Here is a 288,358-nt window from a genome sequence, read left to right as displayed (position 1 = left end):
GAAATTAAAAAAGCAAATCAATTCAAACTTAACTGAAATTGAAATAAAATGTCAAATTGATTTAATTTTGTGAGAAATGCAAACATTGTCCATTATTTATTGGGTTTTATCTCGGAAATATTATAAATGGTTCTTATTTGTCTAATTTCAACTATGGTTATGATGAAAATAAATTAACAACAGCTAGGTGACTAAAAAATTTTTTTGTTGACTGCACTAAAAAAAAAAAAAAAAAGAAAAGAAAGCTTTAAATATACGCATATCTAAAAATGTTTGCAAGATGACATTACAACGAAACTGTCTGTAGCTTTTGCTTTGTCTTTCTCCACGTATTTCATTCATAAACCTGGTATTTTGAGTAGATATTAAATCTGCCCACATTTTGCATGGTTTCAGAGATGGTTGGTAGATGGGACCAGAATCAAAAAATACAGACGACACCTCATATTATCAAAAAACTATGCTCTGTAACTCATAGAAAATAATAAAACTAAGCTAAGCTATAAAAGAGAAAACCACTGAACTTAAAAACCAGCTCAAATTAAATAGAAATTGCAGGAAAATGCCAATATGAGTGAAAAAAATTAAAGTATGTCAGAAATGCCAACACTGTCCTTTACAAACCAAAAGAAACTCATGTGGAAAACAGCATAAGAGAGAATATCTGCTCTCATTAAAGACCCTGATGTTTCCTACTGAACCACATCCTGTTTTGATCAAGGTTTTTTTCTTTTTTTTTTTACAAGTAGTAATCACATGTGTAGTGAAAATGAAAAGGGTTTATTTCACCAAATGAGTCTTATACGAATGACTAATTAATTAAAATGGAATGGTGTTGTAAGTGTTGCATGTGTGGACCTGACGCTCGTCTGCTCTCCATCATGTCCCTCATCATGGCAGCCATTTGTGCAAGTATGTCAATCAGGGCTGAATCAGAACAAAGACCCCACAGCCCACTGTTGTAACTTTATACAGGGACATGAAACACTGACCTCTGACCCCACATGTGATACAAGCAGCAGAATTGTCCCGTAGGTCAGGTAAACGGGCTGAATGCATTCCCCTGCCTCCATCGCAGCCGTGCTTCTGCGGCGTGTTAGCGCATGAGCGACTAAAACACTTCTGACATTTGTTTCTACCCCACTAGTAAATACACCACTCAGTGACTTGATGATAAGATTGACGTGTTTTTAGGTAGTTTGAGAATGTGGGATATATCTGAGCTTAGACATAAATGTTGGTGTTTGCCCCGAAACATAATATAAACTCACACTGCCAAACATAGCAATAGAGAGACGTGACATTCATGGAGAAAATCCAAACAGAGTTGAAGGTGTGGGGCACGTAGCGAGGTTGAGCTCTAATGGGAGCGACTGTATGTAATCACATTAAAGCGTATAAATCCACATCTGTTTCCCAGCCCTGCTCGAAAGGATAAGTTATGTGATGCTGTTAAAGACATACATTCTTTAAGACATATATTATTACATTTCATTGAGCTAAATTATGAAGAAACTGCTTAAACTAAATTACTTCCACACCAAAACAAATCTGTCTGTATTATAAATTGTTAAATGAATTTGTGCTGTTATTTATTGGAACATAAATATTAAAATTACATTGCTGAAAAAGCTGTATGAATGAATTCTATGCAGTTCTAAGTTGACCTCTTCGGTGCTCTGTTTCATCTCTCCACTGTTAATAGCAGTTCTATTGAATGAGTTTGTGTGTAATAGTAAACACCCTCTCAGGTTTACAGCTTACAGCAGGGTTCAGATCTGAGACCACTCTCTCAGCACGCTGCCATGGTATGGGCCTGTAAACTGCAGGGGAGGGGGTTTCAGTGTACGAACTGACAGTTACTCTTTAGCAGAGTGCATGGTTTTATTACCGGTGCTGATGGTAGGGGGCTTCGGATGAGGGTGGAGGGGCTTGGATCACTTCCAACAGCTCGACAGAAAAGGCGTCAAGTTCTGGCATGAAGACCAGTTTCAGTTTTGCAGCTGCTTGACACAATGCAGCAGGACAGAGACAGACGAGACAAAAACACACATAATTACATGCGTGTTCACAAACACACACATGTACAGACATGTTAACACACAATACTAACTTCCACATGGACTCCATCGATCTTCATCCAATCATCGATTATAACCTTTTGAGACACGTGGGGGCATAAATCTGCAAGATGTAAACTTGTCGTCCACCTGTTTCAACATCCAGTCAACTATTGCATGTTGACGTCATTTACCACAAAAACAATCTGAAGTTTAAAATCATTTGTTAGGCACATATATCAAATCAAGAATAAATCCTAAACTACACTTTAGTTTTAAATGAATCTAACTTTACAGGGGGAGTTAAGATATTGATAAGTAAATAGAATAACAGCTTCACTGTCATTTACATGCAGTTAGTTGTAAAATAAATAAATAAAATATTACGAACTAAACGTATTATAAATTTACTGTACATATTAAAGACATATTATTGTGTTATTTATTGCTATAAATGTAAAACTACAGCTTTAATGTTATACTTATTACATTTATTATACAGTATATAAACAAAACTGTTTAGACATTAAACTGAGATGTTTCATTGGGAACAGGAGGTTGGATTACAAAATATCTCGACAAATGCAGTAAATTTAAATTTCAGTCTTTGCAATAAACCTTTAATTTGTTTCAGCAGTTTGCTTGTACCTAATTTTACTCAAAGATTATTTTCTTTAAATCATTTTACTTCTAAATTTCTGAAATATCCATCACATTTTTACTATGAACAATCTGCTAAGACGTATTGATTTGACATTTCTTTATAATTATTGACAACAGACATGACCACAACAGGATCAACAGGAACGGTACGTCCTATAAACTGTAGTTGTGAATGGTGAGTAATAGTCCCATTTTTGTCTCCATATTGTGTACATAGTTGATACCTATATTTCTCAAATATATATGTACATAAAATTGAACCTTATAAAAAAAACACTGTGTTTGCATAATATTAGAGGAAGTAAACAGGCTTTATTGTCTATGAAGCTCATGCATTAAAGCGAAGTTGACAGTTTTCTATATATAGGGTCAGTCTTAACATTTTTGTGGTAAAATAACTAAATGTGCAGAACAGAAAGTTGTAAAAATGCCCAATAAAATGTGTCTCCTGGTGAGAAACAGACTGTCCATGTCTGACAGTTTCCACTCCAAAACGTATTTGAACGGCATTAGTTGGAACTTTATATTCAATTACTGTTTTATTAGAGGAATCGTATATCAGTTGATTATTTTCATTAACTGTTCTGGCAAACAAATCTTTGCAGGGACCAACAAAAAAGTTGTGCAGTGTCACAAGTCGGTCACAATTCATCCCAGTGTTCTCAGTAATTCTTATTTTATTAGGACGCAGCCTTTCCTTTCTTTTGAATAGAATGATGTTGAGAATAAACAGCCATTTAATAGATTAATCACAGACCAGACAGTGAGTTGAAAAGCCCAATAAAGACACGAACCAGGCGTTATGGATGGGAGCAGAGCCAGATGACAGCGAGTCAACGGAGCAGAGAGAGAAAGGACAAAAGAGAGAGAGAGAGAGAGAGAACAAGTCTGTATAGCAGTAAATAATAACACAACACTCAGCTGAGAAATATACAAACATTAGTGTTACAGCAGAGAACTTTGACTTTGAATTAGTCAATCAATCAAATTTTATTTATATAGTGCCAAATCATAACAAAAGTTATCTCATGACATTTTACATATAGAGCTGTCGAGTTTGATTCTGGATGCTGTAGATGACAGAAAGAGAAAGTGAATCAGCTTTATTGGCCAAGTATGTGAACACATACAAGGAATTTGGCTTAACATTGTTCACGACATACAGTTCCAACACAAACCCAGACAACATGTGGACCTAGACACAATGTAGACAAACAGTCCACTAGACACAAAGACAACAATGGGTTGAGATTTACAGTGAATTTACAATGTAATATGTACAGAGTGCACATTGATATGTACAGGAATACAGTCTGTTAAAAAAAAAAAAAAAATATATATATATATAATATATATTCATATATATATATATATATATATATATCTAATATATATATATATATATAATATATATATATATATATATAATATATATATATGTATATATATATATGTGTGTGTGTGTGTGGTGTGTGTGTGTGTGTGTATGGGTGTGTGTGTATGGGTGAGTCATGAAGCATGAAGTGTAATGGGTGTTTTTCCAGAAAGTTAACATCAAAATAAAACAATTCGACCCAATGTAACTTTTTTTTGCAGGAAATAATAATAATAATAATAATAATAATAATAATAATGATAATTACTAGAAGCACTCGGAGAGCACAGACCTCCACCAAGGTAGATCAGTGGGCCCCCGTGGCCCTCCCACCCCCGATCACCACCAAAATTTAATCATTTGTTCCTTGTGCCAGTATCAACATTTCCTGAAATTTTCATCCAAATCTGTCCATAACTTTTTGAGTTATCTTGCACACAGACAGACAGACAGACAAACAGACAAACCAACGCTGACAAAAACATAACCTCCTTGGTGGAGGAAACAACAACAACAATAATAATAATAATAATAATAATTGCATTTATAAAGCACTTTTCATTCAGCAGAATCTCAAAGTGCTACAGAGAGAAGACAGTCCAATAAAAAATAAAATACTATATCAGGAATAAAAGACTTAAGCCAATAAAACAAAACATCATGCAAATTATATCCTGAACTCTATTGTCCAGGCAAGAAAGGGGTTTATTTTATCTTTTATTACAAAAAACAGCTCTGTTAAAAACCCCTTCCTGTATATTCCTGCATTCAACAAAATAATAAACAAATGTGCAGTTACTCTATATTCTGAAAACTGTGAATAATCCGAGGCTGAAATGGAGCAGAGACGAAAGGATCAACACTGACACAGAGTGAGCGCTGTTAAAATGGATGGAAATCTGTAAGAGAAAAGAATTCCCTCCAGACTTTCTCCTTGATACCCAGCCAACACATTTACAATTGAGGAAGTCTCTCCTGACTCTGCCTTGCCCCCCCTCCCCTCCTCTCACCTCTTCTCCTCCCATGCTGGGACCCCCCCCCCCCTCTCTCTCTCTCTCTCCCCTCCCTCCTGAGAAAGTGGGACTCCCTCCTTCACTCACTCACTCTCTCCACTCTCTCTCCTCTGTGCAGATTTAATACAGCACAGAGCGGAGCTGGCTGTCACAGTTCTACCCTGGATTGTAACAGAAGGAGACACAGAGAAGCCCTCCTGCAGCCCCTTAGAGCCCACCACCACCACCATGGACGTCAAACTGCTGGCTCTGATGGCTTTGTTGGCCGTGGCTACACATGTACCAACATCCACCGGTGAGTTGAGAAGTTTAGATGAACTTCTGTGATGATTTCTAATAGTTTTGACTGATTTCAGGTGCTGTTGAGTCTTGTGATGCTGATGCTAGGATTTCTGTATTTTAAACTTAATCAGCAAAATGTCTGAAATTTAGATAGAAATATTCTTTTGAGCAGAGTACAAACTAAAGGAGCTCCACTTATTAAGACCTGCATACTTGATGATGTGGGTCTAACGTACTGACCGTATTCTGGTTCTGCCATGCATTTAGATTTTTCTTTATGTTTGTCTTCATGATGTTAATTTGGCAAGATATCAACTTATTCACATCCTTATTAATGAGAATAATGATGAGTAAAAGCTAAATTAAGTGTTTTATATATCCTCTGACTGGAACAAATTAAAAAAAAAAAAAAAGTTATGTCTCTTGATAGATTTAAATATTTTGTCACTGACACACTTTAGTAAATTAAATAGGAATGCTTTTATGTTAGGGTGGATGATTTCCTTTATTTGTTTGCTTTTATTGGAGAGGAAAGAGACTGAATTGTTCTCTAACATCCAGAACTTTGTTACACATTTCAGATAAAAGTATAATCTCAGCTACTTCATCTGTAACAGGCTAGTTTATAACTGGTTTGGATGTTAGTGAGAACAAACTAGACTGGTCAGAATATTGATTCTTTTTTGCTTTTTTTAATATTTGTTTTTTATGGATTTTTTTTACATTTAATAAAGGTCATTAAAAAAATTGAGATAGAATCATACAGCACTTTTTTGCCAAATCTATTCCAGTCAGCATTTCAGGCTAAAATACTTGACGGAGCTGAAGTGAGGTGCAGTTTTGAACCCACATTAATCCCCCCACAAGTTAACCTCGGTGTAGCGGAAAAGCCCGGGTGTTGAGTGGCCTGGCCTCTCGGCGTTATGTTAAGCCTGTTGCTTTGGCCCCAGTAGGACCCCTGATTGCATATTAAAGAGTTAGGTCTAAATGTGTGTATTTGTCTTTTCTTTTTGCTTTCTTTTAATTAGTTTCTAATTAGAGATAAACAATGCGGTGGTGATAGCGCTGGATGCTTGCTCCTGGCCCTGGTGCTGTATGCTGCATAATGATCCCTTAGTTTGCATGAGAAAAGACAAAGAAGGGGTGTGAGTCATTAGGCTGATATTACTTAGGATTTAGCCATTTGTGTCGTGACATTTGGCCCTGCATTATAATCATGTATATCAGTGGCAATATGTTAAACCTAATAACAAAGGTCTGTTAGAAACACCGATGCACCTAAATTAGCTCTTTTATGTGTTTATCTGCGCAGAATATTTTGAGATTTGAGCTCAAAATATCTTTCCTCGATGATCTTTTAGAATTTGTATATATTTATTCACACACTTGTTGAGTATTCTAATGCAAATGGCTTATATGAAGTTAAGTCTGTTTAATTAGAGGTTGTTTCTTCTCATTCTCTCACTGACATTTTTACAACCATCACTGCTACTTTTGAAACTTTGCAAGTGGTGTTTTACAAACAATCAAATAAAACTATCATCAGTTCATGATTGAGGCTGTTTTGGGGTTATTAGTGTGCATCTGTGGCCCCCTCCTCCTCCTCCTCCTCCTCCTCCTCCTCAATGTGTGGAGGCACTAGGGTGATTTGTAATCATTTTAAGAATGTACTTGAGGTGATTTCCTCAGAGGCTGTTGATGCCGTCTGAGCCCCAGAGTGCTCTTTTATAAAAGAGGTGAATATTGGAAATTGAAAGTTGAGGGCCCTTCTGCATGAGAATAGTCAGGCTGAATGCCCTGGGAGTGAAAAGGTAAAAGTGTATATGTGTGTGTATGAGAGAGAAAGAGCATCTGGTAAAAAAGAAAAAAAAAACAGACCTAATCTCTTTTTAATGAACATGTTGTTCAGAGCAAAAGCAGGTAAATTCATACATTCCCATGCTTTGTAAAGACTTGTTACAGTAGATTTAACACGCTTTTCATTTGACATTTGAGAGCAGTGATGCATTAAATCGCAGCTAAAATGGACTTTAAGATGTGCTTTTAAATAGTGGTGATAAAAACATCTAAATGTCCACGTTTTTGTTATTGAGAAAAATATTTCACTCATAATCATTCCATTTATTTAATTATCACTAAAATTAATAATCCTTCCAAACCTTCAGAATCTATTTTAACTTTGTATTTTCTTTGTCTGTGTTGAACAAGTGAACAATATCTTAACAACGTTTAGCAATATTTACTAAATGAAAATAAAGGTGAGATTATAAAGCAGTGAATTAAAATCCAGATCTTAACATACTGAACTTTACATTAAGGCTAAAAACTTCAACATTCTTAACATGAACTTAACCTTAACGAATGCAGTCACCTTGTTTTAACTGCATGTTTTATGTTTATTCATTTCTTTATCTTTTTTCTAAAGCCAATATTCATTTGTCATCTGCATTTCTGTGTTTGCAGCAAAGCCCATCAGTCTGGTGGAGCGCTGCTGGTGCCGCTCCACCCTTAACACAGTTCCTCAGCGCTCTATCAAAGAGCTCAAGTTCCTCCACACACCCAACTGCCCCTTCCAAGTCATGTAAGTAAATAATTCTGCAACAGTCACTTATTTCCTGCATTTCTTTTAACATTGAGATAAGCTTATTTCTGGGAAGCTTTGTAATACATTTTGTGTGTGATGGAGGGTTGGTTAAAGCTGCTTGTTCAATGACAAGTGTTTTAAGACGCTGAAGAAGCTGGTGTTTTAACGTTGAATTGTGGCTGATCTTATGTTTGTGCACTTCTCGGCTTGGTTCAGTGGGGCTTTGAATAAGGAAATTAGTTGCAATTCTATCTATTCCCCTAATGGTAGCACTATTGTAAAATCTGTTTACCTGGCATCATCTTCAGTAGTTTTCTACACATGCTCCTCCTCAGCAGCTATCACCATATCATGTCATATAATAGAAATTTGATTCTTAACAATGACGTATTAAGAATCAATTTGTTTAACTCTTTCATGCATAGTGGTCACTCCGGTGGACAGTTATTCTACAGCTGTTCTCTTGTATATTCATGGATTCTGTTGTTTTAGTTTCATATCAACCACCACAGTGGACGCTTATGCACCATCCAATACACTGCAAATCATACTATTACTGTAACTTTCCTGTTGTTTTATCTAAATCAATTGCTAATTGTTATTAGACTGGGATTAACAGTTTGTTTGTTTTTTTTCACATTTTTTTTCTTTTTTTGCGTATTATCTGAGTGAGTAATAACTAGTATTATAGTATGTTCAAATGTGAGAAAACATCAGATTAGCAGCATTAACCTTCTGAGACCCAGGAAATTGAAAATTTTTAGCTTTTTTTCCATTAAAAAATTGTCTTGATTGGAAACTGCATAATGCAACAGTTTTTTTGTTTTGTTTTGTTTTGTTTTGTTTTTTTCTTCAGGTACATTTTTTTTTAATTCTTTCTATTTATTTATTTTTTCAATGGAATGTTCTTTACAATGGACAGCATTTTTTAAGTAAAACTGAAACTTTTGTCCCCTACATAGGACAAAAATGCATTACTGGGTCTCAGGAGGTTAAAAAAACTTTTATTTTGTAGTTTTCACACAGTATGTCAGTAAATGCATGTTTCTGAGCTTCAAAAATTAAACGCACGGTGTTCAGCTGAGTGGACATTTTTGTAACTTCATGAAAAATAGGTTCATAAAAAAAATTCAATCACATTGTTTTTTTCATGCCTAAAGAGGAATAAAAACACTCATAAAAAACATCTTGATTAAGATTCTTATAATCCATGCATGAAAGGGTTAATGCATTCAATATATTTTCAGGATATATTAATTCCATTTAAATGATATTGTTCCCACATACGACAGGTTGAAATATAACTCTAATGCTGACTTTTCATTGAGTCATCAAGCTGTGAAGTGTAGTTTTATTTTTCTGCATATTTCTTAAGTCTATTTAATCAAACATACACCCACACATATGCTCATGTACAGTATTAATCACTAAGTTCTCTTGCGTTCCACTCTACAAGCCACTGAAGTTGACCATCTGTCTGTGAAATGCCTTCATAAAAAGACGTTTGAGACCTGGACGATGAAAATACACTACAACAACCACTATAGAGTCAGCCCATTAAACTTAATGGAGCTGTTGTGAACCTGCGATATTTATTATTTGTGCCATTTACTTGTCATCACATGACAGGTAATTGTAAAGACATTCAACCCCTCGCAGACTAATTACATACAGCATTGGATGCAAGTGATGTGTGAAGTATGGTGTTAATATCCTTCTATTCTTCGCTGCGTTTAGAACAACACAGTAAACTCAGAAAGAGGAAAACACTAATGGCCGGAGCTCGACGGGGCCATTTCTGTTTTGCAAAGGAAGCAATAATTAAAGGTCAAAGCGATTACCTTTGTGTTACTGCTGACCCTTTGTATCCCTTATTCCTTTTTTTTTTTTTAATTTCCCTCCTCGAAATGCTCAGCAACATTCAGTATAATGTCTCTGGTCTGGAACATATTAACTAAAAAGCCTCATTCATTTGTTCACTATTGAAAACGCGATGGCAGAAGCCTCAAAGCCAAAAGGCTAAAAGACTGTGGGGCATCTGCCAAAGTAGGAGCAGGAGGGGGAGGAGGAGGAGAAGGAGGAGAAAGGCTGTTGGAAGGGGTGACCGAATGGCAAAAGGTCAGAGAGGACACACAGCGCTCCAGCCGGGCCACAAACTGCCTGTAACCTCCTTCCAGAAAACAGCCAGAGGAGTCGACAAGTCATTTAGATGAGGAGTCTGCGGAGCTGCAGGAGGGAAACGCAGCCCGATATCTCTATTGAGGCAGATGAAAGACAGTAACATTATACCCCCTTTTCCCCCCAAACCCCACCCCCATGTGTCCCACCATTCGCCCCATCCTATCCCACCCCTCCCACACACCCGTCCCAGCATGCTGTTGGTATTAACTTGCTGTGAAGTAATTACTACCTGCTGGTTCTGGAACTCCAACCCTCAAATTCCAGCCAAGTCAATTAAGGTTTAGGCTCTCAGCTGGTCAACCAGACAAGCAGACAGATAAACAGGATGAAGGGAGACACATCAAAACAGCAGAGGTCCTAAGCGGATGAGTTGGCCACCCCTAATAAAATAAAAGAGGAGGGGAAGAAGGGGACATCCTCAGAGGGAAAGCAAACACAGATCTAGTTACTGAGCTGTTTGGCCTGCTGACTCACATGTTAGTTTGAGGGATTTGGGGTTGATGCTTGGCTTGACGCTCTTTGACGGCTCTTTTAAGTTGAAGGAAAAGCACAGCCATTTGCTCAGTTGTACACCTAAATGGGATGAAGAACAGCGGAGGTGGGAGTGAGGATCAGGAGTACAAACTGAATTTGAACACAATGAAGACAGGAGTAGTTTGAAGCAGAGAGGAATGTGTTTAATTTGCAGTCGCACGCCGGAGAGATGGAGGGAGGAGAAAGGAGGGCGGCGAGGTGCTACACCTCAGAGTTGTTAACTCGCATACACAACCTTTTGCCACAGAGGTGTGAGATCCACATGTTTGAGGGGGCGACACCCATCTGGGTGCCCCCTATACTCACCCCAATCCAAACAGATCCAAAAGTCACTCAGCAGTGTCTGATAACAGAACAATCCTCCCCTAAATATTTGGGGCCAACTCTCCATCACAAGGCTTGACATCAGTCACCAGAACACACACAAGGCTGGTAAGAAGAAGCTGGGATCACTCGACGTTCCTGCAGCTCCTGCTTCAGTCGAGAACTGCAAATAATACACATCCACGCAGTTACACACAATTTTTTGGTGATGTAGACATTAGCATAAACCGACAAATTTTCTTTAGTCTCTTAAATAGTAGAGCTACAACACAACAACACAATGTTACATCACATAACAGTTACAATTACTGATTAAAAGTAAGAGTATAGTACATATATTCAATTTAAAGATGCAAAACTGGAGGATGCAATCAAAAAACAAAAGCAGTAAAGTGAAGTAAAATTAAGCATTAATACAGATGCAAGATGCTTTTATTGTCACTGTTTCTTTATACATACTACATTCCACACACACAAAATGTACCACGTACAACAATATAGCAAATAGTAAAGCAGGTAAAAAAAATAAAGTGTTGTAGTGCAAGCACAGGATGCCAATAATTCATTCATAGCAAAATGACAGAATATGTCATTAATCAGTCACTTCCAAAACAACGAAAATGCATGAAATTTAAAGCCTTCCCACAGCACATAAACCTATTAGTATTGTTTTTTCTGTTGAGGTTGAGCATCTATCTGTGTGTGGACAAATCTTCACATCACTGATTTTCAACCTGTTGTTTGGTCTCCTTTCAGTCCTGCTAATTCCTGTAACAATGACTAAAATGTACAGTTTAGTAATGCATGACGTAAGACACATGCCCTAGTTGAGTTTAATGTTGGAATCAGCATCAGTGCAAAGTTCAAATCAAACGAGGTGGTATGATGTTTTTATGCTGTTAAACAGACAGATTTACAACGCATACAGAACTGTGTGATGTGTCCCTCCCTTCCAGCTGTCCCTGAGTGGAAACAGAGAGCTGTAATTTTTCACTGCTGACCACAGGGTGACAACCTGTTATGCACAGTAATCCACAGGTTTTCAGCGTTGATGTGTTGTAGGATGTGCTGAGGGTTTTAGAGCTTAACTGAGGTGTGTGTGAGCTGAGCTTTCATAAGCCGTATCAGACATTATCCTGACAGATGTATGCATTTCACCACGAGGTTCGATGATTTATTCAACAAGACTTAAGCTGTGAATGTAGGAGATTTTTGATTTTGTGATACAGTATATACTAAAATTCAGTCTCCTTTTTTAGTTACAATAATGTGTGTTATTGGATGTTAAATGAAGCAGGACAGGTGGATTTATGACTGTGAACATTGAAGTGACAGCGTGTTAGAGGCAGTAATCCCCAGGTTTTAAGTAGGATGTGTTGGATGATGTTCTCGAGCTTTTGGAGATTAAGGTGATCTGTTCATGGGGGGAGGGGGGTTGGAGGGGGGCCATTAATTTCATTCATCTGCCAAAGACAGATTGTCTTATACAGCTTCTAAAGCCTCAAATAATTAAACTGAACAGTTGTTAAGAGACTTCCATATTGGTACAGATGTCATTCAGCGCCTATAATAAGTGCAAGTTAATTTCATCGCAGGCAATCATTAATTTCGTCTAATTTCAGTAAAAGCAATTCATCACATGTTGGCTTTATTACTGATAATGTTACATTTGTATTGTATTGAGCAGAAAATATGTTGATGTAAGTTGCAAATAATGATGCAAATAATAACTGAAGTGGAATATGGGACCAACAAGGATTAAAAGATGTTTCTATACAGATGCACATGTTGTCATCAAGGTTATTATCATTAATGAAAACTAGCAAAATGATGTTAGCTGAAATAAATAAAAACTATGATTAAAAGAAAAACAATAACTAACTGAAACTGTATTGTGTGCTTACAACACTCACCAAAATGTACAAAAATTGTGGATAAAATTCCCTTTGCTTTCATCTTTGTCAATGTTGGATTTATTTAGCTCGAGCAATTTTATCTGGCTACACCATACAGCACTTAACAGTCCATCATGTCTTGTCACTTGTGGTTTAGAGTCGTCTTCTCATCCCCATTCTACCGGGCAACATGGAGACTAAAGTTGGGAGAAAGCAGCAGAGTCCTGTATGGGATTAATTTGAATACAATGAGGAAAATAAAAGATCTGAAAAAACTACAACTAATACTAAAACTAAGCATTTAGAAAATAATAATAATAATAATAATAATAATAATACTGTAATAATAATAAAAACTAGCAAACCTGCGCTAAAAACTAATTAAAACTAACTAAATCAGAGAAAAAAAAAGTCAAAACTAAATAAAACTAAGCTATAACGAAAAATCCAAAACTATTCTAACCTTGGTTGTCATTTAACTATTCAAAAGCTAAAGTCCTAAAAATAACCAGATTTGGCTCTGAAATGAACTGAAGCTGCTTAGTATTACAAGAAATAAGAAGTACAAAAGGATTATAATGCGTTTAAATTGCTTAAGATTAGACACAGAAAAAACAACAGATGTTTCTCAGAAAATTCTCAGTAATATTTACCATAATGAGCTTCGTTAGAATAATTGGTTTCCTTAAAAATGAGACTTCCTGCTCATTAGTTAAATGGATATGAATATAAATTAACTGTTTTAGAAGCAGAACAAGCTTCTTTGAGGAGGCGTTAATTAAAATGCCAGTCACATTTCCCTGAGGTTACACAGAGGTCTGGTTACAGTTTGTGTGACCCAGAGTCTAATAAAGGAGATACAATCTAGAACTGTACATCATCAGAGGACGTTTAGCTACAAAACTAGTCTACGAGTGAAAATATCCTCCATCGCATGTCTCGAAATCTGATTTATTACATGTGAGTTTGGGTTGGACAAAAATACTTTGCTTTTCATCTTTCCTCCAATAACTTTAACGGAACATCAGTAGAAATAATAATAATAGTATAATATAAAACCACATTGCTCATAGTGACTCAAATAATAGCAGCAGTGTATTGTGTTTACAAGATGAGACTTTCAACTGAGAGTGTGGCGTCTAATTGTACTTTTCTTCTCCGTTAGTGCCAAGCTGAAGAACAACAGGGAGGTTTGCATCAACCCAGAGACCAAGTGGCTGCAGCAGTACTTAAAGAACGCCATTAACAAGTAAGACAAAACCCTCACTCTCACTGACAAAGACATAAATTCTGCACTCCTCTCAAGTGAGTGTGGTGCTTGTGAAGAAGAAATAAACCGCTGTAAAAAAAAAAAAAAAAGGATGCGTCTGAGTTTGTTGCTGACAGTTTCCCAGTGAAACCTCTGACACTGTTGATGTAAGTAACTGAGTTATAAACTGTGAAATAAATAGCATGAATTAAAAATATAGAGAGAGCTCTACCACCAGTTCACCTTGCGTTTTCTTTCTAAAAAATAAAAAATAAAAATCAAGACATTCATATCATTCTAATCCTTACCCTCTATATTTTAGCCTTTCCTCAGTTTTAGGTGTGGAAGAAAACTACTCATAATAAAAACTGCTGGAGTTCTTTCAGTTTTTAATGATCTGTGCAGTTGAAACGTGTGCATTCCTCATAAAAAATGTTCCCAAGATATCATCAGGGTGCATATCTGCTTCTTAAAACACCATAAACTCTCAAAACTGCAGAATGTGAAAACAAACATCCTATTTGTTGTGTTAGTGAATAACCTGTGTCGGTGTGGAGTTGTCCAAAGTCTCTTAAACTGGTATGTGGAACAGCAGTAAACTGGACCCACCACTGAAACTGGAGTCCAACACTCCTTCAATGCTTGACTGATATGACTGAGAGAGATGGGTATTTATTAATAATCCTAAACAGTAATTGTTTGGATTTTTTCAGTGAGGTTTTACAGTATAAGACAAAAATGCGAAAATGACTACAAGTTCAATTCGGCACAGTAAAGCAGTTGACCTCATTTTGCGTATTAAACTTTATTTTCGTGTTTATGAGTGTGCTGCACTGTAGTAACAAGGGTTTGTCCACAATTTTAACCCAAAAAGACCCAGTGCTACTTTTGTGTCAGTTCCCAAATTAATTTTTCTCTCTATTTAGCCTTTCTTAACCTCCTAAGACCCAGGAAATGTCAGCAAAGTACAAGCTTTTTTTGTTTTTTATTAAATAAGTGCCAATATTGGAAACATCATGATGCAACAGTTTTTTCAGATGCAGTTTTTAAAATTTTGTCCTTTGTGGTGGAGAGTTTACTTTTCTTTTCTTTTTTTTTTTTTTTTTTTTTTTTTTTTTATAATGTTGTGAAACTCTTGTCCACAAATGTGGACAGAAAACCCATAGCTGGGTCTTAGCAGGTTGAGCGATTTATCACCAGTTATTATAATAATATCCTCTGTCTTTAGCCTTTTTTCTGTCAAAATCAGGTATTTTCCATTAATTAATTTGCTGATCATGTAAATGTTCATAAAAGCTCAGATTAAACTTGAGGTTTATTTGATCAAAAATAGCGAAAACTGAAGAAAAAGTGACTTTTTCAGTAGAATATAGCATTACCTGAACATAAACCATGTGTATCCATCCACTGTCATTTATCAAACTCCATGGGGTTTACTGGTGAATCAATGTTGTAGAAGATGACGGTATTTCCATGTTCACTACAGAGGCTCTGAATGTCCAAATGGGTCATATCTGATGACCATGAAAAGATGACAAACTGCATTTTATACCAATTTTTTACATGAATTGATAGAATTAGTGGATCAACAGGTATGAAACTTTTTAGATAAGTAGGTAGTTTTGGTCTTGTTTGTTTGGGTCTTTAAGGGTTAAAGTAAAAAAAAAAAAAAAAAATATATATATATATATATATATATATATATATATATATATATATATATATATACACACACACACACACATACATATATATATATATATATATATATATATATATATATATATATATATATATATATATATATATATATGTACATATATATGAAAGTTATTTATTTCTTTTTCTAATAGAGCTGTTATGACGCAAAAATAGGAATATGTAACTACTCACCTGTTCACACCAAACATTCCAGGTATCATTAAACGTATTGGAAATTGCCAGGATTTGTATATAATTGTTTCAAGTTATTAATTCAGAATAGATTTTCTAAAATAATGTACTTGTAAAACAAACTCAGAACATGTGCACTGCTAGGGTTTCTATATACATTTCTTCACTGGCAGGTATTTCATTGTTGTGAGGCTGTTCTCTGTCAGTGTCACCTTTTATCATGTTCAGTTACATATTTATTACTTTTATATCACAGTGTCAACCTCTCAAAACGGTTTGCTCACACTTGAGGCCCCTAACATATTTATGAATGGTCAACTACTTATGGGCACCATGCTGTACATGCTTATATTATATTAGAGATGAGAGACTTTTCCTGGAATAAACTATGCCATAATATTTATAGGGACCTGCTATTATAGAATTAATATATTTAAGTTAATATAAACATTTTTATTTTAAGATTGTTTGAATTCCTGATGAACCTTTTGTACCTCTACCTAAAACTAAATATCAGTTCTATTTATCATTATAATTATATATAACAAGGCAGTACACATTTCCCCATGTCCTTTAGACTATCAGTACAACATGTGACCTTATAAATGTTCTACTAAATCTTCCTTCTGCCTCTTCCTACAGGGTGAAGAAGTCCAGGAGACGTAATAACAAGACCAAGAACTAAGCTTATGGGATGTTCTCTGTCAGACCTGGGGCCTCAGGTTGAACCTGTATACCTCCCTTTCACTTCTATGGATGTATGTAAACATGCTGTATGTACCCGTCCACTGTTCTGGACTGCTTGCAGAAACAGCACTTCACCGCCAAACTATGCCGTCCCCACCACCACCACTACCACTGGTCCCACTGTGACACTTGACCCATAAAACCACCAAGTGCGATTATACCTGAACTTGGAATGTCTGGGCGCGTTGTTGTCATGTATATGTGTGTGTGTGTGTGTGTGTGTGTGTGTGTGTGTGTGTGTGTGTGTGTATGTAAGTGTTGGGTGACTGGCAGAAGAGCAGAAAACGTGTGTGTGTGTGTGTGTGTGTGTGTGTGTGTGTGTGTGTGTTTGCGTGTGTGTGTGTGAGTGTGTGGTTGTTTGCTTGAATGGTCGACATATGAACTAACTCTGATTGTGTGCTTGTATATAGTGTAATGTTTTTCACATCATGTGTCTGTAAAGAAACAATTTTGGTTTTCTGTCTTAAACAAAAGGGTTATGGGTAATGCCAACTTTCTATCATGTCAGGTTATCTGTGAGGGTTCAGTAGGTAAGATAATGAAAAAATATAAAATTCCTGTAGTTCAATCCACATGATTTATGTTTTCATCAGAAAATAGGAATTGCTGTGTTTTGTTTTGTTTTTTTGCCTGAGAATAAACTTTTTATTTCTACCGAAGGAGCAGGCGACCATAAGGTGCAGCATGTTTCTTTTTATTTTCCTTATTTTCTGTTGTGTAACTTCCATTACTGTCTCTGACTAAGTTTAACAATGGATCACAGTTGATATCTCCTAAAATAATCCACTAGCTCTTGAGTGGGATTTAGCGGACACCATAGGGGAGAACATGACGAGTGGTGTTCAGTTAGTTGCAGTTTGCTGCCTAACCACTAGATGTCACTAAAATTACACTCTGAACCTTTAATATAAGCTCTTATTTACATCAATATTAATATACACTGGCAGTATATGCTAATCTTTATGGCAAAATAACAAAATAGGGTGGCAAACATCTTCTGATATGAGATGAACGAGGCATTACTCCAGCCCCAGGGGGTCATGGGAAAGCCACACAGGTTGGCATAACCCGCTACATGTGGCAACCAATCAGGGCAGGTCATACTACTACATGTCATTCACTCATCAGACTGCTAAAAAAAAAACAACAACAAGTGCTGATGTTGTGGTGCTTCATAAATGTATTCAGTTTAAGGTGTCAGAGGCTTTGACAATATGTTATTTCACTGTTTATTTTATGCAAGATTTGAGATGGGTCACATATCACCAACCTATCTGTAACATATGAGTCCGTGAAAAGTAATTTGTACTGTTGTTCACGTTGAAATTAAAAATAAAGGCCATACTATTCTGATAAAGAAACGCAATAAAACATAATATAATGCATTTTTTTGTTACTGAGTGATCATAGTGGTAGATAGAGACCAAATATTTATTCAGTAAAACATGCAACAATGAAGAAACCTGTGAACCTCAAAATGAATTTTTTTCATCTGTTGTTAGTAAAACATGGAGGGTTGTGATAAATCTTATAGTTTTATTGTTTATATACCTTTTTAAAGGCTCTGGATAAATATATTTCATGAAAAATGAACAATTTAACAAGAGTATTTTCATACCAACACCTGTCCTTGGTAGGAATGAAAAGCTAAGAATTTGTCAAATATAAAAGCAACTGCATAATAAATGTCAAAAAGGGAATGTTAAGGGTGGTGAGTTTTTGATTTAATTTTTCTTATATATATATATATATATATATATTTCAGCCACTGTATTATAAGATGTTTCTTTTAAATGTAATTGTTTATTTTTATATTGTGTAGAATCTTACTAAATACTTTTTAATGCAATGTACAGTAGACAGTAGCTGCTAAATGAAGGTTATTCCATAGACTGCAACAAACAGTATTAAACTTCATTTTAGGGTTTTTATGCAATGTTACATGTGTATTTTTTGCAAATATGTTACTTCACATTACTCCTCTAAAGGAATTTAAGCCTTTCATTTCTATTTCTTTTAAATGTGGATAAGAAAAGCAGAACAAATTTAATATTGCCCCATGTTTTTGTCCATTCGGTCCATTTCGTTTCCTCATCAGCCTGTGTTTGAACATGAGTGATTGAAATTTACAATATCTATTAATTCCAACACAAAGTGGTTGAAAACGAGAGCTGACGTCGCAGCTTTATATAATTTAAGGAACTTTTCAGTTCAGCTGTCCGCTGCCCCAGTCCAACACTTGATGCAGCTTTTTATAGTTTTACAGAGGTTGATGTATGATGTGTCAGAGGAGCCACTGAGCCAAAACAGAACAAAACCTTTGAGATGAGATCCAACAGGCGAACATATGCTTTCAATCTGGACACTCCCAGCGCCCCACAGGCTTTCTTTTCACTTCCACTCAACCATTGCCATGCCGCTAAATTAGAGCCTTTTTCCCCCTGAAGTTGAAGTCCCGGTGGTTGTGGTCATTGTTATCAGCTCTGCTGTGTTTATAGGGTCTAATTTCTACGTTCTTACAAGTGTTAATCTTATCACTTTACAGCTAAAGGTGCATTAATCCTGCAATGGTTATTAATTCCTAATTATTATAATGCAAGTTAATGGCAGTTCATTTAGTGTCATTATCCTAATTTCTTTAAGTGGTTTGCTAAATTTGTTTAAAAGATGGACAGGCAAAGATTAATGCGAAATTTATTCATTGCAAACTCACTATCTATTGCAGAATTTTATATTATATATATTATCTATAGGTATATAAACAAAGGTAGACACATACAGAAGATTGTGTTAGTATAATGTGATTGTCGCGACAGTAACAGGACAAAAGTGTGTTTGAAAAACTCTAACAAATCCCCTTTTTCTCCCAGTTTCTCATATTTTAAAGGTTTATATCAAAACAGGTTAGATGCATTTTTATGCATGCCTTTATATTAAATATTGTGGCAACAGAAGCAACATTTAACCATGTAATTACATTGTGTTGGTCAAATATAATCCATTAACTGCTGTCGATACTGACCATCTAAGCTTTTACAGTTTATATTATATGTAATATTTGATCCAAATGTGGACATTGGTTTTACAGCATCACATCCTGGGTCACATTTAATGTACAGGCATTTGCCATCAGTTTATTAATAAACTAATAAAAGTAGGTGCACATGTTCTACTTGGGACCCCGAAACAATGTGAAATAAGGTTTTAGAACAATTTCTTTTGAGGCAGCTTCTGACACATTCTTATAGACATGTAAGATGTATTAGACTATTACCCTCTGTATTCCACTGTTTGTAAACCAAAGGCAGTATTTTAGCTATGATACTCAAGCCCTCTTTTCAATAAAGTCATATTAAACAATTCCGTAGGTGTGTCTTTGTTTTTGTGAATATTGCATTAGAAAATATAGAAATTATTTAAGGACCAAAAAAAACATCAATTCAATCAGAGGTGTCCACTTTTCTTGCGACATAATCGATTCCTGTAGTTTCATCAGTTGTAAGTAGCTGTTGCCAGTAATGTGTTTTGTGAGGTGACCATGACGTTGACCTTTGACCTTGGCCTCCAAAATGTAAGGAGTTCATCCTTAAATCTGTATTAATTCCCTCAATGCATTTCTGACATCTTACCTCCATAACAGTTGTCATGACGTCACTGTGAGTTTGACCTTTGACCTTTGGCCACTAAGGATAATGCAGTTCAACTATTTCTGAAATATTGTGGTTTAAGTATAATGGGGACTGAATGAAGAACAAATGCACTAGAAATGTGCATAATGGAGATGGAAACTTTTTTTTTTTCAATAAATTCTGAGGAAGCAAACATTAAATTTACTCGAATGATCAAGTATTTATTCCCAGATATTCTCATAAAGCTCAAGACATGACTGGCAACACGGCGTAAGTGAGGACTCATCCATGAAAAAAATAAATAAATAAATGGAAAACAGTGTCGAAGTGTCACAATCTGCACCTCTACAACTTCTACATTTGTTTTTATAGCCTACTCCATCCATACGTAACACATGTAGTTTATAGTGCTACATTCTGATGACACCATAAACCTAATTTATTTGCACAAAACCAGTTTATTAAAGCTTCACAAATTCACTTTTTAGATGGACTCATGCATCTCTATATGACAGCTCGTCAATATGTCAGTCTTCATTCTGTTTAATATGTGATATTTCAAGACCAACCTGACAAAAAATTTAGCACAAATTTAGTTTTGCTAGATTCGGGGATGAACTGATAGCCTGGTGGCCAAAGGTTAAAGGTTAAGGTCTGTGTCACGTGCGATCATAAAACACGGTTTTGAAGATACAAATTTTCCCTCTAGAATTTGTACGAACATTAAACACAACTATGTAAAATGATATTGTTATGTGATCACATGTGATATCCAAAAGGTCAAAGGTCAGCCTCAGTTTAGTGAATGCAATAAGTCAGGAACAAGTTGAGAATGAACTGACTTGTATTTGGTGGCTAGAGGTCAATACATGTAGTTTATGATACAAAGACAGTATTCACGTCTTGTTTTAGATGAATCATGTACACTTTAACCCCCATTATATTTAAGGCTCATTTATGCTTGCTTTACGTACATACATAGGTAAGTCTGTTTCTAATGATGTCATGTGTCTCTGTCTTTATACTTAAGTGCATCCAGTGCGTTGGAATGAATGTTTCTCAATCAATCCACCAGAGGGTGCTGCTCTTAACTAACATTCTGGTCAAATACCACGAAGAAGAGTAAAGTTTTTTGAGAAGAAGAGGAAAGACAATAATAACAAACATGGCGACGACAAAGGAGGTATTATTAATGTGGATACTACTGTTGTTATTGAGAAGGGTAGTTGTCATAAATATGTTGGTAGTTTTCCCTAACTCACTTTGAAAAGTTTCGCTATTTATGGAGATTATTATCTTCAAATCTCAACACTGCCTCCGCAGTTCCCAGTGGTACTGCAATGTATTCTCTGTCTGGGCTTCTGCAAGTTCCCGGAAAATGGATAGAATTACGTACGGAATGTACACAGAGGATGGAGAGAATGCTCCACCCGTATCCATCTGCATTTTCATCGTAGAATATAAATGAACCCTTAAGTCAGTGGTTCCCAACCTTTTTTGGCTCATGACCCCATTTTAACATCACAAATTTCTGGCGACTCAAGACATTCAAAACGGAGCCTTTTTTTTTTTTTTTTTTTGGCTAAAATTAAAGTTTTGATCATGTAATAGTTTGCTATACTATGTTGCAAATAAACATTCATTTTAGATGACATTTAGTCTATATATTGTATATTATTATGGATGGAGGCAGAAAAGCCAGGTGTAGATTACTGCACAAAGTGAGAATTTTATTTTCCTTGGTCAGGATATGTACAGTCAGTCCAGCTTGGATTTACAAGGCTGACAATTAATACTGGACAAACAATAACTCAAACTATGAATTCTGAAAGAGCTGCAGCATCTGAAACTGACCACAATGAACATTTGACAGATAAACAGTACCACAGTGCTTCAGTTTCAGCTTCACAGTTTGTCATGTCTTTTATTGATTGGGATTGTTTCTCAACTCACTGTAATTTTTTATTTGTACTTTTTTTTTTTATCAATTACTAGAAATTTCAGGGAACCCAATTTGAATTCCAGGCAACCCCTCGTGGGGTCCCACCCCCAAGGTTGAAAAACACTGCCTTAAAAGTGTGCATTTTCAAATCAGGAAAGTTGATATAACTGAGATGGTGCTGATGCAAGGACAGTGAACATATCGCTAAACTTACTTTCTTGGCCTCAAGAATGATTGACAATTTTATAGAAACAGCGACTGAGAGGTTTTTTCTGAGCAAATGAAACTAAATGAAGCTGCAGCCTCAGTGGATCAGTTAATACATCTAGCAGATGCATACACATCCAGACGACATGGGCATGTTTCAGCCCAGCTCACTGAAGTCTAGTGTTCACTCTCCTTTCAGGTTTAATTTGTTCCAACGATTCCTGAGAAAACGTCTCAGTCTTTTAGACTGTCAGGTAATGTTCAATGGCCACCAATAGTTTATCTTGGCTGTGGTCCAGCTAGTACTTGGTTTGGGTGAAAACAGCTGCCTACCATTTTATTTGTAGGGACTTGAATGGTCCGATACTCAGCCACAGTGTACCTGCCGTCTGGAAAACCCAAACAGTCAGCTAAAACTGGTCAAAGCTGCAGAACTGGCTCAAGATGCTGTAGTTTGTTCAATGTGCGATATATTTAACTAAAGGAGAAAAGAAATCAGAGCATGTTGGGTTGAACTGAAAAATGCATAGAACTGTTATGATGAGTTAACACTTTCAGGTTGATGGTAATAAAAACTGTCACCACCAAACCTGAGGCAGGTGGAATATGTTGCATTACAAGCTATGCAAACCTCACTTTTCAGAGCCAGAAAAAGTCAGTGGATGCTAGATTTCCTATGAAGGAACCAGCTGAAACCAAAAAGCCTCATCAGGTCAAAACCTCACTCTGTCTTGCATAGAAACCACTTTAATGAATAATTCAGTAGAGCTATCACTTGACATTTTCCACTGTAAAACCTATTCAGCAAATCTCCTTCCAGACTAGGACTAAAGAGGAAGGCACATGTAAAAGCCATGAATGTCTTTGACTGATACTGTAACACCTGAGCTTTTCGAGGTATTCATTTGTGCTGGTTCATTACTCGCCCACAGCACCAGGGAGCCTGTGTAGCTTTATAAAGCTGTCAGCTCTAATAAAGTGGAACCATGTAGAGCGGATTAATTTCATGGTACAGCTCTCTCCTTTGACCTGTGTGTAGATACATACAAGGAACATGAGACACAGTTTGGATGAGGACCAAGCGGTTTAGAGGGTCAGAGTTGCTTGTTTGGGCCTTTTGGGCACATTCAGAAATGATTATGGGATTTCTATACTGTGCTTATTCAGCTGAGACTCGGTCGCTGTGATGGAGGTGTCTGACATAAGTACAGAGTATTTATTAATATGTGTTTTTACTGACACATCGCTCTGATCCAGTGGAATTCTGAGGTCTTATAATAAGAAAAAAAATCTAACAAACACAAAGAGGCCTCACGTCTGTATAGCTAGATAAAATATTACGAGCCCATAGTGGCTAATAAAACAAGTCCAGTGGGCTAATTAAGATCGAAATCACACATACACCATTCAACTGAGGACAATAAAAGCACAGATTGATGAAGAGGCATATCAACAGACGGAGCAGCAGAGTAAATGTTGATACAAATGGTGTCGAAAAACTGGACCTCACACACAGTTCAAGGAGAAATTATATGACCGACATACTTAACTGGATGATACACAGACATTATTCTGGACTATAAGATGTATGTGACGCAAGAACAACTAAGCTGAGATGTTAGCCTTTCCAAGACATCAGAATATTATAATAAATGAAATATAATGTTCAACATTCAATTTTTGATGCTTTAGAGCAGGGGTCTCAAACTCATTTTCATTCAGGGGCCACATTCAGTCCGATTTGATCTCAAGTGGGCCGGACCAGTAAAATAATAGCATAACAACTTATAAATAATGATAACTCCAACTTTCTCTTTGTTTTAGCGCAAAACCCCCCCCCAAAAAAACACTGAATCATGAAAATACTTACTTTCATAACCTATCCAAACAAAAAAGATGTGAATAACCTGAAAAACTGAAATTTATGAAGAAAAATAAGTGCAATTTTAACAATATTATGCCTCAACCTAGCATTTCTACATGTGCATTATGGATCAGCTCTACGAAGACACTGTTGTACATCCATCAGTCTCAATGATGACCTTGACTTCAGTTTTTGTGGGTCCTGGAGTGGCTTGTCAGCCCTATTTATGCCCTGAAGTATCTGCCACGCAAAAACACTAAACACAGAGTAACAGGCAGAAAAACTGTTAAATTTGTGCTTAATTTTCTTTAGACATTTCAGGTTGTTCATATTTGTTCAGGTTATTCACATTTTAATGTTACAGGATATTTTGTAAATGTAAGTCTTTTCACAATTTAATGTTATTTTTTGCACTAAAACAAAGATAAAAATTTGAAGTTGTCATTATTTATAGCCATGGTGTGATTTTTTTTTTTTTTTTCACATCAAACCAAGAAGAAAATATGAAGTCATTCTTTTTTTATAGGTTATTTTGCTGTTATTATTTTACTTGAGATCATATTGGTCTGTATGAGTTCGATAGCCTTGACTGTGGAGTTTTTGCACTTTGCAAATTCATCGTTACAGGATAGTTTGTAAATGTAAATATTTTCATAATTTAATGTTATTTTTTGCACTAAAACAAAAAAAAAATGAAGTTGTTAATTCAAGATTTTTTGCTTAATTCAAGATTTTTTGCTAAATTTGAGATTTTTTTTTTTTTTTTTTTTTTGCTTAATTCAAGATTTTTTCCTTAATTCAAGATAATTTTTTTTTGCTTAATTCAATTCAAGACTGGAATTTTTGCACTTTGCAAATTCATCCCACGGGCCGCATTGGAATATCTTCATGAATCAAACTGACACTCCTACATCTCCTTCAGTTTAAATGCACGCTGTGAGACATAAAGGAATCTGCAGCATTTGGTGTTTTTTTTTTTAGATGTTCACGAAAGTGATCAAATCTAAGGAAGGTTAAAAAAAAAAGTAGATCCCCTTTCACATAAGTTCTGAGTTTGCCATTGTCACCAACTTACATAATGTCCAAAAACAAAAACTTTCTACAATCAACAGCAATAATAATCAGAATCAAAATAATAATCTTAAATTTTCATACAATGTTGTTTCACCTGGATGCAAAGATGAACTGAAAAGATATTGGGAGCCATAGGTCAAAAGTCACCATCTTCGTGCCTGTCCAGTCTTATCGATGGGGAATATGTCAGGATTTTTACCTCTGCCAAGGAACAGCGAAGGTTATGTTTTCATTGGGGTTTGTCTGTTTGTTTGTTTGTCTGTCTGTTAGCAAGATAACTCCAAAAATTACGGACAGATTTTGATGAAATTTTCAGGAAATGTTGAACAAGGAACAAATGACTATATTTCGGTGGTGATCAGGGGGGTGGTGGGGGTGGATGGACTGATCTGCCTTGGTGGAGGTCTGTGCTCTCTGAGTGTTTTTCTAGTTTTTTTTTACTAAGTCTCCACAAGTGTTCACTTAGACTCAAAAAGGAATCCTTAAGTAACTTAAATCACAAGTAATTGAGAAAACCTCATAAACGTTTATAGTCAATGAGGTTCTTCAACACATGGTTCGTGTTTGAAGAGACTGTGAGTGAAATCAATCTAAAAAAAAGTTGTGTGCAGTAACAGAGTAATACTTCTTATATTTTTGTTGTATCAGAGTTGGTCTTGGTCGTAATATTGACATCTTGCACCACTACTTTTGGCTGTAAATACTATAGTAATTAAGTAGTTTTACATGTAATAATGAAATTACAGATAGCAAAACTGAAAATGTGATTATCTTTCAAGCTTGGACAAAATAAAAAAAATTGCTGTAATCCAGGCAGAATTACACAGAAAGTTTTTTTTTCTTTGTACAGCACAATCAGCTCAGAAATAAGAACAGTTTGTGACTGTGCTGATGAATGTTTTTCAGCCACCAATACCATTAAATACTTATTAATTAATTACAAAATTGGGGTGGGCAATTACACTAAAGACAATTTTCCAGTTAATTTTAATGTGTATTCATTGGCAAAGGAATTCCTTTACTTTCTAGAAGAGTAAGTATTTAAGGTAACTAATTACTAATATTCAGTATCTTGTACTACACTGTTGGTTTGTGGGGATTTGTGGTTTTAGATCTTACAATATGCAAATGCAGATGTTCATGCAAATCTCCAGATGTTTCACTGTTTTTTTTCACACTTGCACTAGAAGTAATTGTTAAGTAAATGCCTTAAATATAAAAACATCTTATCTCTTCATGAATCGAGCCGTAACCACATGAAAACGGCGCGGCTGCATTCAGCACACGCAGCAGCCTTCAACCTAAATCACCCGAGACAGAGAACATAACCAGGTTGGACAACAAATTGCCCGGTTGATTTGGTCTGGGAGGTTGTGGGTAATCTGGTGTGATTTGAGGCTCTTGACTGTACATCTTTGAACAACTTAATACGCAGCCAGCTGAATGGGAGTTAATAGGAAACATGTTGGCTGCAAAACCACACAGAGCAGAGTGTGTGTATGTGAATGTGTATGTCTATGTCTATGTGTGTGTGTGTGTGTGATAGTCATAATGACAGTGAAGGATGTCAGCACACGGGTTCAGACTCAGAGTGCAATTCCTTTGGTTTCCTGAAAGATGGAAAGTGGAAAAAAGATGGAAACTTGACATTTCCTGCTCAGTCTGTTTGGACATTGAGCTAATACTGACAGAGGTATGAAACATACATATATGCATAAAAAAAGAAAACTTCCAAGTACTTAATGTTAACTGTTGGTGTTGCAAGATGAGATTAAAAGGACATTTATTACCAGTATTATATTTAATATATTTGTTATTATTATTAGCATTATTTTTTATTTTTATTTGTTTTAATATTTTTTTAATTAACAATTATTAGAGCACCCTACAAGAAAATTTGTGATGATTTTGATTGGTAGACTGAAGGATTGAGAGATTAATGTTCCTTTGTCCTACATCTAAGGTGGATATTAAAGTGGATAAGAAAGCTAAGAGAGTAAGTTTTGTTACCACAGCCATGAAGAACTTTACACACCTTTATTACCTCTGCCAAGGAGGTTATGTTTTTGCCAGCATTTGTCTGTCTGTCTGTCTGTGTGCAAGATAACACAAATAGATATGGACGGATTTGGATGAAAATTTCAGGCAATGTTGATACTGGCACAAGGAACAAATGCTAAAATTTTGGTGGTGATCCGGGGGTGGGGGGTGGGGGACGACACTGATCTGCCTTGAATGAAATATTTGTACATGAAATGATTGTGACAATGTGATTTATTCTTGATAGATAAAGTGTAACTGGGACTCAGTAGGTGATCATTGCACCTATACATATAAAGCAGACACACATATTCTGTCTGTAAGTACATTCTTTGTTGAAAATGGAAGCTGCATGCAGTGTAAAGCCACAGTAGACAGCATGCTCTGTGAGCCCGTCAGTAACATGTGTTGGAGCCCCTGGACTCCCTGACTATGTGCTGACCCCATAAATTCATGCAAGTCTTGGTCACCCCCTGCAGTGGACCAACTCCAGGCCTTCAGCACACTGCACCGCCTTTACAAGACAGACGAGGTGTGAGCTGCCTCTTTTCATCTAAATGCAAATGGTAGAGGCATTGTAGAGGGAGAGGAGTAAGGATCTAGAGTTCATGGAGACCACATATCCCATAAGACACGCCGTCTCTATCAAACCAACAGACGTTGTGTAAACAGCTTCAGGGGGGGTTTGGGAATGTTCTCAGATTCATCATGGCCGAGGGCAGAATGCTTCCCGAGCCATACAGTGGAAAAAAAGGTCACGGAATGACTATTGGAAACAGGTTGATCACTGTTTCCATACAGAGATGACCCATATGTTTGAAGAGGACACAGGGCAGAGCAAATGAAGGAACCAAGTAGAGAAAAGATGAATATCATAATTTATCAACAATGAGGCCCGATCGTCCCAGAGCACAAAATAGGGTGCAATTCATTTTGTTTATTACCACAAGCTGAAAAAAAGCCTAAACTGAGAGACAGAAAAAGAGAAAAAAAGAGGATGTCATCATTCACGGCTCATTTTGGAAGACGTCACGTACAAAAGGCTCGCAATGATCCCCATTTAATGAGTCATTCCACTGTGATGTAGAGCTAAGCGCTGTGTGTCTTTGTTGCCTGGTTATCAAACTCCTCTGCTGGCATTTAACAGACAAGCATCATTAACTTAGTGGATAGTTGACTTCCCAGCTATTTCCTTTTGTAAGGCAAGCCTTGCCCTGCAGGCAATTACTGCTGCGCCACTCGGACCACACTGTAAAAGGTGTCGACTTGGAGACAGTTCAGAAATTTCTATAAATTCATTTGAAATTTAGTGTGTGAGACGTAAGTTTATGACAGTTCTACATGTACAGTCACGGAAAAAATTATTAGACCATCAAAAGTCATCAAAAACAATGGTTATGCAATCAAGTACTAACTCCTGTGTGTATTATGGGACTAAAACAGACAGAAAAGAAAACATGGAATGCCTAAAAGCACTGTTTTTGTCAGTACAATGACATAGATATTGATCTAAGAACTGAAGTGATTTTGGTTATTATCAAGAAAACTATAGAAAATGTCTAGATATCAGCGCTGAAATTAAACTCTTATGAGCTATTTTTGTTGTTATCATTATATTTGTCCAAACAAATGTACCTTTAGTTGTACCGGGCCTTAAAATGAACAAGAAATTGAAGAAAACAAGGGTGGTCTAATAATTTTTTCCAAAACTGTATAATAGAGTTGTAAGTGAACACAGTTATTTAAGGTGTTTTATGCTGTACTTAATTTGAGAGTCTCTCTTGTTACTTATGTTAAAGCTTCAGTAAAACATTTTCAAGGATTTGCTTCTTTATGAATTTAGTCAATATTTAAACAGAAAAAATGGGGGAAAAATAAGAGAATAGACTTGTTTTCAAAGTAATATTACTTTATCTGTGCATGTTTCACACAAAGTGACAGCTTTCAGCTTGTTTTGGTTTGATGATTCATTCACCACTGAATATAAGACACGGGTCATTTTTTACAGTGTAACTCCTCTGAAGAGCATTCAAGAGCCTGAGAGTCTGAAAGCGACTTTTCTCTGAAGTCTGGTGAACCGCGGAGAGCAGAGTTCAGGCAAATCCACCAACATTTCTTCAAACCACATCATAATTCGCTCCCCAGGTCTGAAACAACATGAGTTACGGCCACTGCTTTCTCTCAGTCGCCTTTTTGTTTACCTTTCTTCTAAGTCTATCCATCCTCAGCTGTGTCATTTCTAACCTTTTTGACACTTCTGTACCACTTTATGGTACAGAGCAGACAGTGTGAATTTTTACTTTGGCGCTTTAGGAAGCCCTCCATCACAGATTAGTCAAAACAACATGATGTCCATCCTCCAAAAGCACTTAAGGTTATATTCAGTGGGATGGAAGTTTGTTTTTAGGGTTATTTTACAACGCATTAACATAGTCATTCACTTTAAACTTTATTCTGTGAAGTAAAGCGCCTGCAATTGATCCCCCTAACTGAGAAAACAATGGTACAAGTTTAAATACTTTAACATTTCATGGCCTGTACTCTGCCAAATCTAAATTCCATGGTAAAAACCCTCAGGTAGTTGATTGTTCAAAATATTTTTTTCCAAAAGTAAAGGTTTTAATGGTGTGGTCTCAACTTAGACCTGACTTAAAGCCAAGTTAAATGAATGATAATGTTACCAAATGTGTCAGTTCCTGTAAAAGAGGCAATCTGAGCAAGGTAACGACAAGCTTGTTCCCTCCTGCACATTTTCCTAAAGCTTTGGCTCAAAACAGTTGAACAGAAACAAGCTCCCAACATTTTCTTTTTCAGTGGGGGTTATTGGAGTAAGCCATCAGATTATATTGGACTGGACTTTCCTGGCTGACCCTCAAGAGGTTAAGTTTTTCTCATACCCAGCGTAAAAGTCCAGATCGTGAACTTGCTGTACTCGGTGAAGGGGCAGAATGAAATCTTCACATGTGTTTCATAAGTTCTTGCCTCGTATGCCTCATTTTGTAGGTGTGATGTTAAATTCAGTGTAAGGACACATGGGCGGGATGCAACACCAAAGGAAGTGACCAAATACAAACACAGATATCTAAACTCTCTTTGGAAATAATTTACTGGTGACCAGGAACACAACAGCTATTTTATCATGTCATATCAATGGTCAACATGTGACCATATGAATACAATGTAAAGGGTGTAGTTTATCATTTTGCATTTTTTAGACCTTGGAGAAATTGTGCAAAAAATTCCCATGGCTCTGACTACAAGTAAGGTCACAGACTGTTTCTGCCAAAACTCAGATACTTCATGACCAGTTATTTCTCTGACATCTTGAACCACAACTCAAATGTCAATGCAAACATATACTTCCTGAATTCTTCATCAGCCTAAAAGAAGTAGGATAGTAAAACATTTTGATCACCTAAATCCCAAAACTAGACTTGATTATTTTGTTTTGACCAGTGGGAAACACACACAAATTCTTGACTCTGATGAACAACAAGGTTGGTTCAGCAGCATCAAGTATGAACAGTATAAGCTCTGACTGGGATATAACCTGAGATCTTTGGGTTAATTAAAGCTTCACAAAACAAGATTTCTGCATCTTCACAGGCTGTAGAAAATCTATCATTTGTGAAGATTTTGATAACTCATAGGTATTTCACTGAGTATTGAGTTAAATGTGTGAGTTGCATTTTTAATTACCAATCACCGTCAAGTATCGATCAGTTGTGACTACTGCTTCCATTGACTCAACGCAGCAGCTCACTTATCTTTCATATTTTAGATCCACTTTTCCACAACATCAAAAAACATCACAACATTCATCTTGATGCTTATTCTTTTGGTTTGCTGAATGAAGGGGTGTATCGTCAGGGGTGTTTTTTTCCTCTGGTTTCTGCCTCCTGAAGTTTTAAAGAATTGATGTTAATTACCTCCGCCAAGGAGGTTATGTTTTTGCCAGGGTTTGTTTGTTTGTCTGTCTGTCTGTCTGTCTGTCTGTCCGTTAGTGTGCAACATAACTCAAAAAGTTATGGACAGATTTGGATGAAATTTTCAGGGTTTGTTGGAAATGGGATAAGGAAGAAATGATTAAATTTTGGTGGTGATCGAGGGTGGGGGGGCCCACGGGGGGGGCGCAGACCAGAAAATTTCATCAAAATCTGTCCATAACTTTTTGAGTTATGTTGCACACTAACGGACAGACAAACAGACAGACAAACAAACAAACCCTGGCAAAAACATAACCTCCTTGGCGTGGGGGGGCCCACGGGGGGGGCCACTGATCAGCCTTGGCGGAGGTCTGCGCTCTCCGAGTGCTTTTCTAGTTCTCAGATACAGAGGTTATTATTGGCTACAAATGGACAAGTGCGTTGCCATCCTAAAAAAATGAGATTTTGGTCCAAGTTTTTTTTTTTGCTTAAAAACACTTCTGAATTATCCAACAGCATCAATTAGTCATATGTGAGGTATTTCAGACTGTTTGAAACCATTTTTGAAGGGGGTCATTTTCAACCACCGGTACAGAAAATCATAAGAGGGGGGAGTATTTGGTCCAGAAAAAAAATGACATTGGTCCTTTGGACCTTTTCCCCCAATATTTAAGTTATCCAACTGATAAATACAGTCGTTTTAGTCATCAGTCCCACTACCCAAAACCATAACTGACACAAGACATACAGTAGTGCAACACCGTTTGTATGTGGTTTATTTTGTGGTTTACCATGCTTACTGCTGTTTATCCCTTAGAATAATATGACAGCGCTTGGCTTGTTTGGAACTATTCAGTCTTACATGAACTATGTGATCACTGGAGGAGCGACATCAAAGCGTGTCGTAAAACTCTTTATAGGGCTCTGGGCTGCACTATGTAACCTCTTGGCAAAGGTAAAAATGTTAAAATGAACAACTCTGAACTAAATCTACTTTGTTGGCTGTTAATATCTACTGAGTCCCAATGAAAGTCTATGTGGGGAACATCATCTCACCACTGTGTGTGTTCAGGCCTTATGTTGACACACAAAATGACAATCTAACACTTTGGTAATGAACACATGTCACTACTATTGTGTGTTTTTGTATATGTACATATTCTCTCCAGCCAACTGAGGGTTAAAATTCTTTATAAATATTCTCCTCCAACAATGTTGTTCTGGACTTTAGAGCAACAAAGAGTCCTTACATGGCATCCACCAAACGCTGGCTATAAATAAGAGTTCAGTTTTGCATCTCTTTCTCTTGGCTTCACCCTGTGTCAAAATGAGAAAATTTCTCATGACTGATGGATTGACAGTTTTATATTTCAGACATTAACCTCACAGCAAGTGAAATAAATCAGTGAGTGGTTGTGTTGGTCAAACTTGATTCATTAGATAGAAATCCTGCTTCTCATGAGAAACATTTGTTAACCACATGGACACAAGTACAGTTTAGCGCATAAGTGTTCTGAAATACACAGAGGGTTAATTTTACAGTCTAATTTCCAGTGCAGACTTGATCAATTTGCTGTTAGCAGACTAATAACTCAAATTGCTTTCTTTGGGTGGGAAAAGCCAATAAAACGCTGCAGTGCGATGGAGCTGAACCGTGACTCCCTCCTGTGGTGGGACAGGTCTCATAATTTGACAGCCTGTAGGGGATGCCACTCAGGTCAAAGGTTAGGGGACTACCTTGGGTGGCATAGTTTAGTTTTCCCGTGCAGAATGCTCCCTCAGGGACCAATGAGTGGACTTATAATAGATGTGAACAAGGACAAACGCATGCAGATCTCTCAGCGCCCCACTGTGACTTCAGATCTACATATTATTCCCCAGCTACACATCACCGTTCACTGGGAAAGAAGCGGTGAGAGATACTGATGAACGGTCAGATTTAGAACAGCTCAGCGGGGTCACTGTGGGCACGTAGTTATGGGAGATTTTTAGTCCACGTCAATGCTAATTTAAAGAAAAATATAATAAAAAATATACAGTCCTGGAATTCAATCTCACAGAACCACAAATAAATTAAAATTTGCTCTATTACTGTAAGAATGTTGAACTCATGCAGTGGCTGAGATGGTGGTTGTTTGTGAAAATCTTGTAACATCTATGATTCCTATATTAAGTCAAAATATTTACATGCATTCTTAATTTAAGCCTGGAATGCAATATTTGAGGATTTTTACAGATGATCTTGTTTTTTGCTTTAAATGTGTCTGTGTCAAAACTTACATTAAGAACATTTGACTAAAGTCTTAATGGTTAAGTGTGTAATATTCTGCAACATCTAGTGGTGAAAATGTAGATGGAAACTCAATACCTTGCTATCATACATTATTGTGATCAGAAATGCAAAAGGTCTGCATTGTTTGTTTTGTCTGTTGAAGGCTTTTTGGTTAAAGGCTTATTAACTCTGGTCCAAACTCAAACATTTGAGGTGACAGTAATGCACCTTAACACTGGACATCACACACTCAAAGAAACAGTCACCTGGAAAACAAGGCTGTCTTCTACAGTTCAGTTAGTTTATCAGGTTAATTCAGCTGGAATATTAGAAGGTTTTAAACCTGGGTTTTGTTTGTACAGAATCTTACCTGATAAGGAAAATTCAGACACATGAGAATGTGTAAGGTGTCATAAAAATGAATACAATGTTTATACACAATAAGTACACCAGACCTTCATCCTCAGCATCTAACTGTTAACAGAGATTGAGTTGAACTGTAGAAACCTTTGACCTGACACCAGAAACATGTTCAGATTTGATTAAGCAGCCGAATTTAACAAATTATTATCTTATAGTCTCACCTCCAACCATGAAGAATTTCTTGTTGTTCACTTCCCAAACAGCAGCTGCAATGATTCATCCAGGTGTAAAGTATACAGAGCTGTTTATTTTTTATCTTTTCAACTTGCAGCAGATTAGAGGAAGGATTCTCCTCCACAGGTTAATGTTTATCTCCATAAGGGAAGCTCTGTCAAAGACATCACCATTTTTAATGTATATTATTGCAGGTGGAGCTGTACGTGGATCACAGTTGTCCAAAATTTAACACATATTTACTTTTATTTCATTTAACCATCTATGGATTAAAATAGATGTTAAATTGACAGGGATGCTCTAAATGTCCACTGTTCAACTGATGTGGGATCTGTGTCCATCTGTAGATCTAAACACCTAATTTTAAGGTAAAGAACCAATTCATATTTTAATGTGAATTGAAACTAATTAAAATGACATGAATATTATATTCAGATCATCATAAATTCCTCCAAATCAGATACACTCTTTCTTGGATGAAATCATTTTTTTTATGATACCCACCTGGAATTTGTTGTCAATCAGTTTTTCAATTTACATTTAAAATTTTTCCTATGTGATTTTTTCACCATTAATTATAATATTTTCAGTGAAAACCAGGTGTTTTCCTATATTTAATTTACTAATCATGTAGATTTTCATCAAAGCCCGGACTAAATTTAAAGGCGATTACATCAAAACAGAGAAAACTCAAGGAAAAGTGACTTTTTCAACAAAATATATAATTATCTGAACATAAAAATGAGAGTCTACAATCACTGTCATTTGTCAAACTACATTCTGTTTCCACATTCACCACAGGGTCTCTGAACGTCTAAATGGGCCATATCTGATGCTGCGGAAAAGCTGAGAAACTTCATTTTACCTGAATTATTAACATGTTTTGACAGGATCAGTGGTTATTGAACATTTTAAATCAGTAGATGCTTTTGGTCACCAGTGACTGTTTAGGTCTTTGAGGGTTAAAGTCACCTGGAGCACAGCAAATCTGCCAGTGTTGATTTTCCAGTGTTACTTGTATTTAACACCCTTCAGAGTAAATATAACGTTTGATCCATAAAAACTAATACTCGCAGAGTCAGCTTGTGTCTTTGATGGTGTCATTTTTCGGGGTATGTTTACCAGGTGTTGAGGAGCATGATTGAACACCATAATGGGTGTTGATTTCTGGACAGAGCAACAGAGAAGACCAGTGTGCTCATGGACCTCATATGAGGCGTCGTATAAGTACCGTTTTACTTCTGAAACAAGGCTATTTATTAGGCTGGAAGGAACTTTTCTGTCAGCTCTGTCAGTATCATAATGTGTATATTTCTGTTCGGACCAACTTGCTAACCAGCTGCTAAAATTAGCTCCTGCTGCAAACTTAGAACGTCGAACATGCTAATTTTAGCTCGACGGCCTCTTGCATTGTAGTCTAAGGTAATTCATACAAGAGTTGAGAGCAAAGCTATTGAACAAATAGTGCATGTCATGGTGCACTCCTGCGTTGCCACAGACCCCTCCCTCAGACTCATTATCAACTTCACCTGCTGGCACCTGTCACACCTGGAGCACATCTGCATTAGGAGCCCATAGAAGCAGCTCCTCTGCTCTGGTACGGTGCCAGATCATTGCTGCTGCTGTCACTGCTTCAGACCTCCATAGACGTTCATCCCATTCCACTTCAGAGCCATAACCCGGACTCTCACCATCCTGATCCTGTCTTCCCATGGACTCTGATGTTTTCAAACCCAGATTTTGTCTCGTTCTCATGTATTGTTTTGTGTTAATAAACCCATTTTCTCCCTTCAGCACTGTTCAACTGGCTAAAGCAGCAACACTGTTGAGCTGTTTCCTTTGTTTTACTTTTGTTCAGGCACCTCAAACAAATTCATGGATTGTCTCCTGCACTTCCAAGCTACCTCATGTTTTGGGCAGTATTGTAAAAGGTGGTTTTACAGGGTTTTAGGAGTGTTGTGCGCCTTGTCAAATTTTATGTGAAGCCCCCATTAAAGAAAAATAAATACTTTTTTTTTATTGCAGTACTTTTTGGATTGATTATTGTACATGTGTGGTGAATGGTTAGACTTAACACTAACAGACTGTACATTTTTAACTCTAATAGTGTTAATCCCAGTGGACAATGTACACCTTATGAGTAGCATAGTAAACACTAGTTAAATTTACATTTAACACCACAGAATGTTACTTGAATACTGGTGCAGTGTTGAATAGTTAACTCTGTTGGTGTCACTAATTAATGAACTTTGAATATGAATCTGGTGTTCTTTTCATCTATTGTGGTGTTAATATTTTACACTTAAAGAGTTTGTCTGAACACTGTCATAGTGTTAATCATTTTAACACTTTCAAAAGTGTTAATTGAACACTTAACCGGTGGTTCCCATATAAACCCTGGCTCGGTGTTAATTTTAACTCTGAGGGTGTTAAATTTGCATTTTCAAATTTGCAGTGAGCTTGGAGACATTGCTTTTTTATGTTCCTCTATATAAGTAGGCAATGATAACGTAGAGCTGCACTATAGTTTTAGCTTAGCTATACATCAAAAAAATGAACTCAACTAAACAAATGACTTCTAACAGGAATGACCCTTATCGAAAACTGTTTGTACTCAGTCATTAATGGTCTACATAATGTATATACACTTCATACACGTATGTGAGAGTGCAGGTCCGTGTGCATGAATGTTTAGTGTTTCATGTGTGTACTTTGTACTTTGTAATTGCAAAGTGCTTTCAACAATGCAGATTTAGAACAAAGTACTTTTCAGAGAATACAGGACATAAACAGAACATTTATCAGACAATCTCTCAGATTTTGAATAGACATGAGAGGAGGGAGTCTGCAGACAAGGTACGGTGGGTCTAGGGGGATTTCAGAAGACCACAAGAGGCCACTAAACCAAAATAAAGGCTGGTGCTTTCCCTAATCTTTCAGTACTCCTTCAGTCCTCACTAGATGGACCTGATAAGCACTTGTAAACAGCTGGTATATCCATACTGCTACGAGGCTGTCTCTAGGGCTAGACAGAGACAGCATTACATATAGGCAGCACTGCCGTCGCAATAAAGCACTTTGATAAATTCAAGGGAGGCCTAGATTACATTGGGAACAGCAAACAGAGATGTAAATCTAAATGAAAAATGAGAATTCAGGGTCGTAACTGCCTTGTCACTAAAACAGAGCATTCCTTGTTGCAGAAATATGGCTTTTTGAAATCCAGAAATGCATCAAAGTTGACTAAGTCTGTGTGGTGAGGAAAGACAGAGACGACGTGTGTGAGTCCAATAAGGAATTTGTCAGAGACACATAGGAATATATTGTCCTCTGCAGATTATTTGCGTAAATCCTTCACATCCATGAAAAATTGTAAGAAATATTATGATAATCCCACAAGTTTGTGTTGCCAAGTATCAATTATCAGGTTGTCAGAGAGTAAATGGAGCATAAATGCAGATGTATCATGCAGTTTAATTAACCCTATTAAACCATTTGTATTACATTTGAGACGCAAGGTTCTGAAACGTTTATCTTATCAACAACATCAATACTTTTCTTAAAGACCTGTTGTTTATCCTCCTGAGACCTAGCAATGCATTTTTGTCCTCTGTAGGGGACAAGAGTTTCACAGATTTATTGTGAAAAAAAAAAATGCTGTCCACTGCAAAGGACATTCCATAAACATTTTAAAAATGCATCTGGAAAAAACTGTTGCATCGTGGCGTTTCCAACACAGGTAGTTATTTAATGTAAAAAAGCCAAAACTTATACTTTTCTGTGTCTCAGGAGGATATGAACCAGTACGTGTTTTCTGTCCCCTGGTGGATTATCATCCTACAAAGGCCAGTGGAAAGGCTTTTTTTTGCCCTTTTCAGTATGGCCACTGACGTTAAATCATCCAACACTCATTTTGTTAGTTACATTCAGAAGAACATTTATAGTGTTATTCAGTTGAAAACTGAAAAATGTTGATATTATGGTGCCATTCAATGGAAATGAAAAGGCTGTAAAAAGTTTTATGTAAAAAAAATAAATACCTGAAATGTTCCATGTTTTCAAAATTTTACTGGTAAAATGTGTTTTTGTGTCTAAAGTTAGTGTTGTGAGCAAAAAGTTGCCAAAAACGCCCAATGTTTTGAATGGGATACAAAAAATATATCATAAACAAAATCATATGGCAAAATTTTTTGTTTGGATTATGTTAAAAGGGCTAATAAACATTTCAGTTCCAAACAATTTGAATTTTATGGCAAATGTTTAATGGGTCAGGTTTTACAGGGTTAAAATGTAGAGCTGAAACATGAGGAAGTTTGTGTAATTTATATGTAATTCAGCGAGTGTTTTATCAGCTCTACATAAGATTTCATTAACTGAATTCAATCGAGGCAAAGCTCTGCATAAATAGACAACAGCAATTTAGTAAATTATTATGGTATATTTACTATAAAATCTGAACCAGGTGAGAGATGAGATGACTGATAGCTCCAACAGGGTCTAAGTGTTTGTTTTACATTAGTTAAGACCACTTTACTTTGTTCTCATGCACCTTGTTTGTGCTACTAAAACAGTGTGTTTATTGCCAAGACATGCAAAGGAACAAGGCGAGCTCCGTTTTTTTTTTTTTTTTTTTGTCAAGATTTAAATATTACAATATAAAACCAGACCAGATGTTGTCAGTCTTTGTTACACTGGCTTCATGCATCACATCTAAAATGTGGCAGAAGGTTTCAGATAAGACGTGACATTTCAGTGCATATGCATATGTTGAACAGACGTCACATTCAACACAAAGACAAGTCGTGCTTGTTTTGTCCCGCTCTGCTTCCCAGGCCAATTACACAGTGATCCATGTCCTCTGATGTCTTCATTCAGAGTCTTCATGTATGTGCTAAGCATATCAGTACTACCATGACAGGGCATTTAGCCATATGTTGGATGTCTGCCCAGGCCTCAGCGTCTCCGCTGACAGCTCTGTCAACAGACGATGATTGTTCACGCTGCATTTTTATCTGTAGGCAGAAGAGAGACTGACCACCTCTGAAGAGAACGTCTAGTGTTAAAAAGTCATTAGTCTTGATTAGATAACATTGTAATTATTCATTATAAAATAAGCAAGAACAAATGCTGCCATCTGGCCTGGCAACTGTCAACCACACATGTTAATAAAGCTCTAAATGAAGAACAAACACTGATCATGAACGGTGGTATATGAGGCCAAAATGCTTTAGGATAAAAGCTTAAAATCTTTTTTTTTTTTTTTTTTTTTTTTTATGGGCTCAGCTGGCTGACAGGCAGCTGTCTGTACCGATAAGGCAGCAGCCGACACCAACTGTACTCCCAGTCATCACTGCCCAATTTTTCTGACACCTTTGCTTGTGTATCCTCTTTTGTTTGAACATTTTACCAGGGAGTATCTCACACAACTTTTTTTTTTTTTTTTCCTACTTGTCTTATCCAGCATCCTAACAGCAGAATGGTAGTCTGGCTCCTTTTGGTGCTGAACAAACTTGCTTTGCCAAGGGTAACTTTATAAAGTATATAAAGCGCCCTTTGATATTCTAGTGTTTATTATGAGTTTTGTTGAACCACATTTCAATGCCGGACCTTATAAAAGGGGAAAAAAAAGGGGGGGGGGGGAGAGCTTAACGATCTGGGTTAGAAAATAAAAATTAAAGAGAGAATAATGGAGAAATGCTTGTGACACCTCTGTGTACATGTAATGACCAGCCTGATAAAAAAAAATGCATAAAAGCAATGAAATACAGGTGAATTAAAAAAACAATTAAAATCACAATGAAATCCAAGAACACAAGGTCTGGCTGGATTTTCAGCAGTGATGTGAAAACCTGATTTGTCTCAATTCACCTCCTTTCTATTCTCAGTAACTTTTCCATGTGTCCAACTATTCCTGGCCACAAGGTAAATCACACAAAAATTTGTTGAGCTGCATTTTAGACAGAGGGTATTTATGAGCCAAAGACTAATATGAACCAATTAAAAAACAGACATGGGAGTATTTGTTGTACTTGTACCCACAGAGCTGTGCCAAAGTAACTATGTTCTCCTGACATGGGCCTATTAAATAAATACTTCATGAAGCCAATTCAAACCTATTAACATGTTAACAAGACAAGATAGATGATTTTATCATTACTAAATACGACAAGCTAAATGTTTAAATAGGTTCTTTTGCTTTCTTGTTGTTATTTCATGTCCGAGCAATATCAAATACGAGTAGGCAGACTTTGGGATAATTGCTGAATAAACTCTAGCTGTAACATACTGTTTTTCCTCTACAGGACTCCCAGGAGCACAAAGTAAGTGGTAACTGGGAACAGAGAGTGTCTTCAAAACATAGTTTAATTTTATTTAATTTGATAAAGGTGAATTTTATCATATAGGAAAAGTTGCTGTTGAATGCAGGGCAGCTGAACCTATGACTAAAATGTCATGTGCACCACCTTAACTTTCCTTCTCATGATCTTAAAACATTCAGGTTCAGATAAACAGCCAGCCCACACACCAACCTTTGCTCTTCCTCTCTCAGGAGCGCTGCACCCTGCTGCTAATGTAAAACCACAAGAGTAGATCCATCGCATTCAGGTCCACGTTTGGGACAGTGAAAGAGAGATCTCAACACTTAAGAGGCTCAGGCTGTTACAGATTAAACTACAGAGCAGTTTCTAAGGATTGAATGGAGGAAGTTGGGATGGATTTGTTGAAAATATCTCACACATGTGCTACAGAACTGTATATTTGTCTTCATGTAAAGTGAGAGAGCATGTGAGGCATTAATCATAATGTGTACTTGTCGGCTGTATTTGTGGTTGTTTTTAATTGAGCTGACTGATGTAAAGTCACTTGATGGTCAGAGCTGGATGGTGTAAGGCTTTAAGAAAACATCCTGTACAACGTCAGCCTCAGAAAAAACATTAGTGTTTAATGACTGAGGACTGTGGTATCGATAGTGGTTGAACAGTAGGATAAATTATATGTAGTAACACGAGGCATATGTAGGATTTAGACATTAGTTTTTCCAATATACTATGACTTCAAATCTTGTCATTCATAAGGTCATTAGTGAACCATTTAAGGGTTAGGGTGGGGGGCACAGGGGTGGACGTTCATATTATGTATTCACATCAAGAACATCCTGGGATCGATTTCAGCACCGACCAAGGTTATAATAGTTTTGGATTTTTAATTATAGTTTAGTTTTAATTAGTTTTGACTTTTTTTTCTCTAATTTAGTTAGTTTTAAGTATGTTTTAGAGCAGGTTTGATAGTTTTTATTAGTTATCTTTTTTTCTGAATGCTTAGTTTTAGTTTAGTTTAGTTTAGTTTAGTTTAGTTTAGTTTAGTTTTAGTTATTTCATATATTTTATCTTCCTCACCATCCTATTCAAAGAAATTAGTGAGGTGCGAATCAGTGGGTTACTCTGGACACTTTATTTGGGGGTCGGGTTAGGGCGGCTTATTGACTGAGCAGAGACACAAACACATGTACGCTACGATGTATAAATTCCCTCTAGCAGGTTGGGGCGTGTGATCCATACACAACGTCACTTACGTGAAAACAATGCAAAGATGTGCAAAGCGTGAGAGGAGATGCACAAAGCAGCCAGCGGTAAACCAGATAGAAACATATATAAACCAGTTAACCAGCAGTTAAACCACATACAAACATATATACTGTAAACCAGCTAACCAGCAATAAACCATATAGAAACATATATAAACCACTTATAAACATATATAACCCAGTTCATCATCAGTAAACCACACCTTAGCAGATATCTCATATCTTAATCATCTCCAGTTCCATTATTAGCCAACTTTGCTTCATTTCAGTTCAGCTAGCTGTAGCTAGTAACATCAAACGTTTTTTAACATTATAACAGGTTCCATACCTCTGTAATTGGATTACTTTTCATCCTCCTCTTTTCTCCTCTTCTAAACTGTGCAGTTAAGGGCTTGGAAGGCCTTTTCATGGTGATAAACTCTCTACTTTTTACCTGGATGCTGGTTCAACACTTGTCTGATGCTGTCATTTAGCTCCGCTCTGTCTCTGTCACTCACACACACAGTGAGCAAAAAAACAAAAAAAAAAAACGACCCCACTCATCACTAAAGTAAATCCCAGACAGGACTGTGCTGCTTTGTCCCAGCTTTAGTCTGTATGTTCCAGGTAGAGTGGGGACCAGAAGACGACTGGAAACCACCAGTGACCAGACATGACAGACTGTGAAGTGTCGTATGGTGCTGCTAGCTAAAACTGCTGGAGCGAAATAAATCAATTTGATATCAATCCGACATTGACAAAGACGAAAACGAAGGGAATTTTATCCATAATTTTTATACGTTTTAGTTAGTTTTGTAAACACACAATACAGTTTCAGTTAGTTATCGTTTCTTTCTTTTAATTATAGATTTTATTTATTTCAGTTAACGAACATGTTTTTTCAATTTTAGTTTTCGTCATTTCGTTCGTTTTCGTTAACGATTATAACCTTGGCACCGACAAGCGTGGCCTTTCTATGAGGAGTTTGCGTGTTCTTTTTGTGGGTTTTCTCCCACTTCCTCCCACCGTCCAAAGACATGAACTGTAATAGATTACTTGGTCGATCTGTAACCGTGTCAGTGTGAATTAGAGAGAGGGAATGGTTGTTCGTCTGTATACGTCAACCCTGTGATGAACTAGTCCAACATGTCCAAGAGCCCGTGGGTAGATGGGATATGCTTCAGCACCCCCATGTCCCCCATAAGGACTAAGTGGTTCAGAAAATGGATGGATAAATTAGACATACACATACACCTACACACACACATACACACACACATGCACATACACACACACACATATGCATACACATGCACATATACACACACATACACATACACACACACACACACACACACACACCTACACATACACATACACATACATATACACATACACATACACATACACCTACACATACACATGCACATACACATACATATACACACACACGTACACATACACATAGACAGACTTTATTTGTCATTCCAGATTTTACATCAAAAATTAAAGGTGGGGTGTGAGATGTTTTCCTGCAGCATTTTTTACTATATTGCTTAAAATCCCCTTCACACCCCAATTACAACCAATTAATTAAATACTCTAATACAAAAATTTAAAAAAATGTACTCACCTGTGAAACAGACAGGACTGAAAAGACACAATCCAATCATTTTGAGCGCCCAATCAAAATGATTGAACGGTGATATGTCTATCAAACTCAACTGCCATTTGTCCCTCCCCCCTCTGCACGTACCCATCTTTGTGCATGAATCGTGCGTTCTCAGATGTTTGGAGCACTGGTACAGGAAACAAAGCCAGAGCCAGAGCTTGGCTATATTAACTAAATTATAGGATGGAAAGTTCACTGACAAACTGTTTTGTCACTAACATAAATCAGTAGCAAATGCAATGTTAGTCAGATAGGTATGAACTGGGGCTGTTCTGTAAGTGCGGGGGTGTTGGAGGAGACTGAATGAAGTATGCATGAATCGGGGCTGCCGGAGCCGGGCGTATTGTTGCTGTGCAGTGCTCGTGAACCCTCAAGAACAAGCATTGTGCGTGCCAGTACTCTGGAGGCGTGGCTTGGGGGGGAAGTCTGAAGAAAGGGGTTTGGACTTTTGAATTGAGTATTTTCCAAATGTAGCTTGCTCGAACCGTTTTTGCTAAGATCTCATACCCCACCTTTAAATTTCAATGCAGTTGGCTCAGGAAGCAGCAGCAATAAATAAAAACAGTCTTATATACAGTAAGGGTTCTGTTTGTGCCATATTGGAACTGATACTCATTTTGGATGTGTTTTATCTTCATATTAAACACAGAAAATAGGAGATGTTCCCTTTCAAATACGTTTATATTAGCCTTACACTCCTGTTATAACCCTAACCCTACCTTAGATTTAATATTCCATAAAAAAGGTGGATGTTAAAGGCTAAAAATAACATGCAGCTCAGCACAACTACTTTTTCCTCCAAATCTTTCAAATTTCTCTTAATATCTTTATCATCAGGTGTGTACATCAATGTAAGACCTGCAGTATATGGGACTCATTTGAAAGATAGACACATTTATGGTAAATCTACTGTATATCATGAACCAACATTTCTAAAACTATATCTAAGCTTTCCCAATTTATTTATCACCATTTATTATTTTTATCCTGTGCATTTTTCAGTGTAAAGCAGGTATTTTCTTATCTTTAGTTTACTGACCATGGAGATGTTTATAAAAGCTTGGAAATTCATTTTAGTGATAATAATTCAGCTTATTTTGTCAGAGTAACACTGAGCAACTGAAGAAAAAGTGACTTAATAACTGAACATCAAACAAGTGTCTATAACCACTGTCATTTGTTAAACTTCATGGGTTTTACTGGTGAATTTGACCTGAATTATTCAACTGTACAGAATGGATTAGTAGTTCATAAGTCAAACATTTTAGATCAGTGGTTAGTTTAGGTCTTTAGTGACTGTTCAGGCCTTTGAGGGTTACGTTAACATACCTGAGGTTTATGAATTCATTTGTCATTGCTGCTCAACTAAAGCGCCTGCATCTGCTATGTCCACTGTTAGCTAAAAGTCTGTAGATTCCACAGTTTTAAGTCCAACAAAAACAGTGATTTGTCTGAGGCTTTGTCGTCATTTGCTGTCTTTTTATAGTTTTGTCTGTGCAGAGATACAGGACAGATTTATGCCAAAGAAAATGAGAAAAAAATTAATGTAGTAGTTACTAGTGTACTAGTGTGGACAGTTTTTGTACATATACCTGTTTATGAGTTAAGTATGAGGTGTACCATGATAACAGGAGATCAGATAGGGCAGTGATTCTCAACCTCATGACTCATGACCCCATTTTAACATCACAAATTTCTGGTGACCCCAGACATTCAAAACAGAGACCTTTTTTTTTTTTTTTTTTTTTTTTTTTTGCTAAAATTAATTTGTCTTTGATCATGTAATAGTTTGCTATACTATGTTTCAAATAAAGGTTATTTTTAGACAACATTTAGTCTATATAATGTATATTATTATGGATAGAGGCAGAAAAGCCAGGTGTAGATTACTGCACAAAGTGAGAATTTTATTTTCCTTGGTCAGGATATGTACAGTCAGTCCAGCTTGGATTTACAAGGCTGACAATTAATACTGAACAAACAAGAACTCAAACTATGAATTATGAAAGAGCTGCAGCATCTGAAACTGAGCACAATGAACATTTGACAGATAAACAGTACCACAGTGCTTCAGTTTCAGCTTCAGTTTGTCATGTCTTTTATGTATTGGGATTGTCTCTGTCAACTCACCATATATTTTTTATTCGTAAATTTTTTTTAAAACAATTATTAGAAATTTCAGGTGACCCCACGTGGGGTCCCGACCCCAGGGTTGAAAAACACTGAGATAGGGAATGGACCATGTTCATATAGCGACCATTTTCAACTGACATCATGTTCAAAGTGGGGTCGGTCTGCTTTATCTTTTTCCACTTGTCCACTGATGAAGACCATAACATGTGGTTAAAAGCCCAACAAAAACAAAAATGCCAGTTTGAGTTTCTGAGGCTTCTTTTTTCTAATTAAACTAAACTACAAACAATGCCAGACCATGCCCAGAGGATGACGTAATCTACAGATCAGGCTCTTTTCTGTTTCTGTATTTGGAGCCACAAAACAAACATTAGTCAGAGTTTCGGGTTTTCTGACCTGGCCTGGTGTTACATGACGGTCTGTAGTTTCCATCATAAATTTTAGTTTTATTTTCTGCACAGATTTAACATTGCATGGATGCAGCTGTTGAGTTTTTCTATATATTTGATAGAGAATAACAGAAAAAGAGATGACATATTGCTGATCAGGTCTGCTGTGATCAAGAGTCGATTGCTAATGTCATAGTGAAAACAAACTAACTTATCAAGACTGGAATCTATCACTAACACTTGGCCTCTGTTTGGACAAACTCCCACCTCCACCACCGATGAAATAACAAGCTTTTACGTCAGGCTTACAGAGTGTTTCCTTTCCTCATCAGGACCAGATGGCATCAGCCATTAGTTAAGAACTTGATCTCATCTGGAAAATGTTGGATTTCATAGTTAAAGTCGATGCCTTATCACTTTCATTACCTTAAAGTGAAGACAATGCAACACAGACGCCTTTTAACCCATATCTAATGCGCATATATGGAATCCAAAGAAGACAAACCACCCTGTGTTGTTTATTATAATGTTATTAATCACCTTGCCATAATTTTCTCTGAAGCTACCTGACCCTGACTTGTCAGCTGTTTATTTAGACACAGTGACTCTATACATGGAAAAAAAGTGCCATTAGATGATGTGAAAGGAGCTCAAGGTATGTAAAAGGTGTATAAGAAAATATGGGACATGTTTAGGTGTAGGACAATATGGTGTTCAGTGTGTAACATGGGAAACCTGCAGAGTCTGGTGGAGGCCTAGTCTGAGTCTGGTGTCTGCTGAGAAAATAACAACACAGGACAGAAATATGGGGGTTGGTGATAAATGGGAGATAAAAGACATTTATATGTATACTACCTGCATTGGAGTATATGATATCATTTCTGCAGTTTTGTGATCATGCACTTTTTTATGGCCAAAACACTAATTGCTGAAGAGTGTACTTGCTGGAGGAATTTGCTTTAGTTTCAACAGTTTTAGCTTGGGTTGTTAGGATGCAATTGTGTTGTAATGAATCTAAAATTGTTAGAAAGACCAATATCTGGATATACAGTACTGTCTTTGACAACTCTTACACAGCCTTTAGTTTTATTTTGTCTTTACAGGGTTGTAATGGGTGTGTGTCTTTATTTCTAACAAGAAATATGTGCACAGTATTGAAATACACACACAAATCACAACTAAATATCTACTGCAGGTAAAGTCAGTATTTATTGTGACATCCTTCTGGATTCAGTAAATCTTCAACTCTCTTATCTAGACTGTCTGGATGTTTTCTTAAATCATCTTGTGTTTTCTTACACACTTTCAGATTGTCTTTAATCCTCTTCTCTGTCCAGATGATCCCATATAGATGCTACAATATTCATATTTCTTCCCAAATTGCATGATCATGCATGTGCATTTTTTAATGTTTGTTGTAATATATGTACAACTGGAATATACAACAAATATGAATACAGTATTAAAAACAAAAAAGCATTTCAGAAAAGACATGAAAATTTTAGATGGTAAATGAGATTATCTGAAAAAATTACAAATTTACTGAATCCAAATTACAATAAAACCAACTTTACCTGCAGAAGCTATTAAGGTTTTTATTGTTTTTATTTTTTTTTTGTGTGTGTGTGTGTGTGTGTGTCTGTGTGTGTGTTTCAATTCTGTGCATATATTTCCAACATATTTCTTGCTAGAAATACAGAAAAACGTCCACCACAACCCTGCAACAACACCAAAACTAAAGGCCACATAAGACTTTTGCGCATTACTACTAGAAGGCACAGTTGTTTCCTCAAATTTGTTGGAATTTGTTTGAATATAATTTTCAGATTCAGATTCAGACTACTTTATTAATCCCCGAAGGGCAATTCAGTTCACAGTTACCACACCTTATTGAATGTCCAAACAATTAGGGAACAAACAAACAAATGCAAAACATTCATAGCAGCATGTGACAGTCATACACATTCACCTGTCAGTTTCAGTCAGTTTATGCTGTTATCCATCCCAAAAGTGAGTGCAATTTCTGAAAATATGTTTGAAAAGATGCATTTGAGGCTTAAATGAGTAAATCATGTCAGAACCTGACACATGGAGTTTACGCCATCTGAAGAATGAAACATGCAAATCACAGTCAATCAATACCAATATTCTAAATGGGACTGTTTTGATTTGTACTCCACATAGCATGAGTTTTGTTTAAAAGGTGTATGGAAATCATGCAACTCCTGCAATAAAAATCAATATTTCCACACACGTTAACAACTAGACTGTTGTTGGACGAGGCAGAACACAAATATGTGACTGACCATGAGCAGAAGAGAATCAGCATAAACAAAATGTTTAAACAGTAATTATAGTATTTATGAAATCTAACTACTGCTCTTCTGCTGTCAAGATGATACACAGCAGAGATGGGAATCTAGTTTGCAGAAATTGCAGGGCCCTCAACACACAATAAACTTAGCTATTGCAAATGACAGAAACAAAAAAATCACTCATGAACCATCACTGAATTCTTTTTCAGGATCAAGTGAGCTTGTATATAGTGAGGGTAACGCACATGCCAGAACAAATATCATGGTAATTTGATGTGTAAATTATCCCAATTTAGGCTCTCTGTGAGGTGAGAAGGCTGTTTAAACATGTCGACTGAAAACGGACAGAGCTGCCAACACATAGAGGCTTAGAGAAACCAGGGTTCACTGAAGAAAACGGCTGGAATTCAGTCAGACAAATTAAATCCACATAGAACTAAAAGGGCACTTTGAGGATGCGTACCTCCACCAAGGCCCCACAGTCCTTGTAGGATCCAGGAGGTTCTAGATGACTGTACACAAACACACCCACTCCAGCACAAAACTCCCCTACCCTGACCAGCCTCTTTAAACCATGTGAAAACTGTTGCATTTTGAGAGTATATCATATGGAAGGTGTATCTTGAAGCTACTGCAGGTTTTTCCAAGTGAGGTCTTTTATTGGCCACAACTAACAATCACGACATCTATGAATGGAACAATCAGACTATGCTGGTTACAACTCTGAAAAGCTCTGGTTTCATATTTTGAGGTTTATAAATTAACCCTTTCATGTACAGTGGTCACTACAATGGACAGTTATTCTACATCTGTTCTCTAATATATTCATTGGTTTTGTTGTTTTAGTTCCATATCAGCCAACACAGTGGAAACTTATGCACCATCCCATAATAATGCACTGACATTCATACCATTACTATAACTTTGCTTTACTTGATAAACCTGATCTGCAGTGACATGTTTGAGTGTAAATCAATTGCTAATAAAAATTGGGAATATGATAAAATGTGAGAAAACATCAGATTAGCTGCATTGAAAATGTTTTGATTTTATAGTTTTCACACAGTAGATCACTTTCTGATATTGCATTCCTTCCTTCAAAAATTAAACACATGGTGTGCAGCGGAGTGGACAATTTTGGAAATCCACAAAAAATTATGAAGGTAGATTTGTTTCTTTATTGCTTTAAGCAAAAAAAAAAAATTATATTAAAACAAAAATCAATTAAAAAAGAAAAAAAAAATCACTTCAATCAAAGAAAAAAAGTGTTCAAATTCAATTTTTTTTTTCATTCAAACACTTTTTTTTATTGAATTTTTTTTTTAGTTAAAGCAATAAAGAAACAAATCTACCTTCATAAAAAAAACAGGTTTATTTTTTTAAAAATGCAATTGCATTGTTTTTTCATGCCTAAAGAGGAATAAAAACACCCAGGAAAAAAAAATTTCGACTACTGTTCTCATAATTCATGCATGAAAGGGTTAATACAACACAGATTCAGATGAAAACAAAAATGAAGGTGCCAGTACTAAGCCAGCAACATCTATTCAGTCAGTTCATACCAATAACTGAATGCTTGATAGTAGCCTTCTTAAAGTTAACTTTACAAGGGTAGCAACAAAGGTGTATTAAGCTGTTTTGCTCAAACATGGAACAAACTTAGCTTAGATTAGTTCAAATATTTTTTTTTTCACCTGCCTATGACTGAACCTCATAAGTTAGACTTTATTTGCATGGTGAGTCTTCTCCAATTCTGGAAAAGTATACCTCATTCTTTGGATTATTTAACCTAACAGATATGTTTAATTATGATTTTATGTAATTTTTGCATTGATCTTTTACTTTACTTTACTTTACTTTACTTTACTTTACTTTACTTTCCTCTGGATGCTCCATCTACTGCTGTGTAAGCAGAAATCCAATGAGTTGTACACAGGACTTAGACTTATATATAGCACCTCTATACCTCTATAGTACTCAAAGTGCTTTAGATTGGGTTGCAGTCACACATTTGCATACCCCACCACTCACACATTCATAAACCAGTGGAACAGTCCCTGGGAGCAGCTTGTGGTTCAGTGTCTTACTCAGAGACACTTTGACATATGGACAGGGGTCAGGGGTCGAACCACCACCCTTCCCATTTATGGATGACCTGCTTTGCCAACTGAGCCACAGCCGCTCTCAACCACAGAAGCATCCCTGAAAAATTATCCAAATAACGGATTCAGTCCTTGATAGGATTCTGGACATTTCTTCAGTCGTTTGGTACTATCTGATGATGGTGTAGAATGTGACTGAAGTCTGGAAGGAGTGTTCATTGACTTTGAGAAACACCTGCAGTCATGCTGGTGTCCAGAAACTGGCTGTGATACAAATCAAGCATTGACACTTGAAGACTGTAATATGTTCCCAAAGTTAAAAGCTAAAACAGCTGCACTTCTGGATAATAGATTAGAACACAGGTGTCAAACATGCGGCTCGGGGGCCAAAACCAGCACGTCAAAGGGTTCAATCCGGCCCCTCAGATGAATTTGTGAAATGCAAAAATTATAATGAAGATCCTAACGATCAAGGATGTGAAAATCATTTTAGGTCAATTCAATCTGAAGTGGGTCAGACCAGTAAAATGTAATCATAACAACCTATAAATAATGAAAAATGCAAATTTTTGTCTTTGTTTTGGTGTAAAAAAAAAAAAAAAAAAAGGAAAATTACACAAAAATGTTTATATTTACAGACTATCCTTTTACAAAAAATGTGAATAACTGAACAAATATGAACAATATGAAATGTCTTAAGAGACGTATGTAGAATTTTACCAATATTCTGCCTGTTACTAAATATTTTGTGTATTTGTAAATCCATTGTGATCTGTAAGTTGTGATGCACGTGTATAAATGATTAAATAAGGCGTAATATTGTTAAAATTGCACTTATTTTTCTTAAGAATTTTCAGGTTGTTCATATTTATTCATGTTATGTTCAAGTACAGTTCGTAGATGTAAACATTTTAATCACAGAATTTTACTTTTTTCACTCAAAAACATGGAGAAACTTTGGTGTTGACATTATTTATAAGGTCTTAACCTATTATTTACACTATTTTACTGGTCCGGCCCATTTTAGATCATATTAGGTTGAATGTGGCCCCTGAACTAACATGAGTTTGACACCCCTGGATTAGAAGAACAGAAGAAGAGAATGATGCTGTGATGTTGAATAGAGCAGAAGAGAAACATCCAGAATATAACCACATGGTGAAAGTTAATATAAGGGTGCAGCTGAGTTCAGTAGAGAACAGTATAAGCAGGAAATAATTTTCCACCTCTGTTCTGTTTGTGCCAGACAGAGAGTCTGCTCACCTGCATGGTGTTTACGGGAAAACCTGGAATCCCCCTACTGAACAACAAAAGGTGGACGTGTGCATGTACAAGTGAGCGTTGTTTATTTGTGTGTGTATCTGCAGCAGCTCAGCAGCCTGTTCTCTGAATATGTCCTTAATTTGTTTAGGTGTGACCAGCTCTGTTTGGAGCCTTGCCTCCTGCTCAGTCCCAGCTTCCCTCCCTTTACTGGGCAGTGAGGTCGACAAGAGGGAGCAGCCCTGACCTCCGGCGTTCGCTGCGGAAACAATGGCGACGCGCCTCAGGGTGACAGCGGGAGACAGGAACAGGCACAAACACAGGAACTGTCCATTCTGCCACTGAGACGGATCTGCAGAGCCCTGAGAATATGGAGGAGGAACCGTCCCTCTCTCTTTGGCTCTCTCCCTTTCTTAATATGCCCTAATATGACAAAAAAAGTGACATACACTTGTTGATTGTATGCTGTTGTTAGTTAGTGGTCCCTAGTGGGAGGCTGTGAGCGCCACAGAGTCGTAGGGAATGGGACAGGGATATTTTAGGATACAATAATGCTCTTTCTCTTAATGTACCTTGTAAATCAGTTCCCTCCTGGCCTAAAATACTATGTCAAAGGATAGTAAATGAGCAGACTGCAAGGCTGACTACACATTTGTGTGTATAAATTATATTAAATGCGTTGTCAACCCTGTGAAAGATGAACATCAGGTGATTAGAAATCAAATCAAATCATCATAAGGTCAAGACTTTATGGAAAAAAAGTTAATTCCCAGAAAAACTCCTTCAGTTCATTGAACAAATAGTGATAAAGCAGGGTGTAGTCTGTGCCGAATAAATGGGCCTTAGGTTTGGATTGAAATACAAGATCGTATCTGATTCCCTGAAATTAAACCGACTTGTAAAAATCTCTTTTTTCTTGAGTTGAACAAAGGAAAATACGAAACCCATTCAAAACAAGTAATGTTATGTGTACAGGAGATTTCAACTGTGGTTTTGTCTTCTAAAACAAAACTGATTTGTAAAAGCTTAAATTATCACATAACTATTCACTTTCTATATTAAGTTGTTGTAACATCAGTTTTCAACACATATTTACAAAATATTTCACTGGTTTTGGAGCAGCAACCTTTAAATATCTGATTCTGTCACATGCACACACTGTGGTTCTAAGAAGTTTGTCTATAAAACATTTGTCTACAACAGCCTTTAAAAAGTCTCTGGCCTATAATTCCTTTTTCAGTTTTATGTTAATGTAACTGCATGACTGTTTTTACCATATGAAAACACAATGAGCTATTGCTGATTTTTGCTTAATTCTTTTCAAAGACATACATTCATCAGTTCTGTAGAGTCTCTTCAATACCTCGTTATTAAAACTACTGTAGTTTAAAGGAGATTACACTGAAAACTGAATATTTAGCTTTTATGTTATTTTTATTATTGGGACAAAAGCGTAAAAGGGGTCTGAACTGTAACCGCTGTCTCTTTGAGATTCACATTCAATGCTTTTACGTAAACACTTGTCATTGTCTCATTAGTGGGGGGGGGGGGTTGTGGTAAGCCACTATGCTTTTCAGTCTTATTTTCTGTTAGTGTCGGATTTCCCTCTACAGTGAAATGTATTGCATGTACAGATACTTGACCTTGCAGCAACGAATTCAGAAAAAAAAGGGTGACAAAGTAAAATGAAAATGTCATTGTGAGGTTTCTGATGAATAAATTATGTTGAATTCCGATAAAAACAAGAAGAAGTGTCAAAGATGTTTTATATAAACGCACTGCCTGCAGGCTGTACATGAATATTCTTAGATCATATGATATTATAACCAGCATTAGCTCAAACTAACTGCATTTTAGCGGTTTTTAGATGACATTTAAACCAGATGGAATCAATGCAACCAATTCAAGAACACATCTCAAACATAACCCACTGATGTTTGTCATGTGGTTTTCATGCACACACCACCAAATCTCATCTTGCTCATCCACTGTGAAATTTTATTTATTTCTGTATTTATTTAGAACATGCAAAGAAACAAAATAAAACAAAACAAAGCAAATTAAGACAAAAACAAAATAACATTTAAATCAGGGGTGTCAAACTCATTTTCTTCCAGGGGCCACATTCAGCCCTATTTAATCTGAAGTGGGCCAGACCAGTAAAACAATAGCATGATAGCCAATAAATAAGGATAACTCCAAATTGTTTTAGTGCAAAAAATTATATTCAATTATGCCATTATTTACGTTTATAAACTATCCAAACAAAAAGGATGAGAAAAACCTGAAAAAAATGAAGTTTGTTAAGAAAAATAAGTATAATTTTATCAATATTGTGCCTCAACTTATCATTTATACATATGCATTACAGATCCGATCTACAAAGGCACAAATTTTTTAGTAACAGGCAGAATATTGTTAAAATTGCACTTAATTTTCTATAGACGTTTCAGGTTGTTCATATTTGTTCAGGTTATTCACATTTTAGTGTTAAAGGATAGTTTGTTAATGTAAACACTTTCATAATTTAATGTTTTTTGCACTAAATCAAAGAGAAAAAATTGGTGTTGTCATTATTTATTGGTTATTATGATATTATTTTTGAGTTTGATGTCCCAATTTGCACTTTGAAAATTCATCCTGCGGGCTGGATTGGAACCTTTTGCAGGCCGGTTTTGGCCCCCGGGCCGCATGTTTGACACCTGTGATTTAAATGAACAGAATCTATCTTCAAGTAATTGCAAGTCTGAGTTTTGCATGGTCGAAAAGGAGTAGGAAGAAGTATAAACTTAATATTTTGTCGATTACACTGCAGCATTTTGACAGGAACAGCCCAGACTGCTGAGGCAAATGGATCAGTCAGTGTCAGCTCTGTGGTACTGCATCTGTTTGCATTGTCCCCGTAGTTGTTTCCCTCTACTTTTTTTACTATAGATGCTGCATATCTCACAAACTGTTGACACAATGGGTTTGCTGATATGGTATAATTGAGCTATAAACCTGCCAAGTGTTGATATACACGAAAACACTGACTTCCTGACTTGGTCATTGTACTGTATTCAAGGTAAGTACTCAGACCCTTGAGCTGCAGTGCTGCAATAATTGACCATATCCACCCAGAGGGCACCTTCTACCTTTCCCCACCCCACCTCCCACACTCCTGCAACTTCCTCTTCTCATCTACTAATGTGGCATTGTTGAATATTGATGGTTTGACCTTGAGGAAATCCCCTGCAGTTCTAAAGTGGAGACTGTCAGTCTGACGAGCGCTGCCAACATAAACACAGCTAATCAGCCAATCGGTCACCTCCATCGTCATCTGACACATGCCTGATGAGGAACCGGACTGTTCTCACCTATCAACTTTCAGGAGTGTAAAACTGGACTGGGACTGGCACTGGGAACGCTGGGAGCAGAACAAACAGCCTTCCTCCATCCATCCTGCATTATGAGTCTCTGAGGCTGAGGTTGGGCCTTACAAAAGGAACCCCCCGCTGAGTGAAGCATCGCTTTCAAAGAATCTGAGTGTTTAGTGTGACCCACAATGCTTTATTCTATAAGTCTGCTGTGAGAACGGGTCCTGCGTGTCGGCCTCAGAGTGTTATTTTAAAGAGGAAAATTGTATAACTCAGATATGGTCCAAAAACAGGAAGCATCGCCCCATTTGTCACATAACTGATCTTAAATGATGTACATATTAACCCATGCACTTTCCTTGTGAAAGTGTTGCATACAGGTCTCACCTAATTCACCTTATAGGGTCAAATGGAGCATATATCTAATAGGGCCTCATTTGGGAATACTAAATCCAAATAAGGAAGTGCCTTCTGCTGTTGCACATTTCTGATGAAATCAATTTCCAAATGCCACTCAGTGTTTTCTGAGTATCCAGTCATAAAAATAGGACATTTTCTGTTTTGGATTCCCTGGTGAAAGAATGCTGCGCTGTTAGAAAAAAAGGAAATCTTGGTACTCGTTCAAAGAAGGGAATATTTGGGCTCTGCGACTCAAACTAGGAGACATTTCACTCCATAACACAATGGATGTTGTGATGCAGACTCTCCATTGTCTATTGTAAGATTCCCTAGCCTCACCCTGTGTTACCCCACAACACATCCCCTCTACCATTACTGGAAACAACAGTGAATCCCTAACTCTTTTTGTTTTGAGAAAAAGACAGATTCCACTAGTGAGGACTTTGTCCCATCTTGGCCTGCGTTGCTGGGGTGGGATTCAATGCTTTGCAAAAACAACTGATGAAAGAGAAAATGGCATGAAGCGTGTCCAAGAACAACGTTTCCCAAATGAGGGAGGTTGGAAAGAGCATCTCTGAACATAAAAAAAAAAAAAAAATTCTGTCTTTCTCATATTTCATTGGCATTACTGACTGGTGGGTGTATTCTGTCTGGGTTAGTGTTTCTTTGCATTCAAGCAGAAATGAGAAATATTACAGTAGGGTCAAAACACAGTAATGTCCTGTCAGAGAGGGAACTTTAATTGATTGCCATTCCAACATTTATTTCAATATAAAGTAGCTCCTTGTTTTGGATAATCCCTTATGGTCCAACTAAAGCAAAAATGAATTTAAAAGTAAAAATGTGGGTCATTTAGCAACACTGATCTGTCAAATTGTCTCTCAAATGTGCCATCAGACAGATTTCGAATACTGTGGTTTGACCCAGTAAAGTATTAAGTAGAATGTATTTGCTCTATTTGCACAATCTGATTTTAATTTAATTCAGTGTTCAGTGTAATGAGTTGATGTAGATATTTAAGTCTTGTATACTGTATATTAACAGCAGTCGGCCTATTTTAACTCAATAGAACATTGGTAATTTCTGAACCACTACACAAATAAATGCTTATAATTGCACTGACTTTCCCTCACTGAATTTGTCCAAGTCACCTCTAAGTACTGTACATGTGTGGCGATGTACAGCAGGGAGACAGGAAAAAGGACTGTTCTTTTTTTTTCTTACTTTTTTTTTTTTTTTCTCAATTGGATAAAGAACCGGGTGTATTTTGTGTAAGCATGGATCAGCTGAACTTCCTGTCTTTTGTGGCTTTTACCCAAATATACTGTATCTGTTTTCACTTGAAAAAATTGGATTTCCCATCAATAATATGTTACTTTTGTAATGAGACTTAAGGGTCCGTTCCAGCTCCATATGTTCCAGATCCTCTTGGAGACGTACTGGATCATGGATATGACAGGGATCAGTGGGGATGTGACAGGGATCACATTGCAGAGCTCCAATTTTCCCTCATTATGATGAGAATTTACAAGGTTACAAAAAGCCACTGGTTCAGCAGCTTTAGCTTGACATTATTGTAGTTTTAACAGTATCAAAGTTACACCAGAAATTGTCCTCACTCATGACCATCTCTATGTGAGTCCTACACATTCTTACTTCCTAACTGTCGTATAATGACACTCGGCCACGGTTTCACATCTGGAAACATAGGCTAAAATAAGAAACCTTTATTGTCATTGTGCAGTTATAGCCAAAACTTTAAGGAATGACAAGTGTTTTGTTTTTTTTTTTCACCAATGTTTATTATTATTATTATTATTATTATTATTATTATTATTATTATTATTATTATTATTATTATTACTACTACTATTTTTTCACATGTTTCGAAGGTACATCAAACAGGATGGCGTGTACTGTGAAGGAAATATATATAGAATAATATATAGAGAATGTAAAGTAAATAAATTGCTTCACCTGAAAACAAAAGAAATGAATGGCTTCTGTGCTTCAGAAGTTATTTTACACACAGTGAAGGGTAATAAACTAGACTGTACAGAAATATGTCCATAGATCTCCTTAAATAACTTTACTCTCTGGCTATTTTGAGAGGCACATCACACCTACATCTCTGTACATTCTTCTAATTCCATAAAACCAATTATTGTAATTTTTTTAACACATATCTTTATTGAACTTTTAAAACATTACATACATATCTACATACATAGATATATCTTCTGACATAAACTGGTAACATTGTGAGGGCCTCCCCTGACCCCCCCACCCCTACCCCAGGCCACCTCTGAATTTTGAGACAACAATGACAGTAAATAACAAAGTAATAACTGACAGACAATATAACTAATAGTGACGTGAATACTTGTCAACATCCATTTTTGTATGTCTGATACATAATCAAACATCATTTAAAAATAATAACAATAACCTCCTAAGACCCAGGAAATGTCAGCAAAGTACATGCTTTTTTGTTTTTTATTAAATAAATGCCTATATTGGAAACATCATGATGCAACAGTTTTATCAGATTCAGTTTTTAAAATTTTTATGGGATGTCCTTTGTGGTGGGTAGTTTTCTTTTCTTTTTTTGAATAAAGTTGTGAAACTGTTGTCCACAAATGTGGACAGAAAACCCATAGCTGGGTCTTAGGAGGATAATACAAAAAAGGGGGTCTGGTCTCACTTTGCAAGTTATGATGATGAGATATCAGGCCTTGACTATAAAAATTTGAGATATGCAATTATTGTAATTCTAATATATTTTGTTTTCACCCTATCAGTGATTTTTTTTTTCTCTTTGAAATGTGTCAGGTGTGCTTGCAAACAGAATGTTCTTCAACACCGTGCACAGGGTTTGCATCCCTTCTCAAACCCATTTTTCAGGCACTTGAACAAAACACATAATTGTCTTGTGTTTGACATGCAGCACACTTTTCTCCATAGGACTGGTAACAATGAAACCCTGTTTGCTTCATGGCTATGAGTCAATCTGCAGAACTCTGTCTGTCTCAGTCAAGTATAATTGAAACGTACAGTAAAAGTATGACTATTGGTTTCCCTAATTGTCTCATAGGTTCACTCCATCCTGCCCTCCCATCCACCTGCACATTCTAATGAGGTGATCACAGCCCTCCAACACCAGACTGTGATCACATCGCATGCCTGCCCGATGTATACACTTTCCTCCCTTTGTTAACCTGCACACACACAGAGGCCCGGGCTGCTTCCTGCCGGCAAACCGAGCGAGGTGTGTTTCTAATTATAGCCTTGATGCAGAGCTCAGTGTACTCTCTGCAGGCCACTGTAGCCACGAGGATTTATGGTACCAAGGTCCAGGGTCCCACCCCTGAAACCTACCAGAGACACAGAGCTGTTCACTTTCTGCAGCTATAAATCACAAAAGTATAGCCGGTAGCTGCCACTCCACTTCTAACTAATAGCACTGTGTTAATGCAGAAGGTGAGAAAATAAATCTGCTCCTTGCACTCTGGTAAGATAAATTAGTTACTAGTTCATATCTTTATTCCTGTTTGGTTTTTACAATATTACATTTTGTATACATGTTTTACAGAAATAGTCAGCTTCAAATACACTGCTCCCCATAAAGTTGGAATACAATAATTTTTTACCTCTTGTCATGAAGCGATTGTGACAATGTGATTTAGTCTTGATAGATAAAGTATGACTCAGTATGTAATCATTGCATCTGGTCAAAGGTGATTACTGATGTGCATAAACAGGAATAAAAAGAAGAATATGTCTAAAATGTGTCAGAAAAATGTTTATTCCAACTTTATGGGCAACAGTGTAAAAGCATCAGAAGTTCCAATTACTACTGCATCTGTTCAGACTAGATCTGAATAATGGGCTGAAGTGGACACCGGAGGAAAAAGAGGACACTAAAAAAATTAGCTTGTCCCTTATGATTAACATTAGAATGACTCATAGACATCTTTAGGAGATGTTGTGATGAGAAGGGACAAAATAAGAGCAACAAAACTGTTTCAGTGTTCAATACCAGCGCTTCAATTTCATTAACTCTCTTTTTGAAAAATTCCCTTTAAAGTGGGAAATATATCGATTGATCTCTAGTGACATTTCTTCTCTTGCACCTGGAAACTTTTACCTGGATATGCACACATATGGTCGCTCATAAGATGCCTGACCATTGTTCAGCAACAGCATGACATATTGTGGAGTGATCCTTTAGACTTTATGCTTACTTTACTTTTTTATTTTTTCATGATTTTTTCATTAATACATCTGTCAAGGACCAGGTCCCATAAAGAGTATGATTCAGAGATTTTATGCATCTCAATCAGCAGGTGCAGAAACCTTAGGAATGTCTTTTAGTATCTTGACAATATGTAGGATTATTAATGCTAACCAGGTGGTAAGGTCCACCTAAAGGTGTTAGAGAAAAGCAAGCATGAACACATGTCAAAACCACATGCAAAAAACATTGGAAATTCATATGAGTCAATGACAGAATAAGTCAAGTCTATCGAGGACTGGAATTTTTATATAGCTTCAGGGTCAAACACCAGAAAAAAAGTTTCTTAAAAATATCTAAATTATCAAGACTAAGGGCCATGCTGTCACTGTAACCTCTGAATAACTCATCTAAATATTAAACTGGGCCAAAATGAGTCCAACTATGGATTATTATAGCTCAAGCCTTTTGATTATTAAAAACAAGAGGAAATCCTTGCAGACAGGAAGGTTTCCCTTTTGTGTAATAAAGATACAAAATATTGTGCCAAAAACAAATCTGGAATGTGGTAAACAAGAAGAGAACAAAATACCCGCATGATGCATGTGTGATTACCAGGAACTAGCATTACTGGACACTTGATCATAACAGCGTCATGTAAACTCAAGGGAGTGATGGCCTTAGTTTAGCGCTAAAAGGGGAGTGATACAAACATGATGTTATCCAGGTTGCTCTGCAATGAATGCCTCCAAAGGAAAAACACAAGCAGCCAGGCATACTTAAGTATATGACACACCGGGTTGAAAAAGCAGTGAACGCTTTCCTATATATTGTTAATGACTAATGAGTCAGAGAAAAGCAGCCAAAAGGTTCATAAACACAGGAAATTGTATTCAATATAAAAGCAAAATCACTTGGGGAGCAACAGAGTCGAGGTCAATGCAATATTGTTGATCATAGGAAGCTCGTCTCAGTTATTAACAATGACAAAAACAAACAGAGGTGGGTCTGTACTTGGACAGCAACAAGTAGAAGTGGGGCTTTCCTACAGTGGAGCAGGACTCTCCAGGGCCCGTTAAGACATGAAAGAAGCCCTCAGAGCTGCCAGAACCCCTTTCAATACACGGAGGTTTTGCAGAGGAAAAAACTGCAATCCAGGACCTTTGTTCCTTTGTGTGCATTCTCAAGTGTTCTTCTGTAAGCCCATAGGTGAACTGAGTATGTTCTTTATCAAGGGTGTGACCGTAATCATACAATAACAGCCCGATCGATCTCTATCTGCTGGATGTTTCAGGCAAAGTAGATATAAAGATAAGCTGAGCACAGCAATGTAAACAGGGGCCCATTGGATGACATACCATAGAAAATATGACAGTGGCATGTAAACCTTAGAGTTCCCGTGTATTGTCAGTTGGTGCCGAAGCAGGACACATGTTTATGTCTTTGGACCCATGAAATCAAACAGAAGAAGACCTGAGACTGAAAACAATGTGGTGATATAACATGAAATACCAAACACACATGAAGGTCAAGGATCTGTTCTGAATAAACACATGTATTCCACCGATAAATCAGAAAATGTTATTCTCACATTAAACCAGCCTGCTGCTCCATGTGCATTACTGACCCGGCCTCTCAAAACTCAGTTACTTTGGTGAGACTAAATGTATGTTTATTAAGCGTGATATTTGAGATGCATGACATGGAGTATAGTGACACCTGGTGGTCTAAGAGGTTCATTACAAGGAGAAATGAAACCCATTACTGAGGTTATTAAGAGTAAATGAAAGAGTAAAAGAAGTACTAACTGTGAAAAAATACAATTACATACATAAAAATAACAATGAAATCAACATGAACTAAAAGGAAATACAACTGCAGGTGACATCAACTTCATGATGTTTAAGGAAATGGATTTGCTCAATATGTGACATTTAATCAGTCATCACCTTTAATCAGTGATGTTGTGAATTTTTTTCATCCTACCTATTTCAGTTTCTATTTAAAAAAAAACAAAACAAAACTAAAACCATACTACAACTAGTAAAGTCCTCTAACTAAAACTAAAGCTAACTAAAGACTAAAGAAAACTACGACTACCCTGCTCAGCACATTCTTTTTAATAAACAAACACCACTTCTTTCAGTTGGATTCCATTTAAGTAAAAGAATATAAAAGAAAATAGTAACGCAAAATTAATAGCAAACACATAAATAGCTAAGTATTTCAACAGAAAATGGCACTCACTTTGTTATTAACACAAACACAATAAATTGGCCCAGTGTCAGATCACTGTCAATGATGAAGGTTTTAGACACATGGAAATGACAAACACTGGTATGTGCTTGTGTTGGAGCAAAGCTGTTTTCATTGGCTCTGCAGCTTTTTAAATGTACCACATAGATGCTATATTATTGTATAGATTTCATCAAATCCATTACAAATTCTCTTCAATGCACTGAACAGTTATGTATTTGTACAAAGATACTTCAATTCAGAGATACCTGGTGGGTAATCTACAGTATGAGGTGATGTAGTATCTGTCATTCCAGCAGTTTTTATCATCCCACTTGCTTCTTCCCATCTGACTTATCTGTTTCCACAAGAACAGAAAATATGCCCTGGATACAATTATTTAGTTTTTACTGCATGACTGATGCAAAAACAGGATGCCTGCCATTGTATCACCTGCAGATCACTGAGGATGATTATTATAATTTTAGTGCTTTGGGATCTGAGTACAAATGTGGATGTTTTTCAAAATTCCAAAATAACCTCTTTAGTATTTATCTTGAGTGGTATGTTCAGCTGTAAGCATAAGACTCTGACATCAGAAATATTATGATTCAGTGTAAAAATGAATTATGCATAACGGTTTGTGCCCTTAGATACATATATGGTTTGGCTTGGGTTCGGATTTGTTTGCGATGCTTAATAATGCATAATATAGTGAAGAGAGTTGCTTTTAAATTTCTATTATTAAAATGTACTTAGAAAAAAATCAAAGAGCAAGAAAATTTGACAAAGTTACTTTGCACACCTTTAATGCTTTTTAAGGATGCAGTAAAATAATAGTTCAAATATTTTTATTCAAACCTTTAAATGGTGCTTATTGAGTCAAAAGTTTTAGGGAGACGTAAACACAAACTTTGTTTTAAAACAACACAGATATTATTTATATCAGCAGATTAATGACTTATTTACTTATTACTGGAGTACTGCCTCCACCAACCATTTATCATGTTGTTTAATGACAATAAAAGCCCAAGTCCTGCTGAGGTAGGGATAAAGTCATAACCTCTATTCATAAACATTCAATGGTGGACAGAACTGTTTGGTAGTAGCATATCTCGGGAACGTTAATTAGCTTTAACTTTAACAGGTTTCATAAAAAAAACACACCATCATCATTTTTATAGTTGTATTTTCAACATAATAATTTGTACAGAAAAAACTATTCATCATTTTAGATTTCCAAAAACCTTCTCAAAAGCCTCTTTGTCCAGCACACGTCCAAAGTAAGTGGAGAAATAAAAAGTCTGTGGGCTGCTGTATCTCCTCAGTTTCATAATCGTCTCCCCCACTGAGTCTCCTGCATCCCCAATGGTCATAACATCTGACACAGGCAGGAAGATATCATTACGCTTCCCCCAGAAAGTGAGGTGAGACACTTTGAGAGTGGTCTGTGTTGGGTCCAGGTACATCATACCCACAACTCTCCTGAAGAAGTGACTGGCAGTGTACAGCATGACGCCTGCAAATAGAGCAAGTCCTGTTGAGTAGCTGACAAAGAAGAAAGAAACATCTCCATGGAAGTAGAGGATGTACACCGGTGGCAAAATGACCACAGTGATTGCAGTTTGGAGCAGTTTGAGCCTGGACACAGCTCTGAGCAGCTTTATGTGTGGCAGCCTGTAAATCATAGTGTACTTCTGTGTGGTTGAGGTAGTGCACCCAACCATGGGTGTGATTTTAGGTGTAAGGGGTCTGAGGAGGCTTTGCTGGGTGGACATGCGACCAGATGAATGAGTATACTGGCCAGACGACATCCAGCCGGTGAGGACACATGATCCTCTGCTGCATGTCAGCATATGAGGGGTTAATCTGTTTAGCATTACTGACCTTATCTGTAAAGAAGAAAATGACATAAATGTAATTTTATCATTAAAAAAAATAAAGGCAACTAGAGCTGAAACTGATTAATCGATTAGGTGCTTGAAGTGAATGCAAAAATTCAGGATTCAATTAATCAACTCAAATTGATTGAAGGGAAATATTCTATTGCAGTTTTCCTGAATTGAAGCTTCTTTGTGCGTCACAATAAGCGTCCGTGTGAAACACTACAGTGGAACCAATGTTTAACAGCAGAGAAATGAAGGAAACAAAGCTTTGATTCAGGAGAATTGTGGTTGAATGATTTTTTTTTTTTTTTTTTTTTTGATCACTTTGAGTCGATTAATCATTTCAGCTCTAAAGGCAACTGACTAAATATACACACTTAAAACAGTACTGATCAATATTTATACCAGTTACTTCCGCTTGGATCCAAGTAAGTGCCTTAATTAGTGTACAGATGACACAAACATTGAAAAAAATTCTCAGTCTCAAAAGACAATTATTCTCATAAAATAAAGGAAGTATTGAAATTTGCAGTTGAGCAGGACCATTCTATTCTGGACAGTCCACCTACACAAGTTAAAGACTAAATTATAACATTTCAGCAGCTTATTATAAAGGGATACAACAGTGCAATTACTTTAGCATATCTTAAGAGGAATTGACACCTATACTCCACAGCCAATAACCTGTTTATTCTTGTGACCTTGTTAAATGAGCTGAAAATTAGATCCATTTTAGAAGTCTTTGTCACCCTTTTCTCATTGTGGACTACCAAAGTAAAGTGGTAATAAAGACAGCCCACATTTAACTGTGAAATAAGGGACGCTGTCAATAAAAACAAAAACAAAAACAAAAAACATTTAAACACCAGTCCTGACGGAGCTGTTACATCAACGCAGTAGTTAGCTTAAATGTGGCTAATACACCTTTAACATAATTTACAGACCTCCTGCAAAAAATCTCTACATGACAAGTATATTAATGATAAAAAAAGACAAGGTTAAGATCTCACCATGGTCGTTGCAGTTAAACAGAAACATACAAACAAGAACAGGAGTCAAACCACCGATAGCGGAATGATCACTGTATTTTTAAAAAGACGTGACCTTTGACCCGGAAGTGTTCGAAGTGTCATTTCAGTTCTGATTTGCTAGTTTGCGTGCCCCCTTGCGGAAGTACTTCCTGTAAAAAAAAAAAAAAAAACCCTATTCTGTATCAGATGTAACATATACGACTGAACGTATATTGTATTTGCCCTTCTTCAGTCTTATTTTGCGCTGACAGGACTCAGTTTGCGGAAACAGACTTTGCGTCAGAGCGGCCACATCTGCCGCAAAGTGACGCTAAAAACAAAACCTCTTGTATCTGCAGTTTTACTTCTGTTTGTCGCGTCGACCGTGTGCATTACACCTATGGACCTTCCACCCTATTTGCTTTCACTTTTGCCTGTAATGTAACATATGCAAACACTCCTCCCGGGTCGGCAGGACATTTGGAGACGGTAAACGGTCAGATGGGCAGCTAACGGTAGCTAACAGGTAGCTCACAGGAAGGCGCAGAATTAGCTTAAAGTGCTGCTAATTTGTTACAATGCTGCAGCTGGGAGATGAAGTCACCCTCTACTCCCTGGTCTTCGTGCTGGTTCTGCTCGGGACCCGGAGCACGGTGTGGACCACAGTCCTCACCGCCTCCCTCTACCTCTTTGTGGCCGTGTTCCGGTTCCCTCAGGTACCGGCCAGCCGAGCCCGGCAGGTGCTGCATCCAGCCAAGGGCGTCGCTGGTTCCGGTAAAGTGTCGGTGATCGGCCATCGGGGCGGTGGGCACGACGCACCGGAGAACACCATAGCAGCTATCCGAGAGGTAGGAGCAGGGGGCTGGGCAGGTTGGGTCATGTTTCACTTCACATGTCTACAGAGGGTTGTTCCTCCAGACACAAAGTGGAAAAGCCTACACCTATGCATAATAAAACCGGTATATTATGTAATAAATCCAGTAGGGGTAAGTTAACTGTGTTCATTCATTCATGTAAAAGTCTGCACATATTTATCCTTATACTCCACTAGATCTCAAAAATACATGTGCTTTTTACTTCACTATTACTAGTGACTCTGAAGATTCATATACTTAAAATTAACCAATGAATTATGATGAGCTATTATAAATGAAGCTACCAAATTGTAGATACAGTAATTAAAATGAGTCCAACCAATTTGTACCATGTTGGTGGTGCAAGATTATGTGACAAGATGAGATAAGCCCTTATTGAGTCCATTAAATAATACAGAAGGTAGGAGGGTGTTGAAAAGGGATAAAACACAGAAGAAAAGGGCTGAAATATTGGGTACATAGACCTATGAACACAGTAAAACACAATAATACATATATATATATATATATATATATATATATATATATATATATATATATATATATATATACACACTGTAAAGTGAGGGAAGAGTGTGGGTATTCTACAAAATATAAAATACCAGGATAGATAGATAGATAGATAGATAGATAGATAGATAGATAGATAGATAATTCAGTTAATGCCTGTATGTGTTCGATGTATTTTGTTTTAGAAAAATCTATTAAAATCAAACATGATGTTGCCTTACATGTTTTAGAATGATCCCATTCATTTCCTAGTCTTACTGAGTATCAGCTGATCATCAGCGCCTGAGAATCTATCTGTAGACCTGAAAAAGTCAAATTGCATTCCCAGTAATAGCTTATGTTTTATTACCTTGCCCCACGAAGGGGAGGCAAAGGGTATTGTTTTTGGTTTGGATTGTTTGTTTGTTTGTTTGTTTAACACTTTAGCAGCAAAACTGTTGGTTTCATTCATACCAAATTGGATTCATAGATTGCCACTGACCCAGAATAGATGTCATTACATTTTGGGAAAGGTAGGTCAGAGTTCAAATTTTTTATGATTTTTTTTAGAATCTTCCCTTTTACTTGTAATGGGCGAAATATGTGTGAGGGGCGGGGTGTGTTGTACCTGGCACCACTTGATAGGAAATGGTTCATTCTGCACTTTTACAATTTTAAATCTATTTTGTTACTGATGCTTTTGCACATCTTCTTAAATACGTTGTGGATTTTTACTTGTATTTTTACATTGTACTGTATTGTAAGTAAATAATAATCTGCTACCGCTTTGCAAAACCATCAAAACATCCGTAGTGCATTCTCTCAGTGAGTTAAATATATAGAATAAACAAGGGGATTGTACCTCTCATCGGAACGCAATGTGCAGTAATAATCATTTAAAGACCATAGAATGTACTACAGCTACAAACAGTACCCACATTGGTGATTACTGATGTGTGTAGTATTTGTGCATGGCCAGTGGAGTTCATCATGTGACATCATTACAAAAATGTGATGTGAGGCTTTCTGTATATTGCCAAATCTAGTGTCAGCCAACAAAAAGACAAACTCTGTTATGTCTGTCTTGTTACAGGCGAGTAAGAACGGGGCGACGGGTGTGGAGTTGGACCTGGAGTTCTCAGCAGACGGAGTGCCGATATTGATGCATGATGACACTGTGGACCGGACCACCAATGGCTCAGGACCACTCACACAGATCAGCTTCTCTGACTTGAACAAACTGGATGCAGCTGCTAAACATCGCCTTAGGTGAGCAGGAGGGATAGAACTCGGTCTACATCAGTTAGTTCTGGCCAAAAATTTTTACAAGAGATATTTCATGACTGCTAATACCTATAACTGTTGACTTGAGGCATCACAGGTTAAATATCGCAGGGAATTTACTCATCGTTTACTACTAAACAGTATATTACTGTTGAAAATGGCTACAGTCTTTTGCATTCATATCCCCTGGGGCAGAATGTGTTTTTGGGTAATTCTCTGACTGACTCCTTACCAACTGATCTGTTTTTATAATCCATGTTGATAGATACTGAGGCCTGCAAGACAAGAAACCATACCACAAGTTGATAAAGGGCAATGAGGGTGTGGGTTGGGGCTAACTAGAATATGAAAAACAATGCAGCAATGAAGAGAAGGAAGATGCTATTAAATACACTGTTACAGGTATTTAAGAGCAAAGAAAAAGAATGAAAGATGGCTCACATAAGAAACATATACTTCTTTCCTTTTGCCATTTGTATGAAAAAGTTGTATTACAGGATATGGTTCTATATTTAACCCAGGATATCAGTGCACAACACTGCCATTGTCTAAAAGACAGCAGACAAAGTTTAATGGGACTGGAATGCAATGAATATCTGTGTCTCATGTTACCAGGGACAAGTTTTCTGGGGAGAAGATCCCAACTTTGGAGGAAGCTGTTGAAGAGTGCATGAAACTTCAGCTCACCATCTACTTTGATGTCAAAGGTCATCCAGATGAGGTGCAGAACACAAAATAACAAACAAAACAAGACATGATTATGTGCAGTGTGTTGATTTAATTGATTTGTACCCAGTCAGTCCTGCAAAATGAACAGATCATGATGTGAGGATAAACATCTTCTAATCACAGTCTACACCATGAACAGAAGTATCGTAAAATATCTACTGCTGTTTGATAGGATTGTTCAGATATTATATAGGCACAGTGAGCAAGTGATTTAGTCATGCTAATCAAAAGCAATATGGTGATATCTTAATTCTAATATGTTGGCTTTTTTACTTTTAGCTGTACTTTTATTGTTGCGTTTCCTAATGAGACCTCTTTACTAACTAAACGTCTTACTTTACATTTATAAAAAAGATAATGACTGAATTACAGATTAAAAGTATTTGCCAAGTTTGACACAAATCACTAGATGTATTTCCATAAATGCATTTAAAACGCATCTTGATTTTTTTTTCTCAAAAATACATGTGAAATATGAGTAGAGGACATGGAAACACCTTTTTGATTAACTTCTGACAGAGTAAACATTTAACTGATGTGACTGATGCGCAGACTGATCGGCTGTTTGCTGCGTCTTCCTAGATATTGCGATTAGTGAGAAAACATGTCTGGTACAACAGGTTACATGGACAGATGAGGAGACCAGATTATACCTCTGTCTCATTTGTGGAAAAAGACATCAGAAGCATTTTAGATGGAAAACAATGTCAGAATACTTCTACTCAGTGAAGCAGAGTCATGTGTAATGTAGCCTACACCACCAACTGCTGAAGATGCAATGCTACTAAGATTATTTGCTTTGTGAGTTTACAGAATCAATCAATTAATCAAATTTTATTTATATAGTGCCATATCATAACAAAAGTTATCTGATGACACTTTACATATAGAGCTGGCCTGAACCAGACTCTTAAAGGGGTCATATTTTGCTAAACCCACTTTTATTAGTCTTTGGTACATTTGTTTGTGTATTTGGACCCTAATAGTTTATAAAGTTTGAATTTGAACCCTCCATGTGCTGCAAACTTATCTTTATATTCATTCCAGCAAAAATCGAGTGGATTTCTACAACCTTTTTCAATTCCTGCAAAATTTGTTACGTTTTATAACTAGTTATGTCACATTTGCATGTATAAGGTCAAGACTTCCAACGAACATTTCTCCGAGTACGCCATAATTGTTTGTCAGCAGTTGTCAGCGGTTGTAGTAAAAACTGAAAATATGTCCAAACTTCGAGCCAATTACCTAAAATGTTCAGTTGTTGGTTGTATTAACAAACAGAAGTGGTTGAACAGGACAGAAAGCATGGTCAACAACCTGAAAGGGGTGGAGTGTGAAGTGGCTCATTTAGATTTAAAGGGCCAGCGCTCAAAATGACCTTTCTGGTGCCCTTACTCAGAAACAGGGTTGAAGATGGACCTGTGGAGACCCAAGCATAGCATTTACGGTTTATGTAGACCACAGGGAAATGTTTTAAAATGCATAATTCCATTTAAAAAAGCAAAATATCATTCCTTTAAGCCACTTCACAGACACCCATAGAATCCTCCAGGAGCAAACATTTGGTGACAGTGGTGAGGAAAAACGTCCTTTAAACAGGCAGAAACCTGGAGCAAACCCTGACTCTGGAGGATGGTGATCTGCTTTAACCAGTTGGGGTTAAAGAGGGAGGGTTAAAGGAAGAGAAAGAGAGAAATACTGGGGGAGACACATGGATGTACAGCAAAGTCAACAATAACTTTTCAAAACTAGAACTGCTGTTACTAGTGTAACTACCAATAACTACAACAAATATCTATAACTTATCATTACTACAAATACAAGCACTAACAGTGGATATTCTACTACTGCTGCTGTTATTACCAAAAATAAAACCTCTACCATCCATGTAACTACATAATAAACAATATTGCACCTATATGGATAAATGAATGGTGACGATGGAGGTAGGAGAGAAGCAGGACCACAGCAGCAGGTCCAGAGATGATCCAGGGAAAACCTGTGAGGACATAAAGCACAGAAACACTTAGAATTCTCATTCTCATTTTTGCAGGTTTTCGAACGTCAAAATTCACTTAACATTTTATGGAAACACAGCCGTTGTGTCGAAGTTAACACTCAACATGAAAATGAATTTTCTGTAAAAGTGTAACTTCAGATGCTGGGAACTTGTGCAGCACAAAAATTAAACACTCTATTTGTTGTCATTTCAACTCGGTCAATAGTTATATCACTGTGGCACTTTGATTTACTTTAGGAACACATTGTGTGAATGTGTACCAGTATGTGCTGTACTTTGGACAAGAAACCAAACCACCCCAACACACACATTTGTTGCATCATGTTTTGTTTACATGGGAGTGTTTTGTCTTTGTGCTCTAATTATCTGGCACAGCTAATCTAAAAAGGTGTCTCTGTGATGGTTGACATTTTGTCCAACCTGCTCTCTAAATTGGACCTGTTAATGTTTCACCATGTTCAAGTCTTGCACTATTCATATCCACTGTTAGTAACATTATATTACATTCAAAACTGAAGAACAGTGCTTTAACTGTCTATTTGGGGTTTGTTACTTGTGGTTTTTTAGATCAAGGAATGCAGAGCTGCAGCGGTGATTGTTGTTTCAGCCTGTGACGTTTGTGAGTTTTAGGACCCACAACAGTGTCTCTACACATACACAGCTGTCACTTCCCACCCTGCTGTGGACCAGAACACACACAAAAGAATAAACCTGAAACGCACTATAAACAGTTGACTGACCAACCACCACTACGTGTTTCTCTATTCATTCCCAGGCAGCCACAGCCCTGAAGGTGTTGTACAAGAAGCATCCAGTCCTCTACAACAGCAGCATCGTCTGCTCCTTTGAGCCCAAAGTTATCTACCGAGTGAGTGAGCTCTGATGTGTGTTTGTGCCTTTAAAGACAACTGACAAGAGGAACAGCCTGTCAAGTGTGGGTTTAGGAAAAAAAACACACGTGCAATACAACTGGGACAGTTTAAAAATAAAACTAGTCAAATGACACTGATGAAGAGACTGGGTACTGAACACACTGTAGCACACAACACCAAATGCAAAGGCTTGTTTTTGTCAAATTCCTTCCATTTTTGTCTTCACTGAGTTCGTCTCATGTGTATTCAACATAACATAGACATTGTTATAGATGCTGGGATGACATGAGCAGTATGAATGGCCTAACAGACAACAAAAAAAGATGCAGCAAATGGTTTTTGGATGAGTGTCACCCTTAAAATGATAATGTATGACTGGTTTGTAGGCAGCACTTAGCCATAAACTCAGCTCTGTATAGTACAGCCATAAATCACAAAACCACATATTGCAGTTTCAAGAAAAAGAAAGAAAGAAATAGAGAGTTTGTGTCTTTTGTTTCTTGAACTAAAGTCTGTTTTTACGTTCACTATCACTCACCCTGTTTTTAACCCTGGCCCAGATGAGGCAGAGTGATCCAGAAGTGGTCACTGCACTGACACATAGGCCATGGAGTATGAGTCGATTTGGAGATGGTGTCCCACGGTTCTCATCGCCATGGAAACACTATTGGATGACATTGCTGGATGTCTTGTTGGACTGGGCGCACCATCATGTACTGTGGAAGCTCTGTGGCATCTCAGCCTTTCTGGTCCAGAAGAACTTTGTTTCCCCGTGAGTTGGCACAGCTCAGACCATACAGGGACACAGGATGGATTAAATAATCAACCAATACTGAACAGACATGAGATACAGACTGAAACAGTGCACTGTAAGCTCATGTATTTGCAGATATAAGTGGCAGATGAAACCAATTCAGTCGTCAGCAGTACTACACTTAAAGATTATTCTGTATTGACTTCATTAGAGTGCTAAAGTCCTTGATGTGTTTTGTAGATACGAACTGCTCATTCACAACAGATCTCATTTGTGTGTGATCATACACTAATGAAAACATAATTGGGTGCTTCTAAGAAAGTGGGTTCATTTTGGTACCTGGTGCTTTGCCAGCTTTTTAGACCCAATAATAAAAGAGAAATTTAGACATATTTCCCCCCAGGATGTACCTAATGATGACCTCAGATAAATGCAAAAAAAAATATATGCTCTTGCTCTGAGCCATCCCAAAATTAATGAATTTTTAATAAAATATTGTGGCCAAAAACAGGACCAAAATTGGGACATGAAGCGCTACCTAGGAGTGTCTTTTATCTGGAAAACATTTCTTGAAACAGTCAGACACTGTGTTAAATTTGATGATCCTAGTGGTTTTTCTAATCCAGACATGTGGGTTTTTTTATAAATCGGCAGTCTCGTTCCAGGTTTTGTGTGTAACCCATCATGTTCACTCGCGTTACATGCGGAACCTGCCCATTTAAACACATGTAAATCACAAATGATTTTGAAACAGCGGTCAGTTTTGTGAAACACTTGTATAATTAGTTAGATTCCCAAAACATACCTGAGAGAATAAAAAGATATTCGAAAAAAATAGTAGCACATAATTTCGTGTCCTTTTTACTGTGTTACATGCAGATTTTTGTATAAAAATAATATAAAAATGTGTTTTATCTGAAAAATAGTTTCTCTTTTATCTCAGTAAATATTTATTTTTAAAATAGACCCAAAGTGCTTCCAAACTTGCTTCACAACATTAGTCTATATCTGGTTTGAATTTTTAGCCCCTCTGTCCTGTTTTTAGGGACCAGTTTCATAGAAGCACCTGATTCTTAATTCCATTTCTATTGTCATCCTCCTAAATCTTATACACCCGTCCTTTAAATCACCTCTGTGTTGTGTTTTATGAAGTTTATTTATGAGCTGTAGCTGTGATTGACAGTAGAGACTAATACTATATTATGTGTGCTGCCTTCAGGGACTATGTGCAGTACTGGGCCCAGAGAGGGGTGGAGGTGGTGGCCTGGACCGTCAACACAAACGTGGAGAAAGAGTATTACCAAGAACTGCTGCAAGTGAACTACATCACAGACAGTCTGCTGGAGGACTGTGAACCCCACTACTGACATCCACCGCACAGTGTGTTAACACTCAAACCCCTAAAAAGACATAATGAAAGTGGTATAAAGAGATGGTAGTAACACACATAATGTGGCATCAGACAAAGAGAACGTACGCTTTCAGTCCAATTGTGGAGATTTGTGGATGTTTCCAGCAATGAACCCTGATCACAGTAGGTGCCATATTTAAGATGCCAAGGAGCAGCTTTTTATTCATAAGTCATTATACTAATATGGTGGATCCACTCAGACATATGCATACAGGGTGTCTGGAATACACAGACCTTAATGTACTGTATTCACTGACTCAGGACTGCGCTTTATTATTACATGTAGGGTGCGATTTGTTTTGGGGGGGGGGTCTGGGTTTTACATCCCTACTTCTGCTGAATGAATGTCATCCTGGGGGAGGACACACAACCAACTGAAATAACAGGCAGGTTGTGACTGAGTTTTCTTACACGTATAGCCTACATTACTGGCGCTAATTTTCACCTGAATCGAACTGTCAGCAGTGTCTGAATTCGTGAACGTCCCCATGCACATAAATACATTGTGTACCTTATCTATCACTCTCTGTGTATATCAGCAAGCATGCCTGCAGACCTGAATTCAGAGATATGCACAGATCCAGAGGGTGGTGGGTGTGTGTGTGTGGGGGGGTGGGGGTGGGGGGGCACTGTACAAGTACACGCAGACCGTACGGCTGCTTATAAGACAAGGGGATCAATAAATCGTAAGACAGGGGGGCAGGGGGAGATGAATAAAACGGGGAATAATACGTAAGAGAGGGTGGAGGGAGTTCTCCCTAAGTACTGCTATGTACCTCTCTCTCTCTCTGTCTTTTAACACATGTCATTCTCTTTGCTTTTTAAGATCACAACACTGAAACATACAAGTTAACATTTTATATCTTTCACAAATGTGTATATTAAATTAAATTAAAATCCAAAAAAAGGGGTAGCGATATATTGAATTTTAAGCTCCTATGTTAGTGACAGTTTATTATTGTCAAATTACAGTGAAAGGATTATGACAACAGGTTGACAATCCAAACATACAGGTACATCATAAAATAAACTTGAAATATATGATCTAAAATATGGGATTTTGTTTGAGAATCATTGTAAGGGCATTGAAATACTGTATGAATACATATCTGAGATTAAACTAAGACTGAAAATTGTGAATATTGTCAGTTTTGTTGCATATAATAAAGTGAAATATGTGAGGGGACACAGTAGACTTCTGCTGATATAAGTATGTCCTGTTAAGCCACTGGACTGAAGGGGGTGAAGTCCGTTCATGATTCCACTGGTTTTCTCTTCCAGTGTTAATGCTAAGCCTGAGTTGTGTGGACAGTCGATGTGTAACCCCTTGGCCTGGAGACTCAGCTGACCGACCCAGATAGTAGAGTCGAATGGTGTTGGATATCCCCCAGGATAAGCCTGTCTGAGCTGCTCCTGGTCCCACGTTTAGAAGTGACCAAAAGCAGAGTATCAGCTCGTACAGGTGTTTTTCACCTGAACTCCTCAGGTCACCTGGGGAGGCTGTGCAGAACCTCTTAGAGTCAAAGTTAGTTTAGAAGGATTACTGTGTCAGTCAGCTGTCAGCTCCTCAAAGAGTCTTAGGAGTGCAATGGGAAATAAACAGGCGTCTCATGCAGTTCAATGAATCAAAAAGTATTTATTGTTATGATTCTGTTATTGACTGTTAATGCACCACAACACAGACTGATTTAAAGCCATAATATATCTTAGGGTCAGTTACCTGCTTGGTTTCCACTTTCTTCACTCCTGTAAACAGCTTTATCTGTCTGTACGCCTGGCTTAATGGGTGAAAGGTGAGCTCCACGGGTCGTTCCTCCATCTCCGCCCCTCCCGTCTGGGCCGGGGGCGGTGTTACGTCTCAGAGGGTGGTGATCCTGCCGGTGAGCCTGAAGACACCCAACCACGGGGAAACTAAACACAGCCAGACCGGAAATCAAGAGCACTTCAGTGTAAAAGCCTGATGTGTTAAACAACACGCAGTGATCGCTGTGGGTGAATTTTGAGTGAACTTTGTTATCTCGAGATAATGAATGAATTCGTTATCACAAGATGACGGTCATAAAATAATATGTAAATCCATGCCCAGATAGCAAAATCATTATGGCTTAAATCTCGCCCAAAACTGGCATGCCATTTGGCAAAGTTCTGGGCGGCTAAATGGCCCAAAATAGGCAGGCCAAAATCAAACCAGCAGGAAGCCAAAATTCACCCAAAACTAACTGTGGACTTCCAAAATATAGCCATAATTGTCCCAGAAAAGCCCCAAATCCCCATAATCCAGCCAAAAAGTAGCCAAAACATGCCATCCCAGATAGCAAAGAGATACTGGGACGGATCTGGAACAGAATCGTACCCCAACTCAGCCCGAAACTGTTTGGCAGATCTGTCCCGGTGTCCAAACGCATATCAGGCCAAAACGGGTACTGCTCCGTGAAACGGATCTTCTACAGAAACGGTCCAGCTCTGGCCCAGCTCCATTCAATCACATCTAGAATATACACAAGAATCATGTTGGCCCAGATTTGTATTACGACTCTGGTCCAGATTCATATTACGAATCTGATCCAGATCAGCATTACAACTTCGAAAATCAGTCTTGGTTGTGTGATGGGAGACTGTTCTGGGCCGAATCCGTAAGCCAGCACAATTCCGGAACTGCTAGAGGGAGCTGAAAGATGGATCAGATACAGATTTGGTCCAAAGTCAGAAAACAGATGTGAGCTATTATCGGATGTAAAGGCTTTAATGCGGATCTGGCCCAAAGGTAATTGCTATCTGGGATACCATCCCTATACTTGATCCCACTCTTTGCCCAGTCTTTTGGTTAACCAGACATATGCCATAACTCAGCCATATATTGCTGGTGCCTCCATATCTATTATGGATAACCTTAATCATACCACAGTTAAGCCTAAAGGTTTTCATAATGCCAAAAGAAAGCCAAAAATGCCAAATGTATGCCATAATACTGCCAAAATATTTGCTATCTGGACGGCCGTTCTCGGCTTCTGCACAATCCAGATAAATGTGAGGCTTTAATGCAGGGGTGTCAAACATATGGCCTGCAAGCTAAAACCAGCCTATTAAGGGATCCAATCCAGCCCTTGGGATGAATTCATGAAATGCAAAAATTGCGCAGAGATATAACATCAAGAGTATCAAAATCAGTTCAGTGGGTGGCCACATACAGCATAATTTGATCTAAAGTGGGTCAGACCTGTAAAATACTACCATCATACTCTATAAATAATGACAAGTCCATATTTTCCTCTTTCTTTTACTGTAAAAAAAAATCTACTATATGAACAACCTGAAATACCTTAAGGGAAGTAGGTGAAATTATAACGGTATTCTGACTGTTATTTAATGTTTTGTACATTTGTAGATCCACTGTGATCTATAAGCTGGAATGCACATGTAAATAAGAAGCTGAGGCATAACTTCATTGAAATTTGACTTATTTTTCTTAAGAGGTTGATCATGGTCGTTCACATTATCATACTTTTAAAAGGATACTTTTTAGATGTAAACATTTTCATAATGTAATTTTACTTTTTTCTGAAACAGACAAAAGTTTGGAGTTGATATTATTCATAGGTTAGTGTGTTATTATGTTACTGATGCAGCCCTCTTGAGATCATATGTGTATGCTAAAATGAATTTGACACTCCTGCTTTAATAGATGTTTATATGTTTGTGGTTGATTTATTGGAAAAATTCTGACACCCCCCAAAAAAACATCAACACGGTTTTATTTTGAAAATCCTGACCGGAAGTCTCGTTATTTACTCGCGATAACTTGACCCAGTCCACGCGTGGTCGTAATATGCTCTAATGTAAATACTGAAGAGTGCTGTTGGTGTCCTTGTGTCGTGGGCAGTGCCAGTCATTCCACGGAGCATCGTCGGACAGTGGACAGCCAGAGCAGTCTGCGGCAGGGGGTGTCAGTGTCCCGGACGTCACACGGGTCCACGAGTAGTATCCCACCTCCATCCAGCATGTGGAGCAGCCGCTGTTTTCTCCTTGGATGACCTACACGCCACCTCTCTCCGGAGCAGCGGACGTCGCAGCTGAGTGCAGCCGGACACCTCGAGGGGGCAGCGGGGTACGGATCGGAACCACAGCCGGGTCGGAGCGGGTCTAGTGCGGGTTCCTTCAGGCCGAGTTGGAGGCAGCTGACCGGGAGAAACGCTGCGTTTTTGTTTTTGTTTTTTCTCCCTGTCGTGGCTGCAGACAGAGGACGGGAAGTTGACGAAAAATAGTGTCAGCACCTGGAAAACTTCTCCATAGAAAATACAGAAATAACGACAAGGCGGGTCAGTTATTTCCTTAAGGTTGCGTTCACATGATGTACACAATCACCAGAGGTCCCAGCAAACTTGTTACACAACGGAGGACAGGTGAGTTAAGAGACTGTTATCTAATGCTGAAATGATGCAATGTAACGTCACTTACATCGCAGTGATAAATGCAAACTTTTGGGGATTTTTCATCACTCAAAATCCATACTATTTTCCTTTAACTGTGTCCGATCATGTATTTTCATTTTTTTCATGAAGGTCCCACACAACAAATTGAGAGCAAGTTCAGCGACTTGAAGCTAAAACCAACGTCTTGGCTCACGTCAAAGTAAGTATTATGGGCTTATTTTCGGGCTTTATTTTATTTTTATTTTTTATTTTGTACGTTTTAGTGTCATATGTTGGCGATGGGAGCAGCGTGCGTGGACCCAAAAATAATCAGCACGTGTGTTGTGTGTGGGATCAGGTAACATAGCAGCGCGTGCTGACTGATTCCACTATCGGACACGGACCGACTTATCAAACGATTCCGTTTGTTTAAACGCAGATGGCACGCCGTGAAAACTTCCACGGTCACTGTTGTCCACGGTGTGACTTTGTGAAACATCCTGGTTGTAGCCCACGTAATCCCGGTTACCTGTGGACGTTAACCTATCAGGAGTCGCCTAGTGCTACCTTTAGGTCCCTGTCGGAAATGCCAGAATCGGTTAAAGAGCTAGTTAGATTAACACATGTGGTCGAATCTGATATAAACGGCTCAATATTAACGCAGAGAACAAAAGGTAATTTAATCCAACTATAATATAGCAGAAATATAGCAAACTCCAACAAACACAGTTATAAGGTGTTCTGTCATCTGCTGATTGTCTAGTTTACATACTGGACGTAAAGCGGCAGACTACTGCTGAAGTTAACCGACTAACAACTAGTTTACTGGTAGTTGACCTTTAGTTAACTTACTTTTTTACTATTTTGTGTGGTATACAACTAAAACTACAAATTACAATGTTATCATAATGGAAATAAATTATTATTATTGTTATTTTTATTGTTATTATTATTATTATTATTATTATTGTTATTATTATTATTATTATTAGTAGTAGTAGTAGTAGTAGTAGTAGGAGTTGTCTTTTTGATTGAACTCCTTTCAACTAGCTCCACCCCCTTTCTCTTTCACCCTGACCTTCAGCCTTCCACTCTCTTGACCTCTGTGTAGCCATGTGTGTTATGCTCACATAACAACCTCATCACGGAGCCTAAAAAAGAATCAACCAGCCTAAAGAGTTGAAATGATTTAAATTTGCTGTTGCTGAACTATTTCACTGTGCAATAGTTGGTAGTTTGCAAAGATATGCATTGAAGTAGTTTCCTCTATTTCCTCTATAAAGCTCAAATTGTGTAAGATGTAGGAGGATCTGATTGCAGAAATACAATAATTCATTCATAATAGAGAGCTTAAGTCCTGCTGTGCTCCATGAGACCTAACATCAGTAAAAATGGCCAGTTTTTTAATAGCTTTTTCAACATTTACAAATGATGTTTGACAACTTAAAAGATCATTTAATGAGCTAAGAAAGTTGCAGTTTGTAGCAAAGATGGCAAGGAAACATGTAGTTTTGAGTGAAACAGCTCAATGGACTACATTTCTTGTTGCAAGTGGTACACATCACCAACAGCAAAATGGCCTCTGCACATTTGACCTCATTCTTCAAGACTGAGGTTTAAGAAAAATATTAAAATAGGTGAAAATCACTATAAGTCGGGTTATGTTGAAGCTGCAGTGACATCTTCAATGACTCTGAACAGATCTGATATTTCAACAGTTTCACCTCAAACCTGCAAAACTTTCTTGACTTGTAAATATATCGTTATCTTGTTTAGCAAAGACTATACGCATAAATGATGGAATGATTCGAAGCTGATTAAAGAAAATTTCTTATCTCTTGCCATTGACTGTAATACATTTTTTTTTTTTTTTTATAGAAGGTCCCATGGTATTCAACTGAAAGCAGTGTTTTTATTTGTGTATAATCACCAGGAAATATGACTTGTTTAAGTTTGAAAATGATCTGTATATATCTGTAGAGGGAGAAATCGCCAGTTGGAGACTTTCATGTTGGACCACCATGACCACCAGATTTATTTTTATTTTATTTTATGGTTTAAAATACATGTCATCCATTGTTCTTTAACCAAAAAAACCCAGAACAGACTAAACAAGCACTGACTCTAAGCTATACGATTACACCCTGAATCATTAAGTGATAGTGAAACAAATATCTATTGAAATAGTTTGTTTTTAATAATCAAATGCTGTGTGTGGTCTTTCCAGCTCTCCGCCTCCAAAGATAGTCTTCAATCGCCTGAACGGGAAACGCTACCACGGCGCTGCCACACAGAAGAGCAACAGCGCGGCAGAAGGATTCACTCCTGCACATGAGGAGAACGTCAGATTTGTGTATGAAGGTGAGGCTGAGGGGATGTGGGTGATTAGCAGGGTCACACTTTAACAACCTTGTTCTGATAAAACAGGAGGTGGTGACCAAGGAAACGGGCAAGTTCTGTTAATTATCAGTCAACTGACCGATTATTCTCTCAGGGGATTTATTAATCGTTTACTCCTAAGGATACAAATAGTGAAAAATCCCCTCATCATGACCTGTAGGAGCACTTGTTTACCCACTAACAGTCCCAAATCAAGATGTTTGACTGTGTAAAACCAAAAAGTACCAAAGATTATACAAAATGATGCATTTGAGAGGTAAAGGTTTTTCATTTTTGCTTGAGGGGTAAAACAACACTAAATCATCCCAGTTACAGTTTCCAGTGAAAATACATTTTCACTACAGCCAAAATAAACAGCACCTCCTTTTTTATGTTGAAATTTCTGCATCAGTTTTACACTTTACCCCCGATTGAAGGTCTAACTGGTCAGTTTTATTTATTGATAGTAAACTTATTGACTATATCCCCAAACTGTTTTTTCTACTGTTGTTGGATAACTTTTTAAATTTTACTCTACTCATGGTTCATTAAAGCAAGATGCATATTATCTATCTATAAACCACCCCCCCTGCAATTTCCCAGTTTGGGATCACTTGTCCGTCCATCCAGTGTATAAATACTTTCATGCAGCTCAAAGTTAACACTGTCCCAGCTGCTAAAAAAGGCACAACTGTAGGAATTCACTACATGTATAATTCGATTCAGGAAATTATTGTTCAATAGTTGAAGACAGAACAATTATTGAAAGCCACAACTTTGAACTATTAACCCCTGTCTTAAATTTACCCAGCATGCCTTAGTACTTGCCAATATTTATGCCCTGGTGGAAATGAATGACTTGTGGAGCTGACTCAGCTTGAACAAGCGACCTGTGTTACTGTTGGGCTGCTGCCAGTAAAGACTGCTCTGTTCTGTCCTTTTGTCATGGAGAGTTTAGATGGAGAAGTGCGCCTCAGTGTTCTTCACCTAAAGAAAAACTTCTTTCACCGTCTGTCAAGTTCATTTCAGACAAGATACTTGACGGGCCTCATTCCATTTGGGGGGAAAAAAAAACAACTATGGAAAGATACGTGAAATTAAAACTAGTTGTATCTCTAAATGCATAAAGTTATAACCTTCCTCTTTCCATACAATCAGAATATTTTATTAATCCCATGGGGAAATTATTGGGTGTTATATTTGCTCCATACAAGTATAATAAAAAGTAGCAGGAAAGAAATTATCAATACAACAAAAAAGAAAACATATATAAACAAGTGGTGCCAGACACAACGAACCCCGCCCTTTGCATGTATTGTAGCTTATTTTGGCATCAGTTCAGCTGATTTCATCATGTCTATGCATGTGCTGATGTCAGCATATCAATTTCCTTTATGTATGTGCTAAGTTTGAAGGACATTGAAACAAAATTTATGTTTTTGTCAAAATGTGAAATTTCGCCCACTATAAGTTAATGGGGGAAAAAATGTTTTTTTAAATTCCTAAAAAAAATTTAACTTTGACCTACTTTTCCCAAAATGTAATCAGATCTATTCTGGGTCACTGGCAATCTATAAACCCCATTTGGTATGAATTCAACTTATCTATCTATCTATCTATCTATCTATCTATCTATCTATCTATCTATCTATCTATCTATCTATCTATCTATCCATCCATCCATCCATCCATCCATCCATCCATCCATCCATCCATCCATCCATCCATCCATCCATCCATCCATCCATCCATCCATCCATCCACAAAATTAGAATAGCAATTTGTACAATAATTACAAGACAAGATCATTATTATCATTATGATAATTAAAGAAATATACATAATAAGCGTGCAATAATATAGTTGTGTGTAATTATAATTCTGAGGTTATAAGGTGGAGTAAACCAGTCTGATGTGGTTCGGTGGTGCATTTGGGTGGAATCAGTCTGTCACTGAACATGTTCCTCTGACTGACCAGCACATCACAGAGTGGGTGAGTGGAGTCGTCCAATATTGTCTTGATCTTGGACAACATTCACCTCTCTGACACCACCGTCAGAGTCCAACTCCATCCCCATAACATTACTGGCCTTTCAGAGCAGCTTATTGAGTCTGCTAGCATCAGCAACCCTCAGCCTGCTGCTGTGTATACATGTGTACATGTGGTTATACATATATACATTATTATTTATTTTTGTGAGTTATATCTTGATCAGTGGCTTGGCACATGTATGTGTGTTTAAATTTCTTGTCTGCAGTGACAGACATATATTGATTTGTACCTGCTTCCCAATAAAAAATTATTTAAAAAAAAAAAAAAAAGATTTTATGTCCATACTCTAGCTGTAGCTTTACACACCATGATGCACAAGCTATTAATAGTGTGGCTAAAAGTGTGTTCAAGGTGAGCTGCAGACCCCCTACAGAGTGAAAACCTTGAATCTTATCTTCGGGTGAAGCTGATAAACCAACATCCATCAAACCTGAGCAGCATTTATGGAACCCTGTTACACACCATATGAGGGTAATGCTACAATGAATGCACTGATTTTAGGTTGGTGTATTTGTGTTTTCGTGCAGCGTGGCAGGAGGTGGAGCAGAAGTTGGGCAACGATGGAGAAACGACAGGCAGCCAGGGGCCCATCCAGTACAGTGAGAAGACCCCCAATTCTGCAATGAAGAGTAAGTGCTGGCAGTCGTCTTCAAAGTAAAGCCGCCCTAATTCAATCTAATCTCACTATGTATTTTATTGTATTGTAACAGATAACCCTCTTCCTGAATTGTATCCTCCTGAACTTTGCATCAGAAATCTCATCATGTTTTTATTGCTCATTGTTACCCAGGAAAGGCCACTGTCTCCTCAACAGGAATTGCACACCTTTTGCCTTTTCAGTTTTATCTGTAGCCAGAGGTCAGCTGTTGAATGGTCTGCTTTAATTTTTAACTTTACTTTGTAAAACTGGCCGTCGTCGCCTTGGTTCGCCCATGACCTGTCTGTTCCAGTTCTGGACTAAAAGGTCATAATATAATGCTGGACTCACCCAGATTAGTTTAAAGTTTAATCTGTGTTTCTTTTCTCCCCTGAAGTGATTATTTTTGAATTGGTGACCAAACAGTACATCTGAGGACATCATCTTGGAATTGGGAAACACTGAGCCAGTTTACATGACCATAAAAATCTGAGAACTGGGAGTAGTCGGATACTGGTAATAATCAGATCTAACGCATTTACATACACGTAAGAAATGCGATAACTGAAAAACCCTGGTTTACACGCTCCAGTCCATTATTGGATTTCTTTCAGAGTATGTACACATTTTGTAATGGTAGACTTAAACTTTTTGTCTTCCACTCACATTTGACTACGTAACTTCCATTCTATATGATTTTAATTGGGTCTACACGTGCAGACGTAAAAGAACAAAATACATCAGATTAACCTGTGTACATGCATGAAAACATCAGAGAATTGGGGAGAAATCCAGGTGTGTTAGTCTGATTTTTTATAATCAGATTACTGCTGTTATCTGATAAAACATAACAGATTGTCCTGTTTACATGATCACTGGAATAATCTGACAACTCCAGAAATGGGATCATGATCAGAGTATTGGTGTGTATGTAAACAGGCTCACTGATGAACATGTTTCACCATTTTATAGACTAATATACAGCTATACACCTTAGTCATAACACAATATGATGTACATGCTTCCATCAGAATAAAATAGAAAAGACTGAGAATAGAAACCGACCTCCACCTGTAAGTTTTGTCATTTACTTGGTTGTCCTCATTCATCAGCACGTTAACTGCAACCTTCTTTTTAATAGATTTGCCCAGTTGCTAAAATATACCTCCACCATGGTTACACTATAACTCTGCCCTCTCTGTGTTTCTGCGCAGATTTTGTGCCCATAGACCTGGAGGAGTGGTGGGCTCAGCGCTTCCTTGCCAACATTGCCAACCTGTCGTGACCATGTAAGGCTTGGTGTCAGAACAGGAAGCACTGCGCTGACGCTTCATCGGTGATGGCGTCACAAGATGGAGAGGAGCCATGTCCGTCTCCACGACGTGTGTTGCGAGGAATTGTGCATAATTTGGAATCTGATTTGTGCTTCACGCAGCTGTAGAGAATAAAGGATGCACAACACAAACTGCCTCCATGCAACAACCTGACTGAACTCTGACAGCGTTGACTTGAACCCATTTTCTTTACTTGAGTGGCGTATTGGATTGAAGACCCTGCCTCCTTTCTCAGCTGTATGTATTTCTTGGCTGATCTTTGGATATAAATGTGTTGAAAAGCAAAAAAAGTAAAATGTTTTTCAAGATTTTCTTGTGTGCATCATTTTTTTGAATTGTATGTAAAAATTCCTAAAACATCTGAATCCAACATTTGCTGTTGATACTCATCACCTTGTAATAATCAGAACATCAGACACAGGAACCATTTAATTTCACATGGGATTTAAAATAAAAGCAACATTAGAAACTCAATAAAACATTTCATTAAGAAATCATTTTCTTACATAGTTTTAAACAATTTTTAAAAATCTGTCTTAGCCAAGGAAGTTTCATTCGCTCATCAGGACAATTGGTTGAATGTCTTGTAAATCCACAGGCAGTCCCAACATAAAAAAAAATGTTAGTTTACAGCTGTGACACCTCTTTTCCTCCTTGCTCTGCTGTCACCTGCTGTCCTTACCCCCTTGCCCGTCTTTTTGGCTCGTCTGCGACCTGGTGCAGAGTGTCCCGGCTTGGCCGTGGTGAAGGTGATGCACTGGGAGTCCAGGTAGTCAGCTAGTTTAGCAACTCCCAGGCGGATCCCTGCGTCCTTAAGTTGCTGCTGAAACTGGGACAAAACCAGAGGCTGGTACTGCAGGATCTGGTCGTAAAGCCCTGGGTTAGACAGGATGAAGGAGCGCACTGCGAGGAGGCGATCCTGGAGTCGTGTCGCTGCCTGGGACGCAGAAATACTGCCATCACTGTCCGAGTCGCCATCAGACAACAGACACAGCTCAGGATTTGACCTGTTGAAAGAATGAAAACCAAAGATGTAAGAGTACAATCTGATGATCTCAGGAAGAAGCATCCTTTAAAATTAACCCATGGAAAAAGTCCAGTCAAATTTCGTATTGATTTCAAAATTTTAGTCCTGACTTTCCAGGCGCTGCATGGTCAGGACCCCCATTATACTGTGACTTGTTGTGCCCCTACTCCTCAGGGCGCACCCTTAAGTCTTCAGGCCAGAGCCTCCTGAAGGTCCCAAAGACTCATTTTAAAACCCAGGGAGACCTGTCCTTTCAGGATGTAACCCCAGACTCTGGAATGACCTGCCCCTGTCCCTCCGTGTGGTCGACTCTGTGGACTCTTTTAAAAAGACACTCAACATGTTTTTATTTAGGAAAGCTTTTGGTTGATGGATTTATCCTTTTTATTTATTTTATGAAATCATTCTTCTGTTGTTTTATTGCATCCATTTTATGTACAGCACTTCGTTATTTTTATCTGTGAAAAGTGCTTTATAAATAAACTTTACTTACTCACTAAAAATGATCATTTATCAAAGGAGACAAAGAGTAATCAAATCATTTCTTGTGTAGTTGACAAAGTATTTGATAAATAAAAATCAACTTAACCACTTTTTTAAAAACTTATTCTTCTGTCTGCAGGTTTCAACAAGTTAAAATGAAAACTTAAACACCATTATGAACACATTTTAAGACCCATTTTACATCATGTGGCACATGATACTCCTGATGTGAATAAGAGTTATTCAAGTTAGGAACACTTAAATATGACATTTTAGGAAGCGTGATTAAAGGTGTTTGTTTTGGCTTTTCAATTTTTAAGACCTTTCAGAATTGTATTTATAACATTTTGAGGCCTAAAATTTTGATTACTGGATTTTATGCACTTTCACACCTCACAGAAACCCTGCATTGACTTTCATGTCAAAATCTAGGTGATGCTACTATACCTTATATTTCTTTTAAGAATCACATATGCTGCCCTTGAATGTTTGGTATTAAATTATATAGGTCCGGCCTTCTAAATGCTACGTATGAACATCCATCAGGACAAACCATACCTTTCTGATTCCTCACTGGCAGCGGTTGAAGAGGTGTTGGAGTCCTGTGAGGCAGACAGCGGCTCTGCCTCCTCTTCCTCTCTGTTATGTTTCATGGGGGAGGCAGCAGTCGGGGCTCTAGGCTCTTTGAATGGTGGTATCTGGGTGCAGGAGACCGGCCTGCAGACGGAGGGCTTCAAAGTGGTAGGGGGCTTCGTCTGAGTAGCATGGCCCATCGATGGTGCCTCTTCCTCAGAGTCTGAACTGACCAGCTGGTGAGTGTACTCGTGGATCTCCTTCAGTTTGAGGATCATCTGGCGTTTCGGTAAAGGTCGAACACCAAACCTTCGGAGGAGAAAGTTGGCAACATTTGTAATGGAACAACAAACCAACAAGCAGATGAGACAGTTAGAGGAGCTTAAGGTAGAGATCAGAGGCAGACAGACTAAGTTGACAGTGACACTTGGGCAGGTAATCGGATTGACTCCTCAGGTAATAGCATTGATTAAAAAAAAAAAAGTCCCTTTCCTTAATGAGGGCAGGAAGTAAGTGAACTAACTGACCTGGTGAGTTTGTTCTTGAGCTCCGGTGTGTCCATGTCGGAGTAATGCGGCATGGGAGTGATGGGTTCCAAGGAGCGATGCTTTGCGTTGTGGGATGACTCTAGATAACACAAACAGGAACATATGTTTAGCTGCTGCATTCTTTGGTTTCTGCACCAGACCTTGAAAAACCCTAACGGCAGGTAGAGAAAGATTTATCCTAAAGTGTTTATGACCAGAAAGCTCACCATATGAACAGATATCAGTGATACTATGAATGAACCAATTCTGAGCCACATCACCAGCTGAGTACTTCCAGCTCTGAGTCATTTGGTCTCAGGAGCTCCAAACTTCCCCTTATTTAAGGATACACAGATTTATCAGCCGAACACTAGTATCAGCCAATGTTGGTCTTGTTAACTGGCAGCAGTTACACGATGCATTTCACAGATGGCAGGGGCTGACACTTGATTTGTTGAATTCATGGTTGTTTCACACATTTGCCTGATTGAATCTGGGCTCATTTAAAGGTTTGAACAAAGTGGAAAAACTTCCTGCAGTTGTATTTTAAAATGTCACTCACAACATCCCCAGAAAGATAAAAAAATTTATCAACAGTGATTAATATGGCTGGTTATACTTCAAACAAAGAGCAAAGAATTTTCCAGAAAGGACAAAGTCTACCGTATTTTCCGGACTATAAGCCGCAACTTTTTTCTCGTTTTGAACCCTGCGGCTTATACAGCGATGCAGCTCGAGTATAGATTTATACGGGCTAAGGGCCTCCAGGGGGCGCTCTAGCAGGAAGCGCAAAAGTGAGACAGACAGGTGGAAGAGGTGATACAAAGAGGAGAAGTTTTAATCTTAACTTTGAACAATCCTTTTGCGTGTCATGCACAAACCTTCATCATGGAAAACACATGAAGACATGCACATTTTGCAGCTTTTAAGTTAAAAGCAATCGATGTGTCTGTCCAAGAAGGAAATAGAGCTGCAGCACAGAAGTGGCATTTAGCAATAACGGAGGAGAGATGTAGAAGGTGTGTGATGGAGCCTTTGAGGCTGTTCAACTCCGATACTGAAGAAGACGACTTCAATGGTTTCAATGAGCGGAAGGAAGATGAAGATAGTGATCAATGACTTTTCTGGGTTTTTTAACCAGCTGTGTTCCTGCCGTTTTAAGGCCATGTTACAGGCACTGTTTGGAAAAAAGCAGTTAAAGTATGGAAATAAATATTTAAATAATCTTTCTGTTTACCATCTTTCTGTGTAAATATCTCATGTCACAACGTGGACACCTGCGGCTTATAGTCAGGTGTGACTTAAAGTCAGCCGCAGCTTATATTCCGGTGTGCCTTATAGCCCAGAAAGTACGGTATTTTTTAATCTAACTCTAAAGTTCAAAATGTAAAGTTCACTTTTATTGTCCCAGTAGGAAAATTGCTCTGCATTTCACTCACTTTAGTACATACATAAGGAGCAGCCCACAGACAAACTCCACGTGTAAACCTTGCTCAAGGCATTGACAGGGGAATTAACCTACCATACATGTTTTTGATAGGACGATCTGGTGGAAACCAACACTGCATAGGCAGAACATGCAAACATACCAACATCGGCAAATCAAACTAGGAACCTTTTTACATTGAGGTGACAGTGCTAACCACTGCTCCACAATGTTCATTTGTACTACATTTACTGCATATTCTTATAATTGTACTGAAAGAATTTTTTATGTTACATACGGACAGATAAACACTAAAGTACTCACTTTGTGTACAGTAATTTTGGGTGCTCATTACTTCCACTGAGGAGGTTATGTTTTTGCCGGCGTTGGTTTGTCTGTCTGTCTGTCCGTTCGTGTGCAAGATAACTCAAAAAGTTATGGATGGATTTGGATGAAAATTTCAGGAAATGTTGATACTGGCACAAGAAACAAATGATTAAATTTTGGTGGGGGTGGTGGGGGCACTGATCTGCCTTGGTGGAGGTCTGTGCTCTCCAAGTGCTTTTCTAGTTATCTTGTGATGGTCAAAACTATTGGCCAACAATAAATAGTAATGAAAAAAGACAGTAGAAAGACATCCCAAAGGCTGGTTCTGACATTGGCCTTAGAAACATCAGTATCTGCCTTTCAAACTGCTGTGTTTTGGGATTATATGAGAGAAAATAAAACAGACTCTGTGTTCCCCTTGAGGAATTAACCCAAAACGAGCACATCCCCATAATGACTATGGAGATCTTCAAGATTTGTGTTTTAATTTTAAATAAATTGTATCTTAAAGTGTGATCGTGTTTTTATATTTATCTGTATCCATATGAAAAAGATATTCCACATTAAGGCTGAAAACAGGACACAAAGGAACAATTACTGTCCACTTACTTGGAGTTTTGAGTTGGACAGTGGGGTTTATTCTCTGAGAAAGAGGAAGAGCCCTTTCCTCCTCTTCATCCTCCTCCCAGCTGTCCCATATTTTGGAGTCCAGAAGGCTATTGTTGATATCTGGAGCAGGATGTGCAATGGGGTCTGGTGGTGAAGGGGTAAGGGATGGCCCTACATGTGCTTCTACCCTGGATGGCAAATCTGAAGCTCGAGTTGAAAATAGAGAAGACTTTGTGGTGTCACCACGGCTGTTCATAGAAGGCACCTGTCGGCTAAATGGTACAGGCTGACAGAGGGATGAGGTGGATGACTCGGCTGTTTCTCTTTGCTCCAGGCTCTGGTCTTGCCGACTAGACCCTCTGCTCTCCTCCAGCTTTAGACTGAAGCAGCCTGGGTTTTCTACGCAGGCGTCGAGGCCCCATGAATCATTGAAGGCTATCGGAGGTTCGTCCATGAAGCTCTGCTGGAAACTGGACTCTGCAGCCTCTTCCGTTTCAATATCTTGCTCACATTCTATCTGGCCATCATTGTCCTCATGCCTTCCATCCCTCCTCTCATCCCCATCATTCCCTGTATTATCATGACAGCTGAATTCAGGAGAACACTGACTTTTATTAGAGCCTGGGGGGGCTCTGTGAGATGATGAAGAGCGTTCAGACAGGGGTGAGAGGTGAAAACTGTTTAACACGGTCTTCTCTGGACTTGTAGTGGGTGTCTTCTCTGTTTCTTGAGCTGCTGATTTGGATTTTTCGGGGTCAGTAGAGACAGGGGCGAGTGGAGACTCTGGAGGTGGAACGGGGGTCTGGTGGAGCTCAGTATGCAGGGGAGTGCTGCAGTATGTAGGGATGTGAAGATGGGGATCCCGTGTTGAGGAAGGTAGACATGAGAGGTGGTTACTTGAGTTTCTGAGCTGTGAAGGCTTAGCTTGGCACGAGGGACCTACAAACACTGGAAAGTCCAATTTACTGTCTGTACGCCTCTTCTGGCTGCTGCTGTGTTTATTAGAAACACTTACGTCCAAGCTGGAGATGGAGGGAGCTGTCCTGTCAGGTTTCAATCTGGAAACACTGGCATGTGTGAGGCCAGTGATGCTAGAAACTCTAGGTGGACTGGTGGATCTCTGGATTCGGTCTGACATGGGAGAAGATAAAGAGGATGCGTTTGAGGAAGTATCACCTTTAGTGAAAAGCTGTGTCCTGCACATGCTGCTGTTGGTTTGACTCGAAGTGGTCCGGATGCTTCTTCCAGGCTGGACTGGTGTGGACGGGATCAGCCAGGAAACTTCTGGAGAGCAGTTTACTGGACTTTGACAACCAGAGCCTGGTCCACCTGGCTCTGAAACAGGCAGTTTGCCAGTAAGACTAGAGTCCAAATCACCTTGCCCTTTAGACTTTGGATTGATCTCATTAGGTTTTACTTGTTCTTTGATATGGGTGTAGTTCTGTGTGTTTTCCTTGATGCATGGAGAAGGACTGCGAGAACTAAGAACAGCGTAATCAACTTCCATTTCTTCGCTTGAGTCGGACAAAACAATCAGCTCAGGTTGTTTGTTTTCCTGTGGATAATCAGGGGAAAGTGGGATGCAAAGAATACGAGGTCCTTGGCTTTCTGTCTTCAATGACAGATTTTTATCTCTGAGTTGAATACAATCATTTTGCACTTCCAATGTGGCTGCTCCAGGTTCTTCACCACCAGGGGACAGACCAGGGACAGGCATGCTGGGTGTACTGGGTGGAGGGCTTGGAGAAAGTTTGCCAATTACGCTTGCGGAGGACTGAAGGACAGTTCTGGCCAGTGGTTCAGATGAGAGTTTATGATCAAACTGTGATTGAATGGTATGTCTATTTGATTGTCTGGAGGTGGAGGGTAACGTAGAGGGGTCTTCTTCCTCGTATATCCCCCATGAGTCTGAGAACAGGCGGTTGTAGCTGCGATCCAGGCTGGAATTTGGCCCAGATTGACAATTGGGCTGCTGCTCTGTGAGTTTTGTGAATACTTGATCTTCAGCCATTTCCAAGTCTCCGTCATTCTTTTTTTCCTCCTCCACACTGTCTTCTTCCTCCTCCTTCTTTTTCTGCGTGGCAGCAAACTCATAAATCTCCATCAACTCATCTTCATTCACTTGTTCCTCAGGCATCTCCCTATCACCTGATGTAGGATCATCACATTGATTTTCTGACTCCTCTCTATCCCTTCCTTCATCAGTATCCATTCCTTCCTCATCTTGTTCTTCATCGTTCCACATGGAGCGGAGGAGCTCTAAAAAGGCCTGGTCCGTTTGATCATTGACATTCTGCTCGTGGTATGTGTATTCTGTGTCATCTCCCTGAGCTGCTGTGTCATCTTGGCGGAGCTGACAAATCTGTTGGAGCTCCTGCAAGTCAAACCTAGACAAAGGTCAAACAACAGAGTTAATTTTAGAAACAAATAAACACTTCACATATTATGTTGTATACAGAAGAATATGAACATTTGTGTAATGAGGAATAAAAAGGTATTTGCTCAGAGAATGGTCACTCAAAAACCAGCAACACTTGCAATGGGAACATGTCAAAGATCATGCATATAATGGTCATTTTGGGAATAAACAACGCAGAACAATGGATGGTTTTATACTGACCTGGATGCCAGCTCCAAAATATGAGGCCGCAGTGAGGCTGGGAAGGAGCAGTGGGCTGTGTAGAGGTACTGCAGCAGAGCAAACACTGCCTGACCTGGGACATCACTCATCAAAACCCTCTGAGCTGCAGGCACTCCTTCTTCCTTCACCCCAAAACCACTTTCATGCACCTGAGAGAGGAGTACACATTAAACATCCACATGACAGGAACTGAAGGCACCCCTGACCATATCAGTACGTTTCTGACTTAAATGTAAGGTTGTGTCATATGACAATATAAGTTTAGTCAAAATACTAAAATTAACTTTTTTCATATTATGTCCTGTAGTTTAATTTACTGTGTTGAAAATCACATTCTTTACAGCAATACCTTCTATCACTATGTTAATTCTATACATTCTTCCACACAGCACAGATGCAGGCAAGAAATTTGCATCAAGTCAACACAAACATGGAGAAGGACAATGAAGACTGGGGTGATTCTGAACAGAGGAACTTCGACCAGCCAAGATCACACAAGGAGATCATATCTAAAGGAATACTACTATAGTCACATATTTGGAAAAACTTCTATTTGTTGAGTATATATATATATATATATATATATATATATATATATATATATATATATATATATAGGGTGGGGAAACAAAATTTACAATATTTTGAGGCAGGGATTGAAAGACAGTGTATGACCAATTAGTTTATTAAAAGTCATGAGAATTTATTTGCCACAAGAAAATTTACACAATAGACAATGTTTTTATTCTATGTGTCCTCCTTCTTTCTCAATAACTGCCTTCACACACTTCCTGAAACTTGCGCAAGTGTTCCTCAAATATTCGGGTGACAACTTCTCCCATTCCTCTTTAATAGTATCTTCCAGACTTTCTCATAATAGTTTTGCTCATAGTCATTCTCTTCTTTACATTATAAACAGTCTTTATGGACACTCCAACTATTTTTGAAATCTCCTTTGGTGTGACGAGTGCATTCAGCAAATCACACACTCTTTGACGTTTGCTTTCCTGATTACTCATATGGGCAAAAGTTTCTGAAAAGGTATGGATAATAGTGTTAGGTATGATTATGACATCAATATATGTTTGGTTTCAAAACAATTGACGTAGTGCCTGCTGAGAAAAAACAACTAAATGTTCATTGTAAATTTTGCTTCCCCACCCTGTGTGTGGTGTGTGTGTGTGTATATGCATATATATATATATATATATATATATATATATATATATATATATATGTTGCAGGCATATATTCTATATGCCTGCAACACTCTCAAGGACAAAGTGGTTCAGAAGATGGATGGATGATTAAATATGTAAATGTAATGGACTTCCCATTTGGTCACTGAACTACATACTATACTATACTATACTATACTAAATATAAACTATTTATTCATTCAATGTACAGACACACGTCTTATGATATGTAACATTATCTGGCTGAGATATTTTGTTCAACAACCCAGCCCTATCTAAGTCAATAATAATAGTAATAATAATAATAATAATAATAATAATAATAATAATAATAATGATAATAATAATAATAATAATAATAATAATAATAATAAATATATATTTTACATCATACTTTCAATTACTTCTGAATGTTATCTCAATCAGTCTAGTCAGGAAAGTATTCTGCAGCTGACAATGACGATTAAAACAAACAATTGTCAGTATAACATAATATGTGTACATGTCCTGTCATTACTACATGTCTTTTTAGCTCCATATATACAACCAGCCTGTAGAAAGAGATCATATGATCTGTCTGTGATTGACATGAATCATACATCTGCAGTGCTGCCTAACGTCACACACTCTGATGTTATTACCAGTTCTGCCAGCAGGGGGCAGCGAGCATACACCATGAAGGAATGAGCGAAGTAGACGTCTCCACTATCCACCTGGAGCTGGACATCACTGAGCTGAGGGTTGTTCACCATGCTGCTCAGGTCTGATGCCAGTCTGGACAGCGCCACCTGCAGAGGATACACCAGCACAACACTTCAGACTCAGAGCAGTGCACAACAATTACATAACACCGACCGGACTATACGTTCACTAAACAAAAACAAGCGTAAAATGTATGATGTGAGTATTACATCAGTATTGAACTTGTCAAATAACATGACACTGGTCATTCCCATACTTATTCTACATCTCTACACACATGAACATACTCCAGTGTAATGATGAGTCTTACTGCTTTGTGGCTGCCTCGGTCTCTGTCTCCTGGATGATTCGTTGTGTTTCCTCCCCAGTTGTGGATGCCCTCTGAGTGTGTATGTGTTGTCTCTAGTAAAAAGCCACTCACACAGAGGTCATTCTGCTCCTTTGCATCCTCTGGAACAAATCCACTCAGATGAAGGTGTGCAGAGTTGCTCTGAATATCTGTGGAACAAATAACTTTTATTACTGTTAAATGAAAAATGGCAACAGGGTAAACTATGCACTGATTTCCAACTGTACACATCTGACCATACTTAGTACTGGCTTTTGTCTTGTATTAACTTCAGATCTTGTGCCATGTCAGTGTAAGCCAAGTACTGTTTTTGTTTCTATGAAACTCCCAAATACGCCAAGTCAAAAGTTTGGACTCACCTTCTCATTTAAATGGCATGAGAAGGACTGCAGAAGGCCAACAAGTGTTCAAGATCACTGGGAACTCCTTCAAGACTTTTAGAAAACATTTCAGGTGACTACCTCATGAAGCTCATTGAGAGAATGCCAAGAATGTGCAAAGCAGTAATGAAAGCAAAATGTTGCCAATTTGGAAGAATCTAAAATATAAAACATGCTTTGAGTTAAGTCGCACTTTTTTTAACTACATAATTCCATATATTCATTCATAGTTTTGAGGCTTTCAGTGAGAATCTACAATGTAAGTAGTCATGAAAATAAAGAAAAACCAGGTGAGTCCAAACTTTTGACTGGTAGTGTACAAAAAAAAAATTCCTCTATTATGATATATACCATCACTAAAATATGAAATTACATACAGTAAACCCTGACAGCAGACTTTTGCCATATCACCCAGTGTGTAATGTAACAGATTCCTCCCATAGATCACAACTGGACCACAGTAGATGAATTCAGTTTCAATGATTTTCTAAGAATTATTTACAAAGTAGTAAGCAAAGCTTGTTTGCTTAAAAGAAAACTCATCTTTACTTACTTTTGTCACATTACATTGATGGATAATTCGGTGAAAAGCAATTTTACTCAGATTAAATGTCTTCCTACCTGTCCTCTATCAAATCTAGGCACCAAATACATAAATAAACACAAAGCCTGTAGAATTCAGTATGCACAGGGTCTATTAAACATCCCCTCCAGTCAAGAGAGGGTAAAATATACTATAGTATTTTCCATTCTAATAAAACTGCCCTTCCAGCCTTTTGGAATTAAGTTTTTACATTCCATTTGTAAACTTCAAGAGTTACTAGATCATGAGTGCATCCAAAATAATTCTCTTGTAAATATTGCAGAGGAGAATCATAGTCCTATGCACAGTGAAATTCGAAGTGTACAGTAAAGAAGCATGGTGGAGGGGGACTTTAAGTTTGAGTAAGTTTTATGTACAATTCAAGTGCTATTTGTACATATGAAATGTATCCCTGTTTGCATATATGCTACCTTTTATAGGGCCTGAGGTGGTGTAGTCATGCTGGGTTAAGGTCATGCCGTCTTCAGCCAGCTCTATCAGGTCTCGAAGGACCTGGCTGCTCACTGGGAGCTGCCCTGTCCCTGGAGTAGAGGGAGGCGTAGAGGAGCAGGCCATCTGGGCCGAGGATGGCAGGATGGAGGCCCTGGGTCTAGTTACAGGAGTTCGTTCACTCTCAGGCTGAAAAGTAGAGTCAGGATTTTCGATTCTGACAGAGGAGGGCATGTTTGGCTACAGGTGGGAGAAAAAAGAAGAAAAAGATGGGAGTGTTGATGACCTCAGCGTTGATTAGATCCAAATGTCTTAAAGGAATGAATCACAGCAACAATCTTCTCTTTGGTTCAACATGGTTTTGTGGAAAAATTCAGAAAGATTGTAAATACTTTTATTTCTGTCACATTTCTTTCTTTCCATTTTAGTTTTATTTTTGTATTTTAATGACAATAAGTATTCTTCAGGTTCTGTTGTGCTGAATTTCCTGTTATCATTTGATCCCTATTGTGTATTTTACTGGACTATAATGGAAATAAGGCCCTCTCCTCATTATATATTCTGAGTTGCAATAAATTGTTTGAATGCATGCATGAACAAATTAATCTTTCTCTCACCGCTGCTGATTCCCAAGGCTCAATGAACTCCCTCAGCTCTGGTGTGTAGAAATCAGACGTGCAGGAGGGGCCTTTATTCAGCAGGGCACTTTTTTGCCAGAGGGGGGCAGCACCACTCCAACCCGACAGAGTACTGGGGCAGCGTGTAGGGGTGGGAGGGGAGGGGGCACGACTGCGTAGGAGGAGGGCAGAAACACGTTCCTGCAGCCTCGCCAGGGCCGCCTCAGCATCCTGGATGAGGAGGAGTGGAGGGGGACGAGAAACCCCACCTTTTTTCCTCTTACCACGCCCCTTACCTGAGGAGAGGAGAGGAGAGGAGAGGAGAGGAGAGGAGAGGAGAGGAGAGGAGAGGAGAGGAGAGGAGAGGAGAGGAGAGGAGAGGAGAGGAGAGGAGAGGAGAGGATGTCAAATCCTGTGATACACCACAGTGCAGAGAAAAAAATATTTTTGTTCCTAAATTATCCTACTTTAAAATAAAAAAGCCACCCATCATGTATCAGTCATGTTCACACACTGATTCTGACAGTAGAGCCTGTCATGACAGCACTATGTACACAGTGTTCAACTGTACATAGTCATTATTTCAAAAACATACATTCCCATATCTGTGTCTGATTTGATTCAACTGGCAGAATTATGAGTTATGAGGCGGCCCTAGTGGAAATGGAAGAAAACCACATGGAAGACTGTGGTCACTCCACACTTATGTTTTTACTTAAAAACAGCCTATACTAATCCACACTGACAAAAGAGGGTTTTATTCTATTTTTCTAAAATGCAGTTACAGTGACCAACACAAACACACACCAATATGGAATGTAACGTTAACTCTGTCCGGCATTAAGGTGCTACTGGAGCTTCATGTATTGAAGTGGACTATATAAACCCTTTTAATGCTGACAGAGTGGATGCACCACCACAGATAAACTCTAACTCTATATGAATCTCTGTAGTTACTATGGGCAGTGACATAAATAATGACAACATAAATAATATTTTATATAGTTACTTTAACTGTATTTACATTATTTATTAAATCAGTATAATTTGAGGCTTTTAAAATTTGTGTACCATTTAATTCTATAATCTGTGGCTGAAATGTAACACTTAAAATTCTTCTTTTAACAGATTCTATTGTGATTTATTTTAACCTGCATCTGGCCTCCACATCAGCATTGGAGTCCTGGAGACTTGTGATGCAGCAGTTTGTTTTTGTATTCCTCTCTCAGCCTCCATCTCTCTCTGCTTCTCCTTCTCCTGTTCCAGCAGGGAAGAGGACAGGGCCAGGGCCACCATGGTGTCTTCATCCAGGGCTTTAATCTTCTTCCTGGGCTTTTTCCTTGCTGGAAGTCCTGGCTTTGGAAGTCCTTTCCTTTTGGTGCCTCCGGTCTGTAGACTAAATGAGAAAGAAGACCAGAAGTCAACAATGAGTCTTAGGTTTTTGGTAATCATGTACAGATGCAGTTAACACCAAACCCACTGTAACTGTAAGAGCTTCCAGTGCAGAATTGTGATTCAGTTTGTGGCAGTGCATTCAACTACAAGCAAAAGATCACTAGGCACTTTTAAAGAAAGTGCTGAAAGAAGAAAAATTTATAGCATATTTTATTATTTTGAACCAGTCGTCTTTCTAGACAACATTTTCATTTGAAAATTGATATAAATGTTGTCAGTTTTTAGAGTGAACTCAAATAATTTAACTCAAACATATAAACAATAAAGCAAGAGTGCATTTTTTGCATCATTGAGCAAAATGTTCCTTATTCAGCATAATGTAACTCAAGTGGTCTAAGAAGAAAGCTACCACCCTCTTCAGCCTCAATTTTAAAGCTGGAGAAAATGTACCCCATAACGAGGGTTTTTTCACACTAATGGCTGTTTTCAGTCAGACAGAGGTGTTAAATACTGATTGACAGCGGTAAATGACGGCTGATCAGATTCCATCAGATGTGACTCTACTGCCCCACCCCCCCGACTTGACACAGGCACTTGGAAAAGTTCCTCTTTTTCACAGCAATGTGAAATGACATCAGGCCATCTATCTTTATATTTAGTCTTTGGACTGAGAAGAGAGAGCTGCACGAGAGAGGGTAGGGATTTCAAATTCTGGTGTTTTTACGAGTAGTCGTTTCATTCTTTCCTCGAGCCATTTGTTCTTAATCTGACTCACTTAGCAGCCGGGATACTGGGGGTCTCCTCAGCCTGTCTCTGCAGAGCCTGTAGCAACACAGCCGGAGAGACGCCCATGTCTGAGGAGCAGCGCTTCAAATGGGTGGAGCGACTCTTCTGACTCTTGAACTTCTTGCCACAGATGGGACAGTCAGGGACACCTGGTGGTGGAGGAGGGAGTGGGGGATGAGCTTCACTTTCATCCAAACATCTGCAAAAAGAGATGATGGGAAGATGGTTATTAAAAACCAAAAAGGCACAAATTAAGTATTATTTAGGAGGACATTTCAAGTATTTTCAGTAGCATACAACACAATTTTTAGTGCCCGATGTGAACACATTATGATAAGATAATAAACACAAACACATCCCTTTTCACTTTTTAACAATTTAAGACAAATCCACTATTACTGTTGGCTGCACTAGGATTATTACATTCACTCGTGACATTAACATTATAGGCATTAATAACTGTATAAGAAGCCTCATAGTGTTTATACCAGTCTATTAATTATGGTCCATTTGGATGTAAGAACATAAACTTATTTTTCCTCTGTATAAAATCAAGTTACAACAACTGAATTCAAATGCCGACCTGTTAATGTGCTGTGTGCGTCCTTCAGGGCTCATGTGTGAAAGATTTCTGTGACAGATCTGACAGAAGAAGAGGCCTTCATCCTCCAGGTCCAGCACCCGTGCCTCTGCAACCTCCCTGTCGAGTTCTTGCTGCAGCCGAAGGGCCAAAGCCTCATCGCTGTCTGAGGACACTGGGGGGAGATCAGTGCTGCAGAACTCTGGATTTTCTGGGTGCAGGGGGGAATGGAACATGATAGAATAAGTATGAGTCAAGCATTATGGAGAAAATGAAGTACTATCAGAGGTGAAATGGGTAAAGGATTTTCCTTCAAAACCTGGGAAAGTGAGTATGAAACTTTCAGTGTTTTCCTATTGCGCATGTTGATTTTGGATTCTTTATATTACTGTGTTAAAATGTATGTTAAATTTCACTGTAGTGGAGGTTTACTGTGGAGCTCATTTGGAGTAGCTTATAAACTGTTACGACTGTATACTGGTAGTTATTGTCATGTGTTGGTAGCATCACTGTCCTGTGGGAACCATGTATCTCTAAAAAGTTTTTTTTATGAGCTCAATACAGCAGTCCTGCTTTCAGCTTTGTGTGCATTTTCCAGGGAATCCACAAGGGTTTTATAGAATTTATTCAGAAGGAGAAAAATTTATACTCGGTGCATAGAGGAACCCTACAAAATGGAAATATGGTATGAGTTTAAGTATTCCATTCCCTACAAATATGTATACTGCAAGCACAAAAGTAAGGTGCTCACTTGGCATCTTGCATGTAAAATAAACAGACACAGAGCTTTGCCCTACAAATCAATGGTATTATAGGCACTAATACAGTAATATGCTCCTGTGATTGTGATGTCTGTCCATATAGTTTAGTTGCAAAGTCATATTTTACATATTTAAAAAATTAACAAAACTGATCAGGAAATAATGCAAACACAACTGCAGAAATACAGCTCAACATTTTAAAATGAAGCAGAAGTGTAACCATACTGATCATGTGTGTACACTTGTCAGAAAATAATGCTTTCCATGGAGACCTACCATCGGAGTTTTGTTGAGAGCTGTAGGTACTATAAGATTTGATGAGTATCTACCTCTGAGATCTCCATGCAGGAAAAACCCTGTAGTGGTATATGCTTTATTTTCTGTCTACTGGCAAAACTGGACTGAACCAACAGTTCAAAGAGGTGAGTTTGGTGGGATTATTAATTTACACTGACTTTTAAAAGTTTATCATAACATATTTTAGCCCCTTTATAAGGAATACCAAGGGAAGCCTTTAATTAGGCATTCATTATTACCCATCTCTGTCCACTATTGGCTAAAGGGACAATGTTGAAATTGATTTTCAAGATAACATAAACATTTCCAGGTGGTTTAGGCTTTTTCTCAGTAATTATGTGTTTACAATTACAGAAATCAGTCTGGCAAATCTGTATGAAGAGCCTCATGTAATCTCACCTTGTTTTTGTGGCGCTGGACGTGGACAGCTGTAATTCTCCTGCTCTGTTGGTTCACACTCATTGTGGAGCATCATCTTCTGTGTACTGGGTCTTCTGAACTGTTGCATTCTGTGCAGCACTTTATCTTTCGCTCTCGGCTCTGCAGGTGCACAGCCAGATGATCCAGCATCTCCTGAACAACCAGGCTGGGTCCCACTGACAGCAGGAGTGCACTTATAACGGGATCCTTCATCTTTTTTGTTGTTTCTCCTCCTCTTTTCCTCTTCGTTTGCCTGGCTGGAGGACTGATGCTCTACTTTCTTCGGCTGCCGGGGTTCAGCTGGCTTCTTACGGACCCTTTTCAGCAGCTTCGAGCAAAGATCTACAAAATCCTGGTCTGAGTCGTCCATTGTACTTTGCTTCCTCTCATTTTAAAAGGCCATGCCGGCATGCCTCTGTTAAGATGACTGTCATGAAAAGAAGAGATAAGGTCAAACCAGTCAGTGTCCAAATAATGTGTATAATGTGATGTTAGACGAACAGTTAACTAGTTAGCTAATAATTAAAGGAAATGCAGTTTACAGTAGCTTAAACATCACCATAACTGTTAGCGGTATATAACGGAATTATCTATCATAAAACCACAACAAACTGTACATTAACTGTATGTGAAATATGGGATAGGTGTCCAAATATGTCTAATAATGACAAACCTGTAATGAAAATGTCAGATAGCATTCAGCTAGCTAACTGAGCTAATCATGCTAACACTATGCTCTCACCCAGTTTTGATGAAATTGCTCCGTAGCTTCAGCTTTCCATCTCATAGCAGCCGGTTTGTGGTTCTGTTACGGGCATATATGTGGTATATTTTAGACAACATATTTGAACACTGATAATAAAAGCTATAAAAGCCCTTACAGGTTTATTTTCATTTTGAAAGCTCAGCGTCAACCGCCTCATTATAGTGTTCCGGTCACATGACTGTACATGAACCAATGGGCGTGCAAAGAAGCTAAAAAACATATGGCAGGTTTGTGCTTATTCCAAATGTATTTTACACATCAGTTACTTACATTTATCAACCTACTCCTGTATGTGGAATATACCCTAAATACCTTATAGTTGCAAAAAGAGCACAGAGTATACAAAAAAACATACTATTTTTTTTTTTTCCTTTTTTCTGAATATGACCTAAAAACTGAACTACATAATGAGAGCAAGGTGATACAAACCAGACACAATAGCAAATGTAATAAAACCCCAGACATTACTTTATTTATTTTAATACTAAATATTGAGAGTGGCAGGGGATGTGGAAAAGTGGCACTGGTAACTGGTTGTACCTTGAAGCGATATAATGAGGGCCATTTTCTACCAAAACAAGTGTTCATAAATACAACTTTGAGTACCTGGACAATACTTGAGTATTTCCATTTGATGCAGTTTCTCCACTACATTTGTATGATCACTGAAAGGATTCGTTTAGAAAAATGATAACAGATTGAACTATCCCTCAGTATCTACAGTAACTAAAATGCATCATAAATTATAATCCAGTAATTATTATTCTCCAGTTTTATTGAATTTTTTTTTGACGCCATTACCTTTGTACTTTGTAATTTTGAATGTAACTTGTGTATGGAATAACTTCACACTGTCATGCTCATACTTTTGCTGAAGTAAAAGGCCAAAGTACAACATTTACAAGTGCTGGTATCATTACATACAATTTATGTGTATTCTGCTTAGTACTAATGATGATTTTGGAAATACTGTAGTGGATGTGTATTTTATTTTATTTGAGCTGAAGGGAAATTACATTATCTTTAGGAGGTCAATAAAATTAACCTCAATCTTGATTTATAAACAAGATAAAGAACATAAACCCTAAATCTAAAATGTACCTTATCATGAAAATACTGAAGTTGGCTGAACATTTCATCTCCACATTTCCTAACACCTAAACAGATAGTTATTTTGATTCCTATCTCTCTCTCTAGCATATGCCATTCTTTAAATTAACTAGGACAACATATTCACACATCATTCCACTGTTATGGGTTTTATTCTGCCAGTTTCTAACCTGATAAAAGCAGGTGTGTGACTTGGAGGGATTGCAGTGACGGATCAGTTCCAGATCAGGGATGTTTGGTGGCTTCATTGCTTTACCGTCATGCTTCAGGTGCTTCCTCAGTGTTTTGGTTGTCTGGACAATTACCTTTTGGCACATAAAAGGAGAAATGGTGAAGACCCAGATCAAACTCTGACACCCTCTTCAAACCAGCTGATGAAAACTGTATCCCACACAAATATATAATAACTTCTGCTTTTTTTTGCCTTTATGTGTAAGTTTAGTGGTTTTATGAAAGTCTGATCACATTTTAGATCATAATTACGCAGAGGAGAAAATTCTAGAGCTCACAAATATTTTTAGTCAAACTATTGTTAAACCCAAATATTTCACATTTATTCTGGTGCTTCTTGTACTTGGCTTGAGGAGACACTCAGGTAGGAAAGAACTTGTTAACATTAAGTCCTGTCCAGCAGACACAAAAAGACGAGCAGCCATTAGTTTTTTTTTCTCCCCCATATCTTATCCAATATGCAACCACTGAATTTAAACCAATTACAAATTCTTCCTGTTTTGACTTAAGAGGTAGTTTTAATATGGATTTTTGTTGCTCATGGATTTAACTCTTCAAATTGTATTTACTTCAGTGATTCATACACTGTTAATACCTAAACTTACATTTAATTGGTCAATTTTTGATGATAAAAGCAAATCTTTAGGACCTGAGTGAGACATGAAGACATTAAAGGATGACATAAAAAAGGCTGTTTGGAGAGCTGGTCCTTTAAATGCAAATGAGCCACTTCATGCCCCACCCCCTCCAGGTTGTTGGCTGTGCTGCTCTGTCCAGTTCAACCAACACTGAACATTTTAGGCAATCAGCTCCAAGTTTGGACATATTCTCAGTATAGACTACAACCGCTGCTGCTGACAAACAATTATGGCGTACTTGGAGAAATGCTAGTCGGAACTCTTGATGTTTTTTGTGCAAATGTTGTGACGTAACTAGTTATAGATGTAACAAATTAAGAAATTAAAACAGGTTGTACAAATCCACTCAATTTTTGCCAAAATGAATATAAAGATAGCTTTGCAGCACCTATTCAAACTTTTTTGAACTATTAGGGTCCTTAAATACACAAATAAATGTACCAAAGACTAATAAAAGTGAGTTTAGCAAAATATGACCCCTTGAAGTCATGATGGACCTCACATTTCAACAAGAAAATGTTCACTTGTTCATTCATAGGAGTTTGTTTTGTTGTATAGCAGCTAACGTGGATGCTCTAATCCCAACTGTGTGATGTCCATCCATTAGATGACAGTCTCATTTCAACTGTCAACAAAGTCAAAGATCTCCCAAACTGCTACCATACCCACTGATGCATGTTGTACAAATGTTATGTGAAAACATAAAATTAAAAATGAATGCTATTTTAGATGTACGTGCAAACACATGGCTTTAATCCAACTTGTAGAGTTCAAAAACATTACTGAGCTGCAACAAATGAACACAAACCAAGAAGAGGAGTAATGCCTCATTATTCAGTCAACAGAGTACCGGAGTTCTTCTGTTGCACACAGTTTATTTAACAATATGGTATATAAGTAAGAAATGAGTCTTTTACCAGTTTATACAGCGATTTCATTCTCTCTTCCTTATATTTATAGTATTTTGCTTAACTTGATTTACAATAGGAGAAAAAGTAAATCCCCCTAATTCAAGTTTTTGTGTGAGAGGAATGAGGGTTGATAACATTGTTTTCCTCGGGGTGAATCTCCAATGTGCCCTTTATCCCTAGATAGCACACAGCTTAGTGTAAAATTTAGAAGATGGGGCATCATCCGAGATGTGGCTTACAAACAACCGGTGATCATTCCACCTCAGCTTAGGGGGCTGGTCTCTTTCTCACACTCTCTTTACACTTTACATCATTTGTATGACAAAAAAGTATGACAAATTTTTTTTTTTTTTAATGTCAAAGCAACAATTTTCTACACCTGCGAGACAGATTTTCCAAATTCCAGGCCACTGAGATGTAGGTTGCAGTCCTTGTTTTCTTGTGTGAAACCAGTCGCAGCTGTGTTTCTTTTAGTGACTGTGAGGGTTTGTGTCAGTGTCTTCATGTGCGCCTGCATACATGCCCGTGTATACACAACCTGCCGCAGTCCTTTTCCTATATTAATACAACTGAGTGCTCTTCATACACACAACGAGGAAGGGAACGGTATCTGTCCCTGAACGCATCATTTGGACTAATGGTACAACACTAGATTACAATTGCCAGGAATGACAGTTTGAGAGGAGAACAAAAACCTGGCCCGATTCCCAGAAAAAAATATTTTACAGTTTCAACACAAAAATGCTTTGAAGTTTTTTTTTTTTCCAAAGGTACAAAATAAAAAGATATGAATAATATAATGCATTTATACATTTTCTTTTTTAAAAAAGAAACAAGAAAGGCATGAAACCATACCAAAAACAAACCAAAAATAAATTGAGTATTGAACACATTTGGTCTCAACCAAAAAATATATTCTTTGTGATTTAAATTTCATTTAAGAAGCAACTTGCAAATCCCTCAACATCTTAAGGAAGAAACACCCATCACTTGGGTTAGGAAACAATTATATTTCCCTAGAAGTGTTGACTTTTTTTGTTTTTTGACCAAATTTTCTTTATACAGCGGAAACTTTTTACATGTCAGTACAAAAAACCGTTCTCAACCTTAGAAAGAACAAACAAAGCTCTCTAAAAGGATAAAGAGTCTGGGGAGAAACTGGGTAGGGGAGTGGGAGATTGGGTCCCTGGGAGCGACACTGTTCTTTAGTTCCCAGCAGAAATGCTACAATCCCTCCACAAACTTCTCTAGAGTGTCCCCTGTAGCATCTCCCACCATCCCCAAGTCACTGTTCAGCCCCCCTCTGTTGGGTGTGTTAAGCTGCGGTAGCATTGCACTCTGCTCTGGTGTCCCCAAATGTCCCTGCTCCATGGATCCTGACAGTGGCCCCCCAAGTCCTGGGTGTGGTGAGCCCGTGTGGGCTGGGTGCTGCGGTGAGGGTTGAGGCTGGTTCTGGATCTGCGGAGAGGGACTGGAATGTGGCGGCAGCTGCGGTTGCTGAGGCTGCTGTTGGGAAGGCGGACAGGGGGACTGAACCGGCGCCGGAGAGCGAACCTGGTTGCTGAGAGCATTGGCGAGTGCGGGCTGGCCAGGGAGGTGTGCTCCACCTTGAGGCTGGCCAGCCAGCAGGTGGGTCTGCGGGCTCATGGGGCTGGGCTGAGCAGGAGAGCCCATCTGCTGCTTCAGGACAGCCTGCTGCTGCTGGGGAATTTGCTGCTGTTGTTGCTGGAGCATTCGTTGGTGCAGTAAGTTCTGGGTGGAGTCCATCCCCATGCCGGGCTGGCCCATCTGAGGCATGGGTGAGAGCTGGCCCATTGGACCCCCTGCTGCTCCAGCACCAGCCTGCATGGCTATCTGCTGCTGCTGCTGCTGCATGCGGAGCTGGGAATATGTTGCTGCTGTGCCCTGCGTCTGAGCTGGGAACTGTCCTGGATGGCCTTGTGGCATCACTCCTTGTTGTTGCTGCTGTTGCTGCTGCTGTTGTCTCAGGAGTTGTCGACGGTACAGCTCCTGGATTTGCGGGTTGGTACTGTGTGCTGCATTCATCAGCTGCCCTTGGGCCCCTAACGCAGCCATGCCTTGAGCAGGGGGCTGCTGTGGCTGCTGTGGGGGCATCCCTGGCCTCTGCACAGCACCCCCTGGCATAGCCATGGCCTGCATTGGTGGTATTCCCGGCTGCTGCTGCTGACCTGCCTGCTGCTGCGGCTGGTTGGCATGGTACTTGGCTGTTCGCTGTTTGATGAAAGCAGCCATTAGTTGAGGGTTTGATTTGAGGATGTTGAGAACTTGCTGCTGCTGTTGGGGTGAGCTTGGAGACTTGAGGGTGCGGAGCAAGTCCTGTAGAGCATTTGGGGCTATTGCAGGTCTCTGAGGTGTCTGTGGTCGGGCACCAGGCTGCTGTGGTATCAGCATTCTCTGACCTGGCTGGGGTTGCTGCCCAGGAGGCATCATAGGACGCTGCATGGTCATGGCCGGTTGTGGATTCTGCCCTGGGACAAGACCAGGCTGTTGGGTCTGGGCTGTCTGCATAGGCCCGGTCGCTCCAGGCCACTGTCCTGGACCCATACCAGGTTGCATGACTTGTGGACCTCGAGGCCCGGGAACCATCGGCATTGGTGGCTGCATTGGGCCAGTCATGCGCTGCTGTGGTTGCTGGTTCATTGTTAAACCATTCATGTTGACTCTGTAGTTCTGCTGGTTCTGCTGGGCTTGTGCCATCATCTCGATGTGCCGTGCCATCTTGACTGCAGCGAGTGGCGGCTGCTGTGCCATCTGTTGCGGTGGCTGTGGCGGCTGGGGAATTGGGGACTGCTGCTGGTGTAGAGGGGAGGCCTGAGGTCCAGGTTTGCCCTGGGACACCACTGCCTGAGGCTGCCCACTGCGAGGTGCGTTGGGAAAGGAGGGAGACATGACACCTGCAGAGTTGGGGGTCTGTGGCTGATTGGAGAGGGGCTGCTGGGGTGTCTGGGGAGTGTTGGGCTGCGCGTGGGAGGTGGGAGTGCTGGGAGCAGCTGAGGCTGGTGGGGACGGTAGCGGCATGGTTCTGCCCTGCATGGTGGCCATTCTTCTTCTCATGAGCTGAGCTTGCTGAAGGCGGTGCTGCAGCTGCTGCTGGCGGAGTTTGTGCTTGATGTTCAGGCAGAACGGGACAGGACACTTGTTCTCCTGACAGTGCTTTGCATGGTAACAACATAAAGCAATAAGCTGCTTGCAAACAGGGCAGCCACCATTGGTTTTGCGTTTGCAACCCTTGGTGTGCTGCACCACTCGTTTCATCTTCTGGCAGGATGGTAGAGAGCAGTTGGCATTGCGACACTGACAAGCGTGGACCAAGGACTGGATGCATCGTTGGATACTCAAGCGGCGGCTCTCCTGTGGGCTCTTGGAGGCCTCCCCACTCTGGCTGTTGTTGTCGTCGTCCAGGCCAAGGCCCCACTTGACCATCTGATGTTCATGGCCCTTTGAATTGTAACAATTGATGCACAGATCAAAGTCCTGAGAAAAGGCAAACAGAGAGTGTTAGAGCCATAATAGTTGATAAATGAAATTATCAAGCAAAATGAAAATAATCTATATTTACAAGATGATTTTGAACACGAGACAAGCAGATTAGTAACAGCACAATGAGTTCATTTTAAGAAATAAGGAATTGAAGTTTTATGTTTATTCAGAGTGGACCCCGGGATAGTATTTGGTATTTTTAATTTGACAAATGTTATGATTGAACAGAACAACAGAACTGAGTTGAAGGGTCTCATGGTACTATTTTCAATAGTGAGTTAAAACTCCTCCATAATGATGAAAAAAAATATTGATCATGTCTGCAAAAGAGTCACCATAAGAGAAGTGGACACAAGATTGAACATGTGTGACCAAGTTTTAGTCCAATAAAATCTGATGACATAGTGACTCACCTCACACACAGTGCAGTGCCAGCGTGTCTCCACGTGATGCTTGCACTCATTGCAGGTGTAGACAAAGCGGTCCTGACCCTGGTTGTGCAGCTCAACCAGCATACACATGGTGCTCCACTTGCACCTCCTGAGGGAACTGAACTCCCAGTGTTTGTCCCGGGCCAGAGTCAGGAAGGCATCACGGCCATCCATCAGGTCACATGACAGCAGGGGGTCAGGGTCAACAATGGGTGGCAGGGTGTTGACCATGGGGCCAGAGTGGAGGTGGATTACAAAGAACACCTTCAGCAGATAAAGAAAAGATAGATGTGAGCAAGAGGACGACATTTATAAACATTTTTAAAGATGTACAAAAAACAAGTTTGACCTCTTTATGCTTTTCCATGGTGGCGTACAGCTTCTGGGACAGATCATTGGCTACATTTGGCATCCCGGGCTTCTTCTTATTGGCTCGGCTCACGCTGCTTTTGTTTTATTGGTCTTTTTGTTGTTCTTCTTCTTTGCATTTTTGCTGTCACCTGGTGTACCCTGATGGTAATAGATCATGGCAGGCATTGCATATCACTTAATCTCACCATGTTGACAACTGTCAGAGACAGAAAATACTAATAGGTAGTCTTAAACCTTTGCTATACATTATATTCTCACCTCGGGAGTCTCAGAAGCTGCTGTGTTCTCCTCCTTCTTGCGTTCTTCCTCCTCCTGCTCTAGCTCCTTTATGCTCTCCTCCAGCACATTTGGCCAAAAGTCGCCTTCAAAGTAGGGCAGCTCATTGGCGCTGGTCAAGCGGTCCTCAGTTGCCTGTTTAAAGATGTCCTAATATACAAGACAAAAAAAAAAAAAAAAAAAACATGATTGAAGGAAAACCTATCTTTACCCCTTAAACTAATTGTTGCTGTAATGACAGTAAACTGCCCTCTATGTTGTTTAGAAAGAGATGTGATGAAAATGAAAAATGAAACTGTCAATAGACTCACAAAGTCAACTTTTACAAATGCTCAGCTTTTAAAAAAAAAAAAAAAAAAAAGTAAAATATGTCAAGTAACATATCTTCTAATTTTATAAATTAATCCCCAATGTACATTTATTTGTACAGCCACCTTTCTTTGTCACACAACATATGTTTAAAAGTAACCCTTACATCACTGTCCAGAGGACTTTTCCTCCATACCTTGTAGTCATGCAGGATCCGTTCTGCAAAAGCCTTGTCCAGCATCTTCCTATACCACTCCTGCAGCCTCTTAGGTTTAGGGATCTTCTGGTCTGGAGGATGGCAGTGAAAGATGTAGTCATCCCCTTCACTGGGTGGGCATGCCCAGATGTGGCCTTGAGCATATCTGTGAAAACAGACACATTGAAAGTCAGGCAAGAGGATACAGAGATCAGTGTATAGCTTAATCCCAAAACACAGTTGAAAAGTGGTTTACCCGAGCTTCTTGACATATTCTAAATAGCCAATGAGGATCTCATGGTACACTGCTGTTCGCAAAATCCGAGGTCTGAAGAAGTGAATACTGTCAAGGTATGATATGTAGACCCGTCTGCAAAGGTAGAAGACAAGAATAGAGTCAATAATATATTTTAATAGGAACTCACTTCCCACTTGTTCATAGATATTTAGTATGCACACAAATTATTTGTTATGATCCCAGCAACCAAAGTACAGACCTAGTGTTGGGGAATGGGCACTCAGAGCCATACTCCTGCACATGCATGCCAAAGAAGCACACATCAACACCGTCAATCTCCTCAAAGGCGAAAAGTGCTTTGGTTCTGTAGGGAAAGGCCTCCGGCATTTCACCTGTATCCACAAACCTGATACGACAAAGACAAATATATATATATACACATATTGAAAAATGTAAACAGTTTACTCTTTAACATTGATGGAGAGGATAAGGCATTTCAGGGAAAACTAGTCAAAAACCTAGGCGTTCAAGTTTTGTGTATTCCAGGACATCTAGGTGGGATTTATTGTTTTATTTTAGGATCTGTCCAGACACACAAACTTTACAGCTTGTTGTAAACCAGTGACAATGGTCAGATACAATGACTGTGCCCTTGTAAACAGGAAACTTGCTTTGGTTGAACAGTTGCACATTAAGAACCCAAGCAAAAAAGATTAGCACAAATCACCGAGCAGGGCTGCTTCGTTCAATAATTCAAGTATTTACCACATCTTGCCATTTTCAGTGTTTAGTTGAAAGGGATGCATAGAGCTAAATTGGAGAATCCTGACCAAAATATTTAGCCAACTACAGCCAGTAGCCAACCCTACCACTTCAAATCAAAGACTGACAAGAAAAACACTTAATGTGACAACTGATTATTATAAAGCCTATTTAATTGGTTTTGTTCCTCTTTTCTCTTTTTTGATTTTTTATAATGGATTTTAATTATTTAGTTATGGGATATTAAACAAGGAATATGAGTACTGAATAGGCCTTCAAGTATGTGACAAGGTGCATTGACCGATTGAGAGTAAAAGCAAATTCATTACAACTTAACAACACTGTAAGCTGCTGTTGGAGATGATACTTTGTATACCACTGCTTTTCTGAACATTGAAGGGTACAATCAAACAGAAAGTCAAGTGGCCTTGGGTTTATAAAAGCCAAACAGCCTTGAATCAGTCATCCCAAAGATAACAGGTTCTTCGCTGAGAACCTCTCCTCTGTAAGGATCGCAGACTTTGATCTTGTGTGTTGAAACAACCCTCCAAGGTACTTAGGGTGTGCAGGCCATCTCATTAAACACACAGGTCCCACAATCAGTCTGAGTGGGTATAAAACCTTTATAGAGGGTGTTCAGCTCTGTATGGTGGGGGCAATAAAAACAAACTGAGGACAAAATACAAGCTGTGCCAGTGCATCAACAAATCAAAGTGGACAAGACAGGCATTAGTTTGGTCGTCTACATAAATATGGCCTCCCTGTTTAAACGCTGACTCTGTACTTCAGTTGTCAGTGGCAAATTGGAACCGTCCTGTTCTTGGTAATGTTTGAGTGTTTGGCAGTCCTGTCCTTCTGTCTTGGCTGAAGGTGTGAAGCCCATATCTGGGACCAGTTGCTGATAATCGTCATCATTATTCCACCAATATTTAATACATATCCTTTCGTTGTGCGTCTTATTTATAAATCCGCTATATTCATTGTCATTGCATGGCTGTACACACAACACCTATTGGTCTATCCATCCTGGAGGGAGGATCTCTCCTCTGTGACTCTTCTGAGGTTTTTCAAATTTAACATTTTTTAGAGGATCTAGTGAAAGGGGATGTTGTATATTGTGCAGATTGTAAAGCCCTTTTGATTTCAATTTGTGATACTGAGCTACATAATGAGTTCAACATCCTTAAAATCCTGGTTCATACATCACTGGACTGCTCCAATCAATTTTATGGTATTTAATAATCTTTATTTTATTAAAAAGGTTTTAATATAACGGTTACGTTATACCACACAACAACCTATACATACACACTAATGCTTCTAGAGACAATATTAGTGCTAAAAATATAGTCCTCCAGTCGTCAGCATGAGGCTGTATTTCTGTCGTCACAGAAATTCTCACCTGGCTTTCATGCCGGGTTTAACCTCCACCGTTTTGTCGGAGCTCGCCACCACTCGCACGAACACCTCGCCGGCCTCTGGGTGGTTCTGTCTCTTCAAGTATTTATTCACACGATCCTCTATGTACATTCCCAATCGTGTCGACTGTAGCCCTGTAACGAGCACATGCATGCAAAACAAGTTTTAGAGGCCTTTTACTACTGTTAATATTGCTGAATCAGTAATGGGCAGGAGCTTGCATGAGTTCACATGAAAGAATTAGAGCCTGGATTGGTTTGTCCTAAATGCCATAAAGGTCAGAAATGTTAGTTTGAGCTACAAACACCAGAAACAAGAATATGAGTGACCTCACAAAACCAAGAAAAAAATATTACAGTCAATAAAAAGGAGCCACTGAGAAACACGTGCAGCCCATATGCAGATGGATGTATGTTTAATGTCTTGTGTGTTCAGTGCCTACTAAACAACATTGCAATAAATTGTTACTGTTCTGAACAGTATGGGAAAGATGATCTAAGTGAAAACTCACGTTTTGCAGAAAACTTGTTTTCTTTGCGTGATTTTCCACTCTTCTTCAAACAGTTGTCACAAATGAATCTGGAAAGAAGTGAGATATTGGGTGAGATATTTAATGTTTCAACTATTTAGCATTTATGGATATGGTATGGTTAAAGTAGATGCTGTTGTCTTACCCAGACGGCCAAATGACCTCATAGTGTAAAACGCATATCTGGTGCATCTTCCGTCCGCAATCCTTACATTCAACAAACCTTAAAAAACATAAACAAACTGATTAGTAACAAAATAAAGAATGAGTTTTACTTTTGTTTTTGTCAAAGGGTCAATGTCAAATTTCTGATGGCCATTTTATGTCTGAATGTTGATATCTTAACTGCTGAGGCAGTAAGCAATAAAAACATCTCCATTCGAGTTCATGTTCCTCCAGTCGTTACGCACTTGCAAGCCAGCCAATGCAAGTACGCCTTTGTGGGAGGTTTAACATGTTTCATAAGAGACTTATTTAATAAATCAGGAAGAATGATGAAAAACCCTTATTGGACACAAAGTATGGACACACTGTTCCCTGCAGCAGGTGGCGCTGCTGAGTTGCCCTGGGGTTTAAAGAAAAGCCAAGTGATTGATCAGAGGGCTTCAGAGTGAAAATATGCAGTCTATGCACCAAAAGCACAAAAAACAAAGCCAGATGTGAGTGGCAGAAAGAATTTTACAAAAAATCATGAGGAACACAAACATTGGAAAAAGGGGGAAAAAAAATATTATTCATCACAAATAGGACTTTGTTAGACATAGACACAGTAGGTTTGCGTATGTACTTACGGTTCAGGGTCGAGTACATCATTCTTCTTCCTTTCAAACTGGTCTTTTGAAATCATCCTTCAGTGTCACAAAAAAAGAGAGAAAAGATGCAGTGAATAAAACAGAGCAAACACAAAGTATAATCTAATGGAACAACTTGTGCTTTTTTTCAGTCTTCAGATGAGGCCAGTACATGGCCTCGCTTTCTGTGCAGCATAAAAAACAAACACATAAGCCCCCAAAATAAACAGGGCACCATTTATGAACCATGATTTAATGTCTCCAACTGAAATAAAATATTTTGTCAAATCTTGATGTCTGTTTTGTGTTGACAGAAATGTTAATTCTCATAGTTAGGACAAAACTTGTCATTTTATTATAAACTGATACATTTTTATTTGAAAATTTTTTAGGATCACAATATATAATTTTATATCAAATGAGGGAAATGGAAGGAAGGGAAAAATGTAAACAACACAAAGATGCTGAGCTACAAGAAACAGACTAAAATTTTGGACTGTACAGTTCAATACTTATGCCTTTGTGGGGCTCCATTACAAATGGGGTCAGAAGAAGATCTTCTTTGGCTTTGCAGTTTATTTAGAGAAGATTTACTTACGTCTGTGGCTGTGCAGGATCATCTCCTAATGTCACACTTTCCCCCTGGATCTCATTGAAGCACTTTTCACAGAAATGATACCTGCAAAAATCAAGTTCAAGCATTAATATATTCACAATTCGAAATATAGCTGAATATAGACACAAGTTAATAGTTTATTCTGCAGGTTTCCTGAGACTAAAATGAATCATACATCTAACCCTTTTAAGATTATTTTGAATGCAGTTTAGCATCTATGTCACTATTTGTTGCACAGGTAATCTTATTCTTAAGTTGTGCAGTGGCTATCAATCAATCAGTTTTTAGGACCTTTTTAACTTGCACATCTTAAAATTTTTATTATATTGAGACTAAGAATTTTTAAGGGAGCAAGGAAACCTTAATTTTAGTTCAGCTCTCAAGTACTTGTTGCCATTCAAGTACACGATTAAATAATGTAATAGTTAGTATTCAGGTATGTGTGTGCATCCAATACAGCTACGTAGAAAAGAATAACCCCTGATTTTTGCTTTGTAACAGAGCAGGGAATCCCCAGGCTCCCAGAGCGTGTAAGTAGACTGCTGTGTGAGGGACTTAATGCTGCCTGTCAGACTGTGCTCTATCACTTCTGCTCCTACGCTACTCCAATCTCAAAGGTGTCAAGTCAGACTGAAAAAAGGCCTGCAGTTGCATAGTTCATGCAGCAGAGGGTGCAAGGGAATGTGGCACAAGCAATCATCCAGTGGCTCTCAATGGAGAGTAAATGGCAATGATGAAAGCTATTTGAGGTCTTAACCGAAGTGTTATATTTTCATCTGCTGTTTAAAAAAAAAAAGAAAAAGAGAGAGAAAAAGAGAGCGCCGACGCTGATTTCACCCAGTTCCTCTACAGATGCTGAGCAAGGAAATAAAAAAAACTGCTCTGCTGCTTTTGGTGAGTGCCATTCTTGAGGGGTTTGGACATTTAGAGCATTTCTCAAGTGCAATGCTAGAACCTGGTTGTTAATATACACCATTGTTCTGTAATCTCACATTGTGCCAGGTCCTGGAGGAAGAGACATTAAAACCATAGCTGTAAGGACGACGCCGCTGTCTGGACCACACTGGCTTCGCTAGAGCCACAGAGGAACAGATCCCAGGCTGGAGGCGATGGGTAATACTGATCAAATGGCTGCACTTTTAGCTCCTCTAAACACTTAATAGGCAGCTGTGCATGCAAATGTGTGGCATGTTTGAGAGGATTCCGGGAGATTAAAATTCCTGCTAGTGAAATATTATATTATAACCAACATATAGTTGAGTTTCAGTCCCTATAACTGTAGAATAAACACAGAACCAGACTAATGTATACAAAAAGGTACCTGTTCTGGTAACTATAGTATGTGCCTCCAGTAGGTATGGTGCAGAGCTGTTTGCCATAGCAACAGAGGGTTTGAGGAGAGAACTCATACTGCAAATAAAAGTGAAATGACAAGGAGGTCAGAAGAATTTCACACACACACAATCATTTTATAAATCCTTTCTATCTAGATGTATGTAACTACTTAGAGAAAGTTAAGCTTTGGTTTAGTAGTTCACATTTGCCTAATTTTCAGCTGAAAGCATTATCTTTACATGGATGTGATGATGAGCGCCAATATATTTATCAACACATAGTAACATGCTCATCCAGAGTCATGTCAAATGAAGTAAACAATAAAAATCAGTAACCACAATGACTCATTTTAAAGCCTTCAGATTCTACTCCTTTCATCTTGTGGTTTACAGGTCTATGAATCTTATAGCTCACCTTCCTCCCACAGCAGTAGCCCAGGCCCTGCATAACGGGGTCGATCTCAGACTCGAACACCTCAGCCAGCTTGGAGCAGTACTTGTAGACTCGGGAGGTCTTGCGGTTGTAGAGCCAAGCATTATTAAACATCAGCCAGACATCGTCCACATACTGCCATGGCTCTTGGTATTGGCCTGTGTCAAGCTTGCGCTTTATTGTGGACAGGTCTATTGGGTTCTTAACAATGTCAAAGTAGTCCTGTAGATTGGGGAAAAGATAAATGTGATAAACATCATCGATTTTTTTTTTTTTTTTTTTTTTTTTTACCTTTTTTAAAATTTTTTTTAAGAAGGAAAACATACCGGGATGCCCAGAAGCATGGGGTCTACTGGCTGTCTAAAGGGCAGTGACTCAGGATCCTGCCTGTACAGAGACTCTAGTGTCGGCATCAGAGCCTGACGCAACTCCTCAGGCTTAAAGACTGAAATAGACAAATGGAGGGCAAGTTGAGTACACCAAACATGGACATGTAAAAGAGAAACAATCCGTCAAGTAAAGAAGGAACAACCTGTTTCTGAGTTAAAACATGAATATGCCTCGCCCTCTATCACACATTTGTGAAAGAATAAAACAAAAGCAGCTTCAGAAAAAAAACAGACTTATTAAATATAACAAGGCGCAACTGCTGACCACTTGGTCAACTGCAACATTGTGATTCTTAATGTGGCCAGTATTACATTAAATTTCTAGTCATCTACAATCTCACTAACAGTAACTGGATGGTATGTGTGTTGCAGAGGCTGTTTGGTGTTTACTAATTCAGCAAATGGGGTGTGTTTGCTGAATTAGTAAACACGGTACATTTCATTTTTATTGCTAGATTGTCTTTGCCTGGTTGTTTTGTGCTTGAGTGGCCCTTGATAATTTAAAGACCCAATTAAAAAAAAGTTTCTATGGAGTAAAATACTCACATAGATCATTGTACATTCAACTTGTTGATAATCGGTGTTTAGAAGTAAATATACTATACAAAAGAACTTGATTTGTATTTAATTACAAATCCAGTTGCAAGTTGCCAATTAATACAGTACAATTAATATTTTCTTTAATCGACCGACAGCCCTCCTAACTACAAACCTGCTTATTAAGCAAATTCCATATACAAATTCAAGTCTCAGCATCACTCACTTTTCCTCCGTGACTGAGAGGGTGATGAGGAGGTTGTGCTGTTGGCTCCACCCTCTTCTTCATCTTTGGGTTCTGTCTTCATTTCCGGCTTTTTCTCCTCCACCTCCATTGGCTCCTGCTTCTCCTCTGGCTCTTCTTTCTTCACCAGAATTGAACCAGAGTCATCCTCAGTCTATAGACCAAGTTCAGAAAAAATAATAAAATAATTAATACAAAGTCATACAGATATCTTGTTTGGAAAAATAAACACTAAAATTCATCTGCAGAGTAGTGACTGCAGAGAACAGATTATTGGCTACATGCAGAATAGAAAAGGGACAAGACTAGAAACTCAAGAGTGTCAACCTCCATTAAGGCAGCTAGATCCCTATGATGGCATACCATCCTTAGCAGTCACATTGGCTTCATTCATAATTTCCCTTCATGCATTTTATCATCACTTGCTTGAACCATGCAGCTGACAAAATCGTGTGTGACCTTCAACCTTTCAAGGTCAAAGTTCATGTGGCACAAGACTGTGATACCATGTATGAATTTGGTGAATTAGAATGAACTCAGATGAGTTTTGACCAAAATATGATTTTTCTTCATCCCGTGTAAAGTAATTATTAGATTCTTCCTGACCTTGACAACTGACCTAGACAGGCCCAAATTTAGTTAACTGTAGTTTAGGGCTGCACAATTAATCATTAAAACATTGTGATCTCGATTCACACATGTATGCGATCTCATTTCTAAACACAGACGATTCTTAAGCATTTTATTTCATGGGCTGCATTACAAACAAATGCCCATAAAGGCAGAACCGCAGCCACCTCTTCCCTCAACCAATGGTAAACCATCTTTACAACACGTGTGCCTGCTGCTGTCAGCTGCAGTTGAGTGAAGAAAGCGTGAATTACAGCGGAGAAATGTCTGCAATAAAGAGATTGAAATGGATGAAAACCCCAGTGGTAGTGGTGAGAGTCACCCACCTGAGCTCATGCCCAATTAAGGTTCACATTCGGTGGTGTTAATGTCACGTCGGTCTTATTTTCTGTCATCCAGATCCAAGTGTTTTCATTTTCACTTCTGACTTCTGCACTTCTGTTCTTATTCTCCTTTTCTTTTCTTTGCCGGTGAGGATAATTCAGCCTTTAACCAAGAATCCAAAGTCTCGCCCTCTCTAAAAATTTTATATTAAAAATATTCCATTGTGCCAGCTGGGAAGTTTCTTTGCACTGCAAACTTTCACCGATCAGCTGACGTCGCTTAGCAACCAGAACAATAAGTGCAGCGTTTCCGCTGGTAAGGTTTATCCATGCCACCACACCAAACATTTTATACAAAAGCATCTTTAAGTACTTAGAAAAGCGCTATATAAAACCGATGTATTATTTTTTTTTTTTAAAAATCATCACCGCCATGTACTATACATGTATAATATATAATAGGCCAGGACAGGAGAATAGGGAAAAGGTAAATGAGCATAAAGTTTCACTTTCACTTCTGCAGGTGGCATGGACCGCACCACCCTGTACCCCCATTGTGTAAGTAGGACAGAAACCAACATACACGCGCAGATAACCAGCCGAAATGCCCGCACATGCACCCCCGCCAAACCGTGCGCATTCACCCCCCTCCTCCCTCCATTACACACAGCCACACTAACAGATCAATTCCACAGCAAACACTGCGTAAGTTACCGGACTACTTGCGGAGTGATATGAAAGACTCGAATCAGAAGTAAAAGAACCCATTTTACTTGACAGCAGTGCAATAAACATTTTGTGAAAAAAATCGTGACAGAGAATCGTGATTTCAATTCTAAGCAAAAGAATCGTGGTTCACATTTTTGCCAGAATTGTGCAGCCCTACTGTAGTTACTCTACTTCTATATACATGTATATCTCCTCCCAAGCACAGGAAATATAACATAACTCAATGTCTCCTGTGGAATTGATCTGTTGGTTTGGCGGTGTATGATATAATTATAATTATATTCTATAAAAACTGGGTGAATGAATCAGGCACAGATGAATTAAGAGGATAACTCAATGAATACAGACAAGCAGCAGAACCCACCTCCATCTTAGGCTCAGTTTTGCCGCCAGCAGCCTCAAACTCCTGTTGTTCATGGTGTGGTTCTGTTTTCACCTCTTGAGGAGGCAGGTCAGCTCCAACATGCTGTGAGTGCAGGTCAGCGCTAGCAGCTGAGGCGGGCGTGGGCACCCGGTTATCCAGACTGGCCCCTGGTTGAGACAGCTGAAACACAAAGGGGAGGTGGGAGAAAATACATAAAATTACTATTTCAATGACAACTGAATATGAGATCAATGCTTTTGGCATGCTGGGTGTAAACTACGACACTGATGAACACCTCCCATATTGATTCATTAGTCGCTTAAGTTGAAAGATGCAACATTCCCATTATGATGGATGCTACAAACAGTGAAGATGCAGTTATACAACAGAGAGGTGAATGTGGATGGGACGACTTGGTACATGGCAGGGATGGGAGTTTGCAGGGGAGGAGGGGGTCAGAGTTGAGGACATGCGGAGGGTCTCAGTCTCACCGGCGTGGTAGGGGGCTGAGGCGGGGGCTGCGTCTGTGCTGCTGCAGGGAGCTCCGCCTGGATTTGGGACTGGGTGGGGCAGGGTGGGGTGGCACTCTGTGCTGGTGCAGGGCCAGGGAGGGTAGGGGTGGAGCTGCGGCTGGAGGGCTGGGGGTGCGGCAGGTTAGTGGCCCCCCCAGCCGTGGAGGCAGAGGAGGCAGCAGGCGGAGGCGTGGAGTGCAAGGGGGTTTGGGAGGAGGCTAGCTGAGGGCCCAGTGAGGGGCCAAGTGCATTCATGGGGAGGTTAGCACTCTGCTGCTGCTGCTGGAGAGAAGGACACACAGAGGGGGCAGGCGGACATACAAACACACACAAGACAGGCAGACAAACATACAGTCACAAGGTCATACAGACAAACACAACACCACACAGGTTTTAGGGTTTAGAGAGCGCCTCGTGATTGGCATGAGAGCAATTTAAAAGCAATTAGCGCTTAGTATGATTGGTTGAAGTAGTTCTGTTTTAGTTTCCTAATGGCTAGCTGGAATTAGCACTTTGTGGAAACAGTACAACCCAAAACAGCACAAACAGCCACCACCACCAGTCATTCAGTTACTCCCCCCTTTATGTCTCACCTGGGTGACAGCAGCCTGTGCTTGTGGCTGACCCATGCCAGGTCCCACAGTGACATTCATGGTGCCTGTGGCAGCAACAGCAGTGGTTCCTGGGGGAAACTGGGTCTGGGTCAGAAATTGTCCCTGGTTGGCCGTCTGGCCTACCATATTCCCGCCACCATGGCCAGCCATCATGCCCTGGGCCTGGGGCATCCTGGAGGGAGACATGCCCATCTATACAACAAAACAAGGTGTTACTCCAAGGAGATTACAGTGATAAAGTCCTACCTTTCCAGAAATAGTAGCTATGGCAGTAACAGTCACATGGTAGGCACAAATGACGGATACCAAAGCAACATTTTTGTCAAATCAGTTTCAGCTTTAAAAACACTCCATCTGTTGCTCTAATGACTATTTGTGGCTCTTTATGCAATTTGAAAAAACACAGCATATTGTCATGAGTGAAACCAATATTAATGCAAACGCAGCTCACAAACACAACGTAAAGCTGTCCATTTGAACCACAATTATAGGAAAAACTATGTTCAGGGTTCTAGTCAAATTAGTCCCTCACATTACACTAGTAAGACTTGCATTTTTTTCACAAGACAAGATGTACTCATCCTGATTATTTGACATCAAAAATTTTAATTGAGCATGTAAAAAGGTCATCTCTCTACCACATTACTGCACAATCTGGCTCAACTTTACGTGGCCAAATAGTTTAGAAATGTATCCATGCACTAATCTGCATTTTTCTTTACAACTCACCCATAAACAATAATTTTTTTGAGATTTTACCTGAGACAGTGACTACCCTATCACATATTCACCAGGAGCTGAGCAGTTAATAGTCCTAAATAAGAGTTGGCTTCTGTTGACAGCTAGAGCGTGAAAATATCAACAAATGGTGTTAAGTCATGTTACTTTATACGTCTCATATGCGATGTCTGTAGTGCGATAGGTGCCCAGTTGTCCACTGCCCTCCTTACCGGTGGGACGGAGCTCATGTTCATCTGCTGTGGATGGTTCATAGGTGAGGCAGCTCGGGCTCCCATGGGTGCTTGGGATATTTGGGCATTGGGCAGAGCCATGTGGTTGAACTGGTTGATTCCTGTACACAAGAGCAGACCAGAGTGTTTCAAATATGTTAACAAACCTTTGAGGTCTACAGCAGAAGAGACGTTCAGAAACATCATCTAAGAGAACAGCAAAAACATTCCTCAATCATATTTTTCTTGTCTTGCTTTGCAATGCAACTTTACCACAACTTTTCTACAACTATACCAAGTAACATCTGCATTCCTAATCTGACAAGTGAAGAAGTAAGCAGATCTTACTAATAGCCCTGCCTGGTTGCACAACACTTTGACTCTTCTGCTCACTGATACCCTGCCTACCCAGGGATTCTAACTAAATAAATAAATAAAATGCAAAAATGGAGTGAAAGGTACATGTAAAGAACGTGTGTGAAATTCGAAAAGAATCAGATGAAAAGTGTCTGAGAAATCAGTAGGACAAAAATCACATACAAATGGACGGACAGATGGACGGGGTATAAAAATAACACAATAAGAACTCAGAATTTTTATTCACACATTACTACATAACCTCTCTGACAACAAGTAGGAAAATGAAAGACTTACCTTGGGAAACCTGCATGCGATTCATGATCTGATTTGGCATGTTAGGCAAAGGAACAGGTCCGTCTATTGGCAAAAAGAAAAAAGACAGTTTGAAGAATGATACAACCCCTGTGAAAACTGCCTCCACTGTTAGGGTTTTCTAAGTTAAAGATTTGAAGTTCAATCAGTGAATTCTACTCACTCTGTGGCCTCGGGCCCAGGGCATTGGGCTGCGGCAGGCCAGGCTGCTGGGCTCCCTGTGCAGACATTGGAGCCTGGTTGATGATCTGCTTCTGTAGCCTTGAGCGTCTCTTCTCCTCTAGTTCTTTTTGGATTTTATAGATCTTCTCAGCCAGGAAGTGATAGTACTCATCCTGAGGGCAAAGAATAAAAGCGCAAAGAGGTTAGTGTACTGTGAATTCTTGGGCTTTGCTGAAGGGCTACTTTACTGCAGATGATGAGTGCTGCTGTGATGTGGCCATTTTCATTCACTTACCCTGCTGTTAGCGGACTCGTACATGTCCCCTTCCACTTTTCTGGCATAGGCCACCAGGTTCTCCATTCGTCTGTCTTTCAAAGCTGCCGGGTCAGGGGTGGGGAATATGGCTTGTACTCTACCATAAAGGAACAGAAAGTATATCTTGTGTAATCTTTCTAATCTAAAAATCTACCAAAATCAGACATTTTAACGACAATCAAAAATCCAACAAAGAGGGAACTGTGCCATTGAGATATACTCACAGTTTGTGTACGAGGTGATTGCGCAGGTCCTGAGTGACATGCTCATGCCAGGCTTTCCTGATGCCTGTGGCAGAGATGGGTGCTGCTGTGGGAAGGTTGCCCATTGATCCCACAGCTGATCCATCTGACAGCAGCTGACTGAAGTTCGGGAAACAAGGGAAGTTACACGTTACATCTCATCATCTCTGTATCCTAAATATTTAACATTTCACAGGCAAATGCACAAAAACCGCATCCACTTCAGTGTTAAATCGTGAAGCTATATTTACATTTTATACAGCTCAAGTATTTTCACACCTATAGCTCAGTTAGTTTCTCTGGTCTGAATCTGTTAATAAGTTTTTTAAACTTGTTAAGTGTTTCCCTGAGGTTTCGTTTTCTTCATGGGGGGGAAACAAATTCATTGATATGGTCCAAAATTTGTAGGAGTGAAAACACCCTAAAATTACAATTTTTAGGTCACTAAATGCAAACCAGTACATCGACAGGAACTGACTTGTTAGTGTTGAGTGTGTTGGGAAGGGAGTCTGTGTGCAGGTTTGTCTGTTCTGAAGTGGTCACACCCATTGTTGCACCTCCAAGAGCCATCTGGTTACCTGTAAATACAAAAAACTTTGAGACAACAGTGGACACAAATGCAGATTTGAGTGTTTGCCATCACCACTCTACACTACAAATTGCCAGCTTTATGTTAAATATCATAAATACGTAAATAATACGCATGAACACAAGTAATAAAAAAAGTAGATTTTATCTTTTCTATTTCATGTTTCTCCCTCAAATGTTTCTGCACCTTGTTTCTTGTGTTTGTTGCTGTAAACACTACAATTTCCCCACAGTGGGATCAATAAAGTTATATCTTAATATAATCCCAAATTAGGAAAGGCTTCGATAATATGAAAAATGCAGATTAAAAAATAAAGCAGAAATATTAAAATGTACTATTATTTGTCCACGTTCCAAAAGTCAGCTTCTGTAACCAAGGATCGGACCGCAGCAATTTTGCCATCTGTTCTTGAGGACTGAACCCAAATGTCACCTTTACCTCCATCCACCGTACACCTACACTCACTCTTTAAAACAACCCTGGTGAATTGTATAATTATATGTTGTAGCGATCTGGCTCGTTTTCTTGTCAAATCTGTGAGAAACTGCTTTCGCTTTGTCGCCATTCCCACAATGCACTTCGCAACAAAATTTTCGAAAAGGCCCGAGTGACGTTTCAGTTTGTTATGTAAACAAGTGGACTGTGTTTATGATTGAGTCATCTTCAATGTTGCTCACTGTGAGGGAAGTGATTCAGGTGCGTAAGCAAAAAAAGACTAATGGATTAGTGATAATTAGGCTGTCACTCAGGTTTTACAAATTCTAAAAAAAAAAAAAAAAAAAAAAAAAAAGTCATTTAAGCCTGCTTTAACACTTTCAGTGCCATGGGCCGATTAAATCGGCTTTATGAAAACAACCTGTAAAGTGCCACGGGCCGATCAGATCAGCTTTGGAGAACACGCCATATTTGTGTACAAACAAACCATCCAGCCCCATTGCTTTCTCACATTTTGATGACGTTCTTTCTGTGTCCCCCTTTTGAGACCAAGCAGACGGGAATTTGAGGTCACGCGACCGAATAATATTTTTATATCTTTTTAATGTTTCTTATTCTCCGGTGTTTCATCAGAGGGAGCCCTCCATGCCGGGGGGCGGCTGTGGACTCCGGGGGCTGTGGCGCCTTCTCTCACTGGGGTCCGCTCCTTTCTGGTGGGTGGGGGTCCCAGTTGGCCCTCTCCCACTAGTTGGGATGCGGGGCTGTGTTGCCGGTGCCTGGTCGCCGGGGTCGGCGGCTGCCTCCTGGTGCGGATGGCTCCCTGAGACAGCGCCTCCTAAATTGATCTTTTACTTTTACTTGTACATTTTTGTTCTGGTCTACCCGTGCTCAGTCAGTCTTCTTAAGTATGTGTGAGCTTGTGGGTTTGCGTGTGTGTGTGTGTGTGTGTGTGTGTGTGTGTGTGTGTGTGCGGGTGAGTGGGTGGGTGGGTGTGGGTGGGGGGTGGTACTAATTTTTAAACTGATATGTAAAGCACTTTGTGCTACAGTTTTTAATGTATGAAAAGTGCTATATAAAGATTATTATTATTATAAATTATGCAAATTACGATCAATAATGAATCGGCTGCGTCCGGTGCGTTTTGAATCTAATCAGCAATCGGTCAGATGTTACCGAGCGGTTTCCTGCAGGATTCTTCAAATATTATAAAAACGACGCGAAATACTGAAAAACGGCCAAATTCTGTGGCACTTTTAAGGCTTATTAGCCCCTTAACTGTCTGGCACTTAAAGAGTTAAACTGTACAATATGAAGTTACAGCCAAGGGCAGTGGGCAAACATCATTTGCATAATTGTGTTAACATTTAAGCAAAACATGCTGTTGTCAATATGAAAATGTTTTAGTGATGCTCATGTATATATCGATAAGACAATGCAAAACCACAATCTGCACAGTAGAGGGCTGGACAGTGCACTCCCAACTCTTTCCCAATAGATAATGTGTGACATCTTGAAACACAAAATGTAACAAAAAACCCTGTGCTGTGGCACACCATAAGGCTTGTTTGTGGGAGGAATCTGACAAAATTTCACTATATAATAAAACACTTAGTGTCTTAAGTCCGTAAATGTCTTATATGTTATGTAAAGAAATGGCCAAATGGTATATGACTTACCAAAGTCTTTGAAAATTTCCTCAGTTTTGTGACATACATTTCAACAGTCAAAATTAACACAAGCCTTTATTCTGAAAAATCAATACATTTCATGAGGTGAAACTACAAATAATGTTCTGTTAAAGTGGTTATAGTGCAACAGATGTCACCGTTTTCAGTTTTGATTTCAGGTTAACATACCATCCCAACTTTTCTGATTCTGATAAACTTAAATAATTCAATTATATATTCTGACTTATTTAAAATCCTCATAGAATATTATGAGGTGTACAGGCTCATAAGCGTCATAGAAAGTTCAGAAATAAAATTTCCTCTTGTGAATTTACCGAGTGCATTGATGGGTCTCATCTGCTGCTGAAGCTGTTGTTGCTGCTGCTGGGCCTGTGCGTTCTGTGCGCCTGCTGTCTGTCCTGGGCCATGAGCCTGCTGGGCCTGGGCCTGCCCAGTGGCCTGGCTGCTGTAGGGCAGCCCAAGTGCTGCGTAGGCCCTCTGCATGGAACTGGGATCTATGGGAGCTGAGGTATTGATGGTGGGAGTACTGGGCTGGCCCACACCAACTGTGGACATGGGGTTCTGGAGGCCTGCATTGGGGGAGCTCAGCATGGCTGTGGGGAGAGATAGATCCATCAGTCCAAAATACAGCCGCACTGACCATAAAGAGTAAATACACAATCTTACTGGGAGAGACATTTGCTGGTGGGTTTTTACAGCAGTTTTATGTTTTTCTGACTTCCATGTGACTAATGTCTTCATATCCAAAGGTCCTAGAATGGGAGCAGTTTGCTTTAAAGTTATCAAAATTACAATATCACATCTTGTGATTGGGACTCAAAATCACAAGACATTAAGATGCAAAAGTCTAAATTACTGAATTTACCAACTGATAATAACCACCTTGCTTACACTGCTGGAGTACACAAAGTCTAACTAATGTGGGAAGGCTAAATTGTAAAACATTGGATACAGAATTAAGGATTAACAGATGTGTTTCTTTAGGGTTAATACAGATTCATAGTAGTCAAGCAGACATATAACTGATGTTTGGAACATACATTCAGATTTAAGTTGAAAATTATTAGAGCTCAAACACAAGACTTTGGTGAAATGCCTTTAAGATGACTGTCAAATCAAAGAACACAAGTAAGTGACACTTAATTGTGAATGTTCAAACTAAACAGAAGAAGTGTAAATAATAATCTAATGATGAATAAATGTTCTTTTCTCATTTCAGTGCTGATAGTGCTGTAAACATGAAATTGTTTGAGTGTTGAACAGAGAGAGGCGGCTGCATCAGAGCATTATAAGAGCATTATTATGATTTAATAAAATTCAATAATTGAAAAAAAACAAAAAAACAAAACTGTAATCAATAATCAGTTTGTCCCTTTTTAAAAATACTTAAAACAAGAGACATGCACAAAATTGAGATGTAGCAGCAGTACAATGCACTGAGATCATAAATGTACAGCTAAGCACTGCAAAATGTAGAGGACTGAATAAATGCATAAATCCCTTCAGGGCACAGATCATTAACATATTTCCCTGGGTTAAAGCTTTGGTCAGACTAAAACATTGCTCAGTATGTGCACAGACAAAAATCGGAGGAGGCAGAACAAAGCAATACTGCACTGTGTTTGTGTTGGCAGGAGAGAACACAAGCCCCAACATCATGTACTTTAACATGCAAGCCAAACAGGGACAGACCAACGCTGGAATGCTACAAGTGATGAAAGACGCTGAGCAGAGCAAAGTTAGAAAAAAAAAAAGAAAAAAAAAAAACTAAGTGGGAACAAAAAAAAAAAACAGGACAAAGTTTCAAGTAAATGATGTTATTAATGCAGATATACCAGGAACAAATGTAAGAAATCCAACAAACAGACTGTGTAGCCATGACAACTGAGAGCATGAAACACAACAGTAAGAATAGCGCTCTTAGTATGTGGCAGAGAGACAGAGGCTCTGTTCTAGCTGGGAGTAGCAGTAAACAGCCAAACAGCCAATGGCTCAGCGGGACACCTCAAGCACACGCTCTGTGTTTCCTCCCTCTCTCCCTCCATCACACTCCTGTGTGTCAGATTACAAGCCCAGCAGGACCATGATCTTACTCACTGGGTGCTCGTAGTCATCTCTGAAATAAGCTGCCTAACCAGCTTTGAATGACAAAACCTTCACACCATGCACACTCATACTTCTTTTGAATTCATATCAGATTTGGAAAGCAACAAGCAGGTCTTATTTTCTCTGTAGCAGTATCTGTGAATTTATAGAATTTAATATAACAAAATCTGGACTCCAAATACATATACCGTACTTTCAAGGCTAAAGGCGCACCGGAATATAAGCCACACCTGACTATAAGCTGCGGCTGACTTTAAGTAGCACCTGACTATAAGCCGCAGGTGTCCACGTCGTGACGTGAGATATTTACACAGAAAGATGGTAAACAGAAAGATTATTTAAGTATTTATTTCCATACCTTCACTGCTTTTTCCAAACAGTGCCTGTAACACGGCAGTAAAATGGCAGGAACACGGCTGGTTAAAAAACCCAGAAAAGTCACTGATCTCTATCTTCATCTTCCTTCTGCATATTGAAACCATGGCAGTTGTCTTCTTCAGTGTCGGAGTTGAACAGCCTCAGAAAGGCTCCGTCACACACCTTTTACGTCTCTCCTCCGTTGTTGCTCAATGGCACTTCTGTGCTGCAGCTCTACTTCCTTCTTGGACAGACACATCGATTTCGTTTAATTTAAAAGCTGCATCATATGCATTTCTTCGGGTGTTTTCCATGATGAGGGTTTGTGCATGACACGCAAAAGGATCGTTCAAAGTTAAGATTAAAACTTCTCCTCTTCACATCACCTCTTCCACGTGTCTGTCTCACTTTTGCGCTTCCTGCTAGATCATCCCCTGGTGGCTGTAAACCCATATACGAGGGCTGTTCAATAAGTTCATGGCCTCACCCAGAAATACTGGTTGTTATAATACAGGATGTTACATTCTTTCGTGATGGGATAGTGATGCTTGAACATCGATGGACCAAGTGCATTGCTGTAAATGGAGATTATGTTGAAAAATAAAATACAAATTATCAGTCTGTGTTGTTCTGTTCTGGGTGAGGCCATGAACTTATTGAACAGCCCTCGTAAATCTATACTCGAGCTGCATCACTGTATGAGCCACAGGGTTCAACACGAGAAAAAAGAAGTGGCTTATAGTCTGGAAAGTACGGTACTTTGTAGGGTGGCTCGGGCTACAACAAATGACTATTTCAATAGTCGACCAGTCATCGGCAACTGTGATGACTAGTCTCCTAGTCAGATTATGAACTGCAATAATAATAACAATAATAATAATAATAGTAATAATAATAATAATAATAATAATAATAATAGCCATTATTTCTTTTGTTTACAATTGCCTCCATAAATAAGTAACATGTTGCGTAGTACATGTCTGCTTTTTCTGCAAAAAGTTGTTCATGGCTCCTGTACTTTTCTTAACGCTACATATATACATTTATTATGAAATTGTCACACACACTGACAACATAACTCTTTAAACCATCATGATCCTTCACAGACCAATATACTGTAAGAGGTTCGCTACTAGCACGGGAGCTACTTATCTTACTGAAGTGCATCTGAATCGTCCAAAATGTGTTCCCTCTTCAAATGTTCATGCATAGCTGAAGTAGCCCAGTGGTACATGAAGCTCAGCTTACAGATTTCACATGTGATAGATTTCTTGGTTGTGTTACATATGAAAAGTTCCCCAACTCTGGACCGTGTTTGTTTTGCATGGGCCTTGCTTTAGCTGCCCCCATGCTGCTGCTTCCCCTTCTGTTCCCCGTCACTAATGGGCATGTGCTGTCAGTGCATCAAAGATATGGGAAAAGTGAGATGTCTCACACTGAGTTACTTCAGTTGGTTACAGTGAAACATTGTTTAGTACAGCATTGCATGCCGTGGGATACACACAATGTCTAACAACAACACTAACAACCCATCGAGTAGTCGTTGCAGCCCTAGTGGGTGCACAAGAAGAGTAGCAAAACTACAAATACAATGGCAGAGTCAGGAAACTGCAATCAACTATGGTTTAGTTATGCATTATTTTATCCTCTTCACCCTCACCTTCTCCATAAAATTTGAGGAATTTTGTCTTGTTTTTTTGTTTTTTGTCTTGTTTTCACTCTGTGAATACAGCCATGCATTTTGCATAGTATCTAACAATGTTTAAATGCAAGGCAACCAGCTTCAGCTACTTACGCTGCTGGGTGCGTTTGTCGCTGGCGTTCTTCAACGGCAGGCAGACGGGACAGTCATGTCGTGTGCAATTTTTCCAGTGGGAGATGATCTGTCTGGACGACGCACAGTGAGCCACTGCAGAAAGAGAGGAAAGCAGAGATAGCCACCAGATTAGCATCTTCATTTCGATATTTTTATGTAGTCGTGAGTTATACGACTATGATTATGTATCTTCTTTCACCAAAACAGGCTAAAAAAAGAGCAATTAAAAGTTGCACCTCAGATAAACAATTAAAAAGGCAGGCTTGAGGCTTAAAATTTGGCCGTCAAATGAGAAAAATGGCCAAAAAAAATGCTAACTGAACATAAGGAATGTGGAAACAGGTCTCAACTCATTTCAGTTCAAATGACACATTTCCATTTTTTGAAGCCTGTGCATTTGGCCGACTGGAAAGGGAACTCAAACCATATTTCCTGGTGCGTGACTGAACAAACAGAGTGGCTTCAATTCATCTGTAGCCAGGCTAATGTCCTAGCAGTTAATCTGACAAGAAATCAGAAACAGGCAAAAAAAATTTGCCCTGCTAGATGCCTGGCACATCTAAGTGCCGACTCACATACAATTACTGCATGGCTTCAAACCTGAGGTATTACACAAATAAACACAATTAGTCTTTATTATCTTTGTAAGAATGCCAATAGTACTGGCAAACACATGAGCAGGCCTATCATGTTTTCTATGGATTCAGTATGCAGAGAAAAATAAAGAAAAGGCTCAAGATTTAGATCCAGAGCCAACGAAAGCTCAGTCTGAGGTCCCATAGGTGACATGAATTAAGCTAACAGACATGAGATAATTTTCAAATCTTATGGAAGATAACTGTGCTGTGAAGAACTGCATTTCCCTTGATAACTCAATAGCTTATTTTAGGTATTGAGAAACTGCAATCCTAGGGGAAATGAGCTGGCATACAGCAAGGAGAGACACAGACTCCTTCACACTTAACACACCTTGGGCTCTGAGTGTGTTTGGCTTGAAATTCATCTTAACCATTCAAGTCCAAAGGCAGTTCAAAAAGATGAAGCCAAACTTAAGTCTCACTAGAGGAGACCTTTTCTTTCTTCACAGCAACGGGGGTGCTGACACAGGAGAGCAGAGGAGCAGAGGTACTGTCGACTACCCAACCACAATGGTACATCAGCAAGCAGGTGAGTGGATTTTTTTTTTTTTTTTTTTTCTTTAATGGTAATTCACTTTTTGCTATGTCTGAGTTAGGCTGTGATACACTGTTTCACTAGCAAAAAGTGAATGGAAACATATGCAAGGCCATGGTTCTGATACATGGTGTACAAAAGCAGCATCACTTCTTATGACTATCTGTATATGACTCAACTCAACTGTGTATTCAGCTGTTGTTTAGAGGTACTTGCATAAAGTACATCAATCAATCTAATGATGACAATGGTAAAATGCTGACCTCAGTGACAAATACAGCAATACATTGAAAGGCAGGAAAAACATATGCAGCATGGATAACTTTGGAAAAATGTCTAAACTAAGCAAATAAGACTATTACACTGGGCTGACACTGAAGGCCGCAGATTTTTCTTAAGTCTTAAAGAGAACAGATGCCCGACACTCATTATGTGGAGATACTTCTGACTAATAAACTTTGGCTCACAGTATGACATACATGAGGAAAACCCACAAAAATTAAATGACTGACTCCCAAAACAGACATACTCTAAAATACAGAGTATATCTGATTCTAGAGTTCTAGATCTAAAGTCTACATCACATAATCATTCAAAAAGAGTTTCCATCTATTGGTAAGTGTAGATATGTTGACCTTAAATGGAACTTAAAAGTCAAGGCTGACCAATGGTGCATTTTTCAAGATAGATGTAAAAGCAATAGTGAAGAGCAGAAAAAAGCTTGATTGATCATTACTGGTGCCAACTTCTGTCAGTAGTTTGTAAAAAGTCCTACTGGCCCTAAGTAGTCAATCTTCTGTAGGTGTACACCATTAGCCTTAGATTATTCAGTTGATGTTACACTTAAAAAAAAAAAAAAAACGACCAATGGCCCTGTAGCTTACCGGCCAAATTAAAAGCTTTGGGAAATGTATCCAGATGCCATTTATTATCACCCAGTCATGTGTATTTATTATATTACAGAAATAGCCCATGTTTTGGTCATATTCCGTTCAGATCTGTAAAAAATTCAAATTCCAACTTGATATCACTGACACTTACTGATTTATTGTATCAATCCACTTCCTATCTCTTATAATGGGAACATTTTTCAAAGTGCCACCAAATACAGAATCAGATCCGGATCGAAATAATTTCAATACCTTGTGTTGACATCATCATAAAGAAGCTGTATACCAAGTTTGAAGTCAATGGGAATTGTAGTTTCGGAGAAGACGACGATTGAAATTTTTGTAACGGATGACAGACGACGACAGACGATGACGCTGGACGCCGCATGATGACAATAGCTTGCGACCTGTCGGCCGGTAAGCTAATAAAAAATTTAAAAAAAAATGTAACCTTTACTGCTCACTCTCACTTTCATGTGTGCCATTCCACTAGGGGATCTATCTGTGTTGCATTGCTCCAAATTATTTGACTGGTTACACTATTTTTTATGGGTGTAAATGATCCTGAAACTGCCCTACATGGATCTCCTTCCATTCAGTTACTCCCGTTTGAGGAGATATACCGTAATTAATGGGCTTTAAGATGATCTCACCTGAAAATAAAATTTGTTTTCACAGTTAAAAAAAAAAAAAAAAAAAAAAAAAAAGGACAAAGGGCCCTGTAGTCCAACAGCATATTTAAAGACATTAATTGACATTCATTTGACCTTTCAAGGTCACTCGAGGTCAAAGATCATGACACCAAATGAAAGCCAATAAACAACTTCCTATCTATTGCCAATAGTAATGACATCAATATCTTCAACTGTTTTGAAGTTATAGCACTTTGAAAAATGTCCCATTATAAACCAAATGGGATTGTTAAAATTTCATGAATTCATTAAAAAAAAAAAAAAAAAATCAATATTTCTCAGCTCTTTGAATAAACTTGGTAGACCTTGCCCCAAAGAACCTCTGCTATGAATTTCACTTGATTCTGGCAGACAGTTTTGGAGAAGTTTCTAGAAATCTGGATATAGATGACCTTGGGTTTGACCTTTCAAGGTCAGTCAAGGTCAAAGGTCATGGCACCAAATAAAAGCCCATATGCGACTTTGTATCTATTGCCAATAGTAATTATATCAATATGTTCAACTGTTTTTAAGTTATAGCACTTTGAAATGCCTCCTATTATAAACCAATGGGGATTTCAAAAAGTTCTAAAATTCATAATAAACTTAAAAACCAGCATTTCCTAATTCTTGGAACCAACTTAGTAGACCTTACCCCAAAGATGTTCCATAACAAATATCAAGTCATTCTGACCGACAGTTTCGGAGAAGAAGATTTTTGAAAAATTGTTTACCAACGACAAACGACAACTGATACCAATAGTCAATCAGACCTTTGGGCCATTGGACTAAAAAACACCTATCAACTTCAAACTTACCCTGGCAGGACTTGCCGGCCTGGCAGTGGGTCATGTGGTTGAGGACGTTCTTCATGGTGCGGCAGTGGGGCAGGGCACAGGCCCTCACCTCCCCATTAGCCTGCTCCCGTCGCTGGCACTTGTGTGCATGAAGCAGCAGGACCAGCTGCTGCTGGATCAGCTTGCGCTTCTCTGGGTCAGCTGTGGGGCCTGCCGAAGGCACTGTCACACCTCCGCCGCTGGCCAGGGGCAGCATAGCCGTCTGCTGCTGGGGCTGCTGCTGAAGCTGTTGCTTGGGTGACAAAGAAGTGAGCAGACAATTGAGTGTCACAGTAAGTGTCTTTAACAAAGATGATTTAACTAGTTAGGGAAAATTACAATTCATGAAGGTAACTGACAGAAATTAATCCTGGTCTTTACTGAACTGTAAACATTACAAATGTCAGCATCCAGTGGATATAGTTTTAACTGCAATATGAAAGATACACCTCAGCTAGTAATTGACAATTGCATATTGTAGTTATAACCTTATTAAAATGTTCTAATTCCAGCCATATTTAGTCCAACACCATGTGGGAAGGCAGCTCAGTCTGAGCTAAATACACGGCAAATTAATGAAAAAATTTCCTCTTATGGTGGTGATACTGATGAATGTGTGCAACAAGGACTAACCATGTTTGGCACGCTACTGACAGCGGCCCCTTTGAGCTCATTGGGGAAGGATGACAGGCTGTTGGTGAGGGCAGCCTTGTTCTGGAGCTGCTGCTGAGGGTTTAGCTGCTGGCCCGGCCCTGCCGCACCCTGACCGTAGGGCTGGGCCCCAAAAGGACCCCCGTTACTGCCCAAGCCCATCTGGAAAGACAGACAGTTGACAAAAACATTAACAGTGATTTAGCAGTTTTAGCTTCATAGCGTCACACAATAAAATAATTTAGCCTCAATAAGCCAATTCAGAATAGACTGGGCACAGTGCAGTATTTTATTTTATATCTGCCTAGATATTGTAATGGTTTACAAATGGATGAGCTCTTAATTTGTTAAAGCAACACCAACGTGCCAATAAAGGTTCTGCCTCCAGTTGAATGCATCTTTGTAACTACAAGACCCCCATTGCCAAAGAAGTCACTATTATAGCTGTGCCAGCTTGGTTCAGTCCAACCAGGCACACGGACACCTTGGCAAAATGACAGCTCAGCTTGACACCGGCTATTGGCAGGAAGGACTTCTCAACCCTCAAACCGTAGAAACACTTACAGCCTTTCCCACTTCTAATCCCACGCATCACTTTCATAAACCCTGTATGTTACTTCATACACCTGACAAAAGCTGTTGCTTATGTCAAGAGAAATGTTCACTCATTCTCAAAGGTGTGTCTTTCATCTACAGAGACTTGGATTGTACCTCACTTGTAAAAAAGCATGCAAACATCAACATAAACGGGGGGGGGGGGGGGGGGGGGGGGTCCCCATAAATATAGCTTTCTAGGAGATGCAGAAGGCCGGGTTTAACAGTTTCTTTTTAAAAATAAATCTATTTATTTTATTCAGCAGAGCATACATATAATAAATACATATAAATATTGAAGGTGTTGTCAAGACTACACTGGTTTGGCAGCAGTGCATTAGGCAGAAATGGATGAACAGGGTGTGTAATAGAGTGTACAAGCAACACGCAGTGTGGAATGTATTGTCAGATTCTGTTAATTACACAAACAACATTTTAACAGCTTAGAATATTTATTCAACCATGTACCAATGTGCAAAAAGTAGCTTAGAAACAAATAAATAATGAAAATAATAAATAATACATTGTAGTTACTTTTCAGTGACTAGAATTACAAATTAAGTCGAAAGTGATTTAAGATGGAGATGACTAGGTATAAAAGTTATATTAGTTAGATTATGCACGGTATGGACGTCTCTGATTGGTCCATATGATGCACTTTTCTACCAATAGAAATGCGGTGATATGCTTTCTTTCATGCAAGCACTTCCTGCTTACAAGAAATTAACTTACAAGTCAGTTTTTACCATCTCTACCTGCCCTGAATGTGCACCAAACGTAATGATACCTGCCCTGAATGTGCACCAAACGTAATGATACTATCACCGAAAAATTATGCTTTCATTGTTTCTCATAAATTTGGTTTTTACATGAATCAAGTTTTATTCATATGGCACCAAATCCTAACAAAAGTTATCTCTAGTGATGTCCCGATCTGGATTTTTTTGCTTTCAAGTCGATCTGATTTTTTGGGGGATTAGTTTTGCAGATACCACCTTTTTACAATGAAATTTTGATTTAAATTTGGAGTCATTATTGATACGTTACTGAGATCACAACTGGGCTGAATGTGGAACCTGAACTAAAACAAGTATGACACCTCTGAATGTTAATAACTTCAATATAATTTTTCCAAATTCATACTGTGGGCCAAATTAGAACCTATGGCAGGCCTGTTTTGGCCCGGGGGCCGTATGTCTGCCACTGCTGTACTGCGTCTACGGACAGCTCCGTCCAGGGATTCTATGGAGGTGCGTTCCTTGCCATACGTTAGTGAAAGGCGGCTCAGCAGGTCACTCGCGGATCGGGTTGGGTCAAAAGAATGTCAGTTTATTTGCGGGCGGTTTGGGTCGGTCAACTAATTCCACAAAAGTCCCATGGACTGAAAAAAAAAAAAAGGACCAATGGCCCTGTAGCTTACCGGCCAAATTAAAAGCTTTGGGAAATGTATCCATGATCATTTATTATCATCCAGTTATGTGTATTTATTATATTACAGAAATAGCCCATGTTTTGGTCATATTCCGTTCAGATCTGAAAAAATTCAAATTCCAACTTGATATCATTGATACTTACTGATTTATTGTATCAATCCACTTCCGATCTCTTATAATGGGAACATTTTTCAAAGTCGCGCCAAATCCAGAATCAGATCAGGATCGAAATAATTTCAATACCTTGTGTTGACATCATCATAAAGAAGCTGTATACCAAGTCTGAAGTAAATCAGAACTGTAGTTTGGGAGAAAAAGATGATTGAAAATTTTTCCCCATAAGAGCCCATGTTAAATTTTTCGTAAGTTCCGGAATCCAGAAGAAGATCCTGATCAGCATGTGGCCATTATGTTTTGGTCATCTCCCCATCACAGCTGTACTGTAGAAATTTACACTTGGTATCATTTATATTTACTGAGTTATTGCATCGATCCACTTCCTATTGCTTATAATGGGGAAATTTTTCAAAGTCTCACCAAACCCAGAATCAGATCCGGATCCAAATAATTTCACTTACTTTTGTTGACATCATCATAAAGAAGCTGTATACCAAGTTTGAAGTCAATTGGAATTGTAGTTTTGGAGAAGAAGACGATTGAAATTTTTGTAACAGACGACGACGACGGACACCGCATGTCGACAATAGCTTACGGCCTGTCAGCCGGTAAGTTAAAAACCCGACTCGCGCATCAGTACCATATGTACCTCATGAGTGTGAGCAAACCATAAAGTGAAAGTGAAACTCATATAGACGCTTTACTAACTTTTCTAAGCCTCCCGCTATTGTGCAGCTTTTCCCTACCTTCGGAAACTTTAATTTGAGGGGGCAAGACGTTTCTTTAGAACTTTATCTAAATTCTGCACTTAAGAGAAAAGCTTTGTGATATATCATTAGATCCTGTTCTGATCAAATTAAAAATTGTTCAGTATTTTTGCATATTCCTGGTGTAATTACATTTTTCCAGGAAATAATCTTTAAAAAAAACAAAACAAAACAAAGAAAAATATTACCTCGTTAACAATATCACACATCGCAATCCTAGTATGATTTGTATCATATCGCCAAATTCTTGCCAATACGCACTCCTACTAGTTATTAGGGGTCCAACGGTACAGGTATCCAGATATGATTCAGTCCGTACCTCGGTTCTTGGGCCCCAGTTTTGGTTCAGTACGTGTTTTGTGCATAGAGAGAACAGTTTTTTTTTTTTCTCCCAAAGTTATATTTTTATTTTGCTTATCAGCAAAAATTGAATTTCACAGTAGGAACAAATCATATCACTGTACTGAATGAAATAATACTTTCTGTACTGAACAATAGAACCCTTTCTTATTCCTTGACTACTTATATACAGTTGTACAAAACAGGCATGTGCACACATAGGGCCCAAAAGGAGCTTTTTTAAATAAATAAATTCCTGTTCTGAATAGGGATGTAAACGAAAATGGCGGTATAAAAACGCCACGGTTATCTGCTGTACGCTGAGGGCATCGTAAAGGGGGGGGGGGTGACAAATTCATGTGGCCCAGCATTTCTGGGGGGCCCATAGAGCAGCGGAGAGGGTCCAGTGGATACAAGTTAGAAGCTGTGAAAATTTCGTGTAAGGTCCACTGTATAATAGAGGCACAGATGCTGGGAGTCAGACATTGAAAGCATGTTAGGCTTCACTTTCACCTTCACTTCACACCAGTGTTAGTTACGTTCGTTATGAACCGCACCCCAACGTACATAACTGCTGCCCCTACCCCACATAAATAAAGCCGATTCTCTGTTACTGTCTCTCACTGAGGGGCAAGACTTCCTCATGCTGCAAGCTCACATGCATGTACTGAGAGACAGGGAGCAGTATATAAAGTGACAACGCAAAATCAATTGCAAAACTGAAATCCCACAGTCCATAAGTGCGGATTGTCCCATGAAGGGCAGACGGAACGGTACACGGTTTTCCTCGAGTACCATTGCGTCCCTGCTAGTAATAGGTTTTTGCATTTTTCTTTAATGGCTTAACAGCTGTATTAGGATGGGAATTTTTATCACATTTATTTTTGCTGCTGAATGATAAATTAAGTTGATCAGTCTTGTTTTTTTAACACAAGGCCACCCCAAAACCAAAACAATAACATAACGTGCTGCGAACTAATACCCTTCGGCCAGAATGGACAGACAGACGGACAGACAGATGACAAAACGATTACAATATCCCTTCGGCTGAGTGGTAAAAACTAAAACTAAAGTGACCTACAAATGAGAGGATGAACTACAAGAACATTTTTTTAAAAACACGTATTCAACCTTTATTTAACGTAACACTCAGGCAGAAACAGTTCCATAAATGTTCCGCATCACTACTAAGTAAAACATAAACCTCCTCCCATCCCTGCTGCAAAATAAAATCTTAAAAAACAAAACAGTAACTATACTTAATGTTGTTGACATCTTGACTTTTTATATTTGTGTTGTAAAAAAAACCCACAGAATTGCAATCACAATGCTAGCAACAGTAATCACAATATGACTTTTCACTCGACCGTGCAACCCTTGTAACCAATCTTTAGCCATTTGATTCCGCAGCTCAGCAACAACGCAACCTGAAACAGAAGTAATGACAGGGTGCATTGTTAACAATAGGATTAACAGAACTAGACAACTAAGAATCCAACTATCATGGTGAATTCCGAAAGGGTGAAGGCTTTCACCAGTCGTGCACAGATCAAAAGTGAGTCCACACTTTTGATTCTGCAGTAAAGACGTCATGCCATTTGGAAAACTTGCCAAAATCCAATACTCTGGATTAGAGTTGCACAACATATCGTTTGTGCATCGAAATTGAGATGTGCATGTGCGCAATAGTCACATCGCAGGTCCTGCACTTTCAACAAAGAGCAGAGAAAAAAAAATAGTCATGAGATCCAGCTATGCATTTATGTCTTCGGTAGGTGATAAGAGTTTCACTGCTTTGAAAAAAAAAAAAAAATGCTGTTCACAGCAAAGGACATTCTGTAAAAAAAAAAAAAAAAAAAAAAAAGAAATACAGTGGGTACAGAAAGTATTCAGACCCCATTAAATTTTTCACTCTGTTATATTGCAGCCATTTGCTAAAATCATTTTAGTTCATTTTGTTCCTCATTAATGTACACAGCACTCCATTTTGATAAAAAAAAAACACCTGAATTGTAGACATTTTTGCAGATTTATTAAAAAAGAAAACTATTTTTACTGAAACTAAAGAAATATGACATGACCATAAGTATTAAGACCTTTAGCTGTGACACTCATATTTAACTCTGATCGTCCTTGAGCTGGTTCTACACCTTCATTGGAGTCCAGCTGTGTTTAATTAAACTGCTTGGACTTCATTAGGAAAGGCACACACCTGTCTAAATAAGACCTTACAGCTCACAGTGCATGTCAGAGCAAACGAGAATCGTAAGGTCGAAGAAACTGCCCGAAGAGCTCAGAGACAGAATTGTGGCAAAGCACAGATCTGGCAAAGGTTACAACACAATTTCTGCTGCACTTAAGGTTCCTAATCCTTAAGTGGAAGATGTTTGGGACGACCAGAACTTTTCCTAGAGCCGGCCATCCGGCCAAACTGAACAATCGGCGAAGAGCCTAGGTAAGAGAGGTGAAAACTTTAAAAGCTAAAAATCAGGTTAGAAATCTAGGGGTAATAATAGACTCAAAGAATCAAAGGTTTACCATCTAAGCCAGACTTGGAGAGACTTATCCATGCATTTATCTCTAGCAGGTTAGACTACTGTGACGGCCTTCTCACTGGACTCTCTAAATTAGCTAAATTTTCCTTGCTTAAAGAAGAACCCAAAGATCACTGTGGCTGAGCTCCAGAGATACAGTGGTTAGATGGGACAAAGTGGAAGAGTCAATCATCACTGCAGCCCTCCACCAATCTGGGCTTTATGGCAGAGTCACAGTGCAAGACACATGAAAGCTTACATCGAGATTGCCAAAAAAAAACACATGGACTCCCAGACAATGGCAAGTAAGATTCTCTGGTCTGATGAGACCAAGACTGAACTTTCTGGTCTTAATTCTAAGCAGTGTGTGTGGAGAAAACCAGGCACTGCTCATCACCTTCCCAATACAATCCCAACTGTGAAGCATTGTAGTGGCAGTGTCATGCTGTGGGGATGCTTTTCAGCTGCAGGGGCAGGACGACTGGTTGCAACTGAAAGAAAGATGAATGTGGCCAAGCACAGAGATATCCTGGACGAAAACCATTTTCAGAGTGCTCTGGACCTCAGACTGGGCCGAAGGTTCACCTTCCACCAAGACAATGACCCTAAACTCACAACTACAGTAACGAAGGAGTGGCTTTGGAAACAACTCTGTGACTGTTCTTGAATGCTTGAATGCACACCAACTTTCACCATCCATCCTCACAGAATTGGAGAGGATCTGCAAGGAGGAATGGCAGAAGGTCCCCAAATCAAGGTGTGAAACATAACTTGCCTGCACTTGAAAACCCTCAGCCTTCAGTCTACACCAAAGTTTTTGCACATACAGACGGATGACAAACTGATGACAATACCCTGTGGCGAGGGCCAAGGGGAAACACTTGTATCATTCCCAAGACGACTCATGGCTGTATTAGCTCAAAAGGGTGCTTCTACTCAAGACTGAGCAAAGGGTGTGAAAACTTGTGACCATGTAGGGACGTAACGATATGAAAATTTCATATCACGGTTATTGTGACCAAAATTATCTTAGTTATCATTATTATTGTGGTATTGTTGAAATGTTCTCAAAATGTTCAAAAAGTAATTAAACACACTGAAATAATGTAACCAAGTTTTATTTTGGAAAAAAAAAAAAGAATAACATGCACGATGTACTTTCTGTTGGCAGAAACATTAAAATATTAACATGTAAACATCAAACATACAAATCTGTATTAAAGATGGCACCTTATGGCCATAAGAGGTAACTGCACTTTGTGCAAATTGTAGACAAGAACCAAGAATATTTTTCTTTACATTCAGTGCTCAAGACTAGATCCAGTCATACAGATTGAAGAACTGGTACAGACAGAACACTTTCACTGTTTCATGTATCTTATCTAGAAATCAAATGTGCATATAATAATAACACTACCCATTTTAAACAAAGTAATGTGGCAGAAACATTATCCACATTAAACCTTTTAGTGGGGGGAAAAAAATCTCTGGTCTGTGCAGATGCACCATGTTTTCAGAGGCCAAACATTCCAAACTGTACATGCGCACCTGGAGTGCTGCTACTTCTCCATGAAATGAGCAGTATCACTGTGAGTTTTTCAAAGTGTGGTAATTAAACAGTTTTAATGATAATTAGAATTTGAAACGGTAATACTAACCGTAGGGAATTTTACAGCGGTATATCATTATAACAGTAATCATTACATCCCTATGACTAGGGCAGGGTATCATGGCCAATTTCTATAATCGATTCGATTTCGATTCATAAGGTTCTGAATCGATTAATAACAATTCGATCCAATATCGATTCGATTCAGTATTAATTGACTGATTCAGATTAATTTAGTAACATCAAAGTACAATTTTGAGTTGTAACCTGATTATTTGACTACTGCAGTCATGCAACACATCAATTCTGGTATCAATATTGATATTAGAAAGGAAATAAATTCAGCAGGAATTAGCTGAATCTGCTCCGAAATAAACATTCCCATGTCTCTACAGTGGCTCAGAATGGACTTCTTTGTCATCTTTATTCTGTTTTATGGCTGGTGGCTTCTACTCACTGGGGGGGGGGGGACTCCGTGATAGTTGGTCGGAGTGGGGGGACGGTGCACACACTCCGTGATTTTTTTTTTTTGGGGGGGGGGGGGGTAACGCACGTAACGCTTTACTATTCATCCAAGTTATTATTCCAAGAACGACCAGCTTCCGCGACTCGCCTTAGGGTACGTTTACACGGCAACACTCCGCAAAGATTTCTCCTTTGCGTTATAAAATCATTCCCCGTTAAGACGAAGCCGCTATGATAACGATCTGCGTTAACATGAGTCTGCGAGAACGGCTGAATACGCTGTAGTGGCCATGCCAGACCAGTAGCTGGCGATGTAGAGCTGTAGTGAAACAGTGGCGGTAAAACACGCGCCTGCGCACATACGATTTCCGGGTTAGACAGCCTTTAAATGAGGAGAAGAAGAAGAAGACGAGGCCGACAACGCTATTTACAAACAACAATGGCGAGTGGTCGTACAAAGACGCAGGACTTCTTTGTCTGGACAGACGAGCTGAGCACAGTTAGCAGCACGTATGTTGTTCTGAAACCGGCCATTGTTGTTGTGGTTGTTCCTTCTTTTTCTGCAGCTTTATTGTGTCATAGAGGCTGGCAAACCAGCTTGGAGGAGCATTACCGCCACCAACTGGCCTGGAGTGGGTTAACTGGCGGTTCTTGGCTGCGCGCCCATGCGCTGACGTCATATTTTATCCCAGAACGCTCCGATTTGTGTTAACACGGAGCTGAAATGCGGAGCGTATCGATAACATTCCACCCTGGACCCTGGTATCAAAAGTTTCCGGATTCAGGCACTCTAGGCACCGTTTCCATGTTAACAGAAGGCTAATCCGCGATGAAATCTTCCCGGAGTCGACTGAATCCTACGCCGTGTAAACGGCCCCTTAGAGAACCTCCAGGCAGCCAGTTCCTTCACACTGCGGGTTCGAGTTTGGGTTGAGGCTGGGAGGACCTCCAGCAGAGTGATTTTCCCCACCCTTCCTCCGTGCCAGAGCCGTCATGAGCTTCCTCAGGTGTTTGCAAGACGGAGCCGTCCGTGCTTCCGCGTACTCCCGGTCCTGCTCTGAAAAATCAATCTCATCCACTTTTAATCGTTTATGCAAAATTAAAATGAAATCGATCTAAGATCGATTAAATCGATTTTTTTACCCAGCCCTACCTATGACCATGTGATGTTTCTGTTCTCCTTTCATAAATATGCGCAAATGTTAAAAATTCTGCCTATTTCTGCCAAAATGGGGTACTGTGTGTACATTAATGAAGAAGAAAATTAAATGATATTAGCAAATGATATTAGCAAATGGCTGCTATATAACAAACAGTGAAAAATTTCAGGGGGTATGAATACTTTCTGTAACCACTATGAATGTACCTGAAAAAACTGTTGCATCAGGTTGTTTCCAATCAATACAATTATTTAATGTAAAAAAAAATAAAATAATAATAATCATAATGATTTTACGTACTGGGTTTCAGGAGGATATTTAAAAGATTGGGACCAAATTACATCTGACTTTTTTGTTTAAAAATTGTTTAAAACAATGAACTGAATATGAAAATAACTGACTTTTTAATAGTTGACAATTTAATAGCTGACATCCAATAACTAAATAACTGTTGCACCTCTAATGTACTTACATTCTTCTTTATGGCACCCATCACAGCAAACATGGATATGATTTTGGGTTCTATATAATTTTTTTCTAAATTCCAATTTAGATACATTCATCCCCTTGCGTACAGCACTGCAAATTTCTGAATCGTAATTACTGCATCGTGATGTGTATCATATTGCCAGATTCTTGCCAATACAAGCCCCTCCACAGCACCAGAGGAAATGCACTGCGTTAATACTGTGCTCTATACGCTGATCAGCTCACTGCTGCTCTCTCATCCACATGGCTGCTGGGAGAGCAGACCAGACTCTGCCATGCCAGACCAGGCTGTATCCCCTTAGGCTGTTGACATCGCTCCAACAGACCAGATAAAAAAGACCCAGCTGAGACGACCAGACACTGGCAGCCTTTCAACACAGCTGAGCAGGCGGACACACACATTCGCACTTGCACAAATGCATGCCCCCCTCCTCCTTCACTGCACTTTTCCCATTCAGTCCCCACTCTCTGACACACTCCACACATCGGCGGGCAGGACAGTTGCCAACTATCATGTCACGGCTCTGCTGCCAGGCCAGACTATTCAGCCGAGCAGCCTTCCCTCCCTCCTTCCACATTGTCATTCTTACTGATTAAGTGGTTTACAATACCTGCCTCTTTTTACATGACTGACAGGGCAAGCAGCCACCCAATAAGCCCAAGAAAGCAAGGGGAGTGTCTGCACTTACACAATAACAATGGAGCATAGGGTGGGGAGGCGGGAAGGAATGACAGCAGCCGTTCAAACATAAATACACAGAAAGAGATTTACAGCCTGCGATTTAAGCACAACAGAGAAAGCCACACACAATGAGTGGTTTTTCCTCTAAAGCTATTGGCAACATGATATCCACAGGGACCAGCTGAGCTTTCAACACACACCTAACCCACCTCTGGCATATGCTGACAGTCCCTTCACAAATCAGCTTTTAATCCATCTTGTGGTTAAAGCATGTGTACTGAATCTTTTTGAGAACCATGAACTCTTCCATTCCCCATCACTTCAAGTCTATTCTCAGAAGCTCACAGCATCAGCCTGTGTGTTGTGGTTACATACAGCTTCAATGTCTTGGCTCTGGCACTCATCCAGTAAAATCGAGGGCTTCCTACAGATTTCCTGTGAAACCACATTTGTGGCATGATTTTATAAACAGACAATGATGCTGTGAATACACGCATTCTCTCACACTGTCATAGGACTAATTTTGTCAATGACTGAGCAGTTGACAGCACAGTTAATATTAGCTTCTTCAGACTTTTACAGCTGCCAAGTACGGAGTGTGCCATTTCATTTATAAATGGTGTGAGTGCTGAAAATGCAGAGGGAGGAATCACTGAATGAAGCAACGGGGCAACGAGTTGAGTATTCAGATAGAGCTGTGCGTATATGTTTAGCTCCTTCTTGCTGCTCTGAAAGGCTTTGGTGTCTTGGTTTTGTCATTTTTCAGAACCTCAGTTTGTCATGGCCTAAATAATCACCAACAATTCCCAAACATTTATTAATTTAAAATTTCACTCGTTTGACGCTCAAGACAACTTTATGAAAATAGGGAAAATATAATTAAGATAACTGAGCTCCTTAGTTATCAGTCTATACCTTCCAATCTGTGCCCAGAGTTAAAAAATAATCAATCACTGAGATGAACCATGTTATGAAATGCTCTTGCCCAAAGACTGATTATAGGTTGTTGGCGATTGAAAGAAAACAGTGTGACTCACCTTGTTCATGTTTCCTGCTTGCTGTGCAGCGCTCAGGGAGGTATGAGCTCCCATCTGCTGGCCTCCCTGGGTGAGCGTCTCTGCCAACGCACTTCCTGCACCTCCTTGTCCTGGTGCTGTTGACTGCATTGTCGGTCCCTGGTACTGCATGCCGGTTACCCCTGCACCCCGGCCTCTTCCCGCTCCAGGTCCAAGACCACCATTCATCACCTGCCCAGGCTGAGGCTGCCCTCCCTGTGCTAGGAGCCCAGCATGACCCTGGTTATTGTTGATCATGGCCTGGCTGAAGCCTGTTGCATTCAAGCCCATGGCTGCAGTATTACCATTGTTGTTCTGTCCTGCTACTCCAGTTGGTGTGCCTGCTTTTTGCGCCTGGGGGGACGGGTGGTTATTAGGAGAGCCCTGGCCAAGAGGGCTTTTACCCAGAGGTGTGCCCAGCTGAGGCCCCATACTACCTGGCTGAGGGCTAGCGGAGTTCAGCCCTGTCCCAGTGATACTGGTAGTACTACCGGCTCGAAGAAGCTCTGAGAGTTGCTTGTGCTTGGCAGCCGCATCTGGGACAACAGTAGCACCGCCAGTGCCAATGCCCCCTGGGGTGCCACCTGGCCCACCAGCTCCAGGTGGTGCTCCTCCATTCGAAGGCATCCCACCCATCAGGCTGAGATCTCCACCATTAGGGATCAACTCATCTGGAAGGTCATTCTCCAAATCATCCCAAGATAATGTGCCAAGCTCTGGAAATGAAGAAAGAGGAAAAAGAACAGTTCAAGAGTGTGTGGCAATAAAGGCTACACAAGAAGCGTTTAATAATACATCTTTATGTTCTCCCTACTTTCTCCACAGATGTCGAAATCCACAATTCAAATCATGACACAGAGTCAAAAAACCAAACAAATATCCTTTTAGCCTTTCACCCAACCCTCCACCTCAGCTCATATGTAAATAAACATGAACTGCCACCGAATATTAATGAGTCAACATGCTAAATGATGGTGAGCTCTGGCGTTGTCCCTGAAGCACAAGACTGAAAGAACCACAATAAATAAGAGCATCGCTACTGGCTGACAAACAAAGTGTGACAACGGAGAGAATCCAGCAGCACTTAGGGGCTCCTGCTGGGTGGTGGAGGCATATTTGTATCACACCATCCAGAGGTGTGAGCATAATGCTGAAAGCCTAGGGAGCCACGACTCGTTTGAGATGAAATGATTAAGACAGTGAGAAAAGATGGGAAGTGTGTGCATGTGCACACATTAGAGCTTTTGACAATCAAGAAAACTACCTCACTGATTAATCAATTAGTGAGGGGAAAAAAGATCTACTTTCAGTATGCTATTACGTTGAGTGATGTTGTCAGTGTTGCCATATGGTAAAAGGGTTAACTTAGTGTTTCTCAACCTTTTTTGACCAAAGGCCCACTAACGGCATCATGAGCCGTCCTGCTGCCCCCCCCATCCCCAAAAACATTTGGAATGGGGGGGGGTCATTATTCTAAAAGTAATGCAGTGAACCTGTATGTGGAGGACATGGTGGCCTATATAGCTCTATATGTGCCTCTATTACATGACGGACCTCAATCCATAAGCCAAGGGGATCTTTACGCCCCCATTGAGAAACACTGGAGTAGTCCAACCGCTTCCATTTCGACATTGGGGAATGTGCTGCATCTCTTGCATACTAATAGCCAGTGAGTCCTTGATTTTTTTCCCCCTCCTGTCCTGTGCTCAGGCCCCCTAGGAGAGTGTCTGCGGCCTCCCCAGGGGGGCACACCCCCCAGTTGAGAACCACTGGGTTAACTAAACCAGCCTAACAGCAAGTAAAATGGTTAACATTGACATGTAACCAGCCTGATTCCTCAAAAATTTTCAATAATCTGACTAGTCATCAACTAGTCAGATGACGAACTGCAACAAAAAAAAAAACAAAAAACAGTGGCCCTTAATTATATTCATTAATTGCAATAATAAAACACTGTAGCATCTGAATGGACGTCGGAACGATAGACTGGGATTTATTCCACACTGGTCACTTTAATGGAAGAACAGTATTGGTTACTGTCAGACTTAACCACAACAAAATTAAGAAAAATTAAGGGGAAACTTAACTGCTGGCTCTGTCTCACTCATCCACTCTTTTGCCCACACCGGCTCACTGGCTCAACCTCCATACCTTTCTTATCCACTCACCTATCCATGATTGCCCCATACACACTCAATGCATTAGACAGTCAGTAACTGTCAAACTCTCATACAGTATCATTAACAGAACAATTACTGCAGGGTTGCTACGTTTCATATTTAGAATTGACTTTGACAGAGCAGTAGTGTGGAGTATACATCTGCCTTTCCTGCAAAAACCCATCCATGGCTCCTGTACTCTTCTTAACGCTGCATACATTTTTATCATGAAATAGTCAGACAAAATGACAACATTACTCTTTAAACTGTCATGATCCTTCACTCACGCACTTACAGTAGTAAGCTCGCTACTAGCACAGGAGCTAATTACCTTACAGAGGTGCATCTAAATCTTCCAAAATGTGTTTCCTCTGCAATTTTTCATGTATTGCTGAAATGGCCCCATGGTGCACCAGGCTCGGTTTACAGATCTGGCATGTGGCAGTTTTCTTGGTTGTGCCACATACGAAATGTTCCCAAACTTTGGATCGTTTATTTCTCATAGCTTCATTTCAGCCGGCTTCTACCACTCCCCCTTTTGTTCCCGTTTGATAGTGTGCATGTGCTGTCAGTGCATCAAAGATTTGGGAAACGTGAGATGTCTCACTCTGAGCTACTTCAACTGACTATGGTGAAAGATTGTTTAGCATGAGATTGCATGCTGTGGGATACATACAACAATGTCACAACCCATCAGCAACTAAATTAGTTGTTGACTAATTTTGCTGTACACTATTAGTTGACTAGTCATTGCAGCCCTAATACCAAAACAGTAATGTTATTAAAAAAAAAAAAAATCAATCTAAAAGTCTTCACTGCATGTCAGTGTAAATTATGGGCAGGCTGCCTGTGCATTCTGAGTTTAACACATACACATCCCTATTAGGGCTGGGTATCATGGCCAATTTCCATAATCGATTCGATTTCGATTCATAAGGTTCTGAATCGATTAATCACGATTTGACTCGATATCGATTCGATTCAGTATTAATTGATTGATTCAGAGTAATTTAGTGATACCAAAGTACAATTTTGAGTTGTAACCTGATTATCTGAGTAGCGGAGTCATGCAACAGATCAATACTTGTATCAATATAGATATAAGAAAGGAAATAAATATGACATTTCAGCAGTAAATAGCTGAATCTGCTCTTAAATAATGATCAGGACAGACATATTGCCATGTTTCTACAGTGGATTAGAATGTACTTCTTCGTCATCTTTACATCTTTATTCTGTTTTATGGCTGGAGGCTTCTGCTCATTGGGGGGGGGGGGGGGGGGGGGTATCGGTCGGACATTGTCACTTTACTATTCCTCTAACTCCATACTCAGCCATAGGTGAGAGTATGGATCCAAGTTATTATTCCAAGAACGACCAGCTTCCGCGACTCGCCAGGTAGACCGTTCCTTCACACTGCGGGTTCGAGTTTGAGGTGCTTCCTCACCCTTCCTCCACGTCTTTTCTGCGACAGAGCCATCGCGAGCGATACCAAGAAAGCCCCCCAGGGGTTCGCAAGACGGAGCCGGCCGCGCTTCCGCGTACTCCCAGTCCTGCTCTGAAAAATCAATCTCATCCACAATTAATCGATTACGCAAAATTAAAACGAGATCGATCTAAGATCGATTAAATCGATTTTTTTTACCCAGCCCTAATCCCTATACTGCAAAGGCCCTCCTGTAATCTGCTTCTGACTCTGACCCAGAGATAGTTTTCAAATAACCCCTCAACAAACCTTTATACTGAAGCCTTTTTTAAGCTAAGCTTCAGCAGATATCTTGTAGGTATCTTGTTATTCGCCCTTACCCACTTAACTTCCACTAGCAACTGCCAATATCAGTAATTTTTTACATATGTAAACTTGCAGGCCTACACAGCAAAAAAATAAAAAAATTTTAAAAAATAAAAATTAAAAAAAAAAATGTTTACGTGCTTCAGTGTTCAATTGCCAATCTTCATTATGTGTGCTGTGTATGTATGAATACTTACTAGTTACACTTCACTACTGGCATGAATTGGATTGGATAAAAAGAAAAATTGTAATTGCAATTATTTATATCATACCAGCCCTAGTCTTTGCAGAACATAGGCTGCCATTGAGATGCTAGCTACCTTTAACTAATTTCATATCTATTATGTGACACAATATGGACGTTTACAAGGAGTAAGCCAACCTTTAAAACAAAAACTCAACAATAAAAAGGAGGACAAAGCAATTTCTGACAGACACTGACTATTGAACTTAGAGTTGTGACACAAAAACACAATTAATTTTAGCTGAAAAAAATATGCTTGGCCTGTGGATTTTTTTTTTCATCCAACAGTACCCCTGGCTGGTTCATTTTGAGGACTGCCCAAAAGCATGCAGAACATGCCTTTGTTAAACTCTGATAGAGAAGAAAGCACAGAATAGGAGCGCTCCAATGATATGCTGGCAGCTCCAATGCAGTCAGGAATTTGTTCCCACTGCACAGCTTTATAAGTGGGGTCAATTTATCTAAAAACCGGATCATAACAAGCTTATCAGATATTGACAGTCACAAACATTGTCCTAGCGTTAATGCTACAGGACTGAAGAGGACTTGCCGAGATGACTGAGTGCAGCAGTCACCCTCCCATTTGCCGTCTGTTGGTCCTGGACGGCTTCATTGAGATTCTGTTGGGATCTTGCCTTTAATGAGGGCACTTGGCCTACGTACGTCCCTGAGTAAACACAGCCTCCCAGACCTGCGATGCTTGCTCTCTGTCTGTCCCTGGCATCAGGCGAGCAGGTGCTACATGTGGAGACAGCTTGTTTAAGGCTGAGGCAACCATCCGTCTTCTTCTCCATCACTCCACTCAAACCAGCAGCCACACTAATGCTCACAGAGCAGCAGCATTCAGCCCAAGCACATGGGCGCATGGTCCTGCATACATTTGTGAATGGGACCAACACACACACACACTCACTCACTATGCAATCTTGCCCCTAGGCTTCTTGGCTGAAGACCAAAAATGCAAAGCAATGTTTTGGTTAGGTAGCACCACATGCAGTTTGGGGAGTTCCATCCATGGAGGGGGAGGGGACAGAAATAAAGTGAATCATCTCTTACTACTACCATATTTCAAACTTTACTTTCTGTGTAACCTTTCTTTATCAGCTCCATTATACCTCAAACCTTAAGTTCCTGATTGTGGCACTGCTTACCACTTTTTCATGGTACCTTCCCTCCCATGTGGCTATTGTCTGAGTTTGGGTTGCTAAAAATACTTGCAAAGGCAGTGGTCCAGACTGAGGCTGTCTGTCATCTTGCCCCTCGACTGAGGGTCTGTCCTTAGAGGGACAGGCACAGGATGGCCTACTGTCCTTTCACTTGCTCAGTACCGCAAAGAGAGAAAGAGAGTAAAACACCTAATTAACTTCTGAAACACTATTTGCTACTTTATATATAAAACTTGTCTCTTTGAAATGCAAGCAGTACAATTACCATAAAGACTTTCTCATTCAGGAAATCATATTGAAAAGACAAGATTTCGAAAATCATCTGTCAAAGTCCACAGAGACTGAATTTTAAAAACTTAGAGCAGCTTCATTACCTAATAAAAATGATTTACAAACAATTGAAAACCGCTGAGTCAGGAAAAAATAATATCTCTTAGTGTGGTGGCTACGCTGTATTAAACCACAACTGCTTTGTTTACATTCCAGTTAAAGAAAGCTATTCCAATAACAGTTTCAAGAAGGATTTTTACTTGATGAGATTCTGCTGTATAATGTAAAAGTTTAAAGATAACCAAGCCAGACTTTATGTACTGAGAGTGGCCCAATAAAGAAACAGCCAAACACACTGCACATAATCATATTATTATTTGCATTAATTGCAAGCAGCTTGCAAATGGAATGTTGGGCCACAAAGTGATTCCAGAACAATTTGGGTGATCATTGGCATTGATTCTCAAGGCCTGTGAGGGATGAAATCCTTTCCTCCACAACACAGCCTCCTCATAAGGCTTTTTAACGATGGTGGAGGTGAACACTGATCTACTTGACCAAAGTCTCTCCAAAGTTTTCAGGTGGGGTTGAGACCTGATGACTGAAGGCCATAGCCCAATTAATACCTTTTTCATACTCATCGACTTGTCCAGATATCTTGTCATCATCTCATCTGTATATTCCTCCCAATCACTGTTTAACTTCTCCATGCGTTATAGATTCGCAGACTCATAATTACTACTGGACTTAAATACAGGTAACTTCTATTCATAACAGCTAAAAGAAAAGGCAGTCAAAACAAAGACTAGGCTGTACTAAAAACACTGATTTAGACTGCATTCACTGTCATTCACTATATAATGTCTATCACCATTCCTTCCCATTTGTTGCTTTTTTGAGTGATAACATGATATATGCATTTCAGTGGAAGATCATCACCTTATCTTCTTGAATATTCTCCTCCATGAATATCTATGCTCAAACACTTGTTCCTCATTCTCACAGATTACAACATATATTACACTTACATACTAGATGTGTTGCTGTGCTATATTCGCTGGCCAGATAACTAAATATGTCAAATTCAGATTCAGGAGTCTTTAACATCATGCAAAGCTTTACTTCAAGTCCAACTCAAGTTACTGGACAGATTTCTGTTCTCTAGCCAAGTACCTGAGTACAGATCAGAAATGCTGACAAAATATTTGGATTAAGTCAATTCACAGTCGGGACATATATGGAAAAGCAATTTTTTGCATATTACAAAAAAATGATTTCCAGTGTCTATATGGACAATTATGTCAGCCATCTTTTATCCTCTACCTTAGACATCAATGACGATCTAAGTGAAAACAGCAAACACAAAAGTAAGGGAAAGTCAGCTGAGCACAAGCTCTGGTAATTGCAACAAGTAGTGTCTTTGGAGAAACTTGCCTGTGCAGCAAAAAAGGGAGGCCATGTATGCCATAAGAGGAGCAGGCGATCAGACACTGACCTTCATCACCCTGTTTCTACTCTGCTGCACACCCTGTTTTTTTCCCAGGGTTTTCTGGTTGCCTGCAGGCAGGAGCATAAATGGTTCCATTAGCGGCTGCGTCATGAGCCGACTGTCGGGCCAATAGACACTAAGAGTACCATTTGTGCAGTGACAGGCGAACACTTGGGCGAAGGAAGTGAAGGGTGTTCACTGTAATGGCCATCGCTGACAGATGACTGTGAACTACAAGATCTCAACACTGAATGTATAAAATATTCATTAGTTACAGTCTCAAACGCATGTACACATAAACATCTTTAGACTGCAAGAGAAAGAAGGTACTAGTTACAGAGAGCAAGTTTTCTGAGGATGATGCTCAAAAGGCCACCTCTCAGAATAAAGCACCATTGGGTGTGTGGTAACAATTCTAGTAACTAGTTATTGTCCAAAGCTGAAATAAGTCATTACAATGTCAAAGCATTTTAATTAAACCTGCCCACTGATGGTAGACTGCTTTTGGACAGAGGGGCGAGGGGGAGCCCAGGGACCGTGCAGGGTGACAGATGGCCTGAATAGAGAGACAGGGGGCACATGTTTGCTCTCTGCCACAGCAATTAAAAAGAACCCCTTCCCAAGTGCACAAAATACATGACTGCATCTAGAAACTACAAGGCACAAAGTCACTGCAAGCTGCACACATAATTATATTATCACTTCCTCAAAACATGCTACCTTAAACTGCAGCATGGGATGAGCCGCTCAAGCTGGATTCTACTGCAAAAGGCAAAAGCCAAATGTTAGGACATAGGGGTACTACTCACACAGCTATATGCATGACGACCACTAAAAGTGACAGCTAACTCTTTATCCATAGTAATTTATGGCTGACAATAACGCTGCCCAGTACAGTCCCATGGGGTTCCCAGGTCCCATTTGCAACTGGGCAAAACTATAAAGGGGAGGCAGGGAAGGTTTAATGATTGATCACTGGAGACATGTGGTACCTCTGGTTTGTACGATGGGCGTTGTAATTCATTGTTGTTGACTGTTGGGGTTTGTCCAACTTATCTTTCTTGCAGATTAGACAAAAATCAAGCTCAAAGAACATGTCCTATACAATGGACATGAGTGTTACTCTGGAGAAATTTACTTGACTACAAATACATATTAACGTTTTACCCTAAAAAGAGTAGGAATGTCCCGATCCAATCTAAAAATCAGTATCGGTTGCCGATTTGGATTCTTGTAGAAGATTGGATTGGATCCAGTTTTCACGCAAGTTTTCAGCGTGGTTCTGCTTAACGACTTCCATAAATAAAAATGAAACATCACACAACATGTCCGCTGTGTGGGAATACTTTGGAAAGCAACGAAAGTCATGCAGCAACTTGCAAGATGTGCAAACTGGCAGTTGCATGAGGAGGGAGCATCAGGGCTCACTTAAATATAACAAATTTGATTTGTCACTTACAAAAGTATCATGTGACCAAGTATGAGAACTACAAGGCTGCAGCAAAGCCTCGGTATCGAATCAATACTGGCAAAACTGATCATATAAAAAAAAAAAAAAAAAAAATCAGATCGAAGCAAAAAAAAAAAAAAAAAATCCAGATCAGGGCATCACTAATAAAGAGTATAAAGAGTATAACATGGTTCATGTGAGTTATATGATCCTTTAGCATTATTATATATGACTAAGATTCTTGAATGACCCACATTTAACACTTACTTTCCGACACTACAATTGAAAAGCAATATTCTTGGTAGATAACTGTAGACCAAACTACTCCCAAGGGCCAAACGCATCACACCTTGTGTTTCATGGAAGTAGGTTAAAGCTAACTTCATACATTTTTGGAAAGTAGTCATTTGACATATTTTTACTTTTCAAATATGCAGGTACTTAATTTTCAACAGGTTCTAAATATGCCATCACTAATGATTAAGGAAGTAACATATCGTACTGGTTTTATTTTCACAAACTAGAGAGCAACACTGGGCTGCTAGATATTCAAGATACTTCTCTTAAATTTTGAAAATGTGCCTGTTTGACATCAGTAAGTTTTATAAAACCTTTATGGCACTCATACTCACCTTTACAGTGAATGACAATTTAATCTTTTCATTTACAGGTTTGGAGGGTCATATTCAGTGGAATCGTGTGATGAAGCTGTGAAATGCAACAAACTAAACACCCACCACTTTCACCTATGGTGGACACAAAAACATGCATTTCCCATTAGGACAAATGTTTGTTTGTCCATACTTAACTTTTTAGTTAATGGGATATTAACTCTGGTCCACATTCAAAGACCTAAATGCTGAATGACACCTGCTATGAAATAGGACAAAGAAAAACTGGATGCCTGTTCAGTCACTGAAGAAAAATGGTAGTATAACATGGTGAACTGAGTCCTGCTTCCTCTGTAAAGATAAATGACTTGTTCTAAAACTAAGTTCAGACCAAAGGTTCATGATGAGACAAGATGCAAGTTGCAAAGCTCCAGTAAGCGATGGGCTGAAACTTCTCCAGTTATGAGAAATGCTACGGGATGGAATAGTGTATTGTTTCAACAGCAACACCTGTCTGTATTTCTATTCTAAATCACTGACTTTTTATTGCCTTAAAACATTAATTACATCAGTGACAATGAGTTACATATTTACATCTACATTTACGGTATTGATGAAAAGCAGCAAATATAAATTAAAAAAGAGGACTGAGCATTTCCTCCAACATTCTTACACCATTCTGTTTATTAAAGTTGGTGTTAGCTTTATTAAGCTAATACGCTCTTTCTGATGGCGAGCTACATAAATTCTGAGAAAAACACATTACACAGTATGACACAAAACCAGCTTCTATTAGTCAGCTGTTGAGCTAAAACTGTCCTACTCTTATCACTGCAACCTTTACATGTGATGTTCTAAAGGACTTTCACCTGATCACAAATCTTGGGTCTGAGCTAAAATAACAAAAGCAGTTTTCATTTTTGTGCAATGAAATGCTAATGAAGAGATAATTATGAATATCACATTCTATATATGCAATTAGGTCTTCCTGAATGTCCCTCTAATCCACACACCAAGAATTTAGGTGGTGACATAAAACTAATGACTAACTTTAGGTAAATGGTCACTTTTGCTAGTTATAACTTAGACAATGCAGGTTATTTTTTCATTACTACTAGTAGATCTGTTCACAGAGCAGCAAAAAAGTAGTGCACAGATTTGTTTTTAACAGCTGCACGATTAATCAAATCCATATAATATATATGTAAAGGCTGGTGACTCATTTGACAATGCAGTGAGGTGAATTATATAAAACATGTGAAACGGAAGTTGCTAATTTATAATTGTTTTAAAGTTTGTGTATTTCTTATCCTAGTACAAGTTTGTATATTTGAGTTGAAATTTCCAACATTATCAGTACTCTGTGCACTTTCCTTGCTAACCAAGTAAAGATTTTCAAACCACAAATCATACCATTCTCCACATAAATTGCAATATGACTTTAACCAAATTGCGTCACCTTAATTTTTTATTATTTATTTTTTTTATAAAACTTCTTCAAAGGATGGACATGGGCTACGGATGAACTCTTTAATTTTTTGTAACAGATCAACAAAGAGAACTGGACTATTTTCTTCTGTTTTTGTATGAAAGTAAGACAGTAAAAAGGCTTCTCCAAGGCTGTGGAACATTGGAAGCGGTTTGTGCTCCATGAGTGCCATTTTGAACTTAAAAGTTCATCATACAATCTGCTGAAAAATAAATGCAGTTTAAGAGGAAACCTTTTTTCAGTGTTTTCAGTTTCCAAATGTGTGTAACTGTTCAATATGTTGATTTGTTCAATTATCAGCTGTAAGTTGTAAAAAGTGTTAAGAATATAACACATAACTGCACTAATTATATCACTTTAAATATATAATGTTGAATGGTTATGACTTCACAAACAGCATTCATAAATCCACCTTTAGCAGAACATGTATACAGATTTCGTCACAGATTTCTGTCTCAGGCATATTTCATTACTACACAATATGTCTTCAGTAAAATTTCACAGACAACCATGCAAAAACCATGACGTAATCAGTAAGAACTTCAGCAAATGAAATATTTAAAGCAAAATCAATGGCTGTCCAGTGCTATCCAGTTTGGTTCATGGGATCATATGCTTCCTTGGGGGTTCTGTGGCCAAGCAGAAGACTGAGCTTTTGTTAATTCATGTTTTGAAATCTTTGGTAATGACCACCAGCATAAATGTAATTTGCAAATAGTGCCAAATTCAGATGTCAACACTAAAGTCAACAAATAACTTGGAATCTGTCAAATAAATTGAGCCACTTAGCAGTGATAACCAAGCAATTCGACTACCTATATCAGATCCATCTTCATGGCTGAAAGTACTGCATCAGAGTTTGTAACATATGACTTCAGTGTAAGTGTGCTCCTAGCGCTGCAATTAGTGTGTATAAAATAATTAAGACTCTTATTGGGTCTCTGTGCAAGCCACACCTGTTTTTGCACATTGAACGTGATAAAACTATAAGATAGAAAGTTGTCTTCTACAGGATTCATCAGTGAATTAAATCTTTCACAGTACAACTTCGTGCAGGTTGTTCACGTTAGGGAGCACCTATAAGTTAAACAAAAGTTCTTTACATCAATAGGACGTGGATAGTCATGGTTTAGTTTATCAAAAGCCCTTTAACCAAGATCGAAACAGTCTCAAGCAATAGATCTACAGGACATCCATACAATGCTGACTTCACGGTGATTACTTTTTTTTGATGAAAATGGTTTATCACGGTGTTAGTTTGCCGTGTTGCCGAGGTCCATTGCGTCATATTTCTCTACACAGTTGCAATGGACTGATCTGACGTTTGCTATGTGTACCGACAGCAGAAAACTGACAATTAGGTGCATATGCACGGTGGAAGTACCCACATAGGATAACCACTAGACTGCAGTAAAGCCATATCAGCGACTACTGACAGGCCGGACAGGTCAACACGCCTAGCTAACTGACAACTTTAAACTATGCTGCAATGAATTTCAAGGCCTAGTGGGAGGAGTGTTAAGTGAAAATCTTAATATCGGTGTTTACATATGCGTGCAAAGTTGAGGCCTGTACCTGGTCCATCAGACGCTGACAGGGCAGGTGAATTCAGCTTCGGCCGCTTTGAGTTGGGAGGTCCGACGTCCAGCAGGTTTTCAGCCATAGTTGTTGTGTTTTCCGGCTGGTTGCTCAAGTTAGATTTTGTGATTTAAAAGGGAAGTTGTTCTATCAGGCCGAACCTATGTACATTAGCAAGCTGGCAGCCTGCTAACGTTAGCTAACTGGCTAATAGCTAGCTAATTGCCTGCTACCAGCTAAGTTAACTGTTAGCGTTAGCTACTCCTTGCTATGAGTGTGTCTTTCAAAAGAGATGCAATAGCGCCCCGCTTCGCCACCGCCATTCACCCCATGATAATCCAACACCCAACACCCACATTATTATCGTTAAATAAAGCAAAATAAAATATTCCCCATGTAAAAATCGAACTTCAAAATATCAATCTAGTATAATCAGGTAAATTGTTGCATTCCAGGTGAAAAATTCTAGATGTTCAAACAACCCATTTTGCGTGACGTCAAATTTCTTCATGCAAAAATCGCGCGAAGCTCCACAAAAATGCACAATTGCATAAAAATGCCGTATTTTTGCAAATCACTTCGAAAGTCACGATCTTGTCTCCGCTTGCCCACGGTAAACAATACTGCTCCCGAACGGCGACAGGGGCTGAATCGCCGCACTCTGAAGGGGAAATCAGATATACGGAGCTTTTCTGCCCGACGACCACCGATCAAATTCCCGTTTTTTCGCACAAAATGTCTCCGAGGCGACGTTAAGATTTCGTTTTCGGGGGAAGGACGCTGTCATATCGTGGTAAGGATGCTCGATTTCCACGTTAAAGTCAGCGTTGGACCGAAATCCTAATTCCGAGCCACGACAAGATGGCGGCTGTTGATTCCTTCGATACAAAAAAGTTTTTTTTTCTTTTCCAGATCGACTGTGGAGGGGGAGGGGCCGCGCAATCACGCCCTACGTGAAAACACCGCTCCTGTTAAACGCTAGGGGCGCTACAGCACCATTGGATATTTATGCAGGCAATACACAAGCGCATTCTTTTAGAAGCCACGTTAAGAATTAGTCATTGCATGTGTATTGAATCTGAGCTACAAATAAATTGTACATTTTCACAATTTTCGCGTGCAGTTTAATGTTGTTCAGTTGCTTATGTTGTATGTTTAGATAACAAAATACGTATTTAATGGTATAAAACCTTAAATTGTACGTTTAATTCAGTACATCTCATATTTAACATAATTGTTATCATTTAAAAAATCTATCTTTTTTAACTTTAAAATGACAAAACAATTTTGCTGTACTCTCACCCCCTATGTCAAGTTGAAATATTTGGATTTCTTCTAACATTAACATGATTTTCTGCTTCACAAAGAGTGTGCAGAATTTTGTAATTATTAATCCTTTCAGCAGTTAAGTACTGCTACAGGGAAAAAAAAACAAAACAAAAAACAATGTGCAAATAACATGCAGCATTCAACAGGCAGTGACAATGAAATTACCACAACTGACAGATTTCTATTTTCTGTTTTCACAGTTCAGGGTCTGTCTTTTAGTGGTGATTTTTATGGTTTTTATTATGGTCTTTATCATTACTGCTAAAAGTGGGTACCAGTATGTGTCCAATGCAATTTACTAACCTTTCCTTAATCTGGCAATGAGTATTTGGGTGAATTAAGGAAGATATGGCCTCATATTTTTTCCATCTTGTTTCATCATGTTCAATGTGCCAACAAACAAGTGAGCGTTAATGAAACACAGCAACATTGCAATGGGCATACATGGTTGAACAGAAATCTTTCTTTACTTCACAGTGCACTCAACTATTTTCGGCTGTGAGAATTTATTTCTCTCATACTGAAAAAAAAGAGTAATAAAATCTTAACACTCACACTTCCTCAAATAGACACACATTGAATCAGCTTCATTAATACGTGTCTCTTTTCATTGTTTTCTGGCAAATCTGACACATGCACATGTATAAAAAAAAAAACATATGTGACATAAAATAACTGCAAATGTACAAACACTGAGCGCTTTGTGCAAATGTGTACAGATTATGATCACGTGTTGATAGATGATACATGAGTGATGTGCACAAAACATACATAATACATCTCATTCGTGAACATATGAAAAACAATGATTTAGAAACAAACAGCCTTCTCTAAATTTTTGTCCCAGTGTAATTGAAAACACATACGGGTTGAATTTACCAGCAAATTTACAATGGCAAGATGTAGAGCTGACACCATTTAAATGAGTGATTAGGCAATGCAGTTTTGCCACAATGATTTTAATACAAACACTTTATTCCTCTTCGCTTGTCTCTCATTGTTCTAACCACATACTTGTGCCTCGTGAATCTGACTGATTTCATATCTTAACTTTATCACTAGACTTCTTCTATGATCACTTCTCTCCCTTGCAAAAACCCTGTAATGCACATATCCTCTACTGATTAAACCAGGTAACCTTAGTGAGCTGAACAGTCATGTGCGTTGCATTATATGTAGTCGTGCAATAAATGCTCGACGTAACTGGGGAAAAAGAGGATAAAATGAAAGAGTGACAGTGCGGAGTCAAGCTTAAACTGTAGTGAATAGCAAAGAGGAAAAGTTGCTCATTCAGACAAGATCACACATTCCACAGTTCATCACAGATCACAGAGCCAGCAGTGTTCACTTTAAACATTTTATTTATGTGTGTACAGATGTGCACTATTGGAGAGGTGGTGCGCCCATCAACCTGTGAAGTCCCACACCTCGAATTCACTATGGCAGTTTGTCACTGCTCTGCTCTGAGCTATGGACATGGCCTGAATCTCACTATGGGTTATCTAACAATGTAAGGCAGACAATGTGGGGAAGAAACACAGACATCCTTAAAACTGACACCCATTACTGCTCACATATTTCTTTAAATTTACATCACGTTTTTGGTTTATTTTTTTTTATTTTTTATCGTTTTTTTTTTTTTTTAATTTGGCAACTACGATCATGTGCAAATATACAAGAACCAGATTTACGATGCCCATTCAAAGATATTTTAAAACAGCAGAACATCTTTGGATTCTCAGAGTATTTATGCTTCTAGGATTATTACAATTATTTGATGCAAATACTCAAAGTTCATACACATTGCTTGACAATATTCCTAATTACAAAAGGCACTGCTGTGTATTTCTGAATGCACAATGGTAGAGGTAAACAAAGATGCTTTCTATGCTACAGATGTAGACTGCTACATATTAGAGATGGTTCTTTCTTTCCTTCCAGTATTACTGTGCGGATACCGTTTCTCAAGGCAAGATATGTCAGTCCCAAATGTTGACCAGACACTAAAAGATGTGGTGGTGATATGTATTTGCAGGAATTTTTTTTTTTTTTTTTTTTAACCTAAGGGCTTTGTAAGTCTTTTGTAGAGATAAAGGCAGCTACAATGAAATTACACACATCAACAGGGACCATGAAGCTGACTGGTTTTCTTTTGTATCATTACATTAATCTGACTTCATGAAAAACTGAAATCTTTTCCTTACACACATACACTCACACACACAAAGAGTATAAGGGGAAACAAGGTGAAGCATGAGTAAAGAGCAAAGAGTAAAACAGAGGTTCCAGCGATTCATTGGGAACACCACCGTACTACTTAGACAACCAATGAGATTATTAAAATGGGAAAAGAAAAAAAATGATGGAATTTGTCAAAAAGAGAAAAAAATGCAGCAAATCCTGCCTGACAAACACAATTTCCTCAAACATACAATCATAAGCTATCCTCACTGTGACAACAGCATGATACAAAATTTTCCGAAAACCAAAATACTCAAAAATACAGTCATACTTTAGGCACCACAAAACAATCAACTAGTTTAGGTTGCACTGCACCTATAGATCACTCAATTAAAGTGGCACACTTTAAGAATATTGATACAGTAGAGGGACCTCTCGGTAAAGAGGCTGTGACAGGATAAAGTCACAAACCTTCAACAGCAAATCACACAGCGAAAGGCAGACAATTCTTAACTATTTAATAAATCTATAGTGATGGACTGACCAGTTTTGTTTTACTCTCTGGCAATGAAGGCAACAAAATAAGAGTCTGACGTTTTACACACAGTACTGTAGAAAGTGAAGCTGATCTGTGCATTTTGACACTTTAATCAAACAGCAATGCGGACCGTCCTATCATAATCTATCAAGAGTTACTATACACAGTGATTGTCCCTCACAGTCCCACTTAAAGTGATACTCAAGCTAATTGAACCCATCAAACACTGACCCACCTGTAGAGTATAACAAAGGCTGCAGAGCGTTTAGGCGTGTTTAGGTCTTTTAAGCAGAAGAACGGCTTTCAGTCACACCAGAGCGACACTGATACTCAAAAGCAGACCAGCTTGTGCAAGAAGGTCAGAGCAGAACATTCAGTCTATCTAATTGAACACGAACAAATTTAAATAAAAACAGGCAGCAGAAGAGTCGACTATGGTTCTACGCTGTTCAGCCACCTTTGAGATCTACAGGTGTTCAGAGTTTCATACTCAAATGTTATTAGAGTATCACTTTAAGTATATTTAAAGTGCCGTTCTGCTTTTCGATGGTCTCACTTCTCTTTCCTAATCTATTCCCTTATGATTTGATTTTGTGCTTATGATTGTACTTTTTGTGACTCTCATAAACGTAATGTCACGGTAATAACATCCAAATACAAGTGGTCGAGAAACACTGTGCAAGACCTGTGCTTAAAATGTGCATTTAGCTGCTACACAAACTAAAATCTATGCAGCCTGTTATGTAGTGTGTCCCCTTTTACGGAGGCTTTAGCACAAATGAATACTGTATTAAGCCCTCATGTCAAAGCAGAATACATAAATTAATACTGCTTCATGTGATTCCCTCATTCTTCCCATAATTCCCTGCTCAACCCATCATGCTGCACTGGCACTTATACAGATTCTAAAATTATTTTCCCTTAAGTAAGGTCAAGACTTTGATCAAGTTAAAACAAATGATATGGCACAACAATAATGATTTTTTTTTCTTTAAGAAATACTTGCATTGAAAATAAAAGCATGGAGTAAGAAACCACAGCATGTTCCATAGTCTGTGTCTTATGGGAAAAACCCATATGAAGATTTTTAAAACTTTGTTCAGTATTCATATTTGTTTGCTCACTGTTCTAGTCCTGAAGGCACTTGATAACAAAAATGAATAAGAAAAAAACATCAACAACACCAAGAAAACTGCTCCCTTCTCCTCTATATACTGCTGTGCTCAACACAGGTCTAAACACCTAAGCACTCAGGCAAAGTTCCTGTGAAGTCTCAAAGTTAGTATCCATTTTTAGAGCTACTGTTGCCACGGTTTGTGTTGGAAAGACCAACACCTTCTTTATCCGTGCCAAAGACACTTCACCCATACCAGGAAGGGATATCCTGCCCACACCTGCTAACAGTTCTGTAGAGACAGCAGCTGGGCACAGCAGACAGGGGAAGGAGAGAGAGTGGATCAGAGACGAGCATAAAACTCCTCATTGAGTTTTGTGAGCTCATCTGCCTCCTCTTCATCCTCTGCTTCTTGAAGTGCAAGAGGAGGAGGCTGCACTTGGGAGGGCACTTGTGCAGCACTAGGTTCTCTACCTAGTTCAGAGGAGGAAGGGAGCTGAAGGTCTGTTGCAGGAGATTGCTCAGGAAGGTGTGGAGCGTCCCTATATCCTTCCTCCCTCACCTCTGCAGAATTAGCTGGGACTGGCTCAGGTCCTGCTCCCGAAGGCCTTACAGCGGTTTGTGGTTGAGAATGGAGAGTGGAAAATGAGGAGGAAAGAGTAGAAGAGGGAGGAAAAGCTGAAGCGTGGGCAACCAACTGTGAAGTCTTATTTGCCGGTGATGCTACAGTTAAGGGTCCAACGTTGACTCCCACCTCTGTGTGATCCTGGCATAAACTGTCCCCACTTTTGGGGTAAAGAAAGGTCCTCATTTGACCTTTGCCCTTAACATTCACAGTACCTCTATAGTCAAACTCTAAGCCCATAGCGCTGAGCACAGCATGGCTCTCCTCGCTCACCTGCACCCGACACTCCACACCAGTGGAGTCCATACGACTGGCAATGTTGACCGTGTCTCCCCAGATGTCGTAGAGCAGCTTAGTTGTGCCAATCACCCCCGCTGTCAGTGGCCCATGGTTATATCCGATGCGGAGCTTGAAACCAAAACCCAGCATGTTCTTGTTGAAGTCATCAAGGACACCCATCATCTCCAGGGCGAAGTTGAAAAGTGCCCTTAGATGAGCATGAGGAGATTCATCCTCATTTTCAGCCATCTGTCGAACATTCAGTCCTGACGCTGCCATGTAGGTTGCACCAATAGTTTTAATCTTTTCCACACTACAGAATTCATCTTTGCGAAGGAGCTCATCAAAGTCTCCTATTAGCTCATTGAGGACACGATAGCATTCTTTTCCACCTTCATAGCTTTCTTCATAGAACTCACTAAAGTTCACAATACTGGCAAATATCACACCTACACTGTCATGGTTCTTGGAGTAGCTCTGGGTGACCTGAGGAGACAAAGAAAATTTTATTCAATACTTAACATTTTAAATATTTTATTTTCTGTTGTATCAAATAATGATTCAGTTATGAAGATAATAATATCATTAGTTCTGGCAAATACTGTGAAGAAAGTATTCTGGATTTCTTAAACATTACTTCTGCATTGCAAAACAAGAAAAAAGGTACATATTGTAACATTCCCATAAGTCAGATAGTTTTAGTTAATGAACAACAAAAACCTTAAGCTGGTCAGCGACATGGATGGGGATAATGTTTCCCAGTAACCACTCAGCCTGGTCTCGCATTGTCTGGATTTTGGAACGATGCTTGTCAGCCTCAACGTTTCCATGGTAATGGAGACGGTAGCTGACCTCAAACTCCCGATTGAGGAACCAGACCAGGAGGAGAAGCAGGAAGAAGGCCAGAACAGCCTCTGGGACCAGGAGATCAAGAGGTCGTGGATGGGGGTCAGGGCCAGATGCTGGAGTGATGAATGTGGAACCACCATCACTCGATGTGGAGAGGTTAACTCTGAGGAGGAAAACGGACAGTTTGAGATGGGAATAAGAGGTTCAATCAAACTAACCTGAGGATACTGAGTTTAGATGGAATTGTGATGATGTTACATATCTCCAAGAATGATAATACGGCCTGTTGCTCTGCTCCAAAAGATGGAACAAAACAGCAGAGGGAAATGACCAAGTCGCAAAGTCCAACATAGATAAAAAAAAAGCCTTGTATTGAAGTTTAGTATTGTAGCTTATTTTGGCATCGATCCAGCTGATGTCATCATGTCTTTGCGTGTGCTGAAGTCAGCAGATCAATTGCCTCTATATATGTGCTACGTCTGAAGTAAATTGAAATAAAATTGATGTTTTTATAGACACTTGAAATGTCGCCCATTATAAGTAAATGGGAAAAAAAACAGATTTAAAAAAAATCATAAAAAATTTGAACATCGACCTACTTTTACCAAAATGTGATCAGATCTATTCTGGTTCACTGGCAATCTATAAACCCAATCTGGTATGAATTCAACCAATAGTTTTGCTGTTAGACTGTTAACAAACAAAGAAACAAAGAAACAAACTGAATCAAAAACATTACCCCTTGCCTCCCCTTCCGGGGGCAGGGTAATAACAGAGTCAAGAATTGAAGATCTTCTGACTGAATGCTAGACACACACTGGTGTTTACTCTATGTATGTACCAAATGATGAGGTGAAATACACAATGATAGATGTTACAAACTAACTGATAAAGAAAGAGACTGTGCTTGTCCCTCTCTTATTTTCAGAAGTACAGTTAGTTAACTCGTGGCTTTGATGCAAAATGCAAGCCAGCACAGGCTGTATGAGTCATTTTCACCACTCGTGACATTTAGCAGCCATTCCTACTGATGCACACTCAGAAGGAGACCAAAAAATAGGGATAGAAATAAGGAAATAAAGAGCAGGAAAGCGTGAAAATGAGTAAAAGCCAGTGAGAACAGGATTTATGAAAAGTATAAAAGAGAGCATTCGCTCATGTTGACCCTTCAAATGTCACTCATTCATCAAACCCCTCTGTTTCCACGGAGACACTCACCCATGAACTGGCAAGCTGTTATTACCAGAGCTGAAAGAGATGAGAGTGGTGTCAGTCAGGAGCAAAGAATTGTTCAGATACACACAGAGAAGCACACAGACACACAAATTCACACTCAAGACTGCATGTATACAACAGATCGCATTCAAATCCTTAGATACAGAGCAGAAAGGGGGATATACTGCAACAAAACAACTGCAACTATAATAATAACAAACTAATGTATACATTTAATGAAGAACATTGAGCCCATATTCATGTTTATGTTGACAGTAAAAACTATGCAAGCCAATCATGAATACATTTTGATTTATGATCCAGATTCCAAGACCAAACCTCCAATGAAGTGAATTAATCAATAATAACACTGCTGCTTTCCACTGTGGATCATAATTGACAAAAAAATTTCTGTGCAGTAAATAATGAACAGTGGTGAAGTTTGTCCTCTCAACTCTTCTAACAGAGAGCTGGCATTGAGGGCAGAGAACTTCATCTGGAGACTGGTGTCCATATTGATAAAGAGGAACGAATGCTTTACCTATCCAACACCTGTCTTGGTTTTAATACAGATTCTCAATAAGATACTGAACAATGATTAGTGATTCTTTAAATTTTCAGATGTAATATCTGCCGTTAGTTGTTTCTCAATCTAAGCAGCAGATGACGTCAATTGCCAATTGATCACTTCATATACATGATGTGCCATTGACATATAAAAACTGAATGTAGAGCCACAAAACAATAAAATAGCTTAAGCTGGTCACACACTTGATGATAGTCAGGATAAATATAATTTGACAGCTGATGAAATCCAGTTGTGTCCTGTTAATGATTCCAGTTTTAAATCTGTAAAACCGATCATGGCCAGTCTTTTCTCATAAAGCAACTGAACATGTCACTGCTGCATTAGACAAACAGAAGAACAGAGGAGACAAGCAAAAACTTTGTTGTGTAAGAAATACACTGGATGTAGTATCTTAGCATCCTCAAGTCAACTTAATGGCTCACAGAAATACTTACCTTACGGCAAAAATAATTCTGGTATCTGCTGACAACAAAGTCCAGTCTAGTAGGTGACATTCTATTCTATCTAATGAGTAGTGACATTGTATTGTGTTATTACATCACATAGTAAATCAATTAAGTGAACTAGAGGTGTAATATTGTCCAAGGTAGCACCAGAGCAACTAATAACTAATATCCTGTCAAGCTCATACAGTTTCTAAAATGCAATGGATGTTGAAAAGTACACAAACTGGACTACAGTCACAGAGGCTCTGAATGTGCCAGGTGAGCAATGACGCTATCTTTTATTAATGTAGGGTTAACTGTTAATCATTTCTAGGGATGCACCGATCCAACTTTTTCCATTCCGATGCCGATGCTGGGGCGTTGCGTATCGGTCAATACCCGATAACGATCCAATATCATTGTTGATTTAGAAAAGAGGTTCTTAACCGGGGGGCATTGGCTCCTGCAGCCGTATGGCCTGTGCGTACTTCGTGCATACAGAGTGAAATTTGAGAGAGAGGTACATCGCGCTATGTACGGAGAGCCACCCCGATCCTAATATTGGATTGGTGCAACCTTAATCTTTTCACATTTAATTACTGTTACTTTGCTTATGTACATATGCAGTATTAGATAAATGTATTTTCAAAGGAGGAAATGGTCTCCAAATGAACGTTAGTTCCAGTCTGTGTCAAAACGACAAAATTGCTTAGTGTGTTTTGTGTTTTAGTGACTGTGTTCGGTGAATCAGAACAGAGGTGCCACTCCTCTGGGTTCAGAATGTCCTGTCGTTACTGAAAGAGTTGTTAAGTGTGTGCTCCCATCATCTCCCATTGTTAAGTACCATTTCGGAATGCTTCAGCTGGTTGTGCATGTCCAGCTTCACAGTTTCACATTGTATTTAGTTACGGATATCCACATTATATAATATCATTCTAGTGAACTGCTGTAAGTACCATGATACATTATTGCTGTCTTAGTTTATGGGATAAGACAACCCTTACAGGTGACCAAATAAAGCCTATGTTTACTGTGAATACATTACGATTATGTAAAATTTCAGGAATTTCACAAGTCAAGAAATATAAAGCATAGGATTAGTTCAGCTAGACTTTCTTTGCATACATGCACCTCTAATGCTTGATGCCTCTCCTGCATTTGTGTCTTTTAAACCGGTAATTTTGACAAATTTTTCACCAGGCAGAAATTGATATTTACCAGCTAATGTAACCCCTGTAATATAAATGCATTTAGTATTTATGCATGTGTACAAAGGGGCTCACCTGTGCAATGGGCTGTACAGCAATAGCAACAGGGCAACCCCTATGACAGTGGCCAGTACTGAGCGCATCCAAAAACTCAGCTGACAGAAGTTGCAGTACTGAATGATCGCCAGGATGGTGGCACAGCACAGGAACATAGTCACCTAGAGGAAAAGGGTAGGTCATTAAGTGTATTAACAAATGCAAAAAGAATACAGCACATACAACATAAAGTTTTTTAACACTGGGAAAATGGAATATGTATATTCAGGATATTCAAAATTGAGAGCATAAATACATAGATTTATTCACATAAAAGCAGACGCAGACTACAGAGGTCATTTGAAGATATTTGCTGGCTGTTCCTGATAACACTGACAGGATAACATCTATTTCTCTCTTATTCCTACACATGTCCTCCCCCTCACCCTGCCATGCCCCCCTTCAGGCGCTGTTATTGGGTCTTAATATCTTCAAAGGCATTAAAGTCCAGAAAACTGCATGTCTAATTAACAACTCTCCCTGAGACTACCGCTTTAATCTGCAAGCCCCAAAGAGATGCAGAGAGTGGAGTGGGGAGACACTGACAGAGCAGGGTGAGAGAGAAATGAGTAGTGAAATGGGGCATTGAAAATCCCTGAAAAACAAGATATCAAAACATCACACATCTTGCAAGCAGCCATTGGCCCAAAGCTGGAAGGGGAAAGTTAAACTTTTACAGCTCTGGATATAGCCTTGACTCAAACAGCACAAAAACCCTGCAAAGTATGGCCGTTCTCAATCTTACATGCAGGATTCATAGAGCAAGAAATGTCAACATTTCTGGTGCCAAGGTCCACAGGCGAAGGCTCCTGGCTGTTTTCCTTCTACAGTTCCTATCAGCGCTAATGCCAGTTAACAGCTATGCTGGTCTCCAGGCAGCTGGCTTCAGACCACTATGGGCACAGTTTCAACCTTCCTAACCATCCTTTGCTTATTTTGGCAGAAGATATCCGGGAGGGCAAACTATTATAACTGGGAAATCAAAAGTACTATCACCACGGCAGACATTACTGTCACATCTGCGCCTTCATCTAAGTCTGGAATAAGTGTGATGATTGAAAATGATGAATAATTCCTTCAAAGCTGTTGGAGTGTTACTACTTCTAGTGACACTGGGGACAACCTTTGCTATAGCACTATTAAAGCATAGTAGAAAGCAGTAGCAGCAGCAGTAATAGTAGAAGCACTTGAAACTGTTGATGCTTCCATGGGTCTAATGTCAAACACAGGATTCCAAACATAACTTTAGTTTGACCTGGGCATAAAAAAGTCCAATAACACAACTGTGGTGCTATGAAAAGAAGCAAAGCTTGTAATTACACTCATGAAGTTGGGTTATGCTCTATTTGAGTGAGATCATACCATAATCACACCTGAAAAAAAAAAAAAAAGTTAATAGACATTCAGCCACACACGCACACACAGGTAGGGTGACAAATTGTACAAGTAAGTAAAAGTGACTTAACTACATGTGGGGTCCCACAAAGTTCAGTTTTGGGACCTAAGTTATTTATACTCTATTTAAATTATATTTTTATGGCATCTAGTGAGTTAAAATTTACAATATTTGCAGATGATACTAATTTGCTTTATTCGGAAGCAAATATGAAACAAATATTAGAAACTGTGGAAAAGGAATTGATCAAGTTAAAAAAAATGGTTTGACGTAAATAAGTTATCACTTAATGAAGATAAAACAAAATGTATGGTTTTTGGTGGTGCTAGGGTAAATTATGATATAAAACAGAAAATTAATGGAATTAAAATTGAAAGAGTGTATGAAACAAAATTTTTAGGAGTGATTATTGACCATAAACTCTGTTGGAAACCACAAATATAATATATCAAACATAAAATGTCCAAGGCTGTTGTGAGTCTTTATAAAACTTGAGATTTGTTAAACAAAAAATGTTTGGATATATTGTATTGTTCACTCGTAATGCCATATATGTCATACTGTGTGGAAATATGGGGCAATGTGTGTAAAACTAATATACACCTGATAATCAAACTCCAAAAAAAAGCTATTAGAGTCATAAACAAAGCTGGTTATCTCCAATCAAGTAATCCACTTTTTGTAGAATCTGGTTTACTAAAATTTTTTGATATTGTATATTTAAAAACAATGGAATTTATGTTTCGTGCTAAAAGTAAAAATCTTCCTGTTTGTATTCAGAAAATTTTTAAGTTAAGAGAAGGGAATTATAATAATTTAAGAGGGATGTTTGTGTATGAAACATGTGAAGTAAGGACAAATGTTAAATATCACTGTGTTTATGTTATTGGTGTCAAATTATGGGACAAATTGAAGGATGAAGTGAAATTGTGTAGCTCGCTGTCGAGTTTCGAAAAAGCTTTAATTTGTCAAATTCTCAAGAGCTATGAAAGTAATATGATTTCTAAGTGATTTAAGAAACCGAATGTAGAATAATTTGTGTTAATGTTTTATCTGCTGCAACTTCAGGTGTGGAGTTGGAGTAAAGATGGGAATGGGAGAAGCAGAAATAAGCCTCTGGCTTCAGCTTCTTCCTTTTTCAGTTGACAATTGTGTTAATTTTATGTTTGTTTGGTTTTTTTTTAAAAATATGTATGTGTTTTGTACATAACTGAAATAAAATATTCATTCATTCATTCATTCATTCATTCAACTACACACACTGAGTCAGAAGTTGAGGGAAATTGAGGTACATGTGAAATTGAAAGACACATAGTAACTGGGAGAGGCACAAACTCTGTAATTCAACATGCAATGCTAAAGAATTATACAAACCATTGAACAAAAAATGTAAAAATGGTGTGTTTTGCTCAATATTTAATGATTTTTTTTTTTTTTTACATATAGTAATTTGTCTCATAAAGCAGCTATCTTCACACCTCAGTACCGTACTGTGCTGGTGCTGGAGAAAGGTCTGAAGACATTATTATTCTGGAATAAGGTAAAAGTAAAACTCTCTTGTTTGTCTTTCTCTAAATCGCTCACATTCATCTAGAATAGTAATCCAGTGTCATACAGGAACTTCTTTTGTTCGAACGCTGCATTAAAAGAGCAAAAACTCATCTGAGGAAAACATGTTCAGTAAAAGTTACTATTTTCAGCATACAGTTGTTATCTCAGAGGAGATTCTTGTCTCATGAAACAAGGGTGATCTTTGAAAGCTCTAGCATGCAAATAGAACAAGGGGAGGACAATGACCTGAAACAGTTAAATAACCAGCCAACAGTAGGATTCTACCCAAAGAGAATACTGGGGAAACACTGGCAATTTACCATGCACTATCATTCATACATCCGGTACAATGTAGTTTTACATTTTGCCCCGAACGCACAACTATACCTGTAGGGGGAGATGGACGCTGCAGGTAAGATGGGACAAGACAGAAATGGCAGGAAGGGAGACCAACACAGCTCCGATCACATGGCGGGGGACCCAGCCTGAGACCATCAGAAGCAGGGAGTGGGTACAGTTCATCACATCCTCCAGATTGAAGGCCATACTATTGGACAGGAAACGAGCACAAAATATGACAAAAGCACAAGAAGTAGTAGTGTCTAGTAGTAGTCTACAAGCAGAAACCAAAAACAGAATGTTCTATCTTTCTATTTCTCTCACTACACCCCCCAGTATTTTCTCTCCCTCCTCAGTCAGAGAAAATCTGCAACAGACTCTCATCAGGCCTTAATTAAGACACATTATTAAAAGGCAGCAATGGTATCCAATCTCTGCCAGAAGATGATGATTTATTGCCCATTTACGCGTTTCAATGACTGAAAATCATCTGAGATTGCATGCACACATACACAAAACACACACACAAAAATAAATATAACATATCTCTAGTTCTGACCACAGAAAACTCTTGGCACAGTTTTTTTTTGTTCACGCTATTAGTCATTCCCAAATGCCCATTTCTGAGCCATTACCAAATCTATTCTAAAAAATGGAGATGAGCCAGTTGTATCTGATCAGGACAACTAATCATGTGTGGTGCAGGAGCCAATAACCAAATATCACAATTTGTGTTGGTTTCAGTAGAGTTGTAATGTATGTTGATCTAAAAGTGGTTTTCTAAAAGTGGTTTTCAAACCAATGCAATGCTACTGAATCCCAGGGGGTCCAGGCTTTTATTAACACCAAGCAGCTGTTTTGGAATAAATACTTGCATATTCTCAGGCACTGAAAGCACAGACCCTAACAATGGGTCTAAATTACATTTTTATGACTTCTCCAGCCTGTAAAGATTAAAATAAACTCTGAGGAAACAGAGAACTTTTTGTTTTGTTGATAAGAACTGTCAAACTTTGAGACAGTAAGTACATTCAGTATGTTATATACATGGTTCCTACAGGTTTCTACAAGTTAAATTTAAGACCTTTTTAAGACTACTTAGAACAGAATTTAATGCCCATTTCACAGTCTGCTACTTCATGGTCATATTTTCAAAAATTAGTGATTCCCAGAATTTAGGAAAACTCCTGTCAACCAGGTGGAGAATAATCTTTTCTCCAAACAGGCATTATTACATTTACACTTCCCTCTGCTTACTTTTTGCTTGTGAGCTGTCCCTTAAAGTTCAGTGATCATTTCTGACTGGGGGCTGTAAAGATAGCGATAATTGGTTACTAATTCAAATATAAATTGTCGGGTTGGAATTGGTGGAACTGAGTACACTGATGTTACTTTCTTGGCAGCTTGGACATTTAACAGATGTATTTAAACACACTACAGCAAACAAGCTTATGACAACATACCATACCATACCATACCATACCACTACCATTTCAAATTGAATACCTTTTAAAGACTTTTTAAAGATATTAAATAAAATTTTGTAAATTCAAGGCTTTTAAGACTTTTTAAGACCCTGCAGGAACCTCTCATAGACAGACACCAATATACATGTTGTCTTGCTATCGCTATCTTCATATCATTTGCTTCAGCCTCCTCACCGTATAGAGAGCACAAGGGAGGAGAGCTCCAACAAGCCGGCCAGGGGGGCCAGGGCCAGGGCAGCAACGGCTGGAGGGCCCACGGTGGCAGGGCTCACCAGCGGTGGAAGGAAGCAAGCCAGGGTCAGAGCCAGGAAGAAAAAACAGCTGAGAAGAACATCCAGGAATGAGCTGAAGGTGGAGCTGGCAAAGGTCTGCACCTGAGTTTGGTTTCTCACCTAAAAAAAAGGGAAAAGAAATGTTAAACTTGGGAAAAGGAGCAGTTCAGAGCTTTTGCACATAGATTAGACATAATAAAATCCCAAAGTGAATGGGGTTTCAACTTCACAAAGCCTGATCATTTCTTAATTTTCCTTAAATTTGAATGTGTAGTTGAGCTTCAGGCGTGTAGTAACGTTAGTGTAACAGCAGGGGGCTGCATGGCTGTGACGTCAACACAGGCAGTAGGGATCTGGTGCTGAACTGTGTGTTACAACAGTGTGACATAATATTTAACAGGAGGATTAGAATAGTACAAAACTTGACAGTAAAAATACTTAAGGTATGGATATAATATACATGTAGGGATGTTTGAATGTGTGTGTCTATGCATACGTGCATGCATACCTCCTCCTTATAGCTGCTGCGATAAGCCTTTTCCAAAGGTCTCTCTAGAAAGTTGAGACTGATCTTGTTGATCGGAGGTTTGAAAAAGTAGTCCTTCATGAGACTGGGAACCAGGAAAACATAAACTATAATTATCAGCACAGTTGCAACAAGTAATCAATCTAAGAAACATTAACTATTTATATTTGAAGAACCAATTAATAGACCCATTTTGGTGTTACAGAGCTATAATAATAATAATAATAATAATAATAATAATAATAATAATAATAATAATAATGATGGGTTAGATTTATATAGCACTTTTCTATGAACGTATACTCAAGGCGCATACAGAGGATCCATTATTCATTCGCTCTCACATTCATACTCTGGTGGTGGTAAACTACATCTGTATCCACAGCTGCCCTGGGGCAGACTGACAGAGGCGTGGCTGCCAATCTGCGCCCACGGCCCCTCCAACCATCACCAAACATTCATATGCATTCATACACCAGTGTGAGTGGCGGCACTGGAGGCAAGGAGGGTGAAGTGTCTTGCACATGGACAGAGTGGGATTTGAACCGCCAACCCTTCGGTTATTGGACAACCTGCTCTACCATCTGAGCCCCCAGGGACTACAGGGAATGAATGAATAATCAACCAGTAAACTGATAATGTTATTCTCAGCCTTAGTATGGAGGTCTGACTCAAATTTCATATATGTCTCCTGTCACACACCAAAGACTTTCTGGATGAGTATAAATGCATTACTGATCGAAGTCTTTCCTGTATTAGGAGGATAAATGGCTTTAAAATGGAAACCTTTGATTCAGTCCTTCCTGTTAGAAAGACTAATATAATTTATTTAATTAATGTAATTTATTTAATTGAGTACACAGTGTAAGACTATTACACTGACGTAAGAGGAGACAGAAATATCCACGTATACTGGCAAAAATGTTTTCCACCGCTGTTCTATGTATTGCTATAGTTCACCTAATCAGCCACTATCAGATGGCATTATCAATTCATAAATTCCACCTTTAACCTCAGTGCTTACCTGTCCTCTCTTATAACATCTACAAAGTGGGCGTCACTCTTCTCTCTGAAGTTCTTGGCACGCAGCTGGATCAGGGCGGAGTGGTCCATGCCTGTACCCGTCCCCCCCGTGCCACCTGCCATGCCCAGGCTGGTGCCGGTTCCCGTGCTTGTGCTTGTCTTCTTCTCTTTCTCCTGAAGCATGTCGCACAGGGAGCTCTGGCTTGCCCGCACAGGATCCTCCAATGGGGGGCTGAGGAGGCCATTGGCTGCCCTAGGGCTGTGACCAGGGATGAACTGCAGGGGAAGGGGAAGGTAAAGAAAAAGAAGATAAAGAGGAAGAAAGAGAATGAAGGACAAAGAGGGATAATAAAAGAAGACAGGATGTGATTGTTGAGTAGTAGTGACAAATTAAATGGGAATAACAAGTGCAGTTCTGCTGTTACTGCTCATGTGTGTGTGCTGTACTTTGGCACTGCTGGTCTTGTGCTCTTCCTGGCAGCCATTCAGCACAGCCACTTCATCACCCTGCTCTGCCCCCGAAGGCAAAACCACACCACGAGACACACAAGCAGGCTGGAGAGAGAAGGACAGTGATTGAGAGATAAAATATAGAGAGAGCTGAGAAAAAAAATGTGTATGTGGACACAGCTGCCAGAAGACCACACAACATTTTATACGGCACAGGAAATCAACAATATCAAACAATATCAGGGCTCAACAAAGAGAAACGTGTCAAGTAGAATGTCCCATCAGGCTAGTAGATCTGGACAGTCTTCTGCCTGATCAGTGGGCATTTTTTAGTTAAGTGCATGATGGTGCACGACAGCGAATGATGGGATTTTGCTGTCTTTTAAAAGTTGCACATGTACAGAAACAATTTGACCCTTTGCATTAAAATGGCAGAAGGCAAAGACAATTCAGTGCTGATGTGCAAGCATTTTATTTCTCCTGGAAAAAAAGAATTCAGTTGTGTGGCATTAGGAGATGTGGAGTAAACTCCAACTGCACATACATGGTACAGTGAAATATAAGTTTATGAGCATTTTGGTAGAATGCCTTAAAGGAGTGATATTTAGCTTTTTTTTTAAATGGAATTATGCATTTTAAAACATTCCCTGTGGTCTACATAAACTGTAAATGCTATGCTTGGGTCTGAATTATTCATTAATTCAACTCCACAGGCCCATCTTCAACCCTATTTCTGATCTCATTTTGAGCACTGGCCCTTTAAATGCAAATGAGCCACTTCATGCCCCGCCCCCTCCAGGTAGTTGGCTGTGCTGCTCTGTCCTGTTCAACCAACAACTGAACATTTTAGATAATCGGCTCCAAGTTTGAACATATTTTCAGTATGGACTACAACCACTGCTGCTGACAAACAATTATGTCGTACTAAGAGAAATATTCATCGGAAGTCTTGACCTTATATGTGCAAATATCATGTTGTAACTAGTTATAGACATAACAAATTAAGCTGGAATTAAAACAGGTCGTAGAAATCCACTCTAGTTTTGCCAAAATGAATATAAAGATAGCTTTGCAGATTCAGATTCAAACTTTGAACTATTAAGGTCCACAAATACACAAATAAATGTACCAAAGACTAATAGAAGTGAGTTTAGCAAAATATGACCCCTTTAACCAGAGCTTTAAAAAAAAACAACAACACCTCAACATGATCATTAACCTTAACATTTGTTCTTATTTCATAATTGCTGTTAAATAAAATAATTTGTTTAGGGGGGGTAGAAAAGTATTTTTGGCAAGTGGATGTCTACTACAGCATGCTACATTAAACCCTGCTTCATCTACATTTGGCTGAATGAAAACCACAGCAATTAGTTCAGGCAATCTTTTTTTTGTCTTGTTGTAGGAGCAGAGTAAAATGTTCCAACAGCGTCATTAAATAAGCAAAGTAAAAGTGAATGGTAATTTAACTTCCAAGGTCCAGATCCACAAAGGGATTACAAAGCTTTTACTGGCGCAAAACTAGTGTAATTTAGACAAAAATACAGTGTATATTTTACAAAGCACCACAAAGGGTGGAATGCACAGCAAACTGGGCTGATAAAAAGATAGCACCAATGTTGTGCCTGTATTATTTGCATGGATGTTCAGGAATATTCATACATTTGGTGTGCAAATAAACATTGTTGCACAAACTGCTACAAGTAGCTTGACATGCAACTACTGCTTGTTTATAGTTGGTGTTGACTGTGCACATATTCATTTCTGAGTTACTGTCTCTCTGTATCTATTTTTCCAAATCACTGAGTTTGTGGAACTTCTGTCCTCAGGTGGGTTTCTATGATTTAATGTTTTTATGCTTTTATGTTTTTATGTTTTTATGCTTTTATGTTTTTATGTGACAAGTAGAAAACACATCTTGTCTTTTAAGTCTACCTCTTTTTACTCTAAGTTATTCACAGCTACTTATACTCTGGATTTATTTATTACCTCTGCCAAGGAGGTTATGTTTTTGCCAGGGTTTGTTTGTTTGTTTGTTTGTCTGTCCGTTAGTGTGCAACATAACTCAAAAAGTTATGGACAGATTTTGATGAAATTTTCAGGGTTTATTGGAAATGGGATAAGGAAGAAATGATTAACTTTTGGGGGTGATCCGGAAGAAATCCTGGATTCTGGATCACTTTGAAATTTTCGTTAACATTGTGTTAAATGGGGCCAAAATTTTTGTTTCCCAATATCTCGCTTAATTATTGACCAAAACTCATGAAATTTAACTCAGGAATTGACAATGGGGTCCTCTATCACATTTCAAAGGCTGATCCAGATCTGATCCAGAAGGCGGATTTTATCTCAATTTATATAAAAAATGGGGGTGCCCTTACTTTTTGGCCTACTGTGCCTTTAATATTAAAGGTAGAAATTTCTGACAAGTGCCATCGTGTAGCTCAGTCAGTTCTGCATCGGGAGTATGCCACCGGATTTCATGTAGCTTTAATACTTAAGGAGCTAGATCCAGAAGAAAACCGCCATTACGAGAAATGTGATTTTCGTGAATAACTACTGAACTAATAAGGATATAATTATGAATCCAGTTGCTAATGGTATGTTTTCACGGTCAAGGAATCTTAAAATATAGGTAAAATAAATATGGGACTAATATTTATGGTGGAAATCACAATATGGGGGAATTGTGCAAATCTCATGCAATTTGACTCAGGGATTTACAATGGGGTGTTCTATCAAATGGCAAAGACTGATCCGGATCTTTCAAAAAGTTATGGACAGATTTGGATGAAAATTTCAGGAAATATTGATACTGGCACAAGGAACAAATGATTAAATTTTGGTGGTGATCGGGGGGGGGGGCACTGATCTGCCTTGGCGGAGGTCTGCGCTCTCAGAGTGCTTTTCTAGTTTATTGTGTGTTGATGTGGTATGGCTGTGTTTGTGGAGCGGTGACCGCATTTTGTATTTTGAATTTCCCCTAGGGGATTAATAAAGTAAATCTAAAAATGATATTAAATTTATGCTAAATGATACCACACACAAAACTTTAAGTCAGATATTGGAGGGATCTTGGAGTTTTGGGCACTTGGATATAAAAAGCACTGATGGAGATCAGACTGCTTTATTAAAATTTCACCTTCCCACAATCCTGGAGTAAAATGACCGCAGAATAGACAACATTAATGAGCATCATATCCTCAATGATCAGCCATTAAAGAAGTTATCAATGCACCATGTGTTTCACGTGCACAGTCTTTGCTAATTAAAAGCAGTTTGATACTTTTTGCAATTTTCATGACATGGGAGGTGAGTAGGGCCTTACAACAGAGCATAATCCCATCACAAATGGTGTGTAATTAGTGGGTGCTATCCATTCTTTGTGTTTCTCCCCTTAAATGGTTTTGGATGTCCCCAGGTCCCAATATAAACAGTGGGGTGATCGTTCATTTGCTGTTGCTGCTCCAAAACTGTGGAACTCATTGCCTCCTGACTTGCGAGTCCTCACTGACCTGCCCCTGTTCAAGTCCAGGTTAAAGACTCACCTGTTTAGACTGGCTTTTAACCCTTAGTACTGAGACACTATCTGGTTTGAGTATGTGGTCTCTTTTATCAATGTGTGTTGTGTCCTATTGTTTTATGCATATTTATGGTACTTGATTAGCCTGTTTTTTTATCTTATAATTTAATCATGCATTTAGATGTAAAGCACTTTGGGCTTCGTTATGTTGTTGTAAAGTGCTATATAAATAAACTTTAATTTGATTCGATTTGATTTAAATGTGTTTTCAGCCACACAGAAGGTGTTAACAAATCAATAAACAAGTATATGTCTGTCCTGTGACTTACGCCTTTCCTGTCTGGTGGTTGGAGGGGCAGCAGTGGATCAGTGGCCTGTGCTCCACCAGGGATGATGTCTGGAGTGTGTGTCTGAGGACAGGACAACAGGCCAATCCCCATAAAATCCCCACTTGGCAACCCCACCTGAGAGCAGCTGCACTGTGCATCGTACTCCAACTTCCTTCCTGAGATCAGGTAGGTCCTCAGTCCTAGGGAGACACACAAACAGAACAACCCTCCAGTTAAGAACTTTACAATTAGATCTAAAAATCCTTTATAGACATTAAAATACTTGATAAGATGGCCTACAGGATATTCAGTGATTTTAATCTTCATAACTGTTACATTACAGAAATCAGTTTTCAACTACAATCACAGTAAGCCACTCTTTATTGTTCTACATACATCAACATGAAGGTGGTAATGCAATACTGGATGTTTCACCACTCTGTTTGCACATCAGCCCAGTCTGCTGGCTATGTTCACACTCATGTAGGGCCAACAAGGAAATACACAAACACTGGATTAGAGTTGTGGACCATCGCCAGCCGCTATCAGCTTGTCCAAACACACAGTAACCTGGCTAGCAGGCCTCATTGTTCAAACAGCTTGAGGTGCTAACCCTGTTAGCACAGAGATGAGTTTAGGAGTACTGTAGGCCATGGAGGAAAAAGGTCCAGCAGTGTCTTCTGGACCCCCTCCCTCCACTGAATACTCATGTTACATTTCAGTGGTATTTAGATTACTTATTCTAAGATAAGCCCTCATTTAGCACTAGTAAGGCTCTCAATGCCTCCTAAGCAAAGAAGAATACATTTAATACAAATGAAGTATTTTTGTGATAACTGTACCACATCCCACTCCCATATTTGTGAATATTAAAGGTCTTTCATTCAGAAGTGATATCCGGCACAACTACCTCAGGTGATTGTGGCCTATTTGTAAATTTGCATATCTCTCTGAATGGTTTCAATACCGCTTTTGCTATTGTTTATTGTTTATAAATATCCCCATTTGCATCAACCATAGTGGTTGCTGCTGTTCCTGGGGTCTGTTAAAATACAAATACAGTTACAAAATACATACATAAATAAAAAGTTTACAATTCATTGTTATCATCAGCAAGCTGAAAATTTCATTTCACCATATAAACCTTAAAATATTTAAACTTTTCTCTTTACAGCAACTTTGATTGCGAGAGTCAAAACAATCATTTGCATTACTGTATTTCCTTAAGTATTTCCTGTTTGAGTGGGGTTTTTTTTATGATTGTATGCTTTTAGTGTGCTTGATGTATGAAGGTAACTTATTCCATAGTTCTTATTCCTGCTATAGCAGAGGGAGCTACAAATATGCATCCAAGTCACATATATAGAGGATGTTTCCTATTTTATTTGGCCATAATCTGAGGTCAATGATCTGATTTGAAATTATTATTATTATTATTATTATTATTATTATTATTATTATTATGTGCAGTAGTAGTAGTTGTAGTAGAAACAGCAGCAGTAGTTCTAGTAGTAGTGGTAGTAGCAGTATTTTTTTATTATCTTTAAACAAGCTGTTGCTTCCAAAATCTGACCAAAGAAACGTGACCAAAGTAACATTCTATTCTGTCATGGTTTAGACACCCCTTTTCCAGGCTAGATCAGAATTTCATCTTTCATGCATACTTCTATGCTGAAATATGCAATTAATGCAGATATATCAAAACAATTAATGGGGTGCCCACAGTAAATATTGATAAGTTTTACTTAAGCTAAAGTAATATCACAATGCAAACATTGTGGTATTAGTTGTAAACTACTAGTGAAAACTAGTGACAATTGTAGTAAACTAGTTAACATTCTGTATTTAAACCATACTTAAAACTTGACAAAATGTTTGTAAAAGTATGTAAAGTCGCTCTTCAGTAAAATAGTTGAAAAACAGTGTATTACTACACTTATGACTGTTATCATTCATTCATTCATCATAACATTCATGTGCACTTTCAAAGTGTCATATGTTTGTAGTGTCATAATGTGAGAACATTCAATAATCTTAAAACATGGCCCTGTTTACAACATTATTCAGTGAAATCAACAGAATTTTGAAGAGTTTATTACCCATAAAGAATCATTCAGTTTATCACCAATATTCAAACTGACATATTTGGACGTTTACAATATTTTCCTTTGAGCTGGAGTGAAGTAAAACAATAAAACTGCATGAAATAGAAATACTCAAGTCAACTACAAGAACCTCAAATTTGCATTTAAGTACAGTGCTTGAGTAAAAGTACTTGCATTCCCTCACTGGAACTGACTGGTATTAACTTTCAAAATAAGGGGAGACACATTCTGTGAAAATGTTCGGATCGGATCTCGTATTTTATGGAACAGACAAAGAGAAAATATGTTCGTGTGACTGATGGGCTCCTAAACCAACATGTGAAACCATTTACGTCAGTCTGATGCTTAGTGGGTGTGTTCATAACTTGGCGTTGTACTGTATTTGTGTGAGTTCAACACACGAGACACAACATTCTTTACACAGCCCACTCTTTCCTCCTCGTGTCTCTTTCCTTTCACTAGACTCTACAGCTTTAATCATCTTTCCACCTCTTTGCTAAAGCCATTTTGTCATCCTCCACTCTGAGTTTTCCCTCCTGCCAAATTATTTCACTATTTCCTCAGTCAGCTGGAATTCAGTGAGTGGTCTCCATGTTTAACATGACAAATATGAGCTTTTCCACTCCGTTGATTCGATTTGAAAGATATATGTGAAGGAGATTTGAGATACATATAAGTCTGCAGTTAATCCCTTTAATGTGAGGACTCACAACAGTCTCAAAAGCATTCTGTCATGCTTTCCTGTCTGCATATATTAAGGTTGACATTAATACGTAACTAAACATGAACATGTCTTGAGTGTGGGAGCACTGTGCTTCTTGTTCTGGGCTCTGGAACAGACAGAGCAGACTTGGCACATGTCCTGAGTCTTTAGGCCAACAAAAGTACCAACTTAGGGCTTGAATCCTTCACTAAACAGGAAACAAAGGCCATTCGTTAGGTCTTGACCTATTTAATTCACATACATACTGATAAAGATGCCTATGAAAGGATTCTTTGCTGTTCTGTTCTTGCTATTAATTCTTAGGCAAGAGTTCAGGTTGATATGCCTTCATGGTAATATTAGGACCAACATTTTACCATCAGCTCCAGTGCAGTGAATTTTTTCAGCCATTCTCACCACATTTTGGACAACGTTGGTAAACTTTAAAGATTACATTTTTGAATGTTAAATATTAAATATAAAGATAATTTTACACCAAAAAGTCTAAATCAAGTTGGGGTTTTTTTTGGCATTGTATAAATTGTCTGGGTTGTGTTACCTTCATGTTGCCTACATCTGCTTTGTCTCCTTATACTTGACCTTAATTGGTTTATAGACAGCTGTAAGTCTTACATGGTAATACAGCTCACTTTTAAGTTCTCTCTCCATTTCTTTTTCTTCTTTTGGTCATTGGTGATGATTGAACTCATTCATCCAAAAGGCTGAACAATCCAAAAAATGTCTTCATTTCTGTAAATATACAGTTCTGAGACAAGACTGAGACCACCTCTTTTGGTCAGGAAAGGTCCAGCAGGGTTTGCATAAGCATTTAGCTAAAAGTCCTCTTGTCAGTTGGTGGAATTACAAAAATAAAAGCTCAATGAATATTTAACATCTAGTATTAATGTTTACATTTCAATTTATTTATATTTAACTGCAAATTCAGCAATTAAAGTTTAAAGTTCATAAATATTTCTGTAAATTGAGTCCAAAAGTTCACATATATTTTTTAATGCTGTTTGGAGTTAATGTTAATTTGAGTATGCACTATTAACAAACAAATCTAAAATTGCCCTTAGGTGTGAAAGTGAGTGATTTGTTTTTTGTCTCTATATGTCGGCCCTGCGATTAACTAACAACTCGTGTACCCCGCCTTCACTCATAGGTAGCTGGGGTAGAGTCCAAACCCCCCCCCCCCCAACCCTAGTGAGGATAAAGCAGGATCAGAAGATGAATGAATATTACCAAACAGAGCCCAGTGCACAGATGTGATCTGCCCAATGACCATGATTTTCTGAGTCTTACTCGCCGTCTGTTGCGATCATTAACTCTGACACTGGCAAACAGAGCAGGTCACTGAGCAGGGACAGGAGGTCAATGCCTTATGAAGACATTGCACGAGTGAGTGTGTGCAAGTTGTGTTGCACTTAACATTAAAAGATGAAACTCAAAAAGTGGATTATTACTGTAAACTATAACTGACCTTACCTCTACTGGCACACATGAACAACTATTAACAAATTAATATGCTTCTGTACAATTCCCATTTTCATGCTTATGCAGGTGACATAAACAGATGAGTCCAACATCAGCAAAGGTTTGACATACTCAAGTGTTTGTAAATATCATACAGAATGTATTGCTTAACTAGACTGAGTATGGGTGCTGAAGTGAGCCTCATACGATCTAATGCTCTGGAAAAAAAAAAAAAAGGAGACATATTAGTGGAAAAAAACATTTATGTTTGTAACGACTTTCTGACATCTTGCTCTGGCATGTGTCCTGCATTAATGGACAAAATGCTGATGAGTTACAAAAACAGACAGGGAGGAGATAGCAAAAGCAGACAGGCAAATGGCGGAGAGATGGTAAGGGGGAGGAAGAGACCAAGAGTACTTTGAAGGTCACTGAGTTTAGCATGCCTCGCATAACCCACATTCCTTGTCTACTTCCATTTCAGCTTTCTAACTTTATCTACTGCATGCTCTAAACTCTACAACAGCCCTTTAATTGTGACGATATGCCCATGACAAAAATAGCAGATAGAAGAATTGCCATTTCCGGAAGAGTAATGTGCAGTTGATTGAGTCTGTGTTAAGGTATGAGCGTCCACAAGTGTGTAGATATTCAGTGAAGTACCACGTTCTCCACAGCTTTGTGTTTATACAAGCGGTAAGACACAACACAACTAATTTGTTACTCGAATTTTTGTGGCAAAGTCTCTGAAACATACTGCACCGTCTTCTTGTCTGTACGTATGTGTGTCTGTGTTTGTGTATTGATCTTCTCCAGGCTTTGAAAAGGCAGCACTCTCTGGAAGAAACTGACACCAGCACTCTAAAGTCTCAATGCAGCTCAATGGTTTTTATTGATTTATTCAGACCATCTGTAACGGTTCAGCAGAGGACAACTACTACTACTACGACTACTCCAACAACGTAAAAAATGCACATGGTAAGCAAAAAATACCCATTCTGCACGCAAATACACATCACAATATACACACAGTAGAACACATGGGATTCTGTAGTAAGTAAATTTACAGATGGGGACGGGAGTGATTTTAATAAAAATGTGGATGAATGATAACAGAGAAAGAAAAAAAAGGAGATGTACAGCTTCTACAGAACTGTGCTATTCATGAAGATGTAGAAGATATGAGGAAATGTTATGGCACTATAAGGTTTACAGGTCCCCCGGAGGCAGGTTATGACATTGAAACACTTTTGCAATCATTAATAAAGTTTTACTCAAAGTAAAGTCATTCTGGCCTCTCGGTTTCTGTATTAACATTCGACCTGGATATTTGGGAAATATGTAGTGCATTAAAAACAAACACTAAACAGAAGCTTCTACAGACCAAAGTGGAAAGTATTTAGTTTGACTCCCCTTGCACTTAAGTTGTCTTTCACTCTTTTGTTCGGAATATATGAGATTTAGTACATTAATATTCTGGTGTTTTACGGCAGGTTTCATTCATTCATTTCAAATGTTTGCAATTTTTACCTCCACCAGCAGGTATTGTGATCCCTTTGCTTTGTGTGTTTGTTTGTGTGTTTGTTTGTTTGTTTGTTAGCAACTTCACGGGAAAACTATTATAACCATCTTTACCAAATTTTACCCACAGATAGGCTTAGGCCCTGGGACGAACCAATTAAATTTTGGGCCAAGTAGGCCAAAGTTCAAGGTCACAGCAAGGTCACAAAATGTCAAATTTTCCTATCTCTCATCATTAAGCGATTTTCGAAAATTCATAAAAAATTCAGAACGACTCCGATTAGCCTCCAATTTGATACACCCATAGCTTATAACAAACAATATCTTGTATCTGGCACTAAATTGTCCAAATCCACTGTGGAATGTGGACTCTGTGGACATTTCAATTTAACATTGAAAATCCCATTTACAACACATTTTTAACTCTAACTCAACAAATATTGATTGGAATTTAATATAATTTGACGTACACATGACTGGTACCAAGCTTCAACTTTGTACGAAATATCATTCCACTCCATTTCTCTTCTGTTGTGCTCTATTGACTTTTGTTATTTTTTATGCACCATTTTCAAAAAATTCAAACTATAAGTACAATAAAAATTTAAAACCTATAAAAATGTATTACCACGTTTGACCGCAATTTTTCTGCTGTATGGAACAACTTTGAAACTGTTTAATTTAAAAAGAGATAGTCGATCCATACATGCACACCATTCGGGGTGTTTGGCAGAGGTTTGCGTTCTCTGAAAATTGTTTTTGTTTTTTGTTTGTTTGTTTGTTTTTTGGGGTGGGGGTGGGGTATCAGAATGCAGGTGACACTAAATACATCTGGTCTTATTGTTGGGGTGTTTTTTATATTGTGCACTTACTTCCTGTATCTTCTTGTTGTATCTGAAGGAAAGAGGATGAAAACTAAATATATACACTCATTACAATTTTGCAAAAACATCAGAGCTAAAGGTGGCCTAACCATAAATTTAATCACACTAATATTTTCCTGGATTTTTCAGATTCGCATTGACTGACATATATTAGACACAGAGTAGATCAATTCATCTAACACAGCACTATACATTAACACTGGGTAAGTGTCTCTCCCTCATACATTCATCATTTTTCTCAATTTATATAACTAGTTAGATTGTTTGTGCTTATGATAAAATGTGGTCCAATATTCACATTCTTAAAGTGTACCTGTACTGGTCACGCTTGCTACATTAATTGTGCTTTGTGTATTACTAATCAAGAGAGGTGCAAATTTAGTAAAAAAAAATGCTATAAATGCACCACACAGGACCTTTCAATTATGTGAATTACGCACAGGAGTAGGGGGGTAACGGTACAGAAAAATTTCAGTTCGGTGTGTTTTTTGGTACAGGGGTCTTCAGTTCGATATGTTTTCAGCACAGTGAAGGACACCAGTGAAGGGGGGGGGGGCTCGGGCTCTATAACTACCTGTAGGACACAGGGCATTTCTACAAAATATTGTTCAGTCATTCTTGCATTAACAGGCACCCCACATGTTATGTATTTGTGTATTTTTGATTGTTCAATGTTCGTTTATGGCAAACACTGTAATTTACTGAGTGTTTCTGAACACCTCACAGTATTCCCTGAGGTACTATGAATGGTACCTCACAGTTACACCACAGCAGAGGCACGGTGAAGGACAAGAGGAGCAGGTTCACTTGGTTTTGCCAACTTGAGATAAAAAATAAAAACCTTTTTGCTATAAAGGAACTTGTGGACTCTTTTGTGCCACAAAGCTGCAACATATCGAAAACTGAAAAAGAAACATAACATGCTTCAAATGTCCGACCTGGCTTCTGTGCCTCTGTTATCCTCCTAAGACCCAGTTATGGTTTTTTTGTCCACATTTATGGAAGAGAGTTTCACAACTTTATTCAAAAAAAAAAAGAAAAGAAAACTGTCCACCACAAAGGACATTCCATAAAAATTTTTAAAACTGCATCTGAAAAAACTGTTGCATCATGATGTTTCCAATATAGGCACTTATTTAATAAAAACAAAAAAAGCTGATACTTTGCTGACATTTCCTGGGTCTTAGAGGTTAAACTCTCTGTTGTCATGTTTTGGAGTTTTCTGCAGCGGTGCTGAGAATTCACTGTTGCTGAATGTTTATAGAGGAAACCCTGCACACGGGTTCTGCTTGCGGCCACCCTGCTTCCCGAGTGTTTGCGTTCTTCACATAGGCTCCACATATTTATTTGGTACACCTCCATATTGTATCAAGTGCAGCGTTACACCCTTAAACAGGAGCAGAACCTATGGGGTGCATCCATTGCTGGCCACGTACCATCATTGATTCCAGGTGATCGAGTGCAAGTAAACACGCAGCAGTCAGGGAGCAAGATTGAGTGGAAAGGACCCGGTAATTGGATAACACAATAAGTCTGCATCACTACTGGTGCTGGAACAGCCTGTGAAGGAGGCAACATGTCACTGACCATGTCTGACTGATGGAGCAGTGACTTAGTACTAAAGGACAAAAAGTTAGGACTTACTTAGGACTAAAAAGTGTACTTAACCTTTATATCATATTAACTGCATCCAAGTTTGTCCAATATTATGAAAAGAAAAACATCTGAACCAAACAATATACTGCCCTGCAAAACTCTGTATCAACACCACATCATTATGAACGAGTTTGTCTTTTGTTGAAACTTTTACTGTTGTAACTTCTATTCATTTCTGTTGAGACTACATTGTGGTTGTTTGTGGGTTTGTAAGTACAACACACAGTATTTAGGACATATCCCTTTACACACACGGTACACTTTCCAGGAAATAAGCAGAGTCTACCTGTTCCATATATACTGGGCAGATGGTATTCCCTATCACACACACACACACACACACACACACACACACACGCACATGCACACACACACACACACACACACACAAATTCTTGGCTTTTCCTGCATGGATGACTCATCCAAAGCAGAGCACCGCTGTATGATTGCTCTTCTCAAACTCATATATTAGAGAACTCCCCCATCAAATAATCGTACACAGATCAACACACACATGCATGCAGCTGCCAAGTATGAGCTATGTATACACATGAAATGGATGAATGAATGAACAGAGGCATAAACGGAGAGGAAGTGTAGCTATGCTGTCACATTCCACATGCACATCCGAGGACCATACATAGTGTGGAAACACACACATCAGAAAATTACTCTCCTACAAACACACTTGAACCTACTAACACAGGTACACATACAAACACATTAAACCCCATTGTGATAACAGTGATGCACATTTTTAATGCAGTTTTCATGCCATTTTGGATGAGAAAATGGAGGGAAAACAAAACAACAGAGCTCCCCACCCTCCTGCGAACCTGGGAAGCTGCAGTTGATGTTTGGTAACATACTTGGACAACAAGTTACCTTCGATGTCTGGTGTCTTATTATCAGACTGACAAATTGCTGCATCCTATGTTACACATCAGCACATCAACATAATTTCTCCTTCACACATACAGCTGAATGATCAGAGAGTGATGTAAGTAGCAGAGTGGTTAAAGGTACCAATCACACGCCTTCCTATTCACTTCCCTTTGACGTCATACAACACTTTTTCTCTACATCTAGATTCCTGTCTTATCTTAATAGAATATATATCTTCACCTTCCTAATGTAATTGGATTTTTGCCTAAATCATCAAATACTCAAATACTTTTTGTTTCCTAAAAAAATCTGAAAAAATGACAGTTGTTTTAGGAAGGTGATGATGTGAAGGTTGTAGATACTTCATTACTATTATTTAACATTATATGAACAAACCCACCCACCACAAAGCATACAAGCACACAGATTTACACAGACCCATGGCCTAGCTCAGAATTCTTTCTGTGAGAGTGCCGGGGTGAAAGTTTGAGATTAAAAATGACATTTCAGACAAAACCCAGAGGACATTCCAAATTCAGAATCTGCACTTCCTGACAAATGACTCTTGACCTCATGGCGGCTTACAACCACATGATCAAAACCAGCTTCAGTGACCCAAAGGTCACCGCCGACCCACTGGTCCCACACAGACAAAAGCGAACATGTGTGAATCTCTAAACTACTCGACCAATTAAGCATCAAAGCAGTTTAACTCAAGCATGAATGGACAAATTAAGGCAAGCAGTGACCTCACATCCTTTTTTCTGAGTTTTATGCCACTTTTTCTCTCATTTTTCACTTTCATCTTGCTACTTGGAAAAAATAAACACTGCACTAAAAATAGACTTCATCTTATTTTCCCTTTTTGCAGACTTTGCTTTGCACACGTCCAACTTTAATTTATTGTTACTCTAACCTTCATCTTTCTCTCTTTTGACTTGCCAAATCGTACATCTGTCACTACCTGTGATTAAATGTAGCTTTTCTGCTTTGGCTCCACTGTCTCACTTTCTCATTTTTCAGCCATCTTCCTTTTTGCTTTCTCCCACCAGTTGTTTTTTTTTTTTTTTTCTACCCCCTTTCCTTTCCTGCCCTCCAGTTTTCTCCCTGGTCGGCAGTGGGTCTTGAGAACAGGCCTTGTGCATTACCAGATGCGTCCATATTTGGACACGCTGATGGAACTGAGGGATGAGGCTCTCACACAATCCTCCTTCAAATATCCTCCCTCCCTCCCTCCCCTCTGTCTTCTCTGTCATCATTTTAGTCCAAGGAGTTCCTCGCTCTCCCCATCTCCATCCCACCCCTTCTTATGTTTTCTTCACCTCCTCTGTCTCTTTTATAACCTCTCTCCAGGGATTCAATGAACCATTTATTGGCAGTCGGGTAGCCTATGTGTGTGTCACGATGACTTTTTGGGACTGCGACAAACAAAAAGCCCTCGCCACATCATCCTTTCAAATATGGCTTTGAGAACTGGGTCAGAAGCAGAGCCAGAATCGCCAGAAAGACAAGAATGTAAAACTGAAAATGAATATACTGTACATATGCTTTTATCCATTAAACTGTTTAGAATGGTTTGTCTTCCTTGGTAGGTACAACAAAGGTGTGTGTGTCTGATATGAAGTGCACTGGGTTGACAGGAAGGGTGAAGCACTAGGACTGTCACTGCTTCACTGTGATAAACACACAAACACACACTGTTGAAAGGCATTTTTATGTCTCACTTCACAGAGGCTCGGAGGGAAACCTGTCGCTCTGCAGTAGAAGACAATCCTTGCGCTACTAAGACCTACTTTGGTTCAGCTGCAAAGGTTAACATATTAACCAGGGCTTTTACAGCTAACAACCAGAGCATAGCAAGACCCCCTAAGCCTGAAAAAATTGCAGTGCAGATTCTTTCTCTGTCCGTCACAGTTTTGTACAAGGATGGGAATCGAGAACCAGTTGTTTTTGACAACCAGATCCCAGTAGCTCGATTCCTTAGAATCGTTTGCCTGCCTGCTTAACGATTCTGCTTATCGATTCTGCCTTTGTTGTGCATGTGTGATGACATCACACGTATGCTGCATTGTTTTGGTCAGAATGTAACCAACATGGCGTTGAGGCAGCAATGGTCCAAAAAGACGACACCAGGGACACTTGTAACACTGTCAAAGCTTCCATTTCTTCAAAAGGGTGGAATTCCTCCAATCTGCTCAAACATTTGTCCACACAGCATGTGATTCATTTGATACGCTACTTAGCGGCTCTTGTGAATCTAGCGGCAGAGTGAACACCAGGCCGTCATCGGAGCCCACTTCCAGTTCCAGTGCGGGCAACAAACATCGTATCCCCTCAAATACAAGTTTCCGAAGGCAGGGGAAAGGAAATGAGGTGCACAACAATGGGAGACAGGCTGAGTCAAACCGCTTCCACGTAGTGGAAATGCGGCAATAGAGGAATTAGTAAAGCATCTTTAGTTTCACTTTCACTGTACGCCCCCCCCCCCCCCCCCCCCCCCAAAACGGGGCCCGGCATCATCAGTGATTATTTGTACATACTGTATATGTTATATTTTCTGTGTAGAGATGGAAATATAAAAGACCGTTAATGAAAACATACCTGTTTGTACTCTTTTATTCCCTCATCCAACGAGAATCGATAAGAGAATCAATAAGGAATCAGATCGATAAGCAAAATCCATAATGGATTCGGAATCGTTACATTCTTATCGATTCCCATCCCTAGTTTTGTAGTATGTTTCATTGACAAAGTATTAGTGATGGGAATTCCGGCCCTTTTTGGAGAGTCAGTTCCTTTGGCTCGGACACACAAATACCACTACACATCTTGACTAATCACATGCTGCTTTAACAGAAAGTAGAGCCGGCTCCCATTGTTCACTTCAAAGAGCTGGCTCTGAGTCTGAATCAGTCACAACTGACCCATCCCTAAAAAGTATACTTCTCCTCGGCTTTTCCTGGTGGTTTCAGGTGACCAGTGCAGACGGATCTGGGTCCCAAACCCGCTTACTGACAGGATCTCGTCCTGGTCTGATTGACTGAGCCATGACTCCATGAATGCCAGGAGATAAGATTCTCCTAGTTCTCAAAGTCTACACGAAACTGCTGGGTAGACTGCTGGGTCGCACACAGTGGAGTGGCCCCTTCTGTACAGGACGGGACATAACAAGAGTTATGGTGTTTTCAGACATTTGACCTTGGAAAAGTAGGTCACAAAATAGGTCTAGTTTACCCATGTCAGAACTTGTCCAAGTTCTACACATGATGTACAGATGATAAAAATGTTAGGGTTCCAGTTCTAGCTTTTATTTTCCAGAGTTAGAGAGTTTACATGATGTGTCACAGATTGACAGACATGTTGCCAACAGTACGTAAGAACTACAACTAGGAGTATTCAAATTAATTAACTAAAATAAAAAGTTTTCAAAAATATAAAAACCAAATGAAACCTGCGATGAACAATCAAACAAGAACTCAAACAAAATATACCTGCAGCTTAGATTGTGTTTTCCACCTCAATTTGCAAGACTTATGCACAATATTGGATTGTTAATAAATTCCGTTTAATAAACCATAGCTTACTGTTCTGCTTTTTTTATACTACCTTGGCTTTCCTCATAATTCCTCAAAAAATAACATTACACCAAAATATAAAGTAAAACTAATCAGTTTCTCAAAATATAGGTTCACTCATAGAACAAAAGCTAACCTGAAATCAAAAACCAAACAGAAAAGTTGAGGAGTAATGAAAATTTCACAACTTTAGTAACTCTCATGTTATCCCCAGCTCGTTTGGTGAGGGCAAATAACATAAATGATTCATTTCCCTCTCTATGACAGTAAAGTTTACCAGATGTCTGCCTCTTTGTGTTGTAAAAAACCCTTCTCAGAACCCACACCTTGATTAATTGGACCAATTTGCTATAGAACATAGGCGATTTACCATTTAGTCCTTGTGATTAAAACTGACCGAATACAGTACACTGAGTGCATGTAAATCCATTCAACAGGGCTTGAGTTGGGTCTCTCAGGCCCCCTACCCTTGGCCAGAATCATAGACCATTAATGAGAAGTGGACAGAGCCACCATGACACAACCCACTGTTATGAAGCCAGGAGTTTGTGTTTTCACTGTCACCTTTTTGGCTTCACCTAGAGGAGAGCAAACTGTGATGGGTGAGCTAATGATAAACACTAGCGTACTAAAACAATTAAATTGTAAACATCAAATATTTGTTCCCTATTGCAGCCAGTATCTAGTGGCCATCAGTGGTATTACATCTAGAGGTTATTATTAGGCAACCAACCAAGAGAAATAACAACAATAATAACAACAAATAATGAGATAACTCTATATCCTCCTGTGGCTTTATGTCAATTTAACATATTTTGTGTAAGCATAAATACTCTTGAATTGCAAAGCCTTATTTGAGTCCTACAGTGGTTGCAGTTGTGATTCATTTTGATGTATGCCATGGATTCACAATGCCCCTCGCCTCACATACACACACATACATATATAGACACACACCTCCCCCACTGCCCTAAGATAGACTGTGGGAAATCCTTGGGAAAGGGTCATGACCAGAAAATATGCTCCTTCTCTCTTTTTCTCTCTCCCTCCCTCCCTCCCTCTTCTCTTCTTCCCTGAATGTTACAAATCCCTCTTTCCACAGACCACCAGGGAACAGCACTTTACAAGCTGTTTATGGTTTGGGCCTGCCTGATACAGATACAGTAGTTAAACTAGACTGGTGCAGGTTTTTGACATTTCATACTTCTATTTTGTGCTAAAATCATGCACCAGATTGTTACTCACATGTACTGGATTATATTTCAGGTACAAATGCAATTCACAGTGTTTCCAGATGTGCCATTGCTATTACACGTGTAGTGGTAGGATTCTTTAATGATTGAGTTCACAGAAAGGCCACAGGATTTAAAACAAAGGCTTATTTTCGGTTTTACTACCCTACAATCCCACGACTACTCCATATAAAAAGAGAAAAAAATCCATTAAAGCAGCGGCCTTTGCATAGCCGCGATTGCCCCACAAGCAATGCATGCAACGCTGTCATCATCTCTCAGGTTTCCATTATTGGACACATTTATCCTCTCATCCTTATCTAGGAATCAGTGCACTGAGTGCTTGTTGGATAGCATCTAAAACCCCCGTCCACCCACACCTGTAGGAGCTGGAATTGAGGGGTCTGATTTGGACAATTTTAGCAACCGTGTGAAACTACTAACCAACTAACATGCATGTGCACTCAGTTCAGAGGTGAAGAGGCAGACAGTACAGATGGACTGCTTCAGATAATGATGTTTCAGAAACTACTGGTATTAGCAGAAGGTGGCAGTGATACTATCTGACGGCTACAGTAATATTCAGCTTCTCAAATGGGAAATTTGGGGGGGAAATAATAGCTCAAAAGAGAAAAATCACAAAAGAAAGCCAGAGATAAAAGTCTCCCCTTTTAGACATTTAAAGTCTTTCCAAACTGGAACCATGATGATGATAGAAAGTGCAAAATACTTGTACCCAGAATATTTTGCATCATAATCCTTCACACTTGTAGTAATGAAAGTTTAAAACACTTGCTACACTTGTCCAGTAAAAGATTTTAATGTCTGGAATGTTAGTGAATTCAATATCACCCCTAGCCTCATCTGATCTCATCTAAACCAGTGTCCGTCCTCAGTTCCTCTGGGTAAATAGACACTGCAAATTCATGATGGTCTTTGCTGCTCTACACATTGTCCGCCACTTTATTATTTAGTATGCGTTTCATACACAACAGCGTGGCAAAAAATTAACAGATTGTTATTTTGATAGTTTTTTTTTATATATATATAAATCAGTACTTTGACTTACACGTTCATTTCCGTAGTTTCCAATTAATCAGCTATTAACTTTTCTTCTCTAAACTATCATTTATCCAGCATCTTGAGCTTTATTTCTGTCCTTTGTATATTTATAAATGACTACGGAATTTATTTTCATTTACTTTCATTTATTTATTTTATTTAGTTGATAAAAAAAGGAACTTTACTTTTTACTTTACTGTTTTTATAATCAGAATACTTTCTTGCCATTTGTACAGAGTGTCAGTGAAATATCTTTAAGATGTGGTCTGTTTTAAGTTAAAAGAAGCATTCTGAAGACATGTCTTTAGTGCACAGGAGATTAAAAAAGGTAGCTCTTTACATTTTTATCCATTTTAAATACAGTATGTACAAAACTGAATAAATGATAAATTAATTTAGAAATTAATCGATAATGACAGTATTCAGAAGTTGCAGTCCCAGCAATATGATATGATTGATTTCAGAGGTTCATGATGTTGTAAAACTCTTGACATATCAGGTTTGTGATCACACAGACTCAACTCTCCATCTCCAGCCTTTACTCTTATAAGCACTTTAGCTATAAACCACTGCAAAGGAAGCTCATGGATTTTTTAACACACATGAGGCCACGATCCATATCTATTATTCAGAGCAGCCGTTTAACACAGCGCCACTCCAGCATTCTGCAGCTGGCACATACACGCACACAAATGTACACTACCATAGAGATAATCAGCTGTTTTTGCCACAGTGACACAAAACGCTGTTGCAAACAGGAGTATCTAACAGTTGTCATACTGCACACAGAGCACACTAGACAGAAACATTAAAAAATCCACCTCCACCTGGTGGCTATCACATGACTAACCACAAGATGCCATGTGCAAATTCAGCAAGAGACCTTTGTCCCAGCTGCCTCACAGTGCTATGAATTGAAATAAATAGGAAAAAAAAACCTCTTGTGTCACCCTGTGTGTAATAAAACAGTAATACAAACCAGATACTGAGTTGATTAGCCACTAGAAAGTTACATTCATGGATCACATATTGCGTGATAAAGACTGGGAGATAAGACTTAAGTGTCTCTAGGGCAAACACCCACACAATGAAGACAATGAAGTCTGTCTCAACACTGCATTAACAGCAAACAAACACTAGAGGGGCACTCAGAAGGCAGCACAGCTCTTTCAGGATACGTCCCTTTTTCTCGGTCGGCTCCAAACTTTAAATGGTTCATTCTTGCCTCATGCTCTACCCTTTCACCAAGCTACAGGAATATCAGTGCAATAGTTTTTGAGTAATCTAGTTGATAGAAAAACCAACCAACAGACGCAGGTGATAACATTACCTCCACAGTAGAGGTAACAAACATTGTAGTGGCAAAACTATATGTCACTTAACTGTCAAACCCAGGTCAATTAGGCCACTCATATATGACATTTGTGTAATTCCTACCTAACTAGGCAAACTCATATAATTATGTAACTTGTGTGCCTCTTACTTTAAACCTCTCCTTTCTCTAGGTGATCATGCTGACACATGGTGCAGAGCATCCTACACGATCCGTATCTAACACCCTTGGACCATTGTACAGTAGAAGAACATAGAGTGTTATGTCTCATGCTGACGCACATGACCAGAGGTCCCCCAATCTTACATCTTGTGGTTCTCCCCTTTTACATAGAAGAGGGACCCTGAGTGTCTCCTGTCTATCTAATGATGGCCCCATGATGTTCTGACCATTTGTCAACTGACATTAACTTTGCCCTCATTTCTGTAAGAATCATGTCTGTCGTGCTATATCTTGTGTGTATAAAAACTCACTGCCTGTGCTCCTCCTTACCCCTTTTCCTCCCACACTACCTTGTGCTTTTGTTGGAGAGGGGTCCTCCTTGCAAGGGGTGAATAAACTCACACGTAAGACCAGCCTTGACTTTTGTGTTCTCTACTGACAGATTTTTCCACCACAGCATGTGCAAGCTTTTTTTCTATCACACACACAAACACGCCAGCAAGACTGGCTAGACCTGTCAAAAAGATGAAACAATAATACAAGCCGGTGACTCAACTGTTTGGCATTCATTAATTACAGAATTTAATTCAGGATTCGACCAAAAATAGTAAGGTGTATTCCATAGATAGCAAATTATCAGGAAACACCAGTCAAAGATTCATTTGAGTGTTTGTGTACGTGTGTGCACTGCAAATCTGCAATCGGGCTTTGGCTGGGCTGGGCACTGTTATCAAAACCTAACACACACACACACAAAAACACACACTCACACACAAACACGTGTGACTCAATGCGTTCTTGAGCAATAGCTCCCAAACTTTGATGAAATGTGTGGGGTGCATGAATAAAAGAAAGTCAACAGATAACAAGAGAAAAGAGTTTATCTGCTAAAGGTTCATACTGTCAGTGCCAGTGGCCTCTCCTTACACTCTGCTGGTTCATTAGCTCCTGTCTATCACTGTTAAATTATGATTCAGTGTCAGACCTACATGGTCTTTTCTTTCCCTGGAACACACCGCATTCGTGATAATGGAATTTGGATGTAACTCATAAAATATTATGGGGGAGACACTGCAGTGGTAGGCAATTTAGGTCCAGTCTGGCATCTGCAGCACAGTCAAGTCAAAAATGGCTCAGGTAATGCTATCATTTCTTTCATGTTCTTAAAAAAAAAAATGTAAATATCACCTAAATTAACCTGACATCAACATTATTTGGGGCTTTCTGTTTAGAATAAAATAACATGATGTGAATATACTTCACTAGACTGTCCATTGTTTTACTTAGTTGTCTCTTAATGAAATGCTGAGTGATTACATTCAGTCACACAGTGTACACGTTTAGGGATTTTATTATGAAAGGTAGTAGTGGAAGTGGTGGATTCACAACACGTGGCAAAAGACGTCTTTTGCTTTTGCTTTGTATGAGAGACGCCTTAGGGCAGAAATTACATACTGCACATTTAACTTACATCACATCTCCACAACACAGCACCTCATATCAAATGTCTAAAAGTTTGAAAAGAAAAGAAACACTATTCTTTGCTAAATCTTAATTTGGCAAAAACAAGGAAGTTCAAAACATGTTGTAATACACAGTAGGCATAATAAATTAGCTTGTCTTTTTTTTTTTTTAAGAGTGTTTTGTATAAACAACTGGGAACAGCAAGTAATTTCAAGTACACTTTCTATTTTGTAGAATAAACTATTGTCTTTATATCAGTTCCAAGAAGCACGAGTAGAAACAGCCATCACGTCTAAATTAAAATGTTCAAAAGAACTGAAACTTAAACACTGCAACACAATTTGACAAAGTTTTGATTATTATATGTCATGAAAATATTAACTAGTAAAACGTTACTATAATAAAACAATCTAATCACCGCTACCACTATCTTTCTTTCCTCTTGCAGTAAACACCTCCTGCCTGCCATGTCTGCTGTTTTCACATGTTTAGCTCTCCTGTGATAGGGCACACATGGATAGAAACATACTGACCACCTAGTCAACGAATTATAGTTTACCTTTGAACCTTGTTGTCACAGTACCATTAAAGAGCCAATGTGATTGAGTGGCCATGGGGGAGACGACACCATGTTGGGTCACAGGCCTTTAGAGCATCTGTCTGTCTTCAGGTCTTTACACAGCATCAATCGTACACATACACACATGCGCTAATACACATGCACAACAAGAGAGGAGACATCTGTACGCATACAAAGGGAAAATCAGAGAACATGTTTATGGTGGTGTATGTGTCGGTGCAGAAGAGGAGAAGGGTAAAGCAAAAGCAGGGAAAATAAACAATCTCATGTACGTGAACAGAGTTTACATTATAACGACTCTTCAATACAAAACGTCTACAGGTTCCAGCTGTGTGCATCGTAAACTGTGTTCTGACTCAGTCACAGTCACAAACAAAACATTTCCAGTGCACAGTAATACCGTAATACCTTACATCTGTTCTTCGGCAGCTGTCTCCGAGTACGACAACCCTTTGGTGCTTTTAACCTTCTCTTCATCACTCATTTTACACCTCAGTACAACACAGATGTCTGACTACTCTTTCTAATTACCCAAACTAGCTTGGACAGAAATTAGAAATAATTAATAGACATGTAAAAACTTTTTTTTTCTTTTTCGCACTTATAATGTACAGGGTGTCCACTAGGGCTGCACAATATTGGAAAAAACTAGCATTGCAATTTTTTTTAACCCTGCGATATATATTGCGATATGAAAAAATACTCAGGAGGATATAATAGCTGTGTGCTGCCGATGTAAACGGTCAAACTTATTAGTTGTGTTTCCTCTTCTTGTGGTGACAGGTGGAAGGCACTGTCGACACAGAACATGTGTTTCAGTATCATCCTTTCTGTAGCTGAAATAATTCCAGATAACTGACATTGCTTTTCTTTTAGGGACCAAGTCTTTGTTTTCATTGAGTTCATTTGCTCCTACATTGCAGGACCTGCGATGTGACTACTGCGCACACATACAGCGCACATATACATCGCGATGTTGATGATCAAACAATATATTGTGCAGCTCTTAGTGTCCACACAGGCTCTTTACAATTTAAAACATCTATTACAAAAGCAAATGATGAAATATGTTAATCAGATTTGTTCTATGTACTTTTTTTCACCACATTGTAGAATCATGTGCAATCGAATCATTGGTCCGTTTTTCTTCAACGAGAGCTCTTTTACTGCAAATGTTTACTTTAACCTTTTGACTGAATATGAGGCACCACAAGTGGATGACCTACAACCGACCATCATTTTCCAGGTAGATGGTCCACCCCCACATTGGATATTGTATGTTGGTGGGTTCCTAAATCAAACATTTCCAGATTGGTGGATTGGAAGGAGTGGTCCAGTTCCCTGGACACGTCGTTCACCTGATATCACTCCCCTAGATTTCTTTCTCTGGGGTTATGTTAAAGATAATGATAACTTCATGAACCTTTTTTACACAGTTTTTATTATTGTGTAGTCTATTTATCATTGACTGTTCATTATATATGTGCTGCATTTTATTGGAAATATTTTTACTGCAACTGCCGAGGAAGATGCTACTCAGTTGTTTTTCTTTGTAGTGTAATAAAGACAATAAAGTTCTATTCTATTCTATTCTATTGACTGACTGAACGTTTTTTTTAAGAAAGCAAAAATAATAATTAGCAGTTGACCAGACTACATTCTCTCGACGTAGTTATTACTGCTGCCTTCCGGTCGACACTATAGTGTGCCCAAAAGCAAAAGTCTTTTATTCCTTCTGCTGTTAAGCTCTTAAACACCAACCCCACCCATTTGAAAAGAAATTGACTATTTCAGAGGATCTATTAATTGGATTTTAGTTACGGGTTTTAATTTATTGCATTTCAGTACTGATTTTGTGAATGAATGATTTGCCCATTTGGGATAAATACAGTTGACTGAACTTAAGTGAATGATGACGTCACAACTAACCAACTGAACTACTCAACTGTAAAAAGTAATTAAAATGCCTATCCTACTTCATTGTGTAATAATTTGGATGCAGACATGAAAAACACCAGCATGTTACATAAAAAGGTTCAAATTACTGGCATTTGACTTGTTGTAGTAGGTCAACCACTGCACTCACTGATAACATTACATCTGGATTTAGCTGTCATTCATTTTAATATCTACATTACTTTTGTTACTGTAGCATGAGATTCTTGTGTGTAAAAGGTTTGTAGACAGTGTACAAAGTGAAGGAGGCAGGGCAACAAAAAAGGAAAGTATTTCCAAGACTATGGCAAAATACATGGTGATAAGAATATAAAAAATATTTTTACATTACAGAATATTGTACTGTGAATTCAAATCACTTAAACCATTACCTTTACAAGGAATAACGATGGATAAAGTCAATGAAAAGTCTGTAAAAGTAAAGCCCATGACCCACTGGGACTGGCCTGGTTATAGTTAAGGCTCTGCCTTTTGCGGCTGCATATTTAGGTGACAAGTTTGATTTAGCACAGACTAACCAGCCTAAGGGCTCGGACTTCCCACTGCAACACACTGTACAGGAAGGATGGGCTTGTGTGTACACATACACACACACATTGTGTTTCCATGTGTTTGGGGGACATTACATTGGGTTACATTCATTTCCTGGAGACTTACCCTGAATGCAACATTTACCCTTAACCTCACCCTAACCATAAAATAACTCTTAACTTCTATCTTAATTAAATTAAACAGATTTACATGAACAGAAAAATAGGGCTTTGCACATACTGTGTATCAGTGTACATGTTCCATACACAATGACAAAGATGCATGTACTCATATAGTAAGATAAATGCATAAGATAAGTGCACACACTACTGAATGCCTTTAAAGTACCTTCTGAGGCACTCAGATTGAAACTGAAAAGATCCAGTACCAACCAATAACACTACAAGAAAAGTTCAAGGTCCAATCCTTGGTTTGTAGATTGACAACATGATGTGATACTGTACCAAACACATAAAACACAACACAAATCTAGACGCTGTGATGTAAACAAACACACACGCTAAACACAAACTTGTTTACTCAGACTATAACACAGAGGGAGCCTACAGGGATTTACACAGCAGATATAAGCAGGATATAAAGACCACCTAGACGAAAACCCACAGCAGAGAACTGCAGTCCTCACTACCTGCAGTGTGCTTCAAACAGAGAGATACATGGCAGAAGTGAAATGAAGGGAATGGAGTGAAATTAACCATCAGGTAGAGACACAAAAAACTGAGAATCAAGACATAAAGACAAAAGTTAGAGGTGTAGAAATCCCAGTATGTCACTAGGGCTAATTACCCTTGTACAGTGATCACTGGTCACTATTTGCTGTATTTTCTGTGGCTGTGAGCCAGGTTTTCCATTTCACTGCTGTGTGGCCAAATGGGTCCACAAAAGTCTGGGAAAAACCAGCTAGTGTTTGCATGGCAGTTTGTTAGTGGACTGTGGTATTGTGCGCTTGTTTTTAATTCCTTTCTATTTTTTGAGAATGTGTTCAATAACCTGTCAGTTTTATGAAACTGTTCAATAGTAATTGTAAACTACTATATTTTACCAAAACACATCTGTCATGATTGAACAAAGCTCATCTTGTGTATTTATTTCTGAACAATTAGAAAGGGCAAGCAGTGGAAGTCTAACAAAAAGAAGGGATGAAAGCTGAGGCGATTCATTCAGCTGGCTGACAGATCTATACCAAAGCCCTTACTAAAGACAGGCAGACAACACTAAAGCAATGTTACAAAACAAAATACACATACAGACCTGGGTGATAGGTGCAAAACTGAGGCAACGTATGTAATAACACAGAGTAGTTGAGGCAAAGCAAAAGGGGAGACGGAGAGTACCAAAAGAGATGAAGAAGTCAAGAGATGGACAAAAGACAGAGAAACAGATGAACTAGTTATTCAGCTTATAACTCCTGCTAATGTTTTTGTATAAATGAAACTATAAATAGTGACAATTGTTGAAATGTATTTGTTTTTGACATTAGTTGCAATATGTATGCAAAAACAAAATGATTGAGAAAACAGTTGCCTTACAAATTTAAGATAAAATAAGAAAATGAGTCCTGTGGAAGAGAATCTGAACTGAAAAAAGAGGCAGCATGAAATGACAGTGATGCACTCTAAAGTGTAAAAATATCCAGCTGGAACTTCTGCAGTCTGTTTCCACTGTAAAAAGGATTAAGGTTGGCTGATGAATCTCTTGCAAACAGATCAATATAATAAAGAGTTCTCCAGACTCCTTCTCCTATACATTACATTGGTACCATTGGTCAGCATGAGGTATTAACAAACATCTCTAAACAACACGTGGTGTGTGTGAATTTTGCAAAACAAAACCAATCCTTTCTGTCTCTTCTACAAAAGCAAACAGTTAAGGTCATCTCATTCTCTGCACAGCAAACTGTGAGTCTGTTTCAGCAGGAAACTAGATGCCATTCTTCCCTTTTCGCTCCCTCAACAAAAGCTCCATGTCACTATCTCACTCTGTCAGTGTTCGCCAGTCTGGAAATAGAGAATGATGGCACCATTTAGAGCCAAGTGTGAATACACTCTGACATAAGGCCTGACAATAGAACAGACAGTCACTGTTCACCAGAGACCTAAGATTAGACGGCCCACAAGGAATTCCCTGCCGGGGAGATTAGTTTCATTGACGCTGCTTTCTACAGAATAATCAAAAAGGAATCTGTGTGTGTGTGTGTGTGTGTGTGTGTGTGTGTATTTACATGCAAATGATTAGAGGGTGGTCTCTAATAACGATGTTGTAAGAAGCATTCACATGTATTTGAATTTAAAAAACATAAATCATTTCCTCTGCGCACTATTCCAGACAAGTTATATATACTTATATATATAAGTTATATAAGTAATTTTTTTGATGTATTTTAAAGTATCTCTGTCTGGTCTCTACAGCTCGCTTCTTTTGCCAGCAGCTACTACTTCTATTTCCATCCTGCTGTTGGTGTACACAATACAGTGAACACCTGTTCAATCTAACACAATCCAGTACAATACCTGCCTCAGAACAGTAAAGCCGGTCAGCCCCTCCTCTTATCAACTTCAATCTCTAGCTCAAACAGTCAACCTAACCACAACAACAAAACACAACCACACTCAGCGATATGAACCAAACCCTGGAGAGATTGATGGCTGAGACAAACAGCCACCTGATCTTATGCACTGTACCTGAATCTCAACTTACATTATTCTTGTTCAAAATGTTTTTAATTCAAAAGAGTACTAAAGTTTGTAGCAAAATTTAGCTTACCTGGTTTGTCTGAACTTCTCACTTAATGTGTAAAAATGTAACACATTAACTGACTTAACTTAAAAATATTTAATCTATTTGTGACTTTATGGACAGTATTCTTTCACCTACAGCACTGATCTTGAATCCATGTATTGCATAAACTATAAAGTTTATGCAAATTCGGAACATGCATCACAATAGTCTATAAATAGAACAACAGTTATGTGGTTACCAGCGTCTTATAAACAGGGTAATATGTGTAGTGTATATATGCCCTTTACTGAAAACATAAAATTAAAGTTATGTCCTTGATATTTTATATTCAATGTTTTTTGTTTTGTTTTGTGAAAACAATTTTGGAAAATACAAAATGTTGAATTACCTGTTAATAGCTACTGGATACTGTATGATATCAAAATGGCATATAAACCCAAACATGTTTTTCTTGCTGGTGATCTAATCTCTTGACCTTGTAGCCTGATCTCCTGCTTCTGTTGGTAGATGGTTTCAACAGGAATAACTGGTCAGATAACATAGTTTTGTGCTGTCTGTGCACACAGTGACCCTGCTTATTCTTGATGACCCAGTGTTTCAGTGCACATTTACCTTTACTGCACTGTTCAGAATTTTATCAGTGCAAGTTCAGTGGATTGTATCCCAAGTGATCAATGGACTTTAAATTTATGAACTTAGTTAATTAATAACCATGAAATACCACCTATATGTATGACCTGTGTTCAAACAATAATCTCTCTCGACTGCTGATTTCTTAGAACCCCTAAACTTGTGGATCGGCTGGTGGGCTGAAGAGGTCAGAGTGAGAAAATCTTTAAAATAAAACTTTAAAAAAATGCATTTTTACCAGGCTTTTACTTAGCATGTCTGTACTATGTATGCTCATGCTCTTTTTGACACTTTATTTTCATCATAACTTGGAGTTGGATTTGATGCATGACGTGTGCTATACAAATAAACACTGACTGATTATCTTAAGCATAAAGTGATTTCAGAGGCCTTAAAGAGGAAGTGAAATGTGAACCAGCCACTTACCCTTTAGTTTCTCCACTGCACTCTGCCCAGCTCTCTCTGCGACCCGCCCGTCCTCCCTCTGGTAGCGGTCATCCAGAAAAAGGGCGGTGGCTTCTGACAGGTGGACCTTCCCTGCCACACCCAGCTGCTCCATCAAGTTAGCAAGATTGACATCATTTGACCATACATCAAACTTAAATCGCTTCATTCCCAAGATCCCACAGAGGACGGTACCCGTGTGGACACCGACGCGCATACTGACAGTCTCACATGTCTCCTGGCAGAACTGCTCAATGGCTTGGATCATACCCAGACCCATCTCCACACAGCAGTAGGCATGATCGGGTCTGGGCTCGGGGCAGCCTGCTACACAGTAGTAACAATCTCCCAGAGTGCTGATCTTCTCACAACAAGTTAATTCACAGAGGCGGTCAAAACGTCCAAACAGATCATTCAGAAGACCCACTAAGGCTGGGGCTGACTTATTGGCAGACATTTTAGTAAAACCCACAATATCTGCAAAGAGAATGCTGACTGGCTCCATGCACTTCATGTTGAAAGGCCGGAATATTATCTGTCCACGCGGGATGGAGGTCTTCTTGCGTTTGTGATTGTTGTGAGGGTGGTTCCTAGGGCTTATGGCACTTTGGGATTGTGAGGCTCCACTGCTTCCTGGCCCCCCCACTGAGACAGCTGAAGCAGAACAGGCACCAGAGGAGTAACGCTTGCCAGAGTTCTCCCCACCACCGCCTTCATCATCACCTTGCTTCATCAGTTCATCTGCAACTCTCCGAGGCATCACAGAGTGGATCATGCGTTCTTTTAGGGCCTTCTCAACCTCCAGGTCCTTGCCATGCATGATAGCCTGGCCCACTTTAAGGAAGGTGCTGCGAGAACGCACCTCTGACATGATGAACAGGTGGATGCCAATGACATGGGCACACAAATGGAGCAGAGTTTTAGCTGGGCCCAGCCAACGAAGGGTGTCTTCTTCCCAATCAGATCCAGAACCCACCAACCCTGTCCCCCTTTGCAGCAATGGTAACCACCCCAATGCCTCAAATAGTATAGAATACAGGAGCCCCAGCAGTACAGAGGCATACAGGCGCACGTGGAGGACACTGTATAGCAACAACAGCACTTCAATGCACAGAGAAAAAGTGCCCACAGGGGAGATGCAAGGGGTCTTGAGTGGTGCTGCTGAGAGAACTGAAGCATTCCCACCACCAGCCCACTCCAGTTCAGTGTAACCTGCAGTCTGTATTTGTGGAGCTAAGGTGATGGCAAAGGTGACAGCAATGAGGAGCAGGGAAGTTTGGTTATACAGTCGTGTGTAGGGCTGGGTGAGCGTGAACAAAAAGAGGAGCACTAAAAGGACCAAAAAAGAGGCTGTGGGGACCAGGAAGGCCATGGGATCACAGCGATCATTATTGACACCAAAGTACAACCCCCAGAGTACAGCTGCCACTGCTAGATAGAACAGGACATATCGGAAGCGCCGCTGCGTCTGAGGAAAACACCTCTCCTGGCATGCCTCCTCCAGTATGGGGGAGTCAAACTTGGGGTCCCAGCACTGGGCAGCAGACCTCTCAAACAGCGGTGGCGCCTTCCTGTGCACCCTTGAAGTGGAAGTCCCAGCTGGTCTGGAGTCTGCTGAGCTGCAGCTGGAGGAGATGCTGTATTTGTGGAGGTTAGGGTTCATTTTACTCACAGCCCCATAGCCTCCAGCTCCTCCTCCTCCTCCTCCTCCTCCTCCACTGTTGGCAGCCATCAGTGACTCATGTTGATGCATGTGTGGTGCGCTGTTGGTAATCCGCACGGTCACGGCACCATCCCCGCTGGAGTCGCAGCTCACTTCCGTGCCATGCATGAGAAGCTGCCGGTGATGTTGCAGAGTGGCCATATTGACTGGTGTGACGCGATAAAGAGGGGGGGGGGGGTGCGGACGATGTTTTAAATATTAATCTTCTCCTCTGAAGGCGCTCAGGCAATTAAACGCCGTGCGTGGGCGCCGTGTGTGCACATGTGGCACCGTGAAGGAGGGAGGAGGCGGCGGTATGACAGGGGCAGGCAGGCTGACGGAAAAAGGAGAGAGAGAGAGGGAGAGTGCAAAGGTGTTTGTTGGAATAATCACACTGCATGAATGGTGAGCACGGCACAGACGTCTTTGCTACGCACACAGAAGCCTGTACAATCACTCACACAAGACGCACCGTTCCAGTTTCTTGAGCAGTTCATTATCTGGCTCCGGGTTTGCGTCAGTACTCACATTACATGTATCCTTCTCCAAAGAGGCTCTGGGTTTGAGCCCGGTGTTCTCTCCAGCTGCGGTAAAAACACTGTCATCACTCTTTCTGCCTCCTGAATTGAACATCCTTCTCGGAAAAGGACTGTTTAATGATGCAACGGGATTTTTATGCCTCCATCAAGTGAGTCCTGACGTTACATGACTGGAAATGACCTCCTCTGGATGTGCGCAGTGTGTCGATACTGCTGACATTACAAAGTCACACAACGTCAGGAAAACGTACAGATGTTTACTTCCGAAAAGACAGCGTTCAGGTCCAGGTCTTCATCGTGTGAGCACATACAGATGACTGTCAACAGTTGGTGTTGCACTGCAAGTGGCAACAAAAGTTACACTGTGCGCACAAATTGCCCATTTACATTTCCTTTCCCTTATGAAAAACCACCTAAAATCCTATTGTTTGTGTGGCACTGCCATACAGTGCTCATTGGAAAAGTGTTGAAATGAATAATCTCGGTAGGTTGTCGGTTTAAAGCAGCAAAACTATTAAAATTATACTTCAGGTAAAATAATAACTTACAATTGATCACTAGTCTCCAACAATATACAGTCTACTGTGAACCTTACAAATAAAAATAAAGTAATGCCAAGCTTTAAACATGTGGAAAAGGGTTAAATGAGTTAATTTTGGTGATCTGAAATAAAAACGGCTCTACCTTCCACTACATCCCTGCTCAGGTATGGCTCAGTGTGCTAAGGATTTCCATTGATTAATCCCATATATCCTCCTTCCATCTTTACTCCAGCGAGTCCACGCAAATATTAAAGTCTGTGATATTTTGGAGCTCTGTCCAGTCCAAGACCCAGATCATAAAAGGCCTGACAGACAGGCCTAATCCCACGGATCCAGCCCCGTCCTTTCCTGAACTCCCTCTCCGGATCTCCACTGTATATTCCCCCTCTGCCTTCCAAAGAGGGGGTCGGGGAGGGGTATGTGCTATTCAAAGACGCGTAGTCCAAAAAGAGAAGCGCAAAAAATACCATCCGCTGGCCCAAATTAGCGTAGGTTTGCCTCTGCTGGGAGTGTCTGCAACTTGTTGCGCGCAGTTGGCAAAACATACAGCTATGAGGAACAGTCTCGGTCGGAGCAGGCTGGTCTATAAATAGTGATGATCAAAACTCTTGCAATAACAACACCTACAGCATGTAACAAATGATTGCTTTCCTTAAGATTACACTGTGCCACAAAAAGTGAAAAAGAAATAGGAGCGCGTAATTGGATTAGTTAAAATTCGTAAAAACGCGTGCAAAACGTCAGCTATAGCCCCCCCTCCCCTTTCGTTTCCAAAATCTTCCAAACTTTTTTCCCAGGCCGTATTTCCTGCGTTTGGAGTGCAGACCCAGTTAAGAGTCTCTGGTTATTTAGGACTGAGGCTGGATTTCCTCCCTTCGCATTCCCGCAGGAGCAAAGAAGTAGAAAATCCCCAGAGCAGTACAGAACAGCCCATTTGAACGTCCTCCGCTGGATTATTAAAAATCGCCTCCCAAACAGCGCTATCTCCTTATCTAAACCAGTTCCTTAGGTCTGGAGAGCACTAGTTTTCGCTGGCATGCGTGTGTCCAACAAATACAACAGTGTATGTGCGCTCTGGCTGTAGTGCGTCCTCTTCCGTCCGCTGCTGGTTGCCTCCCTTTTCCCCCTGATACAGCACTAATGGAGTTGGGGGCTAAATAAAACACACCTTCTGCGGGACTTTTGCGGCTGACGTTCCGTCTTATCCGGGCAAAACAAATATCTCCACTGATGAAGCTGCCACTATCCCTGCGACTGGGTCGGAAATCCTCCCCCAGCTGTTGTGGCGGTGCGGGTTGGTGGGACCAGCACGTCAAGCAAAATGCAGCTGTATGCAACACGGCTTCCGGTGGCGTCTTTCACAGGCCACATGAGAAGGATAAACAGGAGGAAAGTCTATGGATCTCTGAGAATGTCCCACAAGTTTATATCGAAAAAGTCAAAGATGAAACACCACACAAGAGGCGCTCTGAAGGGAAATAAAGTGTTCTGTGTGTGTTAAGCACCAATCGAAGCCAAATAAGGAAACACATGCTCACAAGTTAATATTTAAATTGCAAAATATGATACAAAACCTATTGCTATGGTGACTTTATCATAGTGGCTTTGCTAAGTTGGCTACCAGTACGCATAATTGAGGTAGCAATTAACTCTACAGGTTGCATCTATTGTATATTATCCTATATTATAAAAGGGAAGTGGACTGTGTGCATGTGTGTGTCTCAGGCATCACACAAAATCCGGAAAGAGCTGAATGCTGCAGTTTGGCATATTTGCGGATTTTTGGTCAAGGAAGAGACTAGTGAAAACAGTAAGTTGATAGGACCAATATTTTGGGAAATATTAGTAATTTTGGAATACAACAGCCTCCCAATGGCCAATCACATTGCTATACCCAGAATCATAGACTCATCATTAAGTGGGTTACCTAGTAACAGATAAACAATAGGACACGTTGCTGTGGTGTCAAATTTCATGTGCAGAAACGGACATGCCAGCTGAGAAGTTATTCAACTGAAAATCCCAGTGGAATTTACCAAGAAAGTAAAGGAATTAACTGTATCAGAGGGCCTAGAATGCGCCAGTTATATTCTTATTCTTATTATTGTTATTATTATTATTATTATTATTATTATTATTATTATTATTATTATTATGAGTAATAATAGTAGTAGTAGTATTTCTTTCAGACCAGATTTTTTTTTTTTTTCGCAGCCTCTGGGCTGATAATAAATCTAGGCAAATATAGCCTAGTTTACGAGTGTAAACAAAATAAATACATGGACAAAAACAAATTAACTATGATTATTACACCAACAATGACGTTATTATTATTATTATTATTATTATTATTATTATTATTATTATTATTATTATTATTATTATTATTATTATATACCGTTTATCCATGCAGGTGTGGTAGTAAAGCCAACAAGCTGCTAATGCTAGTAGCCTTATGCTAATTAGCAGTAAAACACTAATGGTTAACGTTAGCATGAATGGACAAACATCAGTGTAGTGTAAGTTCACCTTCTCAGTATAAAAAAGCCCCATATAGACAGTCTTCATTTTAACATTTAAATTTTCTTTTTATTTTTGAAAATACACTACCATTGTTTTTTTAACAGGCAGTCAGACCGAATAGAGAAATTGAGAGCTTAAAAAATGTATATAGTAGTAATAATTGAGCTGACTACAGCTGGACAGCAATGATAGTACACGATTTCCAGTGACACCAGAGGAAAGGCTAAGGTGTGCTTTAGTTTGAAGGCAGGCGGTGACCTCCGGTGTGGCTCTGCTTGTCTGGGTCTGTCTTGATGTGGGTGTTGGACAGTGGGTGTCCACAATCAACGTTAGGCAACGTTTTATCACATGCACGAACTTTTTATCCTCACCTTTAAAGCCACCAATGTCGACGTTTTCTGTCTGGTATTTGTCCCCAGCTCCAGTGGTTTGACAGTTTGTTATTGTTCCAGCTCCGTTTATCCATCTGGTGAGTTATCCACATGTTGGACAGTACATGAAGTAGGATAAATGATGTGTGTCCAGATCACACTTTGAGTTGACAAATGGTTGATCTAAAAGCTATAATGAAGCATGTCAAAGAGGGTAGTGATAGAGTACTGAAAATAAGCCACTGGAAATAAAGATTATACTTTCAAAATCAGAAGGGAATAGTATCACCAGCAAAATAAAGTATGAAAAATAAATGTAGGAACTGTGCTGTAAAATGCTACCTGTAAATGCATGATGTTTTTTTTTTTTATTCATATCCCTGTTCTTTTCATCTGTTTTGCACTTTACTGCTGTTGTTGAAGTTTGATCAAATTTTAACACCAATGTATAGTGTTGAGTTTTGTGACAATGTATTTTCCAGGTAGTCCAAGGCTTTTCTCAGCTTTCCCTTGACAAGATGGAGACAAAAGTTTGCAATCTGAAAAATAACTAAAGCTACCAGATAAATGTAATGGAGAAACCATTACAGTATTTACCTCAGTATTAGCTGAAGTTGCAGTGTTGTGCAAATATCAAGTTGCACAGAATGGAAAGTGCCTCAGGCTTCTCAAAATTATAGTTAAGTGCAGTACTTCACTAAAACTACTTACTTCACTACTACAAATTAGTAGGAGTGATGGGCCTGTTAGTTTACTGTGTAAAGAGCTTATTTAAGAGACATGACAGAAAGTAATATTAACCTTAAACACCCACTGGTGATCAAAACTGATCTAAAATGTTCATTAACTTTTGAACTGCAAATTCCATCAATATATATTGAAATAATTCGGGTTAAATGCAGTTCCAGAGCTTTAGAGTAGCATCAGATAAAACCCATTTGGGTGTTCAGAGGCGCCGTAATTAACTCTGAAAACATAATTTTCTGCTGAATAGATATTCACCACTAAAGCCCCTGTAGTTTGATAAATGATAGCGGTTGTAAATACTTGATTTTATATTTAGTTAATGATATATTGTTGAAACAGTTATTTTGCTTCAGTTTTCTCTGTTGTTAAATAATAACCTTAGAATTTACTCTGAGCTTTTATGAACATCTACATAATCAGTAAGTCAAATATGGGAAAATATGTCATTTTCACAGAAAAATGTATAAGGTAAAATAATAGTGATAAATTATTCAGGAAAGGTTATATATAAGAGAAAAAAATAATTTGGGAGTAACTACGAAAAGAATTCTAGGTTTTTATGAGTTAATCTTGAACCGAATAACACAAAAGTTACCCTGTGCTGTCATGTATGATATTATTAAAATTAAGAGAATAGCTTTTATAAATAACCAGTAAAGGATGTTGCCTGCATCGGATTTGTGCCAAAACCACAAATTATCAGTTGAAGACCCTGGTGCTAAAAGTATTGAAGTCACATTTTTGGACAATTCAAGTTGAGTTTAGAAACATGTTGTATTTGTTTAGCTACAGTAAGTTCACCCTATCAATATTTATAACAGACTTTTTTTTTGTGTGACTTAAGCACTTTTAGCACCAGGGTCTTCAATTATGTACTAACTTTTGGGCTGATTTTATGGGTGATTTGAGGAGAGATGATCATTCCAAATACTGTGAAATATGCAGCAACAGTGCACATAATGGGCCTCCAAGAGATGATATAGAATATTATTTAACCAAGGTAGTTAGAGTGTTGAAATCAATCCTAAACCCAGGCCTATTTATCTACTCTATTCTCCTTCTGGGTAAAAAAAAAAAGAAAAGAAAAGAAAAGTAATTTTCACCAGCAGGAGTGACCTTTATCTCATTTTATTTTAAGTATAATCCAGTTAACAGAAAAACCTGTTTTGCTGTACATAACAATAAAATAAAGATGGACTCAAACAAAGAGAATAACTGATGTTTTAAAAAATGCCACTATTAATGTCTTTTTCAGACCATGTTAGAGTACTGTTTCAAATGCATGTATAATAGTCCCACAATGAAAACAACTATAAAAATATGAAGAGGCATGACAGGATTCTGGAAAAGATTCATCCTCATGGTCAAGTACTTAAAGAAAATTGAAAAGAGATGGTTTAGAATGAAACAAAAATTGGCCTACTATCCAAACCAAAGCTTAGTGCAAAATACAAGTGGTTTATATTAAGATATATTAACTGCAGATAGATTGCATTTGTTGTCAACTTTAATGAAATGAAATCTGATGTTTGATAGTGTTTATGAACAGAAAGCAAACTTGAACAAATGGGGAGGAAAGGTTAAGGGAACTGATTCACTTTTTCCAACACCTTGTAAGTGCAATAATGTGTAAACTTTGAGTCCTATAAATTCAGCAGCCCATGGTGCATCGCTGTGTGTGTGTGTCTGTGTGTGTGGTGTGAGCATGTCTGCACATGTGCTTATGTTTAAGAGGTTACAAGAGAGGCCTGTTTGTTGAGTTGATAAAGCTGCTCTGATAAGTCTGTGTTCACATTGACTAAAACCTGGAAGCGCTGCCTGTCTGCTCTGCAATCACAGTTTACACACAGAATATGAGCTCAAACATTGACTCCAAATACTTTTATTACATATGCACAGGTGTGTCTGTGCTGTGTATATAGGGTGTGTTTATCATCATGTCAATTAATTGATCACTGTGGGGAGATTTAGTTTGTGCTGTGGAGTTTAAGGTCAGTATCGTGGCGGCTACATCCACTTACAGGTATTTACAAAAACACCAGTGAAGAAACCTTTTCTGTGGAAGCAAGAAAAATCTAATGATAACATGCTTGTATATTATCCCATAGAGACCCAGAGCTACTTTTGCGGCAGTTCACAAATAAAACTTTCTCTCTATTTAACCTTTCTTAAGTTATTTATCATCATTTATTGTGATATTATCCTCTGTATTTTGTATTTTTTCGATGAAAATCAGGTATTCCCCCATATTTAATTAACTGATCATGTAGATGTTCATAAAAGCTCAGATTAAAGTTGATTGTCATAATATATCAGGAACCAAGAAAAATGAAGAAAGCATGACATTTTCCACAAAAAAATATAATTAACTGAGCATAAACCAAGTGTGTCCATCCACTGTCATTAATCAGACTCAATGGGTTTTACTGGTGAATTAATGTCGAAGATGATGGTGTTTACATGTTCACTGCAGAGTCTCTGAACGTCCAAAATGGGTCATATCTGACCATGAAAAGATGATAAAGTGTGTTTTATAGCAATTATTTACATGTACTGGTAAGATTAGTGGATCAACAGGTCATAAACACTTTACATGAGTACATACTATTGGTTGACAGTGGATGTTTGGGTCTTTATGGGTTATACTGTGTAATTTGGGATACACACCCTTCATATGGTGCTGATGGTGTTTTAGATGCACTTAGACTTGAAAAAAAAAAAAAAAAAAGAATGATAGCCTATATGAAAAATACACCTGTTAGTTGTAGCTAGTTGTCTTGTAAAATCCAGATGCACTAGGCACTGGTCACACATAAAAGTGGTTCTGATTAGATGGCACATTTCTACTGAGTATATCACGTTGTGGGATCAGGCAAAATAATATGTGTATGATAACAATATCAAACTAACTGATAATAAAAAAAAAAATTGATGCAAATATTATCATGTTGCATATAATATTAAATTTAAAATAAATGATCACTTATAGAGGACAGTACCCATTCTAATATAAAGACGATTTTTAGTTTTTGTTTGTTTATGATGTAAAATATTTATTTTTACCATTTATATTCCTATAGAGCTATACATTTAGACGTTTGCTCTGATTAACACACTGAATCGAGGCGCCTCCTGGTGGCTGTATACTGTTACTGCAGGAAATCGTCAACAAACACCTATCTTTACAGCAGAAAAAAAAACAGCTTTATTTTATAACGTTTCACCTCAGTGCTCATTTAATATAATAATCTATTAATTATTCTGCTTGATTTGGCATGCAGTGTCTTCAATTCAATGATGTGTATTAATATGAAGATGAGAGTCGGCGTCAACCACACCTCTTCAGCAGCTAAAACAAACAAATGAGATCATTTATATATCATCATTTCAATGGAAGAAATTTCAGCGTTAATATTTGTGAGGCTTCAAAAAATAAACAGGACAGCAGCTTTTTGTTGTTGTTGTTTATTCAAAAGAAATCACAAAAACTGACCATTACAAACAGGCCAAAATTAACAAGGAATTAAAGATTTAATTCCAAATAAAAGAAATGTCCCTGTGGTTTGTAGGCTCGCTGATGTAAACCTAGCAATAGTTCAGAGGCATAAAAAACATGAAATTAAATAGAAATTATGACTGAATGATGGGATTTGGAGTAGAACATGTCTGTTTCAGTCAGCTGAGCCTTACCTATGTATGAAAAAGGGAACATAAAACTTGCAGCAGAGTGAATAATATTGTACAATGCAGCTTGTCGTCTAACCAAGCTAGGAAAACAGCAGTTCAATTACACCCATCATAAACAGTGTGTACCCTGTGTTGATGAATAACACTGAGTTTCAGGACAGCGGCATGATGTTTAGTTGGACAAAGACAGAAAAACACAGCATGATAGATTTGTCTTAACTTTCAGACTTTGTGAAGAACACAGAAAACACAACAGTGTCAGCATTTACCTCTGTAGAAGTTAGTGCCAACATCTTCCTCTGCAGAAATAAAGAGCAAATAAATAATGTATGAAGTCTAAAACAATGACATTTCTGAAAACTCTGCAATCACACCACAATTTCATCAACATGAGAGATAATGCAGGAAATTTAGAAGGAGATCTTGATTTTTTTGTCGTATTTTAATCTCTTACCGATATAGTTCTGCTGCAAATATTTTAGATATAAAAATATATTTACTCTCTATCAATGCTGGTCAAATCTCCACTGTTTTGTCAGCCATACTGGTGTCATGTATGTTTAAGGTGAAGCAGAAAAATGTTTGGAAATCAGTGTTGGAATCTACAACGTGTGTACTCTCCCAGTGCAGTAAAAATCCATCCATCTGATACTCCATGCAGATAAAAAATAAATACTATGAAGTTTTCTGACCCTGGTCTGCTTGGTACTTCTGCACATTTTCAGTTTGTTTTCTCCCTCCATCTCTCTCCCCACATACAGCCATGAAAGTCACAGCAGTGGGGGTTGTTTCAGGAAAGCCTCTGGCTGCTGCCATCTGCCTCCTCTGTTCCTCCTCCTCTGCACCCTTCTCCTCCTCCTCACTGCCTCCTCCAGTGGTTCTTGGGTTTCTCCTCACACCCAGGCTCTTCGCAGGTGCCAGGGAGCGGTGGGGGAGGCGGCGGGGTGGCTTTCACTGCTGCTGCTGCAGGTGTCTCCGAGGCCTTGTTGAGGCTGCTGAGCAGAGCTGGGAGGTCTTGTGAGACGGCCTTCTCTATCTTGTCCAGCAGACAGCCACTGGTCCAGCTGCAGTGGTAGGAGAGCTGCTTGAAGCTGGAAACTGGGTTTACCCCAAAGAAGTCCTGGTAGGCCTCTTTGTCAGGCAGGTCGAACTTGCTGATGTTGGTTTTGGCCAGAATGGACTTGAAGATGTAGTATTTGTCTGGGTCAGTTACAATGTCTTGGAAAACCTCATAGGGGTCACTGAACCAGCCCAGCTTATCGTTGTAGGTCTGGAGGTAGCGATCCACCAGCAGGGCATGGATACGCACACGGATGCCATGCTGACGGATGAAAGCGATTTTGTTCTGCAACTGGTTCTCAATCATCTGCAGGAGTAAAGAAAAAAGAGACAATGATAAGGAGAAAAGAACCAAGAGGAAAGAAAAAGAAAACACTCAAATACACAACACACAAAGGACATCAGTGTCATCATTTAAAAAAAAATAGTAAAACTAGTAGCTTAGACAAAATTGAATTATTTAAAGTATGTGAACCACAGGCTTTTAAGGGTATTTTAACTCCAGTTAAGCCTTAAAAATTCTTGGTATTAAAATTTAAAGAGATTTTCTCCATTCTTCAAAACAGAATAGAGAGGCAAATTATTTTTGCTCTAAAATCACTAGTTATAATGAATCATTTGTTCTTTAAGTCCCCTGCTGCTTTGCATTTTTTGCAGAAATATATCTTCTTCACTCATTCACTGATGCTTATATATAATAAACATTCAATAGTTCACATTAAACAGTAAAATCACATTGAACAGAGTCATAACATCAGTTGTGTAACAATGCAATATAAATGTTCATATCTATAAAATACAAGTCTTTGCATTGTCAGATTATTAGCAGAAAGTAGTCCATATGTTATGATTTCTACTTCTTGTGCTGCGGGATGTGTGATATATTGATATTTTTGTATAGAAAATGCAGCTTTCATTAGTGCAATGTGAAGCTTTTGCACCTAAAATTGAAATATATGTGAAGGAGGTGATTTGTAACAAGTTTATTTAACATTTTAGAGGAACATTTCTTTTAAATTAACTGGAGTGGATCTTTGTTGTAACAGTTACAAAGTCCTGATAAATTTTTCTGAACTCACTTGGTTTAGATCCTCCAGCAAAGAGGTCTCCTCCTTCATGAAAAGTTCTCGGCTGGTGTCAGGAGCGTATTCCTGAGGCCAGAAGGAGCTGACGTACACTCGTGGAGGTTCTGTGACGTTGACCAGGGGCGCCATGCTCCAGAACAGGGCACCGTAGACCCTCATTAGGTCCTGGGTGGTGAGACTGTCTGCCTTGTTGAGGATAAGGCGGATCTGGGACTCGCGGCCCTTCATCTGCCTGAAGAGCATCTCCAGCTCCCCGCCAACGTCCAGCTTGGTGGGGTCGAACACCAGGAAGATAAGATCAGCTCGATCAATAAACCACTGGCACACGTCATTGTAGGGATAACCTGGAAGAGAAGGGGCGAAAGGAGGCACAAGTCAGGCTCTGGACAATATCTGGAAGCAGCTTGATAGAGAAAAGAACATAACAGCTTAATGGAAACATTTACTTCTAACCCATAAAGACCCAAACATCCACTATCGAACAAAACCATCTACTGATCTAAAATGTCTAATCCCTGCTGATCCACTAATGCTATCATGTACATAATTGGTGTAAAATGCAGTTTTTCAACTTTTCATGGTCATCACATATGACCCATTTGGACTTTCAGAGGCTCCGTAGTGAACGTGGAAACACTGTCATCTTCTACAACATTGATTCACCAGTAAAACCCATGGAGTTTGATCACTGACAGTTGATGGAGACACTCGGTTTATTTTATTTTATTTTATTTTATTTTACCTTTATTTAACCAGGAAGAAAATCCCATCGAGATTAAGAACCTCTTTTCCAAGGGAGTCCTGGCCAAGAGGCAGCACAACACATAGTTACAACATACAGTTACATCATACAGGTACAACATACAATGATTTACAGGACCATTCAACCTATGTAAAACACGTGCAAGTCATTGAGTCTCTTATTTTTGATAACTTTACTGGAGAGGTCACTTTTTCATCAGTTTTCTCTGTTATTGATATAATAACCCTCAACTTTAATCTGAGCTTTTATGAACAGCCACATGATCAGTGAATTAAATACAGGAAAATACACAATTTTTACAGAAAACACACAAAATACAGAGGATAATGTTATAATAAATGGTGATAAATCAGGTAAGAAAGGTTAAATAGAGAGAAAAATTAATTTTGGAACTGATATAAAAGTAGCATTGGGTCTTTATGGGTTAATGTGACGCAGCAGACAAATACTTAATCCAATATTTGTAGGTCATGTTTTTTTTTTTTGTTTTTTTTTATACAGTGCTTGTGTGCTGAACCTGTTTGTAAAAAGGCTTAAAAGGCTTTTTATTATGATTATGGTAAGTGTTAGCTGGCTCTTTAGGTCTTCAGTCTACCTACCTGCCTGTAGGTGTGTTGATAATACATGTCATATAATTACTGTCTAAAGTGGACGTACATCGATCAGCTGTAATACTATGACAAATGAGGGTGAAATCATAATAAAGTTGATCTATTTTGATTATTTTCGTTACAACAGTACCTTTCACTGGGTTGGATATATTAGTGAATATTTAGTCTTCGAAGTTGATGTGTTGGAAGCAGCAAAATTGAAAAGTATAATGATAGGAGTGATGTTGCCAAGAGCAACCATGGATCCTGATACATGAAGTTACAAGTTCCAGGACTTCAGGGATCTGCTGCTAATGATACCACAGCACACCTTCAGAGGTCTGGTGGAGTCCAGGCCTTGGGTCACCACTATTAGACAGGTGGTAATCATATGTTCCCACAGATTTTTGATTTGTTGTCCTTTATGGCACTAACTGCAGAACAGGAACACTGAACAAAACCTATAGTTTTGGAGATGCACTGACCCAGTCATTTGACCGTCACAATATCTCCATTGTCAAAGTCATTCAGATCCTTGCACTCACCCATTTTGCTGCTTTCAGCACATCAACTTCAAGCACTAAATATTAACTTGGTACCTAATATATCACAAGTACTGAAAGGTACCACAACAACAAAATAATCAACATTATTATCACTTCACGTCTCAGTGGTCATAATGTTACGGTTGTTTTGTGTAGCTTAAAAAAGAATCTGCTGATATCAGCCTTTAATAGATTTACTGAACTTCCAATCTGACCACAGCTACACACATACAACACTCTATACAAACCTGGGCTGAAATTTAATGAAAGTAGAGCAAGTTAGTTTGTCTTCTCGGGGGCTAAGTATAGGTACAACTAGCTGCACAGGAACAGTTTTTGCCACAACAGTGACACAAATATACTACATTGGTAATCCTTACCTCTCTCCTGCTGCTTGCGGTTTTCGATGATGCCAGGCGTGTCAACTAAAGTGACCCTCTCCAGCAGCTTGTGAGGCATCTCGATGCCCACCAGCCGTTCCAGGAAGCCTTGGCCGAACTTCTCCAGAGGAGAGAAAGAGCGTGAGCTGTCTGCTGCCATTACAATTCCCTCTATGGTCCGAAACTTGTCACCATGCATTATGACGGTGTACTCTGAGGTGGTGGGCTCAGCACCTGGGGAAAGGACACATGACATGATATGAACTGAATGAAATAACACTTAAGGTTTCATTTGATGCCACAAAAGACTACGTTTAGTTAAGATGGCCAAGAAAATAACCATGCCTAAATGAACAGTGTTTTGTACAAAACAAGTGGTGCCAGCAACAAACCCCACCCCTTGTATATATTGTACCTTATTTTGGCATGGATCCAGCTGATGTCATCATGTTTATGCAAGTGTTGATGTCAGCATATCAACTGCCTCTATGTATGTGCCAAGTTTGAAGTCAATTGAAACAAAATGGATGTTTTTGTAGACATGTGAAATTTCATCCATTATAAGTAAAATGGGAGAAGAAAAAAGATTTTAAAAATTCAGAAAAAAATTGACCTTTGACCTACTTTTGCCAAAATGTAACCACATCTATTCTGGGTCACTGGCAATCAATAAATCCAATTTGGTATAAATTCAATCAGTAGTTTTGCTGCTACAAACATGAAATTTCACCCACTAAAAGTAAATGTGGAAAAAAATTCCTAAAAAAAAATTCATAAAAATTTTTAATTTTGACCTACATTTCCCAAAATGTAATGAAATCTATTCTGTATCACTGGCAATCTATGAACCCAATTTGGTATAAATTCAACCAATAGTTTTGCTGCTAGAGTGTTAAGAAAGAAAGAAAGAAACAAAAAAAACAAACAAACAAAACAAACAAACAAACCAAACCAAAAACAATACCCCTTGCCTTGCCTTCCCTTCGGGGGGCAGGGTAATAATGCAATCTTACTAGTTAATTAGCATAAAATGTGAATAAATCAGTTACATAAGACTGTGAAAGTGACTATGGAAATTCATATAGCCATGTCTGAGCTGCCTTCTATCACACAGTGGTTGCTATCATTATGAAAGCTGTGTTTTATGTATCCCTGCTGTGGTGATTTACACCTGTTATCATTGGATAATAGCTGCGTGTGTTTCTAGGTGCTTTCACTGATGAGCTGCAACACAAACAATCAGGCTGTATTGGTGTAAACCTGTGTAGAGCTGCTGCGAGGTGCCGTGAAGACCCAGCAGGTAGTTGATCATAGAGGATTTGCCAACGCTCCAGGGTCCCAGAAACAAAACCATGGGTTTAGAGGTAATCTCACCATCTGTAGTGTTTGGACACACATGAAAAGAGGGGTGAGACACAAAGAGCACTGAAGTCATTTGAAGTAAAAAAAATTTGCCATATTGTTGGGTAGAGTCATCTTGATTCATCACATAAATTCATCTGACATACACATCATGTTTTTCTTTGTAATACTTAATCCTTACACTAGTGTGGGGTTGTGACTGCTGAGCTGTGAAAACAGCTCATCCAGTGGTGGAAGAAGCAGAGATCCTGTACTTAACCAACCAAGACTACAGTGTAAAAGTACCCCATTATAGTTAAAATCCTGCATGAAAAATACAAGGACATAAAAAAATAAAGTTCTGATACACAAACCTGTTTTCAGTTTTTTGACTTTTTTTGTCTAATCTCTGACTTTTGGTGACATAGCTGGTGATTTTAACATTTATTGACTAGGGGGAGAAATCTGTAAAGGCACCTGCAATGAAACATATCAGCTACTGAAAATGTTTGCTTAAAATTTTGGAATTTTATAGACTTTACATATTATGCGCCGTGTATAATATTTATCTTATGTTAAGTTATATAAGTTCTGAAATAAATGTGGTGTTACATAGAAAGTGTGACGACTAAGTCTACCTCGCTGTCGTACATATAGGTGTTCAGTGTGTAATAGTTAAACACTGACCCCATGTCACTCACAGTCCTTCATTAGAATCTGCATTTATTTGAATCATTCAAGCCTTTTAAATTACAGAAACGTCAACACTGGTCTAAACTCAAACAAACACTATATAGGCAAAGTTTTGTGACACGTTGAATTCAGGTGTTTCACTTCTAACAGGAGGCTGGGCTACAGGACAATATGACAAATGTTAAAATGTAATTGTACTTTGTGATAAATATCATTGGATTAAACAGTTTTATTTCATGCTTAGGGTTAATTTGATTCACACTATAATCTAAAATGCTTACTAAATAACCTCTAGATTTCTGAAATATTGTTCACTTTCTGACCATAAATAATTATTTTAAACCACAAATACATGCCTGGTATCTACAACCCTCTGCCAGGAAGAAAAATTAGCTTTAGAAAAAATACACATTATTTGTGACAATTATTGACGTCTGACATGATAATTTTTTTTATCATAATAATATGTCAAACCAGTGAGAACAGGAGATCTTACATTGTAAGTGTGATGTGTCCCAGTACTTTTGTCCAGTTGGTGATAGTAATGCACCTTAATGCTGGATGCCAAAAACAATAAAGCAAAAAAAAAAAAAAAAAAATAGGAAGAGAAAATGTGTTCTTTGTCGATATAATTTTAAACCTCATTTTAAGATAGTGAAAACAGAATGACTAATATTTTCAGGTGATTAAGGTAAAATAAGATAAGATAAGATAAGATGCCTATATTATTCCACAATGGGAAAATTTGCTTTGTTACAATAGCAACAAGATTATACGCTTAAGAAAACACAATCATGACTATTTTATCCAATTTCTGCAAGTAGATTCCCATGTAAATCTTACAGTATTTAGGATCTTTAAATACTTTCCAGAGTTAATCTTTTCTTCTTGACACATCTGCTTTTGCAACAAATGCGCAGCACTGCACAAATACTGTACTTATTAAACCTAAATATAGTGAACTGATGTTGAACCAGACTGATCAGACCCTCTGCTTTGAAGACTAAATGTTCCTTTTATGCCTCACACGTTGTCTTAAAACGTCCTGAATACATACATGTCCTTTCATTCTGCACCACAAGGGGTCCCAGACTCCCATGACTCAGTATGGAGTCTTCATCACATTCTTTTGCATAAATAAAACTCCCTGCCCTCAAGTGCTGTGGAACAAAGTTGTAGGGCATCTGGCCCACACAACATCCCCTTTAATTTTCAGCAGACAGACTCCTTATTGTGTTTCTGTGTGTGTCTGGCTTGAATAATCTCCGAACCTGGCACTGTTTCCTCTTAATTATAACATTATTTGTACTTGATGGTGTCTATGTAAGTCCAATTCTTAAAAATACTGTATTCAGTGTATTGAACTGTGTGGTGAACTGCTAAAGGTGGTCAACAGCTGTGATGTGGGTGGGTTTGTTCCTGTTGGATTTCCAAGGAGTTATTCTAGCTAGAAGGGCAATTATGTTTTTCTACATGACTAGGAACTGTTTGGAAAAGAAAACTGTTTTACTGAAAAGCAGTACATTCATGGAAAGACAGAAGTCTCTGCATTATACTATGTAACTTGGTGAGAGGAAGCTATTTTTCAGTTTGCAGTTTTTCTAAATCTTTCCGTCTCTCTGATAACATGTTATTATGTGAGACGTATGTTAATTTTGTATGTTTGCAATAAACTCAAGGACTAAATATTCCTTTATGAGTTGAAACATTTCTTCCCCTTTTTAAGCAAAAACTTTGGTATTTTCTCAAAAATGTGTTGGTGCAAAGCTGAAAACAACATTTTCTAAGCTCATGACAAGTTAATACTTAAAAATAACTGATTTTCACAGGAAAGTGATGCTACAAACATATGATGATATTTTAGAATATTATAAATTGCTGTATATGTGCCTGTATTGAACTTTTTTGCGAATCTTTACCCATCTTACTGATAATTTCCGTGTCGAATGTCAGGGGTTGCCAGAAATTTGTGATGTTAAAATGGGGTCATGAGCCAAAAAAGGTTGGGAACCACTGATATAAGCCATGATGGAAGCATATAAAGTGATGTAGCAGAGTATGGAAGAATATATAAAGGTATTAAAGAGACATCAGAACGAAAGAGATAACAATGGAAAATCCTATGATGTAATAGTGGAAAAAAAACCACCTGGGATTATTGGAATAAATTAGAATGATCAAATCTATTGGCGTAAAACGAAAAAGAAGAAAAAGAAGAAAGTGGGCTGTAACCAGAGACTGTATATTAGTGCAAATATGGAAGCAGAACCATAGAATGACAGTGTCTTTCATGAACTGCCCTTGGATTATGTTGTCCATCACTATAGCTCGACTGTATTGAACACCAGCAATATCCAGAAGAAGCTTTGTTCCTTCCTGATCTGGACTCTGATTTACCTGTGACTTCATGCTGCCTGAGCTCATTGTACTTGTAGGCCTGTTCCATTGGTTTGATGGCCGTGTGGTAAATGTCCAACAGTGTCTTCATGGCAGCTACAGAGAGACAGGGGAATAGGAGAAAGATTCAGGTGGTGTAATTGGTTTGTAATGGCAGGAAGACATTTTGGATGAGCCTATTATTAATTCTCTTGCTACCATTACAGATAACAACAATTACTTGGCAGCACATGATGAATTGCCCTCATAAAGTTTATTGAATTGAGCTGAGGTAATTAAGACACGGGCTTGGCTGCAGCATTTTGGCCACTTTAAAATGAACCAATCTGGCTTTGGAGAACAGAGAGGCTTTCATGCAGTGGAAGAACAGAGTTACACATTTGCACTGATTAATCACCTGCCTGGAGACATATTTGCACACACACACACACACACACACACACACACACACACACACAAACTGTATCCGCATACTTACACAAAAAAGTCCAAGGATCTTGACATCGTGAAGCAATTTTAGGAATACTTTCTCCAGAAAAACTCCCAAAATGGACTCAAGCTTCCTTTCATTCACATGCAAACACATCTGTTCTTCTTTTCCATTGATAAAATAGTGGTAAACACATGGCTGCATTTATATTTAGAGTATTTAACACAGAACTCCAGGCATTTCCGCAGTTAATGTCTGGATGACATTAACAGTTGGAATCACAGCAGTAACATCAATGAGGATCCATACTTTGGATCTGTGTTTGGTGTGTTTCTACATGCATGTGTCTGTGTGCACATGTACTACTTGTTGAGTTTGACCCTTTCATTTCTTTGCAGTAAGAGGAAAATCTAACAAAATTTCAATGTCTAATAATAACTTTGACATTTCTTTCTCCTCCTCACCCGAAAACTCTGCAGAGGGTTCTGCTGTAGCCAATCGCAGTGTGTCCTCGATGTGGGAGCGGTCCCTCAGTGCCGGGCCTGCTGCCTCACTGTCCTCACGTCCTGATTGGAGGAGCAGACTGTCATTCAAATGTTAAGGTCATCTGTCCTGGCCTGCATTTAAGGAAGGTTGTGGAATCCAGGAAATTACACTTCATGTTCAAATGAGAGGCAGTACCTTATCTCTGCACTGACAGGTAGTGATAATGTTGTAGTCTCTGAGACAGGATTTCCTTTGGTTCATTCATTATCAGCTAAAATGTCACAGCTAATTAGTCAAAAATCAGCTGACATGGTTTCAAGATACAAGTGACCCACCCCCTCCCCAGGTAAAAGGTATTCTGAGCTGTGAGTGACCAGACCATCTGGGGCCAACTGTTATATCATGCTGTTGTCTGTCTATCTGTCTGTTCCTTTCCTCTGCTATTTCAGTCTGTTTATTTCTGTACTAGAGGTTGTTGCTAATTCCTCTTTAGCTACACACAGTGTCATATTCTGACAGTGCAGCGTGCCCAAGACAGGGAGACACGGACCTTTGCTGTCATTTCATGATTAATCTGAGCTAAAGTCAATGAAAAACACATAGAAAGGTTTGGTGCAACATGATATGCAACATGATATGTAACTCCTAGTTAGGAGCTATTTGTTCATTTGCAGTCTCTCAGATTGTGAAATCAATTTGGCTGATGTTTAACTTATCCAATTTCACTTGAAAATGTGACTTAATCATTAATAAACATATTTTAGTCTTGATGTCCAGTTGATTGGTCCGTTAGAAGGACCATGCACATGCATTATTTCCTCTGTAATTTTAGAGGATAGTAATTCAAGTGTTATCTCTGTTACTGATTGAATGATAATGATGTTTTAAAGTTAAAACTTTATGAGTCTAGTTATTATTACCCCACCCCCCAGAAGGGGAGGCAAGGGGTATAGTTTTTGGTTCAGTTTGTTTGTTAACACTCTAGCAGCAAAACTACTGGCTGAATTCACACCAAATTCGTTTTATGGATTGCCAGTGATCCAAAATAGATGTGGTGACATTTTGGGAAAAGTAGCTCAAAGTTTAAATTTTTTATGAATTTTTCAAATCTTTTTTCTCCCATTTACTTATAATGGGCAAAATTTCAAATGTCTATAAAAACATAAATTTTGTTTCAATTTACTTTAAACTTGGCACATATATAGAGGCAATTGATATGCTGACATCAGCACACGCATAGACATGATGACATCAGCTGGATAGATGCCAAAATAAGTTACAATATGTGGGAGGGGTACATAGTATAATATGTATATAATAGACTTAGAGGAAGGAATGTGAAAGGTGACTGTATTAACTCAGTGCTTGTTCAGAGACAAACATAACTTTTGAGTAAAACCCATTCTTCCAAGTGTGCATGTGTTTATTATAATGAAGTTGTGTGTAATCAGTCTTAAACGTCTTCAAAATGATACAGAAAAGAGCGTAAAAAAGATTTTCTCATACTTTTGGATTGGTAAGTCCCCAGAAAAAAGTTGGGGAGCCACAGGTGTAGGGTGTAAATGTGTTACTTTTTTACCTTTGGCTTGAGGCTCTGCTGGTTCCTCCTCCACTGTGGCCTCCTCAGTAACCACAGGAGCCTCTTCCACTGTTGCTTCCACTGTTTCAGGTTCCTCAGTGACCTCCTCCAGAACAGGCTCTGGCTCTGCTTCAGGAATCACCTGTTCAGGCTCTGAAATGACTTCAGGTTCAGATTCAGCTTCCACCACAGCTTCAGTGTCCGCTTCTGCCGTCACTTCTGGTTCTGGCTCATCCTCAGGTTTGGGTGTCTCCTGTGGCTCAACATCCACAGGTTCTGAGTCTAGTGCAGGAGTCTCCGTTGGTTCTTCTGGTTGCGATTCAGCCACCTCTTCAGCTGTGGGAGTTTCCTCCTCTACATCCTCCAGTAGGTCAGTTTCTATAACCTCCTCAGCAGATACCTCTGTCTCATCCTGTGAAGCTTCACCTTGTGGCTCCTCAGCTGGTTCTCCCTCAGCTTCCTCAGCAGCAGGTTGAGCTTCGTCATTCACTTCCTGTCCTTCTTCAGAGCTTGCAATTTCTTGATCAGCCTCAGATACCTTCTCCTCCTCTTCAGGTAAAGCAATCTCAGCAACTTCTTCCTCCTCTTTCTCCTCAGCCACCTCCACAGGATCTGCCTCCTCAGATAACTCTTCTTCTCCTTCAACCACCTCCTCCTCCTCTACTTTTTCCTCTTGCACTTCCTCCCCAACAGAAGCTGTCTCCTCTGCCTCCTCCACCACCTCTTCTTCTTCTTCTGCTGCCTCCTCCATAGCAGCTGCCTCCTCCTCCTCTTCTTCTTCTTCTGCCTCCTCCATAGCAGCTGCCTCCTCCTCCTCCTCTTCTGCTACACTATCCAGATAAGCTGCCTCCTCCTCATCTTCCTCCTCCTCTTCTTCTTCTTCTGCTACATCATCCAGAGAAGCTGCCTCCTCCTCCTCCTCCTGTTCTTCTGCTATATCATCCAGAAAAGCTGCCTCCTCCTCCTCCTCTTCTTCTTCTGGCACATCATCCTGAGAAGCTGCATCCTCCTCCTCCTCCTCTTCCTCTTCCTCCTCCTCTTCTTCTTCTGCTACATCATTCTGAGACGCTACTTCCTCCTCTGCTTCTTCTTCTACTGCTTCCTCCTGGGAAACTGCCTCTTCTTCCTCTTCTTCACTTGTTACCTCCGTGGTGGCAGCATCCTCTCCAGCCAGAGCTGCTTCATCACCCTCCTCCTCCTCCCCTTCCTCTTCATGTTCATGGGAAGATGGCTCGTTCTCCTCAGCAGCAGCAGCAGCAGCTGCAGCAGCAGCAGCAGCAGCAGTAGTGTCTAGGTCTGATGGGGGTTTGCAGGGCTGACACATGGCCCTTTCTGGGGCTGGGGTATCATTGGAGGAACTGGCATGTTCTTCTGTTGTGTCACATCCACAGGAGAAAATGTCTCCCTCCGGCTGCTGGAGCTGCAGATGCACTAGAGGCTCCTCCTCAGTGATGGAGGCCTCCTTCAGGACATCTAGGTAAAGAGAAAATGAAGGACAAACTTAATATCAGTGAAGTAAGAAGCAACACTTAAAATTTTCTTTGCATTTTTACATTTCCTTCTTTATTTATTCATATTTGTGCATATATGCATCTGAGATGTCCTCATATGTTAGAGGCAGTGCCTGTTCTATTGATTATCTGTTATTTATTAAACAGAAAGAAAATGAATTGGAGGACACTTTGCTATCCTCAGACAAGATAAAAGGAAAGATTAGTGAATTTTATAATATTTTGATAAGAGATGACCAATCTTCTTTCCAATTGTTAAAGAAAATTTGGGAGAAGGAGTTAGGCAGAACATTAGATGATAATGCCTGGTTAAATATCTGTGAAAGAATTCATTTTTCTTTTACAAGTAATAAAATTAAGGAAGCCAATTTTAAATTCATCTACAAAATCTACCTAACTCTAGAATATCAAGGGATATCTCATCAGTGTGCCTTAGATGCAAAAAGAGGGAAGGGACATTCATGCACATGTTCTGGGACTGCGACCTTTTAAAAAGTTATTGGAGCTCAATTCACTCTTTCACTCAATCAGTCCTGGACTTACAATTTGATTTAAGCAGCAGTTTATATTTACTAAATGACACATATAATTTACAGTTAGATCATAAAACAATGCAGGATACTAATTTTGATCACTTACTTTGCAAAGAAATGCATACTTTTATTTTGGAAGAATGATTCCCCTCCATCTTTTAAGATTTTCCATGATCAGTTGTGTTCTTTTTTACCTTTAGAAAAACTGACTTTGGATAAATATAATCCATCTCTTTAATGAATTTTGGTTGCCTTTACTTTCTGGTATGGAGAAAGTTTGAGTTTGTACATCATGAATACTGCCCTATTACTGCTATTTATGTTACAGCATGTATCATTATGCTCATGCTTATGTTGTTACCCTTATTAATGTTATTGTGTTAATGTTATTGTGATGATGATGATGATTTTTTTTTTTTTAAATATTTGCTTTATTTTAGACATTTATGCTTTTGGCCTGTTACTTTTGAGTGTGTTTAGTTGGTTTATTCTTTTAGGGGTGGGAGGTGGGAAGAGAGCACGAAGGAGAATTCTAAAAAGTAAGACCCAGTATCACTATGTATATACTGTATCTGGAGGATTTTCTTCTGTGAAATAAAAAGATATATAGATAGATAGAGTATAGATATATAGCAATATATTAGTATAGGAACATATGTCTACTTATTGCTGTGTAGTATTATCAGTATTATTATTTCTTAGTGTATTTACAGCAATTTGTTTACGTTTATGCCTGATGGATTGTAAGAAATCATATAGGAGCAAGTATTTTAATAGATTTTAATAGAGTAGATTCTTATTCACTGACATAATAATCTATTGACACTTGCTCTTTGTGATGCCAACCATGTATTTCACATTGCACATGCTGAAATGAACAAATGTATTATCTAAAAGCAATATTTTGACTTTTAGCAACTGAATTTTATTTAACTTTTTTGCTCTAATTATCCAAACTGATATCCAAACTACATAAAAGCTCTGTTGGACTCTGCCATGTTGGAGACCAGTCAGATCTGATGCGGTGAATCTGCAGATTTGCCGACTTTGTTCACACCGTCAGTGTTCATCCTATCCTCCTGAGACCCAGGAATGCATTTTTGTCCTCTGTAGTGGACAAGAGTTTTCTAGTTTTACTTTAAAATAAAAAAAATTAAAAATGTACACTGAAAAGGACATTAAAAAAAAAAAAAAAAGAAAGAAAAGAAAAATGTATCTGAAAAAACTGTTGCATCATGCTGTTTCCAATTTAAGCAATTATATAATGTAAAATGGTGAAAATGTTTACTTACTGGGTCTCAGGAGGTTATGTTCTGGAACTCGCAGGTCAAGCACAGAGCTGATTCAACTTCCAACACTGTCCAAATTTAAGACTCAGGTTTCAGCTCCTTGAATAGTTACACTAAGGCATGGACTATTTGGGGCTAGACATAGAGTGGACAGTTGTGAAGAGAATGTAAAAGGAGACCGCTAAAGGGACACGCTACCCTGGGATATAATACTGTATTTCTTATCACTGTGAGAAATAACTCACCACAAATCCAACTTAATGCAAAGCTGTTATGTGAGAGGAGTTTCGTCATTGGCTCAACTACTATACCACCCTTAACCGTATACACACTGTAATGTTACAGTTTGCAGTGTGCATAAAAATCAGTAATCCCTGCTCTTTTATCATATAAAGTTCCTCCACTGCTGCTTTATTGCTGGAACTATCAAGGTAATCACCACCCCTCTGCATAAGCATACCAGTTAACAATCACAGCTAACACAGGGGGACTCCCTCCCTATTACACCACATATATATGAGCAGATCAGATACTTTTCACAGAGTGCAAAAAGACCAAAAGGCCGTGACTGTTATTTAGGGCTGGAGATGTCTTAAGACTGAGGAACACTGGCAGAACGTGTGATATTAAGCAGCTGAATGTACAACCATATGTCTACAGTTCAGGTTACAAGGTGGGGTCAATAGCCATCAGCAGCTGTCATTGGGTTTTACTTGTTCCCAAATTTTCAACATGTCTGGATCACTACGCATCCTGAACAAAGAGCTTAAGTTGTAAAGAAGAATGTGTATTTACATGATTTTGGAAATATATACTGTATAAAGGCTTTTTTGAAGAACATGTCACCAATTGAATAAAACATATAATACCAATTTTCAGAAGTTGGAATGTTATTGTTTTGTGTAAACTGGACAATGTTCAAAATGGACCTTAAAGGTAAACTCACTTTATAATCCCCATAGGGAAATTCAGTCTCTGCATTTTACCCATCCTAATACACACACATACACAGTACATAACATTAGCATTAGCACATATTAGGAAGTCACTTGAAGGCACTCAGGGACCAACTCCAGATCTTCATCATCATGGTCAGGGGCAACGATAGGAGAATTAACCAATATGTACCTATATGTTACAAAAAAAGGTTGTAGGTTACAGGGTGATTATTTCAGTTGCCAGAGCTTGTCTGAGAAGGAAGTGATGTGATAAAGAGACAGAGACATTAACTTCACAATATGGAGCTGTTAGATGTTCTTTTTTCAACAACATGGAGGATGTTGATGTTTTATCGTCAGATGTCCCATATCATTCTGTTACCAAGACCATGATAAAGTATATTGTTAGTAAAAGAAAAAGTCCAACAACAAACATTTTGACACTGTTTAAGATGATACACAATAGCATTTTAACTAAATAAATTAGGGGATTTAGTTACAAATTGATGTCAATCCAAATTTGAAATATTGTCATTAAGGTTTTCACATGCTCTCTGATACTCCTAATGTAATGCAGTACTAATTCTGTGAGCCATCATCATCATCATCATCATCATCATGAATCCAGTCAAACCACAAAAACTGAAAAGTGAATGCAGGAGGCAGGTTTTGTAGGTGGTAGTGAGTTGTGTAGTGAGTTTTTACTGTAACTGTATAAATACAGTGTGTACATATTTCAGACTGGAGGTATTTCTAAATTAAATGTTAAATACATGAATGAAGAGTAAAGGCTTTGCTGGCATGTTTAGCCTAGGGCATGGTGTAGCTAATGTTAGTAGTTAATTAGACCTGCCTACAGTCTGAAAAATGGCCTGAACAGAAATATGAGCTGTTTTTGGACATGATTTTGTTAATTATAAGTGATTTTTTCCTCATAGATTTTTGTAGTAGGCTGAATGAGACAATCAATTTGGATCATATAAGAATTTTTACTATATATTTCTAACCAAGATTCTAGTGCCGGTTTATTGTGACTCACTCCCAGTCCTGTGCCCTGTGTGTTGTCGGGGGTAGGGGTGTCCACAGGGGGACGTTAACAGGCCAGGTCTGACTGGCAGATTGGAACCGGGCCAGAGTAAGAACCAGACCGACCTTGTTAGTGTGTGTGATCACAGCCGGACCATATGACATAAATCACAATCTCCTGTTTGTCTCAGTGTTTTCGTTGATCCGGATCCAGCCCCCCCCCCCCATTTCCTGCTGTAAATGGACTCCTCTGCAGGCCGCCTGTAAACCCATTGTAATTTTTGAAAAGTAATAACTTCAATAGTATTGGTCATATCAATATGCAGTTTTTGCCTGTCTGATCCTTGACCCAAAATACATTCGTACTCCAAAAGGCACAGGCTAGCTCTGTACAGATTTTCAGTTATAAAGCTGATACACATGCACATACATGCACGCACACACACAGAGGTCACTTGGCTTTTATAATATAGATGGGAGAAAAAAAAAGGTTTGAAAAATTCATAAAAAATTTTAACTTTGACCTACTTTTCCCAAAATGTAACTGCATCTATTCTGTGTCACTGGCAATCTCTAAACCCAATTTGGTATGAATTCAATTAATAGTTTTGCTGCTAAAGTGTTAACAAAGAAAGAAACCAACAAGCCAAACCAAAAACAATACCCCTTCCCTCCCCTTTGGGGGCAGGGTAACAACTTAAGTACAGGAGTCTTTGCTGCATGGGTGTAAAACTCTACAGACCTTTGTGAATCCAGACTTAGATTTTTCTTTTTTCACTTTTCAATGCTGTTTTGACATCTCCATATGGTGTAAAAATAAAGGGAAGCGTCTGCAGATGAAGTAACTTTCACATACTCGTCATTTACTGGTAGAGGTCAACGTGATGACCACTCAGACGAGTCAGCCTCTGACATTCAGTGTGGTTCTGAGCTTGTAAAACGTTTCAGGCTCGTTGGTGCTGTAGGTGTCAATAATTGAGTGAAATGAATAAGATGGAGATTAGTGAGGGGAAACCTGAGGAGTGTGCATGGGGGCTGTTTCCCGTGGTGGGAAGGTCTGGATGAGGACCAATTACACACCGTTACAACATTGCCTGCATTTTTAGCATGAATCACTGCAACAGCCAACATCTTAAACTATGTTGCATGCAGCCGGGTCACCAGAGTTGGTGACAAAAACAACAAAGGTCAGTCCCCAATGATCAATTGGTTTGTGTACATTACAGTCAATAAGATAAAAGGGCTACTGGTTCAATAGATATTTATGCACCTTAGTGGAATAGTTCACCATCAATAATTGTGGAAAACAAACACAAAGAGGACAGGTAATTTCATTCCAATGAGCAAGGGACTCACAAAATTTAATTCTTAATTCTTTCATTTATAATGAGAGAGATGTGATTTATGCAGATAAGAAAAAGGAACTGAATAACTTTAACTGTAATACAGAAGGCTTTGTGTGTGTTCAAGTGACAGCATGCAACAACACCTATATATCTAATATTTATCTCAAGCTGTAAATAATAATGTAAACTCAGTGTAATGTGCCGTTGTGGAAGCTCCACTGTCCCAGAGTCATGGTGCTGCAGTGTAGCCTGAACAGAGCACAGTGTGTGGGGATCGAGAGGGACAGGTGCCCGGGTACAGAACTGTACCTCTTGGAGACAGAAATAGTTCCACAATGAGTCAGAGGGTGAAAAGAAGGAGGGATAATTCCACTCCTATTTTCAGGAAGCGTGACGCTCTTCTCTTCCGTGTGATTGTCATGAGGCTGGCTTGCAACCTGCACCGCACTATTGCTCACCTCCCCTGCAACAGTGTGTGCCACTGTGTGACTCAGAATCTTTTTCCAAGACAAAAGAGGGATGAATGCATCAGCACAAGAAGTGATGGCACGCTGTGTAACTAGTGCCGCCATAAAATCCGCAGTGAAAGATGAGTTAATACACATGAAAAATCCTTCTGATGTCAAACCCAAAAATATATTTACAAATGAATAAAAATATACAGTGTCTTTTCAGAACCAGAATGCTTTTATGTCTGAGATATTAGCTAAAACTGTCAGTAGAGAAAATGTATTTTTATTTGTCAAAGTGTCCTTGGGTGAAACACCAAACCCCAAGACACCCCTGGTAGCAGTCAGCACTGGAACATCAGTGTATGAATGGGTGAATGAGATGCATGTGCTGTGCTTTCAGTATCAGTCTGTACAAATGCAAACCACTAACCATTTTTGCAGCATCAGTCTTTTTACAGGATTTTAACAAGCACCGCTGAGACAAAAATGATTTGACACATGAAAATTTTGCACTTACAATATGCTTGCAAGTGAAATGATGTAAATGATGTCCTGACTTTCTAGCACATCTAACACACTCACCTCTCTGCCTAAATATGTGGCATGGTTATCCACCGTCCACTTACTTACATTATGAATTACAAACAAAGTGAATAACAGATGGACAGAGGATTATGGCAGCTGCCACATCAGCTCCATTTTGGTCATCTATCATAGCTTTTAATAGTACTTGATTATCTACTTATGTAACTTTTAACATCCCAGCTGTTGTGCTACTGTACTCCGGTTCTACATGCCCTCTGCTGTGCTCTCTTAGGCCTGTTTTAGCTGGGACATCCCCTGAACATGGACCCTGGTCTCTGGAGTCACAGATTAGCGCCTCTGCTGACAGAGAGGACCAGGGACGTTTTGGTGAGATGTTAAACCAAGCACGGTCTCCTGCTGTAGACATGGAGTCTACATTCAGGATGTTCTATGTGTGTTTGTATGCAGTTTTACATGATGTGTAGCTGCACACGAGTACATATGAATTAGATTTTAACTCATTTTTATGTGTTGTATAGAAATGTGTCTGAGTTCATGGCATCAGTCTGTTATCTGTGATATCTAAGTGCTGACACCTGACTACGGCAACTTGTAGGGAACAAAATTAACCAGAACAAGGGCAGACAAGGTTATCCTGTGCCTCTACTTTCACTGTCTCTAACTATAAACCAGGCTCCCAAAACAACCACAATCATCTTCATAGCTGAATAATGTAGCAGCATTGTGATATGATTGATTTTAGTTTGAACATCATTTCATTAATTTGAAAAGAGTGTACAAGATTAAATTGTTGAAATTCTCAACTGCTTCTGCTCACTGTTGAAGGAACATACATACAAAAGCCCTGAGCAGACGTTCAGACCACCGGGGATCCTGGATTTATTTCAAAGGGCTTCTCCCTCGGCTGCAGCAGAGCACGTCCAGGCTGCTCTGTCTCGGTCCGAGGCGGTGAAAATAAGCAGCATGCAAGACTGAATGATTTCCATCAGCTGGTGTCACGCCTCAGCCCTGACATTCCTACTTAAAAAAAAACCTGCGCTGCACCAAAGCAGCATTCTTAACTTTCCTGCCTGATCAGCTGAATTTACAGTGGTGTGTTGAGATAAGTTTGAGTTATTTCCACAGAAAAGGGGAGAAGGGGGATTTTATTTAATACAACTGTATGAATCACAAAACTTTACTACAGTACATGTTTTGGAAGGTTTTTTCTACTGTAGATGTATCAACTCATGTACATTGTAGACACTAAAACCTTTGTTACCAACGGAAACTCTTCTCTACAAATCCCAGCAGGACTGATGAATCATTAATGTCTAATATCAAAAAACACTGATGGCCACATTACCATTCAACAGCACCAACTTCACACATCACAGTGATTCTCTGAGCAACTTCAGGCGTTTAACCAACATCTGCAAATCTTTAAATATTTATCCAAACTCTCATCAAGCCCTACCTGCAGCAGAAAGGGCCAGCAGAGACAGCAAGCAGCACACCGACACCAGAGACTTCATTTTGGCTGCCAGGGGCCTTCCCCTCATCTGCCCTAGCTATATATACTGCTGAGTGAAGGTCAGAGGTCAGATGAGTGGAGGTGGGGCATAGATAGTGCACCCATATCAGCCATTGTGTGTCAGGACAGCTGCCCAGTCCAGTCAGGAATTTTAAGAGCAGAGGGAAGCCGGAAGAGCAGCTGTCCAAGGATTGTATGAAAGTTAGTGACCAAGATTTTTCTGATGATATATAATCTGGATAAAATGAATAAAAATGTGTATCTAATACAAATGTGCCACCTGTACCCATGTGGCAAATCTATGTGTATCACCCTCTGCTGGACAGAAAAGTTCATATCACATACAGCTGAAGTGAAGCAGTAACCACAGGATTGTAATAAAAAAAGTACAAATTTTATTTTTTTCATCTTTACAAAGGTCTGTTTACCCAAGTTTTATAAACAAAATATAACAGCTTCTCATGGACCTGGACAGATGGAAAAAAAAATACAAATCAAAAATCACAAAGAAATATATTTATATATATATATAAAAAAATGCTTGTCACTGAAAATGGAAAATAACAGGACGAGAAAGACATTAAAAAACAAACACAAAAACTGATGTTAAAATGTGTCACAGCAAAGAGCTTACGAAAAAAAAAAAAAACATGGAAAATTCATCTTTCTCATTACTGATTCAGGCAGTACAGAACAGCAAGTGCTTCATATTGAACATCGACCAAAGGACAGCAGTGCTGCAACAAAGAAATATTTTAGGGAGGATATGTTTCTCTGACCGGTTTAAAAACCTCAGCACGACCATGTAGCCGATACAGAACCAGCAGATTAACTTCAGGCTATGGTTTTATACCGGTCAGTAAAACATTAGACCCTTTAACAAAAGCTTCACAGACAAATTATGAGAAATTTTCCCCGTGTTTGGCAAGAACATACTACTCTAACCAGATCTAAAACTGAACCCAGCAAGTGAATACGTGTCCACACATCTCACTCTAAACGCCTTCAGCCACAATATAGAAAAAGTAAACCCGCAAAAACATCAACAAAACTTCAAAACAAAAGCCCGCTTTAGTCAGGAGAAAACATTGATTAGTAACATGCATTCAATTGGCAACAGAACATATAACAGATCAAACGACAGATCCGAATCCAAATAAATGGAATGTTTACAGCATCAAGTCATTTATCAAATCGAGTATGACAGGGAGAGAGGCTCCAGGCAGGGGTTTCCAGTCAAATTCCCGTGGCAAATATAAGCAACGTTAACATGAGGTGGACAGGCTTGGTGCGTTTTATAGAGGGACGAAGGAAATGGAAGAGATCTGCAGTGCTTTTTCTGTACGTTTCAATCTCACTCTATGCTTGGTTTAGATGTGTGGCATTAAAAGAATGGATAAACAGTAACTTATCCATAAGTGCGAGGTTTGGAACTAAAGCCACTGATTCACTCAATGTTGTGGACAAAACAAAACGTTCCTCAAGTTAAAGTTTTGGTCACAGTTGACACTGACAATGAGAATGTAAAATGTGCTGCCAGGTTTAAATGACGACCTCACCCTGCATCTTTATCAAAGTGTAATTGACCATTTTGTTCACACACACATAGGAATCATACAAGTTAAATGATGGGTCTTTACCTCAGCTCACTACGTGTCAGAAGAGCACCAAGTTGACACAAAAGCAACTTATAAGTAGAGCCTACATTCTTTGATACGAGTACTGTATGTCAAGTTTCATACGTATACTGTAGGTGTGCACACCTACTAACGGTGCATAGATAACTTCACCTCATGTATAAATGACTACAATAAATGTACTGAAGATAGAATTGCATAAATAGCAAAAATTCTAGTGCATAGTCACCTAAATCATCATGTCAAACTAAGACCAGAAGAAAGAGAGCACATTTTGGCGGAAAACCAGAAGCCTTCATGCAAACTGTTGGGACAAATATTACATCATAAAACACAACTTTTGGCTGGGCTAAAACACGTCATCATCATCTGACGTAACTTCCCCTGTGAAAAGGAAGGAAACTGAAAAGTGCCTCTTTTTTTGGAGACTTGTTCATTTAAGGTAGGGCAGCAGATACCACCGTCACTAGGATGAAGGGTTTGCCTAATTTTTAATTCCAACTTAAAACTGAAAGGAGATTTATTTGCCAATTTATCTTAAGGCCTCTAGCAAACCTGCCAAGTTTAAGTGAAACATCTCGAAATGACAAGTCCAAAACCTTCAACATTCAGTAACCCTGACGGCAACAAAAGTGAACAAAAATGAGAAAACATTGAAAACCACAAGACGCTCATTGTGAATTGTTTAACAGCTTATTTTTTAAGGGCATAGTCAGATATGAAAAACACCTTTTCTTCAAGTAAGTCAGACTAAATATGTCAATAACTATCTTCAAATTAGCTTTGTGATTAAGTGACTTTTTTTTCCTTAAACTGATCTTTAGAAATGACTTCAGCTTTGTGGCCACTGGCACCAGACTCAGTGAACCCAATGGGATGAAGGGGAAACTAGACAGTTAAGAACAGGGAAATAACTGCAAATCCATGTTTGCAGATTAAACAAGTTGAGAGCTTCTTGGTCATTGTGTTGTTACATTCAAATCTCCATTATAGTGACTATATTAATACTGTCAGTGTGCCAGTGATGACAAGTAACTGATACTGCGACTGCATGTACACTTAAACACACATGAAAGATGGACTGATGCTCATGTTTGTTGTTGTTGTTGTTTTTTTTTTTTTGTTTTTTTTTAAAACACAAGGAGATCCTTACAGGAGTTTTCAAGTAGACCGGCTCAGACAATGAAAAACAGCCTCTAGAAATCCAACTGGGCCTCCCCTGCACACCAGCATCCTATGTTTTCAATCCTTAGAGATATTACAGTATAAGACTGACACAGAGCTTAACTACTGGATTTAGGAGTTTGGGTAATGCCAACAAAAGATTTGTTTTAAAAAGTAGTCAAGCTCCTGGAGGGAATCTTACAGTGAGAAGGTATTTTAAGTGTTTGTGTGTTGAGTTCATCTGATGGATGGATCAGTTCATTGAGCAGTCCTCTCCCTCTGTGTCCGTGTCTGTGTCAGAGCAGGTAGCGTCCATGGCGACATGGACGGGGCTAACGATAACAGCTCGCCGCTGCTCCTCCTCTGCGCTGGCTCTCCTCTCCTGAGTGCGTTCAATGTGCTGGATGGCCTGAGAGCAGAAGACGACAAATAATGAGGGATGCAACAAACACTAAATTCTCCCAGTCTCCGAAAAAATTGAAGATATTAACCTGAAGAATCCTTTCAGAGAAGGATGTAAGTGTATCTCTGCCTGTCTTTTCTTTATTTAAAATTAAACACATACCTGAACAATGGTGTCCAGGTTCTGTCTGGACGTAGACACAGTGCCGGTGTGGACAGAAGGGCTCATGGTCACCACGGTTACGTGATGATGGGGGTGCTGAGTTAGTGTTGGGGCTGGGACGATCACTGTGGGGTGGTGAGTTGGGGCTGGGGGAGTTGAAGGAGCACGGACCTGGAAGACAGACAAAAAACATACAAATAAATAAAATATACAGATATAAGATGAGTCCAGGAGGTGAATGCTCACTGGTCACTGATACCCTGCCTATCCAGGGATGAATTTTGAGTCTTAACTTTCCATCTTTTTTACAACTTTAAAAAATCTGTTAAAAAAAATGCAAAAAATGAGAGAAAGGCATATGAAAGGAACATCCTTGTAAAATTAGAAAACAATTGGGTGAATAATGTCCGAGAAATGGGATGGACAAATATCTTTAACAGATGGAATTCGTGGTATATCTATTTACATTTTTTTTAGATGGGGGGGCTAAAAAGATGCTCGACTGAATGTTCAACAGTTTGACATAAACACACTAAATGCAAACCAAGGTCACGAGAAAAAAATCCCAAATTTGAAAATATACTTTCCCTCTCCAAATCTAAATATCACACACATACAGATGACCTGACACTGGTCAAATATTTCACTCCCCTACCTTTTCCAAAATACATACGAGCAACTAAACCTCCAATATGAAGTAGATATTCTAAGGTCTTTGTTTAAGTGCAAAAAAGGGAAAATTATGGTATGAAAATGTTTACATTTACAAACAATCTTTTCACATTTTGTGTGAAAACCTTAAAAATTTGGAGGGCTGTTTTTGGCCCACAGGCCATATGTTTGGCACCCCTGGTACATACCACTTTGCAGTCTCTGCTCTGTATAGACCTGGTGGTGTTTTTAACCCTATAACACCAAATGTATCATATGTTTGATACATGAGTTTTGAAGCCTTCTACATGATCAATGTGACAATTTTTTTCTTGAAACACTTGATGCGTACAATTAGATACATGCAATACATGGATAATCCACCAGGGGGGAGGAATTCCCTCACCAGAGGCCTTTCCAGTGACACTACAAGTCCGTCATTAATGAGGAAGGAGGCAGAACTTTGCCAATTTTGAAAAGGAATTACCAATTTTTTAGACATGTTTGTGTCATACTATGTTTTTGTTTGTTCAAAAATAATAATACTTGAGCATTGAGACCTGATGTATCAAATGTGACACAAAATTGAAACTCATACATGGCAATTGATATTTGAAAAAAATGTTTTTGGGTTGTTCAGAATGACCAACAAAAGACTCCAGATTCAAAGTACTGGAATTGTCTGTCAATGATTTAATGGTTATGGGTTTTACAGGGTTAAACATGATGTTTAAATTTGACCTTGTTTTTTTTTTTTTTAAAGTAGGTAATCAACAATTACAAATAGTTCTCTATGCTCCCTGAAACATTTCATGATGACACATCACGCAGCAGAACCCCCCAGGTCTAATACTGTGTTTTTTTGTGGATTTCTGACCTGTGGGCTGTGCGTTTGTCTGTCCACAGCCTGTCCATGGATCTGCTGCAGCCGTAACAGCGTCTGGCTCTGGATGAGCGCCTGCTCCTCCTCCACCTGCTGGGTGATCACCTTCAGACGCTCTGGGTGCAGCTGGCTGTCCATAGAGCGCACCTGTGCAAAGCCACACAATCCTTTTTAAACAGACATACCCGCTGTATCGGTGAGGGGAACAACCCCTCATTATGACAGCATTGTTTGTTTACACTCAACCACACAAAGGCAGCACCCTCCAGACCACACCTCAGCGTTTAATTTTAGACCGCATGGCAGCGCTTGAGAATCAGAGGCCTAACACCACAGTGCCAGTATCTGGGGTGATATAATGGACAGATTCAATGTGTGAGCATTTAAAACAAGACAAGAGTTTGCAGACCCTTGGATCATATTCACTGGACAGAAACATCCTGTATGTTATAAATCAATTGCTTAACCCTGAAATCCAAACTCCCAGTCAAAACTGCTGGTACTATTAGAAACATCCATCAATTATAGCGTATTAGGAAATTATTAAAATATACTCTTAGTTCTGGATTATCTCCTGGATCAGCAAGAAATTGAACGTGTTGATATATGTACTGTCTTGCAGCAGGTGTCATTTTTTCAGAGCAGTTATCTTGAATTCAGAGAAAATACCTAAAAGTGCCCTATCCCCCAAATTGATGACTCTCAATCTGTCTCCAAATGGTGAAAATTCTAAGAGTCTGAGTCCAGATCCAGATTAAGACCATCTTTAAAAAAGGCCAAGATATGACAGAGACCTAATGCTTACATTATTTGCAAGTTAAAATATGTTTAATTTTAAATTACGGGCCCAGACAGACCTGACTGCAATATCTCTAATTGTCCCCCCAAGATGGACATTTTTGACCACAGTGTCTTGGTTGTTGTATGTCAGCTCTAAATTATTAATTCTCATTTTTAAATCCCTCAGTGATGCACATGTCACCAACATCTCAGACCCCACTCTTATTAAACACTCTCTTTTAAACAGACTCTGAACAAAAAGACACAGTATTCTGTGCTTCTGCTTTTAATACCAATATCTAGGGACTGAAGTTAGTAAATGCGTCGTTCCTGTTTTTAACTTCATTTCCCATCATGCAGCGTGGTACTATGCTTCCGGTCAACCAAGCAACGTGATTGTAAGGCTATTGTATTCCAAAATGAGTAGTAGGCCTATCTCCCAAAATATTGGTCCTACCAACTTGCCGAGACATTAAATGTGGAGATGGGACTATTCCTCAACTATAGATACCAGATTGGCCAGTTAAAACTGTCTCAGTTTCTCAGAACTGTGCAGATACACACACATACATGCTCTAAGACCTTCCAGTATTACGATATAGATATATATAAATATATAAAATAAATCTCAACATGAACAATTAACATTCACAACACTGCACATAAATCCCTGTTTTGCAATTTTACATGTGACTGATTCTTAATTAACATCTACTTTTCTAGTACAACACAACAATGCATCATGGAGGATTCTTTTGAAATTAGACAAACAAAATAATAAAATGGTTGAACTGAAGCCCATTTTAGGTAAACTTATCAGAGAACCCCCATGCAATGGACATCATTTGAAGACAAAGCTGCCCCTCTCGTCTACTGTTTACATTTCTCTTTCTCTTTGTACTTTAGTTTCCATTTGCACAAACCAACTGTTCAACCCCCTTTGTCTAAACGAGCTCTTCCTGTAGGTCCGGATGTAAACTTATCAGTATCTGGTCTACTGCTGTGTCTCTCAGCACACTCCTTACCTGTTCTTCCAGCTGCATACGAGCCGAGCGCTCCTTGTCCAGCTGTTGCCGCAGCTCCAGCATCTCCCTCCTGAGCTCATCGACCTTCTCCTCCTCCAGGGTGTCTGGAGACCCGATCCCTTCATCCTTCTCCTCAGCTCTCCTCCTCTTTGGGGATGAACCACTGAACTCCTTGAGGGACACAGAGACAACGCATCAGTAAGAGACAGTCTAAATGATAGGCATTTGTACAGAATAGGTCACCTTTACCATAAAAAGAGTCATGATGCTTCTGCTACACTCAAAATAGAAGACATGAGTGGCAAGAAAAATCAATCACTAGGTGACCTAACAGCAGAGTGAACAACTAATGGGTACATTTAGATTTTTCAAGTACACAGTATGTCTGAAGATAGAATGTACAAAGACCCCTCAGCCTGAAAATCAGGCCAAGATATGGTTAGAACTTGGAGTGAACTGATTTTCATGAATTTAACCTAAATCTGTTGGGTCGCACACAGTGGAGCGCTCCCTCCTGTAAAAATGCAGAAGGCTCTTTATGCATTTGCACAGGAGTTAAGGTGTTTTCAGACCTTGGGAAATTAGGTCACAAAATAGGTCACGGTCACCCATTTCAAAACTTGTCCAAGCTATATACATGATGTATGTATGGTTAAAAAGGCTATGGTTTCAGCTGGGTTTTTTTTTTTTTGTTTACAAGATGTGTTGCAGACGGACAGACAGAAATGCTGATGACAATACCACCCTAAGTGGGCTGAGGGGGTAAATATACTGTACTGTGAAATCATGGCATTGAGGTAGAACTGATTTGTTTTCCCCCTCTAATACTGAATATGTTTCTAGTGTCACTTGATTTGGATGCAGTACCATCAATATTGCCGTTTACCCATAAAGTTATGGTGATGAAATCTCTTGGCCATTACACAGCAGGCAACAAGTGACAAGGCCAAATGAAGAGCGAGTACTTTCTGATCTCTATTAACTACGAAAATAAAGCTAATCCCACTAGCTCTATTACCAATGTAAATGAAAACCTGAAAACAATGGATTACCCAATAGTAGCTTTATTCATATATCATCGTGTTTTAATGTGACCTCTGGAGTATTAGCTGTAGAGAAATAATATTCGTACCGTTGGATGTGCTTAGTGTTAGCGTAGCAATGCAAAGTTAGATGCATTGGTCCTTTGTTCTTACAAAATTATTCATGACATACACTGGTCTCAGACTGTTAGTTTGTTCTTGATATTTGCCCATTTAAAAGCTTGTTGTATGAGTCATGTTCTGGTGTCAAAAAATTGGTTTAAATGAGCAGTTAACTGATGTTCTTCTGGTTACACGGATGTATAGCATGTGTAGATTGTTACAAGCATCACATAGCATTACCATGGCAACATAGATGGAACTGCAGCTACCCCTGGTACCAGGGCAACTGGGCTTAACTCTTTAAGTGCCAGACAGTTAAGGGGCTAATAAGCCTTAAAAGTGCCACAGAATTTGGCCGTTTTTCAGTATTTCGCGTCGTTTTTATAATATTTGAAGAATCCTGCAGGAAACCGCTCGGTAACATCCGACCGATTGCTGATTAGATCCAAAACGCACCGGACGCAGCCGATTCATTATTGATCGTAATTTGCATAATAATAATAATCTTTATTTATATAGCACTTTTCATACATTAAAAACTGTAGCACAAAGTGCTTTACATATCAGTTTAAAAATCAGTACCGCCCCCCACCCACACCCACCCACTCACCCGCACACACACACATACACATGCAAACCCACAAATACATGCAAACCCACAAGCTCACACATACTTAAGAAGACTGACTGAGCACGGGTAGACCAGAACAAAAATGTACAAGTAAAAGTAAAAGATCAATTTAGGAGGCGCTGTCTCAGGGAGCCATCCGCACCAGGAGGCAGCCGCCGACCCCGGCGACCAGGCACCGGCAACACAGCCCCGCATCCCAACTAGTGGGAGAGGGCCAACTGGGACCCCCACCCACCAGAAAGGAGCGGACCCCAGTGAGAGAAGGCGCCACAGCCCCCGGAGTCCACAGCCGCCCCCCGGCATGGAGGGCTCCCTCTGATGAAACACCGGAGAATAAGAAACATTAAAAAGATATAAAAATATTATTCGGTCGCGTGACCTCAAATTCCCGTCTGCTTGGTCTCAAAAGGGGGACACAGAAAGAACGTCATCGAAATGTGAGAAAGAAATGGGGGTGGATGGTTTGTTTGTACACAAATATGGCGTGTTCTCCAAAGCCGATCTGATGGGCCCGTGGCACTTTACAGGTTGTTTTCGTAAAGCCGATTTAATCGGCCCATGGCACTGAAAGTGTTAAGAGGTTAAACTAAGAATTACTGACAATAAGTAATTTCTCAATAAATAACTGAGAAAAACAACCAGCACCTACATATAGCCCTATTCAATCAACCTCTGCAGAGGTATTCATAATGAACACATTTAATCAGGCCAGTACCTGGATGAAGCGTTTGAGCTGGTTATTCTGCGCCAGGAGCTGCGTTTTTTCTTGCTCCAAAGTGAAGATGTAGTCCGCTGTCTGCTGCAAGATGGCCGCCTGGGAGAGATATGAATCCACCAGGTAAATACAAGGCCAGTATAAACACAAAACACTCTCACAAAACCCCAACATCCTCACAAATTGAACACAATGAAAGAATTCTTCATGGTTATGCCTTAAGAGATCATCAAATACAACTGAGGGCTGGATAGATGATGACTTGGTGTGTGTCAAGCTGAATCCTTGCTGTACCTTGCTGAGTTTCTCTCCATCTGTGTGGGGCAAAAGTGTTTTGAGGGACTGGAAACCAGCGTTGATGCTCTGCATGCGCCGCCGTTCATTGCTGTTGGCGATCTCACGACGGATTCGTCTCTCCTGGTCCTGAGCTGTCTCTGGACTGAGGGGGATGTTGGCCAGGCTAGAAGAGACATGACAAAGAATTCAAGGTGATCTTCCTTCTGTCAATGATTGCTCTGTGTCAGGAATGAGAAGAAAAGCTGCTACTCGGCCCACATTTTGTTTCAGGAATAGGTAATCACAAACTGACAAATACTAACAGTAAAATCTCTGACACAAGCTTTTCAACAGAGCAGCCTTTAATCTAGAGCCTGAACAAGTTTACTCCTGACCCTCTTACATTTCCCAGTCAAGCTACCTGGAGGTCTCTGGGTTCAGCTGAACTCTGTGCCTCCATCACATAAGGTTAGACATTATGGTGGCAAAATGTCTCTAATATTTACTCAAGCGGAGAAAACTGAACCATTAAAGCTAAAAATGGTCTCACTGGCAAAGTAGACGACAAACCTGAAAAACCAGATCTGGGATATTAACTAAAAAAAAGGCCAGTCAGAGGACACATGAGGATGTGAATGTTTTTAGGTCTGTTTGTCTGTTCTTTTGTTACATAAGATGGACAGCTGAGGTTGTGCAGGCATACTTCTGTTTTCAAAGCTGAAGTGCATTCACTTCAAAGATTAGGCTTACACACTACTAACATGCCACAGAAGATGCTCTAGTTCTTTAAAGGGTTTGTCTTCTTTCTGTACCTACATGGCCCAATTTCATAGATTTACTCAGAAAGAGTTGAATTTTTGATTCCAAGAAGAATACATCTTATATTGATAATATATAACTAACTAAACCTCAAGATGCTGCTACAGCAGCAGCTAAAGTTACCTCCATTTGAACTCATTTGAATATCATGTTGGGAAATACAGCAACATCATTAGGTTTGACTTTAAACCAAAATCTAAAATAACATTCTTGTCCACCTTGTAGAGTTTATTGCTTGAGATATGTTAAACACACTATATTTATGCATAAAATATATCAAGCCTTAGAATCCACGGGGAGGGCAAGATGTTCAATTTTACGGCAAACTAAGAAAGTTTAAAAGTTATACATTACATGCAGAAGTGAATGTAACATCTCAACGGATCACCTAAACATGTCTTATTTACAAATGTTTGTTGTTATTATGATCATAAGTATTTCATGTCACTAATAATACAAAACAGTTCCATATTCAGTAATACAGACATCATCACACTAAAAGGGATCCATTTTGGAGATGCTTGATATTGTTGTTTGCTTCAACAACTGAGTCATGCATCACTGAACATGATCCAAAATGATTTTCTAGACATAATTATGCATTTTACTGAGCCAGACACACCTATTTCTAACATAAACCCAAAGTAGGCAAAACAGATAGGATACCAGAACATGTCCTTTCTCAACTACAGTACAATTTGATCATGCTTCAGATGTTTTGAGGAACTGGTTTTAAGATACCAGGAGAATGTGGACGTTTGAAAACATTAGGGTTAATTAGGTTTGCATCTGGGATTATCTGTAGCCTATTCAATTTACTGGTTCTGTCAAATTTTAAGAGTACACCCAGTGTGTAAGTTATGCTGTTACACAACAATGTAATTACCAGTGAAGTGATCAATACCAGACTGAATCCTAGTTCAGCAACCCCCCCACCCCCACACACACACAAATAACCCTGTAATTTACATCATTTGGCCAGAAATTATCCTGGCTTCACAGATGTACTTTCTTTGTTTTGGTGTTCTTTGTGCCATCACCTTATACAACCCTGACTACTATGACCAGGAACTACCACAAACTTTCGCTTAGTATTGAAAATATATAACATTAATGTCAATTACTTTTCTTGATTCATTAACACATTTGGAACTTTTCAACAGCAAGCAACAGTGTGGGGAAATTTGTTATGGTTTTCTGCAACACACCTGTTGCTCCATTCTGTCTATAGAAACTGTTTACAAGACACCTTGAACAACCCTTAGATAAGATCAAATACCATGGATGCCAAACTCATTTTAGGCCAGGGGCCACATACAGCCAACTTCGATCTCAAGTACGTGCAATTTTAACAATATTCTGCCTGTAGATCAGGGGTGTCAAACTCAGATCCTCGAGGGCCGGTATCCTGCATGTTTTAGTTGTTTCCCTCTTCCAGCACACCTGATGGTCGTTATCAGCCTTCTGCAGAGCTTGATGATAGGCTTTTCATTTGAATCAGGTGTGTTGGAAGACGGATACATCCAAAACATGCAGGATACCGGCCCCCGAGGATCTGAGTTTGACACCCCTGCTGTAGATCCACTGTGATCTGTAGGTTCTAATGCACACTGGTAAATGATAAGCCGAGACACTTATTTTTGTTAAGAAATTTCAAGTTGTGCATGGTTGTTCACATTTTTACATCACACAGCAAGGATAGTTTGTGGATATAAACACTTTAACAAAATAATGTAACTTTTTCACTGTTATTTCAATGGTCCGATCACATCCTGAACTGCGGTTGACACTCCTGGAGAAGACGGTCCTAACAAGACTGGTCAGAAAACTTCGATCAGAAAACGCGTTAAAACAGCTTCATGTACCCTAACATTATGCCGACACCAGCTGTTCGGCGTCTGTCGGTTCCAGGAGATGCGGATCTCCAACATGGCCGGCAGAGGGCGCGTGCGAATGGTAGCGACAGTGAAATGTGACTCGAGCAACAGCAGCAGCAGGCCCCCTGGCAGCACGGAGAACAATGCTCCTCACCTTTAGCACGGAGCTAGCCGTCACTGTTCAACACGCTACTGACATCTTAACACCACTTCTAACAGTACCACTATGTTTCGGTTAAACGCTAGTGAATAAGAAAGAAAAACAACATGCAAACATTGTGTGCGGTTACAAAGCCTGCGCGCGCTGGTAGCTAACGAGCTAGTCAAGCTAAGCTAATTTCAGCACACGACACAGATGTAGCTACCTCAGCCTCGTTCAACTACTCATGTTTAAGGAGGAACCCTTAACGCTCAGTCCAAATGTAACGCACCTGTCCAAACATACATTACATGTGCATACATAATTCAGTACAATCGGCCAGTAAATACATGTGATTTGATAAATAGCTCCGAAGCAGCGGGGAACACGTTAACTACCACGTGGTTGTTGTTCAGCTGGACGCAAATGTAACGATTTCATCCTGTTGGTGTACATATTTCTGAGCTGAATTGCTGCAACGTGCTTCGCAGACACCTACAGCATAACTCTGCCGTTAAATGTTCCGACAGAAGGTGACCGCTGTCCTATAAAGTCAACGCCAGCAACAACGACTGGCACAACAAGGTGCTAATTTCGACAGCCATGCCCCAGCTGCCAAGGTATCGCGGGGATGCTAACAGCTAGCATGCTACGTGTAGTCAGACTTACATCACACACACATACACACACACAACAGCCACATGAGGGCTTTTTTGAGGAAGGAACTTTGTATCAGAGGATAAATGTAAGTCCTCACCTGCAGAGACCCCCTATAACGTCCTTCTCTGTCTTTTTGAACTGCTGTAAGGTCGGTATCTTCTCAGTCGGCATCATGAAATATTCCATGCTTTCAAAGCCTCCTTCTGAAGTCCGTGATTTGTTTTTCTCCTTCCGTCGCTTCTCTTCAGACAATGTGATAATGTTCGTTTGTCCGCAGGTTTTCTCTTACATTCCCCAGTTGCGCATAGCTCGATCGCTGCGTCAAAAATATGCGAATGTGAAGAATCGAGTTAGAAAAATAAAAGTAAATTGAAGCTGTGTGTTGCTTCCCACAGCTGATGGGGTTCCCTCCAATGCGTGTGTGTGGCTTCTTGCTTGCCTCCGCCTACTACGCATGTGTGTATGTGTGTGGTTGCAGCCTCCGCCTACTACGTGTGTGTGTGTGTGTGTGTGTGTGTGTGTGTGTGTGTGTGCAGCTGATCTGTGTGTGGCGGGAAACAGCTGGTTGGAATCAGAGCCCGTTTTCCGGAAAGCAGAACAAACAGACCATCCAGACTGCAGCCGGCCAAGTTAACTCCTCATGCTGAAACTCTGAAGAAACTGTGCAAAAATAGAGCAAGAGCGAGAAATCACAGATTACCAGGCCTGGGCCAGCATGACAAAAGTGTCCACTGTCTGGAAGCACCAGTGGAACAAGAATTCAGATCGTTTACACAAGAAAAAAGTCTCCACTGGAAGAAGAAGTTTAAGCAAACTGTGTGCAGTAACATGTTCTATGTCAGTGTTTTACTATAAGGTTGAGCGCATTTCTGGGCCCGCGGGTCCCAGAGGGTCCAATCTGGCCCATGGGATGAATTTGTGAAATGCAAAAATGACACAGGATTTTAACAATCAAGGATGAGTTGTTTTTGTTTTGTTTTACAAAATGTTAAAAAACGACTAATTTATTGTTTTCTAGAGCCCCTCTAAGTTGTCATGGGCCCTAGAAAATAGTAGAACATTATTATTATTATTATTATTTTATTTTATTTTATTTTATTTTATTTTTTGTTTGTAATACAGGGTGGGGAAGCAAAATTTACAATATTTTGAGGCAGGGATTGAAAGACAGTGTATGACCAATTAGTTTATTGAAAGTCATGAGAATTTATTTGCCACAAGAAAATTGACGTAATAGAAAATGTTTTTATTCTATGTGTCCTCCTTCTTTCTCAATAACTGCCTTCACACGCTTCCTGAAACTTGCGCAAGTGTTCCTCAAATATCCGGGTGACAACTTCTCCCATTCTTCTTTAATAGTATCTTTAAGAAAGTCGACATTGCTGTGTGATGTTCTATTGGTAGCATGTTCTAAAACGCCCCAAATAACATGATCCAGAGGGTTTAGATCTGGGCTAGAAGGCGGCCATAAACATGATTCCCAAAAATTGCTAAAGTTGGATTTGTTGCTGTTGTCAACAAGTGTTTTGGTGTTCTTGTGTAAGATTTTAACTTCAAATCATATTTTACTGCATTTCTAACGGTCTTGTTGTCTACCTCAAGTTCAGTTGCCATTTTTCTCATGGATTTGGTTGGATCCTTTAGGATTTTGGATTTGAGAGCTTTAATAAAAGCTTTGGTACGTTTTTTGTTGCTTCCTCCACTTCCAGACTTTCTCGTAATAGTTTTGCTCATAGTCATTCTCTTCTTTACATTATAAACAGTCTTTATGGACACTCCAACTATTTTTGAAATCTCCTTTGGTGTGACGAGTGCATTCAGCAAATCACACACTCTTTGACGTTTGCTTTCCTGATTACTCATATGGGCAAAAGTTTCTGAAAAGGTATGGATAATAGTGTTAGGTATGATTATGACATCAATATATGTTTAGTTTCAAAACAATTGACATAGTGCCTGCTGAGAAAAAACAACTAAATGTTCATTGTAAATTTTGCTTCCCCACCCTGTATATATATATATTTTTTATGTCATCAGTTTTCTCCCCCTTACCTGCACTGAACAGTAAAACTTAAATAAAGAATATGTTAGAAAAGAATACAACGCATTGCTGTAAATTATGAAAGAGGATTAGGGCCTTTGGGAAAAAAAAAATAATTCAGTTCCAATAATTTTTAAATTATTATTCTGAGGAAAAAAGTCTGAATTCTGATATTGAAGTCAGAATTCGAACTTTTTTCTTAGAATTCTGACTCTTTTTCTCAGAATTCTGACTCTTTTCTCACAATTCTGACTTTAATCTCATAATAAAAATATATATATTGGATATTGGATCTTTTTTTTTTTTTTTCCCAGTGGCCCTAATCCTCTTCTGTAGTAAATTAAGGGTTGCAAACTCATTTTAGTTCAAGGGCCACATTCAGTCCAATTTGATCTTATGTGGGCCGGACCAGTAAGACATGATCATAATAAGCGAATAAATAATGATAACTCTAGATTTTTGTCTTTTAGTGTAAAAAAGGTAAAATTGCATGTAAATGTTTATATTTGGAAACTATCCATTTGCAAAACAATCAAATAACTTGAACAAATATGAGAAGTGCAATTTAAACAATGTTCTGCCTGTTACTAAATGTTTTGTGTCTTTGAGACCCACTGTGAACTCCAAGTTGTGATGCACATGTGTAAATGATACGCTGAGACATAATATTGTTAAAATTGCACTTATTTATCTTAAGAAATTTCAGGTTGTTCATGGTTGTTCACATTTTTTAAAAGACAGTTTATTGATGTAAATATTTTCATCTTGTAATTTTACTTCTTTTTTTTTTTTTTACTATAAAACAGAGAAAACTTTGGTGTCATCATTTATAGATTATTATATTATGTTACTGGCCAAGTTTAGATCAAATTGGGCTGTACGTGGACCCTGAACTATTAGTTGTAGTCTTTATTTCAGTTTAATAGTTCATACCTGGTAAATATCTGCATACATATTTCAGTACATAGGGAAAAAAAAGCAGCTTTGTGACAGTATGTTTTCCAGACAATCCAAGAGGAATTTACTCCACCCATGAAGGAAAAACACTAAAGAAATGCTCAGAAACACACATTCAGAGTTATTTAGTTTTCCCAGGAGAGAGAGGATATAGAAACAGAAGTCATAAAAGCTTTCAGACAAATGTTTTGGAGTGAAAAATATCATATTTTCCTCTGAGATGTAGCAGAGTAGAAATACAAAGTTGCATACAATGGAAGAAGCTCCTAAAATTTAGACTGAAGTTCAACACTTGTCTCAAATCTCAAATCAAATCAAATGACATTCCACCCCTTCTGTAGATTAGCTAAAGCTTTAGCCGTTGGGTATTATAGAGTTTATATCAAAAAGCACAATGACACAACATGACTATGTTTCCTCCCACAGTCCAAAAACACACACTTTAATAGGGTTGACAGGTCACTTTAAATCACTCATGTGTGAATGTGCGAGTAAGTGGTTCATCTGTGTGTGTGTGTGTGTGTGTGTGTGTGTCAGCCCTATGATGAACTTGTAAAGGATAAAATGGTTAAAGAAGTAAATGAGCCAATCAAAAACAACATACTTTAAGTAGTGTTTATTTGAATTTTTTTCCCTCCATGCAGAATAAAGCTTGCTATACAGATAAAAAGAGAACGTAACGTTACGCATTGCCCAGTAACATAAATAAATGTAAGACTGTATTTTCCAAAACTTCGGTTTTAAGCCATATATCTTGCAGTGGTCCCACTATAAAAAAAAGAGCAATAATATTTTCATCTTAGTTCTTTTCGCCTTATAATGGCATACACATTTTTTTTAATGATGGCAGCTTAATAGAAGAAAAACACTATAAATCCAACATGTAAATATTTTGGAATATCTATGGAGTTTAGATAAACATCATCTGCAGCAAAGTGTATCCACAAAAAGCACTGACCGAACGTTAGAAAAATGTGCAAAGAACATGCTACAGAGAAAACAGCACACACTGTCCATTAGTTATACTTTTGTGACAATGTATGTATAGAGTTACAGTTAGCCTTAAGCTTGAAATGAAGTCTATAAAGTAAAGATGATGTGTTTTATTACTGCAGATGAATACTCCCAAATGGCTGATACTTGAGATACAATAACTCGTTACATCTTAAACCCTGTTACACCTTCTTTATACAAACATAAAACAATTAGGTGTATGATCTCATTCATAGAGTCCATTCCTTTGGCAAATGACAGCTTAATGATTCCCTGTTAAGGACTTAGAATGATGGATAAAGAAAATGGAATGTAAAGGAAACGCATAAACAAACAGTGAAACATTTCCACTGGCTTTAGGGTTTGATTGTTCTCATTATTAGGTAGAAGCATCGCACTCATGGATGAAATTTTACATGACCCTGTAACAACAGAACCTTTCTCTAGCTTATTGTTCCAGATCCAGATCATTCAGTTGTACCAGAATGTGAGATATGACCCTGAAGACTCATTTTTAATGCAAAAAGTCTCATATTAAGCCTTTGATAAAGTGCAAAGGTCACTGAGCTGAAGAGGCGCCTCCTGCTGGAACCGACGGTCTGGTCCTCTTTGCAGCATTTTCTTCAACAGCAAAAGTGTAGTTGTACTAAATGGGAAACATATACAGAACTGTTAGTTGATCTTATCTTTTCCTGACAAACTTTATCTACAAAATCTGAAATAAAAAGGTGGAAAGGAGAGAAGGATGCAACATTACCTCATTTTCAATGTCCTGGAGAGACTTTATACGAATGTTGTTTAATTGAGAGTTCAGCTGGGAACCCTATCGATCAAAATATAAATCCAATTTCACATCAAATGATTAGGGGAGACTGAACAAATTAATTAATGATCACTTTTATTGATATTACGCACCGTGCCATTCGTCTGAACATCAAACTTTGGATGAAGGCTGAAAGGAACTCCATCTAGAGCTGCAGAGGAATCAGGTCAATGAGGTAGTGAGTGGCTTTTCCTGCTCAGTAACATAGTCTGAGGAAAAACATGGAGTACCTGTGATTCCCTGCATGCTGCCATCTGCAGGTTTGTCATTGTCCTTGGTGTGGAGGCTGCAGCGTCTCTGACTCAGTCTGCCCGGTGGCAATGGAGGAGGGTTACTGTGAGGACAGACGAGATAAATCAAGGCCATGAGTAACAGTGCTAGACAGAACTGGGCGATACAGCCAGAAAATTAAATCTAGTAATAATTGAAGATTTGAATGGATTATTTTCTGGCTACAAGAACTGAAGTGAAAACATGCTCTTTCTTTACTAAAGCTCATTAGATATTTGACAAACCGCAAACAGGTTGTATTTTAAGTTTTTGTTGAGGAAGAAAGGTCTCCAGAGGAATTATCTCTACTTTTCAATTTAGGCATTTTTCTGTCATGATTTTCAGAAAGCAAAACCTCCATAAATCTAATTATTTCAACATATTTCAATATACTGTCCAACCATGGTATTTGGATACAACATTTGTTAGATTTAATCAGATAAAAACTGAGACCAAAATTAAATTGTCTGTTACAGTTTAGAGGCAGTTATGAATAAATAGAATAGTTTGCCTTTGTAAATATGTGTAGACCCTGCACTGAATGTTGAATCATGTTCACTACTGATTCATGAAATAAATGTACTTGATGAATTATTGAAACAGAGGGACTCCTCTGCCATCAGCTGTACCTGGGTCTGAGAGGCAACGGACCAGATGACTGCTCCAGGGATAGTTTGCGGAGGTCTAGGCTGACACTACGGGGCTTAGCTTGAGGCATGGGGCCAGAAAAAGGCCCCTTTCTACACCACAATACGTAGCCATGGATGTCTCTGTGGTAAAGACATGGTAAACAAAATCGTAAAATCACCAGTCAAGGTCTGGATGTGCAGTCAAAATCAAGTGCCTTCATACTAATCAACACAATTTGTGTTGATGCAACACATATATTTTCCAAGAAAGCAAAACAGCAACAGCTGTAGCAGATGCTCCAGAATGTCATTCTTTGACAAAAATGTGTTTAAGTCAAATTGTATTCCCTAGTGCCACCAACCCCACATATGTGTAGTGTTGCAACATCATTTTGCTTTTGGCTGTCAGTTTCACATCCAACACAGCTGTATCCACGCTGCCCACTGGGACGACACGTACACACACCCTTTTCTTCTTTGACACAGTGGCCCCTGGATACACAAACACATACCATAGGCGTCTGTAAGCAAACCACTCAGACATGTGTATATGTATCTGTACTGTATTAGAGATGTGTATCCATCTGTGTATATATGTGGATGTACTCACTCGGTTCAAGATACTCCGCTATATAGCAGTAACCATGAGGAATAGAGTCCTTGTCTGATATAAGTTGAATGTCTGACAGTACCATACCACCTGATAAATCCTACAGAAAAAAAGAAACAAAGAGTGTATGTTTCAAACACAGCAACAATAAGCAAAGATGCAAACAAAGGTGCTAGTTAAAAAAACTCAGACATCTCCCTTTGTTGACATCTGTTACCTTGCTGTAACAGAGGTAATATCCTGACTTCATCCCAAAGCTGCGCGTGAAGTTTGCTGTTGCTCCATCTTCTGTGATGCTGATCTGCAGAATGCATGAAGAAAGATGGTATTTCACTGAAGATTTGCCCCTCAGGTACTCACTAAAACTTACTGACTGGTAGTCTATTACATAACAGCCACAAAAAAAGTTGTAGTTGTAAAGTGTTGAATATGTAAAAAATAATATGTAAAATGTAACAAACAAATGTTGAGAAAAAGAGTTCAAACCACAGATTGCTGATTTTGTGCTTTTTTATGTATTGAACACTTATTTTTGTTTTTATGTATGAAAGTTTGTGTCTGTAACAATTTAATGCACTGCTGCCCGTCTTGGCCAGGACACGCTTGGAAAAGAGATTTTTAATCTCAATGAGGTTTTCCTGATTAAATAAAGGTAAAGAAATAATTATGGTTGGTGTTGAACATATCAGCTGATGTCACAATAGTCACAACTATTCTTGAAATAGTCCTATTATATATAAGTCACTACACAAACATACAATTAACACATTCATTAGTTCCTTTTTTCACTCCAGACCTTTAGAGAAAGTGATTTACTATCAGTAAAACATTTCACTCAGTTTCCTGAGTCATACAAACACACAAACTGTTGTGTTTTCAATATTTAATTGAACTTAAACGCTACAAGTTACAGTATTTTCTTCATTTTTGCTGACACACTATATAAGATTTCTAACCTTTTGTCTACAAATGGCTAGACTATAATTACAGTTTGTGAAATTTAAACTGCATCATAGATGCCTGCCTATTTAGGAATTCACAATATGTTGTCATATAAACTGTTAACGAATTAAGTAACTCATGTTACTTGAAAAAGTTTTAAAATGTTTTTATTTTGCTGCTGTAATGACTGTGGACTACTGTACATAGGGCATAATATAAACATCCAATTAACATATATCTCTTCATACCACTGTGAAATCTTTGGGACAAGTGCTGCTGTTGGAGGTCCAGGCCAGAGCTGTCAATGGCCGGACTCCCCCATGCTCCATTAAGGACATCTGAGAAAAAAAGAGGAATTAAATGAGTATTTTAGGAAGCAGAGAAGGTCAGCAATAACAAAAATGTTTTAATGATTGATGCAGACCTAAATATATGAATCTGATTTTGTATTTTAAAGTAGTTTTATTTATGCGGATGCCAGCCAAGTAATAATAAATTAAATTTTGTGATAATAATAATCTGCTGACCGATACTCCCCATTGTCTTTCATTTGCTCTATGTAAGCTTCTTGCAGGACTGAATGGCATCATGAGACTCAAACTACAGTCATGTGATATAAAGTAGGCACTTAAGAATGGATACCAGGCGACAATTCACTCCAAGAATTTATATTATCTCTAAGCCACATTGTTTACAACAGAAAGATCCCATTCAGTCTAAAACATCATCTTATTACTTTTTAAGGACAGACACAAACTGGTTCAGCACAAACATTTAGCTTCAGCTTCAGCGAGTGAGGAGTGGTTTGTTTCAAGCTCTGCGTAAGTACCTTCTTGAAAAAATGACAGTTTATCTCACTTATCCTTCTAATACATTGTCTAACTTTGTCTAAATCCTTCTTGTCAGCCTCAGAGTTACATGCAATCTATATAAAGTGATAACTTATTAAGCTAAACTGAAATCTTAGTGATGGGAGTTCATAATTACATTATCTAAAAGTCCAAATACATGACACAGTTAGTTAATTTAACATTATTAGAGATTTTTCAGTTATGAATAGAATGTCTAACAGTTTGAGCAAAAATGAAAATCAGTCAAAGTGATGTCATTTAAATTGACTGGATTTTAACAAGTGAATCTGCTAATCCTGTTTGTTGTGAGATGCAAGTACATTTAGGTATGTATTTACTGGCATGTCTATATATAGGTTAACATACGTAATACTTTGTGTGGCTCTATTTTGGTATCGGTGGGAAATCAATACCTACCAGATGCAGATACTGTGAACCCTGGCTGAGCTTTAACAGTTTTTCAACAACACTGACACAGCAGAAGACGTTTAACTATGCCAATAAAGCTTACAATAAAGACAACCTGTGTAAAATCACATATGAAGAATAGTTAGGGGTCATATTCGATGTTTTCATGTCAAGCCGAGCTCACCTCACAATAGCAACATCTGTTCCACTGACCAAACTTGACTGGACTCCTGTTAAAAAATTAGCTTTATTCGTCTTACTTCGCAAACAGACTTAAATAATCCGAAAAATACACACTCACCCTTGGTCTGTATTCACTTTCTTCTATTCGAGGTGACGTGGTTTATCAGAGACACAACTTTTTAGTTGTCAGCCGAAATATGTTGCTCTTCCTCTCCAAAGCAGGAAGTACTGAATCCTGGAGTACTCCATCTCCCATCATGCCACAGGACTATACGTCAGAATAAATCGACGTTTCCCATAGGAGCACTAGATGGCAGCATTACAAAGGTTTAAGCACAATATTTGTCATTTTCATCGCTGTTTTCTAGTATTTTCCACGTGCAGTGTGTGTTAAAATTGATATTATTGAATTTTGCATGTATTGAAATAACAAAGGATGTGAAAACAGTTCATGTTTTTATTTATTTATCTACAGAAAGGACACATTTCTCTCATCCCAGTTCCTTAAATGAAAGTATTTTCTTATTTCATAATTCATCTATGATAGTAAGATGAATATCTTTGGATTGGAGTCCAAATAAGACATTTCAGAATATCATTAGGACATTTCCCCCCTCATTTTCTTTCCATTTTCCTCATTTTGCATTGTATTTTCTTTTTATTCTGCAGATCTTAAATACAGATAAAAACAATGTGGATAACTGTCTTTTCAACATAAAGACTGATTCACAAAAATTTACTGTACAATAAAACTCATTATTATCTCATAGCAAATTTAATTCTCTGTAAATATGTGCAATGTTCAATAACAAAATTCAGCCCCAACATCCAGGGGTGCTCAGGTTCCCGTTGGCATGGCAACATGTAAAGCAGACCACAGGGGCTGGCAACTGGGGGACGTGAAGCAGTTGGCATGCTTTGTCTTGGAAAAGATGAAAGTGATTTCCTTCAGAACAGTCCGCTTTATTGGTTGGTTCAGTTAATGAGGACAAACCTGCCGGAATCTATGGGTCCAAAGATGAGAAGACCATCAGTGCATCAGTGTGTCTTCATCACATGTCTGGAAGGCCAAGGGAAACCTGGATGGATTTTGAAACACGTATATCAATGGGAACAGAACTGAAGTGCATGACAAACTCGTATGATATTCGTACACATGAACAAAAATTACTGATATTTGGAGGGAATGCTGCATAGCTGAAAGATGAATATTGGTGGATGAAATTCTAAGTTATTTAGAAATGCAACAATTCAAGTCACACACAAACCCCATCAGTATTTGGGATATTGCGTTAACCATCTATTCTTGCTTCGAAAGTCTGAGCTACCTTGAATATTTACATAAACTGCTTTGTATCAGACCTCTAACCCTGGACAGATATTTGGTGTCATCCACCATAGGAGAGGAGAGTCTGGCAAAAAGCAAACAAAACTGAAGAAACAGAATTTATAGTCCACCCAAAACCACCAATTAGACTACATGTCATTATTGTATATCAGTCAGTGTTTGAGGTGTGTACCTTTTGGTCATCACACAACAAACAACATCAGCGTTTCCATAGTGAGATGATGGCCACACTGTGGATTCGGTTGTAACTGCAGCATTCCCCGAGGCCCGCCGACATACTGATAGTAGGAGAGTCAAGTAAACAGACAGAGACACAGTAGAACCGGAAATACATTCAAGTTATCTTCAAAATAAAAGCACCAGCCCTTGTTTGGGCTTTTAAAGGTGCGTTTGTGCTTACAGAAATGCAAAGTGAAATTAACATAAAAACTCGCAGCTACAGAATAGGTGTATTATTATTAGTAGATTTTTTTTATTTATTTATTTTTTTTTAGCAAAATTGGATTGACATGAATATATAAAGCATTGTTTCAGTACATTGTCGTGTACAAATATCCTCTTTTGTTCTACATTTAGTTTGTTGGGGTCTAATCACTGTAAAAACTACAACAGTTACTGAAATGAATCCCTTTGTTTTTAATTATCATTACCCTACAACTTTATGATCAAAATCAGTTTAAGTATTTTTGCAAGACAAATTTCTCATAATCCAGACCCTTTAATGTGAATATTTTCTTATTTCTTACCTCCTTTTACCTCATCTATGACAGTAACCTACAGTATCTTTCGGTTTGGGGTCCAAACAAGACATCTGAGATTAACATCTTGGTTTTACGATCTTAGGGTTTTTTTTCCCTCTATCTTCTGACATAATATAGAGCAGACAATCAGTTTACTGAAAAAACTGACCAACAGAACTGACCAACAGAACTAACCAACCAAAACTATCAATAATCATTAGTTGCAGCCCTTAATAACATCACAAAATAACACAAAATTTAACTGGCGAAATAAATTGTGGTGCAAAGTAATGTTTGTCAATATCAATTTGTGAAATACAAATATTACGCTAAAGATTCTGACAGTCAAGGGTGTTTCCTTCATTTAGTTCCGGGGCCATATGCAGCCCAAGTTTTATCTGAAGTGGATCGGACCATCAAAATAATAATGTTATAATATTTAAATAACAGCGACTCCAATTTTTTCTCTTTGTTTTAGTGTGAAAAAACTAAAACTGCATGTTGAAACTGTTTACATATACAAACTATCCTTTAAAAAAGTGTGTAGAATCTAACAAAACATGAACCTGAAATTTCTTAAAAAAAAAAAAAAAAAAGTTGAATTTTAACAATATTATGCCTGTAGGTTTTCCAATAAAACCTTCCACTTGGAGCTTATGGCTGACTCGTGTTAAAAGAGTGTGTCCTCCACAAAGTTCGTCTTCTTCGATTTATTAAACAGAAATACGAAAACAAAAGCACATACATACAGAGTTCCACTATCTTACGTTATACTGTCCAAAACACGGCAAAAATACAAACAAAACGTCCGCAACCACCAGAACACGTTCCGAATACGGTCAGAAAAACCGTCAGCTCTCCTCGGCCCTAATGCCGTATACCTTCTAGCCCTGTCGCGCACCCCAAGCTCCGCCCATTGGCACACACAACAACCAAAAACACCTTTTTAAAAATAAAATAAAATTATAAAATCACTATTCAGTAATTAATAACAGAACTGAAATAAGCAAATGGCACCTACAATGCCTGTTACTAAATGTTTTGATCTTTGATCTGAGAAGCTGAGACATAATATTGTTAAAATGGCATTTATATTTTTTTTGCACTAAAACAAAGACAAACATTTGGCATTATTATTTATAGGTTATTATACTGTTAATGTACTGGTCCGATCCACTTCAGATTGTATTGGACCCCTTAATGTATGTGGCCCCTGCACCAAAATGAGCCTGACACCCCTGTCCCATACAGTAATGTGAATGGATCATTTTCTGAAAACAAACATTCTATTTTATAACATTTATCTGGAATTTCAGAAAAATGGGACTAATTTCTAGAAAAAAAAAAAAAAAGTTCATTTTATTAAAACATACACCTACATAGACCAAGACCACTGATGTGATATTTTTGCAGGGCTGCGTGTTTCTTTTGACTCAAGTTTTATGTTGGAGTTGGAGTTGTGGAAGTGGTTTTCTTACATTTTGACGAACTTGACGGCATGCAGCGTCTCTGTGGGAGGAGTGGAACAGCTGAGAGAAAACCGTGCGGTCAATAAAAACCTAAATACACACGCCGATCGTAGGATCTGTGGTACTCTTGGACGTCCACAGCTGTTTGCATGGTGTCTGCGTGGGTGAACACTTTTAATGAGTGTGCAGATCTGCAGGACACGAGAAGAAGAGCAGACGGAGAAGGCGGTGACAGCCCATTATTAAACACTTATTCATTAAGAAGTTGTAGCTCCATTCCATCCAGGGATTGACTCATTCATCTGCGGTGTCTTCCTTCTGTTTTGAAAAACAGCTGATTTGTGAAGGAGTCTGTTTCTCACATGTGTTGTCCACTCCATCTTCTGTGTTCAGGTAGCCTAGTTTTCTGTGGAAGCTTCTTCGCTCTTGTTACCCCACCCCTGAAGGGCAGGCAAGGGGTGTTGTTTTTGGATTGGATTGTTTATTTCCTTGTTTGGTTATTTGTTAACACTCTAGCAGCAAAACTATTGGTTTGATTCACACTAAATTGGGTTTATAGATTACCAGTGACCCAGAGATAGATGTCATTACATTTTGGGAACAGTAGGTCAAAGTTATTATTATTATTATTATTATTTTTTTATTATTAATTTTTAATTTTTTTTTTCCCCCCTCCCATTTACTTAAAGTCACCTAAATTCATTATTTCAGCCTGATGTACTCCTGCATGTCAGAAAGCAAAAGTGACACTCTCCCTGAATGTAAGAAAAAAAAAAAAAAGAGTTCTGAGAAAAAGTCAGAATTCTGACTTTTTTTCCCCCAGAATTCTAACTTTTTAAAAATCAGAATTCTGACTTTAATCTCAGAATTCCGATTTTTATCTCAAGATTCTGACTTTAATCTCAGAATTCTGACTTTTTCCCCAGAACTCTTACTTTTTTTAAAATCAGAATTCTGACTTTAATCTCAGAATTCTGACTTTTTTCTCCGAATAATTATAGTAATAAAAAAATGACCTTTTTCCCCCATTGGCCCTAATCGTCTTCTGTAACTTATAGTGGGCAAAATTTCAAATGTCTATAAAAACATCAATTTTGTTTCAATTTACTTAAATCTTGGCACATATATAGAGTCAGTTCATATGCTGACATCAGCACACGCGTAGACATGATGACATCAGCTGGATCAATGCCAAAATAAGATACAATATGTGTGAGAGGCAGGGTTTCTTGTGCCTGGCACCACTTGTTTTTTTCTTTTTTTCCTTTCCTATGTTAGGAAAAAAGCTGCCTAGAAAATAGCCCGTTGATGTACTAACCTCAGATCCCAGGCTGCTGATCTTATTTTAATGTTAGTCATTGTTAAATAAATAATAGGTTAATCTACAGTAGTTTCTGCCTTTTATGTGGGGGAGTAATAACAGGACACACTACTCTCTGACGTCTAAATGTTTTTTAGGGAAACTTTCCAGCCTTTGGGGTTTTCCAGCTCAGCCTTTTACTTTGTGGTCCTCCTCCTTCAATGTCCACACTGGGATCTGCACCACAGCCGAGGCAGCCTCTAGACCAGGCCCACATCATGTCAGGTCACAGTGCAGCATCTGGACTTCCTCAAGAGGCTGAGCATGATCCAGACCACATGAGGACAACACACCCAAACCATGGCCAGTCGCAGCAGGACATCGCTGACATGCTCCAGCAGATCATGAACATCACAGATGAGAGTCTGGATGAGGCCCAGGCCAGGTAATAACTGAGTCCAGATGAGGCTGAAAGAGCAGGAGGAACAGTTTGATATGGACCTGCACAGTAAATCATCATTATAATACACAGCAGTAACATCCAACACTGACCAAAATACTGTGTATAAAGCAGTAGCGTCAAACTCATTTTAGTTCAGGGGCCCCATGCAACCCAATATGATCTGAAGTGGGCTGGACCAGTAAAATAATCACATAATAGAACAGAACAGAATAGACCAGTGGTTCCCAACCTTTTTTGGCTCGAGACCCCATTTTAACATCATAAATTTCTGGCGACCCCAGGCATTCAATATGGAGACTTTTTTTTTTTTTTTTTTTTTTTTGCTAAAATTAATTTGTTTTTGATCATGTAATAATTTGCTATACTGTGTAGCAAATAAATGTTAATTTTAGAAGACATTTAGTCTATATAATCTATATTATTATGGACAGAGGCAGAAAAGCCAGGTGTAGTTTACTGCACAAAGTGAGAATTTTATTTTCCTTGGTCAGGATATGTACAGTCAGTCCAGCTTGGATTTACAAGGCTGACAATTAATACTGAACAAACAATAACTCAAACTATGAATTATAAAAGAGCTGCAGCATCTGAAACCGACCACAATGAACATTTAAAAGATAAACAGTACCACAGTGCTTCAGTTTCAGCTTCACAGTTTGTCATGTCTTTTATGGATTGTGATTGTCTCTGTCAACTCACAATATATTTTTATTAGTAATTTTTTTTTTTTTTTTTTTTTAATCAATTACTAGAAATTCCAGGCAACCCCACGTGGGGTCCTGACCCCAAGGTTGAAAAACACTGGAATAGAAAGACATATTTACAATGTTGCCCCCAAAGTTGGAATAAAATACGTGTACCTCATCTTATGAAAAGATTGTGACAATGTGATTTATGCTTGATAGATAAAGTCTAACTGGGACTCGTTGCACCTGTTCAGAGGTGATAAGTGATGTGTAAAAATAAGAATAAAATGAGGAATGTGTCTGAAAACAAAATTATTCCAACTTTATAGGCAGGCAACAGTGTATACAGAATATTTAATAAATAGCAATAATGTGATAATAATAATTTTGATCAAAGTTATAAAAGGCACAAAAAAAATAGACACAAGGTAGACATGATGTGAAAGATGCAACAAGGTAAAAATGACGCTAGAGATGCCAGAAGACAAAAGATAGCATTAAAATGACACTTTCATGGCAACTCATGATTTATTTTTGTGAGTTAGAGTCACAAGGAAACATTAAAACATTAGAAGCATTTTCATTTTGGATGTTGAACTGAAGAAGTTTGGGAGCCACTGGTTTAATTCATACTCATAATGTTCAACACTACAGACAATAGGATGAGGAAGCAGTTGGTGTGATGGAGTCTCTTTTATTATGGTGTGACTTCAGAAGCTATGCACTCGGGCTTGTCTCCACATTGGTGGTCCCAGGAATGTATGTAAATTAATATTTCTGTCTGTGTCTGTCCATACAAGGAAACATGCTTTAAACTGCCACAGAATGAAGCCTGCCCTCTTCAGTGTCCTGTGTGAAATCAAAGACCAGACAGGTGTGTTATACATTTCTATTTGATATTTACTTTTCAGCCACTGCATAAAAACGGTTGCATGCAATTAAGAGAATAATGACATCGATAGATCTTCAGATTAACTGCATTGTTACATAGCCTGTGTAGACTCAATCTGCTCACAGCATCTGATGCATAAGTGATTTATGTTATTTGGAAAACATGGTTAAGAATATAGCTTTAAAGGGGTCATATTTTGCTAAACCCACTCTTATTAGTCTTTGGTTCATTTATTTGTGTATTTGGATCCTAATAGTTCCAAAAGTTTTAATTTGAACCCTCCAGGTGCTGCAAAGCTATCTTTATATTCATTTTGGCAAGTGGATTTCTACAACCTGTTTTAATTCCTTCTTAATTTGTTACATCTACAACTAGTTACGTCACGAGATTTGCACATATCAGGTCAAAACTTCCGATGAACATTTCTCCAAGTAGGACATAATTGTTTATCAGCAGCAGCGGTTGTAGTCCATACTGAAAATATGTCCAAACTTCGAGCCGATAACCTAAAATGTTCAGTTGTTGGTTGAACAGGACAGAGCAGCACTGTCAACAATCTGGAGGGGGTGGGGCATGAAGTGGCTCATTTGCATTTAAAGGGCCAGCGCTCAAAACGACCTTTCTGGTGTCACTACTCAGAAATAGGGTTGAAGATGGACCTGTGGAGTTGAATTAATGAAGAATTCAGACCCAAGCATAACATTTACAGTTTATGTAGACCACAGGAAATGTTTTAAAATGCATAATTCTATTTAAAAAAGGAAAACATCACTCCTTTAAGGGGAAAAAGAGATTTTTGCGTAATCTGTTCTTCATGTATTTGCCCAGAAAGCTGTATGAAGACACACCTGTGACAGAGACTGAGAGAGAGACTGGAGACAGACAAGCAGATTGTACATGAGGCCGGAAATGTTTTTATAGCCTTCATTCATCTATTGCTACTTGTGAACTTGTTACGTATTAACACATTGTCTCTCTTTCTCCCTCTCTTGCTCTTGTGCTCAGTGTGTCGCACTCTCTTGCCCCTCAGTTTGTGATGGGATTTTTCTAAAATTCATCCTCTGCTGGCTGCCTTGATGATGATGGTGATGATGATGATGGTATTTGGTGATGGTCTCCTCCAAATGCTAGCGGGGGCTACTCCAGGAGGAGTATCATAACATCAGATGCTCTTGACTGACAAAATGATGGGAGCAACAGGATCGTCTAATCTGGGTGATTAACATTAGGAATTAGCCGTTAAGATGACACAATGATGAAGTCCAACTATTACTGTGAATCACATAAATAAACTGAATAGTAGCAGGGTGACGCTATAAGCAAACAATGTGGTTGATAGAATTACACTGAAATATTTGAGCCTGGCTTGGTTATCTAGTCACTCTTGCTGATATTTTATAAAAATTACCATAAAAGTAATTTTTTTTTTCTCAGTTCCATATTAGAAGTGGAACAGTTAGTTTCTGATAAGGGCTGTCATAATAATGAAATGATGATTAATTGTCACATAGATACCTGCAATTCATTTGTCTTTTTCTGTTAATTTTATACCAGTAGTACCTTAACAATAGTTTAGATTACACAAACCTTATGAATAAGTGGAGTTATTTACTGGTACTGAACACTGGAAAACATAAATAAAATATATAATAAACTGACAGTTAATGACGTAACATTTTAAAAGTTGAATGCATAGAAAATTATGTAGAAATGGTTATTGTACAAATACACCAAACAATTTTATTTGGTTAAAAAAAATTAATAATAATTGTGGTTATCTGACTGTTTTAGTCCGGTCACTGCAGTGTCTTTGTAACGCCGCCCCCTGAAGGGAGGGCAAGGGGTATTGTTTTTTGGTTCAGTTTGTTTGTTTGTTTATTAACACTCTAGCAGCAAAACTATTGGCTGAATTCACACCAAATTTGGTTTATAGATTGCCAGTGATCCAGAATAGATTGCATTACATTTTGGGAAAAGTTGGTCAAAGTTAAAAAATTTTTATGAATTTTTAAAAATCTTTTTTTTTTCCTATTTACTTATAATGGGCGAAATCTTACATGTCTGTGGCAACAAAACTATTGGTCGAATTCATACCAAATTGATTTTATGGATTGCCAATGACCCTGAATGGATCTCATTGCATTTTGGGACAGTAGGTCAAAGTTAAAATTTTTTATGAATTTTTAAAATCTTCATTCTTAGCTTGGAATCATGAAGCCTGAGGTTGGCAGTAGGAGGGAAACATACTTTCTAAGACAGTATGTTGACTAAGCTACTCAATGCCATTGGGATTTTTCACACTGGCATGGTCTGAGTTCACAGAAGGCGGTGGCAAATAGGAGTGAAATAAGTGTCAGGAAACAGTAAAACACTGAGGGCAGAAAAATAACCAGTGACTAGTCAACAACAGTGCAAAGAACAGAGTCTGCTTTCTCACTGGTCATTCTTTCTTCTCCCCATGTAACTGTATTATCTTATTAAAATCACATTTTGCTGTCAGGATTACTATGAACACTTCTGTGCTCAAGTTAGGACAAAAACAAAGCAGCAGTATCCGAGACAACAGTGAACAGGTGTGGGAGGTGAATGAGGGACAGACTGATGGATGGGTTTGACGGAGAGGCAGTGAAGGGGCCGACAGACAGTTGATAATCTCAGACTCCACGGCCCTGTCAGCCTTCACAACAAATAGATTCTCAGTGGGAGACAGCGTGCCACCCAACTGGGAGCATACAGCTGGATTTACTTTACTGTTGTAACACATGGCATCACGGAGGGCAACTAATCACTTTATCCCATTTCTCTGTTTGGGTGTGTCAGAGTTTGTTTGCTTGACAAAGTCAGTGGGTGTTCTGGGGCATGTGGGCAAATGTAAAACTTTGCTCTTGCTGTTGTTTTTAATCATTTGCAGAGAATCTTACTTTTATGAAAATCATGATATTGAGTCAGTCGATGGGGGTGGGACCTTTCTGTGTGGAGTTTGCATGTTCTCCCTGTGTCTGTGTGGGTTCTCTGGGTACTCCAGCTTCCTCCCACCACCCAAAGACATGCACTGATAGGTTAATTGGTTAATCTAAATTGCCCATAGGTGTGAATGTGAGAGTGATTGTCTCTATATGTCAGCTCTATGATGAACTGGTAACTTGTCCAGGGTGTACCCTGCCTTCGCCCCTATGTAGCTGGGATAGGCTCCAAGAGACCCCCGTGACCTTAGTGAGGATAAAGCAGGTTCAGAAAATGAATGATAATGAGTTTTTTGTTGAAAAGAGAAGGATTAAGACAACATAAGTGGAGTTTGTGTTGTCATTGTGTAATCTTAAATTCCGATATTCAAACAAAATTAAATAAGAGCCTCTTTGTAAAACAATATTACTGCAAGAATCCAAAATACAACAAGACAGCCTTATTGTTATTATCCTTAACAGTTAACATTTCCCAGAAAGGAATGTATGTTGTGCATCCATACTGTGTGAGCGTGTTATGTGAAGGTGTATCATTATTGTTTATAGGTGCACTGCACATATTGGTAGTTTGGGTGCTGTGTAGATCGGTGACAATGTTGAATGTGTGTGTGTCTGTGTTTGCTGTCAAGGTAAGCCAAGTGCTGTCATTCCTCTCACTGTGAGATAATGAAAGGGAGACGATCCCTGGAACTACCTTGTAATTGCTGCCTAATTTGCATAACTGTGCAAATTAACAACCTCTCTAATGAGCGTTCATTTATCACAGGGTCTTTATTTGCTCCTTAACAGCTACCTTTAATTAACAGCTGTGTGTGGGTGTGGGTGTGTGTGTGTGTGTGTGTACAGACAAGCATGTGTATGTATGTCTGGTTATTTTGACTTCATGATGCCAAGGAGACTTGCTGTCAGTGTGCCTTAGTAACACCTACCATTTTTCTTTTTTGGAGCTCTTTTCCTTCCAGTACTTTGTGTTATCTCTGTCAACTGTCTCTGCTGCCAGGAAATATTTCTCCCACTTCTCCAATATTTGTCCAAGTTCCATTTCCCGAGGACATGCATGAAGGACATAAGACAGTGTTAAGGACTTTATTTTGTATGAGTGTAGTGGTGAAACATGCTTCTGCAGTGTGTTGGTTGCAAAAGAAAAGCAGATGATGTCTCCAGCATCATTTATTTAACTATTAATGATGATTGTATTTGTACTTCTATAAATATTATGTTCACATCATTAATTAAAACAATAATAAAAAGGAACCTGAAGATTTTGAATGCTATTCTAGAATATCTCCTACTAGTGTACAGAATAAGAGTTCTACTACTTAACATGACCTTGACTTGACCTGTTTACACAATACATGACGTGGTCTTGACAGTTTTTGTCCACTTCCTCCACATCACAGCCCTCAGGATCCAAAGTGGTCATAAGGAAGATCCTCCAGACCCTCAGCTCATGAGGCTGGACAACATGCTGTTAGCAGAGGGGGTTGCAGGTCTGGAGAAAGGCGACGCAGCAGCAGCAGCAGCAGCTGAAGGGTCTCCAAATGATGGAAGTTTAGAGGATGCAGACTACAGAGAGAAGCTCACACAGATACGACAAATCTACCACGCTGAACTGGAAAAATACGAGCAGGTAGGTCATTTCTAGTGAATTTCCACCAGTCATGCCATTTTTCCTGAATTCATCATTGCTTTCATGCAGGCTTGCAATGAGTTCACTGACCATGTGATGAACCTGTTGAGGGAACAGTCCCGCACACGGCCCATTTCACCCAAAGAGATCGAGTGCATGGTGGCGATCATCCAGCGCAAATTCAGTGACATTCAGAAGCAGCTGAAGCAGAACACCTGTGAAACTGTCATGATCCTCCGCTCCCGCTTCCTGGATGCCAGGTTAGTTTGCACCTGAGGGCTGTTTTCAAAGGCGACTGTCTGCTTTCTGTCAGTGCGTACCTTCTGTTTCCCTCCACTCGTAGGCGAAAGCGCAGAAACTTCAGCAAGCAGGCGACAGAGATTTTGAATGAATATTTTTACTCCCACCTGGTAAACCCCTACCCCAGTGAGGAAGCCAAGGAGGAACTGGCCAAGAAGTGTTCCATCACTGTTGCTCAGGTCAGGACGATGGGGTCAAAGGTCATACTGGGATACTTACACGTGATATTGCGTAATGAAATCTTAATCCTTTATAATCTATAACAGGCATGTCCAAAGTCCGGCCCGGGGGCCAATCACGGCCCGCGGTCAGATTTTATACGGCCCACAGCTTCAGTTTTAGAATGTGTTATTTATGGCCCGCTGGACTGTTGAACCGAGTACATGAATCATAAAAGGTTCAAAATGCAGTTTCTCCTTTCACCTCATGGTGGCAGCACCACTCTAACTCTATCTGGCTCTGTGACCTTACCGTGAACCCTTTTCGCTAATTTCTAACCACGGCGCCTGTAAATAAAAAAACGGAAGTTGACAGTGAGGGCCGCCGCTTCCAGGAGAGATGGGAAGTACAATTTTTTTCACTGAAAATCGAGGCAATTATGTTTGCCTAATTTGTCAACAGACTGTTGCCTTGTTTAAGGAATTCAATGTAAAGAGACAATAGCAGATAAAACATGCTAACGCATATGACAAGCTAGCAGGGAGTTTGCGCTCCGAAAAAGTGAAGCAAATTCAAGCTGCTTTAAACTCACAACAGTGACTCTTCATGTGAACCTGAGTTCAGTGAATTCACCACCAGGACAGGCTACCAAGTTGCCAGGTTAGTTGCCTCTAACTGCTGGTGTTGTGTACTTGTAGATGTGACACAAATATTACTTTCTGAATAATTTTGTGAAAGACAAGAGTAAGAGTTATATGTTTTCATCTGAAATGTTAACAGACTTTGCATTACTGAGTAATATATGAGTAACGATTACTCATATAAGTCATGTTTTAAATGAATGTGGGGTTAAGATTTTTATCAACTTCTTGGATGTTTAAGATACTCCACACAGTTTGTTCTATGTTATCTGACTCCAGATGTGAAAGGAAGGCAGAATTGTTTTTTTTAAATTTGTTCACACCTGAGTGGTTCAGATTTGGTTACACTGCCATTTAAAAAAATGATATTGTGACAATGAAAATAAACTTGCTGTAGAACAGCGCGTTTATATGCAATTTTTACTGTTTAAAAAACGTCCGAAGGGACCACTGGCCCCTGGCAATCTCCACATTATCAGATCTGGCCCTCTTTAAAAAAAGTTTGGACACCCCTGATCTATAACGTTTATTTTGACCTTTTAGGTGGCCAACTGGTTCGGAAATAAGAGGATTCGTTATAAGAAGAACATTGTTAAGTTCCAGGAGGAGGCCAACCTGTATTCTATGAAAGCTGACATGGATGCTGCCAGTTACAGTCAAGACAACTCCCCAGCCACACCCAACTCAGGTATAAACACACATATCAACCCTCAAAAACCTAAACAGTCACTAACAACCAAAAGCATCTACTGATCTAAAATGTTTAATAACTATTGAACCACTAATCCTAACAATACATGAAAATAATTCAGGTAAAATGCAGTTTGTCGTCTTTTCATGGTCATCAGACATGATCCATTTGGACGTTCAGAGGCTCCATAATGAACATGGAAACACCGTCATCTTCTGCAACATTAATTCACCAGTAAAACCCATGTAGTTTGATAACTGACAGTGGATGTAGACACTTGTTTTTATGCTCAGTTGATATATTTTGCTGAAAAAGTTCTGATTTAATAACCTTTGAATTTACTCTTGAGTTTTTTTTTTTTTTTACCATCTTACATAATCCCGATACTAAATATCTGATAATAACTGATTTTTACTGAAAAATGCAGAGTATAAAAGATAACTGGTGCTTTCAAATGATTAAAAATTTTAATCAGATTAATCACAGGGTTGCTGTGGATTAATTTCAATTAATCATGATTAAATATCATTCATTTCTAATCTATATTAATCGCGTTTCATTTTGCATGAGCAAACAGACTCAAGAAAGAAAGGGATATATATATACATATATATATATATATATATATATATATATATATATATATATATATATATATATATGCATTTAACGTGTTTGTTGCAAGCTGGGCGACGTGTTAGCCAAAGTGCTAGCAGAATCCCCGACTAACGTATGCTAATGTAGTATTTTAAGTTGGAAGTGCTTCAGTGAAAAGAAAACTCCTTCCTGCAGAGTGTGCGTACTACTTTCTGTTGGTCGACTGTTCCGTCTTGGGGGTTTTTTGTACTCGAATTTCCCATCTAGAGGGCCAACGTGTTGTTTTGTGTCTTCCATCTTTATGGGTTGGTTCTGCTGCCTGTCAGTACCAGATGAACTGTCGATTTGCGCATACGCGATGGTAACTCTACTTGGACAAACTACGTGAAATGCTTTGCCAAAGACGTTCTGAGTCATTATGCACTGCAGATGGGTTAATTGCAGTAAAATTTTTAATCAGATTAATCATGATGATGGATTAATCCACATTAACACGTTAGCCCTAAAGATGACATTACAATAAATACCAATAAATCACTTCAGAATGGTTAAAAGTAGAGATAAATGCATATGGAAGATGACGTAAAAATAATACTGGTTTTTTGAGGGTAATGTGCAGTAATTATGTTGAATATCTAGTACCAATAAGCCCTGAGATGAACTGCTGACATGTCCAGATGTTTGGAAAGGCTCCAGCATCACCATGACCCTCCTGAGGATTAAGCAGTTCAGAAAATGAATGAATGAATCTACTAACAATATATTGAATTTGGTACAGATCATGTAAACAGTTTTTGACGTGAATGAGGGCCTTATTCCTAAAGTAGCATTGTGCAGTTCAGATATTTTGGTGGTTCAGATATTATTTGTGTTTTAGGAGCATTATTTCGATGTGTAGATGTATCATTGTGAAACTGTATCTCAATTCAAGTTGTTATGGCCTTTTGGTTGTTAAAGCTGCAGTATGTAGGAATTATGTTCTAAGTAATTGTAAAATTGCCTTGACTGTCACCAGACATGAAGGAATCATGTCCATTTCAAATACTGATATCACTGACAGTAGTAGTCCAGCCAGAATATTTGCATTTGAAAAGCTCAGTGTCAGCCCTGAAATTATGTTTATATTGACATTGTGTGTTTTGGTCTGAGGCTCCGCCCATCACCTGTCTGCTAATCACAGAGTCAGAAGGCTTTCAGCATCCAGGTTGCCAGGTCCCAGTGGGCTGCAGCTGGAACATTTCTGATCACAAATGTCTGACGTTATTAAACCTAAAAGGACTCTTGTTATTCCCAAATACATCGTGACAAAGTGAGAAATAAAACAAGGAGATGTATAGAAGATGATTCAGAAACATGGAGACGACTGAAAGAGGAGAAGGATTTGAAGACTGACGCTGGCCCTGCCTTAGTCTGACCACCGGTAAGAGCCACTCAGAGCTGGGGTCGCGGCCTCTTCACCTGGTCCCTTGTCTCGGGGCCGGGCAGCAGTCTCTTCTCCTGGCCCCGGTGAAGAGACTGCCGGTCCGGGACTGGTGAACAGACCGGGTACCGGTGTAGGACTTGTCTCTTGCCATGGTAGCTCCTTGTAGTTAAGTGTTTTCTGTGGAAGTGACCTGTTCATTTAGCGGTGTGTTATCCGAAGGGGGGGGGTTCGGTAGCTCGGCGTCCGTGATTCGGTCGGGGGGGGGAGCGTCGGTAGTTCGGCGTCTGTGGTTCGCGGGTGGGGGGGGATCGGTAGTCCGGAAGGGGGGGGTTCCGTAGTCCGGTGTCCGTGGTTCGGTGGGGGGGTCGGTAGTCCAGTGTCCGTGGTTCGGTCGGGGCGGGGGCGGGTCGGTAGTTCGGCGTCCGTGGTTCGGTGGTGGTGGTGGGGGGGTTAGAGCGATCGTGCGGCGGGTAGTAAAAGTGAAACCTAATGCTCATTTCCCTTTTCCCTATCTCCTGAATCTTCGCAAACTTTCATTTGAGTGTGTAGGACGTTTGTCCTGGCCTTTTATATATTAGACTTATGTAGAATAAGTCTGGTGATGATTTTTTTGTATGAAATTTATGGTGTGGTGGCAAGGATTAGAGGAAACACTAGTAGTGGACGCTCATGCGGGATCTGGCAACCCCTAGCCTGGGGGGAGGAGGAGAGGATACCACGTTCTACAGTATTTTGAATGTGATTGCAGTACCAGTTTTGGCCACAATCCTACATACTGCAGCTTTAATGTGCTGGCTTTCTGCACTGTAAACCAGCTGGGGTAAAGATATCTAGCTAAAAGAACAGCCCAAATATCTGATTGGAAGGAAAACACACTGACTGTGCAAAAAGTTAGTTATTAACAGGGTTTTGTGTATAGAATGTGCACATTGCTGCATGTAAACTGAGCTGTTTGTAGAATGTTCCTTTTCATTAGTCATGTAAACAGCTTGGTAGGAATCTTGTCTGTTTTGGTGTCAGGGAAAATATTTTGGGCATGTAAATGTATTCAGTGGATAAAGCTAAAATCAGATGGCTTTACCTGATAATAAATGACCCCCTCTGTGCACCTGTCTTATCACTGGCTAAATATCAAACCATAAAATTAATTGGGTCAAAATCACTGAAAACCCTGTGTTTGCTAATGATGGCTATCTGATAGACTTAGGAGGTAAATCAATTGTCCCTTACTGTTTAGTGTGTGTATAATTAGATATAGATTCTAGTAAAGTTTCATACTGTCTTCCACATACAATAATTGTAGATAATTCATTTATCCAGACAGGGGTAGTTGTTTGTTTACCTGCTTTACCTGCTGTCTGGCCAACCCTCTTGAGCAGCCTATAAGACACGTCACAGCAACATTATAGTGACACTTTTGACGAAGGCTACAGGAGATAGCTGAAACTAGTAAAGCAGGTAAACAAACAACTACTCCTGTCTTGATAAATGAATTATCTACAATAGATATAGATATTACTATATATTATATGCTAGGGCTGCACTATATTTCGTTTGAGCATCATCATTGCGATGTACGTGTGCGCAATAGTCACATCGCAGTTACAGCAATGTAGCAGGCAAATGAACTCATCTCATTTCAAAGGTACCTGACATACACTGTGCGCAGCAATCTACCAATCACAATCGTTCTTAATCAATTTGCTGAAGCAGACCACGCCCCTACACATGGAGTGAGTCGCTGGTAACAACATTGAAAAATGAGCAACGAACAAGAGAAAATCACTGAAAACGAAGACTTGGTGCAAAAAAGAAAAGCACTGTCAGTGATTTGGAATTATTTCGGTTACAAGAAGGATGATATCGACACACATATTCTCAGCCAATAGTGCCTTGCAATTGTTGCCACAGGTAACACAACTAGTTTATTTGACCATTTATGTCGGCACCACACTGCTATTTCATATCGCAGTATATATTGCGGGGTAAAAAAAATCACAGTGTCAGTTTTTTCCAGTATTGTGCAGCCCTATTATATTCTCACACAGCCTTGTTTTTGTTTTTTCTGATGATGTGTTCACAAACAGGAGGATACCCAGGTCAATGTTACACTCCTGATGTGAGGTTAAGTCCAGCCCAGAGCCACTCCGTTCCTCCACTGTCTCCATGTGAGTTGTCACAGAGGCACACTGTTGCTACAGTTATGCACTGTCCAAGTGAGTAGCCATGGTAACAGCCTTCCTCTTTTGTTAACCTGGTAGTGGATGTAGATCCTGCGGCTGTACTGTGATTTCTTTTGTGTGTGTCTGCTGCATCACATCCTAGACTGAGACTGATGACTAAAGGAGGCTGTCATAGTAAATTTACATTCTGCTTAAAGGGAAAAAAATCTCTTTTGACAGTGTCTTTTTGAATGCTGATGTGAAGTCATCACATTTACCCAAACTGACTATTTCTGATTTGCTTCATGCTTTCATAAAATAATGTCATCAGTCAGAGTAAACACCATATAAAATTTCAGCCGTCTGTCTTTAGTTTTTGACATATTGGAGCTTGAAGCTGTTTTTTTTTTTGGTGAAAATGAGTGGATTGGAAAAAAGATGCTAGGCTCAATAAGTTAGAACTATTCAAGACAAATATATGAAATTTTCAGTATTTGTTCTACAGTACAAGATGTCTCCAGTGTCTGTAAAAGATGACCCATGGTGCATCTTCACATTGAAGCACATCAGAGCTTTCACATTTGATATATATTTCTCATGTTGCTAAAACCATAATTTAGCAAATATGAAACTATAGATCATCTTTTACAACAGTTAAAGACAACTGATATCTTAGAATAACAGCTGAACATTTCCTGCATTGATTATGAATTATGAATCTATATCTTTTATTACAAAACTGAACAGCAAACACCTTTGAAATAAGTACTTCTCTTAATACACTGATATACAGTAGTGTTAGAGGATTTATGCATGTCCCACTTTGTTTCTGTAGGTTGATGAAGGGTTGCCAGACCCTCCCCATCTCCCCCATAACAGGAAGCGTCAACCCCATCTCTTGTAGCTGATGAGTTGCCTCAGCGTATCCTGCATGTTATGTATTTTTTAAGCCCATTAAATGTACTAATGGGTTGACACCGCCATCTTTTTTACTGTCTCGTGTCTCATTTATCAAAAAATAACATTAACAATTAACAAGGGAACTTTTAATGTACTGTTTCACTCAGATGAAAAGTATATTAGCTGTGTCCATAGATGTAGTTTTTTTACACATTGAGCTACAACTACTTTTCATTTTTCTTTTTTTCTTTTACTTGTTCTTAAAGAAATGTTGCCACAGAAATAATCAAAATTTGAATAAACACATCACCTATTACAGTTTTTGTATCTTGTGATGGTTCTAAAAAGAACTGTTTGCATTTGTTTTTATTGTCAGATGAAAATACACAAGTTATTTACATTTCTTTCCTCCAAACCAAAGTATTTAAAAGGCTATGTGATAGGATGTCCAGTTTCAGATAGTATAATTTATTATTTTAAACCATGTGATTTTGACTTCTGGACAATAAAACTTGTGAACTAAACTGTTTCTTTCTGTCATTTCTTTGTCATCACTCCTTCTGAGGTAAATGCAAACAAATCTGAACAAGAGAAAAAAAAAACAAAACAAGTGGATGTCATCTTGTCTATGCGTGTAGTCATTTCAGCATAGACACTGACAGCATAGACACATTTATCCCATTATAAGTAAGTGAGAATTTTTTTTTTTTTTTTTAATTCATAAAAAATTTGAACTTTGACCTACTTTCCCAAATTGTAATCACATCTATTCTGGGTCAGTGGCAATCTACAAATCCAATTTGGTACGAATTCAACCAATAGTTTTGCTGCTAGAGTCTTAACAAAGAAATAAACTGAACCAAAAACAATACCCCTAGCCTAGGACTGGGTGATACGGAAAAAAAATCACATCACGCTAATTTTTTTCATATCAGACAATATTGACATGTATCACCATATAAATCAAATCACTATTTTTGTCAAGCTTAAATTTTCCATTACTTATAAGTTAGTTGTGAAGAGATCAGAAGGTTATTTTTGATTTAGATATGATTTATTTTCTGTCAGAGGTTAAACATGTCAGATGTGCTGAAGAACATTATACAACTGTTTCAGATAAATAAAACAGGTACATATATTTAAAACTAAACTAAAAGTCTGACCAGAAGGTAAAAGATTTCAGGTTTAAAAGAGACAACAAACAAAACCGACCATCTTCACCAAACCATGCTGGGGTATATACATGGGGGAGCATCCTTAACTGCCATAACTGGCGAAAAAACCGAAAGTGAAACTTAACGTGTTTTGAAGGTCAGACTCCCGGCTTTTATGCCTCTGTTGTACACCGGAACTGAAACGTTTCACACCCTACTTCTCTAAGTTCTTGGTCACATTTTCTCCAGAGGGAACACTCATTACCTCCTGCTGCTGCCCAAACATTAGCTTGTGTGTTGCAGTTAGCTCTTCCGCCGGTGCTCTGTGCGTTAACCTAACTTGACGTGGCTCTAGCAGGATTGGTTCAGTGCCGTGATACTTAACTATGATTGGCTGTTCTAGTGTCTGTCAAAACATGGACGAATGAATTTTATCAAAATTCCAAGCCTCCTCTTCAGGGGCGGGGTAACAAAGCAGCTGGCTTCATATCTCCTGTTGGTATTAATCTGGTGGGCCAGTCTTCAGAGGGATCTGATAACAGTGAAGACTACACAATCTAAAAACATGTGATCTAATCATCCCTACAATGGCGATTTTAACACAAAAAAATGATATTACAATGCTCAATACAATGTCACTTAGAAAGATAGTATTTCAATGTTAACATTTGGTTTTAAATGATGTCAGAATGGTGTATGTAAGTCTGTGAAATTATTTTTATTACTTTCAAAGCCTAAATTATATTGTACTCTTTACTACTTTTTCTACAGTTTCTATACTTAAATAAATGTCCTTGCCCGTGGAATTTTATTAATATAATTTTCTGTTAAAAGATTGGATAACATAATATCTAGTAATAACTGATGGTTGGATTAGCTTTGTCTTTTTAGTGTACTCATATCACAAGCTTTTCTTTTTCTTTTCAACTATTTTTCAGCATATTTTAGCTACTTCTCAGGTGTCAAATGTCTTCTTTATTCATCTACCTTTGGAAATCCTGTCACTATCACTTCAGATTTATTCAGTAAAGATCCATGGGTTGTAATAAGATTTCCTGGAAGTAGAAGAATACTGTGAAAATGACAGACTACCCCTTTTAGTTGTACATACAGGGTCACAAAGTCCAGTGTTTGTACTCTGTAGTTTTTTGGCCTATAATGAATAAGTGAGATGAGGGATTTGTTGTAGTATAAGTCAGTAAGTTAGTAAACTAAATGAAACTCAAATATCTGTGAATGAGACACTGTGAAGGTATTTACCCAAATCAGATATGTGTACGTTCTCAAAGCGTAATCACTGAACTCCTCATACGTGACTGGCACTTGCGGACCATGTTTGAGTAGGGGAAGGGTTGGATGGTGAGAGGGGTTGAAGGTTGAAAGTGACTGAAAAAAAGACAGAATCAAGCAAAGATTTTAACCAAGGCAGGAACGTGGGACTGTCCCGGTCCATCATGGATTTCTTACCTGGAGCTTTGATCCTCTTTTCTCTATTGTGTCCAGGTAATGGTCAGTTTTATGCTGAGTAACATCTGCTGTGACACTGATATTTTAACATCCTTCTTTTTTTAAAATTTAATTAATGGACTGAAAATCAAACTGTGATTTAAAGTTTAGTTTCTGTTAAAATGTCCCAAGCTTGAACTACAGAACACTTTGTCTCAGTGTCATTATAGTGTGAGAGTGAAGCAGTGTATTTTATTATTTCATTTTCCTGAATCTAAAGCATATAAGTGCAATTCAGACATCAGTAGTTTATTGGTTTGCACGTTTTTTTTTTACTCTAAAGTATGTGTCCTTTTTACATATCTTTAAAAAAAAAAAAAACAAAAACATTCCAACTGTAAGTATTCAGTTTGTCCAGTTGTCCAGAGTAACACAAACTCTGTTTTTGTAAAGACATTGGTGCTAATTTTTAGTAATGTCAAGTTTTTATGTGAGTATCAAAACCAGAATTCCAGAGATTGTATTCATAGAGGCAGATATCCCAAAACTGACAAGACATATTAATGTAATGCTATATATGAATATTTCTCTTCTTTGGCAACTTTTTTGCTTTGTCATCAAATTGCTCCTCTGTCCAGTCTGTGTTTGCTCATCTTGTTTGCTCTGGGGTGTTTTCTGTTTACACTGTACGTTGCCCAGACCCGTCTAAGGTTCATCCATGTGTTTTGCACGGTTGAGTGTGTTTCACAGGCCTCTTTCTCTCTGCAGCGGTGAGTCAGGCTCCTGTCGTTTCAGTTGAGCCCCGGGCAGCCACTGTGCGCCAGGGGGAGACTGTGAGCTTCAGGTGCATTGTGGGAAGTGGCCCAGTGTCGAGCTCTGTGCAGTGGAGGAGAACCAATAACCAGGGATTAGCAGGTTATGAGTTACTGTCTGCATAAGCATTGTTAGAAAGGATGAGCATCAGTGAAGTTTAACTGAATGATGTTTACTTTTTCTTTTCAGACAATGTTAAAGTTGGTCCTGATGGTTTAGTGTTGACAGTTACGAATGCTCGACCTGAAAACCAGGGCCAGTACCGATGTGTGGCGGCCAACTCTGCAGGCCGTGGCACTGCCACAGCTGTGCTCAACGTCAAATGTATGCTTGTCTTTGTGTTTCTATAATGTGTGTGTGTAATGTGTGAACAGTAGCATATTTCCAGCCTCGGGACCGTTAAATGTCAGACAAAATATCACATATAGTTAAAAAATCATGATTACTGAAGTCAAACCATTTATTCCCAGCACCAGTATTGGGGTCAAATAAGGACACATTACGTTGATTCTTGAGAGGTTGTTTTATATTTTCCTGTTGTGTCCACCTAACTTAAAATGCTTTTTATGTGAAGGCAGCTTTCCCATATCTCATAGTAAGATCCCATTGAGAAGCTAAAAATTCTCTGTACTTATGGTCTTATGTGATAGTTTCTTTGAACTCATGTATCCCTCTCAAAGTCAAAAAGTGGGACATTGCCTGAATATGTGCAATGTGGGAAAAGGGATAAAAAATTCTGCACAGTACCATATAAAGTGGGAAACCTGGGCACCTTGAGATTTATCACCAACTCTGTATTGTTATAAAAATTTCAATATCACATGAGCTGCAGATTTTGATAAAGGTAAAATGTGTCACAACATATTATAAATGACTGTGCTGCCACAGAGAGATCCATAAATCATACTCATGTAAAGGAACCTGCTTTTTTTTGGCACAATCCCAGCAAATTTCATTCACATAATTTTTTCTATTTGCCAATTCAAATAAATTGTGACACATATCACAACTGCAATAGCTCAAACAGTCAAATATAACCGTCTTTTTTTTGCATGTCATTCACTGATTCTTAAATCTTTTTCTTGTTCTTCTGCTTCAGATCCACCTAAAGTACGGTTAACACCATCAGGGCCCCTGCGGGTCAGGATAGGAGACCATGTTTCAGTGGAGTGTCGAGCCACAGGTCGACCCAAGCCCACGTTGTCTTGGAAACGCCAAGGCTCCACCCTGCAGCTGGTTACCTTAGAGACAAATGATGGCAACACCATACAGGTAAATGAAGAGCACATACACAAGTTTTCATCTGTGTCCACAGGATTAAAATATTGTTTAGTACATATTGTACAAATTTCTTTTCTAATTTTGTGTCTTAACCCATAAAGACCCAAACATCCATCACTGACCAAAAGCATCTGCTGATCTAAATTGTTTAATACCTGTTTAATAGCTGTTGATCCACTAATTCTATCAATACAGTATGTAAATAATTGGTGTAAAATGCAGTTTATCATCTTTTCATGGTCATCAGATATGACCCATTTGAATGTTCAGAAGCTCTGTAGTGAACGTACAAACACCATCATCTTCTACAACACTGATTCACCAGTAAAACCCATGGAGTTTGATAAATGATAGTGGATGGAAATGCTTGGTTAATGATAGATTTTACTGAATAAGTCGCTTTTTCTGCAGTTTTCTCTGTTTTTAATATATTAACCCTCAACTTTAATATGAGCTTTTATAAACATCTACATGATCAGTGAATTAAATACAGGAAAATACCTGATTTATACTGATAAAATGCAAAATACGGAAGATAATTTTATAATAAATGGTAATAAATCACTTAAAAAAGGTTACATATAGAGAAAATGTCATTTGGGAACTGACACAAAAGTAGTGCTGAGTCTTTATGGGTTAATAGAGTGATTTAACATGTATACCTGGTATTTTTTAGAGCTTTATATACATATATATTTTTCTTTTTCTGTTGTATTGATCATTTCCTTCCTGCTACATTTTATTGTACTTGAATGTAACACCCAATAATTTACCCCTGGGATTAATAAAGTATTCTGATTCTGATTCACTGCTTATGTTCATTGTTTCCTCAGTGGCCCACTGTCCGCCCTGAGGACTCTGGAGTGTACATTTGTCAGGCTGAAAATAATGAAGGGGTGGCAGAAGTTAAAATCAACATCCTTGTGGAGGGGGGGCCTGGTGCACCGGTGGCTTCAGTGAGTGCCCCAGAAATGACTGTGATAGAGGGAAATACAGTCATTATGGAGTGTCAGGCCACAGGTAAGAGGACATTTGGAAATTGTCATACATCTGTCATTTGCTTTAATTTTCCTCAGAAGTAACTGTGGTTAAACTGCCTTTAGCTCCTGTTTTACTCAAATGGTAAATAGACTTTAAACCATAGTAACTACTTTAAAGACCTACTTCTTTACCATCACTTTTGATCCATTTTCTTAATGTCTTTGTGTTTTAACTCGTTTTTTATGCTTTTTCTCATTTGTTCCTTGTGCCTTTAGCTATGCACTCTATAAAGGTTGAAATAATGTCTCCTCCTCCGTTCTTCCTGTAAGGCTCTCCTCCACCCGTCATCACCTGGTCCAAGTTACGAGCACCGTTGCCATGGAAACACACCATGGTCGACGGTGTTCTCACTCTGACCAGTGTGGGGCGCCAAGACTCTGGACAATACATCTGTAATGCTACCAACATACATGGATACAGTGAAGCATACACGCAGATGGAGGTGGATAGTGAGTGAACACACAATCAGATTCATACAAACTGTAAATACAGGTTCATCTCCACCATGGACGCTTTGGACACAGATGAGTAGTGGTACATTTTTAGGCAGAACAGAACTAACTGAAGTGACTTTATGTAGTACTGACAGCCTTAAAACCCTGTCAGACCTCTGCTTTAATGTAGGGTCAATGGGCTACTGTTTTGCTCTGAACACAAACAGGGTTGAACTTGCTAATTGTTATTTGCTGCAATAGTAATAGTTTCCCAGTTTTCAATCCTTCTTGAGTTCAAGTTCGGTTCACTTTCAGTTAGCTTTTATAAAAGGTTTCATAGTTTAGTTCATTTCCATCAAACAGCAGTGCCACGTCCACAATTTTGAAGAACTTCTCTTTTATTTATTCATTTATTTTTTTATGTGAGTTCCATATGAGGGAGTACAGAAGGTCCAGGCCAGGAAAAAACATAAATCAGTTTTATTGGCCAAGTTTGTAAACACAAACAAGGTGTTTGATGCTCTCAAGTACTATAGAATACATAGAATACAGAATAAAAGTTACCAAAAAAAAAATAATAATAACAACAACAACAACAATAATAATAATACTAATACTAATAATGATAAAAATAAAAAGAATTTTAAAAAATTGTATCAAGAACAGAAAAAAATAATACCAAGCCAAAATAATGCAAAGACAATAGTGCAGTATAAAATAGTGCTAAAAAAAAAAGGCTATATCTACATTATATTTGATTGTAATTTAACACATACATGAATAGAGTCAAGATATTTGGGTTAATTTGATTGGATTTAAGGTCAAAAGTCAAGGTCACTGTAGACAGTTCTCCAAAAATCACTATATCTATATCTTCAGTTACTAAATTTTCATCTGATTCCTGTTGCGTCCAGTTATAATTTTTGTTGTAAAGATGCAATCACACTGACACACATACTACATAATTGTCTTCTGAGGGTGGTTTTTAATTTTTACATGGTATGAATTTTTATTGAACACTATTTTGCCTGACAGGTTGTTTTGAATGCTGCCCAGATAAAAGAAATAACTATAAAACACCCAGATGGCAAAGCTCCTCTAACGCAGCTCAATTAACGATACTGATATCATGGACATAGTGATTCTCAGCAGTTTTAACAGTACGGTTTTGTGGTCCACACAGCCCCTCCGTATGCCACCTGTCTGCCTGAACAGGTCAGACTGCAGCCTGGAGATGCTCTGCTGGTGCAGTGTCTCGCCCATGGCTCTCATCCCATTCAGTTCCAGTGGAGCCGACAGGGCAGAGCCGGTCTGCCCCCAGGAGCAGAGACCACAAAGGATGGGAAGCTCCTCATAGCCCACGTCAGACTCGCTGACAGCGGAACGTACAAATGTGTAGCCACCAATAACATCGGCTCCAGTGAGGCCCTGGCCAGAGTCGTCGTAAAAGGTGAGCTGGTTTGTGCAAATCATTGTTAACCAGGGGTGGAAGACTTCAGCTATATTATTTAACCCATAAAGGCCCAAACAGCCATTAGCTACCAAAAGCATGTTTAATAGCTGTTGATCCACTAATCCTATCAATACATGTAAATAATTGGTGTGAAATACAGTTTGTCATCTTTTCATGGTCATCAGATATGACCCATTTGGATGTTCAGAGGTTCCGTAGTGAACGTGGAAACACCATCATCTTCTGCAACATTGATTCACCAGTAAAACCCATGGAGTTTAATCACTGACAGTGGATGGGGACACTGGGTTTATGTTCAGTTAATGATATCTTTGCTGAAAAAGTCACTTTTTCTTCAGTTTTCTTCATTTTTGATATACTAACCCTCAAATGTAATCTGAGCTTTTATGAAAACTTACATGATCAGTAAATTAAATAGAGGAAAATACATGATCATCACTGGAAAAACTCAAAATTCAGAGAATCATAATAAAATAAATGATGACAAATCACTTAAGAAAAGTGAAATCTTGAGAAAAATTTATTTGGGAACTACCACACAAGAAGTACTGGGTCTTTATGGGTCAAATAAAACTACCAGTACAAAAATATGACAAGTTAAAGTCCTGCATGAAAACTCGTACTTAAGCTGAAGTACAGCAGATTGTGGTTAAAATACTGAGGATTTAATGTACTGGTCTGTTCTCCCTGACCGATATTGCTGTAGGTGCTGAAGATGGAGCTACTTTGAACTAGTCTAAACTTAGTTTTATAGACAACGAAAACATGTAAATCAGGCTTAATGAAATGATTAATGGGGGAGGAAAGAATAAAAACAATGTTTTTCTACACAAATCAGTTTGCAGGTTTGGGACATCTTTAATGTTTTATATTTGATGCAATGTTGTTTGCTTTAAGCTTTAATTAAATAAAACATGAGGAGATTAAAGGGGGAAATGTCTATATGCTGGAACTGTTAATGACACTCTGTAAGACATCATTGGCATAATCTTTAATAATGTGTCTTATTTTATAATCTTTCTATGTTTGTTTATTGTTGGAAATTTGCTAAAGCTGCCAGGTACAAGTAGTGATGTAAAACTCATAAAATGTGCCTCTAAGATGTAGTGGAGTGGAAGTAAGAAGTATCCTAAAATGGAAGTATCTTGACTTTGTGCCGTAACTGAGTACAGGTTCTTTCTTTAATTACCTCCGCCAAGGGGGTTATGTTTTTGCCAGGGTTTGTTTGTTTGTCTGTTTGTTTGTCTGTCCGTTAGTGTGCAACATAACTCAAAAAGTTATGGACAGATTTGGATGAAATTTTCAGGGTTTGTTGGAAATGGGATAAGGAAGAAATGATTAAATTTTGGTGGTGATCGGGGGTGGGGGGGGCCCACGGGGGGTGGGGGTGGGGGGGCACTGATTGTTAGTGTGCAACATAACTCAAAAAGTTATGGACAGATTTGGATGAAATTTTCAGGGTTTGTTGGAAATGGGATAAGGAAGAAATGATTAAATTTTGGTGGTATTCGGGGGCGGGGGGGCCCACTGATCAGCCTTGGCGGAGGTCTGCGCTCTCTGAGTGCTTCTAGTTGCTGTTTGCAGTTACTGAAGAGGCATACTTGTTCTTAACCCTTTTATTTCTGCTTGTTTTTTTCAGCTTAATGATGGTCACACCATGTCTCATTGAACCACCGACAACACGTGAGGCTCACAGCTTCTGCAAGCTCTGATTGTTGTCACTAACTTTATGAAATTTATGGTAATGAGGTGTCAGAAAAATGTAGATCCAATAAATCTATGTATTTGAATGCAGTGACAAATACCAATGCTGTTTAAAGTCTGGAAGTTATTGCATGTGCAGGGTTAAAGATGTGTTTTTATAGTATAAACTGATGCTATTGCGGTTTTCTCATATCTGGCTTGAGGAGGGCTTTTCTTTGGAATTACGACCTTCAGTGTTAATGGGAGTTTCTCCGCTGGAATGTCTCTGTTCTTCCTTTTTCCTTTTGGTGTTGTCTGCTCAGTATCCTGTAGAGAAGCTGTTCTTATGCTGTTAAATGTCAACACAATAAACACAAAGTAATAAAACAGTTGAATAATATGGCTTTGGATGACTGTGACATGGTGTTGAAATGGATTTTTTGCCTCTTCCTTTGTGGATCTTGGTGAAGTCAGACTGTATTTTCTTGACAGTGACTCTCTCACTCATCTCCTCCTCATCACATACATATAGCAGATTCAGATGATGATGGTCCCTAAAAAATGTTTTTAATTTAAATTTAGGATATTTTACCATGTTTTCCACATACATTAATTAGTCATGATATTATGACCACCAACAGGTTAAGTGGTATTAATATTTATTTTATTTATTTATTTTAGTTAACCTTTATTTAACCAGGAAGAAAATCCCATTTAGATTAATAACCTCTTTTCCAAGGGAGTCCTGGCCAAGAGGCAGCACAACACATAGTTACAACATACAGTTACATTATACGGTTACAACATACAGTAATTTACAGGACCAGTCAACCTATGTAAAACACGTGCAAGTCATTGAGATATTCTCTAACACTCTGAGTTTGGATTTAAAAGCATTCAGAGAGATCAGTTCAGTCAGTTTCCAGTCTCTTGATGATCTCATTTCAATGGGACCAGCCAGTGGGTGGGATATACAGGGGTTGGACAAAATAATGGAAACACCTTAAAAAATCAAAAAAATATAATTTAATATGGTGTAGGTCCGCCTTTTGCGGCAATTACAGCCTCAATTCTCCGAGGTATTGATTCATACAACTTGTGAATCGTTTCCAAAGGAATTTTAAGCCATTCTTCAGTTAGAATACCCTCCAACTCTTTTAGAGACGATGGCGGTGGAAATCAACGTCTTACTTGAATCTCTAAAACTGACCATAAATGCTCAATAATGTTGAGGTCTGGGGACTGTGCCGGCCATACGAGATGCTCAACTTCATTAGAATGTTCCTCATGCCATTCTTTAACAATTCTAGCTGTATGGATTGGGGCATTATCATCTTGAGGTGAAGGTGTTTCCATTATTTTGTCCAACCCCTGTATTAAGCAGCAAGTGAACATTTAACCAGCAAAGTTGATGCATTAGAAGCAGCAAAATGGGCAAGAGACGAGATCTGAGTAACCTTGACAAGGGAGAAGTTCAAACTGCTGGGTCAGATCATCTCCAGATCTTATTGTTCATTCCCAAAGTAAAGTTATTGGTACCTACCAAAGGTGGTCTAAAGATTAACAGCCAGATCTCAACCAATCCAGCATCTATGGGAGTATAACATTTTTACCATCTGTCTAATATTGTGTAGGTTCCCCTTTTTCCACATAAACAGCTCTGACCCGAGGCCTGCGTAGACTCCACCAGACCTCTGAAGGTGTGCTGTGGTATCTGGACCAAGATGTTATCAGCAGATCCCTGAAGTCCTGGAAGTAGAGAGGTGGACCTACATGGATCTGATTTATTTGTCCAACACCTCCCACAGATGGTCCTGAGATTAAGATGTCCTTCCTTATTCAATGTTTGGTCGGTACTAACCACTGCAGACCAGGAATACTCAACAAGACCTGCAGTTGTGGAGATGTTCTGACCCAGTCATCAGTTACAATATGGACCTGGTCAAAGTCACTCAGTTCATTATGTTGAGCATTTTACCGTTTCAAACACATCAACTTCAAGGACTAAATATTCACTCTCTTCCAGACACCTGTCACTATCCTGGCTCTTGTCGTCACTTCTCCAGAAATGTTGTCGCAGGCAACTAGATTATAAAACTGTAAATACAAGGACTTTTATATAAAATATTTTCAGAGTCAAGCTAGATCCTGGTAGTTTCAACTCATTTGACAATAGAGACAGACTAAAAACTGTAACTTTAAAGAGTTGATAATTATTTCCAATGATGTGCAAAAGGAAATGACATATTTCACTACATTTTATTCTTTAAAGAATCTGATGTTTGTTTGAGAGTTAATTCCCTTCACTTCATTCTTTTATTTCTGAGCAGCTCTTAAATGTTTAATAATTGTGTTAGATTTCAAATGTCAAATCTTCTCCACACTGTAAAAAATCCCTTCCTTAACCACTTGATGGCATCATAGCTTTACAGTAAAGCCCACATTACATTAACGTCCAAGAGGATTAATTTAAGTACACACCCTTAACAACTGGGAGGACAGATGCAATACACAGTCAAACTATTGTGTCCAAATGATTCCATGTTGTCCTCTCTTTGTTTTTGAATGAACTGTAAACTTCTGTTGAACGTTCAGTTTGGTTGGACAAATGTGTAGCCAAATGACACACCACCGAGCCACGTTTTGAGGCTCTATTTAAGAGTGCTCTGCATAAATGAGGTGTTAGCTTGACATTTAAGGTTTGTGGTGACAGCATTTGGTTGGAAAAAGAGCTGCTAGTCCCAAAGCTGCTGTTAGATCAGACCCTCTAGCTGCAGTATATACGACCGTTGCTCGTAAAAAAAAAAACCCATCTCCACTGAAAAACAAGCTTCACCTTCTACACTTTTTACTCCCTTCATCTTTACAAGCATCTTCAAAGCTGGGGAGGAAATATCTGCCCTTTGTCACCTTTCACTCCACCCCCTCACTTCACATCCAGACTGAGGGAGTGAAGACGAGGGAGACACAATAAACAGACCTCAGAGGGAAGTACAACAAAGAAACCAACAAACATTTTTAACTGTGAATAATTAAGAGTCGCTGAGGTGGAAAGACAACCTGTGACAGAGAGGAAACTAATTCATTAAATCGGGTCTGTTTATGGGTGTGTGTATATGTGTGTCTGTGTACATACTAACTAGACGTGGACATACAGTATGCACTCTAATGGAGTCTGACATAAACACTGAAGTTCATAGGACTTCAGATGACATCCTAGAAAAAGTATGTGTGAGCACGCACTTACTTACAGATGTTTCATCACAATATCAGAAGCGTTACATTAGTTTATATTACAGTGAGGACACACAGTGGTGCAGCATTTATTCTGGACCACACATTGCTTACGTTAGCCTTAAGAGGTGAAGAGAGAGAAAAAAAAAATAACAGGGAGTCTGCCTTGTGGTTTTATCAACGTAGACGGGGAGTAAAATGTTCCAGACTTTATATGTTCCAGTTAATAATTAGAAATGTCACTGCTGTTGGATAAAGACCAGGGTAAAATTCAGGAAGGAACCAGGGAGGTGAGAGCTTCCTCATACAGGAAGTGATAGGTGGAGGGGGGCGCCTGTCAAATCCATTGTTATGAAGCACTTTAGGGATTCAAGTACAGAGGTGGTACAAGTACACAAGTCTGTACTCCAGTAGAGGCACAGATATTAGCAAAAAAAAGACAAGTAGTGATTCAACTTCTTTACTGCAGTGAAAAGTTCAGGTTCCAGTATATAAATGCAAATACTAAAAAGTACTGTTAAAAGCAGAAGCACTGAACTCACTAACTCAAGTAAAGCTCTGAAGTAAAAAGCAGAGTTGATCGATCGGAACTTATTGAGAACATTATCAAAACTTAAAATGACATAACAAACAATAAACTGAAAATGAACATTAACTTCATTCAGTGTCTTCCTTTCTTGCCTGTTGATCTTAAATATCATTTTCATTTCATCAGATTTGTTGGACTCGCAAAAGATTTATATCACATGACACTGGAGTTTTTTGGTCGTAGTTAAATTGTGATGTATGTTCCCCCTGCTAATTTCTACCCACTGTCCTATTTGTTATATGTTCTTTACACATTACACTGAATTACTGAATGATGAATCAACATATTACTGAAATCATAATCTGACCAAATGCAACATCCAAATCTCAGGAGATTTTCTGATGAAATTAAATTTTGCCACAACATTATTTTACTCCGGTATAAATAAAGCTTTGTGGTGTTAGCAGAGACACTGTGGTGTATATATCATCAGTGAAACGTAAATGGTACACACATAAACACTACCCACTACAAATGTAATTCATTGCAATCACAATATCTGTTGAAACCTTTTGTAATGTGTTTTTGCATAATGTTTTGGCCTAGTTTTAGTGGAGTGTTCTATAAGGATACACACCAGAAAACAAGTAATGCACACTCACATTCACACTGTTTGATCCAAACATATATTAATGAAGCACATCAAATGATTTGGCATATATGGTTCCTTATTTCATATAACTGTTACAACTCACCCCAACATGTGTTATAACTTACGCTGGCGGTCGGATATGTTGTAACAAAAGAAACACTCTGTATTTGACATTAATTCACAAGGTCTGTGATATTGTGATAGAGTCTGGTTTTGACCAACTTGATATGTAAAGTGTCATGAGATAACTTTTGTTATGATTTGGCACTATATAAATAAAATTTGATTGATTGATTGATTGATATTGTGTCAATTGGTGCCATTTGTAACAGACAAATTTAGATTCTTTGTATAAAAATTGATAAACAAAGCAAAAGCATTAAGCGAGTTACAGATGCTGAGGCAGAAAGTATCAGAAACGTATCCTGTCTCTATTATTTTGTACTTTGTTATTTCCCACATGTGGATAAGATGGAGTGAGCCAGCAGTTTGTAGAAACAACCCCTTCTTTAGGACACAGGATGTTGGGCTGGTGATGTTGCAGGATGTCCTCAGTCGTGTCGACTGCAAAACCAAGTTAACCACCAGTTTACATAGCATTACTCTCTGCTCACCACACCAGGTTTTTTTTCCACACTTTTCTCAATACCTTGACCACTTTTCCCAAAACACAGTGTTCACTTTTTTCGAAACACCTCAGAAACTTTCTCTCAGTCACTGTTCACTAGATTCAATAGATTGAAGTATGAAAATATGGTACATTTTGTTAATTATTTGTGCAGTCTTTTTGCCATCTATACAAAAGTGGTCAAATCCACACAACAAAAGGCATACATATTGGCCAAATATACTACAGTATACTGTATTTAAATACTAACTGCGTTAAAGACATTTGTATTTTTTAATTTCATTGTACAAAGCAATAAAGATTCTATTCTATTCTATTCTATTCTATTCTATTCTATTCTATTCTATTCTTTGTCATTTACCACATTCATCAGTGTATCTCTAGTCCGGTAACAGGCAAAACAAGTTTGTTTGTCTGCATGGATGCTTTTAAAGACATTTTGTGGGCATTCTTATGTTTGGCAGTTGAAAGAAGGTAGAAAAATGACATACAGTCAGTGC

The 288,358-nt window shown here is 38.8% G+C and overlaps 13 protein-coding genes and 1 long non-coding RNA gene across 19 annotated transcripts; 6 read left to right on the top strand and 8 right to left on the bottom strand.

The window, feature by feature from the left end:
• The first annotated feature begins 5,226 nt into the window (after positions 1–5,226).
• On the top strand, positions 5,227–18,830 carry cxcl12b (chemokine (C-X-C motif) ligand 12b (stromal cell-derived factor 1)). The gene is made up of 4 exons (XM_030146453.1): positions 5,227–5,406; positions 7,857–7,974; positions 14,077–14,160; positions 16,696–18,830. Exons 1-4 carry the CDS (start codon positions 5,340–5,342, stop codon positions 16,736–16,738), a joined length of 312 nt encoding a protein of 103 aa, XP_030002313.1. The 5' UTR covers positions 5,227–5,339; the 3' UTR covers positions 16,739–18,830.
• A 44,286-nt stretch (positions 18,831–63,116) lies between these two features.
• tmem186 (transmembrane protein 186) lies at positions 63,117–65,027 on the bottom strand. The gene is made up of 2 exons (XM_030135693.1): positions 64,907–65,027; positions 63,117–63,902 (listed from the first exon to the last, which is right to left on the bottom strand). The coding sequence occupies exons 1-2, from the start codon at positions 64,907–64,909 to the stop codon at positions 63,237–63,239; spliced, it is 669 nt and encodes a 222-aa protein (XP_029991553.1). The 5' UTR covers positions 64,910–65,027; the 3' UTR covers positions 63,117–63,236.
• Positions 65,028–65,101: 74 nt separating this feature from the next.
• gde1 (glycerophosphodiester phosphodiesterase 1) lies at positions 65,102–74,249 on the top strand. 2 transcript variants are annotated; one of them, XR_003935544.1, is made up of 7 exons: positions 65,102–65,754; positions 67,364–67,539; positions 68,170–68,275; positions 71,079–71,171; positions 71,736–71,947; positions 73,149–73,351; positions 73,555–74,249. XR_003935544.1 is itself a non-coding variant. In XM_030135677.1 (6 exons), exons 1-6 carry the CDS (start codon positions 65,485–65,487, stop codon positions 73,294–73,296), a joined length of 1,005 nt encoding a protein of 334 aa, XP_029991537.1. In that variant the 5' UTR covers positions 65,102–65,484; the 3' UTR covers positions 73,297–73,368. The 2 variants fall into 2 exon arrangements, 1 of the variants encoding a protein (XP_029991537.1); XM_030135677.1 differs by lacking the exon at positions 73,555–74,249 and having other exon boundaries at positions 73,149–73,368.
• Positions 74,250–77,128: 2,879 nt separating this feature from the next.
• Positions 77,129–84,460, top strand: mcrip2 (MAPK regulated corepressor interacting protein 2). The gene is made up of 5 exons (XM_030135704.1): positions 77,129–77,740; positions 77,900–77,969; positions 79,977–80,110; positions 82,709–82,810; positions 84,033–84,460. Exons 1-5 carry the CDS (start codon positions 77,686–77,688, stop codon positions 84,101–84,103), a joined length of 432 nt encoding a protein of 143 aa, XP_029991564.1. The 5' UTR covers positions 77,129–77,685; the 3' UTR covers positions 84,104–84,460.
• Positions 84,461–84,565: 105 nt separating this feature from the next.
• slx4 (SLX4 structure-specific endonuclease subunit homolog (S. cerevisiae)) lies at positions 84,566–101,202 on the bottom strand. Its single transcript, XM_030135665.1, has 14 exons — positions 101,027–101,202; positions 100,264–100,711; positions 98,810–99,017; positions 98,216–98,425; positions 97,197–97,441; positions 96,046–96,341; positions 95,410–95,668; positions 93,977–94,164; positions 93,606–93,752; positions 91,745–91,914; positions 89,125–91,511; positions 86,763–86,862; positions 86,221–86,544; positions 84,566–85,159 (listed from the first exon to the last, which is right to left on the bottom strand). Exons 2-14 carry the CDS (start codon positions 100,652–100,654, stop codon positions 84,775–84,777), a joined length of 5,310 nt encoding a protein of 1,769 aa, XP_029991525.1. The 5' UTR covers positions 100,655–100,711; positions 101,027–101,202; the 3' UTR covers positions 84,566–84,774.
• A 2,647-nt stretch (positions 101,203–103,849) lies between these two features.
• crebbpa (CREB binding lysine acetyltransferase a) lies at positions 103,850–157,430 on the bottom strand. The gene is given in 32 exon segments (XM_030135641.1): positions 103,850–107,435; positions 107,855–108,136; positions 108,222–108,328; positions 108,331–108,382; positions 108,503–108,670; positions 109,026–109,191; positions 109,282–109,395; positions 109,523–109,669; positions 111,428–111,578; positions 111,956–112,023; positions 112,119–112,196; positions 112,765–112,821; positions 113,363–113,443; positions 114,702–114,790; positions 115,130–115,369; positions 115,474–115,592; positions 116,300–116,471; positions 118,364–118,543; positions 118,855–119,157; positions 119,469–119,681; positions 120,440–120,561; positions 121,094–121,156; positions 121,275–121,446; positions 121,569–121,686; positions 121,814–121,951; positions 122,310–122,409; positions 124,858–125,136; positions 128,802–128,915; positions 132,375–132,645; positions 133,026–133,205; positions 144,270–145,003; positions 156,533–157,430. Coding segments are annotated over 32 exon segments (7,437 nt in total). The 5' UTR covers positions 156,621–157,430; the 3' UTR covers positions 103,850–105,164.
• A 2,007-nt stretch (positions 157,431–159,437) lies between these two features.
• Positions 159,438–206,886, bottom strand: LOC115420409 (adenylate cyclase 9). 3 transcript variants are annotated; one of them, XM_030135646.1, is made up of 12 exons: positions 205,069–206,886; positions 202,821–204,874; positions 177,880–178,079; positions 174,025–174,132; positions 173,579–173,853; positions 172,537–172,639; positions 171,931–172,148; positions 170,318–170,477; positions 166,963–167,105; positions 164,669–164,698; positions 163,322–163,613; positions 162,041–163,087 (listed from the first exon to the last, which is right to left on the bottom strand). In XM_030135646.1, the coding sequence occupies exons 2-12, from the start codon at positions 204,700–204,702 to the stop codon at positions 162,041–162,043; spliced, it is 4,458 nt and encodes a 1,485-aa protein (XP_029991506.1). In that variant the 5' UTR covers positions 204,703–204,874; positions 205,069–206,886. The 3 variants fall into 3 exon arrangements, with proteins under 3 accessions (XP_029991509.1, XP_029991515.1, XP_029991506.1); XM_030135649.1 differs by lacking the exon at positions 205,069–206,886 and having other exon boundaries at positions 159,438–163,087; positions 202,821–204,702; XM_030135655.1 differs by lacking the exon at positions 164,669–164,698 and having other exon boundaries at positions 159,438–163,087; positions 202,821–206,886.
• A 5,825-nt stretch (positions 206,887–212,711) lies between these two features.
• On the bottom strand, positions 212,712–225,095 carry LOC115420371 (sarcalumenin). Of its 2 annotated transcripts, XM_030135617.1 has the most exons (8): positions 224,596–225,095; positions 224,298–224,535; positions 222,697–222,798; positions 221,803–221,898; positions 218,632–218,748; positions 217,372–217,605; positions 215,088–215,437; positions 212,712–214,315 (listed from the first exon to the last, which is right to left on the bottom strand). In XM_030135617.1, exons 1-8 carry the CDS (start codon positions 225,091–225,093, stop codon positions 213,809–213,811), a joined length of 2,142 nt encoding a protein of 713 aa, XP_029991477.1. In that variant the 5' UTR covers positions 225,094–225,095; the 3' UTR covers positions 212,712–213,808. The 2 variants fall into 2 exon arrangements, with proteins under 2 accessions (XP_029991477.1, XP_029991471.1); XM_030135611.1 differs by having other exon boundaries at positions 224,298–225,095.
• A 55-nt stretch (positions 225,096–225,150) lies between these two features.
• LOC115417699 (myelin transcription factor 1-like) lies at positions 225,151–233,452 on the bottom strand (the record flags this gene model as incomplete). The annotated part of the gene is made up of 3 exons (XM_030131730.1): positions 233,395–233,452; positions 225,412–225,770; positions 225,151–225,216 (listed from the first exon to the last, which is right to left on the bottom strand). Coding segments are annotated over exons 1-3 (483 nt in total), but the record flags the coding sequence as incomplete, so codon positions are not given.
• A 562-nt stretch (positions 233,453–234,014) lies between these two features.
• LOC115420397 (uncharacterized) lies at positions 234,015–235,491 on the top strand. Its single transcript, XR_003935541.1, has 2 exons — positions 234,015–234,819; positions 234,877–235,491. It is a non-coding gene; the product is annotated as an uncharacterized LOC115420397 (long non-coding RNA).
• A 402-nt stretch (positions 235,492–235,893) lies between these two features.
• On the bottom strand, positions 235,894–246,856 carry LOC115420388 (transcription factor AP-4-like). Its single transcript, XM_030135628.1, has 7 exons — positions 246,516–246,856; positions 242,942–243,107; positions 242,648–242,746; positions 240,157–240,327; positions 238,346–238,498; positions 236,818–236,988; positions 235,894–236,661 (listed from the first exon to the last, which is right to left on the bottom strand). The coding sequence occupies exons 1-7, from the start codon at positions 246,602–246,604 to the stop codon at positions 236,506–236,508; spliced, it is 1,005 nt and encodes a 334-aa protein (XP_029991488.1). The 5' UTR covers positions 246,605–246,856; the 3' UTR covers positions 235,894–236,505.
• A 3,158-nt stretch (positions 246,857–250,014) lies between these two features.
• Positions 250,015–255,379, bottom strand: mvb12a (multivesicular body subunit 12A). Of its 2 annotated transcripts, XM_030141158.1 has the most exons (11): positions 255,244–255,335; positions 255,127–255,172; positions 253,932–254,021; positions 252,959–253,042; positions 252,742–252,841; positions 252,494–252,623; positions 252,132–252,272; positions 251,463–251,566; positions 251,325–251,383; positions 251,167–251,232; positions 250,015–251,055 (listed from the first exon to the last, which is right to left on the bottom strand). In XM_030141158.1, exons 3-11 carry the CDS (start codon positions 254,019–254,021, stop codon positions 250,969–250,971), a joined length of 861 nt encoding a protein of 286 aa, XP_029997018.1. In that variant the 5' UTR covers positions 255,127–255,172; positions 255,244–255,335; the 3' UTR covers positions 250,015–250,968. The 2 variants fall into 2 exon arrangements, with proteins under 2 accessions (XP_029997018.1, XP_029989367.1); XM_030133507.1 differs by lacking the exon at positions 255,127–255,172 and having other exon boundaries at positions 255,244–255,379.
• A 4,781-nt stretch (positions 255,380–260,160) lies between these two features.
• On the top strand, positions 260,161–274,002 carry LOC115417425 (pre-B-cell leukemia transcription factor 1-like). The gene is made up of 8 exons (XM_030131375.1): positions 260,161–260,427; positions 261,932–262,005; positions 266,387–266,616; positions 266,686–266,876; positions 266,960–267,095; positions 268,260–268,404; positions 272,515–272,643; positions 273,425–274,002. Exons 1-8 carry the CDS (start codon positions 260,204–260,206, stop codon positions 273,427–273,429), a joined length of 1,134 nt encoding a protein of 377 aa, XP_029987235.1. The 5' UTR covers positions 260,161–260,203; the 3' UTR covers positions 273,430–274,002.
• Positions 274,003–276,077: 2,075 nt separating this feature from the next.
• sid4 (secreted immunoglobulin domain 4) lies at positions 276,078–283,132 on the top strand. Its single transcript, XM_030145728.1, has 8 exons — positions 276,078–276,146; positions 276,858–277,004; positions 277,092–277,226; positions 278,002–278,174; positions 279,017–279,203; positions 279,494–279,673; positions 280,842–281,108; positions 282,772–283,132. Exons 1-8 carry the CDS (start codon positions 276,098–276,100, stop codon positions 282,774–282,776), a joined length of 1,143 nt encoding a protein of 380 aa, XP_030001588.1. The 5' UTR covers positions 276,078–276,097; the 3' UTR covers positions 282,777–283,132.
• Positions 283,133–288,358: the final 5,226 nt, after the last annotated feature.

This window comes from Sphaeramia orbicularis, chromosome 1, assembly GCF_902148855.1.
Source record: "Sphaeramia orbicularis chromosome 1, fSphaOr1.1, whole genome shotgun sequence".
Lineage (NCBI taxonomy): Eukaryota > Metazoa > Chordata > Actinopteri > Kurtiformes > Apogonidae > Sphaeramia > Sphaeramia orbicularis.
Note: the sequence above shows the minus strand (reverse complement) of the source record. Positions and strands in the feature narration are given on the sequence as shown.

Bases quoted from the DNA above. Each gene is read 5' to 3' on its own strand.
- cxcl12b (XM_030146453.1), top strand. From the start codon at position 5,340: ATGGACGTCAAACTGCTGGCTCTGATGGCTTTGTTGGCCGTGGCTACA. The intron at 5,407-7,856 runs GTGAGTTGAGAA...CTGTGTTTGCAG, and splicing joins ACATGTACCAACATCCACCG to CAAAGCCCATCAGTCTGGTG. The intron at 7,975-14,076 runs GTAAGTAAATAA...CTTCTCCGTTAG, and splicing joins AACTGCCCCTTCCAAGTCAT to TGCCAAGCTGAAGAACAACA.
- gde1 (XM_030135677.1), top strand. From the start codon at position 65,485: ATGCTGCAGCTGGGAGATGAAGTCACCCTCTACTCCCTGGTCTTCGTG. The intron at 68,276-71,078 runs GTGCAGAACACA...ATTCATTCCCAG, and splicing joins TCAAAGGTCATCCAGATGAG to GCAGCCACAGCCCTGAAGGT. The intron at 71,948-73,148 runs GTGAGTTGGCAC...TGCTGCCTTCAG, and splicing joins CAGAAGAACTTTGTTTCCCC to GGACTATGTGCAGTACTGGG.
- mcrip2 (XM_030135704.1), top strand. From the start codon at position 77,686: ATGATGTACACAATCACCAGAGGTCCCAGCAAACTTGTTACACAACGG. The intron at 80,111-82,708 runs GTGAGGCTGAGG...GTTTTCGTGCAG, and splicing joins CGTCAGATTTGTGTATGAAG to CGTGGCAGGAGGTGGAGCAG. The intron at 82,811-84,032 runs GTAAGTGCTGGC...GTTTCTGCGCAG, and splicing joins CCCCAATTCTGCAATGAAGA to ATTTTGTGCCCATAGACCTG.
- slx4 (XM_030135665.1), bottom strand. From the start codon at position 100,654: ATGGACGACTCAGACCAGGATTTTGTAGATCTTTGCTCGAAGCTGCTG. The intron at 96,342-97,196 runs GTTAAAATAAAT...TCCTCTCCTCAG, and splicing joins GATGTGGAGGCCAGATGCAG to GTAAGGGGCGTGGTAAGAGG. The intron at 91,915-93,605 runs GTAATAACATCA...CTCCTCTCTCAG, and splicing joins GCCCCCTGCTGGCAGAACTG to GTGCATGAAAGTGGTTTTGG.
- LOC115420409 (XM_030135646.1), bottom strand. From the start codon at position 204,702: ATGGCCACTCTGCAACATCACCGGCAGCTTCTCATGCATGGCACGGAA. The intron at 174,133-177,879 runs GTAAGTCACAGG...TTCTCTCTCCAG, and splicing joins AACCACCAGACAGGAAAGGC to CCTGCTTGTGTGTCTCGTGG. The intron at 163,614-164,668 runs GTGAGTGTCTCC...TTTCCTCCTCAG, and splicing joins AACAGCTTGCCAGTTCATGG to AGTTAACCTCTCCACATCGA.
- LOC115420371 (XM_030135611.1), bottom strand. From the start codon at position 225,093: ATGGAGGAGGCAGAAGAAGAAGAAGAGGAGGAGGAGGCAGCTGCTATG. The intron at 221,899-222,696 runs GTGAGGAGGAGA...GTCTCTCTGTAG, and splicing joins ACCCTCTGCAGAGTTTTCGG to CTGCCATGAAGACACTGTTG. The intron at 214,316-215,087 runs GTGAGTTCAGAA...TTACTCCTGCAG, and splicing joins TGCTGGAGGATCTAAACCAA to ATGATTGAGAACCAGTTGCA.
- LOC115420388 (XM_030135628.1), bottom strand. From the start codon at position 246,604: ATGGAATATTTCATGATGCCGACTGAGAAGATACCGACCTTACAGCAG. The intron at 240,328-242,647 runs GTACTGGCCTGA...GTGTCCCTCAAG, and splicing joins AGCTCAAACGCTTCATCCAG to GAGTTCAGTGGTTCATCCCC. The intron at 236,989-238,345 runs GTCAGAAATCCA...TCTGTCTTCCAG, and splicing joins GACAAACGCACAGCCCACAG to GTCCGTGCTCCTTCAACTCC.
- mvb12a (XM_030133507.1), bottom strand. From the start codon at position 254,021: ATGTCCTTAATGGAGCATGGGGGAGTCCGGCCATTGACAGCTCTGGCC. The intron at 253,043-253,931 runs GTATGAAGAGAT...TGCATTCTGCAG, and splicing joins GTCCCAAAGATTTCACAGTG to ATCAGCATCACAGAAGATGG. The intron at 251,056-251,166 runs GTAATGTTGCAT...TTTCCCATTTAG, and splicing joins TCCAGGACATTGAAAATGAG to TACAACTACACTTTTGCTGT.
- LOC115417425 (XM_030131375.1), top strand. From the start codon at position 260,204: ATGTCCACACTGGGATCTGCACCACAGCCGAGGCAGCCTCTAGACCAG. The intron at 260,428-261,931 runs GTAATAACTGAG...TGTCCATACAAG, and splicing joins CTGGATGAGGCCCAGGCCAG to GAAACATGCTTTAAACTGCC. The intron at 266,617-266,685 runs GTAGGTCATTTC...GCTTTCATGCAG, and splicing joins AACTGGAAAAATACGAGCAG to GCTTGCAATGAGTTCACTGA.
- sid4 (XM_030145728.1), top strand. From the start codon at position 276,098: ATGGATTTCTTACCTGGAGCTTTGATCCTCTTTTCTCTATTGTGTCCA. The intron at 279,204-279,493 runs GTAAGAGGACAT...TCTTCCTGTAAG, and splicing joins TATGGAGTGTCAGGCCACAG to GCTCTCCTCCACCCGTCATC. The intron at 279,674-280,841 runs GTGAGTGAACAC...TGGTCCACACAG, and splicing joins CACGCAGATGGAGGTGGATA to CCCCTCCGTATGCCACCTGT.